Source organism: Rhineura floridana, chromosome 1, assembly GCF_030035675.1.
Source record: "Rhineura floridana isolate rRhiFlo1 chromosome 1, rRhiFlo1.hap2, whole genome shotgun sequence".
NCBI classification, from domain to species: Eukaryota; Metazoa; Chordata; class Lepidosauria; order Squamata; family Rhineuridae; genus Rhineura; species Rhineura floridana.
Window position 1 is genome coordinate 78,589,861 of NC_084480.1, and position 243,793 is coordinate 78,833,653.

Here is a 243,793-nt window from a genome sequence, read left to right on the forward strand (position 1 = left end):
CCACATTTTCCATATTCAGTTGGTGGCCTCAAGATTCATACATGTCCTGCTTGTGGTCGGATTATTGTGAAAACCCGATTATCAAGCATCCATATGGGTGGACTTCCCCCCCAAAAAAAATTGTTTTAGCATAGGTCATTTCCCTGAGTCCACCCTTTTCAGTGATTGGTCCACAATGGTCATTTGCTTTTCATGTGCTTTTTCGGAAGAGTGCAGATATGTGTGTCTTTTTTAAAAATTCCCATGCATGCACAGGTTTGTGGATGTGCAAAAGAGCAAAGTTAATGGACCCCCCCCCTCAAGGTCAAGCAAAATAAAGTCTGGGCTATTACATATGACATAGTGCATACTAAGGGTTGGAGCCACTGGTTACTCCCAATTCCATTGAATTTGTGGAACAGGGAGGGAAATCCCCTTCTGTGTTCGATTGTTTCCTGCTGTTAATATTTTGAAAGGGCTTTCCTTCTGCCGAGTGCACCCACCAAATCTCCTCTTCATGCCTCCTCAACCCAGATTGTATTAGATCCTCCACCACCCGCCATGGGAGAAAGCAAGAGATTGTCTGTCATTCAGTTTCAAGTTAGAAAAGGGAAGATCCAGATAAATCAATATCATGGCTTCTCCCAAAGAATCCTGGGAAATGTAGTTAGTGAAGGGTGCTGAGAGTTGTTAGGAGATGCCCTGTTCCCCTCACAGAGCTTCAATCAAAGTGGCTGAGTGTTCAACCACTCTGGCCACTGGAGCTCTGTCGGGGGAATAGGAGTCTCCTCTCAGCACCCTTCACAAACTACACTTCCCAGGATTCTCTGGGAGAAGCCCTGACTGTCTAAAGTGAAATAAAGGTCTGGTGTGGGTGTAGCCCCCTGATTAGGCAAGCCAAGCAGCTGTGAGTTGCTTTTAGAACACTGACAGTTAGAACACTGACAGTTCTTACTGAGCATGCCCGACATTATCATTCATTTCAATGCTAAATTTCTTAAATTAATTAAAAATCAGCCAGGCATTTTTTTTAACTTTTTAACTGCAGAGGATGAAGGTCAGCATATGGTGCAAGGTCAGTAACAGGGTTACAGGTCCTCTGTGGACATGGCTGATTTTTAATTAATTTTAACAAATTATGAGAACTCTGACAGAAAAAAGTCCAAATGGGGTCTGATTTTTCTCTCTTTTTACATTTTGAACCCTCGATTCTCTCTGACTGTTTTGTGTATCACCATGAAAATGTAGAGGGTTGTTAAGCCAGCATTTCTGAGTTCAGTACTATAAGTTTTGTAAGGTGTTGTTTTGAAATGAGCTTATGGGAAACATCAGAATGGGCTCCTGCTGGGAGGAAGGGCGGGATATAAATCAAATAATAAATAAATAAATAAAGTGAGGGTATTTTCAATTTAACATTGCAGAATGCGAAAAAGCCATGCTGACTATAGTATACAGCCACTCTTGTGACACCTTCAAACACTAAGAAATGTATTGTCCATAAGCTTTTCATGTGCAAATAGTTATCTGTTCACAATCATTTATATACATTGCTTAGGGGGGGGAAATATAGTTTTTGCTTTATTTTTGCAAACAATGGAGCCAAAAGGCCACAAAAATGCAAGGAGCTAGCTAGCAGTAGGTCTGTGATATTTCTATGCAGAGCCAAATATATACAATAAGAACAGAGTGACTCATTCACGACAGCAGTCACTGGTGATAATAACATCTTTCTAGCTATGCAATGTTATTTTGACACCTATTACTGGGAAAGAAACCCAGTTGGGAGAGGGACTATTGAACTGACTGTAGCAGCAACACAGGGGGGGGGCGTGATCAATTGCTGTCCCACCCATGGGGAGGGGATAGGGGGATTCTTGAGGGTGAGTTGTTGCTGCTGGTGTAAACACTAAAATTGGCTTTTTCTTATCAAAGGCTCAAAGCCTTTTTGCTCAAAAGAAATAGGGAGGGAGTAGCTGTTTGACCTGTACTGATAACATTAATTATTATAAGGTATAAAATAAATAACCACAACAAATGTTCTTGTAAGACATTTCTTGCTTTGTTTAACAATTTAATCTTGAATTTATCAACGCATAGAGATCTGAACTTTAGTTGCTGTAAATCTTAAATTTCTTTTGACAACCTATCACCTCACCATATGAAATATTGCACCTGCTCTTCATTGAGTGTTGTGTTGCCAATCTTAGAGAAGTTGATGAAAGGTATACAGTACCATTGCTACTTTACAGCTCATGAAATCTGACTTCTTTGCATGATTTAGCATTGGCACTGAGGTAGACAAGGCTGTGGATCAGGCAGAAATGCAACAGGTTCATCCTTTCCTAGTACAGAAAAACAATCATGGGGAAAGCTATTGCCATAGAATCATAGAATAGTAGAGTTGGAAGGGTCCTATAAGGCCATCAGGTCCAACCCCCTGCTCAATGCAAGAATCCAAATCAAAGCATTCCCAACAGATGCCCGTCCAGCTGCCTCTTGAATGCCTCCAGTGTCGGAGAGCCCACTACCTCTCTAGGTAATTGGTTCCATTGTCATATGGCTCTAACAGTTAGGAATTTTTTCCTGATGTTCAGTCAAAATCTGGCTTCCTGCAACTTGAGCCCATCATTCTGTGTCCTGCACTCTGGAATTATTATTATTATTTATTATTATTTATTAAATTTATATACCGCCCGACTAGCAATAGCTCTCTGGGCGGTGAACATAGAAATACAATAACATAAGAAATACAATAAATGACACAATATAATACAAAATAATACAGTCTAAAATCAATACAATAACATTTTAAAAATTAAATCAATTTAAACTAAAATGCTTCAGAGAATAGGAAGGTTTTAACCTGGCGCCGAAAAGAAAGCAGAGTCGGCGCCAGGCGCACTTCCTCGGGGAGACTGTTCCATAGTTCGGGGGCCACCACTGAGAAGGCCCTAGATCTTGTCACCACCCTCCGGGCCTCCCTATGGGTTGGAACCCGGAGGAGGGCCTTCGTAGTAGAACGTAGTGTATGGGCCGGTTCATATCGGAAGAGGCGTTCCGCAAGGTATCGTGGTCCCGCACCATATAAGGCTTTATAGGTTAATACCAACACTTTGAATCTGGCCCGGAAACATATTGGCAGCCAGTGCAAGCGGGCCAGAACAGGTGTTATATGCTCGGACCGCTTGGTCCTTGTTAGCAGTCTGGCTGCCGCATTTTGCACTAGCTGTAGCTTCTGAACTGTCTTCAGAGGTAGCCCTACGTAGAGCACATTGCAGTAATCCAAACGCGAGGTTACCAGAGCATGTACAACTGATGTAAGGTCCTCTTTACTCAAATAGGGACATAGCTGGGCTACCAACCGAAGTTGGTAAAACGCATTCCTTGCCACCGAGGCTACTTGAGCCTCAAGTGAGAGGGAAGAGACTAAAAAGACTCCCAGACTACGAACCCGCTCCTTTAGGGGGAGTGTAACCCTGTACAGGACAGGGTATATATCCACCATCTGATCAGAGAACCCGTCCACCAACAGCATCTCAGTCTTGTCTGGATTGAGCTTCAGTTTGTTAACTCTCATCCAGTCCATTGTCGCCAGGCAATGGTTCAGCACATCGACAGCCTCACCTGAGGAAGATGAGAAGGAGAAGTAGAGCTGCGTGTCATCAGCATACTGATTATCAAGAAGAGATCCCGGCCCTCCTCTATGTGACAACCTTTCGTGTACTTGAAGAGTGCCATCATATCTCCCCTCAGTCTTCTCTTCTCCAGGCTAAACATGCCCAGTTCTTTCAGTCTCTCCTCATAGGGCTTTGTTTCCAGTCCCCTGATCATCCTTGTTGCCCTCCTCTGAACCCGTTCCAGTTTGTCTGCATCCTTCTTGAAGTGCGGGGACCAGAACTGGATGCAGTACTCAAGATGAGGCCTAACCAGTGCTGAATAGAGGGGAACTAATACTTCACGCGATTTGGAAACTATACTTCTGTTAATGCAGCCTACTATAGCATTTGCCTTTTTGCAGCCACATCACACTGTTGGCTCATATTCAGCTTGTGATCAACGACAATTCCAAGATCCTTCTCACATGTCGTACTGCTAAGCCAAGTATCCCCCATCTTATAACTGTGCATTTGGTTTCTTTTTCCTAAGTGTAGAACTTTGCATTTATCCCTGTTCACTTTCATTCTGTTGTTTTCAGCCCAATGCTCCAGCCCATCAATGTCCCTTTGAATTTTCTTTCTGTCTTCCATGGTATTAGCTGTGACCCCCAATTTTGTATCATCTGCAAATTTGATAAGCATGCTCTTACCTCTTCATCCAAGTCATTAACAAAAATGTTGAAGACCACTGGGCCCAGAACCAAGCCCTGTGGTACCCCACTCGTTACTTCCGCCCAGTTTGAGAAGGAACCATTGATAAGCACACTTTGAGTACGATTCTGGAGCCAACTGTGGATCCAGTCAAAATATATTTTGTCCACAACTTTCCCACAGTCTACAAGGGAGGTTACCCGATCAAAAAATGAGATAAGATTAGTTTGGCAGGATTTGTTCTTCATAAATCCATGTTGGCTCCTAGTAATCACTGCATTGTTTTCAAGGTGCTTACAGATTGACTACTTTATAATCTGCTCCAGAATTTTTCCAGGGATTGGTGTCAGGCTGACTGGTCTATAGTTCCCCAGTTCCTCCTTTTTGCCCTTTTTGAAGATAGGGACAACATTAGCTCTCCTCCAGTCCTCCGGCACTCCACCAGTCCTCCATGATTTTGCAAAGATAATAGACAGCAGTTCTGAGAATTCTTCAGCCAGTTCTTTCAATACTCTAGGATGCAGTTTATCAGGCCCTGCTGATTTGAACTCATTCAACTTGATTAGGTATTCCTTGACCATTTATCTATCAATCTCAATCTCCAATCCTGCCCCTTCTACTTCATGTTTCCCAGGAGGGTCATAGGCCCTTTTTGGGGAGAAGACTGAGCCAAAGTAAGAATTGAGCACTTCTGCCTTTTCTTTGTCATCTGTTATCATTTTGCCATCCTCATTGAGTAGCTGTGCCACCCTTTCTTTTTTTTCTGTCTTTTACTTTGGATGTACCTGAAGAAAGCTTTTTTGTTGCTTTTAGCATCTCTCATTAACCGTAGCTCATTCTCAGCTTTAGCCTTCCTGATGCCATCCCTGCAATTCTGTGATACCTGCCTGTATTCTTCCTTTGTGGCCTGGCCTTCTTTCCGCTTCCTGTATGTGTCCTTTTTTGCTTTCAGGTCATCTCTAAGCTTTTTGTGAAACCACATTGGCTTCTTCTGCTGTTTCCCCCCCTTTTTCCTTGTTGGTATTACTTGCCATTGTGCTTTTAGAATTTCCTTTTTTAGAAACTCCCACCCATCTTGGACTCCTCTCATTAGGGTCACTTGCCATGGAACCCCATTTACAATTGTTCTGAGTTTATTAGAATCAGCTTTACTGAAGTCCAGGGTGCGCGTATGGCTACTCTCAGCTTTTGCTTCTGTTAAAATCAAGAATTCAAATATGGTGTGGTCACTTTCCCCCAGAGTTCCCATAACTGTCACTTCATCCACCAAATCATCTCGGTTGGCTAGAATCAAGTCCAGGATAGATGATCCTCTGGTTGCTTCCTCCACTTTCTGTAGGAGAAAGTTATCTCCAACACAAGCCAGAAATTTCTTGGAGGGGCCATGTTTGCAGAATTTGTCTCCCAACAGATATCGGGATAATTGAAGTCCCCCATTACTACTACATCATGCCTCCTCGAAACATTGGCAATTTGCTTTTTAAAGTTACATTCTCGTCTTCTCCCTGATGAGGTGGTTGGTAGTAGACTCCAAGCACCACATTCCTTTTATTACTTGCCCCATTAATTTTAATCCAGATACTCTCGGTGGAGCTACCAAGCTCATCTTCCTGTATTTCTGTGCAGGGATATATATTTTTAACATATAGCACAACTCCACGTCCCTTTTTATTCCTTCTGTTCTTTTTGAACAAATTATATCCTTCAATTGCTGTATTCCAGTCATGGGAGTCATCCCACCAAGTTTCAGTTATACCTATCAAGTCGTTGCCAGTCTGTCTGTCAGTCATCAGACCCATTTTGCCTTTCACTGCCTCCTCAAAACTTTCCGGAATGCTGAGACTATAGTTGCCACTGATATTTGTGTATTGTACTGGGTTTATTTTTACTGTATTTTATATTATATATGTCTTTAGTTTGTGTATTCTGCTACAAGATTTTTCAAAAGATAGAGTGGTTTATTAGCATTCTAAATAGATAAATAGTACCCCGGTTAGGATTAAGGTGCCATAGACTTCTCAGCTGCTTTTCCTGCAACAGACTAATATAGCTACACCTCTATTTATTACTATATTATATTATTTTATTTTTAATTATTATTATTGCCAACAGATACTTGGATGTCTGGTAAGTTACTAGTGTATCATAGATATCTATATCTACATGGAGAGAGAGATTCTCAGAGCATGGAGAAAGGGCCTTGTGGTAGGTTACTTCTAGGAATACAGCTCTATGGTGTTTCAGACATCTGAGGGGACCTCAGCCGATTCCAAGACAAGTATTTAAATGTTCAGATTGCTTCAGCTTTATTTTTATTTCTGTGATCTCTTTCAGCTTTTGACTTGGAATGAAGTGAAATGTTAGTATGTCCAAAAGGAGAATGCCTAGTGTTTAACAGCATTTGGAGTAGATAAAAGAATTCCTTTGTTTCACAGAGGGGAAGTTTAATTTAGAGTTCCTGAGGGGCCTCTGTTGAATCAGATTCTTCAGAGCTATGCGTTTCATTTCACATGCCCCCTAAAGCTGTCTCGGCTTTTGGGAAATATGCTGCCATTTCAAACTCTCCTAATAGTTGAAATTAAACACTGATCATGTCACACAACTGGAATTGGATAGAGCAGGGGCAGCTGTGTAAAAATAAATTACTTTCTTTCTTGATTTTTCACACAAAATTTGGCATGATGTGTTAGCTTAACACTGTGGAGAGCTCAGAGTTTCAAGGACAGAGTTTCATGAATGTACAATGGCAGAATTATATCAAATAATTCTGCCATTGGCATCAAATAGTATACCTCTCTGATTCCTTCCCAGGAAAACTTTGGGGGAAGCACTCTTACCTCTTCATCAGGCAGGTGTGCAGCAATGAGGAGTCAGACTGGAAGGGCCCATTGCCCCCCTGGGGGTGCAAATGGTACTTAGCTACAAACACACAAGGCCATTTTTATGGCCATATTTCACAGGAATAAGGCCAAAGCCCTCTTCTCATAGGGTTGCCCGGTTCATGGCCTGAGACTGATCCTGTATCTGACAAGATCAGCCACACAGGACCTTCTCTCGGTCCCACCAGTCAGAACAGCTAGGCTGGTGCGGACCGTAGAGAGGGCATTCTCGGTTGTGGCCCCCAATCTCTGGAACTCTCTCCCTTTTGGTCTCCGACATGCCTCCTCCTTAATGGGTTTTTGCCGAGCCTTAAAAACCTGGCTATTCAGGCAGGCCTACAGAATCCTTGGGGTGGATGAGCTTTTATAATGTATTAATTGATGTTTGGATTATTTTTGTACTTTTTGATTGTATATTGTATTTTATCCTGGTTGTTGTAAGTCGCCTAGAGTGTCCGTTAACTTGGACAGATAGGCGACTAACTAACTAAAATTTATTATTTATTATTTATTTTAGGAGAAGAGAAAGTCAGCCAAGTACAGGTGTTCTTGCAACAGTGTAATGAGAAAACCCACAAGGTGGAATTCTCCCTTCCCCCTGCACATCCTTTAAAGATACAGAAGACCTCTTGGTTGCCAGGCCCAGCCTCCAAGAGGTCTTCTGTATCTTTAAAAGTTGTACAGAGGGAAGGGAGAATTCCACCTTGTGATTTTTCTCATTACAGGGTTGCAAGAACACCTGCACTTGGCTGACTTTCTCTTCTCCTAAAGATACAGGATCAGTCTCAGGCCGTGAACCTGGCAACCCTACTCTTCTGTGAAGATTCAAAATGCCATCAAGTCAGCTGTTTGAAGGAAGTACTGTGTGGCAGGAGCTGCCCTGTCCTCCTGGCCTGGACCTTGTCACTTTGTCTGCTCCTGGATCTGATCTGGGGAGGAAGAGTGCTTTTGGGAAGGGACTGTTCTTTATCAAGGACAAGACTGCCAGAACCACCACCAAGTGGTTGTTGCTCTTCTAGATGGCCAGAATCTGCACAGACAGAACAATATGACTATGTTATAAGAACTGCAACTTGTGCCTGAGTTTGCTTTTTCCTCTTCCTTCCCAGTCTTTCTTCCTTGTTTGTCATGTCCTTTTAGATTGTGAGCATGAGGGCGGGGACTATCTTAGTACTGATTTTTGAAGGCCTCTCTGACAGTCTTTTTTTTTTTTGTAAAGGTGGGGCATTGGAACAAGACCATTCTTAAACATTACACAGGGCATTCCACTGCAATTTTACTCTGTTTCCTTGCCATAGTGGTCCATACTCCTGTAATCTCACATTTTGACTACTGTTATGTATTCTACATAGGACTGCCCTCGAAGGCAGTCTGGCAATTGCAGTTAGTGTGGAATGCTGCCACAAGACACTTGACAGGTGCATCTGCACATCATAATAATAATAATAAATTTTATTTCTGTGTCACCTATCTGTCCGAGTTAACGGACACTCTAGGCGACGTACAACAATATAAAAACATAATATACATATCAAAACAGCAATCAAAAACAGACTAAAACCAACCAATTTAACATCATAAAAACTAATCCACCCCAATCCCATAGGCCTGCCTGAATAGCCAGGTCTTTAAGGCTTGGCGGAAACCTATCAGGGAGGGGACATGACGAAGGTCAAAAGGAAGGGAATTCCAGAGGGTGGGGGCCACAATCGAGAATGCCCTCTCTCTGGTCCGCACCAGCCTAGCTGTTTTCACTGGTGGGACCGAGAGAAGGTCTTGCGAGGCTGATCTTGTCAGGCGGCATAATTGGTGATGCTGGAGGTGCTCCTTCAGATAAACTGGGCCGAAACCGTATAGGGTTTTGAAGGTCAACACCAACACCTTGAATTGGGCCTGGTAGACAACTGGTAGCCAGTGAAGATCTATTAACACTGGAGTGCTATGATCACGGCGACGGCTGTGCTTAATCAAGCGCGCCGCCGCATTCTGTACCAGCTGTAACTTCCGGACCGTTTTCAAGGGTAACCCCACGTAGAGCGCATTACAGTAGTCTAAGCGAGAGGAGACCAGGGCATGTATCACTCGTGGGAGTAGATGAACAGGAAGGTAGGGTCGCAGCCTCTGTATCAGATGTAATTGATACCAAGCTGCCCGGCTCACTGCCAAAATCTGAGCCTCCATGGACAGTTGGGAGTCAAAAATGACCCTGAGGCTGCGGACTTGGTCTTTCAGGGGTAATCGTACCCCATTCAGCATCAAGTCTGTAATTCCCAACCTTCTTTTATCTCCCACGAGCAACACCTCGGTCTTGTCAGGGTTTAGCTTCAGCCTATTCTCACCCATCCATTCACTTATGGTCTCCAGGCACTTGGACATGGTATTCACAGCCAACTCTGGTGAGGACTTAAATGAGAGGTAGAGCTGAGTGTCATCCGCATATTGGTGACACTGCAGCCCAAAACTCCTGATGATGGCCCCCAGCGGTTTCACATAGATGTTGAATAGCATGGGGGAGAGGATAGAACCCTGTGGCACTCCACAATTGAAAGGCCAAGGGTCTGAAACGTCATCCCCCAATGCCACCTGTTGATGCCTATCTGAGAGATAGGAGTGGAACCACTGTAAAACAGTGCCCCCCATTCCTAATCCCTTTAGGCGATTTAAAAGGATACCATGGTCAACGGTATCGAAAGCCACTGAGAGATCGAGGAGGAGGAGGAAGGTATATTCTCCCCTATCCAACGCCCTCCTCATATCATCCACCAGGGGGACCAAGGCTGTTTCAGTTCCATGACCAGTCCTGAAGCCCAATTGGAATGGATCTAAAAAATCCGTTTCATCCAAGTGTGTCTGTAACTGTTTGGCCATCACTCGCTCAATCACCTTGTAATCATAATCATGTAACACCCATTTTGTGGGGTCTGCATTGGCTACCTGTTTGTTACTGGAGCCAGTTTAAAGTCTTTGAAAGCCCTGCAGACCTGCCATCTATTTTCCAAAGCAGCTTCTCCTATGGCAACCATCCCAGGCTCTATGATTGACGGGGAAGGGGTCCCTTTTCATCTCAGTGGTTTTAGCCCACTGGGTGGTTACATGGGATAGGGTCTTCTATGTAGTGGCTCCCAAGCTTTGGAATCCCCTTCCAATGGAGGTGCAGATCCCCCTTTTTGACTCCGGGTCCAGGTAAGATGTACCCCCTGCACCCCCCTCTCATGAGCCCTGCCTGCAATCTCCATCATCAGATTAAATCTAAATGTTGTAAATGTTATTTGTCATGTATAGGCATAGGCATCACACTGCAACACTAACATATGAGTTGAACTTTGGATACAAAGGTTTGTGTGGCACATGTCACTTTATTTTACTGCCATCCATAAATGAAAGGGTAGTAGTAGTTGTAGTAGTGCTGCTGCTGTTGTTAATGTGTTAATCCTTCCACACATATATATTCAAACCAATTTACATCTTAGAAAAACATCTAAAATAAACTTTAAAACGGTACAAAAACAATTTAGTATAGATATATAAAAAAACACAAAATGAACACCTAAGACAGACCATTTCATTTAGCTGGAAAAACTTGTCCAAATAATGATAACTTGTTTATCCTGCAGTCCTATAGTCCCTGGGAGGGCATCCCAGGTGCAAAAGGATACATCAGATCTTCCTCTCCAAGATCAGAGACAGAGCTCTGATCTCAGAGAGGGGAATCTGATGTTTCCAATGTGAGGGGAAATTGTTCAAAAATAACAATAATAATAAGGCAGAAAAAGGACAGAGGAGTACAAGAGAACTTGTGCACCCTCACATCCTCACTTGTGCCCTTGTGCCAAAACCCCAACATGGCATTGGATAAGTAGAAAGAGCCACCTTAATTTCTCCACTCTACCCTCACCCCAAGGCAAGCCTAATAATTGCAGCCATAAGGTATATATGGAATAACAGAATTATTTTACTGTCTTTCAGGATTGAAATAAACCAAAGATTTGGCAATATTAATACCCTGAGTGACAGAAATGTTATTACATATATTCAGTCACCCTCTCTCAGATGTATAAAACATTCCTTGGGTCTATAACTGCACCTGGACAAAACAACAACAACAATAAACAAAACAAAAAGCCTAATTATAAGCAAAGTGAGCCATTAAAATAATATTACATTCCAGAAGAAAAGCAGTCATGTTAGTCAAAGGAATATATATTGCTTAAAACTAGTGAATTTTCTCTTGTTTTAATGTGCCTTGGGCCTTTTAGAATATGAAATAAATATTAAAGAACAATATGTCATTCATTTATAAAACTATGACAAATTATTTAAATACTTTACGGTAATCTGGATTGTTAACAAAAAGCTAGCCATTCCAAACACATTGTGTTTTTTATAAGGAGTTTTTCTGGGCAAAGTGACATGCTGGTTTCCCTTGTGACTCCCTTGGAGCCTTCTGGTGGAGCTTCTGATGATGAACAAGTTTATTAATAAAACAAAATATGTATTCTGTTTATTTGAAAGGAGAACCATTGTCAAAGAGATGAAATCACAATTTTTTTACAAAGTCAATATTTCTTAAAACAGATATCACTAGCTCCTTTTTTTCTTGATCCTAAAGTTATGCAAACTTCACCTGTCCCAATCTCAAAATAGCATGAAATTGCTGTTCATTCTACAGCAATTTCCATCCAGTAACAACTGTTCCAAAAAGAGCTAAGTCCTTGGAGACCTTCATTGAGTCATTCATTGTTAAATATATGTCCAGTTGTTACTGGTCAAATTAGCTGCAGCTTATAAAAATATTGTTATTATTTATATCCTGCCCTTCCTCCCTGTAGGAGCCCAGGGCGGCAAACAAAAACACTAAAACAGTCGAAAACATCATTATTAATAATGATATTATTAGTAATAATAATGATTAATATTATCACATATCATTTAAAATAAATTAAAACAAAACATCTTTAAAAACATGTTTTTTAAAAAGCTTTAAAAACATCTTAAAAAGCAATTCCAGTTCTGCTGCTCAAGTATTCGTTCCTAGGGTAGTCTCTACATTTTACCAACTAACATTTCCCCCCGTTCCTCATTTTAAAAAAAAATCCTTCTGGAGCAAGACTCCTGTATAACACAAAAGCTCACATACTGCATTGTGAATATTTGTTGAGTTCAAGGAAAGCATTATCGTAGTGTGGAAGGTCACTAGCTGGTCAACATTGAAGGAAGCTGTTTGTTCTTCATTGATAGGCTACAACTTATTTGGCAACCATTAATAAATGCTTAGTTAGTTCAGGCCCTTTTGAGCTCTGACTAAATTTCCCAAAAAGGACTTAAGTGCCAAAGGCAGAGATATATTCTGAATTCCTTTGTCAAGATAAATTGACATCCCCCCAAAAGAGGGGCATGTGTACAATATTGGTGCACATCTTCAGGGTTGCTGCTGCTGCTGCTGCTGTTTTAGAGCTTTCCATTTATTGGCAGTTCATGAGTGTAGCTCATGAAGGAACTGTCAAAAATTAGATGACAATAATAAACTACTAATAATATAAATTTTTATTATTGAACTTTTATTCCACTTTTCAAACCCAAAGGTCCTCCCAAAGTGGCCCACAATCAAAAGGTTATAAACAAAAAATATAACCCCTCCATCAAAATCCCTCTGGATTCAGGCATATGAATTCACAATATGATATGAACATGAATGATCCAGTATAGTGCAGTGAACTGAATGTTGGAGTTGGACTGGAAATGTGAATTCACACAGCTGCATTTCCATCAGGGCCGGCTCTGCCATTAGGTAGAGTGACACAGCTGCCATAGGCAACAGATACTGGGGGCAAGGAATGGTGGTGAGGTGTTGGAGGACAAAACTGCTTGGATTGCCCTGTGTCCCCTAAGCTAGCCTGATGCCCTCAGGCATCACCACTGTTGAAGTAAGATTCAACTTCCAGTTCAGTTTGCTTCTGTGGAATGGAATGGAGGGGTGCCATTGTCTTCTTTCCCTCAGTAGCAAAATGCCTTGGGCTGGCCCTGTTGCCCACACAAGGGCAAAATATATATGTAATAATCAATTTAAAAAAAATTAAAATATGCACCAAGTTCTCGTTGAAGCTGGTTAAGTACAGACGTAAGTGGATACTGTGAAGACTTCATTTCCAAACTGCAACCTTTGTTTTATTTATTTATTTAGTGGCTCACATTACGTTTGAAAATGATATTAAATTAATCATATTAACATAAAATGGAGCAAATGGGCAGATGTTGCTGGTAAGATCGCTAATCATACACAGCCTGCACAATGCATTCCATGCCTAGCTAGCTGGGAAGTAATTACTATAGCATTAGCTTTACAGTGTTTAAACAAGCATTTCATTATATATTTTTTCCTAGACTGATTACATTTTCCCAGAGTTTATAATGCACCATTACATCTGCTTTATGAACAGATACTGCACAACATAACTACTTATTAAAAATTCCCTGCTCTTTCATCATTTTAATAAATCTAATTTGACTATATTTGCATAAAGTTTTATAAAGAGTGATTAGTTATTTATTAACACAGTACCTTGGGTGTAAAGTGACTAAGCCACTCTTTGCCAAAATCAGTTGTTTACATTGTGCTAGACCAAACTGCTTCTTTGGGAATTGTCTGTGTGCTGCAGGTAATTAAGGGTAAATATTTGTCATAAGCCATAGATAAATCAGCTATCCTCATGTTCCCCTGACATTCAGCAATAAGAACCATTTACATAACAGCTAAAACCATCTTGCTTCCTAATGCAAGATTAACCAGCCCAGCTCAAGGAACTGCAAAGTTATGTCAGGAACAGTCAGCATTGGCATGTACAATCCAATGGACAGCAGATAAAGGACCCATCCAGACTGGGGGTTTTGTTTGTTTGATTGTTTTTGCAGGTATATTCTGCAACATGTCATTGAAGCAATAGTGGTAAGTTTATATTGGACCACCATACATCATTCAACTTTATTAGTTTTTCTGCAATGCTTCCTCAGTGTTAACAGTGTTATTGCCGTCTGGAGGGGCACTCTTGTGCTATAGCCTAACAAAAGTGTGGGGTGGTGGAAGGACCCCAAAACATTTGTGGTATGAAAAGTTACATGATTTTAGCAGGAAGCAATGGGACATGCACCAATTGGAAATGAAGCAGTATGTCCACCCCAGAACATTTGCAGGTGCTGCATATAATGGGCTTGACACCAACATAAGAACAAATTATCATGAATACACAATGAAAAGGATGCGTGGAGGGGCCTAAGACTGTTCTAAGTGATGTTATACATCGCCTGAAAATTTAGAGATTTGAAGAGAATTCTGTCTCAAACTGTCTTCTACACATGTAGAACAATGAGACAATACATCTGAACATTCCTCTAGTAATATTATATTTAATCCTCCCTGTGGTAGGGAGGGGGCTGGGTTTGTGTCTACGTTCCTTTTCTTCTTGCAAGAAACTTCTACGTGGAGAAGGACTTTTAAATAAAAAAACTGATCGCCATCTATAGTCTGAGGTTGTACCAGGGTGGCATCATTAAAAAGCAGCTACTGGGGGTCGCTAGCTGATGCCTGCATTTCCTGCTTCCCCCACCCCCTGCAACCACTATTAAACACCGTGCAAGGACTCTGATTTGGTTCAGGGCCCAGATCTGGGTCAGATCAGCTTTGAATCATCTCTGGTTGGATTGGGCCTCAAATTGGATCAGTGGGACCATGCACAACCCTAGTAGCCAGACACCACTGGGTGAGGAGAACCCTGTACCTTACCTTGGTTCCATGTATTGTTGATGTAGTAGTAGTAATAGTATAGTTTATTAATATAAGGCTTTTGGCCACAAGATCCCCCCAAAATGAACATCAATATACATTGCAAAAGAAATAAGCAATAGAAATACAATACATACAATAGAACAATCAAAACAATACTAAAATAAATAGCAGATGGAGTTTGTTGCTGGTAACAGGAGGGTTCAGATACATTCTGGAGACATTACTTGTCCCAACACATAAACGGAACGAAATAAGGTGGTTTAATTTGCTGAGAAAACTTGCTCTCTTGCTGTCGAATCATTGTGCTATTATCAGGGGAAATGGAGGGTGCCAGACTGCTCTCACCACTGCTGCAGCAATTTGGCTGGCCCTTCATATGGGTAGCACTTGTGCAGAATGGCTGCTTAACTATGCTGAGATGCACCCACATGGTTGGGCAATTAGGAGCTTGTGTGCTATTGGGCAAATTGTTGTTTGAGTTGGACCTCAATCTGCAGCCAGCATGGTGGGTACAGGATTACATAACTGCTCAGCCAATTCAAGCACAGGCCTGCATCAGCCATTTATGTTCCAGTAAAACAGTGATGTTCTGTAATATGCAAATAGCTCTTCAGGACTAAAAGCCATTCTAAGAAGAGCACACATTAATGTCCCCTCAAAACATGATTTTGTTCTCTCTATAAAACATATTTGATTTATTACTTTTGAAGTCCTTTGTCCCTGATGGAAATTGAACAACAGAAACAGAGCATCAGACAAACTGATGCTATACTAACTAGGCAGGAAGTGGGAGCCGTTTCCCCCCACCAGATATTAGTCTAACATCTATCTTGCCCTCAGGAAACACCAGTCCTTCCTCCTCACCCATCACTGGGTGCAAAGAGAGACCTTTAGCCTTTTTAGTATATTTATACAACATAGCCTTTGAAAAGATATACTCGGACTTTGATCAACAAACTGAGAGCACCTCCCAAGATGTACAGTATTTGAAATTTCCCCTAAGAGTCTGTTTCAACAGCTGGATGCCACAACAGCGAGACAGTAAAAAAATGGACACTCCCAAGAATATCGTCAGCAACATTGGCTTCCAAATAAATAAATAACACAGGAACAGGAAACCTGTGGCTACAGCTCCCATTATCTTTGAACACTGGCCATGCTGGCTGGGGCTGATGGGAGTTTTATTTTTGTTCTAGTTGTTATTACATTTACTGTATATTCTGCCTATCCTCCAAGGAGCAAATGGAAATTCATTGTTTGTTTATAATGTATACCACTATTTCGTTAAAAACTTCAGTGCTGTTTACAAGTTAAAAACAAAGCAAACAACAACCATACAACAAAAACAAATACAATAAAAACAGCTTTTTATCCTCACAACAACACTGTGAGGTAAGTTTACGCCAACAGACAGTACTCCCAGGGATCTTCATAGCTGAGTAGGGTTTTGAACCCTGGTCTCCCAGGTCCCAGTCCAACACTCTAACCATAATGTCACACTGGATCTCCAGAGCTGAAATCCAACAACATCTGAAGGGTCACAGGTTCTTCACCTGTGTTTTAAGCAACACTGTGGGATCCCATATGGCCTCATGGTTACCCTTGTAACCTTCCTTTGTCCTTCCTGAGCACATCTGACTTATATCTTCAGGGCTGTGGTTGATCCTGGCTGGCGTGCCAGCCCACTAGGCAATCTAGCTTCTAGGGCATCCCACTGAGGTAAGTCAGAGGCAGGAGCCTGGCTATTATCAGAGCTGTTGCAGGAGGAGGTGGGAGGTAGGGGATAATAGCATTTGCACACTTTTTCCGTGAAGCCTTTTGCTTCATCTTGCAGTCCTCATTTCCAGGTGAAACAAAGCATACATACCTGTCATGGTATTTGCTCCCATCCCTTGTTAGCCTTTGCCTTTCCTCCCTTACCATTGTTGTCTCCCTGGTGCTGAAATATAGATTGTTAAATTTCCTTTTCAGCCTGGCTTAGCAGCTGTGCTTTTTTTATTTATTTATTTTATTACATTTATATACCTCCCCTTAGCCAAAGCTCTCTGGGCGGTTTACGGCAATTAAAAACAATAAAAACAAATATACAAATTTAAAAACACAAAAAAACAATTTAAAAACACAATTTAAAAAAAATTAAAAACAATTTGAAAGCACATGCTAAAATGCCTGGGAGAAGAGGAAAGTCTTTACCTGGCGCCAAAAAGATAACAGTGTTGGCGCCAGGTGTACCTCGTCAGAAAGATCATTCCATAATTTGGGGGGCACCACTGAGAAAGCCCTCTCCCTTGTTGCCAGACTCTCAGCTTCCCTCGGAGTAGGCACCTGGAGGAGGACCTTAGATGTTGAGCGTAGTGCAAGGGTGGGTTCATGTCGGGAGAGGCAGTCCATCAGATTGTGGTCCCAAGCCGTGTAAGGCTTTATAGGTTAAAACCAGCACCTTGAATCAAGCTCAGAAACATACAGGCAGCCAATGCAAGTGGGCCAGAATCGGTTTTATATAGTCAAACCGTCTGGTCCCTGTTACCAATCTGGCCGCTGCATTTTGCACAAGCTGCAGCTTCTGAACCGTCTTCAAAGGCAGCCCCATGTAGAGCGCATTGCAGTAATCTACCTTGGAGGTTACCAGAGCATGGACAACTGAAGCCAGGTTATCACTGTCCAGATAGGGGCATAGCTGGGCCACCAACCGAAGTTGGTAGAAGGCACTCCGTGCCAACAAGGCTACCTGAGCCTCAAGTGACAGAGATGGTTCTAGGAGAACCCCCAAGCTGAGTAAAGGCAGCTGCCGGCGAGATCATATCACTCCAGTGCTAAAAGAGTTGCACTGGTTACCAGTTGCTTACCAGGCCCAATTCAAGGTGTTGGTTTTGACCTTTAAATCCCTATACGGTTTCGGCCCAGTTTATCTAAAGGAGCGCCTCCAGCATCATCAGCTATGCCGCCCAACAAGATCAGCCTCAAAAGACCTTCTCTCCATCCCATCAGTCAAAACAGCCAAACTGGTGAGGACTAGAGAGAGGGCTTTTTCAGTTGTGGCCCCCACCCTGTGGAACTCCCTCCCAAATGATCTCCGCCATGCCCCTTCCATTATGAGTTTCCGCCGGGCCTTGAAGACTTGGCTCTTCAGGCAGGCTTTTGGGGTGGGCTAGATTTTATCTTCATTGTTTTTAGATTTTTAATGTCTAGGTATTGTATGCCTATTTTATACGTCGCCCAGAGTGGCTGGACAGCCAGCCAGATGGCGACTAATAAATTCAATAAATAATAATAATAACAACAACAACAACAATAATAAGATATAAATTAGGGGGGGACAAAATCTTGGGCAGGCATAGCCAGGCTTCCTTTCTGCAAGGATATTCATTCTTTTCTTTTTCTGAAGGATAAGAGTAATCTTTCAAGATCTCCTCACAAGGGCATAGTGCCTTGTCCCTGCACATCCTCTTCCTCATATTTAAGTGGAAAGGATCAGAGGAAGATTTGTGGGAGACTGAGGAACAGCTTTTCTATCCTCATTTCTTATGGGAGCATAAACAACAACAACAAAAAGGTTAGAAGGCTTAAGAAGAAGAAAAGGGGGTGGGGCAGGCTATGAATAAAAGAGAACCCTGAATGTTGGCCAGGAACATTTGCAGCAGCAACACTTAGCGACACCCCTTGTGAAGGCCAGCAGGAGCAAATGAAGGCAAAGCTATGTAATGAGGTGTGTTTACAACAATTCCCTTTATGTAGATGTTAGGAAGAGCAGCAAAATGGAGAGCTGTGGGTACTGACTATTATAAGGCTGTCTTAAATTATTACCAGTTTGAAAGAAATCCAGTGTTAGAAATCTCAGCATAATCTTGATTCTACTAGTAAATGGTAAAGCTGTCCATAGGGAGAACTATTACCAACATCTGTAAATTGCTCTGTCAGTCAGGGCTTTTATTCCATCTCTCCAGGCTCTAACCAGGCTTTTTGGTTGGTTGAGCTACATCGTCTGGCTCAGCAGCACCAGTGTCTGTTCATATCCACAGATGTGTAGAAAATCTGGGGAAAACAGTGAAAATCAGAAAAACAGCTACAGAATGGGGAAAGGAGTTAAACAAGGATGGGGAGAGGGGACATAACCCAAGTTCCACTTCCATGTTGCCACACATACAGTACATGTTTTGCAGGGAAAAGATCCCACATTCAGTCCCTGACATCTCCAGTTAAATCGATTTCTGGTTGCAGGAGTTGTGAAAGGCATCTATTAGAGCCACTGCCAGTTGGAGTAGACTGAGGTGGGGACCCTTGTTCAGTCCAAAGACTGCATTCTCTCATAGCTAAACTTCCAGGGGCTGCATGCCAGGTAATAGCAAAAGCAGGCAGGGCCAGTGGTGGCACAGACACAAACACATGTGTTCATATAGAACATCTCTCTCTCACACACACATGCATATCTGTATACAGAAAGAACATATACAGTACACTCCACACAAATACATATTTACCTGCACATGCATATACATACAATATACAGAGAGAGAGATGCCCAGTCTCCCTTCCTCCAGCAATTAGGCTTGAAAAAAATAATTACAGCTTTTTTATGCCTAATTGGTGGATGGGGGAAGGAGGTTGTTTTCATGGAGACGGAAGCTAGGGATGAAAGGGTTAACCTTGCACTCCCTACAAAAATTGCTTCTATTGGCAACAACAGAAGGCTATTCCCAAGCATAATTGCTTCCTATTTCCTTGCTGGAAGAATAACCTGTATATTATCCGTTCTTGACCAGATAATTACTTTTTAATCAGCTTGGAGATTCAGTCAATGAAGTTATGTATGTATGCACAATCTTGCCCCTCTTCCATGTGTAGCAACAGAGGCAGCAGAGCCCTGCCACATGCATGCAATTTTAAGAGGCAAATATCACAGCCGTGACACAACCCCATTCCTGCCACAGTTTAATGATAGCAAGTGGTTTATGACAGGAGCACTCTAAGATAATGAAGGGGTTTATTCCTACAGTATAAAATCTGTCCTAAAGGCTGTTCACAGAGTCCTTCTCCCATTTCTGTTATCACATACATGAGCATTATAGAATTGTCGTCAGGTACAAACTTGTGTGCGTATATTGTGTGGGGGGAAGAGAAATCACCTTGAAGTAGTGATGGAAAGATCTGTCAATTTTGTCTTGCTCAGTTTCTCAGTTTTCTAATCTTAAATTCACCTCTCCACATTTCTGCAGCAATCTGTGGGTGGTTGTTTTTAAAATCCTTATGAAAATTCTCCAGCATTTTAGCGTGAATTTGTCCTAATAAACACATTTTTGTATGCAGTTTTGACAAACATAAACATTGTTGCAAACAATTTCTCATCATATGATGTGTTTGTTATTTTCACACATATATTCATTTCTATACACACTTGCCCCTAACAGATAATGTTTTGTAAACATTGTTTGGTTGGAGAACTGCATTGCAAAATTCAAATAAGTGTGAATTTCAAAGGATGGCAGGATAGAAATATTTTAAATAAAATAAAATAAAATAAATTTGAAAGATTTGGCTTGAAATGTGAATCTAATTTCTCAACGCATCCCTACCTTGAAGCAATCTCTATGTAGCCAGAATAATTCCCATTTTTCTTCTGGCTAACAAAATACTGTTGCAGTTGTGGAAAATACATTTAATTATATCCAAGTACATCCTAGATCCCAGTTTTTCTTCATGTGACCATGCATGCGTGTGATCAAGGTGGACGTCTCTTGACTGCAATCATGTAGTGGGAAAGTACTCTGTTAACTGGTCCTAATTTGAGGGAAAAGCCTTTCGAGATCAATATTATTTGTTTGTTTGTTTATGCAGTGTTGCAGCAGAAGGCCATCACTGGGCTAGGACATGAGCAGCAGAGTGCCAGGCGTCTCTGAAAGGAAGCCCCCAGAGATTTACTGAGGTTCTGTAGCATTTAGCTGCTTAAACTGATTAAGTGCCAAGTTAAATCAGCCCAATTAATTGGCTTCTAGGACTTTAATTAGTTGACAATTCTAATTATAAGATAAGCAGAAAAAAATGGGGAGACTAAGGCAGAATCAAAAGCATTAGGTAAAGGCTCCAATATTTGGGACCTCATATGAAGATTTCAACTAGCTTCATGCAGGAAGTACCTACCACTACAGTGTCATATGATTCCAGGAAGAAGCAGGGAGAAATCCTTGCAAATCCCCAAATAGTTATGAATTATTCATACAGTGCTTTCATGGGAAGCAATCGCAGGCTAGTAAATATCCCCACATTGCCACAGAGCTGCCACAAGTGATATAGCAAGCGACTGTGTTTCCTCTTTGCTTCTCATTCCAGCAGCTTTGTTTATGAGCTGCAACATGTTTCAGATCTCACATGTCTGCTGCTCAAACCTGTTACTTTTGGCAAGGCATTCAGCTGATCCCTAAGAGAGTCGTTTTGGACAAGTAGATGTATTGTCTATTAAGTTGACCAGGGGTCACTCTTGTTACAAAGCCTATGCTACAGCACTGTGTGCATTTCACTCACATAGCACAGTCTCTTAGGGAGTGGCACTGAAAAAAGATCTGCCTAGTGCAAAGACATGGATTGACAGATGGATTGATTAATTAATATATATTAGCTCTTGTGAATTTGGTTCTTGATTCCTCAAATATTTGGAGAAGTAGCAAACAATAGCCTTTTCATAAAGGGAAAATTATTCCGTTACTATTTATTAGTAATTTCACTGAGTTTGTCCTGAGGAAGGACGCAAACCTTACAAATAAAAAAAATCAGATATTGTAGTACTCAAGAGTTAGTAGCTTAATTCATGTGAGGTATGGCATATTGAAAGAGAAGTTGAATGCCGCACAAGGAACCAAAAGCTGACAGGTCAACTTCTTTCAGCACCTTTCTGCAAAGAAGTGTGGAAAAGGAGTACAATAGAATATTGTTTAAAACACAAGACTTTGCACTGTTCTGCTGATATTACAGCATGGATATTCCACATGACTGATTCTGTCATGGTGTATGTAAGAGATATTCACACCTTGAGGGGGAACATATGCTTTTGACTTATATGTCAGTAAGCACTTCTCTCCTCAAGCACAGAGATTACAGTTGCTAGATTGGAAAAGCTTTACAAGACATTAAAACACACAGACAGACAAACCATGCTGGAACAATTCACAATTCACCATTATACCAAGTACTCAACAAACAACTACCTGGTATAAACATACAGCTGTCATCCAGTATGACTTTTGTTTGGCCTGCAGTGAAAACAAACAATGAATTCTGATATCTTTACTTATTTGGAACATAATTCTGCCTTGTGTCTACAAGCAACATGGTAGATATATTTCCATACATATGAGAATGCATATTTATTTATTTATTTATTCAAGTATTTATAAGCTGCACTTTTCATAAAGGTACAAGGCAGCTTACAACATACAAAGACATTATAAAATTAAAAATCAATTCAAACAATTAAAAACAATAATAAAAGCATCATGAAATATTGCATTGGTTGGAAGAAAAAAAAATCGTATTACAAGGCTTGTCTAAAATGTTTGGTTTTCAAGAGATGCCTGCAAGGAAGAAGGGATGTTCCTGCCAAACCTCTGTTGGGAGTTCCATGGGGCAGGGCCAGCCGCACTAAAGTCTTGGTCCCTGGTGGAGGCCAACCGAACCTCAGGGGGATGGAGAGGGAACCGCCAAAAGTGCCCATCAGAAGATCTTAGTGATCAAGATGGAACATAGGAAATCAGGTGGTCCTTAAGGTACTTTGGGCCCAAGTTGTTTAGGGCTTTGTAAATTTACACCAGTACCTTGAACCTGGCCTGGTAACAAATTGGCAATTAGTGCAGCTCTTCCAGCAGCGGGATAACATGTTGCCAGTAATCTGCTCCTGTAAGCAGTCTGTCTGCTGCATTCTGCACTAGTTGCAGCTTCCAGACCAAACACAAAGGCAGCCCCACATAAAGCACATTACAATTCACTAATAGGCAAAAAAACCTTGAGGTTTAAGAATGTACCTATAGCCCACAGCTATTCTATCAAACTTTAAAAAGCAAGGAAATTGGGCAGCTATAGTGAATGCACCAGGGGAGCAGGAGACCTGAACTCCTCTCTGAGATAATGTACTGCCCTACAAATTGGTCAAAATGCAAACACCATTTCGGTTGGTCTTTCACAGTCCAATCCACTTCCTGTGTAGCTTGGAAGAATTTGGTAACATGTGCCTCTGAGCATATGGTGAGTGGTGGCAACACTTGCCATCTCCAAAGATAGAAAATTATATTTTTGTATGTTTGCTGGTGTTCTTCTTACTTTGCTTCTTTCCTGTGTTATTAATGTTTCTACAGAGAATCTACATTAGAACATTTTATTTCCCTCATTATTCATCCCAGATATCTGTGTCAAATTTATTTTTATTAACTTCAAAGCCTTTTTATTGGTCAGTGTCATATAGTGGTGAAGACAGCCTTTTGTGTATCAAATTGGAGGTTATGTTCTATTTCTATTTGGGGTGCATTAACAGTGGAATCTGGACCTGCAGTTTGATGAAAAATCAGACTGATTCCAATATGCTGCTACTTCAGCAATCACTCTAGCTGTTGGAAAAAAGAGGATGCATGTTTTCAGCCTGCTATGTTTAAACCACTTCATTTAAGGCAAGGTGGGCACGGTCAATTAAAAACATAGAGCACACCTAGCCTTTTGCTGGAATATTTTTCACCTCCCACTGTTTTATCTTGTGCAAATTGAGACACTCCTGAGGTCCACTGGAGACTATTCTGCAGAAGTCAGTGCTATTATTCCACAATTATGTTTGGAGTTTTTTTAGTATAAATTTTGCAAAGAGTTGCTGTACTTCACATATTCACAGAAATAGAAACAAAAGAAAATGATTTCCTATAGGAAACTTCACTAAAATTGCAAAGGAAATCAGACATATTTAAAGTGACCATCTGAACTATATCAACTTTCTTAATAATGTTGCTTCCTCCCTGCTCAGCACAGCACATGTCTTCTTTCTATTATTTGGACTGATTGCAGGTGTTGCCACCACTCGCCATATGCCCAGAGGCATATGTTACCAAATTCTTCCAAGCTACACAGGAAGTGGATTGGACTGTGAAAGACCAACCCAAATTGGATTTGCATTTTGACCAATTTGTAGGGCAGTAGAATATCACAGAGAGGAGTTCAGGTCTCCTGCTCCCCTGGTGCATTCACTATAGCTGCCCAATTTCCCTGCTTTTTAAAGTTTGATAGAATAGCTGTGGGCTATAGGTACGTTCTTAAACCGCAATTTTTTTTGCCTATTACTGAATTTCCCTGCTTTTTAATCCGGGAGGTAAGAAATGGGATCCTGTGCAAGTTTGCTGAGAATGGATGGATCATTTGCATGCTTATTGAGTTCAATAGGATTTACTGCCCTGCAATCATGCTTAGGATAGGTGAAACTGACCACAGAGGATGTGGAGGGGAGGAGGAGGAGGAGGAGGGAGGGGAGGAAATGCAGAGGGGAGGACTGGGAGGGGAGCAGGCAGGATGGGGAGGGAAGGAGAAGGACAGGTTTGATCATTTGCATGTTTATTAAATTCAGTATGATTTACTCCCGTGCAATCATGCTTAGGATAGGTAAAACTGACCGGGGTGGTGGTGGAGGGAGGGCTGGAATGGGCAGGGGAGGAGGAAGAGAGAGCAGAGGAGAGGAGGAAAGCAGGTCTGATCATTTGCATGCTTATTTTCAATGGGATTTACGCCTATGCAATCTTGGTTAGGATAGGAAAAACTGACCATGGGGGAGGAGGAGTGGGAGTGGGAAGGAGCATATTGGAGGGGGGCAAAGGAAGGGGGAGGAGAGGGCAGGTTTGATCATTTGCATGCTTATAGAGTTCAATGGTATTTACTTCTGTGCAATCGTGTTTAAGATAGGTAAAACTGACCATGGGGAGGAGGGGGAAGGGGGAGGGGCAAGAGGGGATTGGAAGGGGATGGGGAGGGAGGGGTAAAGGAAGGGGGAGGGAAGGGGCGAAAGGAGAGGAGAGGAGGGAGGAGAAGGGAGGGTGGGATTGATCATTTGCATATTTTTTTAGTTCAATGGGATTTATTTCTATGCAATCATGTTTGAAAATGGAAATGGACTGCCTTCAAGTCAATCCCCACCTATGGCGACCCTTTGAATAGGGTTTTCATGGTAAACGGTATTCAGAGGTGATTTCACCATTGCCTTCCTCTGAGGCTGAGAGGCAGTGCCCAAGGTCACCTAGTCAGCTTCATGGCTGTGTGGGGATTCGAACCCTGGTCTTCCAGGTCGTAGTCCAACACTGACGCACGGAAGGGGCAGGGAGTGGGAGGGGAGGAGATTGGGTGGGTGGGCACTGGGCAGAAGGGAATCCCCTTTCCTTTCCAAAAGGAAAACATTGTAAACAGAATCATTCTTTTTCAGGCTTTCCCCCACCTTTTTATTCTACAGCAGGCACATGTAGCCTCCGACACAAATTTCAACGAAAGCTGTCCCTGGCCACATCCACACCAGGCCTTTATTTCACTTTGGACAGTCATGGTTTCTCTCAAAGAATCCTGGGAAGTGTAGTTAGTGAAGGGTGCTGAGAGTTGCTAGGAGACGCCCTGTTCCCCTCACAGAGCTTCAATCAGAGTGTCTGACTGTCAGGGCTGGCTCCAGACATGCGGGGGCCCTTGGGCATCAGCTTGCCCTGGCCCCCCGGTAGGTGGGTGGGTGTGCATGTGTGTGCATACGCACGCATGTGTGGTCCCCCCAAGCGCCCCCCATGGCCCCCTACCTGTCTAGTCTTTACCATTACCCTTAATGAAGATGGTGGCCACAGTTTCCCTAAGGGGAATGAAGCCTCCACCGCCATCTTTGTTGATGGCACACGTGCGTGCTCCGCGCGCACATCTCTGCTATCAACTAAGATGGCAGCAGCAGCTTCAGTACCTTAGGGAAGCTGCAGCCGCCATCTTCATTAAGGGCAATCCTAAAAAGCCAGCTGACAGGTAAGTGGGGGCGTAGGGGGTGTGGATCATGGAAGGGGAGCAGAGGGCCCCTCAGGGGCTCCTATAGCTCCCCCGACCTGGCCGCCCTTTAGAACCGGCCCTGCTGACTGTTAAACCATTCTCTCAGGGGAATAGGAGTCTCAGCACCCTTCACAAACTACACTTCCCAGGATTCTTTGAGGGAAGCCATGACTGTCTCACATGAAATCAAAGTCTGGTATGGGTGTGGCCCCCTGATTAACCAAGCCCAGCAGCTGTGAGGCTTTTAGAACTCTGACAGTTGGTTCTTACTGAGCATGCTCTGCATTATCATTGGGTTCCAGCCTAATTTTATTAAATTAATTAAAAATTAGCCAGGCATTTTTTCAACTTTTAAACTGCAGAAGATGAAGGTCAGTGTATGGGGCAAGGTCAGTATTAGGATTACAGGTACTCTGTGAATATGGCTGATTTTTAATGAATTTCAACAGATTATGAGAACTCAGAAATAAGTCCAAAAGGGCTCTGAGTTTTTTTCTCTCTTTTTAGACTTTGAACTGTCTATTCTCTGTGACTGTTTTGTGTATCACCATGAAAATTGAGAGGGTTGTTAAGCAAGCATTTCTGAGTTCAGGACTATAAGCTTTGTAAGGTTTTGTTTTGAAATGAGCTTATGGGAAGCATCAGAATGGCATGGGGGTATTTTCAATTTAACATTGTGGAATGTGAAAAATCCCCACTGGCTATAGTATACAGCCACTCTTGTGGCTGTATAATAACTGAGTCTTTGGATTACCAATGCATGGACTGTAGATTTGTAACGTGATTTGCAAACTTATTCATCATCATCATCAAATTTATTGTGTGGTCATGGACCCAATACAAGTAATTTTGCAAGAAGTAAAATCTATGGTTATAAAATATATAAAATATATCAAACAAAGCTCGTGAGGATTAAAACAACGTTAATTTGCTAAGAAGATGGGGGAATCTTCATACGGATATGTTGAGTGGCAGAGATAAACTTAGCAACTGATAGAGTTGTTCGTTTGTCATAACCAACCAGAAGATGTTGCAGTTGTATGATTTTAAGTCTGCTGGGGAGATTTTTTAAAATTGGATTTAAGTATTTGAAATGTTCGACTGTGTAGTAGGGGCAGTCAAAGAGGACATGCAGCAAGATCTCGACGTCTGTGTTCTCACAGGGACATAAATGAGATTCAAAAGGGATGCCCTGAAAATGGCCTACTGAAAATGAGGAGAAGATGCAATTAGATCAGGCCCTAGAGAAAACTTGACGGAATTTAGGCATGGTCAGATGTTCTAGATAGGTTTAGGGAATGTGAAATTTAGATCAGAGTAAAGGGGGGAGCAGGTTTTGGCAGCATTAGTCATCGAGCTCTGAAGATACATGTCCTTAGTCCGAGTCCCGATGATTCGTCTGGCTTTCACGGGATCCAGCAAAGCTAGATATTCCACTGAGAAACCCAGTGTGGCCAACTTGGCAAGGAGAGCTTTGGACCAAGAGCTGGAGAAGGAATCATGCCAGAGGAAATATAAATATCCAGAGGAAGGACTTGTATACGCTAGTTTAACCCAGTATCTGAACGTTAGAGTCCAGGCAATAGATTCTAGTGAAGGCAGGCCTGCTTTGCAAACTTATTGATATACCAGGGGTTGGTGCACACTTTGCACACCAACCTCACCATCTAACTCCCCAAGTACCCCCTCACCACCACCACCAGGACCCCCAGGTGTTGTTGTGCAGCACCCACCACCACCTCATTTGCATAACACTTGTCCACTCATGCTTCTTGCTCAGTCTCCAAGCCTCTCCCTCTCCCCCCTCTACACGGGTCCCCAAGCCACCTCCTCTCTTCACCCCCACAGGTGACCAAGCTTCCTCCTTTCCTCCTCCATGGGTCATTAAGCCTCCTCCTCTCTTCACCCCTCTATGGGTTTCCAAGCCTCTCCTCCTCCTCCTCTTTAGACCTTCTCCCATGAGGAGGAGGGAGGCAGATAGCTGAGGCGAGCTGCACAGGAACAGTCAAGGATGGCTGGGGCAGCGCTTCAGCAACCATTTTGACATCCCGCTGCTTCCCTCCTCCTTGTCTTCCACTGCTGAGGCTGAAACAGCAATGTCAGTGATGTGGAGGGCAGCAGCAGCAGAGCAGGACAGTTGCTGAGAAGCTGCCCCAGCCTGTCCTTTCTGTTCTTCTGCTTGCCCACCTTGCTTGCTTGCTTCACGCCTGCCATCCTCACTTGCCTCACACTCTCACCTCACTTGCCACATGCCCACCAGCACCTCCCCGCCAATGGAATACTGTCATCACACTGTGTGACAGCTTACAAAAATATTATAGACTTAGATAAATAGATTAGACATTTTTTAAAGACCTCTCATAGCATCAGAAGCAATGCTATGCCTAAATAAACTCCTTCCTAGAGGTCTTGAAACATAATTTTTCTGTGAGGGATTCTGGGCCATATGTCCTATTATACAGATTACAAAAACAGATTATTTTTTCAGATCCCATACAACAGAAATGTCACATGACGGGATTAAAAGACAGAGGCCAATAAATTGCACCCATGTCTATTTCGGATGGTTCATTATAGGGTGCAGTTCAAGGTGCCAGTTATTTAAATTCAGAAATGTCCCTTTGAAGCTCAAAGCAGCTTGGGACTAACCTACTTGAGGGAATGTCTTCTTCCATATGAATCTGGCTGTCCTTCAAGATCACCTGGTATAGCCCTTTTATACATGCCAAAGCCTTCTGAGATGGAATTGGTGGCAATATACAAGAGAACCTTTTCTGTGGCGGCAGCATGTAAGTGGAACTCCCTGCCCCAAGAACTTAAGAGTGTTCTCTTCTTTGTTGGTGTTTTGATTACATTTGAAAACTTCTCTCTTTCAGCAACAATTTGATTCTGCTGCCCTTTAAGTTGTTGTTAGTGGGCTCCCTGAGTTCTTTGCTCCTTTTATTGTGCTATTTATTTCATGATTTTAATGATACAGCTTGTTGCTTTTTATTTTTGATGTTGTTTATTGGGTTTTGTTAGTGGTTTTGAGCACCTCTGTTGGAAGGGGAAAGTGGGGTTGACATTGTTAGTTGAAATGTAAAAATAAAACGTTTGTTTATAAAATTGTTTAATTCTGTTTTTCTATCAAGAGATGCCCAATGGGGCTAACAATATCATAACACAGAATATAAATTATATGCATGTTTCCAATGGCATTGTCATATCAGGCAGGAGACAGTTAAAGTGAAGGAGGTATAAGAAGAAAAACCAGACATATATGAAGCACTGCAGCGAGCACAGCATGTTCTTAACTAACACAGATGGCTTAACAGATGCTTACCAATAGCCTTACGCCAGATAGTATTACACTCTTATGCAAGCTTTGGAAACTGGTAACACTAAGTTCTGTAAGTAAATATGCCTAAGACATAAATGTGTTGGTCCATTGAATGAAATGTCTCCCCAGAAAAGTCCCTTTTTTACTTACAGGAGTCACTATTTATATTCCATAGCACTTATATTCTGTGTTTTTATGGCTTTGAATCTATGTTTGGCTTCTCCAGAGGATGCATGGAGACACCATGTACAGATTATGAGCCATTCCTTACTAAAATGTTTCAGGTTAGTGGGTAATGGATAAGATGTTCCTATGTTGATGGTGTGATGTAACTTCCTCTGCCAGAGAATCATGCCCCAGTACTGGTTCACTTCATAAATCAGCTCAGTCCAACTGCACTCAGAGAAAATAAGGATGAAAACTCCAGGTAGACCAAAATTCAGCAGCAGCTCTAGCTGTAGATTCAACTTTCTCCCATCCTCCTAATATGTGACTTTAGGTACATTTTGAGCTTTCTTAGCAAAAAGAACAGCCTGTAGGCATATCTTATCAAGTGTCATGTCCTCTGCCTCAGGATCCCAATGTCAGCCTGAGGAGGTCTCCAATATAGATGATGCACCACTTGACCCATTGAAGGCAGAGCCCTCAGTAATGTCTTATATACTACTCTGGTGTGAGGGCATGGCTGTCCCATCATCCTTAGAGTTGAGAATTACTTCCCTGCGGCCTCTCCTGATCCACAACCATACAAGAGCATACGAGTAGAGAATAGGCTACAGGCCTTTAAAATTGCTTGCTGCTCTTCCAATGGGGTGGAGTCATGGAAGAGAAAGCCCTGCCATCCTTCTTAAGGCCGCAGCTGACACTGGTCCCTGGCAGAGACTTTCCCCCTAACTTAGCTAGCAGGGCATTCTAGAAGCTGCCCAGGGTCCCGATCTGCTTCGCCTGGAAGAAGCCCTGGTGATCATTACTATTTCAGCAGCAAGCCCCAGGCCCCAGTAGAAGAGAAATCAAGGTCCAAGTCTATGAAAAGAGAAACATTCTGAGTAATGGAAATGGTACATCAAGTGTTTCTATTAAAAAAATATACCCTCCCTTTTAAACTAGGTGCTTTCTCTGTTTGTGGTTTTATCTATTTTCTAGACCATGAGACTCCAACAGACTGTCAGTAATTTGTTGCCTAATCACAGTGGGTGAAACAGCAGGTTAACATGCAGCCATTAAAACAATTGCAGGCAGTATCTTTCTGCTGAACCTTTTCAGCAGTCAACAAAAATTTCACAATAGAAGAATTGTGCAGACAGAGTTGAGTAGAATTCTGGCTGGATTTCTCATTCTTATCTGTGTTGATTGACAGCTTCACGGGGAAGGGGGGATGGATACAGATTTGCCTATTTATGGGCAACTTTATTAGTAATGGGGTAACAGTGCTGACACAATTTAAGCCAAGCTGGATAGACATATCTTAAAATCACTGCCAAGGAAAACTGTAATGAGAAATAGCAATCACATTACTCTCAAGAAACAAGCCTGAATGTCTGGTTCAAAAAAAGAAATCATGGTAAAAACAAAAAAACAGCAGACATGGCTGCTGCTGTGCTCTATCCCAAGATATTTAAAGGGATGTTCTTCAAAGCCTTAAAGAAGAGAAAGTAGCGGTAACTTGTGCATCACATTTCAAACATATGAAACCCACTGACCTTTGAATTCATTATGAGTAGAACCACAGCATTACAGGAATGAATGCTTGAGATGGTTTGAGTAAAAACACATATCCATTAAGACATTTCCTTTCAGCTGCTTAAAGTATCTCTTTTTCATATCTATAACAAGTCCAAGGTGAAAACGAGCAGCAACATTTAACTAATGGTTTCTGGGTTTTGTCACTCCATAGAAATTCTATAACTGCCACCTTCTGGGTGTTTGGCTGCATTACATTGCACCCACTGTTACTTACCACCTTTCCTCAAGTAATGGCAATACAGAAATTGGTTACACCACAACAAGTTTCAGAAGTTTCAAAAACTTACACAAGTAATTTAAGTCAAAAACACTCGTTTTCGGATGAGATGGTTCAATAGGCTCCTTAAAGCTAGAACTTCCATAGGTTAATGTGTGATTTCTTGCACACCTTACCCTATAGCTTAAAAGAAAACATACAAGAGGTAAAGAATCAAGATTCCTCTGCCCAATTTTGGGTACTTTCTCTCTTTCACACACACATACACACTATAGACCTTTATAACAAAGCCCACAGTAATCAGAAGCCCCCACCCCAACCCTCTGCAGTGGCTTTTCAGGGTACAGAGAGCTGTAGAGAAAAAGGAGGGAAGGAAAGGGAAGATTGATTGTGTGAGCAGCCTTTCACATGTGCAGCTATTGGATACAACACCTAGGATGGGTCCCTCAGTGGCTATTAGCTACAGCAGCTAAATGAAACCTTCATATTTGTTTTTTTCTTTATTTCTAAGTGAGGGGCTCCATCCTTGCTCACAATGCTTGCCACTCCCACCTACAGTCACACCTCTTGCCAATCCCCCCACCCTTTAGGCCTTGCCAAATTCCCCATACAAACCGATTAGACTAGGGGCGGGGAACCCTTTTGGCTCCCATCCTGTGGGCCAACTTTGACAGGTGGGTAGGGCAAGCCATATGTCAATGTTATGACAATGTCACATGATTGATAGGAGGGTTGCCCCATTCATCTGTCAAAATAACAGCATCAGTGGTTGACAGGGAAAGCGTGGGAAGGGTTGCAAAACATGCCTGAAAGAGTATTGTCCAAGAGGCAGGCAGCAGTGGCACAGCAGAGCTGGAAGAATGCTGAGGATGTTGCAGAGTAGCGAAATTAGGTATTTGAGCATCTGAGTGAGCTTTGTGTGTTTGAATCTTTGCTAAAGATTACACCTTCCCTGGAATTAGTCAGACAGAGACTTTAAACTTTAAAATAAGAAATAACTATTTATTCTAGAAGTACATACTTGATAGGAAAGAGTTCTACATCTAGCTAACTAGCTAAGTTGGAGATGCAAACACTAAGCGTAGTGTTTGCCTTCATGCTTGGAGGAGAGGGAGAGACAAAGGGAAGATGTCTGCTCTCCCTCTCAAAAGAAAGAAGAAGGAAGGAAGGAGACCGAAAGATGTGGTCAACATCCTAAGCATATCAATCTAGCAGGAAGGGAGAGTCAGCAGGAGATCAAAGGACAGGCATTAGCCTAGCAATCTGGAAGTCTCCTCTCTAGCTACCCTTTTTAACCCAACCCACCAGTTCGAGTTGAACCACATATTCCAACAGAGGAGCTGTCATGACTGTTCCTCTCTGGTTCGCTTGTGCCATCTGCCACCACCTCCCTCCTCCACAACTGCGATGGACCAGCAGCTCAAAGAAACTGTTGTCACATTGTAGTTCGCAGCGCTATCTGTCAATAGATGGTGCTGCACACCACAGCATGACAGGCTTGAAAAATATGTAATATGAAGAAAATATTTGTATACTGCTATTCATTAAAAATCAAAGCAGTTTACAACATTCATATACAATAAAACCGTGTAAAAATTTAAAATCAATCTTAAAAAAATGTTCAGATGGTATCTACTTCTAAATGCCAGTTGAGGGACTGGGACAAGCAGTTGTTTCCCACTCACCGTTAGAAGCTGGACACTTCATTAGATGGACTCCTCGGTCTCATCTAGCAGGAATTTTTCTATGTAATGCACTCTATGTTGGACTATCCTTGAGGTTGGTCTGGAAGCTTCAGCTGGTGCAAAATGTGGCACCAAGACTGCTAGCTGAGGCAGGGTATTGCCAACATGTCATCCTGCTGCTGAAAGAATTACACTGGCTGCCCATTAGCTACCAGGCCAAGTTCAAGGTTCTGGTTTTGGTGCACAAAGACCTATACAGTTCAGGACTAGGATACTTGAAAGATCGTCTTAGCCCTTATATGCTCAGTCAATTACTGCACTCTGCAGGTGAGGGCCTCCTGCAGATACTATCTTATCAGGAAGTCCGTTCCACACAACATAGGAAGTAGACTTTTAGTGTTGTGGCACCTACCCTTTGGAATTCCATCCCCTTAAATATTAGACAGGCACCATCTCTGTTATCCTTTCAGTGTCTACTGAACACCTTCCTCTTTCAGCAAGCCTTTTAAATAGAGACCTTATCCCAGTCTGCTTCTGTGCTGGAATTGCTTTTAAAGTTGTTTTTTAAAGATGTTTTTAAGATGTTTTGTTTTAATGTTTTTAAAACTGTTTTGTTTTAATATATTTTGAAGTCTGTTTTTAAGATGTTTTAGAGTGTTTTTAGTGTTTTGTTTGCTACCCTGGGCTACTTCTGGGAAGAAGGGCGGAATATAAATTTAATCAATCAATCAATGTTTTACCTTCATCTCTTTTCTACCCAATCCACTCCTAGCTGATGCATGGGTGTTATATCCCAACTGCAGACTGTGATATGTGAACATTTTCAGGAGTTAAAAATCCCACGTTTTAGCAGCAATCTATGAACATGTTACCTTTAGAAATAAGGGATGCTTTTATGTTAGGAGGAATACAAAAAGGCCATAGAAACCCATTGCAAACCGTTCTGCATGCACACAATTATAACAAGGCCTATTGCTTTAGAGTCAAAGATGCAATTGTGCAAAAAGACTTAAATCCAATACATTCGGTAAACCAAGCCAAAATAACACTACAGTACAGTATAGGGAATTTCTACAACAGACTCCACTATGCAAACCCCAATGATCAGCTGATTTGGGGGGCTTGCATAGATCTATGCATGACACTTTACAAGTCCTGGTGATCAGCTCATCATCCGCAAAAATCATTGTTACATCATGTTATTGAGGGATAAATCAAGAAGTCATCTTTACTCTGGCCTTCGACACCTGAGATGTATATTTTTAGGACCCACCCTATTTTCTGTGATGTTGTTTAGGTTGTTTTTAACTGCTTTAAATATGTGTTTTAAAACTGTTGTAACCCGCCTTGGGATCTCTGGGTGAAGGGGGTTAACAATAACAACAACAACAACAATAATGAATATCATGTGCCTTATAGGGTCAGATGTTTATTTATTTATTTATTGGATTTATTAGTCGCCCATCTGGCTGGTTATCCAGCCACTCTGGGCGACGTACAACATAAAAACATACAAATTACATTAGAGCATTAAGAATCTCAAACAATAATAATAAAACCTAAGATGTGTTGTACAAATATATCTTAACCCCCACTGCCGACAACCAAAACCGAGTTAACATGTCCTAACTCTGTTATTGTTCCCCACAGTTATTCACATAGATATGTGATCAGGTAAAGCTGTTGCTAAATGGAAAAATGCTTTGAATGCTTTGAAAATGCTTCTGAATGGCTTTCAAACTCCTCCTGAAACCAAGCATGTGTTTTTTGGGTCTCATCCTGCTTTTAATTCCTCTAGCTAGCTCCTCCATAGAACCTTCCTTGAACTGTGCAGCTGAGAATGTGGGAAGTGTCATCTAGTCAAGTTTAGAGGAATCAAGATCTGATGCATTTGCACACAAGAACCCCCTATAACAAATATCACTGCCCCTGTCTCCTTTTTTCTTCAACAGGGTGGAGAAAGGGAAGGGACAACAACACCTTGTATTACTGATGTCACCTGGTCTTCTCACCCTGCTGAGAATGCCAGGATGCTCTGTTTCTCTTAACATACTTATAATGTGGAAATTGTATCTGGGAGTTGAGTATTTCACAGCAGCTTTTCGAATAGGCATATTGTTATCACTTGAAACTCAGCTTGAGCTGAAGATTCTCTTGCCTGTTAACCTAAGTACCAATTTCTCATTCTAGTAGGTTCTTGTGTAGGGCTTCCACCATCACAGTAGGCCCCAGGAGTGCTTTGTCATATCCGACAAGCAGTATTAGCCTTATATCCCTGACACTATCCATAAATATTAGTGCTTACCTGCAGCAATCTTGATAAGGGAGCGGAGAGTAACAGATGGTGTAAGTTAGGGGGAACAAAGTGTAACAATACAATTTGAGGGTTAAATACAGTATGTATACTGCTTGTTTTACTGTCTCTTCAGCCCCATCCTTAAAGTAAGACTGTTGGGAATTTATGTCCTCTCACCTGGAATAATTTGCAGTTCTACAACATCACTCAAAGCAGGATCAAAGTTCTGAGGATAGAAGCAATAACATTCTTGTCTCTGCCTGACTACCTTCCCAAATGCAGTTGCTTCAGAAGAAGCCAGCCTCTTTAACCTAAGCATTTATCAAACTGTTTCTACTAATTTAGTCATCGTGATGCAAAATGATACTAACAATAACAACAACAATAAAATCCAGTATCTTTCTAGCATCCACTGTGGTTTTTAAGGCATTCCTATCCTAAGATTTTGTTAGTTTTGCACAGAGAAATCTGAAAAGAAAATGAATTAGGTTGAATAATGTTATTAAATAGAGTTACATTGGCTCTTAACTGTCAAAGGGAACATTGCTTTTTGTTAATTCCACCTAGTATCTCTACCTACATTAGCACTGATAGGACAAATAGCCACAACAAAACAGCACAAAAATGAGAATTTCCCCTCCCCTCATCTGAGTATAACACAAGTTCCTTACTCTACTTACTTAATTAGAGAATGCAAATCATAGTATTATTTCTCTATCTCCATTAATGAGCTGGAAATAGAATCAAATGGGGTGTTAATTAAATGTGCTGATGATGCTACATTATATGTGTAGAATTCCAGAGGGAAGACAGAATAAAATATTCAATGACTTCAGAAAGTCCAGCAAGCTGTAAGGGGGGAGCGATATTGCATGTTTAACTAAAAGAACATAGCTTTTCCTTTAAAATGGTAAGAGGCTGATAGAATTAAATTTTAAAGAAAAAGCAAAACTTTTTTAAAAAAAGCATAAAGAAGAATTGCATAATAGATTTGAAAAGGGTAGCCAAAGAATGTAATATTGCCCCTTCCTCTGTTATGCCAGTGGAGGCAAGCTCCAAGGAGTAAAACAAGGCAAAGCCAGGCTGGGGCGTTGGGGAAAGCCAGGCTGGGTGGATGGAAAAGCAAGACCCAGACCATAGCAAAGAGAAATATTGAGCCAAGTCCCCTTATTATTCAGAATAAAAAGCAATCCAGGTCTGGAAGCTACCATATGACCTGTTCTGACTAAGGTTTCCAGGTCAGAAGGAGAGCTTGCAAAAGTTACTTTTTAAAACTACAACTCCCATCAGCTCCAGCCAGCGTAGCCACTGGATTGGGCTGATGGGAGTTGTAGTTCAAAAAAAATAACTTTTCCATTCTCTGGTCAGAAGCATCCCAAACCTTGAGATTTCAGGGGTGGGCCCTAGTGATGTCATTAAGCATGATACGTTAAGCAATGGCCACAATTGCTTAGAGCATACCACTCAAACAAACAAAAAATCTCTGATTGGAAATTAAAATAGAAATCTTAGCTAAATGAGGGTATTCCCCAGGTCCAGCTGAAGTGACAGGATCATTCCTTCTCATCTGCTTAGGGAGCCTGGATAGGGAACATTTAATCTAGCCTACTTGCTTCTAAGTGCCCTCAGGCTAGGCCAGTCACCAGAAGGCCGTCGTAAGCAGGGCTGTGGGGTCGGTACTCCAAACCTTCGACTCCAACTCCTCTATTTTTCTACTGTCCGACTCCAACTCCGACTCCACCCAAAATTGCTTCCAACTCCACAGCCCTGGAAAGGGCTGTAAATGTCTTTTTAAATTGGAAGCACTCATAGGAGCATTTTTATCGCTGCCTGAATATGCGCTGATCTTGGCATCACATTGTTGGGTTCAAATTTAAACCCCCTCCCCTCCCAGGAAGGGTGAGCTAGTGCACACCTCAGCCCTGAATAGGAGCGCAAGCTCAGTAATTTAATTTACCTGCTAGTGGTCCAGCCAGATACCAAACATAAAGCAACACACAAAATACTGCTTGATCAAGAGGGATCTCTGCTCTGCACAGACAGGAGTCCGTCAGGGCAAAGAGCATCGTTTATTCAGTAAAGCCTCATTATATAGTTTCATAAGCAAAACAAAGTATAATATCATAACAAAGGAAATACAACATTACAGAGATGAGCAAGCGCGTCTGTTTATCCTTGTTACATTTCTCATAATTCTTAAGAAGCGAGAACTTGATAAAGAGCTTATACAATTGTCAATCAAAGAAGCTTAATGTGAGATAAGAACTAAGAAAAGATGAGGAAAAGAGTTGGATTGACACCAAAAGAGATAACTATGGGGCTTAGTATGCTTATGAAAGTTACCCACTCAGCAGTATGACGTAAAACTATGGATACATTCTAGCAAGGTGTTTTGGGAACGCTTGTTCTTTTGAGCTGAACAAGCTACAGTTGCAGGGTGTGTATAATAAAACAAGACAGATAGAAACAGCCACAAATCATAGAGGATACATTTTATCTCCTTTCTCAGGATGTTATAGCCTTCCAGGCGCCTCTGGGTGTTCCTTCTCACAAGAGGAGAAACCAAACGTTCTATCATTTATTGCATCACTGGCTCTGAAAGCAATTTTAGTATTTCTGAACAACTCTTGGGGCCTGGCAATAAAATATTTCCTAACAATTCCCCCATTTCAGCGCTGATTGAGCCCACGGATCAATCAGCAAGCTGCATTTAACTACAGATTGTCCTAAGGGAGTTTACTTGAACGTAAGGTTAGGGGGGAAAGAGGGACAGGTATTGGTCTGAGGCAGTGAGGTTCAGTAGAGCCCACTATGGTAAGTACCATGTGTGTCCTATTGCAGAGATCCCAGCTGCTCTGACGTGTAGGGTAAATGGTGTGTGTGTATCTGCATGTGTGTTTCTAATTGACACTAAAACACTAAAGATCTTTCTAAAGAACAATGGAATTCACGGTGGGTGGGGTGTATCTGCCAAGGAATAAGATAACATTTATGCAACAGCGTTTAACTTTGCCCTTGCTTTTCCTGCGCACAAACCTCTAGAATGCATTACCAGCCATACCAACAGGTGGGGGGTATGTGAGAATGGGGGTGGGAGTTATAGCTCTTGGCCTTGCACCTCCTGGGTTCCACTTGAACCAAAGTGGGGTTAGCCAAGCCGTATCACTCCCCCCTGTTATAGCTAGAAGGCAGATATACACAGCCGTCCTTTCACAGATCTGCCCCCGGGCTCCAATGCTGACTTCCAGGGTGTAACTGTGCCATATGAGATGGATCCATATTACAAGGGCCAGCTAGGCAAAGATCAGAATTTTCTGAAATACCAAAATCACCACAATGGGGTGCATTATAGGGTTAAACCTCCTTTGGCATCCTTACCCCAGCCAAACAGGGAATTCAAAATCATCCATGTGCCTATATCTGTGAGTGCTTATCTATAATGTAAGTGACTGTATGGCAATCATGTAACATAGGATGAGAAAGCAACTTCTGGAGATGAAACAAATCTGGATTAACTAATATTCTCTGGATGGTCCATACAGGGACTTTAAATGAAAAATCACATCCTACTATTTCCTTAATACCCAAAGGCATCTATTGGAATATGTTAGCATAGGTTGTATATAGTACTTATCAATAACAACATAATCACAAAATGTTCTAAGGCACCCGCACGCATAGCATGAAAGAGCAATAAGATACAGTAATTATGCAATCTTGATGGGATTATAGCTGCATCATGGTGTCCTAGCCATTTGGAGTCACTCAAAGAAGTAAAAGGTCGGCGTTGGAGGGGAAATTCGCTGGGGCAAGGGGACCTCCTTGGACACTGATGTCCAAGAGTGGAAAAGAGGGAAAATAAATTGGGTAGGCATTGTATACAGCAACATAAGAAAATAAAACCGGAAATTCCCAGAAAAATGTAAAGAAAAAGCTGGCGCCAGATGTCTTCATCTGGGTCCTGTGTCATACACTGACACACAAAATGTTTTCCATCTTGAGTTATGGTGAAATGCTCAACTACAGCTGACTTCATGGGAAGCTTCTTTGACATTTTGAATTTATATTTTTTTTAAATTGTCAATCAAAATTTATTTTGAAGCTGGAGTCGGAGTCGGTACATTTCTACCGACTCCGACTCCACCCAAAATTGCTTCCGACTCCAACTCAGACTCCACGACTCCAACTCCAACTCCACAGCCCTGGTTGTAAGAAGAAAGGAGCCTAGTGTTGTGGAGATGTTAGATGAGAGCACTTAGGAATAAAGATGGATGCCCCTGAAGGTTGCAATTCTAAGCACTAATGGGATAAGTCCCATAGAACTCAACAGGACTTACTTCTGAGTAGATATGGTTAGGATTGTGCTATAGGTAAAGCTTGACTAGATGCTCTGCAAAGATATTGCTACCAAAGCAGGTACCCCTCCCTGGAATGTCCTGCCTGCCTTTTAACATGGCTACTCCAAACTTCTTAATAGATTTGACCCTTCACTGCAGAGAGAGGTTTGAGAAATGAGTAAGAGTTAAGAAGATTCTCTACCCTGCCTACTCTGTGGGCTGCTGTGAGCTTGCTTTGAAAGTCAACCCAATTCCAGTGAGTAATAGCTGACAGAGAGAAAACATACATAGTTTGGTCTACTTTTACAGGCAGTAGCTTGGGAACAACAGCAACTGAAGCCACACTTCCCAGTATGTGAATTCTCTTTTACCACCATTGGGCAAGAAACAAACCATCATCAAACAATAAGGTGCATCATCAGTGGGTTTTAAGGGGGTTGAGCTGAGTGCATGGAACACTGTTATTGCTTCTATGGATGTAAGGGAGTGATGTCAGAGGTGAATGAAATGCAAATAGAAAAAGAAAAGACAGTAATGATTTTCTGAATGCAATACCATATCAACCACAACAACATTCCTATGAGTAAGGCAAAAAACTCAGCATTCCACAACCAGTCAGGGTGCCTAATCAAAACTAAAAAAATCCTGGCAGCCAGTCAGCCAAAGCCACAAAAAACCCCATGCAACACAACCTGCCCCAGGGGCTGCAGTTACCACAGAATGCTGTGGCACAAATGCTGGCGTGAGTGAGACCCTATCAGCACATAATACCTCTCCTCTGAAATCTGCACTGCTTGCCGATTTGCTACCAGGCCAAGTTCATGGTGTGATTTCTATGTTATGGTTGCCACATAGTACTTGTTTTGCTCTTGTAAGAACCTTTAGTGTGGCAGCACCTATGGTTTGGAACTCCCTGCCTATTGACATTAGGCAGGCACCTTCATTGTACTCTTTTTGGCACCTGTTAAAAAAAATGTTCAGGCAAGCCTTCCCAGGCATGTAGAAACTATTATGTTTTTCATCTTGTTTTTAACTCATTGTTGGTTTTATTATTCTGAATGTTTTAAATACCTGTGTTTAACTGTTTTTGTCAATATTTTTATTGTTTTAATTCCGTCTGTAACTCTCTTTAAGGTTTTTTTTACAGTGAAGCAGTATATAAATTTGTAAATAAAATACATACATAAATTTTGGAGTCACTGTGGCCCTTGGGGTTCTTTCCTCTTTTAGGAACAAAGAAATCTGCCTTATACAGACTCAGGCCATTCGGCACCATCTAGCTCAGTACTGATGACATGGACTAGCATTAGCTCTCCAGGATTCCAGGCAATAGTCTTTTCCAAGATTGGATTTGGAACTTTTGCATGCAAAGCATGTGCCATACCACTGAGCAACAGCCCTTACCCTGTTTTAAAAATATCTTTTAAAAATTGTCTTTTCAATTCACTAATGAATGCACAGCATACCTAGGGCAGATCCACACCATTCATTTAAAAAACATTCAACACACATTTGAAGCACATGAATCCTACCACAGAATCGTGGAAGCTTGTCATTTGTTAAGTGTGGAGAAAACTATAACTATGAGGGAAACTACACTCCCCAGGATTCTATGGGAGAAGTCATGGGCTTTAAATGCAAGTTGGATGTGCTTTAAATGTATTTTATGGCTCTATGTAATAAACTTTGCCTGCATGTAAATCATTTTAATTTTTTTTAAAAATGGAAATCAGCTACAAAGTTTATTGGGTGACCATGGGCTACTCACCATCTCTCAGCCTAATCTGCCCCTCAGAGTGAAAACAACAGAGGGGACCATGACCACCCCAAGGAAGAAGGGCACACTAAAAATGAAGAGGAAATAATAAAGTACAACCATAGTGTGAAATCCAGACACTTATCGGGACATAATATGAAGAAATATTTATATAAGCATGACTGTCAAAGGTGTTTATTATTTACACAACCTGTAAAGATATCTATAGTGCAATCCTATGTTTCTTTACTCAAAAGCAAGTCCCAATGTATTCAATGGAGCTTACTCAAACAGGGAAGCATACACAGGTTTGCAACCTCAAGTGATAAGGAACTTCATTCACTCAACCCAATATTCAGAATCATGCCACTTTCAGCTGTTTTGCATCTGTTTTATACTTGTTTTACAGGTTATTGGATTTTAAATGGATTTATTTCTTGTTGTGAGCTGCCTTGGTTTCCAACTCCACCTCACAGCGTTGTTGGAAAGACTCCATATATACACACACTGGAGATGTAAAAATACATACACTCTATATAATAGTTTATTGTCAAAACTAGTTGGTCATTGCAGAACATTTTTTTAAAAAATAAAATCAGTATTAGTTTCCAAGAAAATAAAAGCAGTGGCACATAAGTAAGCCTTGCAATATTGCTTTAAAAATAGTACTGGATGGGGAAAGATTTACAACACAAACACAATCCTTTGCTGTTCTCTCAAAAGTCCTGTTGATGTACAGCACAATCCTAATCATGTCTACTCAAAAGTAAGTTCTATTGAATTTAATTGGGTTTACTTCCAGTACGTGGGATTAGTATTGTAGCTTTACTCCCAGAAAAGTGAGTATAGGATTAAAGCTTCATATTGGGAAGGTTTTCGGAACAGGCTATGAATTAGACAAACAAACTGCCCTCTTCAACTGCCCAGGAAAATTTAAACTTGTTTGAATCCTCATGATTAGAAAAGTATAACACATTGTAATGGCATCATAAGCTGCATGCACACTTTGTTTTAAATTTTTGTTCAAAAATTATTTGAAAGATAAAATGTATAATATGCTATTTTTGCAAGTAATTAAAAAACCCTACATGTACACTTTTATAATAATTATAACTGAAATTGTTTACAGTAAACAATTGCCTACCAAGATACTGCTATGTTTTTTTTTTCTTCTACATCTCCTGTACACAGAGAGTAAGGCACTTTTGCTACCGCTGAAAGCTATAAACTTACTTAATTTATGAGATTTTCAGACAAGTAGAAAAAGACAAGTTTTCTGGGCTTACAATGGGTTCTAGCTATTGCCAGGAGGTTAACAAATCCCTTGTCAATCACAATCCTGACTTCACTTATTGGCTACAAACCTCAAAGGGTTAGAGCAGCCAGCTACGACCTCATTTAACAGAATGTGGGGGGCAGCAACTGATGTTTTGATGTATTTCTCTTGAATCAGACCACCTAGAAACTTTTTTTTACAAAAAGGAAAACTGAGAATCCAGAGATTGAGTTGACTCACCTAGAGACCTGGAGATGACCCCAAAAACCCAGAGTCTCCAGGCAAAAACCAGAGATCTAGCAATCCTACTTCTGACCTATAGGAAACCTCTTGTTGGCTAGACTAGCCATTCTGCAGTTCACTCCTCTGGCTAACACGCAGTAGTAGTAAACGAACTAATTCTTTGTCTGACATTTCCAAAACTCCAGGTTCCTGATCCGCAGGGACTTTAAGCCCTAACACATTGATGCATTCTATTTTATGTAAACTCTCTGAATGATACATGCAGCTGTGTTGGTCCATTAAAAAAAATCCCAACAAGAACTATTATCATATTGTATTAATTAGCACCATTTAACATTCACTAGCTTTCAGGTTTCACAAGTGCATCCTCAGTCTAGCAAAGCTAGAGATTAATTTCAGATTGAATCATAGAAGAAATATTGGATAGTGTTGACTAGTACTTGGAGAACAAATTTCTCCCTTAGAAAAAGCCCCATCATCAGAGGATGGAAGGTAATATCCAGTTCTAGGATTTCTTTCCTGGATGGCTAAATATGGTCTTCTCTGAAGCAGACAAAAAATCAGTCTGTTAAAAAAATCCAAATGGGAACAGTATCAATTAACCTTGTGATGGGACTAGATGTAAATGGCTTAGAGCAGCCTTTCCCAACCAGTGTGCCTCCAGATGTTGTTGGACCACAACTCCCATCTTTCCTGACCATTGGCAATGCTGGCTGAGGCTGATGGGAGTTGTGGTCCAACAACATCTGAAGGCACACTGATTGGGAAAGGCTGGCTTAGAAAGACTGAATTATGAAATACAGTTGCAAAACCAAAATGAGTACACGACCAGGCAAATAAATTTTAAAAAGATGGTTCAAATAAAGATCAATAGTATTTATTGGATGTGCAGGAATTTCAAAGATAGAGACAATTTGTGAATCATGGTACAATAGGTTATTTAAGCTGAGGAAAGACTATTACCAATAACTTATTCCTCAGTCTTCTTCCAATATGGTTGATATGAGATAGCATTGAGCTGCAGCTGTATAATCAATGTATACTTCCCTTTTTAAGTAAGAGTACAAAAATGTGTATCAAGTGGTTATGTTTACCTAAATTAAACAAGGAAGCAGTGATCCAAAAGGGATCAGGCATAGGGTTGCCAGGTTCTTGGCCTGAGACTGATCCTGTATCTTTAGGAGAAGAGAAAGTCAGCCAAGTGCAGGTGTTCTTGCAACTCAGTAATGGGGAAAACTACAAGGTGGAATTCTCCCTTCTCCCTGCACAACTTTTAAAGACACAGAAGTCCTCCTGGAGGCCGGGCCTGGCAACCAAGAGGTCTTCTGTATCTTTAAAAGTTGTGCAAGGGGAAGGGAGAAGTCCACCTTGTGGTTTTTCCCATTACAGAGTTGCAAGAACACCTGCACTTGGCTGACTTTCTCTTCTCCTAAAGATACAGGATCAGTCTCAGGCCAAGAACCTGGTAACCCTAATCAGGCACCTTCTGTATTGGTTGCAGGGAAATGTAAATGAATGTGCATGTTGCTGCATGTGAATTTAAATGTACATATGCATGCTGCATGTGAATTTTCCTGTATAGCTTAAACTATAAATGTGAATCAGCTCCACTGAAAGGATGTAGCAAGTAGAGCCACAGTATTTTACTGTGCACCCTGTCAGCAGATCCAATACGTGATGGAAGAAAAAGGGATAAATCCAGTCTTCTCCCATATTCAGGAATCAGCGCAGTACACAAAACTAGATCTAGTAGAACATTATTCATTCCAAGCAAGCATCCTATGCCCAGTTCACAGTGAGTGACTTTGGATGTGATGCTGTTGCAGAAGAACAAGTAAGATGCAATTGAACTTTTGCCATAAGAATTGCAGTGGATGGGAAGCCACAAGACTTCTGGAGACACTGAAGGAGATGGGAGTTGGAGGTACTGTATTGCATTAGTTCCGCTCCTACCTACAGGGCTGCTACCAGAAAGTAGTACTAGGAGAATGCTGCTCAGCTCCATGGCTCTTGGGCTGTACGGTCCCACAAGAGTCCATTCTGTCCCCTATGCTATTTAGCATCTATATGAAGCAATTGGAAGCTGTTGGTATGCTGATGACATGAAGCTCTATCTCTCTATTCTATCTGAATCAGGAGAGTCTGTAAAGATGTTAAAGAGCTGTCTGGAGACAGTGATGGACTGGATGGGAGCCAATAACCTGAGGCTGAATCCTGATAAGACAGAAGTGCTATGGGTGGGTGGTTTCTGTGTCCAAGAATTAAGTGTACAACTTGTTCTGGGAGGGATTGTGTTCCCCCTGAAGGAACAGGTCTGTAATCTTGGAGTATTTCTGGATTCCAAATTGTCACTAGAATCCCAAGTGACTAGGAGTGCTTAGGCTGATTCACTAGCTACAGCTGTTCCTGGACCAGGATAGCCTGGCCTCAGTTGTCCATGTTCTGGTGACCTCCATCTGGACTATTATAATGTGCTTTATGTGGGGCTGCATTTGAAGATGGTGTGGAGGCTGCAGCTAGTGCAGAATGTGGCTGTTATAAAGTCCTAAATGGCTTGGGACCCAAGTACCTAAAAGAGCCCCTTCTCCAGTATCAACCATCCTATGATCAGCAGATGAGGTCTTGTTGGTGGTGCTGCCACCGGGGCTGCCCAGCTGGTGTTGACCTGTGACAGGGCTTTTCCTGTGGTGGCTCCCCATTTGTGGAATGCCCTTCTCGGATAGATGCATATGTCTCTATCACCAATGACTTTTAGGAGGAATTTGAAAACATTCCTGTTTACCCAGACATTTGATGGCTGAAAGAAACTGTTCTGGGAAACCGGAGACTGATGGATGAAAGGATGTTTTTAATTGTAACTGTTTTTAGAATGCTTGCTTGCTTGCTTGTGTGTTGAAATGTTTTGTTGATGTTTTTGCCACTCTGTGTTCCTTCAGGAGGAAGGGTGAGATATAAATTCAATAAATAAATGAATTGTCCCCTCCTTCCCCGCTATCCCATTGCACATGGATATATTGGAAATTTGACTGGAGATTATGGGAGGGGGCCTAACTCTGTGGTATAACATGGTCTTTGTCAGCAGAAAGTGCAGGGTTCAGTCTTTGGTGTTTGCAGTTAAAAGGCTCTCAAGTCTGTTATGGAAATTTGTATATGCAGAGATTGTCAGCAGCCTGAGATGCATGTGTGCCAGTGTGTGTATTTACCTAAGTAGCAGGCTTTTACCCTGCATTTAGATCACTGAGACTTAAGACTTAATAAAATAAGAAAAGCTACTTCATTTATAGAAATACATAGTAAACAGGAAAGACATACCTAGTTCTAACTAACTAAGTTGGAGGTGCTATGCCCAGACTTGGGTATTGCCCTCATGGCTCAGGAGAGAGAACGAAGACAAATATGTCTCCTCTCTCTCCTTGGACAGTTGAAGAAGAAGACAAAGGAAGGAGAGGTAGATAAGTTTCCCTGAGCATATCAGTTTACAACGGAAGTAAGTTAGGTAGAGAAGAGCACAGATAAAGGTAGGCAAACCTAGCCAGCTGGAAGACCCTAACACTATCTTCCTTCTGGAATACAAACAAAAGAATCCAAACAGGAGTTGCTCTTGCCCCACTTCCAACAAAGTCATTGTTGAGAGACCTGCATGGCTTGCCGATTTACTAATTGATTGGGTTCAAGGTTTTTGTGTTAATTCCTAAACAAAGTACCCTAAGAATTGCCTGATTCCTTATGTTCCACCTTGATCACTGAGATCTTCTAATGGAGCACTTTTGGTGAGCCCCCATGCCCCCAAGATTTGGTTACCCTTTACCAGGGACTGAGCCCTTAGTGCTTACAGAGTTTTGAAATATTAAGTTGTATATAAATGCTTTTAAATAAATAACTAGCATGGCAGGCCCTGCTCTGTGGAACTCCTTGCTAATAGAAGTTCGGCAGGAGACATCTCTATTTTCTTTCAAACACCATTTTAAAGATGAACTGTTCAGGTCTTTGGGACATGAAATCTTTTTCTATCCAGTCTTTATTGATATGTTACTGATGTTTTTACTGTTGTTACTGTAATATGTATTTTTATGTTGTACACTGCCTTGTTATATTTTCTATGAAAGTAAAGTTCATAAATATTTAAATAAATAAATAATATAAGTTGCAGGGCTGGGAATGTTCTCTGAGACGCTGGGAAACTGGTGTCAGTTTAGATCAGGAATAGGGGGCCTGTGACCCTCCCAATGTTGTTACAGTCCAACTTCTATCATTCGCTGTTAGCTTGGCCAATGGTCAAGGATGACAGGAGTTGTAGTGCAACAACATCTGGAGGACCACAGGTTCCCTATCCCTGATCTGGATGAACCAATGGTCTAAGAGAAGAAAACAGCTTCATCTGAGATTATACAGCCACAAGAGATTTTTCGCATTCCTCAATGTTAAATTGAAAATAACCCTTCATGCCATTCTGATAAGCTCATTTCAAAGCTATTCCCATAAGCTCATTTCAAAACAAAATCTTACAAAACTTATAGTCCTGAACTCAGAAAAGCTTGCTTAACAAACATCTAAATTTTCATGGCAATACACAAAACAGTCAGAGAATCGAGGGGTCAAAGTGTAAAAAGAGAGAGATAAAAACCAGACCCCTTTTGGACTTATTTCTGTCAGAGTTCTCATAATTTGTTGAAATTGTTTAAAAATCAGCCGTGTTCATTGAGTACATGTAATCCTATTACTGACCTTGCCCCATACACTGACCTTCATCTTCTGCAGTTTAAAAGTTTAAAAAAATGCCTGGCTGATTTTTAATTAATTTAAGAAATTTAGCATTGAAGTCAATGATAAGGCCAGGCATGCTGTGTCAGAACCAACTGTCAGTGTTCTAAAAGCCAGACTCAGTCACGGCTTCCCCCAAAGAATCCTGGGAAGTGTAGTTTGTGAAGGGTCCTGAGAGGAGACTCTTATTCCCCTGACAGAGCTCCAGCAGCCAGAATAGTTTAGCAGTCAGCCACTCTGACTCAAGCTCTGTGAGGGGAACAGGGCGTCTCCTAGCAACTCTCAGCACCCTTCACTAACTACACTTCCCAGCATTCTTTGGGAGAAGCCATGAACTCAATGAGCATGCAAATGATCAATCCATTCTCAGCAAACTTGCACAGGATCCCATTTCTTACCTCCTGGATTAAAAAGCCGGGAAATTCACTAATAGGCAAAAAACCTTGCAGTTTAAGAATGTACCTATAGCCTACAGATATTTCTATCGAACTTTAAAAATCAGGGGAATTGGGCAGCTATAGTGAATGCACCAGGGGAGCAGGAGACCTGACCTCCTCTCTGAGATATGGTACTGCCCTACACATTTGTAAAAATGCACACACAATTTGGGTTGATGTTTCACAGTCCAATCCACTTGCTGTGTAGCTTGGAAGAATTTGGTAACGTGCCTCTGAGCATATGGTGAGTGGTGGCAACACCTGCCATCAGCCCAAATGACAGAAACAAGACATGTGCTGTGCTGATCTTGTTTTAGCAGGGAGGAAGCAATAATGTTAGAACAGTTGATATAGTTCAGATAGTCATTTTAAATATGTTTGATTTACTTTGCAATTTTAGTGAAGTTTCCTATAGTAAATCATTTTCTTTTGATTCTGTTTCTGTGAATATGTGAAGTACACCAACACTTTACAACACTTAAAAAAAAGCTTCAAAAACTATTGTGGAATAATGGCACTGACTATTCAGTAGAATAGTTTCCAATGGACACGAGGAGTGTCTCAGTTTGCACAAGATAAAACAGTGGGAGGTGAAATACAATCTAGCAAAAATCTAGGTGTGCTCTATGTTTTTAATTGACCATGCCCACCTTTCCTTAAGTGGAGTAGTTTAAGCATAGCAGGCTGAATACATGCATCTTGGGCAGGCCAGAGTTGTTTTTTCCAACAGCTAGAGTCATTGCTTAAGTGGCAGTATGTTACAATATGTTGTCATCAGTCTGATTTTACATCGAACTCCAGTTTCAGATTCAACTGTTAATGCACCCAATATAGAAATAGAGCATAACCTCCAATTTGAAACACAAAATGCTGTCTTCACCATCATATGACATTGACCAATAAAAAGCCTTTGAAATTAATAAAAATAAATTTGACACAGATTTCTAGGATGAATAATGAGAGAAATATAATTTTCTAGATTAGATTCTCTGTAGAAACAGTAGTAACAGAAAACAAGTAAAGTAAGAACACCAGCAAACATACAAAACATACAAAAATGTAATTGTCCATCTGCTCAGATGCACATGTTACCAAATTCTTCCAACCTACACAGGAAGTGGATTGGGCTGTGAAAGACCAACCCAAATTGTGTTTGCATTTTGACAAATTTGTAGGGCAGTACAAAGGAAGAGAGTCAGGTCTCCTGCTCCTCTGGTGCATTCACTATAGCTTCCCAATATCCCTGCTTTTAAAGTTTGATAGAAATATCTGTTGTGTATAGGTACATTCTTAAACTGCAGGGGTTTTTTTTGCCTATTAGTGAATTATCTTTAATAGTGTCCTAGCTTTATCATTGGGATAGTACTTTTTCCTGTAGACACAGCATATTTCTAACATTTATGTACTTTTTTTAAAGTGGGGAATGTGTATGCAAGTTTAAGAGTCTATAGGGGAATTGTTAACCAATGCTTTTAGAAACTTCTTCATTTGAGGTCCACATTTACAGCAAGCCTAAAAACAAAAACATAGTGTATTATGAGAAGCAATCTTCTGGAACAAGGAAGCCAGTTAATCAATTGCAGCTAATTTGTCCTGTGGAATGTGTCCGCACCTCAGCACATTTTGTCTGAGTTCTAGCGTGCCACATGTTTTCTAAACTAATGATGGTCCTAGGCTAGAAATGGTGGGTTATGGGAATAGGATGGCAGTCTTTCTTCTACATTTGTACATTGAATATGCTCTTTTAGTTACTACGCAAACAAAAAGGCCACCAGAAATTGCTCCTGCATAAACTTCACTGGAAAAAAAGAATAGCAATGTGGCAGTTTCCCTGCCCTCTTTATGCCATGCTTGTGGAAGTGGTTTGCGATAAAAGTTGTGGCCTGTTTCACACCACTCCAGCATGCATTTTTCCTTTTCTTCCCCTGTGCTTCCAGCTACAGGCATAAGCTTCTGTGCATGAAATAGTAACAGTATAACAGTGATTTCCACAAGAAAGTCTGACTACACATACAATTAAAATTAACAAACTCCAGAGACAGCTGAAGTTCCCCTCTGACTTTACTAATGTGGATGTTTACCTAAAAATCCTCTCCACACAGCACAAGATAAGGAATGACAGACAATACAACAAACTAGTGAAGGTCGATAGAGTTGATGGCAGCAGTTAATCAATTACAAGAGCAAACCCTCCCTTAAAGTAACTAGTCCTGTTTTTTCTCCATATAATCAACTGACTGAGTCTTGTAGTCTTAATAACATTGACTTGTTTTTTTCTTTGTTTGTCTAATTGATTGATGCCTGGATTTGCACAAACTTTAGGTGCCCTAGAATTTAAGACTTAATATCTCCCCACCAAAAGACAGACATCTAATTAGCTTGTCTCCAAACCTAATGGATACCACGGTAAAGTGGAATTCCATCCAGCCATGACAAACCTTCTTGCTTTGAAGAAGGGATTTACATGTTGTGCATTAACTTGATTGGGTGCTAGGAAGTCATGACAGGGAAGTGGCTCTCCATTTGTGAGCAGCAGGAACTAAATTACAGTATAATCACAGAAGACTTCATTAGGTTGACATATTTGTGATTGGCTTCTTACCCCACCCCCATGAAAAGTCATTACAACATTACTTCTTGCTCATGTTGCAGGAAGGTTTTCTGTACAAAAGGGCCCCTTAGAAGTTATTATTAAAAAGTGGAATGGAAAGAGTTCCCATTAAAGTTCATAGTGAATTTCATTAAAGTTAAGCTGTTAAGAAACTACATTTATTAGTACCCTGACTATAAAGGCCATTTTACAGTGCTGGAAGAATGCAAAATAGAACTATGTGTGTGCTTTAAAGGCATGATAAATAAAAGATGATTATAATAAACGAGAAACAGGCATAAGGTACCCTGTTTCTCCTGGTTGATCACCCATTAAGTCCTTGAGAAAATGTCAAGCAGTTTAACATCAGGTAAAGATTCCTGTGGTGACCAGAGTTTAAAGACTGCAACTTAAACCTGGTGCACCTAGCCATGTCCTCAGGATATATTAAAGGGAGTGTAGGGGGGATGGAATGGCATACCAGCTGGAGGCCTGGCACACAAACTAGTACGGCCAAATAGAGCAAACCAAAAACAAAACCTAGCTTTGCTGAAGACCTGTTGGATAGCTTTGGCCAAGTCTCTTGCTCAAGTCTCAGACTGCAATCCTAAGCATGCATATTTTCAACAAAGCCCTACTAAATTAATGGGACTTCAGAGTAAACATGATTAGGAGGAGATCTGTACATATAAGTAAGTAGTATCTCCCTTACAGGATTATTGTACTGATGGATGAGACAAAGAATGTAAAGCACTTTGAATATTTAAAATGGCATATCAATGAATATTAACTTTTAAATCCACCCTGACCCACATTAACTAGATTCTCAAACTATGATTTTTGTTTTGCCAGTATGCTTCCTTCTTCCTTCTATCAAACCTGTTCAATCATCCATTGAATGAGGGGGCAAATATTAGAAAGGTGGCTGACGCTCAAAAGGTCAGTCCTTATCAGGATGCAGGAAATACAGGGCAAGTATATAAGAAGGTAAAGAAATGTGAGTTAAGTGTGAGCCTGAGCTGAAAATGTCAGAGGACAAAGTGGAAACATACTGCTAATGAGCTTCCAAGAAGCATCTGATTGGCTAATACAATATGAGAAACAGGATGCTGGAATAGATGAGCTATTGGTCTTATTCAGGAGGAATCTTCTTATGATCTAAACTTGTAGAAAGAAAAAAACACAAAACTACCTCTGCCCCCCAACCCAACCAAGCATTCTAAGGCAAATTGGGTGCCTATTGCATTGAGCAGATCATCCAGCATCCATGGAAGACTTACGTGAATGCACAGAAACAGGTCAAGGGTGCAAATAAATAGGAAATGTGTAATATTTTGTCAAGTCAAGGAACCACATATGAAATGGAGGCTCATAAAAATGTAATAGACAATAAAACTAACAACAGCCAGTTAATCAAACAGGCAGAAAAGGTGGCTTGTTGACTAGTTTCACTGGTTGTAGGATATCAGCGTTTGATCCTGGCTCTCCTTCATCTTAGTTATATAGAAGATGGGGCCTTAGCCAGGACAGACTGAGAAATTATTTGTTTACAGCAGCAAGAATGAAACTTGGTAAAAGTCCAGAGACATTCAATCTCAATATCAATGTTCTCTCAATATTATGACAAGCGATTTTTAGGAATAATTTGAGAACTTGTGTGTTTGTTCTGTCAATAACAGTCTGCTTCTTATTTAGATCAGTCCTTGTGATCTGTAGCTTTTTTTTTTTTTTTTAACCAGAAGTCAGTTATGGAAACAATATAAACTTTCAAAGAACTGGGTTGACTTCTTGGAGACCTTCAAAGTGAACTCTGAGACACTGATCATTATACCTCAGACATAACATATCCTTCTTTTAGCCTGGATGATAGCCATAGTAATTCCTAATGTGATGTCCTTGGACAGATATCCTATGAAGTGGACTAATTCATTTGTATGAGTTTCACTATAGATTTGCTCCTTTATGTATTAATTTATTTTTACCCATCTGTACATCTGGTAATACCATATGCATTCATCTTAATTACATCATGTAACTTTTCCTCTGGACAAGTCAATTGTGGTTAATTACTAATTACATTTTCTAAGAAGGGAAGGGAATAACGCACCTCAACCACACACTTGGAGACTGTTAATATCACTTGAGGGGTTGCTGCAGCATCAGGAAGTTTCAGAAACAGCTTGAATCCTCTGTTTTTGTCACCAGAAACCCAGATGGAATTATAGTCCTAATTTATAGTCCTATTAGAGGAGTGCTGTGCAGTGCATAGTAATATAAGCAGAGGAAGGGATAGATAGGACAGCTGTGATCATGTCACAAATCACAGACACTACCCGGGAATTGATTATAACACCAAACAAAATACATATTTACATCTTTCTTTTTCTTTTTTGTGGTACAGGAGAGCTTGAAAAGGCAGACACCCTCAGCCTCAGAATAAACTAGGGTTAAAACTATTTAAAACAGGATATTCAATATGACCAGCCAGCTCCATCAATCCTTAACTAATCTACTGAACAGGAATAGGGGAGCTATAGTCCAGATGTTGCTGGAAATTCCCATTATCCACAGCCAGCATGATCAAAACTCAATAGATGGTGGGAGTTGTAGTCCAACAACATCTGGAAGGCCACAGGTTCCCCACTCTGGCTCCTGAGAGTCAACCAGCTCCCTCCTAGAGAGGCAACACACCCGTTTCATCCCTAGACTGAGTATTCCTAACCTGGGTGAGAGCCTCTCTACCCCCAAAATACAGTCAAAACTCTCCTGACAGCCTCAGGCCATAAAGCATAGGATGGATGGAAACTCTGAAGACTGGGTGGCTAACCAAGTAACATTACTGGAACTTTGGGCTGGCAATACTGGTATTGTACAAAGACTCTCAAGGCAACACCATGCTATTCTAGCCATCTGGAATGTGCTATGGTAAGCTCAAGAAATGTCCTCAGAGCATTAACCTTTCTAGTTCTTGTACTGTTCTCTTTGGCCTGCCCAAAGTTGGGACAAACTTATTCACTCACTCCTCTCTCACACAATCCCATCAATCAGAGATGATTCATTCAGCCGGTCTCAAGGCAGGAACCCCAGAAGAGTTTTTAAGATTTCAAGGGGGGGGGACTCAAAATGCTTCACTATTAAATAAAAAAAATAAAAAAAGGATTTAGTAGTTTGTTCCACTGGGACTGGCTACACTTTGGAATTTTTGATGAGAAACTCTGGACTGTAGTCAATCCCTGCTAAAAGTAGAGTTTCAAGACAGCTCCAGTCAGTTGATCGGCAGTGACCTCAGGTTCTACTGAGACTGGCTACAGAGTTTCTGATTGGAAAATCTCAAGCCCCCGTTAACTGAGATGTTCCTTTCTAGAAGTAGGATGTGCCTCCTGGCCTCACCTCACTCAGGGCATGGGCAAGTAGCCGATTCGTTACAGATATCTGCATTCAGCAAATGGCTGTTGGGAGCAGGATGCACAAGGCTGAGAACAGAGCTTGAGGCATAGCCCCATACCCCTCCAAATGTTAGCTCTATGCATGGAGGCAAACTTTTGAAGGGAGCACTAGATTAGATATAGCCTAGCTGGAATTTCTATAACTGCATGGCTCTTTATTTCACATACCTTTCATCCCCCTTCAGGCCCAGACCCATTTCCATATATACCTATGGTGATATGGCTGGTTCAAAGAGATCCTTTGGGAGGTGAGGGAGGGCCAAAGCAAGTTGTCACCACCACCAATTAAATTACATTATTCCCGATGCTAGAGCTTCACCCTTTTTACTGGCCCAGCTCGTGCATCTTTAAAGGCAGCCTGATACACAGCAACTTAGCAACTTCTTTTCCCTATCACTGCATAATTTCTGTGTCAGGGTGCTGTTAAAAAGCACATTAGGGGCATTAAGGGCAGGGGAAGTGGGCAACCCACCTGCTGCATCAACCATTTCTAGCATAATCTGAAGGATACAGGAAAAAAGATAATTCCTGCTACCTCTATAAAAGCACCTTCTTCTGATGCTGTAGTGCAGCCTCCAACAACCTGGCGCTCTCCAAATGGTTTGGTCTACAGCTCTCATCAGCGCCAGCCAGCACTTGCAAAGGTTAGCTGTAGCGCTATCCTATAATTAGGGGGGGAAAGTCTAGTGCTGAAGTTCTCTAGTGTTCAATGAGTCTTGAACACAATTTCCTCAAGGTTGTAACGAATATGTCAAATCTGCCTCTTTTCTGAGCCTTCCTCTTGCTAACCAATGGTACAATCAGGCTGTTTCCTTTAAGTTGTGGCTTTGTTGTTCGTCAAAATGATTTTACATTTTGATGTATATTTGCTAGTAAATCTCTCTTTGAATGGGATACATTGGGGCCACATGGCATCGTTATCATATGAAACTAGAAGAATAAAAATTGCAGGACAGTTGTGAGCACCTTACATTTAGTCTCTGGCATGACACTGATACATTCACAACTTGACACAGTTATAAGAACTGTACTGGCAGGTAAGGAACAAGGGGAGATGAGAAGCCTCTGAATCTTGTGTCGAGCATCGTAAGGGCTTTGTATGACCCCATTAAACTTACTGCTTTGTGCTGACACTTCTTAAGATGGTTTAATGAACTTTTTAAAAAAAGGAAGTTTCTTCAGTGTGAACTCCCATATATTTCTTTAATGCCAGTTTCTGACAGGCATTGCTATCGTAGCAATGCTACATGGACAGTACCTCTGCTTAAATACTCCCAGGCCTAACCCAAAGCTGCAAGCGGTGGCTAAAATAACTAATGAAAAAGTAGCAGCAAATTTCAGGAGCCTGAGTCCTGGAAGGTACAATCTTCATACGTATACTTTCAACAGGATATTGTTAAAAAAACTGCTGGATTCTGGAATTTGCACAATATCTCAGTCCAGTGAAGTGTATTCATGATAACTCAGGACCTATCACACTTGCCTTTGGTAACCACAAATAAGCCATCTTGGTAGGAGAGAATTTCAGAACACTTCTACTATTAAACTTCCCTTAAAGCATGCCAACCTCTCCATTATAACTTTAATAATTGTCATAAAGACTGACTTGTGGAAGCTTTCAGTATTGCTCACCAACCACCCCCTGGTTGCTGTTCAGAGGCAGCACTGGACTAGGAATCTAGGAATAGGGGTGTAGTCTTCTCAGGTCTCGGGGTGTGTGTGTGTCTTAGATCCCTTACCTTTTTGGGAGCAGGATCCCAGCCATGTCCCTATGTCTCCAGCATCCTATGAGCCAATCAGCCTGAAAGTGGAATGTATTAGCCACTGAGAAGAACCTAACATGTTTCCTTGTCCTTTCCTGCTGATTGGAACCAATCAGAGTGAAAGGAAGTGAGTTGGCCAGTGAGAAGACTTTGCTCAGTGGCGAACACATTCCCCTTTAAGGCTGATTGGCTCCTAGGGATGTCTGCTATTGTGGGAGAAGGTGTGTGGGGAAGGACTGAGGAGCGTGGAGATAAAAGAGAGCAAGTAACTGAGTGAGGAGGCATGGCTGTGAGGGGGCATGGCATGACTATCGTGAAGGGAGTCCGCACTTCTGAATTTGCCACTACACTGCTGGCTAGGAAACTCTCATCTTGAAGGAATCTGATCAGTACTAGTTTTGTCTCTAAGACTAGTGATGAACCATTCTTGGGAGTGGCCCGATTGTCACTATATTCAGTCTTCCAGTCAGTAAGCTGCCTTCTTCCAGGATAGTTAGTTTTGAACACAGACATCCAGCAGCCTGTCAGCATTCCATGGTCACTGAGTATGCTCAGTCATTGGGATGTTTTGGGGGTTCCTCCTTCATGCTCCCCGTCTAAATGATTGTTTGTACTTCTGCAAATTTTGGGGTTTCTCCAGGTTGCTGATATGTGCCACACACAAGAAGGATGTAAGTTATCTATGCTCACCTCTGAACTTTGGAAGTAGAAAGATTTTAATTTTTTTTCTTTTTTAAAAAGCTCAGAAGATGCCATTATATCATGTGATTCAAAATAATTTAGTATTGTCTCATCATTGCTTGTCTGATTTTAAATATACCTATATACGTACAGTATATTATTAATTCAAAAGTAAATAGGAGTAATCAGGCAACTTAGCAAATAGATGTGGACATTCCAGACAAACGTGCAATTTTTTCCCTGCATGCTACCTATTGCCATAGCTTTCCATTTTTGGTAGGAACAACTTCTTCCAGATACATCATGGTGGCCATCTTGAAAATTCATGTAAAAACCTGTATCTACCAATCACTTTGCTTCTATGTCACTCACAATCTTGGTGTCTAAATATATATATTCCAGTCCCAATGCCCCAGTCACTACTGATGCAATCATAGGGTTGGGTGTGCTTCGGAGTATACACAGGCAGCAGAATGTGGAAATGAGCTGTTAATATCAATTGTTCATATTCAGGCAATTAGTGGGGCACACCACTTTGGACTGGTTCACTAAATAAAAGAGACACCTCCTTGCAAATAGAGAGCTAGCACACCAAGGATATGTGCTGTCATCGAGCCTTTTGCCTTCTGCGCTAGTTTTTTATTTGAAGGAATTTATAGAGAAGATTCAAAATATGGTTACTCACTTGCAGTTTGACTGGCCATTATTTTTCTCTCTCTTTCCTCTGCATGCTAACACCCCATTCTGCTTCATGCAAAATTAATGCATCAAATTATAGAGGGTGATGGTTTGTGCCCAGGGTCTTCTGTGAACTGGAACATACTGCAAAATTCTTTGCAATCCAGGAGTATCTGTTGGCAGATAAGCAAGGGTTCCTTGGCAGACAAGCAAAGGTTCTCTCATGGCAGGAAGTTTGAAAATGACTGCCTTCTACCAACAATACTCAGGGTAACACCATCAAATCCAAAACAATGTTCTAAAAATGTATTTCAATAGCACTGATTCCAATTTTGTTTATTTTGTTTGTCGAGGTTTGGTAGTTTCTGAAAAAACTTCCGTACTTATTTCTGCGACCAGTGAGCGGCCTAAACGAAGGCTGCTATCCTCCAGTCACAATATCATATGGTGTTTGCGCTTTCTTTAACTCTCCTTTATACACATGGGGAGAAGGTGCGTGTATAAAAGAGGGAGTTGAGAGGCCCAAGCGCCGTTCTGCATACCCAGAGTTTTAGGCTGCAAATCCTATGCGCGGTTTCTCGGGAGAAAGTCTTCATTGCACTCAGTCGGAGAGATGTACGCGATGACGTTTGCTGTCTAAAGGTTGCTACGGCTGATGTTCCTTGTCGCGGCCGGTGCTTTCTCGTTGCCGTTGCGGTCCTGCAGTTCTGCTTCCATCTCAGCGTGGGCTGGCTCCTTCAGCATTGCGGTTGCTGTGGCCCGGGGTTTTGCTGCGGCCTACGGCTGCGTTCTCTGCTGTGGCTCGCCGCCCCTCTGTCGCTGCTGCGGTGGTTGGGATGCCGTTGTCATCGCGTGTGACTTGCGTCATCCTGTGTTGCCGCGGCCCCTGCTTGCTTGCTGCTGTTGGGGGTTGTGCTGCCCCTGGGGCCTGTTATTTCTCTTTCGCCGCGGCTGCACCCTGCTGCACCCTGCCTGTCTGCTTGTTTGGACTTGTTTGGACTTCCTGCTTGCGCGCTGTGGCTGCCGTTGCGGGCTGGCCACTGCTGGGGTATTGGGACGTTACGGCCCTGTGTTGCTGTCGTCGTGCTGCTTGCCTGTTGCTTGGCATCATCGTTGCTGCTGTGGGTCGTCCTGATCGCGGGGTGCGTTGCTGTTTGGGACGCTGTCTACATCGCCATCGTGCTCTCATCGCTGCCGTTATTTGCCCGCCCATGTTGGCTAGGACCTTATTGCCGTGACCCGGACCAAGTATTCTACAGACCTGTTACTGTGGCCGGCTGCGACTACCATTCTCGCCGGCTATCACAACCCGGTTTCTGTTTTAAATTGGTGTATGTATGGATGTATGGATGTGTAGCTGTATGAATGGATGTATGGATGTATAGCTGTATGAATGTGTGAATGTGTATGAATGTGAATTGGATTGATTTGTATTGACTTAGTTAATTTAATTTAATTTAATGTAATTTAATTAGTTTAATTAATTAATTATTGGTTTAATTAATTTAATTTAAATTAGTAATACTGCTGCTACAGGGTACGGAGGCGGGTCTCCAGACTAATTTTATTAGGGTGGGTGGCCTGCTGAGAAGCAGATAGGGATAGAGGCATGTGTAAGCTGGAGAGGGAGGTGGGGGGCCAAGTCATAGGAAGTGTGGGCGGCAGGCGCTGGAAGGGTGCTGCTAGCAGACCATGCCGGAATAGGGGAACACGGGACAGATGCATTATATCTATCCCATGTTCCGGGTCTGCTCAGAACCAGACGGAAACTGCGGGACGCAAGGTTCCTGCCAACCTTCGACTGCTGTTATGTAATGCCAGGTCTGTGGCTCAGAAAACCTCGCTCATTCATGATATGATCTTGGATGGGCGCGCAGACCTGGCATGTATTACGGAGACTTGGCTGGACGAAGCCTCTGCTCCAATTCTTGAGGCCATGTGTCCGCCAGGTTTCCGTTATGCACAGCAGCCGAGGGTGGGAAGGCGGGGAGGGGGTGTGGCAGTCATCTATCGAGAGTCCTTGGTTTTTGCCAGACCTCCCCTCCATAGGACTCAAATTGTTGATTGCATGTACTGGAGGTTGGGCCCGAAGGGCAGTTTAGGGATCTTGCTGGTGTACCGCCCACCCCGCTGCACGGCAGATTCCCTGGCTGAGGTGCTAGAGGTGGTCTCGGCTGTACGGGCATTGTCCCCAGAGCTGGTAGTGCTGGGTGACTTTAATGTGCATGCCGAGGCCGCTCTCATAGGAGCCCCTTGGGATTTTCTGGAAACCATGGCTTCCTGGGAACTGTACCTAAGTAATACTGGGCCCACCCATGTAGCCGGTCATGCTCTCGACCTTGTGTTTGTCCTGGGAGAGGAGAGAAGTGGTCTGAAGTTGGGAGTGATTCATGCCACTCCTGTGTCATGGTCAGACCACTACCTGGTAAATATGGACTTCTCGTTGCCATGCCCCCTCCGCAGGGGTGAAGGACCTATTAAAATGGTCCGCCCCAGACGCCTGATGGATCCGGATGGATTCCTGACTGCGCTTGGAGAATTGGAACCTGCTGAAGGTCGCCCGGTCAAAACCCTGGTGAAGGAGTGGAATGTGGGGATCACCAGGGCATTAGACCGGGTGGCTCCGAAACGTCCTCTCCCCCTGAACAGAACTCAGCTAGCTCCATGGTATACACCATGGTTGCGTGGCTTGAGACAGGAGGTGAGATGACTAGAGCGCCGGTGGCGGAAATCCCGCTCCGAAGATGTCCGGACACAGGTTAGAACAGCAGTAGCTGCCTACCAAGTGGCAATAAAGGTAGGAAAGAAGGCTTTCTTTGCTGCCTCCATTGCGTCTGCAGAGTGCTGTCCCAGGAGGCTGTTCCAGGTGGTCCGAAGCCTGGTCGGTCCAGTTGCTCAGGAACCCTTGGAACAGTCAAAGGCCTCCTGTGACCTATTAGCAAAACACTTCGCTGATAAAATCGAACACTTACGGAGCTCTATCCCGCGCGCCGTGGACACAGTCGATGAACCAGAGTTGGCCAGTTGCAAGCCGGTAAATTGGGATCGGTTTCGGCTTCTCCCTTCTGAGGAAGTGGACAAGGTGCTTTCATCTGTGAAGCCAACCACTTGTCTTACTGATCCTTGCCCTTCGTGGCTCCTTGTGAGCTGCAGAGAGAAATTGGGAGAGGGGATCAAAGCGGTGGTAAACGTATCCTTGAAAGAGGGTGTGATGCCATCAGCCTTCAAGGAGGCAATTGTAAAGCCCATCTTAAAGAAGCCCTCCTTGGATCCCCAAGTGTTCGATAACTTCCGCCCAATTTCGAATCTACCATTTCTGGGCAAGGTCATTGAGCGAGTGGTGGCCAACCAGTTGTCAGCACACTTGGATGAAACGGATTATTTGGATCCATACCAATCGGGTTTCAGGACTGGTCACGGAACTGAAACAGCCCTGGTCGCTCTGGTTGATGATTTGAGGAGGGCATTAGATAGGGGAGAATCCACCTTTCTTGTCCTCCTCGATCTTTCAGCGGCTTTTGATACTGTCGACCACAGTATCCTTCTGCTTCGCCTGGAGGGATTGGGAATTGGAGGCACTGTATTACAGTGGTTCCATTCCTTTCTCTCCGACAGGTACCAACAGGTAGCGTTGGGGGAGGAGGTATCAGACCCTTGGCCTCTCAATTGTGGTGTGCCACAGGGCTCTATCCTCTCTCCCATGCTATTTAACATCTATATGAAGCTGCTGGGAGCAATCATCAGGAGATTTGGGCTGCAGTGTCATCAATATGCGGATGACACTCAGCTCTATCTCTCGTTTAAATCTTCACCAGAGTTGGCTGTGGAGACCTTGTCCAACTGCCTGGAATCCGTGAGTGGATGGATGGGAAGGAACAAGCTGAAGTTGAACCCTGATAAAACCAAGGTACTACTTGTGGGGGACAAGAGAAGGTTGGGTGACATTGACCTGAAGTTCAATGGGGTGAGTTTACCCCTAAAGGACCAGGTCCACAGCCTTGGGGTTGTGCTTGATTCCAGGCTGTCCATGGAGGCTCAGATTTCGGCAGTGAGCCGGGCAGCCTGGTACCAACTACACCTCATACGAAGGCTGCAACCCTACCTTCCTGTTCATCAGCTCCCACTGGTGGTACACGCCCTGATCACCTCTCGTTTCGACTACTGTAATGTGCTCTACGTGGGGTTACCCTTGAAAACGGTCCGGAAATTACAACTGATACAAAATGCGGCGGCTCGACTACTTATGAATAGTCGCCGCCGAGATCACATCACACCAGTGTTGTTTGACCTACACTGGCTTCCAGTTGTTTTCCGAGCCCAATTCAAGGTGTTGGTATTGACCTTTAAATCCCTATACGGTTTCGGCCCAGTTTATCTCATGGAGCGCCTTCAACGCCACCAATTATGCCGCCCGACAAGATCGGCGACACAGGGCCTTCTCTCAATCCCGCCAACAAAAACAGCCAGATTGGCGGGTACAAGAGAGAGGGCATTCTCAGTGGTGGCCCCCACTCTTTGGAACGCCCTCCCACAAGATCTCCGGCATGCCTCTTCCCTAAATGTATTTCGGAAAGCCTTAAAGACCTGGCTTTTTCAGCAGGCCTTCGGGGTATCCGGGGAGGGTTAATCGATATAATTGTAATGCCTCCTACCCAGTTTTAATATTGTTGTTGCAGATCTATTGTTTTTATTGTATTACTGTATTTTATTAATTGTATTTTAATAATTTTGTAAGTCGCCTAGAGTGGCCATTGGCCAGATAGGCGATGAAGAAATTAAATTTATTATTATTATTATTATTATTATTATTATTATTATTATTATTATTATTATTATTAACATTATAAATGAAGGTTTGCTACCTTTGTCTATTCACGTCAAGCTATCACTTGTACCACTTCAGACTAACTGATGAGCTTCTTTCAATTCTTTTTCACACCGAACTACTCACAACACTTAGATGGTATGTCAAAAGCTGTTTGGGAATTTGCTTTAACTGTACCTCTGCCTGTCTTATGAGATCACAGGCAATTAAAATTTAAAGTGAGCAATAAGTCTTATCATGCATTTTACATAATAAGTTTGGGTTCCAACATGATTTTCTCATTGGAGTCATTGGCCACTCAGGCACATGCATCTCCCTTCTCTAAATTATGTATTCAATATTTTCATGTAGAAATCATCACCATATCAGGAACCACTCTGCAAGAATATTGTCAGCATGCTTCAGTTTGAACTGGTGTTAATCAAGCACACCTAATAAAGAAAATAACATTAATGTCCTCAATCACACACACACACACATACAAATATGAGAATTCAAATTTTCTTCTAAAATGCTGGAGACCAAATTGCTCGGTCAAAAGATGTATTAATTGCAATGAGATTTTTACCAGAATGTGTTTTGAAGCAAGTATGGAGTTAATTGTTTAAATGGCAAGCTGTGTAATGAATATCTGGGTACATACAGCAGGATGTGGACCTGGCTAGATGAAACTTTTGAGAAGGTCAGATTGGTATCTAGGAATAACTTACTGCAGGATAGGTGCAGAAAATCAAGTGATAAATAATCTGTTCTGCTTATCTACTGCTAAAACTTCTCAAGAGATCTCACAGGCTATATAACATCAATCCTCAAAATATTACTTTTTTAAAAACATCATGCTTCTCTCCAGGAGTTTCAGGTGACAAACATGGTAATCTTGTCACCCCTTTCTCCTCAAAACTAGACTGGGAAGTAGAGAGAGAATGACTGGCCCAAGATCCCCTGGTGGATTTCATGACTGCACAGGAATTTGAACCTAGGTATCCAAGGTCCAAGCCCAGAAGTTGATAGTTTCATGGGTCAAATCCAGAGCTTGGAAAAGTTACTTTTTTGAACTACAACTCCCATCAGCTCAATCCAGTGACTGTGCTGGCTGGGGCTGATGGGAGTTGTAGTTCAAAAAAGTAACTTTTCCAAGCTCTGGAAATCCTTCCTCAGGAAACTTAGAACTGAAAAATCAAATTTCTACAGCCATGTTTTCCAACCAGAGCAAACACAATAGTGACTGTGTTCTGTGTATGTAAAGCCAATAGGCTAAAACTGACTTCTAGTAACACACATGAATAATATATTCTAATTACAAATTTGACAAAATAATGCCTAGTATTGTGGTGGTGGTGGCAATCAAGTGGTATAGACTTTTTCCTGCTTGAAGAAGGGTCATAAATCAGAGGAAGAGCATCTACTTTACATGCAGAAGAGCCCAGGTTCAATCCACAGCATCTCCAGATAGGGCTGGGAATGACTCCTGCCTGAAACACTGGATAGTCACTGCCACAGTACTGAGCTGGACAGTCCAATGGTCTGACCCTGAATAAGACAGCTTCCTTTGTTCCTTTACATCCTTGTATTTATTTAAGCCAAAACCTTTGGCATACTGTTTAATGTATATCTACTGATTTTTCTCAATCCTGCTCATTAGATAAACAGTAATTCTACTATCAAATGTTCCAGGCACTATACATTACTGAGCGGCCTTGTGTGAGGGTAAACACACAAATAGCATGATGCTAATTGACTAATGTGACATACTTGTAAATATTTTGCCCAATTCCAAATTTAATTCAAAAGCCAAATGGCCACCAAGTAAAAGCTCATTTCAAAACAAAGCCTTACAAACCTTAGCTAGTCCTGAACTCAGAAATGCTTGCTTAACAACCCTCTAAGCTTTCATGGCGATAAACAAAACAGTCAGAGAGTCTCAGAAGTTCAAAATTTCCCCCCTCTTAATAATGTTATTTGTTATTTAGTTTAATTTTTGTAAATTGTATTGCTTTCATTATTGTATTTTATACTTGTGATCATTTTTCTTTGTAAGCTGCCTTGAGGGCCTTTGGCCAAAAGTCGGGGTATAAATAAATTTATTACTAAATAATAGTATTATTATTATTAATAATAATAATAAAAGAAAAAATCCAGACCCATATTGGACTTTTTTCTATCAGTGGTCTCATAATTTGTTGAAATTAATTAAAAATCAGCCATGTTTAAAGAGGACCTGTAATCCTATTACTGACCTTGCCCCATACTCTGACCTTCATCTTCTGCAGTTTAAAAATTTAAAAAATGCCTGGGTGATTTTTAATTAATTTAAGAAATTTAACATTGGAGTCAATGATAAGTACAGGCATGTTCAAAAAGCCAGACTAACAGCTCTGTGGCTTGGCTAATCAGGTGGCCACAACCATGCCAGACATTTATTCCACGTTAAACAGTCATGGCTTTCGCCAAAGAATCTGGGAAGGCTGCTGTGAGTTGTTAGGAGACTCCTATTCCCCTGAGAGAGCTCCAGTGGCCAGAGTGGTTTAATAGTCAGCCCCTCTTCTGGAGATTGTAGCTCTGTGAAGGGAACAGGGCATCTCCTAGCAACTCTCAGCACCCTTCACAAACTACACTTCCCAGGATTCTTTGGGGGAAGCCATAACTATTTAAAGTGAAATATGTTGGATATGTATGTGTGTGCCTCACATGAGTAGATGAGCAAAACTGTAATTATGGGGTTAATCCAGCCGGGGTGAGCACCAAGGATGTTGGCAGGCCGCTGTGCCCAGCGAGGCCATCCTTATCTACAAAAGGCTGGAGAGAAACCGAAAGAAGCTCAGTGGAGGGAGAAGTTCTTGTACGAATGTTTTGTAGCTGTGAAGAGAAAAGTCTTGTGAGCTCTGAGTTTTTGCTGTCCCTAATGTCCATAGTAAAGGACTCTTATTCAAGTTATCTGCTTGTGCTTGGATCTCTTACTCCTCTCGCTGCTCACCTGTAAAGAGCCGGACACGCAATTCCTACACACGCTAACAGGTCAGGTGTGGATTGTGGGCAGGGACAGCATTGGTTTAAATTTGGGTGGGAGGCTACATGTGCCTGCTGTAGAATGAAAAGGTGGGGGAAACCCTGAAAAATAATAATAGTGTTCACAATGTTTTCCTTTTTGAAAGGAAACTTTCCTTCTGCCCAGTGCCCACCTACCCAATCTCCTCCTCTCCCGTCCCCCTCCTCTGCCAGGTCAATTTCACTTATCCTAAGCATCATTGTACAGGAGTAAATCTGACTGAACTCAAAAAGCATGCAAATGATCAAACCTATCCTACCCTCCTGTCTTGACCCTTCCCTCCCCATTCTCTGCCCCTCCCACCTCTCCAAATCCCTCCTCCTTCCCTCTCCTCTCCCATGCCCCCCTTCTGCTTCTCCTTCATGGTCAGTTTCACCTATGCTAATCATGATTGCACAGGAGTAAATGTCAGTGAACACATAAGCATGCAAATGATCACACCTTCCTTTCCTCTCCCCTCCCCACTCCAGCCCACTCTTCCTCCCTCTTTTCATCCTCCTCCATGGTCAGGTTCACCTAAGCATGATTGCATGGGAGTAAATCCCAGTGAACTCAGTAAGCATGCAAATGATCAAACCTACCCTCTTCCTCTCCTCCACCTCCTGCCTGCTCTCATCCCCCTCCTCCCTTCCCTCTCTCCCGTGGTCAGTTTCATCTGTCCTAAGCATGATTGCAGGGGAGTAAATCCCATTGAACTCAATAAACATGCAAATAATCAATCCATTCTCAGCAAACTTGCACAGGTTTCCATTTCTTACCTCATGGATTAAAAAGCACAGAAATTCACTAATACGCAGTTTTAAACTCTTGCAGTTTAAGAACATACCTGTAGCCAACAGATATTTCTATCAAACGTTAAAAGCAGGGAAATTGGACAGCTATAGTGAATGCACCGGGGAGCAGGAAACCTGACTTCCTCTCTGAGATATTATACTGACCTACAAATTTGTAAAAATGCAAACACAATTTGGGTTGGTCTTTCACAGTCCAATCCATTTCCTGTGTAGCTTAGAAGAATTTGGTAACATGTGCCTCTGAGCATATGGTGAGTGGTTGCAACACCTGAAATCAGGACTGCATCTCCGAAGATGGAGAATTATATTTTTTGTGTTTGTTGGTATTCTTCTTACTTTGCTTCTTTTCTGTTACTACTGTTTCTGCACAGAATCTAACTTAGAAAATTGTATTTCTCTCATTATTCATCCAAGAAACCTGTCAAATTTATTTTTATTAATTTCAGATCTTTTTTTATTGGTCAATGTCATATGACAGTGAAGACAGCCTTTTATGTTTCAAACTGGAGGTTATGCTGTTTCTCGAGCCCGGCCTGGGTCGTGCCGGTGTCATTCCTCTCCGCAGCTGGATGTGGGGGCGTCTTGCGTGGCGGCTCGTTCGCCCAGCTTGGTCCGTGCCATGCCGTGCCGAAGCCGTCCCTCTCTGCAGCGCTGAGGCGCCTTGCTCGGTTGCCCACCCGCCCTGCTGCTGCTGCCGCTGGCCTGGAGGGGGTGGAGGAGGTGGAGAGGCACTCTCACCTGGCCTGGACTGTGCCGATGCCGTCCCCCCCTCTGCAACATCAAGTGTGGGGACGTCTTGCACACCACGCTGCTTCTGACGTTGCGCGCCACCAAAGAGTTGCCATATGGGGAGATCCCCGCTTCCTGCTTTTTCACCCCACCTCATACAATACAGCCTGCGAGCAAAAACGGACCCTCCTTATGACCAACGCCATCTGCTGCTGGACCTTTCAACACCGCTTTTACGTAGTCCTGACTACTGCTACAGCTCAGTGTCCTACCAATCCTGTCGAGCTTGGGATCTATAAGCAAGAGCTGTAGTGGACTTACAGCACCCCACCACCTCTGCCTACACTTCCTCTCACCCTACGTGGTTGAATGAGGACAACGGCCGGGTCACCGTCAACAAAATAGCTGAGATTGGAGTGCCTGTTGGATTTAAGGCAAATTGTGCAGTTATGGGTGAGGGCCTGCCTGTTTGGCAGACAGGGAGTGGGGGATGTGCAGACCAGAGGAGGGTACCGTGGAGGGAGTGGGGAGCCATGATATTAAAAGGCTAGGTGGCAGATCCTGGAGAGGTGCGGGTGGCAGGCCATGCCAGTTTAGGGGAACAAGGGATAGATGCATAATATCCATTCCCTGTTCCGGGCCTGTCCATAACCAGAAGATAACTGGGGGACGCAGGACTCCATCCAACCTTCGACTGCTGTTGTGTAATGCCAGGTCTGTGGTACAAAAAACAACAATCATCCATGATATGATTCTGGATGAGAACGCGGACCTGGTGTGCATTACGGAGACCTGGCTGGACGAGGCCTCAGCTCCTACACTTGAGGCCATGTGTCCGGCCGGTTTCCGATACGCACAACAGCCGAGGGTTGGTAGGCGGGGAGGGGGAGTGGCAGTCATCTATCGGGGGTCCTTGGTTTTCGCCAGACCCCCTCTCCATGAGACCAAGTTTGTTGATTGCATGTACTGGAGGTTGGGCCCAAAGGGCAGTTTCGGGATTCTACTTGTGTACCGCCCACCCCGCTGCACAGCAGACTCCCTGACCGAGGTGCTCAAGGTGATTTCAAGTGTACGGATGCTCTCCACCAACCTGTTGGTTTTGGGGGACTTCAACGTGCACGCCGAGACCGTCCTCACTGGAGCCCCTCGGGATTTCATGGAAACCATGACTTCCTGGGAACTGCACCTTAGTAATATAGGGCCCACCCATGTAGCCGGTCATGCTCTTGACCTTGTATTTGTCTCGGGAGGGGAGGGAAGTGCTCTGAAAATGGGGGCTGTTCCTTCCAACCCTGTGTCATGGTCAGATCACTATCTGGTGAATATAGACCTCATAATGCTGCACACCCTCCGCAGGGGACAAGGACCTATTAGGATGGTCCGCCCCAGACGCCTGATGGATCCTAAAGGATTCCTGAATGCGCTGGGAGACTTGGAGCCAGCTGAAGGATGCCCAATCGAAACCCTGGTGATGGAGTGGAATAAGAAGATCACTAGGGCGGTAGACCGGGTGGCTCCGAAACGTCCTCTCCCCCTGAATAGAGCTCAGACAGCACCCTGGTACACTCCACGGTTGCGGGGTCTGAGACAGGAGGTGAGGCGACTACAGCGCCGGTGGCAGAAATCTCACACTGAAGACGACCGGACACTGGTTAGAACAGCAATAGCCACCTACCAAGTGGCAACAAAGGCAACAAAGAGGGACTTCTTTGCTGCCTCTATTGCATTGGCGGAGTGTTGTCCCAGGAGGTCGGTCCAGTTGCTCAGGAACCCATGGAACATTCTAAAGCCTCCTGTGACACATTTGCTAAACACTTTGCTGATAAAATCAAGCGCCTGAAGAGCACGATTCCGTACGCTGTGGACACAGGAAGTGAGCCGGAGGTGGCCAGTAGCATTCCGGTCCAATGGGATTGGTTTCAGCCTCTTCCTTCTGAGGATGTGGACAAGGTGCTTGTGATGTTCCTATATATTAGTGTATATATGGTAAGTGCTGGTTGTTTAGAGTATACATGGTAAGTAGTGAAAGAGGAGGGGGAGTGAATGGGCAATAGAATGCTTGATGATTGGCTGAATGTTTAAAATGGCTGACAGTATAAATGAAAGGATGACAGGTAAATCTGGGTGAATGTGAGGTGGTAAATTGTGGAATAGGGGGGAGAAGAGAAAGAGTGGATTGCTTGGTGGGGTTTGAGAGAGTTGTTTGCCAGGAGAGCGTGAAGAAGGAGGGAGGTGGAGTTCGGATTAGTATTGAGTAAAACCATATGCTTATGTGCCTTAAGAAGAAATCTTGTTAATCTTGTTAGCTTTGTTATCTTTAATAAATACTTAATTTGGTTTACCAAAGGCCTGATCCTTGGCTGGGGTTTCACAGACCAGAAGGGAGGGTAAGGTAATGACCAAGGCTGAAGGGGAACTGTAACAAATGGTGGCAGCGGTGAAGAGAATAACAATACCAGTATTCAGAGTCTCTGGGAATACTAGTATTGGGACGTTACTGGTGGTTGCCTAGCAGGGGGATCTGTTGAGATCTGTGCTAGAGCAGGGAGAGAAATCATAAGAGAGAGCGGTCCGGACTGGTGGAGTCCCTTGTGGTGCCTAGAGACAGGCAGTAACCACGAGCAGGTAGGAACCTGACAGGGAGAGCCAGAGAAGGACGCATCACATGTAGTGGCAGCAGTGGGATACGAACAACAGAGAATCCAGATACGAACAACAGAGAATCCAGATACAGTGGTGTGGCAAACAGAAATAACAAAACAAGATTTCTTGTGAGAGTGACTGACAAAGAGTGTGTGGCAAAGAGTGAGTGACCATGGCTGAATACATAAAAATGAAAAGAGAGGAGCTGGTGGAGAAGTGCATAACATTCAATTTACCTCACAAGGGTAAAGGGGTAGATGAATTGAGGGTAGCACTTATAGGATTTGCAACTGCCCAGCAAAAACAACCTGTCAGGGAAGAGACCCCAGAAGGATATTTAAGCAATCCCGCTTATATAGAGTACTTGAGAGAGAAGTTAAGATGGGAGGCTGAGGAAAAAGACAAGCAGAGGGAGTTGGAAGCTGAGAGATTGAAGAGGGAGGCTGAGGAAAAAGACAAGCAGAGGGAGTTGGAAGCTGAGAGATTGAAGATGGAAGCTGAGAGACTGAGGATGGAAGCTGAGGAAAAAGACAAGCAGAGGGAGTTGGAAGCTGAGAGAATGAGATTGGGGTTTGAGGAGAGGGAGAAGCAACGAGCATTGGATGCTGAATTACAAGTAGAAAAGTTAAAATTTGATAGAGAGAAATTTCACTCTGAGGAGACAAGGAAAGACAGAGATGGAGCAAAAATAAAAATTACTCCAAAGGACTTTGCTGTCTATGAGCCTGGTCAACATCCTCAAATTTACCTCAGCACCTTTGAAAAAGCAGCTCAGTTGTGGGGGCTACCTGAAGATAAATACATGCAGTATTTATCAAATCTGATTAAAGGGGAATTGGCTGAGGTATACCAATATTTCCCCTCAGACAGGCCCATCACCTATGCTGAATTCAAAGAAGCAGTGTTTAAAAGATTCAGACTGGGGCCTGATTATTTTAGAAAGCTTTTCAGAAACTGCCAGATACAGACAGGGAGGTCTTTTGTGGAACTGGGAGCAAAGTTGATGGATATATTTGGAAAGTGGATGAGTAGTGCCAAAGCTCAGTCAGTGGAAGAGGTGAAAAGCCTCATGATACTGGATCAATTATACCATCAGTTACCACCAGAAATAAGGCTCCTGGTCAAAGACCGTTCCCCTACATCTGTGCAGGAGGCCACAGAGTTGGCGGATCACTTCGCCTCCAATAGAACTGGCTGGGTGGGGAAAACATCAAGAGAGTTTAAACCCAGACCATATAGTGCTGGCAGAAGGGATGTGGTACCACAGCGAGTGAGTCCTCCATTAAAATCTGAAGGGCACAGGACACCCCAGAGTGGATCTGTGTACCCTAAAAGTGAGGAGAAATTATGCTACAAATGTGGTAGACCGGGGCACCTACATTTTCAATGTGAGGTTGCCAACCCCATTAGTAATCCTGCTCAGACAAGGGCAGTGAAAACAGAGCCCAAGGCTTTAGAAGCAGCGAAAAAGGTTCAGTTCTGCCAGATAAACTGGACAGAAGTAACAGACCTGGATTCAAGTCTGAGAGAGGAAGTGTGTGTACAAGGGGCAACTTATTGGGCATTGCTTGACACTGGTGCCGCTCAGACGTTACTGAGGCCAGATTTAATAAAATCTGAAGAAATATTACCTCAGGAAACAGTGACTATCCAAGGAGTGAGGGGTCAACCAGAGAGTTTGCCTGTGGCCCTAGTGAAAATGGAATGGAGAGGCCAAAAGGGCCAATATAAAGTTGGTATTAATGCCCAGCAACAAGAACCAGTAATACTGGGAAGAGATGTTATGGGGGCACAGGGGAAAATATATGTAGTGACCAGACAGCAAATTGGCAGAGAAAAAGAAGCCATATTAAGGGGGGCTGAAACAAACAGGGTGGAATCTGTTAACCAGCCTCAGGTCACCATAGCAACCACTAGCAGGCCTGCTGAAGAAGACAAACTGTATCAAGTGGTCTCTGGGGAAGAAGCAGATCAATTCAGGGAAGAGCTGCATAACGATACCAGTTTGAATCAAATAAAGGAACAGGCTCTGGCCCAACAGATTCCTTTCACTGACAAACTGAGGAATCAAGTTGTGTGTGAGAATGGGATTTTATATAGACTGTGGATGCCTGCTGAGAGAAAGGATGAATGTGAACCAGTGAAACAAATGATGGAGGTGGTGAAAACGAATCTCAGTCAAGCACAGCAGAAGCAAAGTTACTGGTATGACAGAACAGCCAGGGAACGTGTGTATAATGTGGGAGATATGGTTATGGCGTTCATACCCAGGAAACATGACAAATTACAGGCTAACTGGGAAGGACCATATACCATCAGAGAAAGGCTTGACACAGTGACATATGTAATCACCACAGACCAATTAAACAAAAGCAAAGTGGTTCATGTAAATATGTTGAAGCCTTACCATACCAGGGATGCAAAGGTGTTGCAAGTTACCTTATTCCCTGAGGGAAGTGGGCCTGAACTTCCAGATTTGGTACAGGAAAGCAAAGACAAAGGAGGGGTAGATCAAGTGGAATGGTCAGAGGAGGTGAAGGAGGAAGTAAAAGAGGAGATTCTGAGAGTTTTGAAAACCTATAGGAATCTCTTTAGCAACAAACCTGGCCGAACCAGTATAGTTATACATTCCATTGATACTGGAGATCATGCCCCAATCAGATCTGTTCCGTACCGTGTGAATGGGAAAGTTTTGAATGAGATCAAAAAGGAGGTGGAAGAGATGCTGGAATTAGGAGTGATCAGGGAATCCATCAGTCCCTGGGCCTCAAGTATTGTCCTGGTTCCGAAAAAAGATGGAACGACAAGGTTTTGCATTGATTATCGGCTAATCAATAAAATTACTGTCCCAGATGCGTATCCTATGCCTAGGGTAGATGCAATGTTAGAGTTATTGGGGGCAGCAACCATTATCTCTACACTAGATCTCTGTAAAGGATTTTGGCAAATGGAACTAGACGAGCAATCCAGAGCCAAAACTGCCTTCAGTACACCAGATGGGTTATATGAGTTTGTGACCTTACCCATGGGACTAAGGAACTCACCAAGTTCATTTCAGAGGCTAATCAATACTGTGTTGCGAGGCATGTCAGATTTTGCAGTGGCCTATATCGATGACGTGGCCATTTTTAGCAAGTCGGTGCCTGAGCATGTCCAACACCTGACAACAGTATTGGAGGCCTTAAGAAAAGCAGGCCTCACAATAAAAGCTAAGAAATGCCAGTTTGGACTAAAGGAAGTAATCTATTTAGGACATAAGGTGGGGAGTGGGAAAATCACCCCCTTATGGAGCAAGGTGGAGGCAATACAAGCGTGGCCGATCCCCTTAACCAAAAAACGAGTAAGGACATTTCTGGGTGTGGCTGGATTTTATAGGAAGTTTGTGAGAAATTTTGGGGAAATAGCAACCCCCTTGCATGAATTAACAAAGAAGTGTTCTGAGCGTGTGGTATGGACGGATGAATGTCAGAAGGCTTTTGATCTGCTGAAGCAAGCCTTGTGCCAAGGACCCATATTAATAGCACCAGACTATGAGCAACCATTCATCGTGGCTACAGATGCGTCAGACCTCGCGCTGGGAGTTGTCTTGCTGCAGGAGAGAGAAGGCACCAGACATCCAGTGGCGTACCTGACGTACCTGACGCCGAGGGAGAAAAACTATTCGTCGGTCCAGAAGGAGTGCCTAGCAGTCGTGTGGGGACTGAACAAGTTGCGCCCATACGTGTGGGGACGAAGATTCACAGTGACTACGGATCATCGGGCCTTGTTATGGTTGCAGACTATGAAAAACCATAACACTATGCTGCAGAGGTGGTCCTGGGCCCTACAGGACTATCAAGTGGACTTCCAGTTCATCAAAGGCAAGGACAATGTACTGGCCGATGGACTTTCCAGGCAAGTGGCTGGGACTGCAGTGACGTGACCAGACAGAGGAACAAAGAAAGACATTTTCCCCATAGAGACTTTTATTTGTTAACGCGACGTATAAATCCTGGAATAGGAATAATACTCTGCCGTTGTTTAAGGGGGGGGGAAATGTCCCTGGTGGTGCCTAGAGACAGGCAGTAACCATGAGCAGGTAGAAACCTGACAGGGAGATCCAGAGAAGGACGCATCACAGTGCTCTCTACTGTGAAGCCAACCACCTGTCTGCTGGATCCTTGCCCTTCGTGGCTCATTATAAGCTGCAAAGAGAGGCTGAGCGTATGGATCCAGGCAATGGTAAATGCATCCTTGGAAGAGGGTGCAATGCCATCAGCCCTCAAGGAGGCAATAATAAAGCCCATCTTGAAAAAATCCTCCTTGGATCCTCAAGAGCTGAATAACTTCCGCCCAGTCTCTAATCTACCATTCTTGGGCAAGGTGATTGAGCGAGTGGTGGCCAAACAGCTACAGACACACTTGGATGAAGCAGATTATTTAGATCCATTCCAATCGGGCTTCAGGACGGGACATGGAACTGAAACGGCCTTGGTTGCTCTGGTAGATGATATGAGGAGGGCATTGGATAGGGGAGAATATACCTTCCTTGTCCTCCTGGATCTCTCAGCGGCTTTTGATACCGTCGACTACGGTATCCTATTAAATCGCCTGGAGGGATTGGGAATAGGGGGCACTGTTTTACAGTGGCTCTGTTCCTATCTCTCAGACAAGCGTCAATGGGTAGCATTGGGGGATGAAGTGTCAGACCCTTGGCCTCTCAATTGTGGAGTGCCACAGGGTTCTATCCTCTCCCCCATGCTATTCAACATCTACGTAAAGCCGCTGGGGGCCATCATCAGGAGATTTGGGCTGAAATGTCACCAATATGCGGATGACACTCAGCTCTATCTCTCGTTTAAGTCCTCACCAGAGTTGGCTGTGGAGACCATGTCCAAGTGCCTGGAATTTGTAAGTGGATGGATGGGAAGGAATAGGCTGCAACTAAACCCCGACAAGACCGAGGTGTTGCTTGTGGGAGACAAGGGAAGGTTGGGAGATATAGACCTGGTGTTTGATGGAGTAAGATTACCCCTGAAAGACCAGGTCCGCAGCCTTGGGGTCATTCTTGACTCCCAGCTGTCCATGGAGGCTCAGGTTTCGGCAGTGAGCCGGGCAGCTTGGTATCAATTACATCTGATACAAAGGCTGCAACCCTACCTTCCTGCTCATTTGCTCCCACGGGTGATACATGCCCTGGTTTCCTCCCGCTTAGACTACTGTAATGCGATCTACGTGGGGTTACCCTTGAAAACGGTCCAGAAACTACAGCTGGTACAGAACGCGGCGGCACGTTTGAGTAAAAACAGCCGTCGCCGTGTTCATATTACTCCAGTGTTAATAGATCTACACTGGCTACCAGTTGTTCACCAGGCCCAATTCAAGGTGTTGGTGTTGACCTTTAAAACCCTATACGGTTTCGGCCCAGTTTATCTGAAGGAACGCCTCCAGCATCACCAAACATGCCGCCTGACAAGATCAGCCACACAAGACCTTCTCTCGGTCCCACCAGTTAAAGTGGCTAGGCTGGTGCGGACCAGAGAGAGGGCATTTTCGATCGTGGCTCCCACCCTCTGGAATTCCCTCCCATTCGATCTTCGCCATGCCCCCTCCCTGTTAAGTTTCCGCCGGACCTTGAAAACCTGGTTGTTCAGGCAGGCCTATGGGACTTCTGGGGTGGGTTAGTCTTTTAACTGTTATTAACTGGTGTTTAAATTAATTATTGATTACGGTCCTTATTGGTTTTTATATTGTATTTTACTGTATTATGTACGTCGCCTAGAGTGGCCGTTCATTCGGCCAGATAGGCGACTCAAAAATAAAATTTTATTATTATTTATTTATTTCTATTTTGGGTACATTAACAGCTGAATCTGAAACTGCAATTTGATGTAAAATCAGACGGATTACAATATGTTGCTACTTAAACAATGACTCTAGCTGTTGGGAAAAACAAAGTTGGCCTACCCACGGTGCATGTGTTTAGCTTGCTATGCTTAAACCACCGAAGGGTGGACATGATCAATTAAAAACATAGAGAACACCTAGAAATTTGCTAGAATGTGTTTGACCTCCCATTGTTTTATCTTGTGAAGACTGAGACACTCCTCATGTCCACTGGAGACTAGTCAGTGCCATTTTTCCTCAAGTTTTTGGGGGGGTTGTTTGTAAATTATGCAAATTTTTGCTGTACACATATTCACAGAAACAGAAGCAAAAGAAAATAATTTACTATAGGAAACTTCACTAAAATTGCAAATCAAATCAAACATATTTGAAGTGGCTATCTGAACTATATCAACTGTCTTAATATTGTTGCTTCCTCCCTGCTACAACAAGATCAGCATGTCTTGTTTCTGTTATTTGGGCTGATGGCAGGTGTTGCCACCACTCACCCTATGCTCAGAGGAACGTTATGAATTTCTTCCAAGCTACACAGGAAGTGCATTGGACTGTGAAAGACCAACCCAAATTGTGTTTGCATTTTTACAAATTTGTAGGGCAGTCCAATATCTCAGAGAGGTCAGGTCTCCTGCTACCTTGGTGAATTCACTAAAGCTGCCCAATCCCCCTGCTTTTTAAAGTTTGATAGAAATATCTGTTGGGTATAGGTATGCACTTAAAACCACAAGGGTTTTTTTTTTGCCTATTAGTGAATAATGATGACTACATTAATGCAGGCATGTAGCTGATTTGTGTGGAGATACTAAGAAACAAAAAAGTTATTTCTATTACAGTTGAAAGGTCTACAAAGTGATGTATTACTCTTTCTAAGTCGTGCCCAATTTCTGCCATGCCTTCTATTTGGCACACAAAGGATTTACCCAGTATTCCAATGTCATAGCTGCAGATGATGCTACTTGTTTCCATTTGGCAACAAATCCACACAGCTACTCCAGAGTGATGAACAGCAGTCATACTGTTCTTCTGATGTTGAAGTAAATTATACATTTATGCCAGTGCCATTTTATATATGACAGTTCAGAATGAAGTTCCATTGAATTCAGTGGGGCTTGCTCCTAGGATAGTAGACTGCAGCTCCTTTTGCTAATACAATTTTATTTTACATTTTCTATGAATGTGTGATAAAGTTGTTGTGTCTCCCTAAAGATACTTGGAAGTAGGTAGTTCCTTGATTGCTAAATAAAATGTAAATGTACTGCCTTCAAGCCGATTCCGACTTATGGCGACCCTATTAATAGGTTTTTCATGAGGCTGAGAGGCAGTGACTGGCCCAAGGTCACCCAGTGAACTTCAAAGCTATGTGGGGATTTGAACCCTAGTCTCCCAGGTCGTAGTCCAACACCTTAACCACTACGCCACACTGGTACTGAACATTATAAAGGAACATGTCCACTCTTCATTTGACAAACGTTTCATGCGTTCTGTACTCACAAGAACAAAACTCATCCATGTTATACAGAACTGGAAAATATTTTTTGAATATTCAAACATAACTTACTAATTCATTTTAAGTTCTCTCATTATGGATAATTAGTAATGATGAGAAACACAGAAAATGTGAAATTAAGGTCTCAATTCTTATTCAGAAAAGGTATACAAACCACAAACTCTAAAACTATTAAAATCAGTACAAAGTCCAGACTTTCTCTTTTAATAAAAATTCTGAATACTTCAAAATCTGTTTGTTCTGTGTACTAAAATAAGACAGGTGCAAATTTAGTATCAAATTAAGTATCTGAAATCAGAACAGTCATCAATAATTAAAAAATAGAAATAATAAAATGAGATATTGCAAAACCAAAGACCAAGTTGTATAGCAAATAAATTGTTTAATGCAATTGCATACTGAATGGGCATAATCCCTGCTATGCATGGAGCAGAACCTAGATTTACCCTTCTTCCCATGTATGCACAGGCACCGCACTGGGCTGTTACAGGAAACAGGAGGCTTCTGCATGCCTCCCAGATGCCCATTCGGCCTAACCTGTCAAGGGACACAAGCTCTGTAGTAAATGATGAAGACCGTATGTTGACAATACAACCAGCCATTAAGCACTGTCCCACTGATTTCAACAGAACTAAATGTGTTTTATCTGTGTCTTCTGTGTTAAATGGTTTTAAGGGTCCTCCAGAATGCTACAGCAAGCACCTAAGACCACCATTGCTGTTTTGCAGTCATGAGAAACATGGAGAGCAAAATAAAAGCAAATACAAAAATTTGTTTTAAAAAAATGTAAGAAGTTTGGATATAAAACCATCTGAAATGGAACAGATACAGTTTCAACCAATATTTTATTTGAACCAGAACTACCGATTGATTCATTTGTGGAACAAAATGAATTCTAGTTAACTCCTTGCTGTTAATATTTGTAGGTTCAAGTATTTGTGATAACAAAGGAGATTACTAGATTGAATCTGACCTGAAAAATTTGGATCTTTTCAACAGATTTCTTTTTAAGAAATTATTGTACACCAAAGACAATAATAGAAATATCATGTTACATTCAGCAAAATTACACAATATTCTGCTGGAGTAAGGGGAGGTGATTTTCACCCATTTCTCAGCCTCCCCCCCCTGCAGCCCTCCAAAAGCTACTCCAGAGAATTGGGGGATCCTCCAGAACAGCAGATGATGCTGGGGTCTACAACAGGAAGGGTGAATTGGAAAGAATTGTCTGCTCCCCTTCCTATAGCACAAGGATGGGGAACCTCAGACCTGGGACCAAATGTGGCCTTTCAGGCCTTCCTACCAGACCCTTGTGACTGTCATTAGTGACATCCCTCACTAATCCTGATCCATATTCTTCTGGAGTGCTTTTGTCCTTCATCTGTGATGATGCCTCTTGCTTGCCTAGAGGAAAGATGTTTGCGTATATTGATGATGATGATAATAATAATAATAGCATGGCTGGAATGTAGCCACTGTACAAAGGTAAGAGTCACATCCATTGCTCACCCACTCTTGCCTCTGGCTCTGACTACACGGGAATGTGGCCCTTTGGCTGAAAAAGGTTCTCCTCTGGTGGTCTGTGATGTTCCTATATATTAGTGTATATATGGTAAGTGCTGGTTGTTTAGAGCATACATGGTAAGTAGTGAAAGAGGAGGGGGAGTGAATGGGCAATAGAATGCTGGATGATTGGCTGAATGTTTAAAATGGCTGACAGTATATGAAAGGATGACAGGTAAATCTGGGTGAATGTGAGGTGGTGAATTGTGGAATCTGGGGGGGAAGAAGAGTGGATTGCTTGGTGGGGTTTAGAGAGTTGTTTACCAGGAGGGAGGTGGAGTTCGGATTAGTATTGAGTAAAACCATATTCTTATGTGCCTTAAGAAGAAATCTTGTTAATCTTGTTAGCTTTGTTATCTTTAATAAATACTTAATTTGGTTTACCAAAGGCCTGATCCTTGGCTGGGGTTTCACAGACCAGAAGGGAGGGTAAGGTAATGACCAAGGCTGAAGGGAAACTGTAACAAATGGTGGCAGCGGTGAAGAGAATAACAATACCAGTATTCAGAGTCTCTGGGAATACTAGTATTGGGACGTTACTGGTGGTTGCCTAGCAGGGGGATCTGTTGAGATCTGTGCTAGAGCGGGGAGAGAAATCATAAGAGAGAGCGGTCCAGACTGGTGGAGTCCCTGGTGGTGCCTAGAGACAGGCAGTAACCACGAGCAGGTAGGAACCTGACAGGGAGAGCCAGGGAAGGACGCATCACATGGTCTACCAGAAGTCTCCACTGGATCAGAGTTCCAACTGTAAATGGAAGAAGCCTTCTGTGCACTGAACAGTAACTCTTGATGCAAACAAGAGTTCGAAATTGAAAAACAGTACTCGTAATTTTCTGAAAATAGTAGCAACAAGTGAGGTATATTGCTAACACACATAAACATAAGACTGAGTCAACAAAATTAAGCATTAGAGTCCTAGGTTAACTGAAGAAAACTGATCCAACTATATATGTAGCAAATGAAGGATAAGCACCACTTCTAAATTTACAAAATACTCAACAAAACATTAATCCAGATTTAATACAAATTCACATTGTTGTACTGTAAATGAAAGAATTTTTTGACAATGAATACTAAGACTTTTTCAACTGTTTGTGAATTCAGGTATTAGATTTTCCTGTTCTTCAGAACTGGAAGGACATATATATAAATAGTCTTTGTGGTAGAGAAGATAATCCCCATACTATTATTGATAGGATTATACTACTATATTAGGGAGTTTGAAATAAAGAGAAATTAATCAAGGGAAGTGAGAGTATCCACCATCAAGATTGCTATGGTGGTGGACAACTTTACCCTTGAAGTGCCTTGCACACAATTCATAGTGGGCTTCTGCAGGGTCTAAAGCTCCATTTACTGGAGTTGATATTAGCAGACCCTGGACAATATGAAAAAGCTCCACTGGATGGCTACTTGAGGATGTGATGGAGGCAGAGAAGTGGGCCTTCTTCACTGCCCTCACTGTCAAACGATAGGCACGGTTATGTTTTTTTACTTGTGTCCAATCAGCCTCATAGCACGTACTTTGCCACTTGCACTCTAGCTGTTGTCCAGCCTGTTCCATTGCCCTTAGTTCACTCAGCCCACATCTCATTTCATCTGCTTAGTGGGAGCTGTTCTGCTTAGTTGGTTGCTGGACTGGAGTAGATTGTGACCGTGCCTCTTCTGAGCTTCTGGTTTTTGAGCCTGGACATTTGCAGTTGTAGTTATGGGGTTTTTTTCCCGTGTGTTTGGTGCATTGCTTTTGTGTAAGGGGTTGAGGAGTCATCTTGCTCTGCCAGTTATTCTGGTGAGAGGGATGGCTCCAACTCCTGGAGAGGAGGCAGACGATTGGAATAGACCCTGCCTGTCACTCTCAGAGGGAGGATCATCCCTGTCAATACATTGTCCCCCACTCCAGTCTGGCAAATGAAGGAGACAAAGTTTTCCCCTCCTTTGTGCTGCTGTCACTGCTGCTGCTGCTGCCACCACAGGGAGGGGGGAACATCTTTACCCCCTTCATCCCCCCTCTCATGCGGCTGCAGGAAGGGCAAGAAGCAGACTTCTTTCTTAGGCTTTCTTCAGTGGCAACAGGCACCTGGGAACCCCACAAGGGATTTTGATAGGTGGGCAAGACAACCCACCTATCAATCTTGTCAACAGATAGCGGTGAGGTCTAAGGGGAGAGTATTTTGTGAGGTCTAAGGGGAAGGTTTTTTTGGTGAGGTCTAATTTTTATTTTGCAAGATCTGAGGGAAGCGGGGTGGTAGTGAGGTTTACAGAGACAGGAATTTGGCGAGAACTAAGGGGAGGTTTTTTTGTGAAGTCTAAGTGGAGAGGGTTGGCAGGGTTGTATGTTTTGGAGATGCAATCTTCGTTCACAATATAGATGCCAATCCAATACTAGTGTATTCCCATGAAATGTGTAATGGCTCTCATTAATGACCGAGCTGTACTGAGGACAAAAAGCCTTGTTTCCCCTGATAACAGTTACTAATCTGTTCTCACTGACATCTTCCAACATGAACTCAACATAAAGATTTATATATCTCCACTATGTTTAATCAAAGCAAGAAGTTAAATGGAAAAGGTGAAGTTATAGTTTCATTCCCACTTTCATTACAAGTCAAATCAAAATCCTTGAACCAGAATTTTCTCTTCTAACCACTGTCTTGTAAAATTTATGTTCCTGGTGCAGTAATGCCAAAAACCTCCCACAACAAAAATCAAAGAACCCATATTAAAGATCACAGACTGATAAACAAGGGGTGGGAGTGGGGTGTAGGGAAAGAACACCTCTTGTTTATGTCCTGTTGTAATGCAAAGCTCCAAGCATTCTGTTTTTATTACTATTATGTTTGAACTCCTTGGCAAGCTGCCACCTGAACTTGGTCCATTATTGAAAGAGATGGCTGTTTGGATTAAATCCATATCAAATTCCACTTCGTTAGTTAAAAGGAACATTTTTTTAAATACTAAACCTACACAGCACTGCTATATTTTAACATTATTCACTAAGAGTTCCATTCTCCTGAGCTTGCGTTTATTTTTTGGCATTGGCTTGTCATATAAACCATTTTTAAGAAGGTGTTCCTTGCTGTGGTGAACTTGGGCACCATGCTGAAGCTGGAAAGAGCACAGGGCTTGAAGAGGACGGAGGATAGCCTGCAAAACAGGAGAGAGAGAAAAAACTTTTATACATAGGACCCACAAATTATTTTATCTTGAGTTCATATAGAGTTGTCATTGCACCAAGTAAATGACTGATATCCCGCTCCCAAGCACACACAAACTAGAAGTCACATTGATTTCAAAGGAAGTTGCATTTAAGTAAGTATGCTCAAGTCTGCAGACTGGGTTTTATCACATGTTAGAATGACATATTAAATGAGGTATGAAAAGTGTATGCTTGATATAAAAAGGACAGCAAAAGAATTCCAAGCACATTGTTTAAAATAGTTACAGATCTTCATTCCATGCTTTTCTCTGTGGCATGATCCAAGCTTCCTGAAATGGGGAGGGGATATCTCATCTTTTTGTGTACTGCTGAAGAGCTAGCTTTGGCTCACTCAATAGCCTACGGTGCTGGTGCTAGAGATGTGAAGGCCCAGAAAAAAAACAGGAAAATACCATCCCCGCCCCCCAGAACCTTCACTTCTTTAGCTGATGCTAGGTAAAAGTGGGTTGGGTAAAGGGGAGGTGGGGGGAAACATGATACATGACTACAAGTCTATCTTGCAAAGCTAAAATAGTAGTATTGAATTGCATGTAACTATATCAATCCTGAAGGTGCAAAGAGTCCCTAAACAGCATATAGTGGTCTTACTTATTGGACCAGAGGTAGCCAATGAGGTGCCCTCCTGAGGTTGTTGTATTGACCACTAGCCATGCTGGCTATGGTTGATGGGGTTGTAGTCCAACAACAGCTGGAGGGCACAAGAGAAGGCCTTCAAATTCTAAATACATACATACATATTTCATTCCATAAAATTTGGGGAAAAGAAACACAAAAATACATTTTCACTGTTAAAAATATAAACACGATTAATACAAGTTTAAAACAGCTTGTACCCAATAACTATTCAGTAAAATTATTATTATTATTATTATTATTATTATTAAGAATAAGATTTATATTCTGCCTTTCCTCCCAGTAGGAGCCCAGGGCGGCAAACAAACACACTAAAAACACACTAAAACATCATAACAACAAACTTTAAAATATATTAAAATAAAACATCCTTAAAAACATCTTAAGACAAAACATCTTTACAAATATATTTTTTAAAAAGCTTTAAAAGCATATTAAAAAGCAATTCCAACACAGATGCAGACTGGGACAAGGTCTCTACTTAAAAGGCTTGTTGAAGTGCCTGTCTTCAGTAGGCACTGAAAAGATAATAGACCTCAAGGGCAGCCCCACATAGAGTGCACTACAGTAATTCAGCCTGGAGGTTACCAGTGCATTGACAACAGTGGTCAAAAGTTGCTTACAAATCTTAATAGCTTGAAATACATGCACATAATTTGGTTACACAAGATTGGGCATCCATGGCCAGAAAGGCCATGAACCACTCGAAAAAGATCAGAGGTGAACAACTGGATCTGACTGCGGAGGGGCAGATCCTTATCTCCCCCACCCCTTGGGCCATGTTTATTAATCACCTGACATCACAATATCATCAGGTGACATATTTTCCTTTGTCAGCATGGTATGAAACCAAGCAAATTTCACGGTACGAAATCAAGGCACTGATCAGCTGAGGCTACAACCTCCCCTTCTGGCCAAGCCTGTTCCACACCTATTCCACACCTGACAATCAGCTGGTTGCTGTTGCCTGCACACCCCACTTTTGGCTGAGCTGCACCTTTACCTGCCTCACATCTGATGTCATCTATAATGTCAGTTGAAGGCCCAGTGGGTGTGACATGGTTGAAACAGTTCATGGGCTAAATGGGGAAGTCTGGCGGGCCTAATCAGGTTTATTTATTTATTTATTACATTTATTAATTGCCTATCTGGCTGGCCATCAGCCACTCTAGGCGATGTACAAAGCAAAATGATACAGAAATGACAGGCTTGCGGGTGGAAGCTACCCACCTCTTGTCAACATTTTCCTGGGAAGTCGATATAAAGGACAAATAAGTCTGGTTCTTTCATCTCTATAAAAATTACACAAAAGCAATATGTAAAGTACAGTCTCAAATTCTTCACTACCACACAAAGATACACAATTGCATTTATAGTGTCATTAAATCTTCCTTCGAATAGCTAACAACAATGAAGCAAATTAATGTAAATTATTTCCTATAATTTGGAGCATGGAGCATATGTCAAATTCAAGTTTCTCACCTTGATCATTATCTGATACATCTACTTGTGACAGTAAGCGGAGGGTGGCCATAGTTTCCTGCTATGGGTACCCCAATAGCAAACCTGGGTTTGTCATGTCACATGGCCCTTAGGTTCCAAAGGTTCTAAACAGGTTTTAAATACATTTTCACAGTTATCCTAAAGCCGCCCTGGGCTCCTACTGGGAGGAAGGGCAGGATATAAATCTAATAATAAATAAATAAAAGCATGAATGCAGAACATGTGGCTAGTTGATGCTGGATGAGAACTCCCATCATACCTGACCATTGAGCATGATCACAGGGGGCTGACTGGAGATGGAGCCAAACAACAAATGGAGAACCAGAGGTTCCCTAGCCCTGTCCCAAAGCCGATTCATTTAAAAAACCCACAATGAGAAATGGATATTATAGTACACTGCTAGTTGTTAGCATTCTCTTTTGAGGTGATGACTGTGACGTTCCCTCCTTTGGCTCCACCTGTCAGGTTCCCACCTGCTTGTGGCTACCGCCTTTCACTAGGCACCACCTCAGGATCGTCGTTTGTATTTTTTCTCACTCCGCTCTAGCACAGATCTCTCAAGATCCCACTGCTAGGCAGCACCACCAGCCACTTCCTGTAAACAATACTGCTGGAGACTTACTGCTGAGTCTCCCTATGACTTATTGTTACTTTGTGTCTGAGTGCCCATGTTGTCCACAACCCCCCTGTATCTTTCTCTATAAAGCTGGGTTGCTCTGGATACCTGACGGTTACAATTTCTTCCTTCACCGCTGCCACCATTAGATACAGTTTCCCTTCAGCCTTGGTAATTACCCTGCCCTCCCTTCTGGTCTGTATACCCCCAGCCAAGGATCAGGCTTTTGGTAAACCAATAAAAGTATTTATTTGATAACACCAGGAAATAACAAGATTACTTTAGGAATGTTTAACAAGCGTATGGTTTCATAGAGTGTCACTCTTATGTTTCCAGTTATATATATTCTGTCCAAATATCAGTCTAATAGAATCCAAACCTCCCTCAAAACTCTGTCAACTCAATCCCAACTGCCTCCCACTTCAACTCCTTTCCAATCACTCTCCTCTCAACTCCCCCCAACAACCTCCCTGACTCAACTGTCATCCTCTCATTTATACCTTCAGCCATTCACTCAACCAATCATCATCCAACATTCTCCAGCATTCCAGCCCATGTACTCCCCCCTCTTACTCAATTCACTTACCATATATCCCTATATAAACCCGCACTTACCATATTTACAGTTTTTAACCTATAAGGACATCACAATGACCACCATAAACCTTTCCATTTGGTGTTAAGTACCGAAGATACAGTGCACTGAAGACATTTTAGAATCTTGGCAGAGTCTTCCATCATAGGCCCATGAGATCGCTTGCAAAGCAAGGCTAATGTCTTATCATTGTTCTCTGACCTAGTAGAAAAAACTTAGACTCCAAAGCTGTCGTGTTCCAAATTCTTATAATGGCATTTGACAGTTTTAAACTGATTAGAAGATTGAAATAACCCGGTAGGTCATGTGTTGAGGCTAGAAGAATGCTTCAAGTCCTTGGGATGAGTTTACAAATATATTTTAATCTTCAAGCTCACTTCAAAGGTTGTTCAGGTCATCTTTGCAGAGTAGCTCATGCAGGAATGATTCCCATGTAGGATTATTAACTGCTCAGTTGAAATTGGATCGGCAGTGCCTTATTATTCTACAGAGTTTACAAATGATGTCTTTGGACCATACAATAACTGTTTAGCCTATTTATAAACATTAATGTATTTCAGTACCATGAAAGAAGATAATTGCTTAATTTGACTTCAGTGACCTTTTGTTAGGTATGAAATGTTACAATATAGAAGAAAAGGAGATTTATGTGACCTCAGAGGGGAAAGAGGAGATGCATACTTTACAAGTCTAGCAACACTAACACCTTTATTGTACTTTTGTAAATAGCCTTTGCCAGAGGATCAAGTAATCAAGGACTGACATTTGGTACAAAACATATGTTTAAGATTCATTTTAAAACATATAAATATTTTCACTGACTGAAAATTAAAAGATTTTCTTTAGATAGCACAGTATAATCCCCAACATGTCTATTTCCAAATCAGTCCTACTGAATTTAGTCAGACTTACTTCCAGGTAAGTGGGATTAGGATTACTTACTATAATGATATGACGGATGGGATGAAGCATATCATAATAGAAGAAAGTACTTATGTAGCTACCTTTGACAGATATAGAGATAAGGTACATAGGAAAATGCAGCAAACTTATGAGGACTTTTGCTAAATCTCTGAAGTTAACAAATTGCATTTATTAACATGCATTTTTTTTAAAAAAAATTAGTCCTTGGCTAATAAATACAGTCTTGTTTGTTAAATAATATTCTTCTCACCTTATTATTACATTAGTGACATAAAATTACCTACCTCTTTAATACCATCATTTTTCTCCATGATGGCAAGAGAAATAGCTGCACATTCAAGTGTGGACAGGCATGCATTTGTAGGCTGTGTACGAATTACATACTGACTTGAAAGGCTAGTTCTCAGTTGGACCTGAAAACAACAACATTTCCATGTTAAAGAAATGTTACTACAAGTTTTCTGCTTCTAAACACTTTCCTGAAAATAAATTTTACTTTTTAGTAGTTGAGAATCATCATAAGCATATAGTCCAATGCCATATTTTGTTGTTTATAATACAAATACAAACTTGCACTAAAAGTCTTTTAAAATATAAATACAACAAGGCAAGCAGTCTTTAGAATGAATTTGGTCTTTATACGCATAGCTCTTTATAAAGCTTTGCTGAACAGTGGTATAGCAATATTTAATACATATTTAAACAAAGTCAGTATAATAATGTTTTTGAAAGAAATGATTATGAAACTCTGGTTCAAAATTACAATATCATTATCATTTACTGATTTATGTCCTGCCATTCTACTTAGGTATTGTGTTGTATTTCACAATAAAAACGTTTTTTTCAAATCTAAACAATCCCAAATTTGTAGTAGAGAGCTACAAACTACAGTTAAGCATATTTCTGATCCATTTCCAATACTATTGGGCTGTTGCTGTTGTTAGTAATTGTAATTGCAAAGTATTTTATAAATGAAAATGAATATGTATCTACAAAAAGATACAATACAAAAAGAACTAATGTCATTTATTGGAGAGCTTTAATACTTCTTTGCAGACGTTATATATGTGGGAAGTTGATTAATTAGTTCTAACTAAAGTGATAAGCACTTGACACTATCACACGTTAAAACATTTTTCATCCTACCATTAAGCTATGTGTTTTATCAGCTGCAAAGGCTTTTATTGTATTTATAAAACAGCTGCTCAAAAATGACACAGTAGCCTTTGTGATAGTATTCAGACATTATTCATTATGTTCCTTCAACTACAGAGCCTGAATAGTGTTGAATGGCTTTGAATGCAAAGACAAAACAGCACACTCTCCTAATACTCACATTAGCAATTACAAAAGAACTGATACAGAGAGAGAGGCTCTGACGTGTCAGACACATGCAAAATCACTTGCCTCTGAAACTGTTTCTTGTATTACAGCATGGAGAGGTTTTGCATTTTATGAATACTTCCTTAGTATGTTTAACCGAAACCCAACAGGAAAGCAATACATACACGTACACGGCCTTTCCAAAACCAAATATGGAGGGAAAAGAGGGTGATGCACATGTGGAGACTGGATTGCTGATTTAGACACCATAGAGTAGATCCACTGAAATTAAGGTACATGACTAATTTAGGTCAATTAATCCCAATGGGTCAACTTTGAATAGAACTTAGTTGAATACAACCATATCTGTTAAATCACTATTTATTTATTTATTTGATTTTTATCCCGCCCTTACTTCCAGCAGGAGCCCAGGGCGGCAAACAAAAGCACTAAAACCACTTTAAAACATCATAAAAACAAACATTAAAATACATTAAAACAAAACATCTTTTAAAACATGCTTTTAAAAAAGCTTTCAAAAGATCTTATTTTTGAAAAAAGGTTAAAATCTTTTTTGAAAAAAGGTTTAAAACATATTAAAAAGCAATTTTAACACAGAAGCAGACTGGGATAAGGTCTCAAAAGGTTTGCTGAAAGAGGAAGGTCTTCAATAGGCACCAAAAAGATAACAGAGATGGTGCCTGTCTAATACTTAAGGGGAGGGAATACTACATGGCAGATGCTGCCACACTAAAGGTCCGTTTCCTATGTTTTGCAGAACGGACCTCCTGATAAGATGGTATCTGCAGGGGGAGGACCCCACCTGCAGAGCACAGTGATCAACTGGGTATATAAGATATAAGATGGTCTTGCAGGTATCCTGGTCCCAAGCTGTATAGGGCTTTGTACACCAAAACTAGAACCTTGAACTTGGCCCTGTAGCAAATGGGCAGTCAGTGCAATTCTTTCAGCAGAAGTGTGACATGTTGGCAATAGCCTGCCCCACTGAGCAGTCTTACAGCTGCATCTTGCACCAGCTGCATCTTCTGGACCAACATCAAGGGCAGCCCCACCTGGAGCACATTACAGTAATCGAACCTAGAGATTACAACAGTGGTCTGGCTGTCTCGGTCCAGAAACAGCCACATCTGTCTTACCAGCTGACGCAGGTAAAAGGCACTCCTAACCACTGAGGTCACCTGGGCCTCTAGTGACAAAGATGGATCCAGGAGCACCCCCAGAAAACGGACCTGCTCTTTCAGAGGGAGTACGACCCCACCCAAAGCAGGCAACTGACCAATTATCTGAAGTCGGGAACCACCAACCCACAGCACCTCCATCTTGCTAGGATTCAGACTCAGTTTACTGGCCTTCATCCAGCCCAGCATGGAGTCCAGGCAGCGGTCCAGGGCTTGCACGGCCTCTCCCGATTCAGATGTTACAGAGAAACAGAGCTGGATATCGTCGGCATACTGCTGACACCTCCCCCCAAATCTCCTGATGACTGCTCCCAAGGGATTCATATAGATGTTAAACAGCAAGAGGGACAAGTTGGTACTCTGAGGCACCCCACAGCATCTGCCAGGGGGCTGAAAGACAATCACCCAGATGCTATTCTCTGAAAATGACCTTGGAGATAGGATTGGAACCACTGTAAAACAGTGCCTCCGATACCCATCTCACCAAGTTGGCCCAGAAGGATAACATGGTCAATGGTATCAACAGCCGCCAAGAGATCATGTAAGAGTAACAGGGTCGCACTCCCCCTATCCTTCTCCCAATAAAGGTCATCCATCTGGGCGACCAAGGTCAATTCAGTCCCATAACCAGGCCTGAACCCAGACTAGAATGCTATAACCCTCTCAGTCACCTTCCCTGAGAAGGGGGTATTTGCAACTGGTCAGTAATTGTCACAAACCAATGGGTCCAGGGTGGGCTTTTTCAGAAGTGGTCAGATCACTGCCTCTTTCAAGGTGGCTGGAACTACTTCCTCCCACAATGATGCGTTGACCACACCCTGGATCCACTCAGTCAAACCCCCTTGGCAAGCTTAAATAAGCCAAGGGCAAGGGTCGAGAGGACACGTTGCTGGTCGCATCATCATGAGGGACCAGGACAAGCAATGGGTAGCCCATGACGGGAAGTGCAACATGTGTGTTTTGAAGGTTGGACAGAACTAGGAGGAGAGAAGAGGGGAGGCCGAGGAACATCCGGGGAGAGACCTGAGAGCGTAAAGATGATTTACAATTGTTGGCTAAGTTCCCTACAGGAATTCAGAGATGGTCATAGGAGGATCCAGAAGCCGAGAGAGGCTTCGGGGGGGGCGTTTGGAAGAGGAGGAAGGAAGAATCGGAAGAATTCAGCCTGTAAGTACAGAACCTCCAAATGTTTTTATTGCAAAAAGAAAAAGAAAAGAAAATGGCCACAGAAATGAGATAGCTGGCACTTTTATCAGCAAGGTCCGGACCAGAAGAATTTACAGTTTCCACAGCCCCCACAACAAATCCAGCAGTTTTCAGCTACCTCCACCCTGGATGAGTATGTCACGTCAACATGCAGGGAAGAGGAGGACTCACAGGCATAAAGGAGGGGGGGGTGATGGTTTAAATGTTATAAGCTGCCTGTGTTCTAATAGAAATTGTTTACCATTGCCTTTTAGATACTGAATGTGTTGCCAAAGGAATTAAAGTGTAAAAACACAAGGAAAAACCACATAAAAGGAGTGGGGGGGGAGACTTCATTGTAAATATCTGATGAATTATGTGTAACTGTCTAACTGACCAGTCTCTTGTTAGTATTTTAGGATGTACTCTTCTCTGTAAACTGAGGGCCACCATCCGTTGCACTCCTGATATTTATTTTATTGGACATTCCAAATTCTCAAATTCATAATTTGACCATGTTTTTAGATGCAGCACCAGTGCCTTCACCTTTGCCATCAGAACTGTACAGCGTCCCTCCTAGCTTATGTGGATGGTCCTCCACTGATGTGGGACTATTGAAATCAACCACCCCAGTTGTGATCCATGTAAAACATTCCACAGTATCCTGCATTCCACAGTATCCTATCCCATTCAGAAACAAATTGATGCCTATTTGGCACAAGGAATTCTTAGCCCAAGGCTTCACCTGCAAAACTGCAGTTTGCAAATACAAAGGTAAAGTAATTGAGATATGTTATTATTGCCCCTGGACAATGAGAATTGCCTGAACGTATTCAAGCGATCTTGCAGATTCTGCTGCCTACTTCAAAACACCAAGTTCAGGCCCTACTAAGAATCTGAGCTTCTGCAGACCATGGAGTCCAGTGTTGGGTGAGTTAACCAAATTTTTGGTGGAACTGACTGTGAAAGATGCCCCCTGACAAGATTGTACCACACCAGAGCTCACCCAGCTCTCACAAACTATTAAATGTATTCTGACCAAAGCTCCAGCCCTGGGCCTGCCTAATTATGAAAAACCCTTCAGACTGTATGTGCATGAGTGCCTGGGATTGGCCTCTGGGGTTCTCAGCCAAGAGTTTGGTGGAAGGCAATGCCCTGTGGCTTATCCAGTACAACTTGATCCTATAGCCAGAGGAGCTGTGGGCTGCTCAAGGGCACTTGCAGCTACTGTTCTACTGGTCCAGAAGTCTAAAGACCTAGTCATGGGCTACCCATTGCTTGTCCTGGTCCCTCATGAGGTGTCAGCCGTCTTACTTAAGTGTCAAACCCAAGCCTGTTAAACCAGCGTCTAGCTAATTATGAAGCTGGATTACTGACTGCATTACTGGCTGCCTCCTGTCTAAAGCTGGAATGACACTCCACCCGGAATCCTGCTACTCTACTCCCAGATGTGGATTCAGCTCCTACTGCTGAGCATGACTGTCTTCAGGTCATTCAACAGACTGAGACTCCTACTGATGTCCCTGGAAAATGCAGACTCTGAGTATTTTACTAATGGTTCCTCTGACATGCTTGAGGGCCATAAATATACTGGTACAGCAGTTGTGACTTTGTATACATCGTGTGGGCGGCTCCATTGGCTCTCGCACCAGGGGGCGCAAGCGGCAGAGCTTGTTGCTCTGACAGAAACCTGCTATACAGCAAAAGTTTGACTGTGAATATTTACACTGACTCAAAACATGCTTTTGACATATGCCATGCCACTGGAGCATTGTGGAAGCAAAGAGACTACTTAACAGCAAATGGCCAGCGCATTGCTCATGTTGGCCCTCTTAGATGCTACCACAAATAGCTGTTATGCATTGTTCAGCCCCTCAGAAGGATTCTTCTGCAATCACGAAAGGTAATACCAATGCTGAGCACCCACTTCACACTTATGTTTGAAATGATACCCTTAAGCAATATGCAGATTTTCTCTCCCCACAGGAAATTAAAGACTGAGAGCAAAGACATGAAGCACAGTGAAGTGAGGGCATTTGGTAAGTCCCTGATAGACGCCCTATAGCACCACAAAGACTTCTGCACCTGTTATGTTCACAACTCCATGATAAAGGACATTGTGGTACTCAAGTACTGGTGGATGCTATTCAAGCACATTGGTTCGCACCAGGTGTATACCAGGAAGCTCTATGTGTCAAGCCTTCAATACTGCGTCTAAGCCTAAAAGACACAAAGGGGGGCGCCCTGGGCTACTTTGCCATTTGAGAAGCTACAAATTGATTTCATTTCCTTGCCTCCCTCGTAGGGCTACAAGTTCATCCTAGTTATGCATATCCTTATGCATATTGGAGCAAAAAATCTTAATTTCACATATACGCTCATGGGATCTGAACTGGCGGTGACCGACCAGGAGACAGACCTCGGGGTTGTAGTGGACAGCACGATGAAAATGTTGACCCAGTGTGCGGCAGCTGTGAAAAAGGCAAATTCCATGCTAGCGATAATTAGGAAAGGTATTGAAAATAAAACAGCCGATATCATAATGCTGTTGTATAAATCTATGGTGCGGCCGCATTTGGAATACTGTGTACAGTTCTGGTCGCCTCATCTCAAAAAGGATATTCTAGAGTTGGAAAAGGTTCAGAAGAGGGCAACCAGAATGATCAAGGGGATGGAGCGACTCCCTTATGAGGAAAGGTTGCAGCATTTGGGGCTTTTTAGTTTAGAGAAAAGGCGGGTCAGAGGAGACATGATAGAAGTGTATAAAATTATGCATGGCATTGAGAAAGTGGATAGAGAAAAGTTCTTTTCCCTCTCTCATAATACTAGAACTCGTGGACATTCAAAGAAGCTGAAGGTTGGAAGATTCAGGACAGACAAAAGGAAGTACTTCTTTACTCAGCACATAGTTAAACTATGGAATTTGCTCCCACAAGATGCAGTAATGGCCACCAGCTTGGATGGCTTTAAAAGAAGATTAGACAAATTCATGGAGGACAGGGCTATCAATGGCTACTAGCCGTGATGGCTGTGCTCTGCCACCCTAGTCAGAGGCAGCATGCTTCTGAAAACCAGTTGCCGGAAGCCTCAGGAGGGGAGAGTGTTCTTGCACTCGGGTCCTGCTTGCGGGCTTCCCCCAGGCACCTGGTTGGCCACTGTGAGAACAGGATGCTGGACTAGATGGGCCACTGGACTGATCCAGCAGGCTCTTCTTATGTTCTTAGTCTGTCATGATCAGCTTACACATTGGATCGAAGCCTGTTCTGCTGCTCACACCTCTGCTGCTGTTGTCCTGGGATTCCTGATGAAAGATATTGTCCTTGGATTTGGTCCACTTTTTGTCATTGACTCTGATCAAGGCACACACTTCACAGCTGATGTGTTGGCGTATTTATACTCTTATTTTGGTATTGCACGTAATTTGCATCAACCCCAAAGTTTGGAGGGTAGTGGTAAGAGAAATTAAGTACTTTTGGGGTAAGTTACGTCAGAAGACACACTGAGGTGGCCTCAGGTACTACCAGACCACATGCTGACTGTGAGTTGTCACTATATGAGATGCTGTTTGGGCACCCACTGCCCACCACGAAAGGATTAAATCCAAGGTTCCTAGTGGGAGGGGGTGATTCCTTACATGGCTATTTGATTTTTCTTTCTAGAAGCTTTAAGTGTCTGTGGACTGCTGCAGCCCTTACTCAGACGTTGCCACTGGAGGAACAGCTTCATCCCTTTCAGCCTGGTGATTGGATCTGGATCAAGTCGTTTTCCAAGACTTCGCCGCTGGCTCCTTCCTAGTTGGGCCCACTCCAGATTCTTCTTATGACCCACATAGCGGTCAAGGTTGCTGAGTGCAGAACTTGGATTCATCACAGCCACATCAAACCTGCAGTTGTTGACCACAGCCAAGATGTTGCCAGTCCTATTCCAGCTCCCAAGTTAAGGAGAGACCCAGAAAACAAGTGGTTCATTGCCAACCTGTTCCAGGAGGTCTGATGAACACCATCCAAGAACAGTGTGAATCACACATTGCTTGCTATTCAGTATTATTAATTTGTTGCCTTATTTTTGTTATTTTGCTGTGTCTCTGCTGTGCAAAACCTTTGTATCAGAAATATTGGTGTGGCCAACCTAAAGAAGTACAATGGTGGGCTTCCTACGATCCATGTCAACTGTTTTCCAAGGGACCATGGCCAATCTAATGTTCATCCTATTGCTTGCCTATCCTACACTTACATTTGCCTAAACCTTTCTGGCAGTACATTGTAAACTCTATAAGGGCAATCAAACTGTGTGCTATCCATGGGGACCAGATTTAACTGTTTGTTCCTTATGGACTGCTATTCCACTTGACTATATGGGTACCTATAGTTATACAAAACCTGCAAATGACTTAGTTAATGATACATGCATGGACATCACTGAATCCACATACATAAATGTTACAGCACCTACAGAAGTCCATTCCAACTGTATGAAGGGATGGGAGCTTACCTGTGGAACAATTTATACTGTTACAATGGACAGCCTCACTTGGGGGGTCCTGGCTTCCTAATCTTGGTTGGTTAAGATGTCTTGTTGTTAGTTTGTTAAGCCTCATCTTCTGTCTTGTTCTAATATACTGCATGTATTGTGATAGTATTAATAATGCTTTCCTGTTGTTTGCAATGTGTACAAAATCTTATTCACATATGTGGAAACTGGATAAAAAAAACCGTGAAAAATCCAATGAGCTTTCACGAAAGGAAGATGATGATTCAACAAGAAATTTAACATGAAATTATGTTAAAAAAGGGGAGAATGTAGTAAAAACAGAATGTAGTAAAAACAGAAATGTAGAAATGTAGACCAAGGCTGTATCCCAGGACAACAGGAGACTTGCAAACGCTTGAGTTAGAAAGCTACAACCACATACGCAACTGTGTATGTCTTGTTCTGCTGATTACATGCATTCCTTCTTGCCTGGTTAGATAAGCTTTTCTGCACCTCTCTGTGTAAGCCTTGGTGATAAAAGGGCAAAGCAGGAAAAGGGGGGGCCACTCATGCTTCACCCATTGAGTGTAATGTATCTGTGTCAGCCCTACTGCAGTAGTTTTGAAATAAATGCTTTGAACTCGTTGCTACTTGGTGGCCTTCTTTCTCTACCCGAGAGAACCCCTAAGTTTTTACAACACCAAGAAGTTGCAGCAGACGTTGCACTGGACACTTCATTGGGGACTACAGTATATGTGGATGGGGCATCAAGACTGCTACTGAGAGGAGCAACATTACCCTCCGAGTGCCTTGCAAACAATTCCCAGTGGGCCTCTGAAGGGTCTAAAACTCCATTTCCTGGAGTTGATGTCAACAGACCCCTGACAATACTGAAAAACTTCACTGGATGGATAACTTGAGGATACGATGGAAGCAGAGAAACAGGCCTTCTTTGCTGCCCTCACTGCCATAATGTAGGCATGGTTATGTTTTACTTGTGCCCGATCAGCCTCACAGCACGTCCATTTGCCACTTGCACTCTACCTGTCATCTAGCTTGTTTCAGTGCCCTTAGCTCACTGGTGTACCGAGGTACATACTGGGCTCCGCAATGCTGGAGAGGGCACTCAGGGGCAACCATGTGAAGAGCTCGACACATCTTGCTGTTTCACAGCATGACAAGGGCTTCAACAAGGTCACCCGCTCTATCTACTGGGAACTCCCCCAGAGTATTCAGGAATCCAGTAGATTCCATTAGTCTCTGGGGGTGGACCATCTTAGTCTGTCCACCACCCCTGCAGGGAAGGATCAGAGCCGTTAAGTCTAAACTTTACCAGGAAGTGATCTGACTATGACAATTGGGTGACATCCACCCCCCCATCTCCAGACCACCCCTTCCTTCATCTGGAGCAAAATCCAAGTCGAGGGTGTGCCCTGCCTTATGTGTCGGGCTGTTGACAACTTGAAACAGCCCCATCATTGTCATGGAAACCATGGAGACCCAAGTTAGAACACTAGAGGCAGCTTCCGCATGGACACTGAAATAACCCAGCAGCATGGTGGACGGTACACCAGCAGCAACCCTAGTTTATTGTCTGCTTGGCCCCACACCAGGCACAGGCCCTCACAGCCAGCTCTAAGACAGAGTGGTTTCCTGGTGAAAGAAATGGATGTTCTGTAGACCAGAGCAACTCCCCCCCCCGTCCCTGCAGCCTGTCCTGGTGTTGCACTGAGTATCCAGGTGGGTGAAGCAGGATCAGATCAAATCCTCCCAGGTCTCGGTAATGCATACCAAATTGGCACCTTCATCCACGATCAAATTGTTCAGGGAGCCTACACATGTAGAGCAGGCTCCCTCCTGTAGACATTCACCCTCCAATTAATGGAGAAGGGTGCAGCTAGGCATGAAGACGTGGTAGAGAGGAAGACACCAGCCAGTGAGTTCCCACTCTCCCTTATGCAATCCTAATCACATAGGGGAATTGAATGCTCAAATATAGCTTAGTCTGACCAGAAATCTAGTTTCTAGTTACACTGTGGTGTTGTGTTTCAGGACATATGTCTGACCATTTTGATAATTGGCTTAGCAGCATTTATTTATTAATGGTATTTATATGCCACTCAATAACGAAGTTCCCTGGGCAGCTTACAATAACAATTCTGCCGACCGTTTTTAAGTCCTCTAAGAACACTAATAGTAAGCCTCCTCTGATTTCACTGATTTACTAATTTAATTTCTAGCTCTACAGAGATATAAAATATTCCTCCTCAGAGATTACCTTATTATTTCCCCTTGGTTGTACTTTGTAACATGAAAAAATAACCATAATACCTTCCTCAAGCTATATTATGAGGATCACTTTCTGAGCATGATCAATGTTATGAAGTGAACAGGGGTGATAAAATCTCTCTGTTTCAATTTTCAATTTCAAACAGAACAAAATGGAAATAATACTTAAACAACAATCTTCTCAGTTCCCTTTAGTTGTTTGGCAAGGTTAAAAGCTTGGCAGGCAAAATCGATGGCTATTTTTCAGTTAAAATGATTACAGAGGCTGGTAGCCACATTCACACCATACATTTATTCCACTATTATTCCACTTGAAAAAGTCATGGCTTCCCCTAAGGAATCCTAGGAAGTGTAGTTTAAGGGTGCTGAGAGTTGTTAAGAGACTCCTATTCCCCTCACAAAACTACAATTTCCAGAATTCTCTGGGAAGAAGGACTGACTGTTAAACCACTCTGGCAACTGTAGCTCTGTGAGGGGAATAGGGGTCTCCTAACTCCTCTCAGCACCCTTCACAAACTTTCCCAGGATTCTTTTGCGGAAGCCATGACTGTTTAAAGTGGAATAAATGTATCATTTGAATGTGGCCAATGATAAAAATATCCGAGGTGAAGCGAGTGTTCACCAGAGAGCAAAGAAAGCCAAAGACTACACCACAGTTCACACTTATAGATGAAAAACACCAGAAATACTGAAGGCATAGAAAATACACTTTTAAAATCAGTAACACGAGAGGTATGTTGGATGTGTCAGCTTTGGGTAAATCAGCCAGTCATTGCCAACACTGGAAGGTGAATTTATGAACTATTCTTAAACTAGGGAAGTTAGCCATGATTAAGTGTTCAATGCTTATACCTTATTAATGATGCTTGATTGATGTTAAGAGTGATAGGTAGACTCTTTTGATGATTGGGAGAATTAGTGGTGTCATGCCCGCCCGACCCTCAGGGTCCCGGGAACATGCATCAGGCTCAGACCCCCACCCTTAGGGAAATGAGACTGGAACCGAAAAGCTATTACTTCACCCTTGCCAAGGCTGTGTACGCTCACAACAACCCTGCAAGGTAGAAGGTAGGCTGCCACCACCCCTGTATACTGGTCCACTCAGAGCCAGGGGATCTCTGAGCCCAGAAGGTATATAAAACCAAGGTCCTAAAAGGCAAGAGTCACAGTTACACTCCTTGCCAGGCACCTCTGGTTTAACACTTAAAATCCAAGCTTTTAACTTCTTAACCCTCTTTGGTAGTGAGTGACTGAGGTTGGGTCAAAACACTGAATTTAGAACCACCCCTTCTCTCAAATGAACACACCAGGTTAAATAGAAGTAGCTTTATTAAAATATATAAGTGCACATATCATATAGCAGCAAGTAATCCTTTAAGACCATTCACCCAACAGGGGTTTAGGTTCTTACAGAGAATTCATACACACAACAAAAAAATAATAAACTAGCTCACCTAACTACTTACATACGAGGTAGTTGGTTGCGTGGCACCTCTCCTAAGAGAGATGGATGTTCAACATAAAGCAATGGAACCAGACATAGGTTGCCTTCCCATAAGCAACCCCAGGAACCATAAGGCAGAAAAGGTTTGGAACTCTGGTGCCAGTCAGCATAGGCAGAAAACAGAGAACAAAGGCTGTGGGTCCCTAGCCCTATACTTAAGGGAAAAAGATCCTAACGGTCCAAGATTAATTGACCAATCAGGAATTGACTGATGTAACTTTCTTCTCGATGTTTCTCACATTTTCGCGCCTTCAGGCCCCCCTCCCAACGGTGTTTTCCAACTGCATAGGCCAAGGATGACCTTGGGTGCCAGGCACTGGCTAATCAACAAAGATAAACAGGTGCAGCTCGTTAAGGCTTCTTCTAACCGTCTTCAGCTGGGAAAATGAAACTTAACTTTGCAAATTGGCAAGGCCTGTCCTTTCTGACTATAACCATCTCCCAGAGTCCCTTACTGGAACCAAAGTGTTATCATCAGATTTCTAATAACTCATGACCATTACAGGTTCATGACACGCCCCTTTTTGGGAAGATGATGTCAGAACTCTAAATAGTTCTGCGTCATCGCCACAGCAACCAGGAATAAGGGAACAATCAGAAAAAAAAGAAATTCCATCAACATTACAATACAGCATATAAAAAAAAGAAAAGAAAAAACAATTTAATACATTTTAAGCAAGTGAGCTACTTCTTGTCTTATGCCTTCTAATTAAGTTCAAAGTTACAAAATAACAACAATAAAGGAGAAAAAAAAAAAGAAATAAGGGACCCCTAAAACACCCAAAAAAAAAAGAAAACTTTATTATCAAAAAAAAAAATAATAATAAAAAAAAATAGAATAAAAAATGGGGTGATCCAAAACTGGTCCAAGTTCAAAAAAAAAAGGTCATAAGCCGTGAAATCTTTAAAAAGTCCATAAAACATGTTAAAAGCGTAAAAGAGTAAAACAAGGTCTAAAAACGGTCCAGAGGTCATCAGAGCCGGGAAATCAGTCCGTGGAATGAGCATGAATCAAATATCAGTCAACTGGAACAGGTAACCGAGATAAAGCATCTTCAGCAACCTCCACAGCAGGAGTGCAAGTCAAAACCAGGTATTTCCTAGAAATCGGGGACACTTGTAAGGGTGCCTTGGGGTGATCACGTGCATCCCCAAGCCGTTGACAAATATCACAGGACTTTACATATTCTTTAACAGTCTTAGCCACTAAGGGCCAATAAAATTGTTGGGTAACAAAAAACAAAGTCCGTTCCACACCTAGGTGCCCCGCAGTCACAGCATCATGGGCCAGCTGCAATACATCCCGGCGAAAAGATTTTGGCACGACTAATTGTCTGACTGGTTGCCAGTCCGTGAAATTCCCCCCAGGAACATGTTCTCGATAAAGCAAGCCTTTGTCCCAATAAAATCTCACTTTCACAGTCTCTGATAAGGCAGGAGGGCTTCTCCCGGCTTCTTCCCTGCAGTTTTGCAAACTCTCATCCTTCAATAAAGCTGCCCTAAAGGCTTGAGAGCTGGCTGCCGGTAATTTACATTCCTCTGTCTCCCCCACACTGGGTTGCAAGGAGTTTTTTTCCTGTTGTTCGGGCAGGCTCTCAGCTCTCCCCTCTGCAAAGTCACACACTTTAGCACAAGCCACAATTAAATGTTCATTAAGAGAATCAGATTTCTCCGCTTGTAACAAAACGGCCGAATTGGCTTCCTCTTTGCTTTTACAACTGTGGAGGCTTCCCTTCTTTATTAGAGCTGTCTTAGTTCTTTGAGAGCCAACAGGCGGCACTTTGCATTCCATCAGCCCCCCTCTCTGGGCTGCAAAGGCAAACTTTTTTTTCTGTGGTTCAGACAAGCGCACGGCCCGTTCCTTTGAAGCCTTGGCTTCTCTCCCACTACATTTCAAGGTGTCTAACAAAACTTGAGACTTAGCAAGGGCATCCCTCTCCGCCCTACGTTCAGTCTCTCTATGGTGCAGGAAGAGCAGGTCTGTTCCTATCAAAACGTCCCACAAACTATTGGTTGAATGAACTAGAACTCTATGGCGCCCAGTCCAATTCTTGTATGAAAGCACTAGCTCGGCCACACGAGCTTGCACGGCCCTGGGTCCATACGCCGTGACAGTCACTTGTAAGTCAGGGACATATTGCTCTGGCTTCACCAAGTGTTCAGCAACACTGGAGAGCTCTGCGCCCGAATCTACCCGTCCCATGACCTGAATACAGTTAACATATATGGGTTCCGAAAACTGCGTTTGAACCCATTCCCTGCATTCCGATGAAAGAGGTTCTGGACAGTCCTTCCCTTGCAGCAAACCATCCTTTTCTTCTCCCTCTTTGCCCCCGGATATATTTTGTACAACACTCACCGACAGGGCTTTAACAACTGGTCCACGAGGGGTCTCAGGACGGTCTTGTGAATTTGGGGCAGAAAATACAAAATCCGATTCTGCTCCTTCATTCTCCTCGGCTGACGACCATGAAGAAAGTTCAGGAGGTTCCGCTCCAGGGGACGTTAAGTCTCTCACACGTGCAACTGGAGCAACCTTTGGGTTCTTCCTTCCAGCAGGATTGGGCTTAGACAAGGTTTTAGAACAGGAGTTAGCTTTATGGCCAATTTGCCCACATTTAAAACAAATTATTTCTCCACGGGGCTTCTCTTGCAATGCAGCCTCGGGCCGGGCGGAAGACACTTTGAAGTAGCCAGCAGGCCCCCCTTCCTCTTCCTTCGCCGGTTGCCCTGGTTTCTGCATACCTGCGGTCTCTCGCCTCGGCGGTTTCACAGGAACGTACTCCGGTCTCCGAAACAAAGTATACTTTTCTTCAGCTCTGTTTTTAAACATACGATCGGCTAGCATGCCTGCTTCAGTCAGAGAACGGGGCTGCTGGTCTCTGACCAGAGCCATCAAATCTCGAGGGAGGCGTCTGTAAAACAGTTCTTTTGCAAACAGATCTAAAACCTCCTCTCGGGTTACAGCCTCGGCTGTGTCAGCCCAACGTTCCACATTTCTGCCCATCCGTGCAGCAAAGGCTGAGAAGCTTTCCCGAGACTTCTTCTGGTCTGTTTCTAAATGCCGAAAACAATCCTCTGAAGTTAGCGCAAAGTGAGACTTGGCTACAGCATAAAAGTAGTCAAAATCATCGGCATACTCCAGTGGCAAGGAGTTCAACAGTTCTCTCAACTCGCCTTCAGCATTAATGCGTAAAGCACTCATCCAGTACTTTTTAGGCACACCTTGATCCCTACAAGAGTGAGCAAAAACTTGGAAGAAGGTAAAAATGTCATCTGTCTCACGAAAAGTCGGAAAGGATTTTTTATGGAGGTCTGGTCTTCCTCCTCGCGGTTGTTGCATCTCACGAGCAAAGCTTTCCCTACTCCGGCGATCTTCCTCCATAGCCTTGAACTGCAGGGACAACAGCTTCATTTGCTTAGCCAGGTAGCGCTGCATGCTCCTAGGCAGCTCTTCCTCATCCAAATCTGATTCCTCCTCATCTTCGCTATCCTCAGTTTGCTTAGACACGAACTCCTTTTCATCTACAGAAGGCTGAGGTATAAACGACAGAGCAGCAGCGCCTTCTTCCAGATGAACAAGCTGACTAGGCAACGCAGTGTCTGCCAGGAGCACATCCTCGGCTCCATTCTTTTGAGATCTGGTTTTTATCTTTTGCGACATTCTGCACTAACCTTACTACCCAAAGTAACAAACAATTGTGTCAGAAGTCTCTTTAAAATTTACAACTTGCTGCAATGCACTTATCTCACACAGCGTGTTCACTTAAGAGCAGGAATGGCTTCGATCCCACCGCTGCCACCATGTCATGCCCGCCCGACCCTCAGGGTCCCGGGAACATGCATCAGGCTCAGACCCCCACCCTTAGGGAAATGAGACTGGAACCGAAAAGCTATTACTTCACCCTTGCCAAGGCTGTGTACGCTCACAACAACCCTGCAAGGTAGAAGGTAGGCTGCCACCACCCCTGTATACTGGTCCACTCAGAGCCAGGGGATCTCTGAGCCCAGAAGGTATATAAAACCAAGGTCCTAAAAGGCAAGAGTCACAGTTACACTCCTTGCCAGGCACCTCTGGTTTAACACTTAAAATCCAAGCTTTTAACTTCTTAACCCTCTTTGGTAGTGAGTGACTGAGGTTGGGTCAAAACACTGAATTTAGAACCACCCCTTCTCTCAAATGAACACACCAGGTTAAATAGAAGTAGCTTTATTAAAATATATAAGTGCACATATCATATAGCAGCAAGTAATCCTTTAAGACCATTCACCCAACAGGGGTTTAGGTTCTTACAGAGAATTCATACACACAACAAAAAAATAATAAACTAGCTCACCTAACTACTTACATACGAGGTAGTTGGTTGCGTGGCACCTCTCCTAAGAGAGATGGATGTTCAACATAAAGCAATGGAACCAGACATAGGTTGCCTTCCCATAAGCAACCCCAGGAACCATAAGGCAGAAAAGGTTTGGAACTCTGGTGCCAGTCAGCATAGGCAGAAAACAGAGAACAAAGGCTGTGGGTCCCTAGCCCTATACTTAAGGGAAAAAGATCCTAACGGTCCAAGATTAATTGACCAATCAGGAATTGACTGATGTAACTTTCTTCTCGATGTTTCTCACATTTTCGCGCCTTCAGGCCCCCCTCCCAACGGTGTTTTCCAACTGCATAGGCCAAGGATGACCTTGGGTGCCAGGCACTGGCTAATCAACAAAGATAAACAGGTGCAGCTCGTTAAGGCTTCTTCTAACCGTCTTCAGCTGGGAAAATGAAACTTAACTTTGCAAATTGGCAAGGCCTGTCCTTTCTGACTATAACCATCTCCCAGAGTCCCTTACTGGAACCAAAGTGTTATCATCAGATTTCTAATAACTCATGACCATTACAGGTTCATGACAAGTGGTACTGCTAGGACTCTACTATGAGGCCCAGGACCAGGGGCCCATAGCATGTGCAGGCCTTGCAGTTGAAGTAATGACTTTCCTCTTTTTTCATTTATAGAGCGGCATGCTGCAGAAAAGCTTCAAACAGTTGTGCCTGCCATTTCCCCAGAGTGCTCTGCCTCTGGGTTTCATGTGGGCATTTGCTGCACAACCCACCTGCTCTGTTAAAATATGAAAAAATATGAAAAAGCTTTTGTGGCACTGGAGATAAGAGATAGAGACAGACAGACTGGCCAGTTGTGGTATAAGACCAAATGGGTCCCTTTCTCTTTCTTCAAATTTTTTTTAGAGATAGTCAAGCAAGCTTGGCTATAGCTTACCAGGTCATGCTAACCAATGGTGGGAAGGGACTTGTTCCTTTTAATGAAGAAAAATTGATGTGTTTGTTACTCTCTCCCTCTCCCCTTACCAGGCACTGGGAAAAAAAGAGCAGGTCCCTTTGCTTACTTACCCCCCTCCCATAACAAAGAAAAGAAAAATGGATTTGTTTGTTCACTCCCTACTGTATGGTAAGCAGGGAGTGAGTGACTAGTACACTAGGTGTATTAGGACTGTGAAGAAAAATAGGTCAAATGGATCTAAATTATTAGTGAGCTATTAGAATACATAAGAAGGACTCACAAATATATCTGCATGTTACTTTAATACATTTTATGAATGGAGGAAAAAGCATAACATTTCTTGTTGCAGATTCATTATTTTCTTTCTTAAACATCATCTTCATCTACAGCTGCTACTCAGAACATTTTTGCCAATGGATCAAAGCATATGGCTGATATTTTAGTTAATGCACACATTACAATTTTATAGTTAGCCAGTAAGAGATATATTACTAGTAAGTGACTGATTATCTTGAGAACAGTATATTTCATTTCTGTAAAATCAGGACCAGAGTGTCAGTCTTTGTACTAAATCTTATCTTCACAAAGGGGCTTATTGCCTAAAGATTCATTAACAGATTATGTTTGCTGTTATGCTATGCTCAGTAGCTCATTGTAATGTATTAAAATATGTTTCTACACAATGACAACTATGTGTCAATTAAAGTGAAAGAACATTTTAAAAAGTGAATTGCTTACATGGGGAGAAATCCAGCCTTTCCTTAATCACATGTCTGATTGTAATATAAAATACAGCTAGTCAAAATGTTCACTTTCCTGACCTGAATGGAACCACTTAATGAGAGCAGTATCAAAGTAAATAAAGATAGTAAAATCCAATTCTCAACTACTGCTTATAAAGAAATGCATCTGAATGTTCCTAAGTATAAAACCTGTACTCCTCTTTCTGTAGCCCACACAAGAACTAAAAGCACTCTCAGTTTCATCCCTATAAATAACTTTTAGGTGGACCAGCAAGTTCAAGCTGAGTAGCTAAGAAAATCAGTTAGCTTTAAACCACCTTTAACTGCTATTCTTTGTGGTCATCTGTGCAGTCACACATATGAATTCAACTAACTTTCTAAAGCAGTGGTGAGGAACCTTTGACCTCCTCAGATGTTGCTGAACTGCAAGTTCCATCAGCCCTAGCAAGCATGACCAATAGAGATGATGGGAGTTATTGTTCAGCAACATCTGGAGGGCCAAAAGTTCCCCACACCTATTCTAGAGGTAGGTGAAAGAGTTTTGGTGGGAAGCCCACAGTTGATCCTTAGTACACGTGGTCAAAGGGGTGTAACAATGGTCACTTTTTCACTGAGAGAGTGTAAGGTAGGTCCTTCCTTTCTTCATTTATGTCTCTCTGTCATGTACCCCATAGATAGGGCATGGGATGGCGAGAACAATGAAGAGTCAGACTTTGAATGGGAAAAAGGCACCAGTGGCGTGTTTATAGGTGTGCTGGAGTATGAGAGTTCCCATGCTGTAGCCAGTGACAGCTCTGCCCCATAAATTCCGTTATCAGTGAGGAAGCCCAACCCAGTCAGGAAGATGACTCTCCGCCTACCTTCCACCCCCTTCCTTTGCCCACTTTGCTGTTGCCTCTGTGCAGCTCCGCTCGTCCTGTTGGGGAGGACCCTGCTAAGGCAGTCCAGCTGCCCTCGCCTCAAATTTATACGTTGTAGCGCCAGAATCTCAACCGTCCTGCTGAGGAGGAGGGGTCGCTTGTGCATGCACTCTCCACAGTAACAGTCAGTCCATGCAAGTAAGGACCCTGCACATCCTCACTTAAGATCAGTAAGTCTACTGAGAGGCATGTCTAGTTGCTGCACAAGTCTTAGTGCAGTGTAGTCATGCCTTGCTAGGTCTAGTAATGATGCTGAATTCTGTGTAACCAGTAAGCTGATTCATGAAGCGCTTTGAACTGAAACTTTTCATTAAATTTTCTAAAGAAAAACACACCTCTACATTTGTGTCTGACTGCAATGGGTTCAGGCAGGACACTTCTTTTTCTATTTTTCTCTCTATCTGGAGGTCACTGATTCATAGGGTCGCCATAAGTTGTAATTGACTTGAAGGCACATAACACACAGTGTTGTTGTTCTATGTATATTTGTATTTTTTTCAGTCCATTCAGTGCCAGTGGCACCTTCGTTCATGGTGCAAAACCACCTTTATGAAATTGTTCTGTTTTTGCTGGTAAGCTACACACAACGCTTGCTTGCTCTGCATTGGTGAAGGGCATGTAGTAGATACGTGCCTTCATTGCCAGCATTTCACTAGGAAGGCATGCTCAAACTCAGCTACAAGCAACATTGTGGGAGCAGGCCATCTTGGCAGCGGACACTGAGGCCAAAGTACTCAAAGATCCACAAAGCCCCAGCTTTGAGCATGCATACTGCAGGCCGAAGGTAGGCTTCCACCAAAAGTCTTTTGCCTCCTCTATTAATTTGCCAATGTTACTGTGTGTAGGCACAGAATCCCTATGTGGGACTGCACAGGGACCATGAAAAATCCAGACTTAACACTGTAAATCCTAAGCATACTTACTTCGTAGTAAGACTGAAATCAATGTCTTATTCTGAATAAATATGATTATGAGCAAGTTTTTATTGTGACAAAGGAAATGTCAAACATAGTTTGCATGCTCTATTATATATCACATACATCCAAAACCAGGATCTACCTATAATGCCTACTTTTCATTCACTATTCTCTTAATGGGATACTCACCAGCTCTAGGACTTCCTATTCTGTGGTTGTTTGCCAAAGTTTTAGTCTGACCATATTCCAGAATAGATTTAAGAGTTCACTTTGTGGCTGTTTTGTTAGAGGTAATATTTTAACAATATATTTTATTCTATTGTTATAATAGTAGTAGCAGTCATGGCTGTGTGAAGGAGAGAGACAGGAGATAGCCAAACAGAGGTGGAATGCTGAGATCACAGAATGGATGTGTACAGGTGAATGACCTGTCATCAACCTTGATTCCAGATATTCAAGAATTAGGTATTACTTAGACATAAAGGCCACTCCTAAAACAGAATAGTGGAATGCCACCTAGGAAATAAGCTCTGTCTGAGCGCTTAACCCATCACCGTAGGGTCTTAAACATGATCATTTTGATGCAATGTGGTTCCCCTTTCTAAGCTACATGAATGGGTGTCAGGACACTGTAGGTTCCCCTTCCGCTCAGATCTCTATGTGGAGAGGTTATATATTTATATGAATTCGTGGCTTTCACTTGTCATCTCATGGTGGAACAGCGTACCTTGTTCACTGAATTTTATGCTCTTATGTGACTGTTACTTTATTGTATTTTTAAAATAAAAACAATACAAATTTATACAAAAAAGAGAAATACAGAAGAACAAAGTTGTCTTTATTTAAGATGAAGAAAATGGTTCTTTTGCCATAGTCATGTTCAACAACATTTCATGTTGAGATTTTAATAGAATTAATATTAAAACCAAGGTAATATAATGAACAATGTATTTTTGGTGATTAAATGGAATGCAAAAGCAGAGAAACACAAGGAATCAAAAAGACCTTGCATTATGAAATATTGTGCAGGTGTTACTTTTTTGTCAATATGGCCCAAATCTTTAAAAAGGGATAGCTGTGCATGGGGAAAAAAATCTTATATCTTCTTTAAGGCAGACAGGAATGCACATTTCCTCTTGTTTTTATATTCTATAGATATAACCTCTCTCTGCTTGCTGCTAAATAAAGTTCCACCAGTTACCTTCTTGACAGAAAAAGAATGAATAGTTAAAGTAAGCCTCAGCCCACTGCTGAAATTTACATCAGGAGCATAAATAAGTTAGCCATTTCAAACATCTTGGCTTTAATTTAAAGTGACATTTTAAGAGCTCCATGTTTCTATATTCTACAGATAATAGCTGCCATGCAACTGTTGGGAAAGGATAACCAGAAAAAGTAAATTGATGTCACGAAACCTTTCTGCCTTTTACATATTCTTATGCTTCCATATGCATATGTAATCACACTACCTATAAGATAATTACAGAAATGTTGGGAAAATAAGTGAATTTTATGCATTATCTGAAACACACTTACAGAACTCTGTGACTTTTCAGTGGCCATGATGAAAGCCTCTTATTAAATTTCCATCTCCACTTAGGTCATAAATCCTTTTCCCTATAATTTCCTACATGATTGCTGCTATCAAGGTATGGCATCTCATCTTATTAAATGCATTTCTTTACAGCTAGATGTTGGTATTTAGACAAATCCATGTATTAGGCTTGATGCACAGCACAAGAGAATCAATGAGAAGTATTCTGCTCCAAAAGTTTGGAAGAGAGAATTATCAGTAAGCAGCTGGGCAACAGGAGATTGCTTATTATATGAAACTTAAATTAGACTAAGTAATTCTAAGCAAAGGAATAAGAGAACATGGGTAGGATGGTCATATGATCCCTTTATGCTGAGTGGTTGCAGTGCTAGGGCTAACTAATGTAATCATGATCCTACGTATGCACAGCAGAAGACTCTAAAGCACAACAGTAGCTATAGAAATAAAAGCCAGCTTACTTCCCATAGTGTCCCTGGAAAGTCTGTTGCTACTTACTAATCAAAACATCACTTACTGACACCCCTATATTGGCCATGCACAAAAGGCACCAATCAACATGCAACAATGTGGTGAAATAATTACACAACCATGCAGTCATAAAGAGGCTACAGTGCCTCACTCTTTGTATAAACTAACTTGGAACTGCAGGGAGGAGGCCTGTATGGACAACCCAAAGGTTTCCCAAGAGAAGGGTTTGGGTCCCACTTTGCGAAAACTGTTTCCATGCATACAAATTCCATAACACCAAACACAACATGTTTGTATGGCTATAAAACCAACATTTTGCAGGGGTATGGCTACAAGCACAAGGAAGAACATAAGCTTCAAGAGAAAGCTTACATCTATTGTGAGCTACCTTTTATTTATTTTATTTATAAAAGCACTTATATACTGCCCTCTTGCAAAACATCATAAACATAACATAAAAATATTTAAAAGAAATACAAAACAGTAATTAAGAATGACCGGCTACTCAGAAGAAAAGGACAATGCAACAAGAACTAGATAATAACTTCAAGTCCCATCCAGTGAGATGCACATGTTAATTTCCACACGGCAAAGGCCACCATTTTTTTGGGGGGGGGGAGCAGGGGATTCTGATAGCAATAATAATGGGGAAAAGGAAAATGCAAAATGATGAGGAAGTATGTCTCTTGCTCAGAAAGTAATTCTCTGAACACACAGTCATGTGAAGAAGTAGAAGAGATATGGGATCCTGAAATCAATAAATGGTTGTGGTGCCATACAGAAAATGGCCATAAAGGAACACATACCTGTGACCCATCAATCAATGGCTGACAAATAGATCAAAAGCCTCAACCAAGGTCTTTGGAGTGTATTTGTGTGTTGAGTCCTAAGGCAACACGTCTGTAAGACAGGTATTCTTCACCTGCATTAAGTGTCTTTCTGTTCTCCCTGGCTGTTTGGTATGTATTGTTTGTGCAAATTGTTCTGTAATTGTGGATTCCTAACACTGAAATCCCAACTTGTGTGCTCATTGGGGCAGAGTGATATAGCTCCATCTCAGTACTGGAAATGAGTGATCTGTGTTTGAGGCTGTTTCAGAAAAGGTCTGCAAGTGTGATACTTTAGCTCTATTCCTAGAAACAGAGTCGATGAATACTTTTCTGCATGAGCACAGTATCCAGTATCTTTGAAAACTGATGCCAAATGTTTGGAATCTATTCCTTTGCCAAGGTGGTGCCATTAATGTTTTATTGCTATCAAGTGAGGTAAATTTGTCTTCATATTATCTCAGAGGTATCATCTACACTGAAAAGGGTTAATAGTAGTTAAGTTTGTCTATGACATATTCTGGATCTTAAGCCCTCCTCTTTGCTGAAAAACATACTTTTACTATCAAGCATCACCATTATGTGGATAAGTAGTCTCTTTTCAATAATTTAGACTGCACAGGACTCTTTTGTAGGGCATCAAATACCACTAAAATGATGTTCCTTTACAGAGACTGGTATGTTTTTGACTGGTTAAAATGTCAATTTTTAACAAAAATAGCACACTACTGAAAAATAGTGATACTGAATAGTTATGGAATACATAATTAATCACTAGAAAAGTAGAATTAACATTTTTAAAGTCTCTGTTCATGCATCAGAAAAGTGGGAAAGCAAGCTCTTGAAAAGGCTCCTCATATTACCTTTTTGCTCTGCATATATTTCTGAAATGAATGTCAGGCAACAGATCAATATTTTATGCAGCGCTATTCTTTTAATAATTAATGGACAAGAAAAGTGCTGCAAGGAAATGCAGGCACAGAGCAGAATAAGGATCTCAAGACAGGGCCATGAAACAAAGAAAGGAAATGTAATTATGCAGATTGTCAGAGCTATTTAACTTTAAATTAACTGTAAATATCAGACATGCTGAAAAACAAAAGCAATACCTGTGCACAGAATGCTTTGAAGGGTACTAATTACCTACACTCCCATTTCTTTGTTTGTTAATGGTACTGAGTATTTATTGACCTATGAAAGGGATGTGAAAGAAGTTATATAGGACAACATTTATAAAACAATCTCTAAGAAGAGTGCATGAATAAAAAATTCAGAATTATGGATAAAATCTAACTGGGAGGGGTGGCAAATGTTTCAGCAGATAGAATTAGATTGCCAAGTAATATTGAATGTGTTCCTTTTGCTCTAAATAAATAGGAAGAGTAGACCAAAAGCATTAAATGAAATTCAGTGAACCCAGCTGTGATTTTAGAAAAGCAATCAAGACACACATACAAAACAGAAGAAGTGGAGCCTGCAACAAAATGTTTTTCCAGTCACACTACATTCTTTGGCTACTAAGTTCACTTTAATTGTTTCTGGTGGGATTGCCTCCATAGGTTTTTGATTTTTTTCCTGTTTTTCCCAGCATTATTGTCTTTTCTAGTGAATCATGTCTTCTCATTATGTGTCCAAAGTATGATAACCTCAGTTTCATCATTTTAGCTTCTAGTGACAGTTCTGGTTTAATTTGTTCTAACACCCAATTATTTGTCTTTTTCGCAGTCCATGGTATCCGCAAAGCTCTCCTCCAGCACCGCATTTCAAATGCGTTGATTTTTCTTTTATCTGCCTTTTTCACTGTCCAACTTTCACATCCATACATAGAGATTGTGAATACCATGGTCTGAATGATCCTGACTTTGGTGTTCAGTGATACATCTTTGCATTTGAGGACCTTTTCTAGTTCTCTCACAACTGCCCTCCCCAATCCTAACCTTCTTCTGATTTCTTGACTATTGTCTCCATTTTGGTTAACGACTGTGCCGAGGTACTGATAATCCTTGACAAGTTCAATGGCCTCATTGTCAACTTTAAATTTACATAAATCTTCTGTTGCCATTACTTTAGTCTTTTTGACGTTCAGCTGTAGTCCTGCTTTTGTGCTTTCCTCTTTAACTTTCATCAGCATTCATTTCAAATCATTACTGGTTTCTGCTAAGAGTTGGTATCATCTGCATATCTTAAATTAATGATGTTTCTCCCTCCAGTTTTCACACCTGCTTCATCTTGATCCAATCCCGCTTTCTGTATGATATGTTCTGCGTACAGATTAAACAAATAGGGTGATAAAATACACCAGTCTCACACCCTTTTCTATTGGCAACCAATCGGTTTCTCCATATTCTGTCCTTACAGTAGCCTCTTGTACAGAGTATAGGTTGAGCATCAGGACAATCAGATGCTGTGGCACCCCCATTTCTATTAAAGCATTCCATAGTTTTTCAAGATCTACGCAGTCAAAGGCTTTGCTGTAGTCTATAAAGCACAGGGTGATTTTCTTCTGAAATTCCTTGGTCCGTTCCATTATCCAACGTATGTTTGCGATATGATCTCTGGTACCTCTTCCCTTTCTAAATCCAGCTTGGATGTCTGGCATTTCTCGCTTCATATATGGTAAGAGCCTTTGTTGTAGAATCTTGAGCATTACTTTACTTGCATGGGATATTAAGGCAAAAGTTAATTACTGCATTCTCTGGGATCCCCTTTCTTTGGAATTGGGATATATATTGAACACTTCCAGCCTGTGGGCCACTGTTTGGTTTTCCATATTTCTTGACAATTTTTTGTAAAAATTTGGACAGATTCAGTCTCAGTAGCTTGTAGCAACTCTATTGGTATGCCATCTGTTCCTGGTGATTTGTTTCTTCCAAGAATTTTAAGAGCAGCTTTCACCTCGCATTCTAAAATTTCTGGTTCTTCATCATATGGTTCCTCCATGAATGAATATGTCATCCTTGCATCTCTTTTATAGAGTTCTTCAGTGTATTGCTTCCATCTTCCTTTTATTTCATCTCGGTCAGTCAGTGTGTTCCCCTGTTGATTATTCAACATCCCTACTCTTGGTTTAATTTTCCCTTTCATTTCTCTAATCTTTTGGAATAGGGCTCTTATTCTTCCCATTTTATTGTCCTTTTCTATTTCTATACAATAACTATTGTAATAGTTTTCTTTGTCCCTATGTACTGGTCGTTGTATAGTTGCATTCTGACACTCTTCCCTGATAAAGTCCCTGACTTCAGTCCATAGTTCTTCTGGTTTTCTGTCAACTAAGTTTAAAGCCTCAAATCTGTTCCTTATATGATCTTTATATTCTTCTGGGATGTTATTTAAATTGCCTTTTGCCATTATGATTGCTTTGTTCTTCTTCTTTAGCTTTACTCTGATTTTCGATACTATCAGTTCATGATCTGTACTACAGTCTGCTCCTGGTCTTGTTTTTGCACAAAGTATGCAACTTCTCCATCTTCTGTTTCCAATTATATAATCAATTTGATTCCTATATTGACCATTTGCTGATGTCCACGTGTACAGTCATCTTTTTGGTTGCTCAAAAAATGTGTTTGCAAGAAACAAATCATTGGCTTCACAGAATTCAATGTCTTTCTCCTGCTTCATTTCTGTCTCCTAAGTCCCATTTGCCCACAATTCCTAGTTCTTCTCTGTTCCCTACTTTTGCATTCAAGTCCCCCATGATTATCATCATATCTTGTTTTGGTGTGTGATCAATTTCCTCCTGTACTTCTGCGTAAAGTCTCTCCAATTATTCTTCTTTTGCGTTTGACGTTGGAGCGTAGACTTGGATGATGGTTATGTTGATAGGTTTCCTGTTTAATCTCATTGATATCGCTCACTCAGACCTTGCGTTGTAGCTCCTAATTGCTTTTGCGACATCACTTCTCACTATTGAAGCAAACCCATTGCTTCTTGATTTCTCATTTCCTGCGTAAAATATTTTGTAGTTCCCTGATTGAAAATGTCCATTCCTGTCCATTTTAATTCACTCACGCTAAGTATGGTAAAGCTGATATGCTCCATTCCTTGCTTGACAATTTCTAACTTTTCCTGGTTCATGCTTCTCACGTTCTATGTTTCTATTATGTACATTGTACAACTCCAGACTCTCCTTTCGCATCTGTGTGCATCAGCCTCTGAGCTTCATTTCGGCTTTGACCCAGTGGCGTCATTAGTCACAGCGCTACTCGTACTTGTCCTTTGTTCTTCCCCAGTAGCTCGGTGAGTGCCTTCTGACCTGGAGGTCTCATCTTTCAGCACTATCTCATGTTGCATTCTGGATACTCCGTTCATAGGGTTTTCGTGGTAAGAGATATTCAGAGGTGGTTTACCATTGCCTTCCTCTGAGTTTGGATGCACCTTAGTCTGGTGTCTCAGCTTTCACCATTCCACCATGGGTGCCCCTGCTAGGAGTCTAGCCTCTTGGTCTAGACTCCTGACGGCATTGTTATGTTATGTTGCCCAAACTGTATTGTTTTTACTCTTAACTTGACTTCTTTACATGGTTTAGGGATAGTATTAGGAGACAGCAGGGCTCTTGTGCCTTTAACTGCTGTGTGGCAGGCAGAAATTAAACAGAAATTAAATCAAACTTTTTCTAGTATGTAAATACAATTATGGAGAAAGCTTCACCTGTTGACATTCTGTCTGTTAGACACAGTATTGTTATTGTCATATGGAGCTTCCTGAGCCGAGTGCTGAAGAGGAGGCATCATTGTATACAGGTGAAATGCTTAAAACCAGAGTCCAAATGCCCTGGCATCAACTAGGAGGACTGGTGAAGTGCTGGATGAACTAATGTTGTCCCTATCTTCAAAAAGCACAAAGAGGAAGAACCAGGGAACTACAAACCAGCCAGTCTAACACCAATCCCTGGCAAAACTCTGGAGCAGATTATAACGCAGTCAGTCTGTAAGGATCTTGAAAACAATGCAGTCATTACTAGGAGCCAACATGGATTTATGAAGAACAAATCCTGCCAAGCTAATCTTATCTCCTTTTTTGATTGGGTAACCTCCCTTGTAGACTGTGGGAATGCTGTGGACATAATATATCTCGACTGGATCTCGACTGAATCCACAGTTGGCTCCAGAATCGTACTCAAAGTGTGCTTATCAATGGTTCCTTCTCAAACTGGGCGGAAGTAACGAGTGGGGTACCACAGGGCTCGGTCCTCAACCCAGTGCTCTTCAACATTTTTATTAACGACTTGGATGAGGAGGCACAGAACATGCTTATAAAATTTGCAGATGATACAAAATTATGCGGCACAGGTAATACTGTGGAAGACAGAAACAAAATTCAAAGGGAGCTTGATAGGCTGGAGCATTGGGCTGAAAACAACAGAATGAAATTCAACAGGGATAAATGCAAAGTTCTACACTTAGGGAAAAAAAACCAAATGCACAGTTATAATGAATACTTGGCTCAGCAATATGACATGTGAGAAGGATCTTGGAATTGTCGTTGATCACAAGCTGAATATAAGCCAACAGTGCAATGTGGCTGCAAAAAAGGTAAATGCCATATTAGGCTGCATTAACAGAAGTATAGTTTCCAAATCGCGGGAAGTATTAGTTCCCCTTTATTCAGCATCGGTTAGGCCTCATCTTGAGTACTGCGTCCAGTTCTGGTCTCCGCACTTCAAGAAGGATGCAGACAAACTGGAACAGGTTCAGAGGAGGTTAACAAGGATGATCAGGGGACTGGAAACAAAGCCCTATGTGGAGAGACTGAAAGAACTGGGCATGTTTAGCCTGAAGAAGAGAAGACTGAGGGGAGATATGATAGCACTCTTCAAGTACGTGAAAGGTTGTCACACAGAGGAGGGCCAGGATCTCTTCCCAATCATCCCAGAGTGCAGGACATGGAATAATGGGCTCAAGTTGCAGGAAGCCAGATTTCGACTGGACATCAGGAAAAACGTCCTAACTGTTAGAGCCATACAACAATGGAACCAATTACCTAGAGAGGTAGTGGGCTCTCTGACACTGGAGGCGTTCAAGAGGCAGCTGGACAGCCAACTGTCAGGAATGCTTTAATTTGGATTCCTGCATTGAGCAGGGGGATGGACTTGATGGCCTTATAGGCCCCTTCCAACTCTACTATTCTGTGATTCTAGGCTGTGTTTGCCACTCTGGGTGGTTTACTTTTATCTTCTTTCTCTCATTTCCTTCAAAATCTGTTAAAAGTTGTTGCTATTGTAACCTGCCCTGGGACCTTCTGGTGAAGGGCAGGTAATAAATATCATCACCATCATATTTGTTTTTGTGATGAATAAAAAGTGACATTATTTAATGCTTCATAATTTTTTTTTCAATTCACAGAGACTAAAATTAGCATGTGGGGGTCATGAAAAATTTTGAGGTTACAAAGGGGGTCCCATACTCATAAAGGTTGGGAAGCACTGTCCTAAGGAGTGACACTCTCGATTCATGACCAGATTTCCCTTTATCTGAAAATGACTAAGAACCCAACTGTGGTATAAACTACCTAAATTGGCCTGCAACCTAAATTGCCTTTGTGCAGGCTGGGGCAAAGGGTTTGGACTGGGTGAAGCTATCCCTCCACCCAGTACTGTTGGTCTCGGGCTGCAGATTGATGCCAGCATTAATCAACCCTGCCGCTCCCTGCCTTATGTTTGGATTCAATGTAATGCTCCTATCCTCACTTACTGCAGAAGAACATATATTTTGGCCACTTTCACTATGGAGTCATTTCTCATTGTTCTGAGAAACTAAAATTAATAGAAAAGAACAATGTTTGCAGGGTATTTGCTGCATGTCTCAAGTTATTAGCTGTGTGATGTCTTTATCATATGCTTTTCATCAATGTTATTTATTTGTATATGCCAGATGGTTTAGCTATACAAATTTGTTTTTTAATAGAGCAGCTCAGAAGGAAGGTAAAAGACATTACCCATGTGAACTAGGAATTTCTGTCTCTAGGCCTTATACACAATTGATTTTTTAAAATCCACAATAATATTGTAGTGTTTATATCATACACAACTCTATGTCATTTCGAAGAGAGTGAGTAATTAGCCTAAGGACTAATTCATTAAGATGGCAAATAATATGTTGCACTGTAAGAAAAAACATTGTTATCTCTGCAGTGGGAAAATGTAGTTTACGTACATTGACTATACCCCTGTAGCTTGACAGGATAAAAATCAGAATCTTTTCAGAGACAGCTGGTAAAACAGCAGGCTTCAAAGACTAGTGTTAACCCACTTATATTTTGTCTGAATTTTTTTTAAAGCAGCCTCTAAAATATAGAAAGATCCCTTGTCTCTGTTCCTGAATGGCTTTTACTTATTTTATCAGCACTGTCATTATCATTTACAACATACCAACATTATTTACAATTAGCACAATGTAGCTGACACAAACCTTTCTTCCAAAAATAATCACAATCTAAATTTGATAAGACATAGAGAGACAGAGATGGAAAGCCACTAAATAATAACAATAATAATGAAATGCTTTAGAAAATGCAAGCTCCTGAAGTCCGTGACAAGGCTGCTGCATCTTTTTTTTTTTTACCTTTTTTCCTTATAGAGACAACATACATGACTATTGAGGAAAGCCACCAAAATCACCACAGACGATGGTGACTGACAATTTCCTGTTAATCCAGGAGGAAGCAGAAAGATTAAGAAGATTAAAGGATTCTTGCAAACATTGCATAGCCAGTTCTACAAGAAAATGGCACTCACTTCCAATTATTGTACATTGTGCTATTAATTTTAAAGGTTTTTTTTTAAAGCATCATCAAGGGAAATAAAAAAACTTCTTGAGGAAATTCTGTAGAACACAGCTCCACAAAAAAAGATTGCAAGGATGAAAATTATGTACTCCCAATGACTACCACTTCTGTTTGGAGCCAGATAATAATTTGATATCCACAAGCTGAAACAGGAGTAAAATGTCTCAAAGGATAGCCCTCCTTCTGCAATAACAGAACATATCCCTTTTAAAATTCTGTATCATTTATATCTATAAATACACTACAAAATTACAAGAACCCTTAAAATAAAATGAATCCATTTTATCACCTGAGAAGACACAGGCAGTTGTAAAATATATTTATGGTAAAAATGGATGACCTTTCTGATCAAAGCCACATGAGGCAATGCATAACTTTAGCCCTGCAGTCCTACACATAGTTACTTGGGAGTAACCGTCAGTGAAACATATCTGAGTAAACATGCATAGGATTGTACAGCGGCAGTCAGTGCAGCAGCACAGGCTGGGTGGCATAGCTCACCTGTCTTTCCAAAGCTGAGCATTGCTGCTGGCTCCTGAGAGGGGGAAAGCCCAGGGAGCTCAGCACAATGTGGGCACAGTGGCAGGAGCATCAGATTGATTCTACAGCTGTGTCTGCACTGTGCTGAGGTCCCCATCTCTCTCAGGAACTGGCAGCAACACTTGCTGTTGGGGAGGCAGATGAGCAATGCCATTCTGCCTGTGCAACTCTACTGACTGCTACTGGGATTGTACTGTAAAAGCCTAAAACTACCAATTTAACCAATAGGAAAAATGAAAGAAATTCTCTTTTGCCTTATCTTCAGGAAGCAGGCCTGAGGTGAAGGACAAGATGGCACCCCTCTCCCCAGTTCCACATACAGCAGCTGACTGGACTGGTAGCTGAATCTTTCTTCAACACTGGAAACAGGGCAGCATTTTCCATTCCATCTAAGGACAGCAGGCTAGCTCAAGTGGCACAGTGCAGGCCCCTATGGCACATATAAGTCTGTCTGCATTCTGCCTCTCAGCATCTGCTATGTAAGGCAGCTCCTCATTCTGCCTAATGGCAGGGCTGACCCTGGCTGGAAGCATGCAATGCCAAGCGAAACCCATCTGTTGTATTGCTTAATTTACAATGCACACATTACGCACAAGCACACACATAATTTTGGATTCAATTAAAAAACCTTTTAACATGTTGTGTTAAGAGCTTTATATGTTAATTCAAGCTCCAAAATGTCAGGAAACTGCAGCTGTTAATGGTCATGCCGTTAACAGATGCATTATTTAAAAGTGCCTTTTATCAGCTTCACCTGGTGAGACAACTACAACCATTCCTGGACCCGGAGAGCTTGGCCACAGTATTCAGGCACTGGTAACTTCAAGACTGGATTAATACAATGTACTCTATGTGGCCTTCCTTGGAAACTGCAATTAGTGCAGAATGCTGCAGGCAGATTGCTGACAGGGTTGAGACCATGTCAACATATAACACCTCTGCTCAGAGATCTATAGTGGTTGCTAATTTGTTACTGTACATATGTGCATATGGCCTAACGATAGCCCCATATAATGTCACTGGATCACACAGTACAGGCAGACAATATAAAACAGTCAGGAGTTTTGGCAAGCATAAATAGACATGCTGCTTGCCTGATAGGCTTTCAGCCTTGACAGCATGGTGTACCTCTACTGGAAAAGAATCCCCTGAGTCTTCTCTTCGGATTGCTGCTCCATGTGCAACTTCATAGTAATATGGCTGGGGGACAGCTCACACAGAAGTAAACTGCCACAGTAGGAGTGCTGGAATGTTTGCTGAGTTGGGTCAGAGACCTTCCCAAAGCCCGGGCCTTGAAACTAGCCTTAGGGACTCTATTGCTTCCTTGTTTTCAAGATCAGGACCCTTGGGGCTAGCTCAGAAATGCAGGGCTCCTTGGACCATTAAAATCTTACAAAACTCCTAAGAGGAGTACTTTGACCTAGAATTTGGAGAACAATAAACACACAATTTTGATATTTGCATATTTGTTCAATGAAAATTACTCTCCAGTTTAAAATGCGTATTTCAGTGTGAAAATCACACGAAAACTTGGCTCAGTCCTAAACAACTAACAATAACCGAAGATGCCAGCCTTTTGCACACTTGCTGAATACAGGGAACGGATTGGATACATGAGCTGACAGCAGATGCTGATCCTTCTGGTTGCAGGGGAATTTTATTACTACATGCCTCATATCTGCTAGAAGCAGGAATATTCAAGTGGGATGAAGAGCAACAACAATAGAGAAAATTCTTATTGATGTGTTATCTTTCATAACTGTTCAGATTCACAGTGCAAAAAAAGAATTTCGGGTCTGAACTTTTGGGTTTTTTTGTTTGAAAAATGTGTTGTCTATAAAATGAATGGATGTGTACTTTCTGAAAAGGTCACTAAATATCTTCTATATGGACTCAGTGTTTAAAAAAGAAAATGTGAATATGTCAAAGGGTTAGGCTGTGAGCCATCCTTTCTTCTATGACTGAACAATTACTCACAAGCAGATCCCCAGTAAAGTGAAAAGAGCTTAACATACCCCCCCCGTGATTCCAACACACTGTAGAAAGAAATTGTTCTGGCAGTAGTCTAACACTAACTTTACAGTGTGGTCCTATATATTTGTGGGGCTCTGTTCCTTCTGGGATATTTTAGGCCCATTTATAGCATGTCTTAAGCAGGCATTGAAAATTTGTTTGCTGCTGCTTTCTCATCTGTAAGTTTGAATGTGCAATCTACTATATATTTGAGAAAGTGGTTTATCTATCTATCTTCTATGGCATGATGATTCCCAAGATGGAGGAGCTGGTTTTTGTCCACTTTTGGATGCCACCGGACTTCATCTTGAATCAATATAGCAGATTACAATCATTACAAAATGATTCAGACACCTCTGAAGATATGTCTCCCAATATGATGTGATAGCACCCAAGATGGAGAAGAGGGATTTGGTCTACGTTTGGACACTGGCGGATATCATTTTGAACAGAGATGCTACATCAGACCGTTCTGAACTGATTCAGATGCCTCCAAAGATAGAATGTGGATAGACCCAACATGGTGTGAGATGGAGGAGCCAGATTTATTTTGAATACATATGGCAGACCAAACCATTCCAATTTGCACCAATTCAGATGACTCTGAAGTAATTATCGTCCAATTTTGTGTAACAGTTCCAAATTGCGCCAATTTGAATGACTCTTAAGATATTATTTATTTATTTATTTATTTATTTAATTTGTATCCCTCCCTTCCTTCCAGCAGGAAACCAGGGCGGCAAATAAAGCGCTAAAAACACTTTAAAACATCATAAAAACAGATCTTAAAATACATTAAAACAAAACAGCGTTAAAAACATTTAAAAAACAACTTTAAAAAAGTTTAAAAAACATTATTAAAAAACATATTAAGCAATTCTAACACAGACCGAGATGGGATAGGTCTCAACCTAAAAGGCTTGTTGAAAGAGGAAAGTCTTCAAAAGGCGCCAAAAAGATAGCAGAGATGGCGCCTGCCTAATATTCAAAGGGATGGAATTCCACAGGGTAGGTGCCACCACACTAAAGGTCCGTTTCCTATATTGTGCAGAACGACCCTCCTGATAAGATGGTATCTCCAGGAGGCCCTCACCTGCAGAGCGCAGTGATCGGCTGGGTATATAAGGGGTAAGATGGTCTTTCAGGTATCCTGATCCCAAGTTGTATAGGGCTTTGTACACCAAAACTAGAACCTTGAACTTGGCCCGGTAGCAAATGGGCAGCCAGTGCAATTCTTTCAGCAGCGGGGTGACATGTTGGCGATACCCTGCCCCAGTGAGCAGACTTGCAGCCGCATTTGGCACCAGCTGCAGCTTCCAGACCAACTTCAAGGGCAGCCCAACATAGAGCGCATTACAGTAATCCAGCCCGGAGGTTACCAGTGCATGGACAACAATGGCCAGGCTATCGCAGACCAGAAACGGCCGCAGCTCTTACCAGCCGAAGCTGGTAAAAGGCACCCCTAGCCACGGAGATCACCTGGGCCTCTAGCGACAAAGATGGATCCAGGAGCACCCCCAGAATACGGACCTGCTCTTTCAGAGGGAGTACAACCCCATCCAAAGCAGGCAACTGACCAATTATCCGAACTCGGGAACCACCAACCCACAGAGCATCCATCTTACTAGGATTCAGACTCAGTTTATTGGACCTCATCCAGCCCACCACCGAGTCCAGGCAGCGGTCCAGGGCTTGCATGGCCTCCCCGGATCCAGATGTTATGGAGAAATAAGAGCTGGGTATCATCAGCATACTGCTGACACCTCACCCCAAAGCTCCTGATGACTGCTTCCAAGGGCTTCATATAGATGTTAAACAGAATGGGGGACAAGATGGTACCCTGCAGCACCCCACAGCATAACTGCCAGGGGGCTGAAAGACAGTCACCCAATGCTATTCTCTGAGAGAGACCCTGGAGATAGGATCAGAACCACTATTAAACAATGTCTCCAGTACCTAGCTCACCAAGTCAGTCCAGAAGGATACCATGGTCAATAGTATCAAAAGCCACTGAGAGATCAAGTAAGAATAACAGAGTTGCACTCCTCCTGTCCTTCTCCCAATAAAGGTCATCCATCTGGGCGACCAAGGCCAATTCAGTCCCATAACCAGGCCTGAACTCAGACTGGGATGGGTCAAGATAATCTGTTTCATCCAAGAGTACTTGCAGTTGCTGCGCCACAACCCTTTCAATCACCTTCCCTAGGAAGGGGGTATTTGCAACTGGTCGGTAGTTGTCACAAACCAATGGGTCCAGGGTGGGCTTTTTCAGGAGTGGTCGGATCACTGCCTCTTTCAAGGCGGCTGGAACCACTCCCTCCCACAATGATGCATTGACCACACCCTGGATCCACTCAGTCAAACCCCCTCGGCAAGCTTTAATAAGCCAAGAAGGGCAAGGGTCGAGAGCACATGTTGCTGGCCGCATCATTGCAAGCACCTTGTCCACGTCATCAGGCCGTATCAACTGAAACCGTTCCCAAGAAGTTGCAGCAGACGTTGCACTGGACACCGCATTGGGGACTACAGTAGATGTGGATGGGGCATCAAGATTGCTACAGAGGTGAGCAACTTTACCCTCAAAGTGCCTTGCAAACAATTCATAGTGGGCCTCCAAACGGTCTAAAACTCCATTTCCTGGAGTTGATATCAGCAGACCCCTAACAATACAGAAAAGCTCCATCCTCACCGTCACAGAGTAGGCACGGTTATGATGTTTTACTAGTGCCCAATCAGCCTCACACCACTCCTTTTGCCACTTGTACTCTAGCCAGCCTGTTTTATTGCCCTTAGCTCACTGATGTACCAAGGTGCAAACTGGGCTCCACAATGCCGGAGAGGGCGCTCGGGGGCAACCATGTCAAGAGCCTGACATGCCTCGCTTTTCCACAGCATGACGAAGGCTTCAACAGGGTCACCTGCTCTATCTACTAGAAACATCCCAGGGCATTCAGGAATCCTGTAGATTCCATTAGCCTCCTGGGGCAGACCATTTTAATCTGACCACCATTCCTGCAGCAGAGAATTGGAGCCATAAGTCTAAACCTCACCAGCAAGTGGTCTGACCATGACGATGGGGTGACATCTACCCACCCATCTCCAGACCACCCCTTTCTCCTTCTGGAGCAAAAACCAAGTTAAGGGTGTGCACTGCCCTGTGTCAGGCCAGTGACAACTTGAGACACTCCAAGGTCGTCATGGAGGCCATGAAGTCCTGAGCCAGAACACTAGAGGCAGCCTCATTATCTGTTTTTTAAAATTTTGTTTTTGTTTTCAAGGCTATTTTTGTTTTGCAAATATTTATTAGAAATAAGTAGATGAAAGGTGGAATGAATAAACTATTATTTATTTTATATATATCCTGCTTTGACACTAAGCTCCCACAGTAGCTCACATTAAAATCCATACAAAAGTACAATATAATTAGAAATATGTTGCTGTGTGGGGAGCAGTATATTTTGACTTCTGGCAGTTTTATTTGTCCTTATTAAATTAAGATACTTACAAACTAATAAATGCTACAAAATTCCATAGTGGTATATGATAGAGAGAAAAAATGTATTTTTGCTATAATTCACACATACAAATATAGGTTACTGTATAAGAAGGTACAGATTTATATAATAAAATTAACCAAAGGCCACAGGCCTGTGAATTTTGAAGTTCACAGCTCATGAGAAGCAGGTAGGCCTGGGTGTATGATTAACTTATGATTGATGACATATTGTTGATGAGCAAGCATGCATGCCTAGTAAGAAAAGCAACTAGTGCTGGGGAAGCTGGTTATTATTATTATTTATTATTATTTATTGGGTTTATTAGTCGCCCATCTGGGAGGTTGTCCAGCCACTCTGGGCGATGTACAACCAAAAATATACATGACATTAGACAATAAACGTAAAAACATTAGCACATTAAAATCACAACCAATAGCTACAGAACCTGGTAAAAATGAGGAGTTTAGTTAAGATTATGGAGAATTCATATATCCTTTTTGTTTATATGTTTGCTTTATATGAATATATAAAATTAAGAAATATATCCAGAGGATCATAAAATCCTAGAATCCTGTGAGGAAAAACCTGGTTAACAGGCAAGGGTCATGTTCACCTAACTGTGAGTGATTACCTTTAATGAGCATTTTTGTCCTAAGCAAAATGCGTACAATCTTTTGATTAATATAGTTTTTGCTATTTGATCTTGGAAAAGAGGTTTCTGGTCTCGTATGCTGCAGAGCAATGACCTCAGCTAAGGGAAGTCTTCATAACAGAATCAAGGTAGAAAGGAGATAAAATTTGAGCTTGATACTGATACTTGATACTGATTTTTACAATAGCATGATGTGTATAATTTCATTTCATAAATATAAGTGTGTTCTCGAGGTGAAAGGTATTCTGAGGTGGGCTACCTTCTTCATCCCTCTGTGTTTGATTGAGAGTGGCTGGCTCAGAATTACCACTTTTCTTTACTGCATTCCCTAATCACTCTTTATATTGTGTGGCTTTCAGCTATAATATTGTGATTTAAAAATAATATTTCTCTATAGCAGTGTAATTATAAGTGGAATTTCATATAGAACTTCTAGTCACTCTAAGGAGAACCAAACTTGGCCTTGCATCATGGTATCACTTAAAAGAACAGGTTGTAATGTCCTAGAGATGTCCCTGCCCAGCTTGGCTGATCAGAAACCATGATGAAATGGAGTGTATAGTACAAAATCATCAGTAACGTATGACAGTAGAATAGTGGTAATATCAGTCAAGGGGACAGATTGACATCAATCTGAGACGACGACAAGACAATAGGATGGGTGGTATCTGCAAAATTATGAATATGCATGTATTTATTTAAAAAAAGCTATCTGGTTGGCTGGAAATATTGCAAGAGGAAGAATTGTGATGTTATGTAGGAAGAAATCTTATGCGATTGGTAAACTAATGTCACATGTGTATTCAACAAGGTATAAAACATCTGTGCAGATTGTACCTCATTGCAGTCCTCTCCAGACTTTCTGGAGGACTGATCCTGCATATGCTTGTAAGAATAAAGGCCTACCTTTTTGCTTTAAGGCTGTGTCATAAATTACTTAAATGACCCCGAGAAAAGATCCCACAGGAGAAAATAGAAAAAAAATCCTTCATATACAACAATAGAATAATAATAAACTCAACAAGTAAAAACAGATATAGTTCTCAAAAAAGAACTAAACTTTTGCCCACAAAAACTCATCCTTCTGTGAAAGTTTGTTTTTAGCATTCAATCATATGGGTACAATATTTCCTCTACTTTCTTTATAGTCACTTATGAAAGTACCCCAAATTATTACTTATTATTTATCCCAAAGTAAAAAAAGTTGTAATCTTTTACGCGTAATATTTAAAAATGGATATGGTTGGCACTATATAAGTAATAAATCTTTTCGTTTTTCTAACCAATCTGGAGGAGATTGGGTAGTGGGGAGGGCATGTGGCTCATGTGTAGTTCCTGCACAGGGTGAGAGACTGTGCAGTGAAATGAATGATAGGAGAAAGTCACCAGATGCCTTTAGAATGAGAGTCTGTAACTGGCAGAAGGCTGGCCCTCCCTGGGTGTGAGACAGAAGGGGAGTAGATGTGCCCTGTGTGAAAAATATTGGCTGGGTCTTACTGTTCCTAATTCTCGCAGAGGCCTACAGGGATAATTGGCTCATGTAGGTTTTGTTGGTGGGCTCTTGTTGGGCCAATATCAGGTGTTTAGAAGGAGTCTTAGTAAGAAGGGACATGGGTGATGCCACCCCAATTTCAGTGATCACGGGTACAGGGAAATATAGCCATGGGGATGTGGTGCATTACCATAGAAGACGAGGGCAAGGCTATCTATGCCTTGTTCCTTTCTGCCACTCCTCTCATGGATGGGTTCCTCATTGCTCATCTGCTGTGCCCACTGGCCTGTGTGTGTTGTTGTTTAACGCCAGATAAATACACAATAAGACTGTGCTCATCCATGATTTGATCGTGGATGAAGATGCTGATTTGGTGTGCATTACCAAGACCTGGGTGACAAGCTTGAAGGAGTTGATCTGACCCAACTTTGCCCACCTGGATACTCGGTGCAACACAAGTACAGGCTGCGGGCAGTGGGGGGGGTGTGAGAGGAGGAGTTGCTGTGGTCTACAGAACTTCCATTTGTGTCACCAGGAAACCACTCTGTCTTGGAGCTGGCTGTGAGGCCTTGAAACTGGTGTCGGGCCAAGGAGACAGTAAACCAGGGTTGCTGCTGGTGTACCGTCCACCCTGCTGCCTGGCAGCTTTTCTGACTGAGCTGGTGGAGACCATCTTGGCTGTGGTATTGGAGGAGCCCAGAATGATAGTCCTGGGTGATTTCAATGTCCACGCTGAGGCTGCCTCTAGTATTCTGGCTCGGGACTTCATGGCCTCCATAACGACCATGGGGCTGTCTCATGTTGTCACCGGCCCAACGTATAGGGCAGGGCACACCTTTTGACTTGATTTTTGCTCCAGATGGAGGAAGGGGTGGTCTGGAGATAGCGGGTGTGTGGATGTCGCCCCATTGTCATGGTCAGATCACTTCCTGGTGAACTTTAGACTTATGGTTCCGATCCTTCCCTGCAGGGGTGGTGGACAGATTAAGATGTTCCGCCCACGGAGCCTAATGGAATCTACTGGATTTCTGAATGCCCTGGGAGCATTCCCAGTAGATAGGGCAGGTGACCCTGTTGAAGCCCTTGTCACGCTGTGGGACAGCAAGGCACATTGGGTTCTTGACATGGTTGCCCCCGAGCACCCCCTCCAGCATTGTGGAGCCCGGCTTGCACCTTGGTACACCAGTGAGTTAAGGGCAATGAAACAGGCTGGATGACAGCTAGAGCGCAAGTGGTGAAAGATGTGCTGAGAGGCTGATTGGGCATGAGTAAAACATCATGACCGTGCCTACTGTGTGGTGGTGAGGGCAATGAAGAAGGCCCACTTCTCTGCCTCCATCACATCCTCAAGTAGCCATCCAGTGGAGCTTTTCTGTATTGTCAGGGGTCTGTTGACATCAACTCTAGGAAATGGAGTTTTAGACCCTTCGGAGTTGAATTGTGAATTGTTTGCAAGGCACCTTGAGGGTAAAGTTGCTCGCCCCCATAGCAGTCTTGATGCCCCATCCACATCTACTGTAGTCCCCAATGAGGTGTCCAGTGCAACGTCTGCTGCAACGTCTTGGGAACGGTTTCAGTTGATGCAGCCTGATGACATAGACAAGATGCTTGCAATGATGCAGCCAGCAACGTGTCCTCTCGACCCTTGCCTTGGCTTATTTAAGCTTGCCAAGGGGGTTTGACTGAGTGGATCCAGGGTGTGGTCAATGTATCATTGTGGGAGGAAGTGGTTCCAGCCACCTTGAAAGAGGCAGTGACCTGACCGTTTCTGAAAAAGCCCACCCTGGACCCATTGGTTTGTGACAATTATTGACCAGTTGCAAATACCCCCTTCTTAGGGAAGGTGATTGAGAGGGTTGTGGCGCAGCAATTACAAGTACTCTTGGATGAAACAGATTATCTTGACCCATCCCAGTCTGAGTTCAGGCCTGGTATGGGACTGAATTGGCCTTGTTCACCCAGATGGATGACCTTTATCAGGAGAAGGACAGGGAGTGTGACCCTGCTACTCTTACTTGATCTCTCAGCAGCTTTTGATACCATTAACTATTATTTATTATTATTATTATTATTTATTAGACTTTTATACCGCCCGACTAGCAATAGCTCTCTGGGCGGTGAACACAAAGAATACAATAAAATACACAATATAACACAATAAGAACAGATACAATAAGAACAATCTAAAATCACTACAACAAATATGAAAATCAGGTTAACTTAAATTAAAATGCTTTGGAAAAGAGGAAGGTTTTAACCTGGCGCCGAAAGGATAACAATGTCGGTGCCAGGCGCACCTCCTCGGGGAGACTGTTCCACAGTTCGGGGGCCACCACTGAGAAGGCCCTAGATCTTGTCACCACCCTCCGGGCCTCTCTATGAGTCGGAACCCAGAGGAGGGCCTTCGTAGCAGAACGTAGTGTACGGGCTGGTTCGTATCGGGAGAGGTGTTCCGACAGGTATCGTGGTCCCGTGCCGTATAAGGCTTTATAGGTTAATACCAACACTTTGAATCTGGCCCGGAAGCATATTGGTAGCCAGTGCAAGCGGGCCAGAACAGGTGTTATGTGCTCGGACTGCTTGGTCCTTGTTAACAATCTGGCAGCCGCATTTTGCACTAGCTGTAGCTTCCGAACTGTCTTCAAAGGCAGCCCTATGTAGAGCGCATTGCAGTAATCCAAACGTGAGGTTACCAGAGCATGTACAACTGATGTGAGGTCCTCCTTACTCAGATAGGGACGTAGCTGGGCTACCAACCGAAGTTGGTATAACGCATTCCGTGCCACCGAGGCTACTTGAGCCTCAAGTGAAAGGGAAGAGTCTAGAACGACTCCCAAGCTATGAACCCGCTCCTTTAGGGGGAGTGTAACCCCATCCAGGATAGGGTATGAATCCACCATCCGATCAGAGAAACCATCCACCAACAGCATCTCAGTCTTGTCAGGATTGAGCCTCAGTTTGTTAGCTCTCATCCAGTCCATTGTCGCAGCCAGGCAACGGTTCAGCACATGGACAGCCTCACCTGAAGATGAAAAGGAGAAGTAGAGCTGCATGTCATCAGCATACTGATGACAACGCACTCCAAAGCTCCTGATGACCGCACCCAACGGCTTCATGTAGATGTTAAAAAGCATGGGAGACAGAACCGACCCCTGCGGAACTCCACATTGGAGAGCCCACGGTGTTGAGCAATGTTCCCCAAGCACTACCTTCTTGAGACGGCCGGCCAAGTAGGAGCAGAACCACTGCCAAGCAGTACCTCCAACTCCCAACTCTGCGAGCCTCCCCAGAAGGATACCATGGTCGATGGTATCGAAAGCCACTGAGAGATCAAGGAGAATCAACAGAGTTACACTCCCTCTGTCCCTCTCCCAACATAGGTCATCATACAGGGCGACCAAGGCCGTCTCAGTGCCAAAACCAGGCCTAAAACCCAATTGAAATGGATCTAGATAATCAGTTTCATCCAATAGCGCCTGGAGCTGGCTAGCAACCACTCGTTCCAGGATCTTGCCCAGGAATGGAACATTTGCTACTGGTCTGTAGCTGTTGAAATTTTCTGGGTCCAAGGAAGGTTTTTTCCAGAAGTGGTCTCACCACCGCCTCTTTCAGATGGCCAGGGACCACTCCCTCTCGTAAAGAGGCGTTTATCACTTCCTTGGCCCAGTCAACTGTTCCATCCCTGCTGGTTTTTATTAGCCAAGAGAGGCACGGATCCAGTACCGAAGTGGTTGCGCGTACCTGTCCAATCACCTTATCCACGTCCTCGAGCTGAACCAACTGAAACTCATCCAATAAAACATGACAAGACTGTGCTCCAGACACCTCATAAGGATCAGCTGCTATAAATTGGGAGTCTAAGTCCCAGCGGATGCATAACATCTTATGCTGGAAGTGCTATGGTATCCTTCTGGGCCAGCTTGGTGAGACATGGAGGCATTGTTTTACAGTTGTTCCGACCCTATCTCAAAGGTCGTTTTCAGAAATAGCATTGAGTGATTGTCTTTCAGCCACATGGCAGACGTTCTGTGGGGTGCTGCAGGGTACCATCTTGTCCCCCATTCTGTTTAACATCTATATGAAGCCCTTGGGAGTGGTCATCAGCAGATTTGGGGCAAGGTGTCAGCAGTAAGTTGATGATACCCAGCTCTATTTCTCTGTGACATCTGAATTGGGAGAGGCTATGCAAGCCCTAGACTGCTTCCTGGACTCGGTGATGGTCTGGATAAGGTCCAATAAACTGAGTCTGAATCCTAGTAAGATGGATGCTCTGTGAGTCGGTGGTTCCCAAGTTCAAATAATTGGTCAGTTGCCTGCTTTGGGTGGGGTTGTACTCCCTCTGAAAGAGCAGGTCCGTATTCTGGGGGTGCTCCTGGATCCATCTTTGTCACTAGAGGCCCAGGTGATCTCCGTGGCTAGGACTACCTTTTACCAGCTTCGGCTGGTAAGGCAGGTGTGGCCATTTCTGGACTGGGATGGCCTGACAACTGTTGTCCATGTACTGGTAACCTCCTGGCTGCATTACTGTAACGCGCTCTATGTTGGGCTGCCCTTGAGGTTGGTACGGAAGCTGCAGCTGGTGCCAAATGCGGTGACAAGACTGCTCACTGGGGCAGGGTATCGCCAACATGTCACCCCGCTGCTGAAAGAATTGCACTGGCTGCCCATGAGCTACCGGGCCAAGTTCAAGGCTCTAGTCTTGGTGTACAAAACCCTATAGAGCTTGCAACCAGGATACCTGAAAGACCGGCTTATTCCCTATACACCCAGTCGATCACTGCGCTCTGCAGGTGAGGGCTGTGACGCCCTTCCCTGGCTCTCCCTGTCAGGTTCCTACCTGCTCGTGGTTACTGCCTGTCTCTAGGCACCACCAGGGACTCCACCAGTCCGGACTGTCCTTTATTTTATTTTTTCTCTCCCCGCTCTAGCACAGATCTCAACAGATGCCCCTGCTAGGCAACCACCAGTCACGTCCTAATACTAGTATTCCCAGAGACTCTGAATACTGGTATTGTTATTCTCTTCACTGCTGCCATTTGTTACAGTTCCCCTTCATCCTTGGTCATTACCTTACCCTCCCTTCTGGTCTGTGAAACCCCAGCCAAGGATCAGGCCTTTGGTAAACCAAATTAAGTATTTATTAAAGATAACAAAGCTAACAAGATTAACAAGATTTCTTCTTAAGGCACATAAGCATATGGTTTTACTCAATACTAATCCGAACTCCACCCCCCTCCTTCTCCACTCTCTCCTGGCAAACAACTCTCTCAAACCCCACCAAGCAACCCACTCTTTCTCTTCTCCCCCCAGATTCCACTCTCACTCTTCCTTTTATACATTCAGCCATTTTAAACACTCAGCCAATCATCTAGCATTCTACTGCCCATTCACTCCCCCTCCTCTTTCACTCCACTTACCATGTATCTTCTAAACAACCAACACTTACCATATATACATTAATATAGGAACATCACAAGGACCTCCTGCAGATACCATCTTATCAGGAGATCCGTTCTGCACAATATAGGAAACAGACCTTTAGTGTGGCAGCACCTATCCTGTGGAAGTCCCCTTAAATATTAGACAGGCGCCATCTCTGTTTTCTTTTCGGCGCCTATTGAGGACGTTCCTCTTTTAACAAGCCTTTTAAGTTGAGACCTTATCCCATTCTGCCTCTGTGCTGAAATTGCTTTTTAATATGTTTTTAACCTTTTTTAAAAAAAGATGTCTTGAAAGCTTTTTAAAAATGTTTTTAAAACTTTTTAAATGTATTTTAAAGTCTGTTTTTATGATGTTTTAAAGTGTTTTAGTGCTTTGTTTAATGCCCTGGGCTCCTGCTGGGAGGAAGGGCAATATATAAATCAAATAATTAATTAATAAATAAAATATATATCTTGAAAGAGCATTGCCCATCATAAAGTGGAAAAAGAATGAAAGAATACAAAATTGAATGGAAGATAGATGGAGTGTGCAAACAACAATATAATGGGTTCAGCCCAAGCTTCCCATGAGCAGATGTCTGCTTGGAGGATGATCCACAGGAGGAAGGTATGTGTGTGATTTTCCAAAAGGTTGGAGAACAGGATGGAAGGTGAAACTGCAGGAAGAAGCAATCAGCAAAAATGGTGTCCTCACTTCCTCCAGCAGGAGCCTGTTAGATCAGACTCCCTTCCATAAATGGAAGGAGCTCTTCTACACAATCTTTCAAACATCTAACAACCAGATGGAACACAAAATGGAGTAATAAGACATGATTTATTAAACGTTTATAGGCAAGCAGTCTTACCATAAAATATCAAAGTGATTAGGTTAATCTGAGAATTAGTAAATAATTATGTCCCTAAAAAGAAAGCAGACACTATTCGTGAAGATCCCTTGCCTCTCAGGATTAACTTTGGGGGTGTGACAAAAGTGACTGCAGTGGAAAGTGAGGCTGGATAGCTATTTCTCTCACATTGTGTTGGATTGAGAACATTTGAGAACAGTAAAAGAAAAAAATTGAGAAACAGTACAAGATGACAAAGGCATACTTTACAGTGTAGCATTGTTTTGGATTATAGACGTTTCATTATTCTAACCAAATGCCATAGTAGATGAAGCAACTCAAAAGGTATCAGAAAGCATTTGGGGAGGGGGGGAAGACATTATGCCTACTGCTTTCATCCTTCATCCTCTTTCAAAGAAGCTTTTTATTTGCCAAGTTATCAGAGAATATCAAATCAAGCTGTAGATGATGTCCCTATTACTCACAGAAAGTTCTTAGATTATATATCAACGTACATTTAAAATACCATCAGATTCACTTTCTTGTTATACTAGCAAGAGTATGCTCTAAAACCCAAAGAGTAAAAGAATACTTTTCTGTTTATATTTAGGTTTGACATTACTGAAGAAAAAGCTTTTGCAGCTTTCTTTGTTTATATAATGGAGTATAATAAGGTCAAGTACTTTTCAGCCATCTGTTCCCCACTATGCCATGCATATCACCCTTCATAAAACACAATCTCTTTCACAGTGCAGAGTGATTTCTTCATGGAAAATACCAGTAGCCTAACTGTGCAACCATACCTGCTGTGCAAAGCAACTTGTTCTCTTCAGTGAACTAATTTGTATTTGTTGGTCCAGCTTAATGCAAGTGACAGCTGTTGTAAGGAGGCCTGCAGTGCGTTTGAGGCCCTTTGAAGCCTCTCTCAATTGTGCCAGTACAAAAACATTACTGGGTAATATACTCCAGAAAAGGGACACCAGAACACGTACATGCACACGGACACTAAAATGGGGTATAAGCTATGCTTTGCATATATATTCTTACTATGACAATTCTATTTCACCCTGTGAGTGAGGCTCACAGAATTTAATACTTACAGCAATAGAAAGATACCATTTTTCTGTTAGATATCGATTACAGTCACATAGTGAAATTGATGAGAAAAAAATTGATTAATAAGTGAGGAGCAGTTTAACTTAATGAGAGGCTTTGCCGGCAAATATATCCTCCACAGGATATCCTCCAAAATGTCAAGTGATTCATTAAAGTATTGTATCATTTGCTCCACGGTTCTCATTTGGTGGGATCAACATACCTACTGAGGTTCTGAGCTACATAAACAATGACAATATATCTTAGTTTTGTACCAACAGATGCAGAAAATACTGCAGGATTAAGAAACAAATTTGGTACTTTCCAGCATCTTGAATGCAAAGTGAAACAATTAGTCTTGAATATGATAAAACATGAGAGTGATAAAATTATCACTTTCAAAGATCTAGTTCTTAAATGGATAGTGTACATTTAACCCACAGCAAGGGCCTAAGATCTAGAAATCTTCTAGAAGTTGCAAGTCTCAACAACAGAAACACAAATGAGTCCCTGCTTCACATGTTATACCAGAAAAGAGAAAGCATAGTAGGAGTTATCCATACTTTTGCTTTCTCTGCTTGCCTAGGTAATACAAACTTTTTTTTAGATCAGCACAATAATGAAATAATATTATTCAGACAAAGTTAAATGAGTTTAGGACTCAAACTTAGATCAAAGTTTAGCATTTTCTAGATGTTATTAGACTATTCTTTCAAGCTCTATCAGCTTGGTTTTCTGAAATTTGGTCTACTTATGCAACACCTTAAGCACCTGCATTGATCTACTATAAAAATGTATTTGAAACTATAAGGAATCCAATCTTCCTCTGTATCTATATTCAAATGCCACTATTTAGAATCTGAGGGCAGAAGAGAGAGAAAAATAAACAAAAATTCAAAACATATTTGAATTCCTAGCATACTTTTTAGTAAGTAAATCCTGCTGAATTTAGTGGAACTAATTTCTGCGGAAATGTATTTGGGATTTGGCTGCAAAGATAGCAAAGGCGGCACACATTATATAAAATGTACTTTAACGGGCTAACCCCCCCTTCCTCCTGAAATATACAGTGGATACATTTGGAAACCTGTAATTTATGTGATTATCTGCAAGCAATGCTATTTGCAAAAATAGTATGCTAGAATTACTCCTATGCTGAAATACAAAATGCATATTCATAATTTACATGTAAAAGGCAAAAGATGGGGAAATTGCTTTGTTATGTTCCTAGAACATTCTTGATGCTTTTTTGAAGATATAATACTTACACTTTAGGACATGAAAAGAGGAGTCTTGCATTCTCTTTATTGGATATAGAATTAGGCTTCCCTATGGCTTTCTGAAAAAGCTTAAATCATAATTACAAATTCTTTAAGTCTATGGAAAGTTTACTTTTCTTATCAACATCTGCAAGATAAACAGCAATAATATGAAATAAGGACAACCATGCATTTAAAGTTAGCTTTTGTCACTGAATCAAAATTTTAACTCTTCACAATTGTTGTCTCTCCTCCATCTGCATCCTGATAATGGATCAGATCCACAACTACAAGGCTGTACAGCTCACAAAAACTGAGCTACACAGTCATCAGATTCACACAATGGATAAGTGGCTATACTATATCACTAGAAACTGAAGGTGGAGACTGAATGTTTAAATGGCCTCACATATCAAAAGCGCTCTCTCTCTCTCAAGCCAACACACCAGACAGAAGAGTTCATCTTGTCCTTCTCATTCCAGTTCATAAGAACAAAAGAATAGCCTTCCAGATCAGGCCAATGACCCACCTAATCCAGCATCCTGTACTCACAGTGGCCAACCAATTGCCCAAGGGAAACCCACAAGCAGGACCTGAGTGCAAAGAGTATTCTCCCCTCCTGCAGTTTCCAGCAACTGGTATTTAGAAACATACTGCTCCACCTATGGAGGCAGAGCATATCCATCATGGCTAGTAGCCACTGATAGCCTTTTCCTCCATGAATTTGTCTAATCCTTTTTTAAATCCATCCAAGTTGGTGGCCTTTACTACCTCCTGTGGGATCAAATTCCATAGTTTAACTATGCACTGTGTGAAGAAGTACATTCTTTTGTCTGTAAAGTTCTGCTACTTAAAAAAAAGATATGAGCAGGATCTAGGGTTTGCTGATTGGTAAAGGACATACATTCCTTCACTGTTAATATTCCCATATCCCTTTTCCTGGTTCAGTCATTCCCCTTCTCCTCTCCCCAGTAAATGAGAAAAGACCAAGAACTAGTGTCCCACAGTGGTAGGGGTGGTATCCAACTAAGTCATACATGTGAACAGGGCCTAGTGATCCTTATAAGAAACCTGTAGGAGAGGTAATTAATTATCTACATTGTTGATGGAGAGACTGAAGGTGACAAAAAGTAGCTTCCCATCACTTGCCATTGCATTTAGTGAATGTGAACCATAGAGTGGTGCCTAAGTCATACTCAAATCAAATCCACTGAAATCAATGGGCGGATGTTACATTCAACGAGTGTACAGTCTGTGTACCTGGGTACACAGGTAGTTGGGCTGTACACTCGTACAGTTATTCACATGTAACATTCAACGAGTGTATAGTCTCCATTATATACACATTTGCTGCCAGGAAAAGAAAATGGCTTCAATGACACTTATTAAATGCGCCACTGAAGCAATTCCCTTTTACTGGCAACAAGGCAAGGCATGCTGGGTCTGTTATACTCCCTGCAACTGCTTCCTGTCAAGGCGTACATTCAATAGAAAGTGTTTTGGCAGAAACGGGAATATAGTTTTACTCTTTTCATTTTTTCTGCAGATTCTTAAGTTTTTAAAATCAAAACATCAACTTTTAAAAAGAAAATACCAACTTCTGTAACTATCATAATTATAGCTATTAAAATATTGCATTTTCATTGCCTGTTATTTTTAACCAAAGTATCTATGGTTTTTGAAGCAGGCTTTCATGGAACAATCCTATACATGTCTACTGAGATATAAGTCCTATAGAGAACAACAGGACTTACAGATAAATCTGTGTAAGTGCAAACCTAAATATATTGAATATTTATATATGAAAATATTTTGAGGAGGAGGGGGCTGCAACAAAAACAAGCTGCTTAAAAGAATATGAACTGAAGTGATTCTTCCAACATGGTACACCTGTGAATTTCCTGAGAATATAATGTGTTTAAATATAAACGTTATCAATTATTTATCTATTGGGCTTTCCAGCCTCCTGCTCCCACTGTAACATACTCTGTCCCCCGGAAAGCCTTTCCTAGCATTGGGGAAACAGGAAAGCGGTTGGCTGTGGTTTTTATGGTTTTTCAGTGGAAATATTTGTAGCTCAGTATCAAAGATCAGTATCTCTTTTTATGATCTATGTCATAATGTTTAGCTTTTGGATAGCACTTTCAATTCAGGGTGGGCAGAAAGTAGATCGAAATGCATTGATATATCTCAGGGTGACTCGCAGAAGATCAGTGAGGATTTCAGACTTCTGTTTCACAATGAAAACAAGAAAATGACCACCCCACCGTTATACTGCTGAAAAGAAGAAAGCTGGGGATTGGTAATCAAGACTGGGTTTTTGTGTGGAAATACTGTGAGCTCAAGTTCAATTCTGGAACTCAAAACAAATCCCTGGGCTAAAAATTATTTAATTTTAAGTGTATATATTTTGTGGCTTGGTCTGGTTGGTGGTTTTTGTATAATAATAATAATGATTAAAAAGTCAATACCCAAAACCTGAAGTCTAACCATCCTGATCTAGAGTATTACAACCCTACAAGGCAGGTTTGTGTCACCATAAAACTGAGTGATGCAGCTACATCTGGCAGCAGTTTCTAATGGAGGCAGCCATCATCATGTGTTTGACCACCAAGTGTGTCTAATTTTGATGGATGAAACTTGATGCAGAAGGTGCTGCAAAGAGATAAGTAAATCCACAATTTTTTCTTCTCAGCTTCTGTGTACACAGCAGAAAGGTGACATTGCTTTTTTGAGAATGCCTTCTTTGGCAATGTTTTAAAGAGTCTTACCTCTGCTACTGTAGTTTCATTCTTGCAAGCACTCCTTTGAACCATGCTACAACAACCCTGAAAGGTAGACCTGTGCCCATACAAATGATTTAGTGCAGAAGTGGCCAGAAGGTAGACTGTAATCTATTGGTAGATCCCTGGGAGATTTGTAGTCAACTGGCAAGCACTTCTGGCTTCCAGCTGTTTAACAATAGCAACAAAAGGACACACATCCATTTGGAAATTGGACAACTGAAATTAAGAATACTTGTGTAAAGTAGGAATAGATCTTTTTGTGGAAAGATTGTGAGCTCATCTCAGTTCTGATAACCTTGTGCTCAGCAACATCTCAGAGACACCATGTTCTTTCATACTAGACCTCTGTTGTTTGCAGCTGGCTGTAGTTGGTGGTTCTTGGGGTTCTAGTAAAACACAGGGTAGATCCCAGACTCTGTAGCAGCAGTGCGCTCCCTGTAATGGCAGCATTGCCACTCACTTAATGGGGATGGGGGCAAGGTACCTGCCATTTCAAGGCTGGTGGCACCACCATCCAAGCAGCAGGCGGGCACACTCCTGCAGGCTTGTGCTACATTCTGCCAAAGTAGCCCCAACCTTGCCATCTTTGTGTCACTGCCATTCTGTCCCCCACCATGTGTTGTTGCTGAAGCTATGCCATCAAATTATTGAAAGAGTCCTGGTTATATTTCTATCTCTTGACGTTTAGGAGGAAATATAAAGCACACAACCGAATTTACATTACCATTGATTTCAATAGGTTTTAAAAGACCAAGGAAGAAAATTAGGTAATTTATATTGTGATTTAGAGGTACTGTAATGTACAGGTTCTGCAAAATCCAGTGTGGTGTAGTGATAAGACTACTGACCTAGGTTCAAATCCTCATTCAGCCATGAAACCCACTGGGTGACTTTTGGGCTAGTCGCCTTCTCAGCCTAAACCACTTATTGGGATATATTGGGGAGGTACAGGACTATGTATGCCACATTGAGCTCTTTGCAGGAAAGTTGATACATAAAAGAAATAAGACATTAAATAAGATTAAGGCTACAATCCTATGCACAATTACTTGAGAGTAAACTCCAGTGAACTTGAAAGTTACTTTTGATAAACCTGCTTGGTATTATGTTGTTAAGATACAAGAGATAACTATTACCCAAAGTTTCTACTATTTATTGATAACTATCATTTCTGAGCAATGTGTTACCTAGCAAGTTATTTTATTATTGCAGTTGTGACTGCAGCTATTATTCATTACATGCCATGGGGGGTTTGGAGCAAGTTTAAAGCAGACTTTTTGGAATCTATTTGTGGCACAGTCCTGAAGAGTAGCTGTGCTGCTCTGTAACAAGCAACAGTAAGAGTCACATGATGACACACTGAACATTTAACAATAAATTTTATAATATTTATTGATAAATCACCTAGTATTTAAAGGAAAGAATTGAATTTAGAAGTTAAAGCCTGTAATTCTGTGTTCACTTTCTCTTCAGCAGTAAGCCCCATTAAACTCAGTGGAACTTACTTCTGAATAAACATGGTTATGACTGCACTGTACCCTCAGATACCTAAGTGTTTCTCCCCACCCACTTACTAGATTACTGGTACATCCTCCTACCATCTCTCAAGATAGCCATTTTTACTAGTCAGAGCCCACAGGGGCCACACAAGTTATGCTTCATAGTCTTAGGGTTCCCCCCTAGCCTTTTCTCTCTTCATTTCCTCTCTGTTGTCCTTTCACCTCTTCCTACATTTCCCTCAAAGTGATGCTACAATCCTATCCCAACCCCACTTACCTGGGAGTAAGTTCCATTGAGCTCAGTGGGACTCACTTCTGAGTAAACATGGCTAGGATTGTACTGTGAGCACACACATAGACAAGCGCTTTCCCCTCCCTTTCTCTGACCCCCCAACTGTTTCTTCTAAGGGGATGGAATCCTAATCCTTCTTATGTGGGAGTAAGTACCACTGAACTGAGTGGGATTTACTTTAGAGTAGGCACGGGGTTAGGATTGTACTATGAATGTAATCAAACTTAATTTTGTAAAAATTAGTGCAAACAGTCCTTGCCTAGCTCTAGCTTCTCTGACAGAACTCTTGCTTTTTAAAGACAATCCTAACTCCACTTACTGGTGAGTAAGCCCCATTGAATTAAGTGAGACTTACTTCTGAGTAGACATTTTTCAAATTACAGTGCAAGCCCTCATGATCTCTTCCCCCTTCTCTTTCTTCTAGGGTTGCCAGGTTCAGGGCCTGAGACTGATCTTGTATCTTTAGGAGAAGAGAAAGTCAGCCAAGTGCTGCTGTTCTTGCATCCCTGTAATGGGAAAAACCACAAGGTGGAATTCTCCCTCCCCCCTGCACAACCTTTAAAGATATAGAGAAGACCTCGTGGAGGCTGGGGCTGACAACCAAGAGGTTTTCTGTATCTTTAAAAGTTGTTCAGGGGGAATGGAGAATTCCACCTTGTGGTTTTTCCCATTACAGTGTTGCAAGAACACCTGCACTTGGCTGACTTTTTCTTCTCCTAAAGATACAGGATCAGTTTCAGGTCCTGAACCTGGCAACCCTACTCTCTTCACTAGCTTTCTGATTACTGCTTCCTTCTGCCCTTCTCTCAAGATGGCAATTTTCACTTATCTGAGCCCACAAGAAGCTTAAAACCATTTAAATTTGTAAAAGAAACTTATTTTTTTTAAATCAACAATTTAAACAGTCCATTCCTAACTCTAGTTTCCTGACAAGTCTCTCTCACATGTTTTAGGCACTCAATTTACCTGGCAGTAAGCCCCACTGAACTCAGTGGGATTTACTTCTGAGTACACTTTTTCCTCCTTCCTTCCCTCACGCCCATTGCTAGCACACAGGAGCTCCGTTCTACTTAGCTGGGAGTAAGCCCACTGAACTCAGTGGGATTTACTTCTGAGTAGATACTTTCCTCCTTCCTTCCCTCAGGCTCATTGTTAGCACACAGAAGCTCAGCTCTACTTACCTAGGAGTAAGCCCCACTGCACTCAGTGGGATTTACTTCTGAGTGAACATTTTTAAAATTCAAATGTGAATCCTCAAAAGGTCTTTCCCCTCTCCCATTTTTATTTCCTTCCTTCCCTCAAACTCACTCATTGCCAGCAAACAGAAGCACTGAACTTAATGGGACTTACTTCTGAGTAGATGTTTTTAAAATTGCAGTGTGAGTCCTTCGAAGGTGTCCCTCCTCCCCCCTTCCCCCCATTTTCTGGCTCTTTTCTTCCCTCAAGCTCACTTATTGCCAGCATACAGAAGCTCTGCTTCAGGCTGGTTTTCTTTCCCTCTTTCTGGTCCTTGCCTCCATTTTAGCCTTATTCCTCTTTCCTGGTCAGCTCCGTGGCTCCTGCAATTGACTTTTCCTTGAGCTTGTTTCTGATTGGCTGCAGCAGCTACTGCTGCTAGAACAAAGCCTCAGGCTCTCTCTGGGGAGGAAAACTAATTGATCAACTCCATGAGGACAGCATGAAGGCAGAATCAACACGGGAACAAAAGACCTCTTTCTTCAGGGTACCACTACACATGGTGATTTTTCAAATATCATGAGTAGACTCTTTCTCAAGAGCAATTGAACCCAGTTACAGGGGGCTTCTACCTGGGTATAGAGTAACATGTGAATACCCCCCAAGATAATGTAGGTGAATAATTTTGAACATACTAGAGCACTAATTTCACTGATATGGATGATGTAGATAAATCACCACAGCTCTGAGATTTTCAATATTACTGATTACAATTCAAAATGTGTCCGCACACCTAGGTATATGAAAGTTCAATCTTCAGTTGAAACATCTCCTTAACTTCACTGTTAAGAAATAATGCAAGTGTCTAGATCTGGAAAGTTTTACAATGGAACTTCTTTTTCATTAAAAGCAAGAGCAATATATACATTCCAGGTATTACCTTGATAGCATTTCGTGCCATTAGGAGTGGCAGAAAAGTTGTCTTACAGCACAAGTTTGAGTTGAAATTCACAGAAATACACAGTAACTCCCACTAAATTTAATGAGACTTAGTTCCAGGTTAAGTGAATACAGGATTGCAATCTTAAACATTATGGAAGGAAATAATGGAATTAAATGCACAACTGTCATTTTAGAGATGGCCATGCATTTAATGGGACATATAGTAATAAAAAACTTGCTTCAATAACTGCTGCCAGAAAAAAAGAACTTATTTGAAATAATAAAAACTTAATTCTCTAGAGAAAAGAAGAAATATTGTATACTTTGTAAAGAAGCAAAACATGGATTGTGCTTTACTTTTGTGTTATACAGTTTACTCTCAAAGGGTTAGACAGCTTGATTATAAGAAAATAGTGTCATCATATAACCTCTGTATTAATGGAAGTAAAATATGGGAGATGCTTTTTAAACCTGTGTTGAGCTGATCTTTTGGGCTATAAAAGGAAGCTGCAGTTCATGCATCAATAACTTTTACAGAGAGCACCAGCAGAATGTTACGGTGCTTCTCAGATGTAAATTTTATGAAAAGGAACATTATCATGAACTTGCCAGTCTCTCTTTCAGTTGTTTAGTACAGCTCCTAAAATGTTTCAGAAAAGGAGTGCAGAATTAGATGTAAAGCTACTAGGAAAGGTGTTATTTTGAACTTAACACAGGCAGATTAGCAAATGCTTTTTAAAGGCACACATCTTTGATAGGCTACATCTAATGGTCAATTGTCATGACCAAATAGGTACAATGAAAATGAGAAGATAGTATGATACATGCTGAAGAAATTGTGAGATTGTTTCCCCTTACACCAAGACAACAAAACTTGTTTACCATGCCATGATTCAACCATTATAAGTAGTTTTGTAGTCCCATAAAAAAAAGGCTGAATTAGGAGTTGGGAGTGCAGCAAAGCAACTAAATGCCCATATCCCCACATGCCAATTTATTTATCTCTGCCCATATTCTCAGCACACCAATTTGATTGTGTTTACTGATTATTTCATAAATAGTCAGGTTCTATAATAACAGTGAACAGGTAAAATATTTTGTAGCTGTTGCTTCTTAACAGCACTTTTGGACTATTCATGCTAAATTGGCTAAGGGGGTGTTATAATTATTATTTCCTTACCCTATTTTTCTTTTCTATGTGACTTCAAGATTTCCCACTTTTAATGGTATATCAATAACAAAGCAATATAATGTCTTCCCCAAGTGGTGAAAAGTTCCAGTAGCATTGCTGTTTAGTTTTCTTTGGGTGACAGCATCAGGGACTTATGGTCTCTTTGTGACATTTGTTTTAATTTACAAATATATAGGCAGAGCTTGATGAAAGCAAACATGTATTCCTAGAGCAGGCAGCAGATTTTTAACTCTGCATCCAGAAACCCTGCATTCCAGTGTACTTCCTTACACAACATTAAACACACCAACACAGCCAACACAGGGCTTAAAACTCTGTCATCCTTTGTTGGATACTCTCTCCCTTCAAACTGCAGAAACCTGGCTCCAAACTTTTAGTGCCTCTCCCTCTACTCTGAAGGGTGTCACCTTTTGAAGACAAGATTCTACACCAGTGAGGAAAAAACAGCCCATACTCAGGCCCATTTGCAAGAGTCCTCAGCCACTCATTCATAGTGATCACAAAGTACTGATGGTTCCTGTTCATCACTTGGGCAAATCTTTAGCAAAAATTATTTAATGGAATGGTAATAGAAGAATAAAAAAGATCTACAGAAGGAACATGATAATAAATTGCACCAGAATTTTACAGTAGATAGGGACTAGCATAACTAACTGAGCTTGGAAGCTATGTACTGGATTAATGTATTAGTTCATTTTCATTTTTAAATGGTCCTATATAATGATTCAAGATGCATTAACTTCAGTTGCTCCTCTCTCAGGTTTTAGGCCATGAAAGCCACTCTAAAATTAATAAAACTAATAAACAAATGTAAAACAAACATATTAAACAGTAGATGAAAAAGATAACAGATCTGGCTTGCGGTAGATAATCTTTTCATTTTAACTGACTTGACTATCAGTATTCCAGCTCTATCAAATGAGATACAAAACATTCTATTCACAGGTCTTCATTCTAGTATCTCTTGAACCTCTGTAAGAGTACACATCTGCATTTATATCACTGCCATATTTTCTTTTTAGGAGGCAGTGCACTTTAGATAGAATTCCCCTTTCCGTGGTTATCTTTCTATTTGTGTTCCACTGACATTTGAAGGCTATTCACTAATAGGCAAAAAACCCTGCTGTTTAAGAACATACCTATGGCCAACAGATATTTCTATCAAACTTTAAAAAGCAGGGAAACTGGACAGCTATAGTGAATACATCAGGGAAGCAGGACACCTGGCTTCATCTCTGAGCTAGTGTACTGTCCTACAAATTTGTCAAAATGCAAGCACAATTTGGGTTGGTCTTCCACAGTCCAATCCACTTCCTGTGTAGCTTGGAAGAATTTGGTAACGTGCCTCTGAGCACATGGTGAGTGGTGGGTTTCCACCACATTTTATTCTACAGCAAGCACATGTAGCCTCCCATCCAAATTTAAACCAAAGCTGTCCCTGGCCACATACACACCAGACCTTTATTTCACTTTAGACAGTCATGGCTTCTCCCAAAGAGTCCTGGGAAGTGTAGTTAGTGAAGCGTACTGAGAGTTGCTAGGAGATGCCCTGTTCCCCTCACAGAGCTTCAGGCAGAGCAGCTGACTATTAAACCACTCTGGCCAATGGAGCTCTCTTAGGGAAATAGGAGTCTCCTCTCAGCACCCTTCACAAACTACACTTACCAGGATTCTTTGGGGGAAGCCATGACTGTCTCAAGTGAAATCAAAGTCTGGTGTGGATGTGGCCCCCTGATTAGTCCTGTGAGTCTGGCTTTTAGAACACTGACAGTTGGTTCTGACACAGTATGCCCGGGCTTATCATTAACTTTAATGTGAAATTTCTTAAATTTATTAAAAATCAGCTAGGCATTTTTTAAAAACTTTTAAACTGCAGAAGATGAAGGTCAGAGTATGGGGCAAGGTCAGTAATAGGATTATAAGTACTCTGTGAACATGGCTGAGTTTTAATTAATTTGAACAGATTATGAGAACTCTGACAGAAAAAGTCCAAAAGGGCTCTGGTTTTTCTGTCTCTCTTTACACTTTGAACTCTCGATTATCTCTGTTTTGGTTATCACCATGAAAATTTAGATAGTTGTTAAACATGCATTTCTGAGTTCAGGACTATAAAGGTTTTATAAAGGACTATAAAGGTTTTCTTTTGAAATGAGCTTATGGGAAGCAGAAGAATGGCATGGGGGGTATTTTCAATTTGACATTGTGGAATGCGAAAAATTCATGATGACTATAGTATACAGCCACTCTTGTGGTTGTACAATTTTCAAATAAACAAAACAACCACTTGTTTTGATGAAAGCAAGCATGTATTCCTAGTGCAGTTAGCAGATCTTCTAACTATGCATCCAGAGACCCTGCACCTGGGTGTACTTTTTTACACAGCACTAAACACATCAACACTGCTTTCCATGGTCTTTGTCACTACTAATTTTTTTTAAAAATGCTGCTTTTAGACTTAATTGATTTAATGATGGATTGTTTTGGTTTTTACTTTTGTAGTTTTCCATTTTGTTTGCAGCTTTGTAGCAACTTCTTAGGAGGGAAAAAGCAGGAGACAAATGTTTCTGTAAATAAAACAACTAAATAAATTCATATTATATTTGATATTAAAAGGTTTGTGATTTGGGGAAGGGCTACAGCACTGTGGGGAGGAGTGCCTGGCTGGGAGTCCCAAGTCTGTGAGTTCAAATCCCCGCTCTTGTCTCCTGGGTGTCAAGAGCCAGCTAAAGATCACCCCCACAGTGAGTGGCTCAGGGTTTATGTGCCCTACCACCACCGTGGGCAAGCTGCATAGTCCAAGGAGCCCAGTTGCTCCTCAGCTGGCAGTTGCATTCAAGGAAGGGACTGGCTTATGCAGCTGTGGCAAGCGGAGCAGGCCCTAGCCAGCTGGAGAGGACTAGCCGCAGAGGGAGGGAATGGTAAACCCCCTCTGAATACCACTTACCATGAACACCCTATTCACAGGGTTGCCATAAGTCAGGATCGACTTGAAGGCAGGCCATTTCCATTTTCACAGCTCAGTGGTACAGTAAATGTTTTTCAAGCAGATGGTCACAGGTTCAATCCCTGGCAGTTTCAGTAGGGGCTGGAAAGACTCCTAAAACTCCACAAAGCCACTGGTAATCAATATAAAGATAATTAATCAAGCTAGCTAGATTAACAGTCTGACTTGGTATAACGCAGCTTTCTATGTTCTTATGATTTGCTGACCTGGCAGTTCTGAGTCAGAAAGGCTTACAATATGCCAAATGTGGAATTTCTATCAAGCGTACAAGAGCTGCTGTCAGTGTAATCAAATACTATTTTAGCTGAGAATAGTTTTTGCTAACGATATATTATTCTGCTGCTGCAGAAGTCACTGTTGGGGAAAAACCAAGCATTTCCTTTAGGTCATGGTTCTGATTAAGTGCATATTTGGGTAAAAACAACATGGAACAGGAATATTTTCCATAAACTGGTATTTCAGCAGTAAAAAGAGTTGAGGACTTTCCCACTTCATTAACATGTTAACATGAGACGCTGCTGGTCAGCAACAAATGTTGTTCAAGCATCTCTCCCAGGAATATGCTTCTTATTTATTAAGTTGCAAAGCCTAAGGAAACCTAGATGATAAGAGAACATACTTGTAAATGTCTTATCTGACTGTCCTTATCAGGAATTAAAAATAAATAATGCAACAAGAGAACAAAGTTGTGGGAGTGTATTTGTCTATGAAGGTGTTAAAGAATCATAGATCTAACAACTGTGATTCCTCGGAAACGAAGCACCATGATCCTGGTTTCTGAAAGAACATGCATTTCCAAGCAACAGTCTATACACTTGGAACATCAAAAGGGTTAATTTTCCAGTACAAAGTGAATTTGTTACCACAACAGATTAGGAACAATAATTCAAAGTGCTAACAAAATGGTGATCCAGTCTTTGTCCTATATCTCACCTTCTTATTCTCAGTTTTCAACTATTGGATCCACATACTGTGTTGCTATCACTGCTACCTCTCAGACCAGATGAAAAATGTAGAGAAAAAATAACTGCTTAGGAGCCACACATATGGCTTGTGGTTATTGAGTAATGGCTTGGTCTTCCCTAAAAAGAGTTGATTCCTTATTCAGGGTTTAGTGTTAAGAAAAGTGAAACCAGTTCACGATCTTTAAAGCAATGGCAGTTCTTCATCTGCATTTTTGACTCATATTAATCTTGGTGAACATAATGATAATCTGAAATTGAAGAAAATTTCAGCCAATAAAACTAGCACCTAGTTTCATGAAGGTAAGAAGCACACTGCAAAGAACTCACATTCCAGTACACCGTTATTAAAAATGTCAAATTTAATCTTCATACACAATATCTTTCCAATAAAGCCACTATGTAGAAGAGATTTTATTGCTATAATGATGTAACTGTAATTATATTGCTATAATGATATAACTGTAGGATCCTTTGTGTACATATCAATCATGACAAGCCATTGACAAAAGGACCAACGGTACAGTACAGGCAGTGAAAATGCTGGCTTCCATCTGCCATTAAATATGAAATATGCACAGGCAAAACTTATAAAATAACCACAACAATAACCTTCCATCCTCCTCTAGGATACACACTTTAACTTGGTGAGGGGGTTTGAGAGTGTTGAAGAAGCTGAGAGCATTGCCATCAGGAGTCTAGACTAAGAGGCTAGAATCCTAGCAGGGGCACCCAAGGCGGAATGCTCAAAGCTGAAACACCAGACTAAGATGCATCCAAACTCAGAGGAAGGCAATGGTAAACCACCTCTGAATACCTCTTACCATGAAAACCCTATGAACAGAGTATCCAAAATGCAACATGAGATAGTGTTGGAAGATGAGACCCCCAGGTGAGATGGCACTCAGCGAGCTACTGGGGAAGAAAAATGGACAAGTACAAGTAGCACTGTGACTAATGACGCTACTGGGCCAAAGCCGAAAGGAAGCCCAGAGGCTGATGCACACAGATGCGAAAGGAGAGTCCGGAGTTGTACGAAGTACACAATAGGAATATGGAATGTGAGAAGCAGGGAAAGTTAGAAAATGTCAAGCAAGAAATGGAACACATCAACATTACAATACTTGGCATGAATGAATTAAAATGGATGGGAATGGGACATTTTCAGTTAGGCAACTACAAAATATTTTATGCCGGAAATGAGAAGTTAAGAAGAAATGGGGTTGCTTTAATGCTGAAAAGTGATGTAGCAAAAGCAATTAGGGGCTGTAACTCAAGGTATGAGTAAGTGATATCAATGAGATTTAACGGGAAACCTGTTAACATAACCATCATCCAAGTCTACGCTCCAATGGCAAACACAGAAGAACAGGAACTGGAGAGATTTTATGCAGACGTACAGGAGAAAATTGATCACACAGCAAAACAAGATGTGCTGATAATCATGGGGGATTGGAATGCGAAAGTAGGGAAAAGAGAAGAACAGAAATTGTGGGGAAATGGGGCTTAGGAGAAAGAAATGAAGCAGGAGAAAGACGTATTGAATTCTGTGAAGCCAATAATTTTTTTCTTGCATACATATTTTTTGAGTAACCGAAAAGATGACTGTACACGTGGACATCACCAAATAGTCAATATAGGAATCAAATTGATTATATAATTGGCAGCAGAAGATGGAAAAATTCCATACTTTCTGCGAAAACAAGACCAGGAGCAGATGGAGGTACAGATCATGAACTGGTTGTATTGAAAATCAGAGTAAAGCTAAAGAAGAACAACAAAGGAATCATAATGTCAAAATACAATTTAAATAACATCCCAGAAGAATACAAATAAGGTTTGAAACTTTACACTTAGTTGAAAGACAATCAGAAGAACTATGGGCTCCAGCTGGGAGGAAGGGTGGGATATAAATCAAATAATAAAAATAATAAATAAAAATACACTATGGAGTGAAGTCAGAGACATTATCAGGGAAGAATGCAAAAATACAATACCTCTAGTTAAAAAAAAGAGAAGGAAAGCAAGAGCAAAAGGAGGCAGAAACACGGTTAGAACCCTAAATGCAACAATACAGTGATTAGTACATAGGGACAAAGAGAACTATTACAATAGTTACTGTATAGAAATAGAAGAGGACAACAAAAAGGGAAGAACAAGAACAAGAATAGTGTTTAAAAACACTATATTAGAAGCTCAACTGGAGTGCATACTGCAGATCAGAAAAGGTACCGCCAGGGCCAAGAAGATGCCAGCATGGTTAACGAGCAAAGTCAAGGAAGCTCTTAGAGGCAAAAAGTCTTCCTTCAAAAAATGGAAGTCTTGTCCAAATGAAGAAGATAAAAAAGAACACAAACTCTGGCAAAAGAAATGCAAGAAGACAATAAGGGATGCTAAAAAAGAATTTGAGGAGCACATTGCTAAGAACATAAAAACCAACAACAAAAAATTCTATAAATACATTCAAAGCAGGAGACCATCTAGGGAGACAATTGGACCCTTGGATGATAAGGGAGTCAAAGGCGTACTAAAGAACGATAAGGAGATTGCAGAGAAGCTAAATGAATTCTTTGCATCTGTCTTCACAGTGGAAGATATAGGGCAGATCCCTGAACCTGAACTAACATTTGCAGGAAGGGATTCTGAGGAACTGAGACAAATAGTGGTAACGAGAGAGGAAGTTCTAGGCTTAATGGACAATATAAAAACTGACAAATCACCGGGCCCGGATGGCATCCACCCGAGAGTTCTCAAAGAACTCAAATGTGAAATTGCTGATCTGCTAACTAAAATATGTAACTTGTCCCTTGGGTCCTCCTCCGTGCCTGAGGACTGGAAAGTGGCAAATGTAACGCCAATTTTCAAAAAGGGATCCAGAGGGGATCCCGGAAATTACAGGCCAGTTAGCTTAACTTCTGTCCCTGGAAAACTGGTAGAAAGTATTATTAAAACTAGATTAACTAAGCACATAGAAGAACAAGCCTTGCTGAAGCAGAGCCAGATGGCTTCTGCAAGGGAAAGTCCTGTCTCAGTAACCTATTAGAATTTTTTGAGAGTGTCAACAAGCATATAGATAGAGGTGATCCAGTGGACATAGTGTACTTAGACTTTCAAAAAGCGTTTGACAAGGTACCTCACCAAAGGCTTCTGAGGAAGCTTAGCAGTCATGGAATAAGAGGAGAGGTCCTCTTGTGGATAAGAAATTGGTTAAGAAGCAGAAAGCAGAGAGTAGGAATAAACGGACAGTTCTCCCAATGGAGGGCTGTAGAAAGTGGAGTCCCTCAAGGATCGGTATTGGGACCTGTACTTTTCAACTTGTTCATTAATGACCTAGAATTAGGAGTGAGCAGTGAAGTGGCCAAGTTTGCTGATGACACTAAATTGTTCAGGGTTGTTAAAACAAAAAGGGATTGCGAAGAGCTCCAAAAAGACCTCTCCAAACTGAGTGAATGGGCAGAAAAATGGCGAATGCAATTCAATATAAACAAGTGTAAAATTATGCATATTGGAGCAAAAAATCTTAATTTCACATATACGCTCATGGGGTCTGAACTGGCGGTGACCGACCAGCAGAGAGACCTCGGGGTTGTAGTGGACAGCACGATGAAAATGTCGACCCAGTGTGCGGCAGCTGTGAAAAAGGCAAATTCCATGCTAGCAATAATTAGGAAAGGTATTGAAAATAAAACAGCCGATATCATAATGCCGTTGTATAAATCTATGGTGCGGCTGCATTTGGAATACTGTGTACAGTTCTGGTCGCCTCATCTCAAAAAGGATATTCTAGAGTTGGAAAAGGTTCAGAAGAGGGCAACCAGAATGATCAAGGGGATGGAGTGACTCCCTTACAAGGAAAGGTTGCAGCATTTGGGGCTTTTTAGTTTAGAGAAAAGGCGGGTCAGAGGAGACATGATAGAAGTGTATAAAATTATGCATGGCATTGAGAAAGTGGATAGAGAAAAGTTCTTCTCCCTCTCTCATAATACTAGAACTCGTGGACATTCAAAGAAGCTGAAGGTTGGAAGATTCAGGACAGACAAAAGGAAGTACTTCTTTACTCAGTGCATAGTTAAACTATGGAATTTGCTCCCACAAGATGCAGTAATGGCCACCAGCTCGGACGGCTTTAAAAGAAGATTAGACAAATTCATGGAGGACAGGGCTATCAATGGCTACTAGCCATGATGGCTGTGCTCTGCCACCCTAGTCAGAGGCAGCATGCTTCTGAAAACCAGTTGCCGGAGGCCTCAGGAGGGGAGAGTGTTCTTGCACTCGGGTCCTGCTTGCGGGCTTCCCCCAGGCACCTGGTTGGCCACTGTGAGAACGGGATGCTGGACTAGATGGGCCACTGGCCTGATCCAGCAGGCTCTTCTTATGTTCTTATGTTTAACAACAGCCCTATTCCAAAAGATTAGAGAAATGAAAGGGAAATTTAAACCAAGAGTAGGGATGTTGAATAATCAATAGGGAAACACACTGACTAACTGAGATGAAATAAAAGGAAGATGGAAACAATACACTGAAGAACTATATAAAAGAGGAGCAAGGATGACAGATTCATTCACGAAGGAACCGTATGATGAAGAACTAGAAATTTTAGAATGTGAGGTGAAAGCTGCTCTTAAAATATTTGGAAGAAAGAAATCACCAGGAACAGATGGCATACCGATAAGAGTTCCTACAAGATACTGAGACTGAATCTGTCCAAATTCTGACAAAAAATTGTCAAGAAATATGGAAAACTAAACAATGGCCCACAGGCTGGAAGCGTTCAATATATATCCCAATTCCAAAGAAAGGGGATCCCAGGGAACACAGTAATAATTGAACTATTGTCTTAATATCCCATGCAAGTAAACTAATGCTCAAGATTCTACAAGAAAGGCTCTTACCAGATATGGAGCAAAAAATGCCAGATGTCCAAGCTGGATTTAGAAAAGGAAGAGGTACGGATAATGGAACGGACCAAGGAATTTCAGACGAAAATCACCCTGTGCTTACAGCAAAGCCCTTGATTGTGTAGATCATGGAAAACTATGGAATGCTTTGAAAGAAATGGGGGTGCCACAGCATCTGATTGTCCTGTTGCACCACCTATACTCTGGACAAGAGGCTACTGTAAGGACAGAATATGGAGAAACCAATTGGTTCCCAATCGGAAAGAGTGTGAGATGGGTTATTTTATCACCCTGTTTGTTTAATGTATATGCAGAACATATCATATGGAAAGCGGGATTGGACCAAGATGAAGGAGGTATGAAAATTGGAGGGAGAAATATCAATAATTTAAGATAATCAGATGATACCATACTACTGGCAGAAACCAATAATGATTTGAAACGAATGTCAATGAAAGTTAAAGAGGAAAGCACACAAGCAAAACTACAGGTGAACATCAAGAAGAATAAAGTAATGACAACAGAAGATTTATGTAACTTTAAACAATGAGGACATTGAACTTGTCAAGGATTATCAATACCTTGGCACAGATATTAACCAAAATGGAAACAATAGTCAAGAAATTAGAAGAAGGCTAGGACTGGCGAGGGCAGCTATGAGAGAACTAGAAAAGGTCCTCAGATGCAAAGATGTATCACTGAACACTAAAGTCAGGATCATTCAGACCATGGTATTCCCGATCTCTATGTATGGATGTGAAAGTTGGACAGTGAAAAAAGTGGATAAGAGAAAAATCAACTCATCCTGGTTTATCTAAAGGACCGCCTCCAGTATCACCAATTGAGCCGCCTTACAAGATCAGCCACGCAGGATCTCCTCTCGGTCCCACCGGCCAAAACAGCTCGGCTGGTGCAGACCAGAGAGAGGGCGTTCTCAGTAGTGGCTCCCACCCTCTGGAATTCCCTCCCCTATGATCTTCGACATGCCTCCTCCCTGATGAGCATTCCACGAGCATTAAAGACCTGGCTCTTCAGGCAGGCCTACAGGAATTCGAGCTAAATTAGTTGTAATGTTTTAACTGATGTTTTGATGCTAGTTTTAAATTGATGAATATCGTTATTTATTGTAGTGTGTAATGTATTTATTGAATTGTATATTGTATTTGTTGCTGCTGTAAGTCGCCAAGAGTGTCCAAAAATTGGACAGATAGGCGACTAACAAATTAAAGTTTATTATTATTATATTATTATTATTATCTGAAATGTGGTGTTGGAGGAGAGCTTGCACATACCATGGACTGCAAAAAAGACAAATAATTGGGTGTTGGAACAAATTAAACCAGAACTACCACTAGAAGCTAAAATGATGAAACTGAGGTTATCATACTTTGGACACGTCATGAGAAGAAATGATTAACTAGAAAAGACAATAATGCTGGGAAAAACAGAAGGGAGTAGAAAAAGAGGAAGGCTAAATAAGAGATGGATTGATTACATAAAGGAAGCCATAAACTTGAACTTACAAGATCTGAACAGGGTGTTTTATAACAGATGCTACTGGAGGTTGCTGACTTGAAGGCATGTAACAACAACAAATTACCTTCCATGTGCACATTACACTAAAATTTCTGATTCTTCTGTTTTGCTCCTAACTGAACATTATATTTTCCTAGCTGAACATTGTGGATTGCTTCAGCTTGGATGTGGAAATGTAAACAATAGAAATTTGCTTTTCACCAATAGCATTAGCCCCATTGAGCCATCCACAAATAAAGCTAACACACATAATGCTCCCTTACGGGTCTCGTCAGCACTATACATTTAAAGTAGTACCAAACCACTTTAAACAGTCATGGCTGTCCCAAAGAATCCTGGGAACTGTAGTTTATTAAGGATCCCGGGAGTTGATACGAACCTGCCCGTACACTGCGTTCTACATCGAAGGCCCTCCTCTGAGTTCCGACTCATAGAGAAGCTCAGAGGGTGGTAACAAGAACTAGGGCCTTCTCAGTGGTGGCCCCCGAACTGTGGAACAGTCTCCCCGATGAGGTGCGCTTGGCGCTGACATTGTTATCCTTTCGGCACCAAGTTAAAACCTTCCTCTTTTCTGAGGCTTTTAATCTAACTTAATTCAGTTTTAAAATGTGTTGTAATTGTTTTTAGCTTTTTGTATTTTTTTTGTATGTTATTATTGGATTTTATTGTATATATTTGTATTGCTTTGTTGTACACCGCCCAGAGAGCTATGCTAGTGGGGCGGTATAAAAATGTAATAAATAATAATAATAATAATAGGAGAAGCCTCACAGTACTGCAATTCTCAGAGTGGTTTAACAATCAGTCTCTTTTCCCAGGGAACAGTCTTCTTCAATGCAAAACTTGTGTAAGGAACATGTTATGAAAATTACTATGAAATTAGCATTTATTCATATGTCACTTCTCAGGAAGAAAGATACAATTCCCAGATATTTTCTTTCTAAGAAAACAGAAACAGTAACTCTGTTATCTTCCATATTCTGGAAACGTTCACAAAGGTTCCCTTCAAGGACGGTGGGCACTAGTGAAAGATTTTATTTAAACAAAAGAAACTGATTTAAAATAACAAGGAAAGAAACTAATAGATGCCCCATACAAACACTATGTGGATGAGTACTTGAGGGTGCCATTTCCCACACTGAATATGTAATAAAAAGTATGTGCAAATGCTGTGTTGCAAGTGTTTGCAAGTTTACACAGGAAGCTGACTCAAACACACACACACACACACACTTTAATGTCAGAGTGTTAAATCTTACCTGTTTAGGTATTCGAAAAAGGGGGTTCTTAAAGAATATATCTTTGGCCTGACTCCATGTCCCATCAATAATAATTATCACGTAAGGATCAGGTGAGCTCAAGTCGACTTCTTCCAAATTTGTTGCTCCAGCTCCCGGATATAATATTAATGCATTTGAATGTCTGCACACAGATGCTAACTCAGGGTACCTACATAAACATTGAGAAAGTGACTTCTGTTAGTTTGTGGGGCTGTTTTTGTGTGAGTAAAAATGTTTAAGTGGCTCATCTTTTTCCATCCTGCTATTCCATTTCACCTCAGGACACATGGATTCTAAGAATCCACATTGATAAAATCTGGATAACATACATATTAACACGTGGCTTAGGAATCTGCAGTTGTTTTTCATCCAGCTGAATGAAACTACTTATCTATAATCAAAATTAATTCCACCTTTTCCCATCCAACACCATTTACTCTCAAGGAAATGCATGGGAAAAGAATATGGTGGGTGGGTTGTGCTCTCGTTTACTTGGTAGATGACATTACAGAGAACTGTTAGCTTATGGACGCAAGACAATGGTGGTGTGTTGTGGACAGCATGATGGCACAGGCCTCTAGGCAAGGGAGGCAAGCAAAACAGCTAACCAAAACCCTCCTTTTTATTGTCTTCACTGCTGCAGCAAGCAGATATATTTTTTCCTTGGCTGCCTTCACTAAAGAGCCCTTTAATCTTAGGAATGTTTCATAATTGCCCTAGCCAACTCTCCATACTGGCTAGAGTCAGAAGACAATTAGGCATGGAGCGTGGCAATTTAAATCCAAATATAGTTTTTACTTAAGGTTTTTTAAGGTAACAACTTTTGGGAAAAGATGGGGAAGGATCACAGCTCAGTGGCAGAACATCTGCCTTGCTTGCAGAACATCCCAGGCATCTCCAGATAGGGTTGGGAGAGACTCCCAGAGGGAGAGACGCTGTCAGTTAGTGTAGACAATACTGAACTAGAAGGACCAATGGTCTGACTCAGTAGAAGGCAGCTCCATAGAATCATATAACAGCACAGTTGGAAGGGGCCTATAAGGCCATCAAATCCAACCCTGACTCAATGCAGAAATCCAACTTAAAGCATACCCTACAGGTATGCTCTTAAAGAAACATGTATTTTAAAAACATTCTGAACAATTCTCTATTTGAGCTTAATAAAAATAAGAGTCAAACTCATCCAGCCAAACCTAAATTAGACTGTATTTTTCAATGTCCAGCAGGTTCCATTTGCAGAGAAGCAAAACCCTGGTTTAATTTCAATTTCTCCTAACATCTTCCCCTGCCCCAAATCTTCAAGTTTCATATACTTTTAACTACCAAATTCCTGGGCTGAACTTTCAACCCTGTTGTAAAGTTTAAACCTTTTCGGTTAGAAAAGTCCCTTTAAAAAAGAAGAAACCAACCAAAATGGTAGAACAGTTTCATTCCTTCAGAAACAGCAAGAACCATGTATGGACATTGCGGGGTGATTCCTATAAAGGGACCACACGGCTTCATTCAGCTCTTAGATTTAGGAACAATGGACAGTTTAATGTTGAATTGTTAATTCATATCAATGCCAGGATGTCTGTTTTCTCATCAACACTGCTTTGTGAAAGTTTACGATGCCTATTTTACATGCATTTATGCTTGAACACAATGGCTGCAATCTGTTTCCCCACCCCTGCATTTTCACCCCCTGACCTTGCTGTTTACATTTTTTTGTCTACACCATGTATGTATCTGTCAACTCTGGATAATCTTCAAGTATCTGATGAAACAGACCACAAAGCTTTGCTGCCACAGACCAACATGGCTTGATGACTCCACTTCCAGCTACAGGAGAGGAGGAGAAAGGCATGCCTTGCCTTACCTTCTAGAAGTGTCTCTAGCAATTCAGGTTCTGTAGCAATTTATAGCCCTTGCCAGTAGCAGATGGAGTGGCAGGTGGAGTGATCAGCTGAACTCCTGACACCTGAGTTGCTGTTGCTTACTGGGAGGGAGAGGGGCAAGGCACCGGAGAGGTCAGAGTAGTACAAATGCAGCAGCTGAAGCCCCAGTTTGGCCCAACTGGTGTACATGCACTATGCTGACTTCCCCACCACCTCGCGCCTCCCAAAAAGCAGCAGCAACTTTCCTGTTTGGAGGTCAGGTGAGCACTGCTGCCCCACCATGCTGTCTGCTGCTGACCCTAGCTTACATTAGAAAGAGATACATAACAGAACTGGCCAGGGCTACTTACTTAACAAAAGAAACTGGTTTGATCATTTTAGCAGTTGTCCTCTGCTGCAGATCCCATTCTTATAGCTATAGAATCACTGAGTTGGGAGAGATTCCAAAAGAACAACCAGCCCAGATTCAATCAAACAAAAATATTAAACATAAAATCAAAGAAAGTATTTGCCTGACTTGCGTGAGCCTAACATATAGGTTACTTAATTCAACCCAATTTCTGTCCTGCAGTATCAGTTTATGGAGGACTGAATCTGCAGGAGACTACCATTCAGTTCTGAAACAAAGCTTAAAATAAGGATACTGCTGTACCAAAGAGCAGCAGGCACTTTAATAGTATCTTCCATTTCAGAGTAGCTGCATCCTCTTTGAAGCCCCCAAGACTCAAGGAATCATGAGGGGAAACCCTCAAAACTCAACATTCCCCTCTCCTCCAGATCAGAGTCAGATCTTTAAAGATCATACATCTTGGTGTCAATCATGAAAAAAATAAAAGTTGCATTCTATATACAAATATGTTTTTCTTATGAAGAACTACCTTTCCTACTGAGCCTTAGCTGCTTCAAAGAGGCTGGGGGAAAAAGACTGGCAGCTGCGTCAATGCAAACTGAGAGCAAAATGAAAGCTTTGACTCAGGTAAAAGTACTTCAGTTCCAACATTTTCAAGCCTCTCAGGATTCAGCATTACTAAAAATAAATGGTTTTGAAAAGGTATTGTGACTTTTCATAATTGTTAGCAGATATAAAAAGCTAAAAAGAAATTCCCTCACGGAACTGGTGCTTACTTGGTCTCCATATACAGACACACACTTCATTCTTTTGTATTTTCAATCTCCAAAGGTACATATTTTCATAGCAAAAAAAGTTAAATTAACAAGATTTTTTTAAAATTTATTCCCTCTCAAAGCCATAAATCTCGGCTTCTGATATCTGACACGTGCATGAGCCCTGGCCATTGTCTGCTAGGACAAAGGAAACAATCATGAGGGTTGGGACAACTGAGCTCAGAGCACATGTGCCCTCTTGTTTCATGCTCTCAGGGCCCAAATCACCCCACCCCAAAATCCAGGGGTTGGGAACCTCTGGCTCATAGGCAGGGATCCCAATCGGGTCTGCAAGGCTGTTTACCCCAAGCCACCCACCTGCCCCACATCTGATACCATATGGTGTGGGGCAGGTAGAGCTGCAGCTGGATAGGATGCTCAGCTGAGTTACCCATGGGGAACTTGATTGCACAGCAGATCCCTGCAGAAAGCAGCTCTGCCAGCAATATACTCAATGCTAGCAAACAGGGCTGGCAAAGCCCCTTGTGCTGTGGTTCCCAGGCCCCTGACAACCAGCTGGCTGTGGTGCACTTGGGAAGCAAGTGGGAAGGACTTTGACAGGTGGGTTATCCCTATCCGCCAGTCAAAGTCAGCCTACAGTGGTGGGGACAGATAAGGGTCAGGTCTGTCGAGGCAAAAAGGCTCCTACCCCTGCCAAAATTCTTCCAATGGCAAAATGAGGTTTTGCTTCTCTGCTAAAACAATCCCCAAACAAGTGGAAATTGTAGCTGGATATTCATCCTTGGAACTCAATTCCCCAACCTCATAATCAAGATAGTGGTTGCCCCTTCGCAGCCAAAAAATGGGAAAAATTGGGCATCCTTGGAGCCCGACTGCCCCAACTGTTTCAGCTACAAAGGGAAGTAAACTCTCAATGGTCAAAGAAAGGATTGCAAGATGGGTAGCCCCTGTGAATTTTCACACATCCCCATTTTGTTTTGAATGGATTTTCAGGGTGGTTCACACACACACACAAAAGATATAAAACAATAAATATATAACAGAACATCAATCAACAATGGAGCAAGATTTTTTGTAAAAAAAACCCACACCAAACATAGTAGGATACAATTTCTTATGATAAAAAGCCCATAAAATAAAAAAAGGTATTTCCTGGGTGCCAAAACCACATCTCTATAAGTGGGAGGCCAGATGAGCCTCCTGGGGGAAAGAATCCCATATGCAGGATGCCACAAGTAATAAGACATTTCCCCATTTGCCACGTGTCCTGCCTTAGACAGTACCAACACCTGTAGGATGGAATCTTAAGATGATCTTGGTGCAAAGGCCATGGGTATAGATGGTCCTTTTCTGGATGGTATCTTGTGGCAAAATTGATAAGAAACCAGATCATTTTGCTGACAAATCAGCAGAAGAGTTATTTAAAAATGCATACAGTCGTTTGTACGCAGTCTAGGGATTTTTTGAAAAGGAACTTGACAGGTTAAATTTTAAATTTTTTCCCTTTTGGAAGCCATATTTTTATTATATAGAATCACATGTTTCCCTGTAGCTTAGAATGCCACATAGAATGCATTTATCAAGGAGAACCTGTGGCAGGAATGCGAGGAAGAAGAGTGAGGTACAGAATTTAGACAGGGGATTGATTGTCAGTTCTGCTGAAGGGAATCAGGACACAAAGGGGAAGGATTTTCAGAGTTCTCTGAGCCTGCTATTTGAATAGTTGAGAACAGCCCAGAAGCCCCTCCCACTCCTGTTGGAGCCATCCAAAGATAAAGATACCTTGGCATCCCGTTCAAATCTAGCTAAGGAGCAAAGCGAAAGTGGCCAGTCGGAGTTACTGGCTTCTTTTCCCCCAAGGTCATGAATGAAGGGCAGATGGCAGCTTCAGCTCAAGAAGTTACTATCAGCTCCTTAAAAGAGCTTACGCTTAGCAAAAACTGCTAGAAAGACAGAAAATTTATCCGAAGAGTGCAGTCCCTGTCCTTCTCTGATATATAAGCTTCACAGTGCTTGTGATTCTCCATTGTGACAATTGGTATTTACCACTGCCACCGTGGTATCCTGAGTTAAGCCCAGTGCGTTCCTGTATCCTGATATATGCCTAGAGTATGATGCTGCATTCCTGTACTGATTTCTTTCATGCAGAAAAATCCAGTTTCCGGAATCCTTTCTGCTTCTTGGTTGGGAGCCAGGACAGAGACAATACAACTCAATCCATATATCTTTCAAGGTTCCACAGCAAATGATGTTTAACCTTGCTCTCAATGCATCCTGAAGTTCAAAAGTTTGTTTCACTACACACCTGTGGTGAGCAGAAAGTTAGCCAGGCTTGCAGATTATATAAAAATGTTCAGGGTGCTTAAAACAAAGAGAGATTGTGCGGAGCTCCAAAATGATTTCTTCAGATTGGAAGAATGGTCATTAAAATGACAAATGTGATTCAATGTAAGCAAGTATACAGTAATGCACATGGGGGTAAAAAAAATCCTAACTTCACATACACACTAATGAGGTCTGAACTGATGCTGACTGACCAGAAAGAGACCTTGGGACTGTAGTGGATACCTTGATGAAGACGATGACCCAGTGCGAAGCAGCTGTGAAAAACGTGGATTTCATGTTAGGGATCATTAGGAATGGAACTGAAAATAAAACCATGAATATGAGATAATGCCATTATTTAAATCTATGGTGTGGCTACACTTGGAATACTGTATAGTTCTGGTTGCATAATGTCAAAAAGGATATTGCAGAGCTGAAAAAAATTCAAAAAAGGCCAACCAAAATGATCAAAGGGGTGGAGCAACTCCCCTATGAAGAAAGGTTGCAACAGTTTGGTCTTTTTAATTTAGAAAAAAGGCGAGTAAGAGAAGGCATGATAGAGGTGTGTAAGATGCAGTGTGGAGAAAGTGCATAGACAAAGTTTTTCTCTTTCTCTTGTAATTCAAGAACTAGGGGCTGTCTGATTAAACTTAATATTAAAATATTCAGGAGGGACAAAAGAAAGTACTTTGTTACTCAGCACATAGTTAATCTATGGAATTTGCTGCCTTGAGGCTAGTGACAGCGACTTGAATGGCTTTAAAAAGACATTAGACAAATTCATAGGGATAAAGCTATCAGTGGCTACTAGCCTCCAGCATCAGATGGAATGCCCCTCTCACTACTGAGTTGCTAGGAAGGAATCACAAGTGGGGAGAGTAGTGTTGCATTCAGATCCTGCTTGTGGGCTTCTCACATGCATCTGCTTGGCTACTATAAGAACAGGATAATGGGCTAGATGGGTCTTTGGTCTGATCCAGTATGGCTCCCTTTGTGTTCTTATGTACTGTACAATCCTAAGCAAATTTATTTAGATCCACGCTCCACTGTGATCAATGGGTCTTGCTCCCTAGGAAGTATGTTTGGAGATTGTAGCCTTCATCTCATATTGGACACTACGTCAACTGTTTGAGCTAGGAATCTTTACAAAGATTTTGTTCTATTTTTCTAAATATTTGATGTCCACCTGATTTTCTTGATACACCAACAATGACCCTAAGAACTAGTCAGAGAGATCTCTGCCACAGTGGCACACAATACTGAGATGTTGATTCTATAAGGGTATGCTTATTATGGTGTCTCTCCCCCCCCCATTTTCTATGCGGGAAGGGGATAAAAAGGCAAAAATTGTGTTGCTGCTCTGAGCCTTGGCAAGCTCTTAGAAGTTAATCTTCACTATTTATTTAAACTAGGACTTGAGAACTGGCACCCCATGGACTGGATCAAGCCCACCAGGTAATTTGCCATGCCCTCCAGCCCCAGTTCCAAATTGCCTGTGGCAAAATAGGTGGTGGCAACACTGGGGCTGAACAAGGCATCTCTCCTCTCTCTTTCATCCATACTGCCATTGATGGCAAGTTGGTAGCTTTTCAGATCACCATGAATTGACAGATGAGCAGTTGGGAGGGGTGTCTATGCGTGTCTGTGTCCAAGAGAGAGAACAGGCACACATATGGCCATATATTTTGCTTTGGTCATACCCAACACTGGCATGTGGCCCTGTGACGGTTGGCCAACAGCAAATATGGCAGTGTGTGAGTGTATGTGTGTGACGTTAGCCACTCCAATAAGCTCTGTTTTACTGATATGGTTATTTGGAACCCAGCTGTCTCAAAACCGTCACTCCTAAGATTTTTTAGTGGGGATGGCTATAAGATTTTCATGTCTGCAATGCAGAAGTGCTTAATTTCAGTGTGACTGAACAAACTGGACTATCACAATGCAAATGATACATATAACAGTTAATAAAAGTAAGCTTACACCACACTTTAAACAGTAATACCTCACTTAACAAATCCTCCAGGAAAGGGGTGCACACTCTGACAAGGTCAGAATATAGCTCCTTGCCTGCTGGATTGCGGTGGCGGTTGCTGCTGCTGCAGGCATCTCCCTCACACGTGGCTGGAATCGCATTCCTTGCCAAATGGTGCAGGCACCTCTGCAGTAAACTGTGCTTCTGATGCCCCAGAAGTGCTGTTTACTGCGGACAAGCCTGCCTGACCCAGGAGGACCGCAATTCCAGCCACGCGTGAGAGGCGCCTAGAACAGCCACAGTCAATCAGTCCTCCTTTGTGGTAGCTGAGAGACAGACAGACAGACAGACAAAGAGAGGGAGGGAGGGAAAGGAATGGGATGAGTATGTTGCAACCATGGTTAGCAAAGAGACCAGGCTGGTTAATTTCTCCTCCTCCTCCTCCTCCTCCTCCTCCTCCTCTGATGAATGCATCCTTCTTTTGCCTCCCCCTCAGCCCAGTGCAATGAAGCTCCAAACCCTCTCCCCCTTTCTGTCTCAGTTCCCCTCTCTCCATGAGTGTGTGTATGTGTGTGTATGTGTAGAAGCAGCTCAACTGCTGTGCTGGAAGAAAAATAGTTGCCAGTGACCACAGTTTGATTGAGATTTACACACACACACACACCCATACTTCATGGAAGAGAAATAAGCAGGGGGAGGGAAGAAAGAGAAATGGCTACGAAGAAGCCTTTATATGAGCAATGCACAGTTCTTTCTCAGTTCCTGACTATCCCAAGACCTGCAGCAACTTGAAGTCAGGCTGCAGCAACTTGAAGTCAGGCTGCTACATTCTCATTTTCCCCTACTACATACTCAAATCAGCATCCCCATCCTCCTCCATTTCCTGTTTATGTATAGGGGAGGATAGCGCGTGCGGGGGGGAGAGAGAGAGAGAGAGAGAGAGAGAGAGAGAGAGCACAAGGTGGTGAGGGTGTGTGTGGATGATTGCTCAAGTGTAGGGGAGGATGGCACAGAGAGAGAGAGAGAGAGCGCACAAGGTGGTGAGGGTGTGTGTGGATGATTGCTCAAGTGTAGGGGAGGATGGCACAGAGAGAGAGAGAGAGAGAGAGCACCACTTAAATGTCTAAGGTTCTATCAGTAAAAGATCCTGAGTTTGAGCAAAGCTGTACAGGGAGGAGAACTGTGATCAAAGGTTTATATTGTTGCTGTAAGATGCTACATGATAAAAGAAAAAAGGCAAGGCGGGCATCCCTGGATGCAATTTGGAAGAAGCCTTCAAGTGGTCTGTAGAAGGTTCAAAATGTTTTTGTTTACTTATGCAAGGTTTACTTGACTGATTGTTTCATTTCACACATGGATATTGCTAGTTCTGAATAAACAGTTTGTTGAAACATGTTGATCTGCTCTTTTTTTTGTGATGTAGGAACCTATCCCTATTCTTTTCATGTTATTCCTACATGCTTCTGTTAAAGAAGTAATGTCCAGGAAAGCATGTACTTCATTAACTGAGGTATTACTGTATTTACTTGAAGGAGGAGTAGGTTTCCCATAGCTACTAATGCATTTTTGTTTTATTTCAGCTGATCACTGACCTGTCACAGTGCTGAAAGTTTATAGGTAATTCCTCAGATTGGTTTTACATAAGTTTCTGCTTCCAAAAACACTTCTTAATTATCCATTACATTTTAATATATATTTATATTTAATATATATATCTTTACATTTAAATTAAAACTGAAGGTGTTTGAAAAAAGCTAAAAAAAGAAAGAGCTAAAATAACATGGGAGTGGAATAAAGGTAAAGGTGTCCCCGCACTTATAGTGCGAGTCGTTTCCGACTCTTAGGGTGATGTATTGCAACGTTTACTAGGCAGACCGTATATATGGGGTGGGATTGCCAGTTCCTTCCCCGGCCTTTCTTTACCCCCCAGCATATGCCGGGTACTCATTTTACTGACCATGGATGGATGGAAGGCTGAGTGGACCTTGACCCCTTTTACCAGAGATTCGACTTCCTCCTTCCGTTGGAATCGAACTCTGGCTGTGAGCAGAGCTTCGGCTGCGTTACCGCCACTTACCACTCTGCGCCACGGAGGATCTTAGGGAGTGGAATACAGATCAGTAAAAGAGATCACTAAACAAAAAGCAGCCTGGGCTTATTTTAGCTATGTTTAAAAACAACTGCATAACTTTGATAGAATTAAGAAATGAATGTCAAAGAGTTAACACAAAAGAATGCTCAAGCAAGTGCAAAACCATCCTAAAAATTCCAATAAAATAACTTTTTGGCTGGCAAAATTGATTATTTTTTTTACTAATTTGCTGGTAATATTTGTTTTAGAGTATTAGGATCTTCTACTGTTGAACTGAAATAGTATTAATAATTAAAGAATAGATTGTAAAAAAATTCTTAAAAGAGAATAAATCCCAGAGTAAGAGTTTCATTACTTCATTAGAACATTCATGATGATTAGTAGAACAAGCACTTAGCCAAAAATACATAACAATGATTAAATAAAGCATTATACATTACAGGCTATAGCTTTATTTATTTACGGCATACTTTAAATTAAGATGACGGTAAATAGATAAATTGCTTGTTCCCCCTCCTGTGTTATGAATTTAATAGCATTTCTTTGAAAAGATTTCTGCCAGGATATTATACTGAGCAATAGCAGACATGCTATGAAATCTGAGACTTGATCTCTAGATGCATTTTATGCTACTTTACTATCCCTTTGGGCTGAGGTGTATTTTATTTCATTTCTCTGTACTTCTAAAAATATCTTATTTCCCCCCTCATGCCATCATATTTATCATCTCCAATCCTTGAACACACATATCCAATCCTTAAGCAATTCAGTGGTTATGACTCAGAGTGGCAGAATCCCTGAGGTGGCAATTCGCTCAATAGTGACTGACTAGGGAGTGTGAGTAGCTGGATGGAAGTAGAATAAACTGAGCTGGAACTTCACTAAAGACAGAATGCCAGCAAATGACAAAAGAGACTAGTGCAAAGCCCAGGCTGTTCTGAAGATGGCTAAGAGGGCCAATTACCAAGGAGCCAGAAAGGAGGTATAAAGTACAGATACCAAACTGGTGGAGAACCCAATAGACACAATGGCAAGACACAATGTAAGGTCTCTTATGAGGTAATAGCTAGACACTTGAGAGTCCGCATAGTAGTTTCAAAAAAAGGTTTGAGATGCCTTTACATCGAGTTTAGAAGTTACTAATACTAATTCTTGTATTTATAGTTCCTTCAACATAAATCATGTGCTAGGTCCTAGAGAAAAGAGAAATGATGAGCATCCTGCACAGAAGACTACCAGATGATAACAGATAGACCAGAGTAAGGGAAGATGTGACTAGAAGATTGGAATTGACACAGAATTGACAGAAAGCCAGTTAAGACTTATGCTAGATGCAAACACAGAAGATGGAAGAGAAACCCACATTTACATGAGGCACCATTAATTGCCTGGACAGAGAAGATACAGTGCCTTGCAAAAGTAATCAGACCCCTGACCAATGCTCATATTCCTGAATTACAAATGGTACATTGTCATTTCATTCTGTATGATATTTTATTTTGAAACATTGAAACTCAAAATCAATTATTGTAAGGTGACATTGGTTTTATGTTGGGAAATGTTTGTAAGAAACATAAACAACTGAAAGATGTTGCTGACGTAAGTATTCAACCCCTGTGCTGTGGAAGCTCCCAGTTTACAGATGAAAGAAATTGCCCTATCGAGGGTACAAATGCCTTACCATTGGCCTCCATCTGTGAACCATTAAAGTTGTTGTCACATTGTCAGGATAAATACCCCACTGTTGAAGGATCATTGGTTAGGCTGTGGAAAATGAAGACCAAAGAGAATTCTACAGAAGTGAGAGATGACATAATACAAATGCATAGATACATGCATAGGGTACAAAATAGTATCCAAGTGTTTGGATATCCCAGTGAGTACAGTTGGATCAATAATCAGGAAGTGGAAGCTGCATCACACCACGCAGGCACTGCCAAGAAAAGGCCATCCCTCAAAACTCAGCACTCGGACAAGAAGGAGACTTGTGAGAGAAGCCACAGCAAGACCAACAATCCCTTTGAAGGAGCTACAGAGTTCAGTGGCTGGGAGTGGAGTAACAGTGCACCAGTCAACCACATCAAGAGCTCTGCATAACACTGGCCTGTATGGGAGGGTGGCAAGAAAGAAGCCATTACTCAAAAAGTACCATCTGAAAGTATGTCTGGAGTCTGCCAGAAAACATGAGTGCTACAGCTGCGATGTGGGAAAAGGTTTTGTAGTCAGATGAAACCAAGATAGACTTTTTTGGCTACGTGTGGCACAAACCTAACACTGCCCATGCCTCAAGACACACCTTCCCTACAGTGAAGTATGGTGGTGGCAGCATCATGCTGTGGGGATGCTTCTCATCAGCAGGGACTGGGCATCTTGTTAAAATCGAAGGACGAATGGATGGAGCAAAAGACAGGGAAATACTGCAAGAGAACCTGCTTCAGTCCACTAAAAAACTGAAGCTTTGGCGGACATTCATTTTTCAGCAGGACAATGATCCCAAGCACAAGGCCAAAGCAACACTGGAGTGCCTCAAGAACAAAAAGATGAATGTCCTACAGTGAACCAGTCAAAGTCCTGATCTCAATCCCATTGGGAATATGTGGTGCTCTTTGAAAATTGCTGTACACAAGTGACGTCCAACCAATCTGAACGACCTGAAGAGAATCTCCCAAGAAGAATGGGCCAAAATCCCTCCAACACTGTGTGCAAAGCTGGTACATACCTACCCCAAAAGATTTAAAACTGTTATTGCAGCGAAAGCTGGCTCTACTAAATATTAATGGGTTGAATACTTATGCAAGCAACATGTTTCAGTTGTTTATGTTTCTTACAAACATTTCCCAACATAAAACCAAGATCACCTTGCAATAATTGATTTTGAGTTTCAGTATTTCAAAATAAAATATCATACAGAACAAAATTACAGTGTACCATTTGTAATTCAGTAATATGAGAGCATTGGTCAGGGGTCTGACTACTTTTGCAAAGCGCTGTATATAGCAAAGTAGATTTGAAGAAATTCATATAGTAGATAAATAGGTATGGAGAGAGAGGTAGATTTATGGATCTGGGATACGTAAAAAGAAGCAATGCGAATTGCTATTTGCTTGGGTCTGTTTAGAATTTGTTTTGTGTTTTGGCAGGTTGGAACATTAGCCTATTTCACCTTAATTGTGAATGTGTGCACTGTAAAACACTGAACCAGTTAACACAAAGCATTCAGTGGTTTTGAATAACTGCTCATATGAGAAATGGAAATTAATGCTCCTTACCTGTCTTCACTGAAGCGTCGACCAATCAAGACTTTACATTTGTCTTCAGGTAGACAAGCAGCCAGAAGAGGTACTGTCCGTAGTACTCTACTTTCCTTTAATTCATATGGTTATAAAAACAAAAAAATATTTCTTATGTCATAATAGTTCACCATTTGCTTTGAAATTCTTACTATTAGGAAACAAAGTACATAATCCCAGTCAAAAACATACATACACAATATATGTCCAGATGCAGGGCTTAGGAATGATCAACCAACATAATTACAGTAATGAATGACTGGTGAAACCACCACCACTACCGTAATAAAAGAAATCTTGAAATCACTGCACGAAGTTCAAAAGTGAGATGCACTGCAAGTATTATAAACCTGAAAACAACTTTTGGGATCATGAAAAAAGGAAGCAAACTTACAGAAACCAATATCCCTTGACAAAATAATGATACACCTATCCCCAAACAATTCTGTTCAACCGATTACCAAGCAAAGATATACCTGAACTTGAAAATTTGCAAAGTAAGAAAACAAAGGTAATCAGAAAAGAAACTAATACATATTTGACTGGGAGGAAGGGTGGGATATAAATAAATAAATAAACAAACAAATATTTCTATATCTATATCATTCATGTATAGCAGTGGTTCCCAACCTTTATGAGCACGGGACCCCCTTTATAAGCTGGAAAAAAATTGTGACCCCCTCCCCCCAGGGAGGTAGGCTGGCTGCCAGGAAGGAAGGGGCAAAGCAGCCTTTCTTTGCAGGCTTGCTTCTTTTTGCTTCACAAAAAGCCCTCTCCTCTCATTCTAAGTAAGGGTGTTGCCAGTAGCGGCAATGCAAGGAGATGGGAATCAGTGATAGTAATCCCCTCTTCTTCCTGGTAGCTCCACCCTCAGCCTCCTTTGGCATCTGCCATGTATTTTATAGGCAGATGCCTGCCCTTAGTGCGCCTGAAAGAAGCTCTGGCGCTTCAGCAAAAGGCCTCCCCTCTCGTTTGGAGCAAGGGGGAGGTGTCATCTGCAGCGGCAGTGGAATGCAGACAATGTAGAAGGAGTGACGACTTTTTAAAAAAATTAATAAATAATTCATTTCTTTACTGTTCACGGGCCCCTCTGGATTACTTCTTTACTGGTCCGGGCCCCCAGGTTGGGAACCACTGATTTATAGTATTTGCATGTATACTCTTCATAGCTTGCAGCAGTCAATGTGTGTCAATTAGGAGATATGGTAGACATACAAAATGATGAATGACTGAAAATATATGGACAGCTATGCATTCTACCATGGTTTGAATAGATGTGGCTTTTCTCCTGAAAAACTGTTCCAAGAAAGGATTATTAGACTTTCTGAAATTTAATAACTAAATTAAAGCCCTAATCCTAATCACACATGTTCATGTCCCAGAACTACTGAGGAAACTTGCAGTGCAACTTGTACACATGTAGTTTTATGAAAGATTCAGCACATGGTATGGCTGCCATGTAGAAGCCGCATTAAAATAGCACTATGTAGCTGAGGTCTGCAGTCATGAGCTATTTGTATGCAGCAGTTCACAATGTAGATGTGCAGTTTCCTCCATGCCATTTCAGACTCTTTTCTGGACATGTGCAGTGGGGTGGAGAAAATTGCCCGATTCACATGGTGAGTTGTTGCACATGAACGGCTCATCATGCAGAAATAGCCACTATACCGAGCAATTTAAAATCACTATAGTACTGTGTATTGGCTGCAATGCACTGAAAGCAACTGTCAGCTCAGGTCTAGTTAAAGAAAAAAAATAGTCTCTAAAAACTAATTCAGAATAACATTACCAATATCTACTTTGAGAGATAGGAAGAAGAACCTAGAAGACCTCTGATATGAATGTGACATAATAATCAGATGTCATTATATTACATAGGTATTTCCAGCTGTTGGGAAGGAAAGTTACCTCTAAATTTCACACTTAAGTTCTGAAATATCTCAAAACAAGCAATCAAAAAACCTACAATGAAGCAAAGTTTGTAGTAAACTACACTGTTTTTCCTGTCACAGAAGCAAAGAGCAATCACAAGAAAATTGCTTCAGACACATCTATGGTCTCAGGGCATGGTATGGTCTAAAGGCACGTGAGGCCATCAACTTGCAGAAGCTAAGCAGCTCTGGGTCTAGTCAACACCTGGATGAGAGGCTGGCTGAGAACTATACATGCGCTGCTTCCTACCAGCTTGACCTAGTTGTTATGACTTCACTGAATCAGGCAATGCAATCCAAACTCCCAATCCACTGCACTGGAGGGGGTTTGGATAAGGCAGACGTTTCCCTTTGGCCAGGTTTACCCAGTGGGTGCTGCAAAAATACATGATTGTCCTACTCCCCCTTCCATCCTGGCCAGTGCGAGTGGCAGGGCTCCAGATGCGGCAGTGACTCTGCTGCTATATTAACCCCACAGCTGCCCACCAGGGGGTTGTATTGCTCCCTAAAAAATCCTGAAGTACTTTCAAAAGGAGAGAGAGAGATTGTCACAAAGTGTCCTTTTAAACTGGTCCTCACTTGATCTGGCATCTGAAGAATCTAGTTTGAAAAGCATATATATTTATTTATATGTGCAGTCAGCAAAAGCTCTTTGATACAGATCCTTAGACAGAGCAAAATTTCCCCTTGACATTTGTGGAAAGAACCAAATTATTAAAAAGGTTATATTAACAGAGCCAGTAAGAACTTTCATACTTGCAAGGAGAAAAAAATTACATTAGCAAGTAAGAATGGGAAGCTGAGAAACGGAGAATGCAAGATGTACATTGTGAGATGTGTAACTCAGAGCTGTGTGAAAACTTAGAGAGGCATCTTAATGCTTTGATTGTCACACCACTGTATGATGCAATTACATCACGAATCTGGTAGCCAAATAGCCCAGTTGCCTGATCTTTGTCCAGATTCTGAGGATGCCCATTTCACCCAGTTCAGATTTCTAGCTTGCTTTTTTAAAAAAATTAAGTCTCTAGCCCTTGTAGAATCAGAGATAAATGGTAAAATGTGAAGGCAGTGTTCTACCTTAGACTTTCAAAAAGCTTTTGACAAGGTACCTCACCAAAGACTTCTGAGGAAGCTTAGCAGTCATGGAATAAGAGGAGAGGTCCTCTTGTGGATAAGGAATTGGTTAAGAAGCAGAAAGCAGAGAGTAGGAATAAACGGACAGTCCTCCCAATGGAGGGCTGTAGAAAGTGGAGTCCCTCAAGGATCGATATTCGGACCTGTACTTTTCAACTTGTTTATTAATGAGCTAGAATTAGGAGTGAGCAGTGAAGTGGCCAAGTTTGCTGACAACACTAAATTGTTCAGGGTTGTTAAAACAAAAAGGGATTGCGAAGAGCTCCAAAAAGACCTCTCCAAACTGAGTGAATGGGCGGAAAAATGGCAAATGCAATTCAATATAAACAAGTGTAAAATTATGCATATTGGAGAAAAAAATCTGAATTTCACATATATGCTCATGGGGTCTGAACTGGCGGTGACCGACCAGGAGAGAGACCTCGGGGTTGTAGTGGACAGCACGATGAAAATGTCGACCCAGTGTGCGGCAGCTGTGAAAAAGGCAAATTCCATGCTAGCGATAATTAGGAAAGGTATTGAAAATAAAACAGCCGATATCATAATGCCGTTGTATAAATCTATGGTGCGGCTGCATTTGGAATACTGTGTACAGTTCTGGTCGCCTCATCTCAAAAAGGATATTATAGAGTTGGAAAAGGTTCAGAAGAGGGCAAACAGAATGATCAAGGGGATGGAGCGACTCCCTTATGAGGAAAGGTTGCAGCATTTGGGGCTTTTTGGTTTAGAGAAAAGGCGGGTCAGAGGAGACATGATAGAAGTGTATAAAATTATGCATGGCATTGAGAAAGTGGATAGAGAAAAGTTCTTCTCCCTCTCTCATAATACTAGAACTCGTGGACATTCAAAGAAACTGAATGTTGGAAGATTCAGGACAGACAAAAGGAAGTACTTTTTTACTCAGCGCATAGTTAAACTATGGAATTTGCTCCCACAAGATGCAGTAATGGCCACCAGCTTGGATGGCTTTAAAAGAAGATTAGACAAATTCATGGAGGACAGGGCTATCAATGGCTACTAGCCATGACGGCTGTGCTCTGCCACCCTAGTCAGAGGCAGCATGCTTCTGAAAACCAGTTGCCGGAAGCCTCAGGAGGGGAGAGTGTTCTTGCACTCGGGTCCTGCTTGCGGGCTTCCCCCAGGCACCTGGTTGGCCACTGTGAGAACAGGATGCTGGACTAGATGGGCCACTGGCCTGATCCAGCAGGCTCTTCTTATGTTCTTATGTTCTTACCCAATTGCTTTGTGAGAAACAAGCCCACCTTTCATTTGAAAAGAAAATCACAGTTAGGATTGACATGTAAGTGGACTTCATAAATATAGAAGACAATTCAATTCTCCAAAGAAAGAGCTTCCTGGTTCCTTTTGAAGTGTTTTTAAAATCACCTAGGGAAAAGTGAGAGCTGTCTATAGAAAAAATGGGAACATTCAATATTTCAGCTTGCCTATGACATGTTTCCTGAAAGTGATATGGTACTACTGTACCATGGAAAGTACCACTGGAATTCTGACCACTTTTTGGCTACAACCCTCCATGCTCTAGGCAGAAAGTTGCAGCAGAAAGTAAGCAGGTATACAGTACACATGGAAATGCCTAGTAAAATGATGAAATTATCTAACACAGGATGAAACTAGCTATCAAATGGCTTATGGCTTTTCTTGGTTTTGGTTTTGACAGAGCAATCATACTAAATTAATATGAGCATTGTTCAAATGCCATGCCTGCTCTGTAAAATATGAAACCTATTTCACTCAATAGACAAAGGACCCAGACCTAGAAATAACTGCATTTGAGTTGCTATCATCACAGATGACAATATGCATATAGTTTACAAAAGAAGTTTATGAAGCTTTGAAATGTCCCCCAAATAAATGGCGAATAAGGTGGGTGGAGGGGCAGTAGTAACTTTCTAAATTGCTTTTGAATTTCTATGTAATCAAATTCTTGATTTTCTCTGAAATGGATAATATGCAACATAAAACCTTTTACTACTTAATCTTCATTGCTCGATAGGGAATTCTATAGACAATAAATGAAGTTCATTATTGACACAAGAATATGACAATCCAAAGACATTCTATGGTCTTAAATTTCCTTCATAGATTTTAAAATAGCACTATTTTTGTCTTGTTATCATGAAATTCCCCCACCCTCCATTCTAGAATGGTAAATGATAGTTCAGATTCTCTAACTCCACTCACATTCTGCTACCTTCATGTTGAAAAAAGAACACATGACTACCATATGAATTCACATGAACACCAACATTTTTCTGAGGGTCACTCTCTACAGCTGCATCCAAAGAACCCTCAAATTGTTTCTTAAATATTCAGCAATCTAAAATATTCCCATTATCTTGGGAATCTGGTCCAAGAATATAGTTTGCACACCAAAAGCAATTTTCTTTTTAACACCCTTGCCTCAAATTTGAATATTTCTTTTCAAAACTTGGCTGCAAGTGACCTGCTGCAATACAACTCTAAGCACAGCACACACTTGGCTTCTCCTTTACAGGATAATGAGACACACTACCTTAACTCTTACTTAGAATCAATGCCAATCTCAAACCACTCTAAAATATTGATATTACTAGGGACTGCCAGCCCTGCTTGCTTTGCTCGCCATTTATAATACAGTAATACCTCAGTTAACAAAGTAGATGCATTCCTTGACATTACTTCATTAACAGAATCTTTGGTATCAGAGGTAGGAATAACATGGAAAGAATAGGAACAAGTTCCTACACCTGCACATAGATGGTGGGGGCAGCTGAAACAGGGGCTTTAAAGGGTGCCTACCTGGCACATACCCACACTCCCTCCTTCCCCCTCCTCTGAATCATATTGGATCCTTCCTTCCCAGGCCTGACAGAAGAGACATTTGGTCTTACCATGAAACGGTCTTCTCTGTGCAAGCAAAGGATCGTATCAGGTGGGTAGCTAGCTCCACCTAGTGGTTGAAGGCAGAAGAGCACTGTTGAATTTTGCAGGCACCTCCTGCTCTGCGGTGCTCCTTGCCTCGGTTCTCAATGATGAGCCAATAAAGGAGGAAAGAATGATAGAAATTACACCAATAAGACAAAAGACAACAGCACTTACACTCTCTGCCAGAGGCCTATTTTGTGATAAGAAGGCAGCTCAGCCCTCCTAGGGAGTGGCCCTGATGTCATCCTTTGACAAGCACAGAGAAGACCATTTCACGGTAAGACCAAATGTCTCTTCTCCTGTACACATAAATGATGATATCAGGTGGGCCATACCAAGGCTGACCCATGTAGGGTGGGAACATCACTGGGCTGAAAATACTATTGGTCTCAGAGAATACGCTGTATCACTCTCCTCCCAAAGGCCACCTCAGCGGACACATAGGTGTCTATCTTGTAATGCTTAAGAAATGTATTAGGAATGGTCCATGTAGCCGCTCTACAAATCTCTACCAGAGGCATTGTGGGAGAACACTACTGACATGGCTGCCACTTTCATGGAGTCAGCCACTATCCTGGCCGGGTGGACCAGTCTCAGAGAGGCATAAGCCAAAGTAATACAGCCTTTGATCCACCTAGCTAACATAGAAGTGGAAACCTTATTCCCTAGCGACACTGGGTGAAATGATACAAACAAACTATCTGTTTTGTGTATTAATTTTGTCTTAGAAATATACACTTTAAGGGCTCTCCTCACATCAAGTGAGTGTCATGCTTTCTCTGTGGGGTGAACAGGATTAGGACAGAAGGAGGGAAGCACCAGCTCTTGTTGACAGTGGAAGGTAGACAGAACTTTGGGCCAAAAGGAAGGGACAGTGCAGAGAACTACTCTATCCTTGTGGAACACACAGAAATGTCTATCCACAGAGAGGGCATTCAACTCAGACACTCTACAGGCTGAAGTAATGGCCACTAGAAACAAGACCTTAAATGATAGTAGACAAAGAGATATTTGACTTAAAGGTTCAAATGGGGGCTTTTTGTAGGGCAGTTAACACTGTGCAGGACCCAGGTCGGGTAGCAATGAACCATAGGTGGCACTGATAATGTTGCCTCCCTTAGAAAGTGCTTGAGAAAAAGATGAGAACCCAATAGGTTGTCTGGAGACCTGGAGAGGATAGTTGATAACGTCAAGGCCTGGAGCTATAGGATGTTAGGCCTGAGACCCAATGATAAACCATCTTACAGGAAGGAAAATATCTCGTTGATACCCACTTTCCTTGGAAGTATCCCTTTTTTCTGCGACCAGGTTGAGAAGGCCTTCCATGTACCCTCATATATTCTAATGGTGGAAGGACGTCTAGAGACCATAATTGTTTCCAGCACCTGGGGTGGAATGCCTTTCTTTAAGAGCTGTCGTCTCTCAAACTCCAGACATGAAGTGCCAATCACCCTGGGCCTGGGTGGAGAAGCTGTCCCTGATACACCAGGTCTTTCCTTAGGGAATCTGTCATGCAGGGTTGACCGATAGATCGAGGAGTTCGGGAAACCAAGGTCTCCTTGGCCACCAGAGTGCTACTAGTAGAACTGCTGCCCTTTCGGCTGGGATCTTTTGGATTACTCTGGGAATGATTGGAAGTGGTGAGGAGCACAATCAGCCTGGAGGTCATTGGGATATCAGGGCATCTATTCTTTTAGCCTCTGGTGTTGCATACCTGGAAAATAATCTCTTCACCTGGCAGTTGTGAGGGATGGCAAAAAGGTCCACTTTGACTCTGCCAAAGAGCTTCACTATCTCCTGAAACATGCTTGGGTGAACTTTCCATTCTCCCTAATTCAGTTTCTGGCAGTCAGCCAGTCCACTTGATCATTGTCTTCCCCCCTAAAATAGTCTGCCAGGATAGCGCCCACTGGAACTTCTGGCAATTTGTCTTGCCACATTGTTCTCCACCCACTGGAAAAGAGCTTCCTTCTGGAGATGGGTTTGGCTGATACAATGTCTGTTCTGACCATTTGAACCATCAGGGAAGCACACTGTCTCCCCATCTCCAGAAGGAAGCTCTTTTCCAGTGGGTGGAGAACAATGTGGGCGAAGTGCATCAGGGCAAGACAAATTGCCAGAAGTTCCAGGAGCTAGGCAGTGTGGATTCCTGTGATGTCCATGTTCCTTGAACTATTTGGCCATTGCAGATGGCTCTCCAGCCTGTCAAGCTGGCATCTGATGTGATCAGGGTTCGAGGAGGATTGTGATTGGGTTTGTGAGTCCACCATAGCAGAGACTGATGGACCAGTGGTGACAGTGCCACTCTGTGGTGATGCCTGGCAGCTATGTAGCTTTGGAAGGGCAGTAGCGCCTACTGGAAGGTGTGGGAGTGATGACATGCCCACAGAGTAGTTTGGAAGGTAGAAACCATCAACCCCAGAACTGCCACCATTTGCATTAGGTCTGCTGAAGTGGAAGACAGAAGACTTGACACTGCATTGCGTATCTTGTTTACTCTTTCTTGTGCCAATCTCAGGGTTCCCTGCTGCGAGGCAATTGTGGCTTCCAGATGTATAATGCAGCGGGATGGAAGTAACTGGCTCTTGGCTTGGTTGATTAGAAAGCCATGGTCCTTCAGGCAGGCCAAGGTGACACGTAGATCTTTCCAGGCCTTGTGTAACGATGGGGAACGAATCAGGAAGCCATCCAAGTAGGGGAAGACATGGACTCCATGCATCCTGAGGCATGCCACTAGGGCAACCACAATCTTCATGAATACCCTGGGGGCAGACAACAGGCCAAAGGGCATAGCCCTGAACTGGAAGTGGTCGTCCCCCACCACTAACCTGAGGTAGTGCCTGTGGGGCAGAAAGATAGGCACGTGGAGGTAGGCCTCCTTCAGGTCGATTGAAGTGAGGAAATCTCCCCTTCTCAAGGCTTCCTTGATTGAAATTAAGGCATCCATACGAAACTTGCGGTATCTGACATATTCGTTCAGTATTTTTAGGTCGAGTACCTCTCTGTATGAGATGTCTTTTTTCACGACAGTGAAGAAGAGTGAGTAATTTCCCAAAACTTTCTCCCTGGTCAGGACGGGTTCTATAGCTGCAATTTGAAGTAGATGGGAAATCACTTACAACACTCTTTCCCTTTTGACTGGGGACGCCGATAGGGGAGATGGGATGAATCTCACTGGAGGGGGGAGAGTGAGTTCCAACCTTAGACTGTACCAGAGGGTGTGCAGTACCCATTGATCTGATGATGTCTCCCTCCACTGGTGAGCAAAGAGTTGGAGGCGTCCTCCCGCCGGAGGGCTGTTGGCATCAGAACTGATGCTTATTTCCTCGTGACTGCGATCCGAATCCCAAACAGTTGGGGAAGTGTTGTTGGCATCCTTTAGACTGGTTGCATTGCCAGTTCCAGAAGGGGTGGCTAGCCCTGGCATCCTTTGCCCTTCCGGATGTCCTAGAGCCTTGAAAGAACTGTGATGTCAGATATGAGTGGAATGATCTCCGAAAGGATCTTCTGTCATCCTTTTTCCTGGAGGAAGGCACTGACTTCTTATCCTTGGATTTCAAGAAGCTGGCTAAGGCGTCATCACCAAATAACACTCTTCCTACATAGGGATCTGAGGCAAAATTTGAGCGGGCTGTGGTGTTGGCCTCCCAGTGGTGCAGCCATAGGGTTCATCGAGTGAAGACACCTGCCACTGCAAACTGTATGGCATCCATGGATGCATCCACCATGAAGGTTACTGCCTGAGAGATCTTTAGCAGAGACTTGCAGGTTCGGGCCGGGTCCTGCTGTTGTGGGTCATTCAGCAGGTCTTCCAACCACAGAAGGGAATCTTTAGCGAACACTGAGGATGCTGCCACTGCCCAGATGGAAAATGCACTAGCCTCATGGATCCTCCTGAGGCCCTGATCCAATTTGTGCTCTGTTGTGTCTTTGAGATGAGGAATCGAGTCCTTTGGGTTCAAGGATGAGTTCAGCAGATTTACAATGGGAGTGTCTATGTGTGGGACTTTCAGCTGGTCCATGACATGTTGTTACAGCCTGTTGTACTTGTTAGCAATCGGAACTGATTTCTTGAATTGTAATGGGATGTCAAATTCAGATTTGAGCACTTTAGGAAGTAGGGTTAGGGTTTCAGTACTCTAGACTTGGGTTTCGGGTCTGGACACACCACTGAAACCCTTGATATCGATGGGGCAGGAGGTTCCTCTGGGGAATTTAAGAGTAAGGGCTTCCATTGCCTTGCACAGGAGGGGGAGGAAGTGCGCCTCCTGAAATATCCTATTGATCAAAATCTCTTCCAATTCTGAGTCTTCACTCCATTCTTCTTCATCCAGGACAAGTAGGTCATTGTCTGGGTCGAGCGATGTATCTTCTGGAGGTTGGGTATGACTGCTCTGGGCAGTGGTATAAGGGTCTGGTGATATACAGTTCAGTGGAGGCTGCCAGTGCGCTGAAGCGAGGCTTGTAGTGGAACCCTGTACCACTTGCACTCCAGAAGTTGTCTGAGCAGGTGGTGGTGCTGATGTGTCCTGTGCTTGGAGCCGTGTGGGAATGGAAGAGGCAGACAGGTCTCTGGCCAGATCGATCAGGAGAGAATCCCCGAGCTGGTCCCTTAATTGTTGAATCAAGTGACCTGACAGATGTAACTGGATAGGCTGAACTTCAGAGCCACCAGGCTGGAGCCTCCCCACCTGTAACTGATGAGTATGTGGAGAAAGGGGAGTTGCAGCATTCCCCACTCCCCAGTCTCTTGGAAGAGGTGAAGAGACATTGGCACCTCCAGAAATCCTGCAAAGACCTCAGGGGAGGATCTTGCAGAAAAGATGGAATCCAGGGAAGGGTTAGGCTGATTGCCTTCTTCCTCTGATAAGGATTCTTGGTCCCTCTGCATTCTGCAGGTGGTGCTGTGAGAGGCCTTCCCTATGGTTCCTCAACCCCTATTGGCTTTCCTGGTATTTTTAGACCACATGCCTTCTGGAGCCACCCTGCCCACCAAAACATGTGCCTCAGCCACCTCCTGCCTGTTGGTAGAAGGGTGGGCCATCGCTGTTTCCATCTGTGTCTCCATAATACACAAAGGTCCTAAAGCCTGACTTGGTACAGGTGCTGACACTGCATCTGGTCTGGGGGTAGGCGGGAGCAGTTTCAGCTTCGTGGGATGCTCAGGCTTGCAGGTTGCTTTCCCCATGGGAGCAACGTGCAGTGGGGCTTACGGGGGCTAAGGGCTGCAGTGATGGTATGCGGCGGCGCTAGAGTTGTTGGAGGAGGAGGCCAAAGGCAGTCCCGAGCTGGCGAATATCCATCGAGGTCCTCCTTGATGGGGCGCAAGAATGTAGCTGGCCACGTGAGGGAAGCCAGTTTGTTGCAGTGCACTCTAATTGCCATGGCCACTTGCAAGGGAAGACGCCACGGCCATGCCGGTGACTGCCACTGAAGCTCCAGTAAGGCTGGAAGCAGTTGTGAGACTGGTGGGGGTGGGCTTGCCAGCTAGTTGAAATGATGCTGATGCTGAGGTGGGGGGCACCCCTTCACTGGTGGTGTTGCACTGCGGTTAGAACTCCGGAGGTGGGAAAACAAGACAAAACCTTTTTTTTAACAGGGAAGCAGTGAAAAGGAACCAACAATAACAAAGTGAAAAACAATAACTAACCCAGACACACTATGCAGACTTGAACCAACGGAGCAGAGAGAGAACTCAACTGTGTTTGGTGAAGGCAGAAGAGAACTGAGGCAAGGAGTGGCACAGAGTGGGAGGTGCCTGCAAAATTCAACAGTGCTCTTCTGCCTTCAACCGGTAGGTGAAACTAGCTACCCAGCTGATATCATCCTTTACATGCACAGGAGAAAGCAAGAGATCTCTTTAATGCAAAGCAAACACACAGGCTTGTCAGGTTCACCCTAGCAAAGCAAAGACACAGGCTAATCAGGTTCACCTTAAAGCAAAGGCATAGGCTTGTCAGTTTATTGATAGCAAAGACACAGGCTGATTAGTTTCACCTTAAAGCAAAGACACGGGCTTGAAAGTTTATCCATAGCAAAGCAAATCTGGTCAGTTTCATCTTTTAAAAAGGCTTAGTTAAAAGGAGCTTATTCCTGGAGGATTCCTTAACTGAGGTATTACTGTACTTTAATACTATACAATAGGGCCTCATTTTACGGCATTCCATTTTCCGGTGTTCCGCTGATGTGGCGGCTTTCAATTAGGGGAAACTCCCCGTTTTAAAGCCGATTTTGCAGCATTTTCGTGCAGCGCAATGCAACCCACTCTAGTCAATGGGTTCCGCTTTACGGCGGGGGCCTGGTCCCTAACCCGTCATATAAGCAGGGCCCTACTGTAATACTTTAAGTGCCTTAGGCTGCAACCTAACCCCCCCCTACACACACCTTATGTCAAGATGCAGGGAGTTGGATTGAGTGAAGGCGCCCCTCTGCCTGCTTTTGCTGGCACTGGCCTCTGGTGCAGACCCCTTCCACCCACCAAATGCTTGGACAGGCACAGCAGATGGCCCTCAAAATTGGGTGATCTAAGGGCAGGGTTGTGGCTGAGCTGGCCCAAGACCTGCTGGATCCCAAGCCATCAGTTAGCTGACGTAGGTCCCAATTTGCTGGCATAGGAATTGGGCCCAACTGGCCGCCCCTGCCCTCATGTGAGTGGCCAGGCTATAGATGTGGTGATAGCTTCATAGAGCCTTGGCAACCACTGGTTTAGATAGATCTGCCCAACTGCAATCCTAACCATGTCTACTCAGAAGGAAGTGGGGTTTAGGATTGCAGCTTTTGTTTGTTACTTGTAGTGATATTGGTAACTTTTGTCTGCTGGGGACTAGGCATGCATTACAGACAGAGCACTCCATCTCTCCTCTGTCAGTCCACTCACTCAACTGCATGCAATTCTTAAATACAAGGCTGCTTTATATGAACTTGTATGCAACAGTTGTAAGTAGAATACGCAAGATGCACATTTAGCACATTTTACCATTACCTTGAAGTTTAAGACCTGGAGTTTTTTTGTTTTTGTTTTAACCGGCATGGTGTTTAGACTTTGATAAGTTTAGAGTTCAAATGGAAGGTTTGTTGTTTCATGCTACATTGAATTTGTAATTGTTTTTCAATTTTGTAACATATTTAAATGTGAATTATATATTTATAAATAAGGACTGAATTTTAAAATAAGCATAAAAATAATCTTTAGCAGAAAAGGTCAGATAGTTAGCGATGTTGGTAACAGCTTTAAAAGTAAAAATAAGAACATAAGAACAGCCTGCTGGATCGGGTCAGTGACTCATCAAGGCCAGCATTCTGTTCTCACAGTCGCCAACCAGATGGCCATGGGAAGCCCGCAAGCAGGACCGTAGCACAAGAGCACTCCCCCCCCCGCGGTTTCCAGCAACTGGTATTCAGAAGCATACTGTCTCCAACTGTGGAGGTAGGGCATAGCTATTGCGGAAAGTAGCCTTTGATACTGTTATCCTCCATGAATTTGTCTAATCCTCTTTTAAAGCCATCAGAGTTGGTGGCCTCCTCTCAAACCTAGTTCCATAGCTTAACCACGTGCTGCGTGAAGAAGTACTTTCTTTCATCTGTCCTGAATCTTCCAGCAATCAGCTTCATTGGATGTCCACGAGTTCTAGTGTTATGAGGGAGAAAAACATCTCTCTATCCACTCTCTCCATGCCATGCATAATTTTATAAACTTCTATCATGTGACCCCTTACTAGCCTTTTCTCTAAACTAAAAAGCCTCAAATGCTGCAACCTTTCCTCATAGGGAAGTTGCTCTATACCCTTGATCATCTTGGTTGCCCCTTTATTAAACCTCTTCCGATTCTATATTCTTTTTGAAATGAGGCAACCAGAACTGTACAGAGCATACCAAATGCGGCTGCATCATAGATTTGTATAATGGAATTATGATATCAGCTGTTTTATTTTCAAAGCAATCACATTAATGATCCCTAGCATAGAATTTGCCTTTTTCACAGCTGTTGCACAATGGGTCGATATCTTCACATAACTTTAGACACTTTTCACTTGTGTTCTTTTCTATTGCTGGCTGAGTAAAATTGCTAGTTGAACTTTGTCATTTCCTATAACCTTACTCACCTCTGCTGGATGCTGGATGATATACAAACAGGTGGAGACTTTCAAGGGATGGACTGGCAAGAATGGACACAAACACACCTTCTGAGGACGGCTACAGAGCAGAAAGAAGTAGAAAAATATGTATCAAGAGTTAATTTATAATGCAGTTTTATTATGTAACATGCGAGAGCTTTTTTTGCTACATTTTTAAAATATCCAAACAATTGTGTGGTTCTGTAGGCATTCTAAAACAAATAAACAAACATAGAGAGTCTTAGGTAGAAATTCAGGAGCATGAAAGAGCACCATTGGAAATACTGGACTTATACCACTGGTATCACATCCTGCAACACAGGAATATTGTCATGACTTGTGATACTGTGTGCTTACAGTGATGGATACTTAATTACTTGTTTGCTGGCATGGCATATTTAAAATATATAATACACTATTTTTTAACTTCCGCTCAAGAGCCCACTTTCTTTCTTTTGTTGGAGTATAGACCATTTATTCCTGATACAAATTAAGAACTTGTATGTGTTAGGTATTTTAATTGGTGGTTTCATAAACCGTACGTTCAGTAAAACTCAGTCTCAGGGCGATATCCAAGATTTCAGCAGTGGACACAATGAGGCTTTCCCTTCCTCTCCAGCCCCTCGTGCACTCCCTCGTGTGGGACCTCTGGAGCAGATTTTGGGGATGCATGTAGGGCAGCTCTGTTATGCAAGTAAAAGTCCACTGGACAAGTGTTGGATGTCATGCTCAAATACTAATGTACCAATATATTACTTGCACCATATACTCCAACAACACTTACTTCCCAGGATGTGTGCTTCTTATAACAACCTGTACTCAATTTTCAATTTCTCTGCCCTCATCTAACATGTTCTCTCTTTAAGCCTAAGAATGTTAAAACCTGCCTGAACACACCCACTTCCACAGACATAAGAGCATGTACTCAGAACTCATACTTATCATTCAGGATTATTTTTAAATCTATGGAGCACTGCTTCTGCCTTTATGGTTTTCATTGGGGACTGTGCAGGAGAAGAGATCAGAGGTCTGTACTTACCATTCATTTATTAATCAAGCTACAGAAACTAAATGAGGATAAATGACTCTAGCAATACGTTTAAATCCTTGGCACAAAGCTCACTAGGTAGCCTTGAAAAAATCACTATCATTCAGGAGGACATAGATGTCAGAACTAGACCAGCACACTTAGCTGCCTGTGGTGGAATAGCAAACAGCATTCCTTCTTATGAATTCTTATCTTTTCCCAGCCACACATTTTCTATTCAAATACAGTCACATTAAATAAACATGCAAATGGCGTTAACTATTTATGCTGATACATTAGACAATTAAAATTATATTTGTTTACAATTCTAAGAGTACAAGCAATCTCAGCTTGCTATTAGGGCAATGGGCAATTATTGTATGTTTATAAGTTAGCCACCCAGCTGCCCTCCCAGAAAACATATAGTATTCAAACTCAAAAGATCTAGGATGAAAATTTGCAAGAAGTGTCAATTCATTGTTTTACTAATATATAGAATATATGAGGAAATGGTATATAATGTCTCTCTCTCTCTTAAATAACATGATTTAATAAACAGCGTTGATAAATAATGCATTAATAAAATAGCAGTACAAATCAAACTTTCTGCTTTCCTCAGATACTTGGCAGAATAGGAAAGTTTTCATGATTTTCTATAAAAAAGAGTGAGCCATCACTAATCCACAGTGGTGAGTGACAGAAAGCAGAGAAGAAAAAATGTCTTCACCATTATAATTTCCACCATATACCTACTAGTGAAAGCAAACTTGGATCCTAATAGTACACATACTTGGATTTCCTCCAAGTACTGTAGATCATTCTCCCCCTAGATCTCTTACCCTTTCTTCGGTAGACTCATCTCCCTAGATAGCTTAACCTTTAAGAATGCTTTCCCCTCAGATCTCTGTGCTCAATCTTTGTGGGATCTCTCTTCGGAAGATTCCTCCAACCTTAGTTCAGGTTGGCTTCGCTCTTATCCTTCTCCACAGTATTCCTCTCCCTTTCCTGTTTTTGTTGTTTTGCACTCTATTCAGTTAAAGACTCCAGGGAAAAGTCAATCACAGTGCCTAAATCCCTCTCTCTACATCAAAGGAAGCCACTTAATGGCTCTGAAAAGGCTACACTTGCCTCCTGCTTTCCACCACTGAAATAACCTCTGGAACAGCCCTGTAAAGACTTTTCTTCACTCACTCTAGAAGAGGTAATAGCTGTGCTCAAATCTTTACCACTTGCTTAGGTGTAATCCCAAAGCTACCAGTCCAGTTTGAATGTTGCCTGCATAGACAATGTTTTATTTCTGTAACAACTTGCATACCAATCTCTTTCGCTCTTTTGGTAATATATAACCCTAAATGTAAAGTCTTTGATTCTAAGCTTTCATTTGTTGACTAATACTTCCAGTATAAATGTAACTAAGGGTGCAATCCAATACATGTCTATTCAGAAGCAAGCTCCTTTGGGTTCAATGGGACTTCCAGGTAAGTGTCTATTGGATTGCAGCCTTAGTGTAACTTGCCCTGAGGCAACTGAGCTCAGGAACAAAAAATATACATGTCAGTTGGGTTCATGAGTACATGTACACACACATAAACAAGGACACACAGTGATGTTTGTCATATTCTCTGTTTTGCTCTGTTTGTAGCCCTTGCTGAATTCAATATCACTAGCACATAAAGCTTTCAAACTCCCGGAAATTAATGTGAGGGAGTTTCAGATGCAAACAGACTGTAACATGGGCAGCTGACATAGTCTAGAAAAACTAACACTGTGTGCATCTAAATTTCAGGAAAAGTAAGAAATATGCAATGGGCTTGGGTTGCTGCAGATGTTCCCACAAAGAGGCAGGAAATGGACAGAAACAGTGGGCATTAGGAATTCCTCTAAAGTGGTACAAGTTATCAGGAAGTAGGCCACAGTCAGCCAATGAGCTTTATGTTCTGGAGGCCTGTTTAATAAAATTGAGCTCCATTTCCTTCACAGTGCAGTAAATATTGATTAACGCTCTTTAAGTTATATAGCTTTCAGTTGAGTCAGTCCTAGTTGGTAACAGTCAGGCATGATGACATACATATAAGATTTTGATATTCTTCCCCAACCCTGAAAGATTTTTCTTCTATATAATGTGAATGTCAAACAATGATAAAAAGTGCATCCTCTGGTGTCCAACTGGTTTCCATCTTTTCTTTCCTCTCAAGTGAAGCCAAAAGGCTGCCTGTTGTGAAGATTCAACCTCAGATCAGCATAACAGCAACATCCAACTCTATTGTTTCTTTCCTTTCAACCCTCATCCTGCACGTTTGATATATACAGAATGCCTAGCTGGTTTTGGCAACAACATGCAAGCAAGTAAAACTGAATCCAGGAGATAATTTTGAGATATAATCTATGCAAGGCTGGCTTCGGTTGAAGGCTACAGCCAATTCCTAATGGTTATGAGCCAACTGTTTTAATTGGCTGCTTTATTGCATTCGTTTCTATCTGTTCAATTTGTGATATTGAAAATTTAACTCTGTAAGCTACCTTGGTCCTTGAATGACAGAAATGTGGGGTATAAATGTAATAATACTTCAACTAAGACCCATAATGAATTCTTTGTATCTGCCTACACAGCAGAAGAGATAGGGCAGATCCCCAAGCCTAAACTAACTTTCTCAGAAAAGGAATCTGAGGAACTGAGGCAAATAGTGGTGACAGGAGACAAAGTTCTAGGCTTATTAACGAATTAAAAATGGACAAATCACCAAGCCTAGATGGAATTCTCCTGAGAGGTCTTAAAGAACTCAAATGTGAAATTGATGATCTTCTAACAAAAATGTGTACCTTATCCCTAAGACCAGCTTCCATATCCAAGGACTGGAAAATGGTCAAAGTAACATCAGTTTTTAAAAAGAAATCTGGTGGGGATCTGGGAAACAACAGGATGGTTAGCTTAATGCCTGTTCCAATAAAACCATGGAAAAGCATTATTAAAGATAACATTATCAAGCATGTAGAAGAATGAGACCTTCTGAAGCAAAACCAGCATAGTTTTTATAAGAGTAAATCTGGTTTTATTAACCTTTTACAGCTTTTGACAAGTACCTCACCAAAGGCTCCTGAGGAACCTTAATACTCAGTAACTTGTTAAGGAACAGGAAGCAAAAAGTGGGAATAAATGGACAGTTCTCCCAATAAAGGGGTGTAGAAAGTGGAGTCCCCCAAGGATCAGTATTGGAACCTGTGCTTTTAAACTTTTTCATAAATGATATGGAGTAAGAGGTAACCAAGTTTCCTGATGATATCAAATTTAGGGTGCTTAAAGTAAACAAAAAAATGGTAGGAACTCGAAAAAGATCTCTCCAAAATGGAAGAATGGGCATTAAAATGGCAAATGTGATATAATGTAAGCAAGTGTAAAGTGATTCACATTGGGGTAAAAAAATTCTAACTTCACATATATGCTAATGGGGTTTGAACTGGCACTGACTAATCAAGAACTAGATCTTGGGGGTCACACAAGGACACCCTGATGAAGATATCAACCAAGCACATGGCAGCTGTGGGAAAAAAGGATAATTCCATGTTAGGGATCATTGGGAATGGGACTGAAAATAAAAAACATCACATAATTTCATTATACAAATCTATGGTCAACTGCACTTTGAATGCTGTACACAGTTCTAGTCACCTCACCTCAAAATGGAAATTGTTGAGTTGGAAAAGATTCAGAGAAGGACAAAAAAATGATCAAAGGGCTGAGGCAGATCCCCTATATAGAAAAATTACACATTTGGGGCTTACTTACCAACAGCCGCCGCCGGGACCACATCACGCCAGTATTACTTGATCTACACTGGCTGCCGGTTGTCTTCCGGGCCCGATTCAAGGTGTTGGTATTAACCTTTAAAACCCTAAACGGTTTCGGCCCTGCTTACCTGAAAGAGCGCCTCCACCGCCACCAACTATGCCGCCCTACTAGATCAGCCACACAAGGCCTTCTCTCAATCCCGCCAACCAAAACAGTTAGGTTGGTGGGTACTAGGGAGAGAGCCTTTTCTGTGTTGGCCCCCACTCTCTGGAACTCCCTCCCATGTGATCTCCGACATGCCCCTTCCCTAGACGTATTCCACAAGGCCCTGAAGACGTGGCTATTCCAACAGGCCTATGAGGTCCTTGGGATGGGTAAATCTCCATGATTTTGTCATTGTCGTATGCTGCTATTATAACTGTTTTTATATGTACCGATGACTGTCCAATATTTTATTTATTGTTATTATGTGATTGCATTTGAATTTTTGTATTTATCTCATTTTAATGTACGTCGCCTAGAGTGGCTAATTGCCAGATAGGCGACAAACAAATTAAATATTATTATTATTATTATTAATTTAGAGTAAAGACAAGTAAGGTGAAAACATGATGGAGGTGTATAAAATTAGGCATGGTGAGAAGAAAGCAGATAAAGAATTTTTCTCCCTCTCTCATAATACTAGAACCTGGGGCCATCCAATGAAGCTGAATGTTGGAGGATTCAGGACAGACAAAATAAAGCACTTTTCACACAACACATAGTTAAAACTATGGAGTTTGTTCCCACAAGATATAATGACAGCCACCAACCTGGATGGCTTTAAAAGTAGATATGACAAATTCATGGAGGTTAAGACTCCTTAACCAGGATGGTTATGTTCCTCTCCAGTGTTGGAGGTGATGTGACTCTCAATACTGAGCTGCTGGGAATCACAAGTGGGGAGAGAATGCTCTTGCATTCAGGTCCTACTTGCAGACTTCCCACTGGCATCGGTTTGGCCACTGAGAGAACAGGATGATGAACGATATAGTTCTTCAGTCTGATCCAGAAAGACTATTCCTTTGTTCTTATAATGCAGGAGTGAAAAATATTTTCCAGCCAGAAGAGCACATTCCCTCACGGTAACCTTCTAGGGGCCATACACCAGTGGTGGGTGAGGCTGGACGCGAAATGGAAATGAGACAATAGATATGACTCTTACCTTCCTACAGTAGATTACAGTTGTGATGCAACACAGAAGTTTCTATATACACACACATACCCCTCCATCCAGGCAAGCAAGAGCCATCATCACAATTCAATGACACAGTACAGCCAGGCTGATAAGGGGTGTGGTTTGGGGAGGAACTGTGGGCAGAGGAGAGTTCTGAGGGCAGAATGAAGAGTTCTGGAGGGTGACATTTGGCCCCGGCCTGAGGTTCCCCACCCTTGTTTATAATTAATATAAAGTGTTTTCAGCAGCTGTTTTGAGGCTTTAGAATTCTCTCCCTCAGAAAGTATACAAACATTGGAGCATAGAATTTTTGGAAGTTATGAGTGACTTATTTATATGAGCTTTCAGTGGCTTGGTGTTAGGAAATTGGGGTTGTATATGTTTGCTAATCTCTCAGTATAGTTAAATGGTCTAGATCAGCCTTTCCCAACCAGTGTGCCTCCAGATGTTGTTGGACCACAACTCCCATCAGCCTCAGCCAGCATTGCCAATGGCTGAGGCTGATGGGAGTTGTGGTCCAACAACATCTGGAGGCACACCGGTTGGGAAAGGCTTGTCTAGATTGTAAAATGGTTTTAAGCATCTAAACACCGGGGGATAATCCTGGTTAGAAAATCAGTAAATTAAAAAGAAGTTTACTAATTTCCATCTTCATATAAATATTTTCCAATTGAAAAACTTTCATTAGGACACTTTTCAAACACTGTATAGGCTTCTGTTGCATATGGTTTTTTGAAGTTGGCAGTAAAATAATATGATCACAGGTGTACAGAGCAACAGAATACTAAGGAGAAATAATTCAAAACATGTCTTGTTTTTAATGTAATAACCATTGAAATATTGTATGAAAGGAATGGAGGAAATCAGAATTACTGGATGATGCCCTTTGTAAAAATTAAAACAGACAAAGAAAAACACTGAAACAGGTGCTCATAATCTTCAGTTCAGTCTATTCACAGAGCCATAATATGCATCTAATTTCCTACAGAAGAAAAGATTGTAGACCAGTTTTTCTCTTAAATGAATGTTTCAACAATTATATTTGAAAGTGAGTAGGGAATTCTCTAGAGAAAGTCATCCATATTTAATAATCCAATTGCCCCAAACAAGAGACTTCCATGTTTCAAACGCTGAGTGTGAGTCACAGTCAAAGGCAAGCATGAGAACAAATTAACTTGTCAAAAGTTCTTTTATATTACATCGAGTTCACATAGTCAAAACTTTGCACGCACCTAATGCATTGCAGTTTGCCTATGTCAGTCTGCCACCTCTATTATATCTATTCCCAAATTGCCATTTTGTTCCACTTTGTTCCCAATAGATTTGGAATCACTTTAAATATCACTCTAGTCATCTTTGAGAGAGAGAGAGAGAGAGAGAGAGAGAGAGAGAGAGAGAGAGAGAGAGAGAGAGAGAGATCTTGGGTGAAGCTGCAGGGAGGCACAATGCCTGATAACAAAAGCCCTATTTGGGCATTCATACTGACACAACTACCAGTACATGAGGGGTTGATTAGGGTTGCCCTAGCTAGTTCTGTTCTCACATTCCCTACTGTCTCCACGCCCACATACATTTGGACAATGATGCAGAGAGACTGTTCTATGTACATAGGCTTCCCGCCTGACTTAGTAATCCGCCTGATTTGGTTCTAAATTATGAGGGGAGCCTACAAATCTAGAATAGGCTCCTCAATTCAGACATTTACCCCAATGCATGGGCGGGGCCAGTAGGGGACACAGCAGTAGGGGTGGGCCAGGGAGCACAGCCCCGCTGTCTCCTCATGTGGTGAGAATCGTGTAAGTATGAGTGACTGGATAGGGCCAGAGACACTCATATAAACATACGAGAAAGGCTTATCATACATATACATAGAATATTTGAGGGAGACTGATTTATGGAAGACAGTTTAGTAGTCAAGACTCATGGTAGAGCAGGGTAACTACGCGTAAGGTTTTCTGCAAATGAAAAAAATCCCTTTGATGTCTAATGAAAATATAAAAGGATTTCACATCTTGAAGTTCAAAGAAAGGAACCGCTTGCTTTCATTCAGGATTTAATGCCCATTTAAACTTTGGTTTGCTTTTAAACAAAGCCGACAAATGGTGGCAATGAATGCCAGCTTTGATTCTAACTCCTCTCTTGTCTGACATCACCAATTCACTGTATGTTACTCCCTAAGAGCCATCAGATTGCAATGATTTTCAGTCACAACTCAACAAGTCCAAATTAGAACAAATGTGGCAAAATGTTTGAAAGACACACATCACAATTAAAAAACAAAGTTAAAACAGGCCAGACACATAAAAGTGCATCCCCATTGGTAAGGGCTTTAAAACAACCATTATATTTCCTAATGAGTTTAAGATTAGTGCTCAATTTTTAGGACATCAAAGTCAGCTAATGAGCTCTTGGGGAGGAAGAATAGTGCTAAATCACTTGAGCCGCTACATTAACTATCTCTGCCAGGCAGAGAGTACTGGTTGCAGGACAACAGGGTGAAGCAAACATACTAAGACTTACACATAACTCAGACTTGGGATGGACCCTGGAAATCTGGCTACAGCTATTCCCCTTATTTCAATAATTATAATGTAGTAGGGAAAACTTATAATATCAAGGAAGAGCACTTCTTCAGTGTTCCTACTGGGTAAATGAGGGATCTGTACAACACATAATTACAGACCCTTGAAAGGGGAAGCCAGGATTGTTCTATTTCACCCTTCGACATATTTTATGAATGTCAGATAGAACAACAACAACAAAAAGGTATCAATCTCAAATTATGAGCCCTTCCTAGTTACATATGGGTAAGTAGCTCTAAGGCTGTTGGAGACAGAACCCTCCATGGATATAAGTGGAGCCTCTTTCCTCACAGTAGAATACAGAAGAATAACATTTCAAATTCATGTTTAAATAAAAGACACACTAGATGGATCATCTCTAAACAACTGGAGACTAAGCAGTTGGAGAACAAAAATATGTATCTTTGGGCTGTGTTTTAAAATGTAATGAGGGAGAAACAGAGACAGATGTCTGGAGGAAGCAAGATCCACACTGAAGAGCAAGCCACAGCCAACGAAGGCCAAAGTGTCTATTAACTGAGGCTTGCCACAGATAGATTGCCATCAGTGACTGGGACTGGCTCAAGGCAACCAGGTGGTGACTCAGAGCCTCTGATTTGCATCACAATAGGCCATGAGTCTAGCTCTTTTAAAAAGTAAAAAAGGCTCAGTTCTGTCCTCAATGAACTCATCAGTTATCAAGTCAATACTTTTATGCCAGAAATCTCTTACTTTGTTTTGTGAAGAACTCTGCTTTGTTTTTGCATTGGTCAAAAATCAGTAAATTGTGGTAGGGAACCTGCATCCCTCTAGTTGGTCTCAAACACACACCAGCCCCAGCCACCACAGTCAATGGTCAGGATTGATTGGAGTTGTAGTCCAAAAACATCTGGAGGGCCACAGGTTCCATATCCTTGTAGTAAATAAAGCTAACAGAAGAATCAGAGGATTGATTTTTGAGTGTGGTCTTTATCTTTGGAAGGATATTTCCTCTCCTTCTATCTATCTTTTTTTGCTCTAAGGCAGTCATAGAAAAAAGTAAAGTGAATCCTAATTAGTTGTTTACATTTGCTGCAGAAGTGGTTCATACTGCCTTAACCTGCTGTCAACCAGTGGGGTCAAATGTATTCCAACAGCACTGGGGTGGGAGGGGTGGGGGAGAGAATAGAATTACTAAAATTTGTGTCAGCCAAGACTCCATGCGGTCTTCAACCATGTAAACCACACCTTTAGTGCCACAGCCATATTTTGGAGACAAAGAAAAAAGATTGTCAGAAAGAGAAAGTGAGGGATATAGATAGCAAGTATAAGGTTAAAACAATGTCTGGAAAGGATAAAACTTGGTTGCTTGTTAAAGATTAAATAGCAAACATTGGATCTTGAAGTGTTGAAGGCCACTGCTACAAAAGGCAAGGAAAAACAGACATTAAAATATAACTCTATATCCACATTTATATCCTGCCACCACAAGATACAAGTTTTTTAAAAATGACAAATCTAATGTGCATGTATGCATATAACTGGTTTATATGTAGAATCCACACGCCAAATGTGAAGAGAAACTTTCTTCTCCTGGGATCAGTAGCCAATTTGACTATATGCATAGTGCTAGATTGAGTTTGACTGCCTGAATACGTGGATATTATTAACCATCTCAAACATTTTTTTCTTCCCTAAGTACTAGATCACACTGCACAAATGATGCTTCCACAAGTTTCTAATCCCTGCAAAATGCAATAAGAATAAGAAATTTAAAACTAAGATATAGAATAGCATGACAAGTGGCTATTTGCCTGAACTACTTGCAAAGAACTAGTGGTGGTACCCAATTTAGATACTGATGGGGTTCAAAAGCCAAATTTCAGCTATTCACTCCCCCAACCATGAACCCTTTCAAAATGTTTTCTATTTTAACTAAGCTGCCAGTCATCCCTCCCTCCCTTTCCCCAACCTTACTCAGGCAGTAGCAGTAAGAGCTTGCAGCATCTCTGGGTCTCCTGATTAAGGCCAAGATTATGCTGATAGCAAGAACATAATCATCTATTGGTACAGGGAGACATGGTAAATGGTTCCTGGGAACAACAATTTCTGCTGTGCACACTCAAAACAGCATTTAGGCCATAATCCTGAGGATTTGGAATGCCATGACAACACTCCACCCCCTTTTGCAAAGGTAAATTTGGGAAATGGTGGCTGATTTTGACAATTTGAAGCAGTAAGATGAGGGGTCCCAATTAAAATTTAAAACAAGTCTAGGCCCAATAAAAAATGATTAGTATATCTCAGTCAGGCCCTGGGGAAACTTGCAGATCCATCACTACAAATAACAATTAATGACACACTATTTGCTTGATTACTATTATCACAGAATATCTAAGCATTTTTACTCTTCCATTTCAATGACAATTTGATGAAAAGGGAACTGAGAGCAAAAACGGGGAGAAAATTATAATGAAAACAGAAAAGGACTGGGCATTATGGCTCCTATTAGTTCATTTAAAAAGAAAGGTTATATGTGAGTAGATTCCATTAACAAATTGTAATGAAAATTGCCTACAAGTAAGAAGGGAACAGGGTAATGATTACTTGAATTATGTCTATATATAACTGAATGGTATTGGACGACAAAAAACCAAACTCATGCCAGGGACATTGCAGAAGTTTTTTGTGTTTGATTTAACTTAGTAGGAAAAGCCAAGAACTAATGAACCAGATTGTTGGCATTTTAATGCATCTTCCTTAGTGGCGTAGATTGGCTTTGTGGGGAGCATGACATTAGTTGCTTCTTAACAGTGCATTCATTTTGCTGAACAAGGTATAGAACTAATGGTATTTAAATTTAGTCATTAAGAACAATTCATTAAGATGAAGACTTTTGAGGGTGTTTCTGTTCTACATATCACCACCAACATCTGTATTTCTAAGAGCAGTGCGGACGTATGAGTCAGCAGTCTGTGAATTTTGGTGGCAGCAACATGCATACTCTCAGGCATCTTTTTCAGAGCACCAAAAAATAAAATGAAGGCGAAGAGGCTGAAATTCTCAAGCTCTCCTTTGGTCCCTTGGACCAAGTGTTCAATTTCCATTCCAAACCACTGCCAGTCTCTGAAAGCAGAGTCTGTATCTCCTCATTTGCCTCCATACTCAGAAGTATACTGCTCATGAACATGGAATGTTCCATATTGGTATCAAATCTCTTAGCTCTCTCTTCCTTCTATGTTTTATGCTGCAATCTTATATACACTTACTTTGGAGTAAGTGCATTTGAACTCACTGAGACTTACTTCTGAGTAGACATAGAAAACAGTCTTTCCCATTGTGGTGCCCTCCTAATGTTGTTGGGATCCAATTCCCATCAGGCCCAGCCAACATGGCCAATGGCCAAGGATGATGGCAGCTGTAACCCAACGACATCTGATGTATAGGGTTTTACTGGCACCACTTCCTCACTCCCACCCACCCACCCAGATGTGCAAGTTCCTTTCTTGCACATTATAAGTAACACCCTTTAGAGATGTTTCAAACCTGCAAAACTACTGCTGATACTGCAGTTTTAATTCAAAATAGCCAATGCTTCCTGCTAAAGAATAATGTTAATCAGGGCTACAAACTTACCATGCATTACATATGAAATAACAAGAGCTTGGAAAAGTTACTTTTTTGAACTACAACTCCCATCAGCCCCAGCCAGCATGGCCACTGAATTGGGCTGATGGGCGTTGTAGTTCAAAAAAGTAACTTTTCCAAGTTCTGAAACATAACTATGTCCCCATCTTCACTATATGTTTAAAGAAGTGCCATACCATTTTAAGCAGCCATGACTTCTCTCAGACAATCCTGGGCAGAGCAGTTTGTGAAGGATGCTGAGAGTTGTTAGGAAACCCCATTCCCCTCACAGAGCTCAATTTCCAGAGTGGTTCAACAGTCAATCCCTCTTCCCAGGGAACTTTGGGAATTGTAGCTCTGTGAGGGGAATAGAGGTCTCCTAACAACTCCCAGCACCCTTTTTATTTATTTCCTTATTTCATTTGTTAGTCGCCTCTGGGCCACTTACAACACATTTTAAAAACATACAATATAAAATGAATTTAAAAACATGAAATATACAAAATTTAAAATCCAAACAAAAAGGATTAAGACAGTATACAAAAGGCCTGAGTAAAAAGGGTGGTCTTTGTCTGGCACCTAAAGATGGACAGAGAAGGTGCCAGGAGTGCCCCCTTGGCGATAGCATTCCAAAGCCAGGGGTGGGGGTAACACTGAAAAGGCCCGTTCTCATGTTGCTACTTCTGAGCTTCCTGCGGAGGGAGCACATGAAGAAGGCCTCAGATGACAAACATAGTCCGGGTTGGTTCATACAGGGAGAAGCTGTCCTCAAGATATTAAGGTCCTGAGCTACATGAGGCTTTATAGGTCAAAACCAGCACTTTGAATTGAGCTCCAAAATTAACTGGTAGCCAGTGCAGCCATGCCAGAATTGGTGTTAGATGTGTGGACCAACCTGACAAAAATTAAAGTATATTTGCTGTATATTTCCTCTTTCCTGTATGTATCAATGCCTGAACACCTCTATGCACTTGTACATTCATGCCATTTATTATTGATACTACTACTGGAATACTTCTATGTTTCTGCTCTGCTAGGCAGTTACTATAAATATTATTCTATCGTATTCACATTTATAACTGTATCTTTAAAAATATGTAAGAAATGCTCTTAGTACTGAAAAATGTCAGAGAAACAGTGTTTGAGATAAAGCCAGGAATGCTTATAACTTTCTCCATCTTGTTTCCAAACAAAGTGCAGTGTCTGATACATTGCTTGTATATACTACTGAAAAAGGTAGCTACCCAAGGCCACCAATGACAGAGTGGTCTATGTTATGATAACATGTAGAGGATGTGTGGGTGTGAATGACTTTTTCTTTCTAGGGCTTTTGGCTGAAACTGGAGGCTTGGAGGCACTGAAGGGTATTAAGGCGACAACAGCTGGAGGGTGTCTAGAATACATCAACTATAAACAAATGTTATAATTCTTAGGTAAGTCTGAGTATCCTAAAAGAGATCCCATGACCAACACCCTTGATAGGCACCAAGCTGGTATGAGAAAGAAGAAATGCAGTCCTGAGAACACAGAGGTGTCTAGAGACTGCCATCACTATAAGGGCCAGCTGACCGAGTTATCAGGGCTCAGTGAAGATATCAAAAGAACATCAAAACATTATATGACTATAAAGACACCCCAACTTTATCAGAAGATTTGAGAAGTTTTCTACTACACTCTACCACCTGAAATTCCATGAGCTTGCCTCCTTCTCCAAATCTCTTCTTCCTCACTACAGTACTGTTGGCTATGAGTTAATTGCATGAGTAAGTATGAGAACATATGAGAGCATGAGTAAGTATGTGTGAGTATGAAAGATCAGGACTATTGGGCATATCTAATTTTGCCCTTTATCATTCCTGCAAAGAGTTACTCACAATGGGTTACTGGCTATGTCACTTGGACATCTTTCAATAAATCTTTTATTATTTATTTATCTGATTTATATCCCACCCTTCCTCCCAGTAGGAGCCCAGTGCAGCAAACAAAAGCACTAAAAACACTCTAAAACATCATAAAAACTTTAAAATATATGAAACCAAAACATCCTTAAAAATATATTAAATCAAAACATCTTTTTTAAAAAAGCTTTAAAAACATATTAAAAAGCAATTCCAGCACAGATTGCAGGCTTTAAAAAACTTTTAGGGTTTCTTCTGCTCGTCCCGCTATCTCCTGGCTTCATCACCCAGGAGTAGCTTTGGGTTCATTGGTAAGACCTAATTCCCTGACACTACATGTCAGACCTACCCCAGTCAGCAATCTGGCCGCAACATTCTGCACTAGCTGGAGGCTCTAAACTGTCTTCAAAGGAAGCCTCACATATAACACATTGCAATAGTCTAATCTAGAGGTTGTCAGAGCTTAGACAACAGAAGTTAGGCTATCCCTGTCCAGATATGAACTCATCTGGGCCACCACTCGAAGCTGGTGGAAGACACTCTGCGCCACCTGAGGCTTAAGCAATAGTAATGGATCCAGGTGTACCTCCAATACCTGCTCCTTCAGAGGGAGTGTAACCCCATCCAGAGAAGGCACAAACCATCCATTTGGTCTAGAGAACCACCCACTAATAGTGTCTCAGTCTTGTCTGGATTAAGCTTCAGTTTATTGACTCTCATTCAGTCCATTACTGAGGCAAAACATCAATTTAGGTCATCCGCTGCCACACCTGCAGATGTAAAGAAAAAGCAGTTCTTGTGTCATCAGCATAAGGCTGACAAGATACTCCAAAACTCCGGATGACCCCACTCAGCGGTTTCATGTAGATACAGTTCCCAGGATTCTTTTCAGGAAGCCATAACTGTTTAAAGTGGTATAATATTGATTTAAATGTATAGCGCAGATGGAACCTACATCTATAAGCTTTAGTGAGCTGATGGAATAAATATTGTGATAGGCCTCCTGAAATAATTAGAACTCCAGTAGTTCCCTAATTAGTATGTCTGCTAAATTTAGAAATGTATGCCTTTGTGCCACTTTCCAGTCAGCATTAACTCCTTTGAACTATGACACATATGATCTTCACTAAAACTGATACAACAGGTATAGCTAAAAATTGGTCCTTCAGATGTTGTTGGACTAAAACTTTCACTGCAACTGACCATTGGCCAAGTTGGCTGGGCTGATGAGAACTGGAATTTAAGAACATCCAATATCTGGAGGGCCACAGGTTAGCCACATCTCTGATACAGCAGCACAGATGGGAAAAAAGTCTGAATATGGCTTTTCAGACGGCATCAACTAAAACGCAACAGAAGGTGATCAATTATAGAAGAGACTAGGAAAACCATTTTTATCCTGACTGCACAATATGAGGAATACCTACACAAAAATTGCTTCCTACTACAGAGGACATTTTATTTACATAAGACTGCCCTACAGAGAACTCTCAGTAAAGTATGCCCTCTAGTGGTAACAGTAATTTGGGATTTGTCACTATACTTCTATAATACACCTTACTGTATTCAGGGCCGGTTCCAGGCATGCCGGGGCCCTTGGGCACTAGCCTGCCCCAGGCCCCTCTGCTCCCCTTCTGTGATCTGCAGCAGGAGCGCGGATCACAGGACAGGAGCTTCTGAGCCGCCCGCCATCCCCCCCGCTATACCTACCTTTCTCTGCTGTTTTTTGCAGCTGTGCACACCGGGTTGCCATCAATCAAGATGGCGGCTGAGGTTTCCGTAAGGGGCTGAAGCCTCTGCCGCCATCTTGGTTGACGGCACACACACACGCATTGCTGCCATCAACCAAGATGGCGGCACAGGCTTCAGCCCCTTATGGAAACCTTGGCCACCATCTTGATTGATGGCAACCCTGCGCGCACTGCATAAAACAGCAGAGAGAAAGGTAGGTGAAGTGGGGGGGGTGGCTTGGAAGCTCCTCCTGTCCTTCGATCCGCGGCTCCTGCCGCGGATCACGGAAGGGGAGCAAAGGGACCCCTCAGGGGCCTCTGTAGCTCCAGGGGCCCTTGGGCCAGTGCCCCACCTGGCTGCCCTTTAAAACTGGCCCTGACTGTATTACAGCTGTGCAATTTTTTATTTTATTTGATAGGGGGAAACGTCTCATGAGCAACTTCAGGTTCAGTATTAGGTTAACATCAGTTCACTTCGTGTATTTCCCACTTTCCTCAAAAGCATATGTATTTAAAACAGTGCTATCTACTGTACTTTCATTGTACTTTCAAAGGCCCTCCTCCGGGTGTCTACTCCTAGGGAAGCTCAGAGGGTGGCAACAAGGGAGAAGGCCTTCCCAGTGGTGCCCCCTAAATTATGGAATGATCTCTTTGACAAGGTGTGTCTGGCGCCAACACTGTTATCTTTTTGGTGCCAGGTCAGGACTTTCCTCTTCTCCCAGGCATTTTAGCATGTGTTTTAAATTGTTTTTATATTGTTTTAAATTTTAAAATTGTGTTTTAAATTGTTTTTAAAATACGTGTTTTAAATTGTATATTTGTTTTAATGTTTTTGATTGCTGTAAACCGCCCAGAGAGCTTCAGCTATGGGGCGGTATACAAGTGCAATAAATAAATATGCTCTTTGTTCCCCAAAACTGAAACACAAAAACCAACAAAGCATGACTTGTAGCTCATATATTTTTCTCTGCAAGACAGAACGGAATCTTTAAATATTGAATAAAATATACTCTGAAACCTCCAGGAAAATATACACTAAGTCCTGCCGAGTTCAGGGACCCAAGAAAGGGTGCATAGGATCCCTGTATTAAAGGATAAGAACAACAGTACATAACTTTGGATTAAAAAACACTGCGTTTCATGATGCCGGAACTAGAATTGCCAACTTTTAAAATGTCCTGCACCTTTAATAGCAGCTTGTTTGCAGAAATTAAGCTTGTGGAGTTTTTTTTTTTTCTTTGAACAGATATAAAATATTGGAAAAGCTGTAGCTGCTTAATTTCTGCATGTTAAGCTGCTATTAACTGTAAACCGCCCAGAGAGCTTCAGCTATGGGGCGGTATATAAATGTAATAAATTAAATATTTAATGAATTAAAAGGTACAGGACTAAGGCCAGAAAAAAAACACAGCTGTGGTTGTAGAGAATAACTACTTGTAGCACATTTGCATGCATCTTACATATACTGTAAGATGTTGGAAAATCTTGTAACATATTAAAAGTTGAATGTTTATACAGTATATGCTCTGAAATTTCATTAAATATTGAACGTGCACAAACTTATAATACAATAGACCTACTTAAGTGATGGAAAAATATGCAGAAATACATCTTCAGTGCCAGATTTTATTTATACTTGAATTTATTTATTTATTTGACTTCTTACTCACCCATCACTGTGAGGTCCCAGGGCAGGTTACAACAATTTTAAAATACAATATTAAAATCAGTTAAAATAAATTACAATAAAAAAAACAGAACCGGTCCTAAAATATGCACTTCAGGTGTCAAAGACTAGGGTAAACGGATACATCTTTGGCACATAAAGAAAACTACATAATGAAATTTCCAGATGTACTTTTATAGACTGTTTCTTTCCCCAAGGGCTACCAAAGTGGCTTAAAACCACTCAAAATTATTTAGCCAAGCAACCAATCAATGTGTAACAACAGTTACCACAAACAGCAACAATATGACCAAGAAAAGCATAGTAAAAATAAACAGGACCAAAAGATCTAGGGAAAATGAAAGGCATTTCCCCTGGCACCTAAAGATTACAGACCTTATCCCTGGACACCATTCACCTGCCTTCCCCTGGCAGTGAGAAACTTGTAGAAGGGCATCCAAGGATTACATTAATACACATATGGGCTTCTGTGGAAGAAGGTGGTCTTTAAGGTACTGATTGGGCTTGACTGTCTCCACTGATGGTTCTTTTACTAATAGGCATTACACACCAAGAGGGAGGTCTGTTAAATGGAATTTATATTATAGCATCGACTCCTCTTCATCACCATTCATCAAGTTATAGCTGCACAATACAGTCTGCCAATAAGCGTAAGATTCTATTTATATATTAATATCACACTTCCACTACCCTCTAGTAGGCTTAGAATGAAACAGAGATGGCTGACAATGACTAAAAAACAAATGTAAGACATCCGGAATGCACATACCCCACATAGCTTAAACATATCGACATGACACAAACAGTAGTACTACAAAAATATTAAAAACACTCCCCAAAAGATAATGTCACTCACAGCAGCACCATCCTAGCAAATAAAAGCTTAACAAAATGGCTCTTGCGTGATTCCTGAAAACCTTAGAGGGAGAAAGAAAGAGATTGACACAGCACACTGAGAATTTCATTAGTTAGCTTGTGGTGGTGATGGTGGGGGGCTGCAGAATCAGCTACTTCAGAGTAGGCATGCACTGAATTGATCTGCAATGTACCTTAATCTTTACTGGGGGAGGTTAACAGAAAATCAAGGAGGGGTGGGTAGGGAGGTGGGATAGTTTCCGAGAGACATTAGTCCCAGGTCATGAAAAGCTTTAAATGCCAAAGTGATCACCTTGAATTGAGGCCAATCGCTAACAAGATGACAATTGGTAGAACGTGTCCTCATCTTCTCTCATGTCTTACAGTAAGTTATAAAATAGGGCAGTCTGCACAGAAATTATTTCAACTACTTCACTACTGCTGCATAGTTAAAAGCACAGAAGAGGTTAAAGTGAAGAAGCACGTCTTAAAAGCCTGGCAGTCTTCATGTCATGTTTTGGCTGAATGGATGCAGGTTAGGCTAATATGTCCATGTGCTAAAAGGATAGCCTTTTGTTTATCTAGTGAATCCTATAATTTATTGCACAACTGATGCAAAATGAAATGGAGAAATCTCTGCAGGGGATTGCCTGAGAATAATGTAAGGAAACAGCATGTAACAGAGACTGTTGTTCCCAAACCAAGTCCACACACCCCACACCTGATGTCATACATGACAGATGTGTGTGTGAGGGGAGTACAGACATGGCTTCAAAAGCAGCATTCAGAAGTTCAAAGTGAGTTCCTGATTGTCCGTTTATTTGGAGCAATGTGCGCTCCTACCACCCATCAGCTGATGGACAATGAATGTCTGCCTTGTTCTAGGAGGGAGGAGCGGTTTCCACTGAAAGCACTGCTAAAACAGAGGAGATGGTGGGAGGGGAGAACCTGCTTTTTGTAGGCATTGGCTTTGCAAAGAAGTCCCTTACACAGCCAGTGCCAGCAAAAAGCAGTCTTATTTCTCCCCTCTAATTCAGAGGAGAGAAAAAAGCTGCTTTTGCAGGTATCAGTGGTGTGAGAAAGAAGAGCTTTGCCAGACCTATGCTTGGTGCTTCCCAAAGTACTGAGCATAAGGCTGGCAACACCCCTTGTGCTATGGTTCTCAAGTGCCTGAAAGCCAGGTGGCTGTTGGGTGCTTGGGAACCCAACCCAAGGGATTTTGTCCGGTGTGACAGGCAATCCACATGCCAATCACATGCAGAAAACCCCCATACCACCTGTTAAAGTTTGGGTGCCAAAAGGTTTTCCCACCTATTTTATACATCTGGAAAGCCAGGACTCTGGGACTCTCACTATAACGCATTAGTGTAGATTCATAAACATAACCCTAATAATTGGGGAAATGAAATGGGAACTTTGGTTTCATTATGCACAACATTGTGTTAATGCCTTTGGAGAAACTAGTGGAGTTTATGCAAGTCCGTAGTCTGGGGGTGCTCCTGGATCTATCTTTGTCGCTAGAGGCCCAGGTGACCTCTGTGGCTAGGAGTGCCTTTTACCAGCTTCGGCTGATAAGACAGCTGCAGCCGTTTCTGGACCTGGACAGCCTGACCACTGTTGTCCATGCACTGGTAATCTCCAGGCTGGAATATTGTAATGCGCTCTATGTGGGGCTGCCCTTGAGGTTGGTCCGGAAGCTGCAGCTAGTGCAAAATGTGGCGGCGAGGCTGCTCACTGGGGCAGGGTATTGCCAACATGTCACCCCACTGCTGAAAGAACTGCACTGGCTGCCCATTCGCCACCGGGCCTAGTTCAAGGTTCTAGTTTTGGTGTACAAAGCCCTATACAGCTCGAGACCAGGATACCTGAAAGACCGTCTTACCCCTTATATACCCAACCGATCACTGCACTCTGCAGGTGAGGGCCTCCTGCAGGTACCATCTTATCAGGAGGTTTGTTCTGTACAATATAGGAAACGGACCTTTAGTGTGGCAGCACCTACCCTGTGGAATTCCCTCCCCTTAAATATTAGGCAGGCACCATCTCTGCTATATTTTCGGTGCTTTTTGAAGACTTTCCTCTTCCAACAAGCCTTTTAAGTTGAGACCTATCCCAGTCTGCATCTGTGTTAGAATTGCTTTAATATGTCTTTTAATATCTTTAACACTTTTTTAAAAAAAGATGTTTTAAAAGTTTTTAAATTGTTTTTAACGTTGTTTTGTTTTAATGTATTTTAAGGTCTTTTTATGATGTTTTAAAGTGTTTTTAGTGTTTTTGTTTGCCACCCTTGGGCTCCTGCTGGAAGGAAGGGCAGGGTATAAATAAAATAATAAATAAATGTACATAATAGTCCTCGACTGACAGTTATCTTCACTGACTGTAAGTGGATCATGCTGCCTCCTGCCTCAGATGAATTAAGAATCCAGTTCTGAACCAAATACTGCAAGATAGAATTATCATTAAAAATATTATGTAATACATTTTACTAGATTATGTTTCTTTTAAGAAAAAGATGAATCAATTTTCTGCATGATTTTTTTACAAAGATCTAATGCACATTTTAATATAGGATCTATTTTGCCTATAAGTTCATGCCTGCAAGGGAATCTGTCATTTTCATATATTCTAGAACAAAGAAATTAGACAATACATGGAATAAATACACTTCTTTTAATATTGTATTATAGCAAATATATAAATATTTTTAATATGTGTAAAATTGGGTTCAAAATTTATAATGTTTTGTGTTTGTTCGCACAGTTTCTGTACTACTTACTGTATGGACTTTTTCTACTAGTATATAAGATACAGAATGCATATATTGTAGATCAAATGTGTGGGATTACATTGCTTGAAATATTGTTAAAATAAATTAAACAGAGAAGTATTCAGCATTCTTGTGACATATACATGCATAAAGAAACTGCTTTAAAGAGAGTGAGAATTTTTTGTGTTAACATTTTTAAGCAGGAAAAATATGCAAGAGTGAAATACACTACTGCCCTCTACAGTCCAGTTTTAAACCTGAGAGCTCAATTTTTATCTAAACTTTTAACATAAAAAATAGGTCTTAATGAAGATGCAAACCACACAGTACAAAACCACAACTGAATGAACATTTGCACTCATTGCACTCATTACATATTAAAATATAGACCAAAATACCTCACTTACTTCTTATTTGTATCTTTACAATGCTCTAAGGGAAGAGACAATAATGCCACGTCAGAATGGTCCAGTGCAAGTATGAGATCCTGAATTTGCAAACCAGTTGTGGAAGCTTCACATGCTTAATGAACAAACTTTTGTCAGACCAGGAGATGAAAATGCGTGCTATCATCTATTTTTATCCATTTTAAATGTCAAATGCCCGAACAATGGCCCAGTTTGCATGAAACGCTAAACCATGATTTGGCTTTATGTGCACAAAGCCTCTGCAAGCCAAGATGAAACTTCAGACCAAAGCACTCTGCTCCTCTCCTCCTGCATGGCTGGGAGAAGAAATAAGCTAGGATTCAGTTTAACTTTCTCAGATGCTCAGCTTATTACGTACTAATCAGGAATGATGGTTTAAAATTAACTCAAATTTGTTAAATTAACAACCCTTATAATCTATGGTTTAAACTAACTTGTTTTGCAACCAGAGTTTATTTTAAACCAAGGTTCCTGGTTTGTACATAAGGAGAAGGCAGAAATTGGGGATAGTGAAACTGAATCATGGTTTATTCCTCCTGGCTGTGAGGGAGGAGGAGGAGGAGGAGTGCTCGAGTCCAAGGCTTTACAGAGGGTTGTAGAAGCTCATGTGCAACACTAATCATGGTGTAGCTTTAGGCCAACCGAACTGCTTTTTACAATCTCCTGTTCGAGAACTGTTCTATGGTCACCCACAATCATCGATGGTAAATTTCAATCCCAGAAAAGCTGTGATATAAATACAGTTTGATGTTACTACTTTCCTTGGGGAATCGTACAGTATTACATGTATATTTTTAAAACTCCTGACTTCAGGTTAAGTATAATGAGCACTGGGTAGCTTAGAACAAATTGTTCTGCTGTCATTATTCAACACCGAAGAGAGCCAAGGAGTGCCCCTGCCATACATCAATACCTTGCCTTGGTCTGAACTAGAGATGTGAAGGCCTGGAAAAAATGGGAAAAAAATGGGGGAAACCTGTTTCCCCCCAATTTTTCAGAAAAAAACAAAATAAAACTTCAGAAAAACAACAACAGTATTTTCCCCCTGGGCCTTCACATCTCTAGTCTGGAAGCATTGGAGTTACATGCATTTGCCTTGAAGAAAATTCAATATTGTGTACAACACAAGAAGGAGCCTTCAGAAGCCTCAACGCTGAGAACCTAAGTGTTTTGAAATGAAACTCTAAAATGTACAAATAATTATGTCCTTTCAGCAGAAAGCACACACTTGGCTTTAAACATACAGCTACTTTCATCATCCTATAAAGACTTGAGCTACTGAAGCCTATAATTAACCTGCTGTTCTATTAAGAAAGCTAACAAGACAGCTTGCTTGTCAGAGGTATGCCCTTTATGAAGTCAAACTTCAAAAAAGTTCACTGAAAAACAATATTAAAAACCAAGTCTTCTAAATAAAATGCTTATTATTTCTAACGAGAGAAACATTTAGATAAATATGTTTTGCAATGAGTGCTTGGTTGGAGAAGATTCAATGTGATTTCTGGTCCCTTGACAATGGTTCTATCTAGGTAAGAGACCAATGTTATTTTATAGCATCTCTGCCAAACACTTGATTGCAGAGCATTTTAATGCTTTAGAGAAGGTAGAAGCTTCTGAGGGTTGTTCTTGTTTGTTTTTTGTTAAGTCTTTTGAATTGTTATCTGTATATTTTAGTACACACACATCCCTTTGTGTCTATAATAATTCATCAAGAGGGCTTTGAAGAGATTTATTTTGTAAGCATGTCAAAATGAAAAGATGTAGAAAAGGACCGAGCAGACTACTTGTTCAATGAAGCTTAAAAGGGCACTCATCTCTATTTATTTACTCTATTGATTTGTGTTCTTGAGAACCACAAACAGCTGTCCATATCACTCTAAGTGCTCAGGGTAATTATTTCAAAAGACAATAAAAACCTTTCACAAAAGGAGAAACATGCAGTATGAATCTGAGCCAGTATCTACTTTGCTTATGCATTTCTAACAGCCTTCACTGGAGATCATGTTTATTCCTTTAAACTTTCAAAGCACCAAGACAGGACCATTAAGACTTCTCCCACATTGTCTTTGCTCAAGCATTTATGCCTTAGAGTAAGTAGAAAAGAATGACAGGCAATGGATCTGGAACAATCGTGCACAATGCACAACAGCTTTATCCTTTCTCATTTCTCTTTTAAAGGGGTAAACACCATCTATAGTAGAGACCTGAGAAGCCTCACGATACAATCTAACAGAATGCATGTCCACAGCCAAAAACCTACTCTGTGCGCCCAACAACATTTTGGACCTCTCTCTCTCTCTCTCTCTCTCTCTCTCACACACACACACACACACACACACACACATTTCAGCTGACAACTAATTTTGGTGTTTCTTCCATTTTTTCAATTCTCCAAATAACAAAGTAACAGGCAAATAAAACATCAAAGAAAAGAAAGAGAATACAGTTCATACATGTCCATCACAATATTGGAGTTTAACTGAAATCAGATAAAGTGCACTGAAGCCTTAACACAGTCCATCTTCCAGATGGACGGTGTTGCCATGTTATGCTTATCTCTATTAACTGTATCACATTTTCTCAGATTCACCCCTGCTCCAAGATCTATAGGACCATCTTGGAGAGATTATGATACACTCTTCTGATTTGTGTATTTATAAAGTCATATCATGTGACATGGCTGGTTCTGCTGTTCTGCATAGAATCACAGAGTTGGAAGGGGCCTATAAGGCCATCGAGTCTAACCCCCTGCTCAATGCTGCAATCCAAATTAAAACATACCCGACAGGTGGCGGCCCAGCTGCCTCTTCAATGCCTCCAGTGTTGGAGAGCCTCCCTCCCTGGGTAATTGGTTCCACTGTCATACTGCTCTAACAGTATGTTAGAAAGTTTTTCCTGATGTTCAGTTGAAATCTGGCTCCATGTAACTTAAGTCCATTATTCTGTGTCCTGCACTCTGGGATGATTGACAAGAGATCCTGGCCCTCCTCTGTGTGGCAACCTTTCAAGTACTTGAAGACTCCTATTATATCTCTCCTCAGTTTTCTCTTCTTAAGGCTACACATGCCGAGTTCTTTTAGTCTCTCTTCATAGGGCTTTGTTTCCAATACCCTGATCATCCTTGTTGCCCTGCTCTGAACCCGTTTCAGTTTGTCTGCATCCTCCTCAAAGTGTAGTGTTCAGAGCTGGATGCAGTACTCAAGATGAGGCCTAACCACTGCCGAATACAGGGGAACCAATACCTCATGTGATTTGGAAACTATACTTCTGTTAATGAAGCCTAAAATAGCATTTGCCTTTTTTGCAGCCACATCACTGTTTGCTCATACTCAGCTTGTAATCAACAACAATTCCAAGATCCTTCTCACATGTAGTATTGCTGAGCCACGTATCCCTCATCTTATAATTGTGCATTTGGTTTCTTTTCCCTAGATGTAGAACTTTGCACTTATTCATGTTAAATTTCATTCTGTTGTTTTCAGCCCAGGCTCCAGCCTATCAAGATCCCTTTGAATTTTGTTTCAGTCTTCCAAGGTATTAGCTATCCCTCCAAATTTTATACCATCTGCACATTTGATAAGCATTCCCTGAACCTCCTCATCCAAGTCATTAATAAAAATGTTGAAGAGCACTGAGCTCAGGACCGAGCCCTGCGATATCCCGCTTGTTACCTTCCCCCCACTCTTTGATAACAATTCTGTAGCCAACTGTGGACCCACGTGATAGTTGTTCCATCCAGCCCACATTTAGCTAGCTTGCTAATCAGAATATCATGGGGCACTTTGTCAAAAGCTTTGCTGCAGTCAAGATATATTACATCCACAGCATTCCCAGAGTCTACCAGGATCTACCTGATCAAAAAATGAGAAGATTTGTCTTGCAGGATTTGTTCTTGATAAATCCATGTTGGCTTCTAGTAATCACTGCATTGTTTTCAAAGTACTTACAGACTGACCACTTTATATTCTGCTCAAGAATTTTCCCAGGGATCGATCTCAGGCTGACTGGTCTGAAGTTCCCAGGTTCTTCCTTTTTGCTCTTTAATGAAGATAGGAACAACATTAGCCCTCCTCCAGTCATCCGGCACTTCACCCATCCTCCAAGATTTAACGAAGATTGGAGACAGTGGTTCAGAGAGTTCTTTAGCCAGTTCCTTCAATACTCTAGGATGCAGTTCATCCAATACATGAAATTGAAATGGTCTGCAAATGCACAGAGGACACTGGGGTACATTTCAGTTTTACACATGACAGTAGCACTGGCCAGCACACTTTGTGAAAGGGTCCTTGCATTACTCCAGTGCAGAGCTTGGAAGTAACTCATAAATATAATGAGTTACTTGTAATTTATTACTTTTTTGAGCAACGAGTGGGTAACTTCATTACATTTTGCTGGTAACAGAACAAGTAGTAACTTCATTACTTTTGAGCTGTAACTGTAACATTTCCGAGTTACTTTTGGGTGTTACTTGGGGGGGTGCAGGGGAAGTCTTCTACTCCTCTGATTTGTAGATGAAAATCATGTACTTCAAATTGGGCTTCTGTGCAGCGTCGCACTTCCCTTGTGCTCTATGGGTGGGTAGGAGGCGACGAGGGAGGAGGTAGAGAGTCAGATGAGGTGGAGAAAACAATTGTTTACAAATGGACAGGAGTAGAGGGAGAAAAGAGCCGGAGGTCAAGAAGGCAGCAGAAAAAAGGACATGAAGAACTGGCTGCGGAGATGACAGATGAGGCGGCTTCTGCTTCCCTCCCCACCTCTCCTCTCTTACCAGCAGAGAGAGACGGGAGCCAAAAGCCATGGCTTCAGGGTGAGCGAGGGGCAGGCAGAAGTTGCAGCAGCAAGCAGCCTGGGTCCTAAAGAGCTGTTGTTTCCAGTTTGCTTTCCTGCCCTTCCTTTCTTGTGAGGCAGATATTCCCTGGAATCTCTTTTTGCAAATCCTCGCCATGGCAAATGCAAAGAGTTTCAAACAGGCACTTGTCCAGGCACTTGTCAAAAATGATTGTATAGCTGACTTACAGTACAATATATACAAGTCTACTCAGAAGAAAGTATCCTTATGTTTAATGGAGCTTACTCCCATTTGCGGTGGGGAAGGAGAGAAAAAATATGACCCTTTATAGTACAAAGATGCATCAATCTGGTTAAGGCAAGTAAAATTTGATGCATGTAATACAAGGACTAACCTGCAATCCAGTACTTGTCTACTCAGATGTAAGTCCCATTGGGTTTAATGGGACTTACTCCTAGGCAAGTGTGTATTGTGTATTACCTAGGAGTAAGTCCCACTGAACCCAATAGAGCTTACTTCTGAGTAGACATGTATTGCATTGCAGCCTTCGTTTCCTTCTTTCCCATTTTAATTCTGCCTTCTATATCTTCACAACAGCCCTATGAGGTAGGTTAGGCTGAGAGTTAGGGATGGGCCCAAGGCAACATATAAGCAAAAACAATGATGAGTAAAAATGTAAAATGTGAAAATGCTCATGCTCAGAGTATTTTGTCGCTCTTTGTCAAGGCTTTGTGTGTGGGTTTTTATGTCTACTGTCTCATAACTACTTTTTGCCTGAGAATGTCGTATTTCATACTGTTACAGATGTTCTTTTTTTAAAAAAATTGCCCAAATTCTGTGATTTTTTTTTTTTTACTTGAGTTCTTTGCATGGCTTAGGGGTGGCACTGCAGGAGATCAGGCTCTTATGGACAGCTGTGGGGCAAGTAGAAATTAAATGGAGTAAGCCTTTTTTGTATGAAGATACAATTATGGGGAAAGCTTCACCTGTTAACATCCTATCTGTCAGACATCTTATTACTTGTGTGTGCCCCCCTCACCAGATTTTCAATTTGTGAATGCCATGACCATTGCCATTCCCTCCCCTGTTTATGTTTGCAACAACCCTGTGAGGTAGCTTAGGCTGAGACAATATATGTTCATAAGCAGCAGTTAGTAGTTGTAGTTGGTACAACAAAAATAAAGTATAGCTCCTGAAATGCTGAAATGTATTCTGGTGGAGTCCAGTCCTATATATGTCTACTTCAAATTAAGCCTCATTGAGTTAAATGGATAAGAATATAGGATTGCAGATTAATTTTTACCTCTGAAAGGAACACACAGTCAGACATAGAATTTAAGAGACATACTTTTCTGGATGTGTTTGAAACAGATGGGTAGGTGGGAAGGAAGTAGTGTTAATCTAATTGGGTCTTCAACCTAGTGCCCTCCAGATGTTGCTGGACTACAACTCCCATAAGTCTCAGATAACATAATGACGCTGAAGTTGGTTCCTAGTTCCCATTTTCTTATTTGCTTCAAAGTTAAAAACACTAAAAAAAGACAAGTTCACAGCTACAATAATTCCAAGCCAAAGTTAACATGCCTCTGAACCCCTAAATATATGTTGGGGTACCCCATATCATATATTGCTGTGATATGGGGACTCTCCCTGTCAAGAATAACAACAAATTCATTCAATCAAAATTATCAGGCTTCTGAAATGCTCATAAATGCATAATGATGTCATAAAATCATAAAAAATAAGTAACTGGGTGTGCCCACCCCACAATCTGTTCTAAGCCAGGACAACTCACCCCAGGGAAGGGGAGGGTGTCCTCTACAAGATGCCAGTGTGTCCTGCCTGGCCAGAGCTTTTGCTGGGTGCAGGGCAGGGATAAGTCATCTATGCACAACTCAAAGCAACAAAAATATGCAGAAACAATAAGAAACTGGGGTGCCCATCCAAAAATCTGCACTGTGTCAGGCAGTAGTGTAGCGCCAAATTCAGAAGTGCATGATAGTCTCAGGCACAGCTACACCCCCCTACCTCCTTATTTTGCTCCTGGGTTGAGAATGAGGTCCTTCTTAATGCCTTCTCCCACAACAACTGATGTCCCTAGGAGACGATCAGTATGAAAGGGGAGATATGAAAAGAGTCTTCTCAGTGGGTGACTCACCTCCTTTCACTCTGATTGGTTCCAATCAGCAGGAAAGGAAAAGTAAGCATATTAGAAGACTCTTCTCAGTGACTAACACACTCCCCTTTCATGCCGATCAGCTCATATGATGCTGAAGACATAGGGACCCTGCTCCCCCAAATGTAAGGGGTCTAGGACTCCCTGAGCCCCTGGACAACTACATCCTTGCTGCCAGGCCAAATCATACATCCCAGGAAGGGGGAGGGTGGCCTCTACAAGATGCCAGTACTTCCCACCTGGCCTAAAGTTTCTGTTGGGAGCAGGGCACTCATAATGTCATCTGTGCAGAACTAAAATAATGAAGAGTAAGTAGAGAAAAATACATGATTTGGGGTGAACACTCCAAAATCTGCTGTGGGCCATGAAACATCATTCACCTGAGCAAAGGGGAGAGTGTCCTCAATGAGATGCCACTACATCCTGCCTGGAATGGATTTTCTTGTGGACACATGAAACAGATATGTGCATCTATGCACAACAAGCAATGTAGAATGTATATAAGGAACTGTGGGTTCCCACTCCAAAACATGCTTTGGGCACTGTCATACATCCATGCATGCAGGAGAGGGTTCCTACCCTGTTCAGAGCTTCTTTTGTAGGTATGCTACAGACAAGGGCATATAGGTATTAGAAAAATAGCGAATATGTTGAGGAAAGAAAATAAGAAACTGGAGTACCCATCCTAAAGATGATTTGGGGCACCACATATCATATTTCCATGCATCTGGGAAAGTGTGTTCTATGAGATGCCATCCATACATACTTTAGAGTGTCATCTATGAAATTACATTTTCTTCAAGAAATCATTGTTTGTTGACCCTACCACAAGTCCTTCTGTCACCAACATCAATGGCTGTTAAAAATAATTGAGCTATAACAAAGCAACAGGGAAGACCAATACATTTTTTTAAATCCACATAGATCATAAGCACTGGCTGTAAACACTGGCATAGCATAGAAGACACCCTATCATTTTCTGGGGTGTCTGATTTATCTTGGCCCAGAGAAGATTTTGTGGTGAACACCCCCAGATATTTATTCTTTGCTTTTTGTCTCTTTTGGTTGTGCATAGATGCTCTTATACATTCCCTGAATCCAACAGAAACTCTGGGCCAGGTGGGAAGCATTGGCATCTTGTAGAAGATATCTTCCTCTTTCCTTGGGTGTATGATTTGTCCCGGCCCAGAGCAGACTGTGGGGTGGGCACCCTCAGTTTCTTATTTTTTTCCGCATCCTTTTGTCCATTTTGGTTGTGCATTGGTGCTCTTATCCCTGCCCTGCGCCCAGCAAAAGTTGTGGGCCAGGCAGGAAGTATGAGCATCTTGTAGAGGACATCCTCCCCTTTCCAGGGGTGTATAATTTGTCCTGGCCCAGAGCATATTTAGGGGTGGGCACCCTCAGTTATTTTTTATGATTTTATGACATCATTATGCATTTATGAGCATTTCAGAAGCCTGATAATTTTGAATGAATAAGTTTGTTGTTATTCTTGACGGGGAGAGTCCCCAGATCATAGCGATATATGATATGGGGTACCCCAACATGTCTTTTGGGGTTCAGAGGCATGTTAACTTTGGCTTGGAGTTACTGTAGCTGTGAACTTTTCTTTTTTTTAGTTTTTTTAACTTTGAAGCAAATAAGGAACTGGGAACTAGGAACCAACTTCAGCATCGTGAGAACATAACCAATTGTCAGAGATGATGGAAATTGTAGTCCTATAATATCTGGAGAGCACCACATTGGCTATCCCTGATCTGTAAGGCCCCATAAGTAACTTTTGTTGTTTGTTGCAATACATACAAGAACATAAGAAGAGCCTGCTGGATCCAACCAGTGGCCATCTAGCCTAGCATCCTGTTCTCACAGTGGCCAATCAGATGCCCTAAAGGGAAGCCCATAAGGAGGACCTGAGTGCACGAGCAGCACTCTCCTCACTTGTATTCACAGCAACTGATATTCAGAAGCATACTGTCTCTGACAGTGGAAGTAGAACAAAGCCATCATTGCTCGGTGCTGCTGATAGCTTTATCCTCCATGAATTTGTCTAATCCTCTTTTAAAGCCATCCAAGTTGGTGCCCATCACTGCTTCTTGTGGTAGTAAATTCCATAGTTTCACTATATGCTTGGCAAGACCACATTTTTAATTGCAGGAGAAGGGATAACGTTTATGCTGGTGGATTACTTTTGATATGTGCATTTTCTGTTTACCTACATTATGTCTCCTAAGTTCTGCTTCTGCCAGTTCAATTGTGCATACATGTCTACCCAGTGAGTTCAATGGGATTTACTTCCTGGTAAGTATGTACAGGATTAAGTTACCTCTAAGTTATACTGTTGACAAAAAAAAATTACAAAGGCAACTAGTAAAGTACTAAAGTTTGCATTTTTCTTTGATGATAGGGGATTGCCATATTGATCAAAATGTTTTAGTTGAAAAGGGTGCTGCGTTGTTTTTTGCAGCACAACACAGGCATGCTAGCACCGCAGTAGAACACCTGTTCAGTACTGGTGGCAACATAATCTGTAAAAAGACATTTCTTGTCTAACATGCTCTTTGAGCAACCTGTTCTTTTGAGACATAACAGAAACGTATTGTAAAAGCAGCATTTCGAGTGTAAAATTTGATTTCAAGTGAATTATGTGTGTGTTGGGGTATCATCATTGCTTGGGGTGGGGTGGGGAATGTGAGATTCTGTTATGCCATTCTGTTAATCTTACAGATAAAAAAATATATTCTACTACCCTCTCTCTCTCTGTGTGCTTATTTTTAATGTTGTTTTAGGCTACTTAGATGTGCAGCAGACAAGGCCAGCACCTTGTAGGCATTTTTTTAAAAAAGTAACTAAAATGTAATTGTAGTGATTACTTTTGAGTAAAAGTAAAGTAATCAGTTACTTTCAGAGCAATTGTAATTGTAATGGTAATTACTACTTTTTTGGGCCATGTAACTGTAATTTATTACTTTTTAAAAGTAATCTTCCAAGCTCTGCTCCAGTGGCATGAGAGCTGCCACAGTGTTGTTCCTTCCCACAATACCAGGACAAGACGAAAAGACCTAAAATGTATGAAAGGAACTTATGCTGTAGCTTCTTCCTATGCCTGCACTACTTTAGTCTGTTGATGTTAACACATGCAAGGGAAGGAGGTATGCTGATGACATGCAGCTCTACCTCTCCATAGCATCTTAATGAGGAGAGGCTGTGAACACTCTGTATCACTGTCTGAATGCTGTAGTGGACTGGATGAGGGGGCCAATGAACTGTGCTTGAATCCTGGGAAGACTGAGGCTCTTTGGGTAGGTGGTTCCCATGTCTGGGAAATAGGCAAGTTACCTACCTATCTATTTATTTGATTTATATCCCGCCCTTCCTCCCAGCAGGAGCCCAGGGTGGCAAACAAAAGCATTAAAAACCCTCTAAAACATCATAAAAACAGACTTTAAAACATATTACAATTAAACATCTTTAAAAACATCTTTTTAGAAAAGCTTTAAATACATCTTTAAAAACAATTCTGGATGGGGCTGCATTCTCTCTGAAGGAGCAGGTCTGTAGCTTAGGGGTACTCCTGGATTCATCTTTGTGACTAAGTATCCTAGGAGTGCCTTTTACCAGCTTTGTCTGGTTCGTCAGCTACAGCCATTTATGGACAGGGATAGCCTGACCACTGTAGTCCATGCATTGGTAACCTCAAGGCTGAATTACTGCAATGCACTCTATGTGGGGCTGCCCTTGTCCCTGGTTTAAAAGCTTCAGCTGGTGCAAAATGCGGCAGCCAGACTGCTGATGGGGGCACATAGCTGATAACATGTGACACCACTCTTACAACATCTGCACTGGCTGCCCATCTACTACTGAGCCAGGTTCAAGGTCCTTTATTAATTTACATAGGCCTGAACAATCTAGGTCCAGAGTGTTTTAGGGACCACCTTAACCCTCTTGTCCCAGCTTTATCACTGAGATCATCGGAAGGAGTGGTGTTGATCATCCCTAGAGTTGGCAAGGCTCGTTTAACACTGACACAAAATCAAGTCTTCAGTGTCATCGGCCCACTTCTCTGGAATGTTCTGCCAACAGTCTCCCCGAGGAAGTACGCCTGGCGCCGACTCTGCTCTCCTTCCGGTGCGAGGTCAAAACCTTCCTATTCTCTGAAGCATTTTAAGTTACACTGATTTACTTTTTAAAATGTTTATTGTATTGGATTGTTGATTGTATTTTAGTATTATTTTGTTATTCATTGTATTTTTATGCTATTTTATGTTCACCGCCCAGAGAGCTATTGCTAGTTGGGCGGTATATAAATTTAATAAATAATAAAATAATAATAAATAACAGAGATTCAGCAGGCACCTTCTATTTTAACCTTTAAACACCTGCTGAAAACCTTTCTGTTCCACCAGGCAGTTAAAAAGATAGCTTTTTACAACAGATGTCCTTTTTTAAAACAGTATTTTTAATGGTTTTACTTTTTGTTATAAACTACTTTGATGTTTTTTTAAAAAAATGAAATAGTAGTATACAAATATGTTTATAAATAAATAAGGTGTCATAGTCTTGTATGGGGCTTCTCACATTACCCTAGTAGCAGTATAAGGAGTGGTGATGTTTTGTCTCTAGAATCAATAACATAATGCATGTGCCCATTCATAATTGTTTTTAACACTGAATTTTAAACTGTTGTGACCTGCCCTGGGACCTACTGGTGAAGGGCAGGCAATATTCATTCATTGGCAATCACTCGTGGCCGAGTAAGATTGTCTTCCAAGATAAGGTCTTTAACGGTGGGTCCGTAAGTGACAGCCTCCCACAGTGAGGACATAGGTTTCCAGGTGGAAGATGGTCACGATGAGGATTTGCTTGACGTGCATTCTGCTTAGCTTGTTCATCCCTTTCGCCCTGTACTTGTGCTTCTTCAAAGTCTATAGCACCTTTGATAATGGCCAACCTCCAATTGGGACACTCATGGGCCAAGGCTTCCCAGTTCTTGATGCTTATGTTACATTTTTTTAGATTAGCTTTGAGAACATCTTTAAACCTCTTTTGCTGTCCACCAATATTTTGTTTTCCATCCTTAAGTTGGGAGTAAAGGAACTGCTTTGGAAGACGGTGATCAGGCATTCGAACAACATGGCCGGTCCAGCAAAGTTGATGTTGGAGGATCATTGTTTCAACACTGGTGGTCTTTGCTTCTTCCAATACGCTAACATTAGTCCGCCTATCTTCCCAAGTAATTTGCAGAATTTTCCGGAGGCAGCGTTGGTGAAGGGCAGGCAACAACACCAAATAGAACTTGGCTGCAGGCTTGCAAGGCTGCAAAAGTCCGACTGATAAAAGGGTTGGAATCTCCTGTAACTCAGATTCACTGATAGCTATGGCATACTGAGTACCTTTAGAGATACAACCACACCATTTTAGAAAAAGAACTTTGTCAAAATCAGATTTTGGAATAATGACAGTCAAGATGCAGTAGCTCCTCACTGCTATTCCTTAGGGATCCTTCTTAAGAGAGAGATCTCCATTTTAGAGCAGGCATGTTGCTGCAAGCCTATCCGCTGCAAGATGCATTTGGTTCACTGCTCCCTTTTTCTCTTTCTAGCTCTCCACTTTGTAAATTGGAGAACATTGCCAAGAATTTCCAAGACAAAGAAAATGCAGCCAATAGAGCAAAACACCTACACTGACTGTGAGAGCAGCAGAGGAATTATCAAAGAGCCTTTTTCCTCTTGAAAACTATTCACTATATTCCACTGAATAAATAATCTGATACTTAAGACATATCTTTGTGGCGTGCCAAGAATATAAACTGAAAAGTATCATGAAGGAAGACGCCACACAGAGGATCTAAACAACAATAAGAACTTTACTATAACTAATTATATCCAGAGAACAAGGCCCACAGCATGGTGCTGCTTGTAAGGCAGGCCTGGAACTGAAACTGCCAGAGCCTGAGGCTGACTCAGCAGTTACTGGTATGGCAAGCATGGAGGACCAATACACTACACCCCTCCCCCCTAGATCTCATAGTCCTGAAGATACTTGGGACGAGCCCTGGTGCAGGTCGATTGATGACAATTTTGCTTCAGTGTCCAGGTGCAACTGCTCTTGTCCGGCATCAGGAGCAGCCACTGGCTCATTTTCTCTTTCCACTTGAGTATTTCCAGCACTCTCAGAGAACTGATGGAGCTGGGCTTCATCCTCTCATCTGGTCCACATGTCGACGTAACACATGGCCATTTGGTGTTTGAGCCCTGCAGGACAATGGGCTCGTGGCCTGGGTCACAGTGGCAGGAATCCATGTTTCACCAGCACCGTAGTTCTCAACATACACAGGGTCACCTGGGGTGAACAGCTGTGCAGGTGCTTGAACTGCAACAGACTTCCTTGGTCAGTCCTTGGTCAAGTCAGTTTGCAACCGATCAAGCAGAGTCATGAGTCGTCTGTTCATTAATAGCTCAGCTGGGCTCCTTCCAGTTGTCGCACAAGGTGTGATATGTTGTGTCAGGAGAAAACTTGCAAGGCGACAGTCCCCGTCACCTTCTACAATCCGTTTCAATGCATCCTTTGTTGTCCTGACCATCCTCTTGGCCTGGCTATTGGTTGATCGATGAAAAGGGGCTGAAGTGACATGCTGAATCAGCCCATTATTCAGGAATGTGCGGAATTCTGCAGATGTGGCACCATTATCTGAGACAATGGTTTTTGGCAACCCATGTGTTGTGAAAAGCCTGCATAAGGTCTTGATAACAATACGAGATGTCATTGACAATACCGGAACCACTTCTAACCATTTGGAGTATGAATCAACAACAATCAAGGATGTTTGTCCCTGGAAGTGGCCTACAAAGTCAATATGAAGCCGTGACCACAGTGTTTTTGTCGATCCCCATGGGTGCACTGGGGCATGTGGTGGAGCTGGTCTTGAAACCTGACACTTCTCACATCTCTTGATGCATTCTTCAATCTCGCTGTCCATCTTGGACCACCATACATAGCTGCACCCCAAAGCCTTCATTCGCACTAAACCAGGGTGTCCCACATGTAGGGTCTTCAACACCCAATGTCTCAACACAGTAGGAATGACAACTCTATTTCCCCATAGAAAGCATCCCTTGTGCACTGATAGTTCATGTTTGGATACAAATGGTCTGAATTTCTCCTCAAGCTTCCCTAATGGCCATCACACCCAGTTGAGAACACGGACAAGAACTGGGTCCTTGGATGATGCAGTGGCAATATTCCCAGCATGGAGGAGTGGTTCCGGTAATGACTCTAATAACAGCATGTCCAGTGGAGGGGTTTCATCAACCCCAGCAGAAGAGAGAGAGAGGTGGATCAAAGCATCAGCATGGGCAATGCTCCTGCGAGACCGATGTTGCAATGTGTAATCGTATGCATTCAGGAAAATCACCCACTGCAATATGCGTGCAGATAATATTTGAGGCGTCTGCTGGTTAGGGGCAAACAATCCCAATAATGGCTTGTGGTCAGTAGCAATAGTGAATGGTCGACCATAGACATAGTCATGGAAATGTTTTACCTAGCCACAATAGCCAGGGCCTCCTTATCAATCTGGGCATAATTCCATTCTGTTGAAGACATTGTTCTGGAGTAGAAAGCGATAGGCACCTCATGAGAGTCCTCAAGTTGGTGGCTCAGGACAGCTCCGATACCATATGGAGATGTATCACACGTGAGAATCAAAGGCTTCCATTCATCATAGTGCACCAAGACGCTGTCAGATGATAACAGGTGTTGTACAGCACGGAAAGCTTCATCATGCCGGGCTGTCCACTGCCATGCAGCATGCTTGTCAAGAAGGCGATGCAATGGTTCTGCCACTGTAGCCTTATGTTTCAAGATGGCATGACAGAAATTCAATTGTCCCAAGAAGGCTTGGAATTCCTGTTTATTACAGGGCACTGGAGCTTCATGAATTGCTTTACATTTTTCCGGGGTAGGCCAAACGCTAGTAGCATCAATACTGTAGCCAAGGAATTCAAATTGAGAAACACCAAATACACATTTCTGATGCTTGACATGGAGATCAGCAACAGCAAAACCGTGCAGTACATCCCACACCCATGAGGCAAGTTCAGCAATGGATTTGCCAGTAACTAAGACATCATCAAAATATGGTATGGCACCTGGTACTCCTTCAAGAAAGTCCTCCATTAAGCTCTGAAAAATTCCAGGGGCCACAGACACACCAAACTGGAGGCGTTTTACTCAGAATACTCCACGATGAGTAGCGATCAGCAGTAGCATCATCCACAGTTGCTGATAGGCCTGGGCAAGGTCAAACTTCGCAAAAACTTTTCCTTGTGAAAGTGATGCCAAAAGATGACTCACCACTGGGATTGTATATGGATGCTGATGCAGGGCTTTATTGATAGTGCACTTGTAGTCACCACAAATGCGGATGTTGCCATTGGCCTTCAATGGAGTGACAATGGGTGTCTCCCATGTAGGGTGTGTCACTGGCTCCAAGATGCCTCGCTCTATGAGGCAATCAAGTTCAGCATCAATCTTTGCTTGCAGTGTGAACAGAACACGACGGGGTTTCATACAGATGGGGGCCACAGTAGGATCCAAGAACAACTAAAGAGGAGGCTCCTTATATTTCCCAAGACCTTTATCGAAAACAGCTTTGAAATCATTTAGGATGCTATCCCATGATTCACCAATCTGGTGGACACCTGTGAGAGCAATGCCCAACGGCTCAAACCAGTCTAAGCCAAGGAGACTGGTGCAATGCTCTTGAGCAACCAATAACTGTAAAGTTCCATGGAACGTTTGGTAATGCACCTCAACTTCACAGACACCCTTTATTGGAACCTGATTTTCCTGGTAATCTGTAAATTTGGAGTAGAAAGGGACAATTTGTGGCCCCCACAAGGAAATATTTGCTGGTAGGTTTCCGATGAGATGATAGTATAACCTGAGCCTGAATCAACTTCCATGGTGCATGGAGTGCCCTGGATGGTGACTGTCACCTTCACCTTCCTCACATTGGCGGAGTACTGCAACCCTGGCTTGATGTGGTTAATCACCTCCTCTGCATTGTCATATGTGGAAAACTACTGTACAGTGTGTGTGGTACTGCTTTGCATCCTTGATTGTGTTTTCCCTTCCACCGCACTTCTGGGGGTGGCTGCTTCTGCTTTGGCTTGGCATGCTCACTCAATATGCCCAACTTTTTGACAATACTGACACTGTGCACCTCTGAAATGGCAGGCACACCATTCATGGGATCTGCCACATCTCTTACATTTCACTGGAGAAACTTGTCTGGATCTTGGAGGTCCTATAGCACCTACTCTGGTTGATGAGCATTTGCACTGCAGCCTGTGGATCTCTAGAAGTTGTTGATTGGAATCTTTAGCCAGCTGGGTTTCTGAACAGGGTGAGTTTCTTGCCAAGCACGCTTCTCGGGTGCTTGCTGCTGCTGCTGCTGCTGCTTCTGTAGCCAGAGCTTCCTCTAATGCAGTCTTGAACATGAGCTGTCCTTTTGCAAACAGACGCTTTTGCAGGCCCTCATCATGCAACCCACAGATCAGGCGATCACGCTGCATCTCCTCACGGTTTGGGAAATTGCAGTGTTTCGCTATGTGTCTAAGTTCAGCAACATACAGTGACACACTCTCTGTTGGGCCTTGATTTCATTTGTAGAAAGAATTACATTGTGCTATTTCAGACAGTTTTGAAAACATTCAGGATATCCTCATAGGGTGCATTAGCAAGTTTTGCTGGTGCTAGGAAGGCCTGTGCTAGGTCAAAGGTGTCTGGCCCACAGACACTGAATAACATAGCACGCTTCTTCTCTGACTCTGTAATGCCATTTGCTGCCAAGCAAAACTCCAGCCTGGCTGTATACCTTTCCCACTTGCTGGGACATGCAGGGTTAAATTCTTCAAGATGCCCTTGGGTGGCCATATTCCACAAGATACACACTGACCTGGAGTGCTTTGCAGTGGTTTCCACAAGGCCCAAGCTGATGTCCTAATCCAGTCTAAGAAGAAATGTTCTCTCCCTTTCAGCCTCTAAAAAACCACTCGGTGTGCCTCAATAAATCCCATCCTCGTCGCCAGTGAAAACTATCATGAAGGAAGAGGCCACACAGAGGATCTAAACAACAATAAGAACTTTACTATAACTAATCATATACAGAGAACAATGACCACAGCATCGTGCTGCTTGTAAGGCAGGCCCGGAACTGAAACTGCCACAGCCTGGAGCTGACTCAGCAGTTACTGGTATGGCAAGCCTGGACAGCCAATACACTACATCAGCTACAGGCATACCCCACTTAAAGTAGCTTCACTTAAAGTAGCCTCGCTATAAAGTACATGCTCCATACCCTACCATACCCCGCTTAAAGTATGCGTGCTTTGCAATAACGGACACTTTATTGGCATGACGCCACTGCCATCTAGTGGTGATTGCGTGCAGTACAAGTGAAGATAATTGCTTCACTTTAAGTACATTTTCACTTAAAGTACTCTCTCCAGTCCCATTGCGTACGTTAAAGCGGGGTATGCCTGTATTTGACATTGTTTGCTGCTTTATACAAAAGTCTCTTGAACATTCAGTATCATGAAATCACATTATTCTCAGCAACATTTAATTACTACAGTTGGCTAGATGTCCTATACTCACAGCCTTCAGTCAGAATCTTCGCTAAAACTTGGCAGAAGCAATTAAGATCAAAGAGATATCAAGCATGATGTAAATGCTGATAAAGACAGATATATTTGCTTAAAGAATAGCAAGTGGCAACTTACCTTTATTAGGATTATTACATCCAGGTACCGATTGGCATATATGTCAATCACATTTTTTCAGAATTTTTCAAGATGCAAAATCAAATATATTTGCTCCAATGATGTTAATAGATTTGCTTACAATTAAATTTCTTTTGCTTTTTTTTTTGTAGATTTTAGGAACTATAATGCTGAAAAGGTGTTTTACCAATGCCAATACTGTGTGAACCTGCTTCAGCACTCAAAAACTGAAGCTTGGGAAGAAATCCACTTTTCAGCCAAAGCAACATTGGAGTGGTTCAAGAACAAAAAGGTGAATGTCCTACAGTGAACCAATCAAAGTCATGATCTCAATTCCATTGAGAATCTGCGTCGCTCTTTGAAAATTGCTGTCCACAAGTGACGTTCAACCAATCTGAACGGCCTGGAGAGAATCTCTCAAGAAGAATGGGCCAAAATCCCTCCAACACTGTGTACAAAGCTGGTACATACCTACCCCAAAAGATTTAAAACTGTTATTGCAGCGAAAACTGGCTTTACTAAATATTAATGCAAGCAACGTGTTTCAGTTTTTTGTTTCTTACAAACATTTCCCAACATAAAACCAAGATCACCTTACAATAATTGATTTTGAGTTTCAGTATTTTAAAATAAAGTATCACACAGAACAAAATTACAATGTACAATTTGTAATTCAGTAATATGAGAGCATTGGTCAGGGGTCTGACTACTTTTGCAAGGCACTGTACTTTTCGAAGAAAATGAAATCTTGGTACCTTCTAACATGTTGCAAAGACACTTCCAATCTATGATGTAAGCATCCTGTTACAAATCTTGGGAACAGAAGTATTTTTACAAGTTTTTCATTAAATAAACTATTATTAGAAAAAGTAAATTGATACACCTCATAAGTAGACAATTTCTGGGTACAGCTTTCTTTTTTCCCACTACCACAATATACAAAATATGTTGAAAGAGAAAAAAATTAATGATTTGTTTTTCAAATAGGTAATCTTTTCACTGAAGTTTCTATTTATACTGCTTATGATGTTTCAATTTGCACTGAAATGTCTTTCTTTTCTCAATCACATCAAATAAAACACACTCCTCATGACAAGATTGCAGTTAATATAATTACAGAAGACAAAACTGATCAAAAAGGTATTGACATTAATTAACAAGATTAGTCACTGCTATAGTCAGAGGCTCTTGTTCTCATCAACCAAAGGACATGGTCATCCAATGATGTCTAATTTTGTGTGTGTGTGTGTGTGTTTCAATGTCAACAGATCAGAACAGGTTGCAGCCAAATGGAGTGAGCACAACATGAATGGCCTGAAAAGATCAGAATTCATCATGTAACCCACAACAAAATCTTTAAAAAGTTATTTTAACTTACTGTGCTACCGCATTTAAGAATTGAACATACAGCGTACCAACACTGTTGAAAACACATTGTCACCAAATGAGATTGCAACGCAAACAAATATGCTGGTTCAGATTTCCCTGGTGTCAGAGAGTTACTGAGCGTGGGTGGCATACAAGTAATGTTCTGGTTACTAGATTCTAGTAATCAAGCAGATATTCAAGTATTGGCAACAATCCTTATTGTTAAACATAAGCTAAATAAACCAAAAGGTATGTGAAACCAACTTCTTCTATTAAACCCAGTTCCCAATATTCTATCCCAGCCTACCAATGCTGCATTACACTCTAGGCAAGACTAAGCTGCAGTTCTGCACACACTTACCTAGGAGTTAAGTCCTGGTGAACCCTGAACACCATGTGACAAATCAAAGACATCTAAGTAAATATGCATAAGACTGCACTTTTTCAAAACAGAACACATGACAGGGTTCAGGAGTAGGCTTAATTGGTGTCGTTAGAGGCAGGGAACTGCTTGTTCTCTTCCTCCAATGGTGCATCCGTCTGGACTTCTTTACATTCTGTCATACAAGTGAATGGTTGCTATGAGAAAAGTAAAACATTCCACTTGGGAGATACAGTATAAGCATAATCAGTCAGTTCTCCATTCCTGGCAAGAGGTGGCCTGGAATATGGGACGAGGGTCCAATGTATCTTGGCATGCAATGCATCTAGACAAGATGAACTTAACGTGCATACATTCATACTAGATTCCTTACAATATACAAGTTTTCCTTCACATACATCACCCATAATAATGATGGGCGTTCTGCATTAGCACATAATACCTGAAATTATTTAATCTAGTATTTATTTAACTAGAAAAACTAAAGTGAAAATCTGCTAAACAATGTGACAGCACCCCAGCTGCACTCTAGGTCCCATGCTGTGTGGGCAAGGGAGTTCCTTGCCAAACAGAGTATACCCCTCTGCTTGTTTCCCCGTTAGACCAAGAAACCTATAGTCCATGGACCTCTAGGGGGTCCACGGATGGGCTTCAGAGAGTCTGTGAACTGGGCACACACACACAAAATCAATTTCCAATGCAATAAAATAAACTGTATGCAAAATTTGGCTTGCATGTGTTTATGTACATTTTTCTGTAGAGCTGGCCCACAACTTTCATCAGATTTTCAAAAGGACCTGCAACTCCCCAAAAGGTTAAGAACTACTGCGTCTGACCTTTCCAGGTGAAAAAGTTTATTTTACCCCAGCTGCTTCCCACCACACAGCCTAAAACCTTCTGTTGAGTCTCCAGCAACCACCTCAAAGCAGCATGGAAGTTGGCTACGACATGGGATGGTATATTAAATTAATAAGACTTCAAGGTTTTGAAGTGTACAAATTTTCTAAAAAGAAAAAAGTTCTTAGAAAAAATGATTTTCGACCTAGTTACAGAAAACCAGCATATCCCACCAATGGAGTTAAAATATAGTCAAATTAAAGTAGGTTTTAAATGTGATTCTTCTGTCCCTCCTCTAGACAATCCCTAGAATTAAAAACTTACGATGGACCTGGCATGTACTTCCTTTGTATTCTGAGATTTCACCATGAAAAAAGACAGACACTGGCACATATTGGTCAGGTTACATCACCTTCTAGCTAAAGCCATGGACGGGTCAGGTATAGCAGATTAACCCCATAATCCCCAAACAAATTTACATACAAGATTATAGTACAATTCTGTACAATACAAAGCAGTCCATTTCCCCCACAAACTTTAAAAGGAACATCCTGCTAGTACAGACTCATGGACATGAAGTGAAGAATATGTGCATATGTGCACAACCCAGCAACCACGTCAGTGAAGAATACAGAATGGAATACAGTCCAGATGGCTTACATTGATATAAAAAATCTTAGTTATTGAAATGTGTAAGTGTACATTGTTCCCTCAAATACAGTCAATATAACTAATCCCCCACAAGTCCCAAACCAGTTTACTTAAATGCATCATGATTTCTTTGGATACAAAAAATCCAAGACCCCAACAAAGCACATTACAGAAAGGCCTGTGAATAAAACATCCCCCACAAATCAGCCACTTTGTATCTCTATGGCACATGGAATTGAACAAATTCCAAATAATTCACAAGTCAAAGACAATTCTCGAAAATCTAGGGTGAGACTTCAGAAGGGCACAAGTGCTGGACATGTGGAAAAGATCCATAGCTAGCACTGCTATTGCACAGTATTGCTTACTCCTAGGAGCTAAACAGCTTTGATTCTAGTACACAGAAGATAGGGCGAAGAGTGAGACGCAGCAGCTGAACACTTCTGACAGCGGTAGGAGAATGTCACTTTCTTTTAAGAAATATTATTCCTTTATCTCATCTACACATCCTCATACAGAAAAGCAGACTTATCTGCACTCTGCTGCATATAAGGATCCCCATACATTTGCCAAACAACAGATTCACATGTTACACTGAGTCATACCACTGATCCATCTAGCTTAGTACCCTCTACACCAGGGGTTGCCAATCTGTTACTTGAGAGCACCAGAAGGACTTCAGGAATGCCCCAACAGGTGGCCCAGAACCCGCTCTCTTTCTTTTTTAAAAAAATCTCTAGCTCTCCTAGAAAGAAAGTTATGGAGCAAAATGTGCAGGTACCTTCATAGGCACTTTCTGTTAAATGAGCCAGCTTGACTGCTCCTGCCTGTCAGTATTATTAGGCAATGATTGAAGTCAGAGCTGTTTGGACACCAGGCTCCAAAAGAGCTTCTGTTTTCCCCTATTCTTTAGTACACCTTTCCTGCTTCTGTTTTATTTTCTAATGGTCTTTGGATTCTCCATAGTTTGCCCAACCTTTTCCCTTAGCAACGAGGATGCATCTTTCCTGTGCTGAGTTTGCCCAAGATCAAATACTTCCCAGAAGTTATTTTCTGCAAATACTATTACACAATAAGTGTGGGTGAATGTTAAAAAACCCCACTTCCCTCAAAACACAAATGTGAACACTTTGCAAAGAGGCTTAAGCATGTTTCCTGCTTTGCAGGAGCTAAAGACCAGGGACTCATTAAGAATTCACTGTATAATTAACTAACGGTTAACTATACATACCTACTGAGAAGCAAGTATCTTTGTGTTTAATGGGGCTTTCTTCCTGTTAAGTAGGTATAGAATAGGCTTTGGTTGAGGGTCAGCATTGGGGAAAAACAAGGTTCTTGTGCCTTTAACAGCTGCATGGCAGGCAGAAATTCAACTGGTCAAGTCTTTCCTAGTATGGATAAGCAATTATGAAAAAACCTTCACCATGACTACTCTCTAATGTTGTGTTATGCCACACACCCTGTGGCAGCCATTTTGTGGCTGCTGCCCCCAGCATTCCCAAAATTTGAAATGTGCCCCCTGGTCCATAAAAGTTGGTGACTCCAGTTCTACACTGCCTGGTAGGTTTCAAATTGGGATCTTTCACAACTTGGAAAAGATGCCAAGGACTGAACCTGGGACCTTCTGCATGCAAAGCATGTGCATTACCACATGATCATAGTCGGGGGAAGGTAGAGTGGGTTTTAGAAGAGACAGGGGGATTGAAGAAGTTTGGGAACATTGCTCTAGTTCAATATACAGCCACACTGTCACCAGACTTGCACACATATGACCAAAATGTGCACATGGTTACCACAAATCAAGGATATTACTAAACAAACACAAAGGGGTATTTGCTAGGATGTCTGAAAGAGGACTGGGGACTAAAAACTGTTTCTCAAATATGTAGTCATAAGGACTTCTTAAAATTGCAGGGACTTTCACAGAACTGAGGGATTACATAATCAGACCATTGGTCCGTCTAGCTCAGTACTATCTACACTGAGTGGCAGTAGCTCTTCAGGGTTACAGGCAGGGTTCTCTCCCAGCCCTACCTGACGATGCCGGGGATCAAACCTGCAATTTTCGGAATGCAAGGCAGGTGCTCTACCATTCAGCTATGGCCCTTCCCCAGCCTGTGGCTACTTGAGTAAACAAACACGTCTATCCCAACAGCTTATTCCTTTGCTCTGAATCAATATAGTTGGCCTGAGAGATGTGGCCAGAGCAAGGGTGGGCAGATTTGCTTGATGGATCTACTTCCTTCTTATTAGAACGTCAAAGTCTATCAACTGGAAGCTGAAACAAAATGGAGGTCACTGGGAAGGCAGGACTGCCTAGACTTTTGTATACTTAGAAGTAAGGGCCGGGACTGAGATCACAGTTGCACACAAGGATTCACACCTGGTTACCCCTCAAGCTTTCTTCATTAGAACAGCCTAATGGGGGGGGCATTTCCGCTGTTGTGATTGTTAAACAAACCACTGGGAGGCAGAGACTTTTGCCTACTGGGGAGACCCAGTGCCTGCAGGAGGAAGGGGACCACCATCACCCAGGGAAGGAGAGCCGTTTGCTGCCGGCCTGCCGGCCTGCCGGCCGCCGCTGCTGGGCTACCACCACCGCCCTCTCCCTTATGGACTTCAGCTCAGCAGGTGTCACACCTTGCAGGACCAGGCCCCAGATACTCAGCCAGCTGTTGCTGATTTCTTCCACCTGTCCCTTCTCTGGAGGGGATACATACGCTGGCTGGCTGAGGTGGCTCCTGCTTTGCCTGCCTTTTTATGGGGCTTGAGTCATGTGCCTGGGAGAGAGGACTCAGAGCCAAGTGGGGAGACTTGAGGGGCCCCCAATTAGTGTAGTGACGGGTAAAAGGAGATACAGGCATAGCCCACTTTAACATATGCAATGGGACCAGAGCATGTACTTTAAGTGAAAATCTACTTTAAGTGAAGCACTACTTTTTCCCCCACTTATCGATGCATGTACTGCACTGCAATCGTCATATATGGGCATAACTGATATAAATAACACATTTATAACTAAAATAAACAAAATAAAATAAAGTAAGGTTACCTTTAATGTCAGCTGGCAGATGTGAAATGGATGAATGAAGGAAGGAAGGATGAAGGAGAGGGCATATCTTCTACGTCATAAGTCGAGTCATCAAGGGCTAGACGCTTTCTTGCTGGTGACTTGGATGGACTACCTGAAGTAGGAGTAGGGCTTGGGGCTGATGTCGATGCTAGAGACGGATTTTCAGTGGATGTTGATGGTCTGGGAGATTGACTGGGTGCTGCTGCTGGCCTTTTGAGAAAGTAGGTGTCTATGGAGGTTTGAACTGTAGCTCTTTTCTTTTCCCTGTAGATTTCTTTGTAACAGGCATAAGCCCCCAAAATGTTAGCATTGACTTTGGAACTTCTTTCAAAGTCCCTATCATGCTTTTCAAAAAGAGCCATGGCACTATCAAGATGACGGAAAGCATCCAAGAGAACTTTTGAAGTTAGGCCTTCAGGCTGTTCCATGGTCTCATCCTCATCCGGCACATTTTCTTCTTCTCTCTCCTCTTCAAGGTCAATAAGATCTTCATTGCTGAGGGGTTCAGTATGGGATGCCAGAAGTTCAGCAACATCTTCTACCTCCACTTCAAGCTCTAACTCCCTTGCCATCTCTACAATATTTTCAGTAACATCAGCTACAGGATTTTCAAAGGCTTCGACATCATCAAATAACTGTTGGCATAATTTTTCCCAGGCCCCTTTCATTGTTGTCATTGATGTCATTCCAAGCATCTCTTATAGTTTTGATGCAATCCAAGATGTTGTAGCTTTTCCAGAATTTCTTTAGGATTTCTTGCCCTGTCCCCTCTTCATTTTCTATTGCTGCAATACACTTGCTGAAGGTTCTTTTCAAGTAGTTCAACTTGAAGGTAGCTATGACACATTGATCCATGGGCTGCATGAGTGAGGTGGTATTCGGTGGTAGGAATTCCACTCGAATGTTAGGGTTCAGTTCATCTAACGTTCGAGGGTGGCCAGGAGCATTTTCTACAAGGAGCAAAATTTTAAAAGGGATATTGTTGTCCCTGCAATAGGCTTTCACCTCTGGTACAAAGCAGGTGTCAAATCAATCTTCGAAAACGGCTGCAGTCACCCATGCTTTTCTGTTAGACCTCCGATGCACTGGAAGTCTAGTTTTAACGTTGTTCTTTAAAGCTCTAGGGTTTTCCCAATGATAAATTAGCATAGGCTTTAGTTTCAACGTACCAGAGGCATTGCCACCTAACAGAAGGGTTATTCTTTCTTTAGCTGGCTTGTAGCCTGGCATTGTTTTCTCCTCTCTGGCGATGAAGGTTCTTGCAGGCATCTTTTTCCAGAACAGCCCAGTCTCATCCACATTAAAAATTTGTTCTTTGGAGTAGCCCCCCTCTTCAATAATTTTGGCAAGGTCGCGTGGATAGCTTTCTGCAGCCTCAGTATTTGCAGCAGCTGCCTCTCCTTGCACTCTGATGTTATGTAGGTTAGACCTCTTCTTGAACCTGTCAAACCATCCACGGCTTGCAACAAATTCGGCATCCTTCGCTGCCTCGCCTTTCTTAGCCTTCAGGTCATTGAATAGGCTTAAGGCCTTACTTTGAATCATTGCCTGGCTTACAGGAACCTGGCATGCAGTCTGATTTTCTATCCAAAGTGTTAAGAGTCTCTCCATGTCTGCAACAAGGCTATCCCTTTTTCTAATTTTTGTTGTGTTCACTAGCGTAGCACTCTTAACTTCCGCAAGAATTTTTCTTTGCTCTTCATGACCGTGTTAACTGTCGTTGGAGTGAAGCCTAGCCTTCAGCCTATCTCAGCTTGAGAAACACCTTCATCAGACAGTTTAATCATTTTAAGCTTCATTACGACTTTTCTTATCTGCCATTATGTACTGTACTGTAATACAGTACTGAAGACAAGGGAAAACAATACCAATACAGTACACACACACACGCTAATGGGAGTCACAAGCCAGCAGTGGCAAAAGCCAGAACTAATGACAGACAGAGACAGAGAGAAAAAGCAGGAAAGGAAGATGGGACAATGGAGAGGTATAAAATGGGACAATGGAGAGGTATACAAATGAAATCAGGGTGATCTAAAGATTTTTTATTTTTTATCAATTACAGCAAAGCAGATGGGACAATGGAGAGGGAGAGGTATAAAATGGGACAGTAAAATGAAATCAGGGGGATCTAAAATGAAATCAGGGGGATCTAAAGAGCAAGAGGTGCCCCACTCTCTCTCTCTCTCTCTCTCTCTCTCTCTCTCTCTCTCTCTCTCTCTCTCTCTCTCTCTCTCTACCTCTCTACCTACCGACCTAGGCTGGGACAGGCAGAGCTCCGATCGCTCTTTACAGTACTGTATTGTAAAGTAAAGTACTACAGTATTACTTAAATGTAAAACAAAATACAGTACTGTAGCTTTAAATGTGTCTCCAAGGCAGCCGCCACCGCTCCGCTCGTTCAGATCGCTCTGCTCAACACTCCGCTCACTCAGATCGCTAAGACGACGACGCTTCGCAATGCATTGTGGCGCATCAGTGTCCGTTATTGCGAAGCGCGCTTATGTTACAGTGGGGTATGGTGGAGTATGGAACATGAACGTTATAGCGAGGCAACATTAAGCGAGGTAACGTTAAGCGGGGTATGCCTGTATGGTGTTGTGAGGAGGACTTGCCAGGTAAGGGGAATGCGGCTCAGGCAGATCCACTGTGCCTTGTTCCGGTCATTCCCACATCCGCAGATTTGTTGGTTGCCCTATCAGCCAGCTCTCAAATCTCTGGATGCCGCTCCTAAACACCAGATCGGTACATAATAAGATCTCCCTTATTCATGATTTGATTGTGGATGAGGCATCCAATCTGGCATGTATAACCGAGACCTGGGTGGGTGAGCAGGGAGGAGTCAGTCTCTCCAAGCTATGTCCACCAGGGTACCTGGTTCAGCATCAGGGTAGACCTGAGTGTCAGGAAGGGGGGGTTGCTGTGGTCTATAGCAGCTCCATCTCCCTTTGCCAGCACCCTGTCCATGTGACTACAGGTCTGGAGTGTTTGCACCTTGTGTTGGGTCAGCGGGACAGACTGGGGATTCTGTTGGTGTACCGCCCACCCCGCTGCCCAACAGACTCCCTAGCTGAGCTGATGGAGGTGGTCTCTGGTGTGCTGTTGAGATCCCCCAGACTGTTCGTTCTGGGGGATGTCAACATCCTTGCCAAGGCCACATAATCCGAGGCGGCTCAGGATTTCATGGTTTCCATGACAACCATGGGACTGTCCCAATATGCCATTGGCCCAACATATGTAGCAGGGCATACTCTAGACTTGGTTTTTGCAACTGGACATGGAGATGGTAATCTGAATGTGGGGGGCCTTACATCAGTCCCTCTGTCCTGGACAGACCACTGCTTGCTGAAGTTTAGACTTACAGCGCCTTTCCCCTCTGCAAGGGTGGAGGACCTATTAAGTTGGTCCGCCCCCAGAGACTAATGGATCCGGATGGTTTCCAAAGGGCTCTGGGGAATTTTCCAGCTGATAAGGCTGGTGCTCCTGTCGAAACCCTGGTTGAACTGTGGAATACAGAAATGACCTGGGCAGTTGGCATGATTGCTCCTGAGAGCCGTCTCCTGTGTAGAGCTCGTACAGCTCCATGGTATACTCCAGAGCTGAGAGCAATGAAACCATATAGGAAACGGCTTGAGTGCAGATGGAGACGAACTCCTGGTGGATGCAATTACACACTGGTAAGTGCCTGTGATAAGCTGCATTTAGGGGCAGTGAGGGCAGCAAAAAAACCAATATTTTGCTGCCACTATCAAATCATCAATCTGCCACCCAGCGGAGCTCTTCAGAATTGTCCAGGGGCTATTACACGCTGGCCCTAAGGACATGGTAGAACCATCTGAGGCTCGCTGTAATGAATTTGCTAGGCACTTCCAGGATAAAATCTTTAGCATCCGCCAGGACTTAGACTCCAGTGTTATAGCAGGTGAATCAAGCGGGGCATCCAGAGCACAGTCTTGTCCCGATTTCTTGAATGAGTTTCAGTTGGTACAGCTTGAGGACATTGACAAGGTGCTTGGACAGGTTCGTGCAATCACTTCTGTGCTGAATCCTTGCCCTTCCTAGCTAATAAAAGTTAGCAGGGATGGAACAGACAGCTAGGCCAGGGAAGTGATTAATGCCTCTCTGTGGGAGGGGGTGGTTCCTGGCTTCCTGAAAGAGGCGGTATTGAGACCACTCCTGAAGAGACCCTCCCTGGACCCAGAAAATCCTAATAACTATAGGCCAGTAACAAATGTTCCATTCCTGGGCAATGTCTTTGAACGAGTGGTGGCAGGCCAGCTCCAGACACTCTAGGATGAGACCGATTATCTGGATCCATTTCGGTCGGGTTTCAGGCCTGGTTTTGACACAGAAACAGCCTTGGTCACCCTGTATGATGACCTCTGTCGGGAGAGAGACAGGGGGAGTGTGACTCTGTTGATTCTCCTTGATCTCTCAGCGGCTTTCGATACCATCGACCATGGTATCCTTCTGGGAAGACTGGCTGAGTTGGAAGTAGGAGGGACTGCATGGTGGTGGTTTCGCTCCTACTTGGTGGGTCGTCTCCAGAAGGTGATGCTTGGAGAACATTGCTCGGCACCCTGGACTCTCCAGTATGGGGTTATGCAGGGGTCAGTTCTGTCCCCCATGCTGTTCAACATCTACATGAAACCGTTGGGTGCGGTCATCCGGAGCTTTGGAGTGCGTTGCCATCAGTATGCTGATGACACGCAGCTCTATTTCTCCTTTTCATCTTCTTCAGGTGAGGCTGGCAATGTGCTGAACCGGTGCCTGGCTGCGACAATGGACTGGATGAGGGCTAATAAACTGAGGCTCAGTCCAGACAAGACTGAGATGCTGCTAGTGGGTGGTTCTTCTGACTGGATGGTGGATGTCCAACCTGTCCTGGATGGGGTTGCACTCCCCCTGAAGGAGCAGTTTTATAGCTTGGGGGTTCTCCTAGAACAGCCTTTCCCAACTAGTGGGCCACCAGATGTTGTTGGACCACAATTCCCATCTTTCCTGACCATTGGCAATGCTGGCTGAGGCTGAAGGGAGTTGTGGTCCAACAACATCTGGTCCCCCACTAGTTGGGAAAACTGTCCTAGAACCTTCTCTGTCACTTGAGGTTCAGGTAACCTCGGTGGCACGGAGTGCCTTCTACCAACTTCAGTTGGTGGCCCAACTACGCCCCTATCTGGACAGGGATAACCTGGCTTCAGTTGTCCATACTCTGGTAACCTCCAAGTTAGATTACTGCAATGCGCTCTACGTGGGGCTGCCTTTGAAGACGGTTCAGAAGCTGCAGCGTGTGCAAAATGCAGCAGCCAAATTGGTAACAGGGACCAGACGGTTCAAACATATAAAACTGATTCTGGCCCGCTTGCATTGGCTGCCTGTATGTTTCCAAGCTCCATTCAAGGTGCTAGTGTTTAACCTATAAAGCTTAGGAGCACAATACCTGATGGAACACATCTCCCGACACAAACCCACCCGTACACTACGCTCAACATCCAAGGCCCTCCTCCAGGTGCCTACTCGGAGGGAAACTGGTAGTCTGGCAACAAGAGAGAGGGCCTTCTCAGTGGTGCCCCCCAAATTATGGAATGATCTTTCTGATGAGATGCACCTGGCGCCAACACTGTTATCTTTTCAGCGCCAGGTCAAGACTTTCCTCTTCTCTCAGGCGTTTTAGCATGTTTTTAAAATGCTTTTTAAAACTGTGTTTTTAAATTTGTATATTTGTTTTTAATGTTTTTAACTGTTGTAAACCGCCCAGAGAGCTTTGGCTATGGGGCAGTATATAAATGCAATAAATAAATAAAATAAATATCAATTCTGTAATGAAAATAATCTCAAAAGAACCACCTAACATTGTCATGTGACAATTTCCAGGTCAAATATATGGACTGTTAGAGAAAACAATGTAAGAAATATGTACTGGGCTCCTACTGGAAGAAAGGGTGGGATAGAAATCAATCAAACAAATAAATGGTATTATTCTATCCTGTTTGGCACAAGATTGACAGAAAGGCCCATCTTCTTCTAAGGAGCTTACTTGTGAAAAGCTCTGAAGGCTTGTAAACATACCCATTAGGGGTTTAATTGGGACAAACTAAAACATCCCTCACAACATGAAAAGCTTATCACTACCATCTAACACATTAGCCAGTGCATTAATTCTCTAAGTCAAAGCAGCCTTTCATCGAGAATGATGAATGAGCTATTTCAAATGCTTCTCTACTCGCCCTCTCTGACTGACAAATCTCAAAAGTTAAATTTAATAAACCTCTCTTAGCAATTATAGTCATGACTCACATGACAAAGAATATCAAGGCTACCAGATTATCTCTGAGGCACAGAAGAAGCATTAGCATGATTAGGATGGGAAGTTTACAGGTCACAAAGGGACTGTGGAATATTTTATATCAAAAGTCCTCTGATTCATTAAACTTCACAGGTTCTTTCACTTCATAGATATTGGGTACAAGGTGCTTAATTGCAAGACTCTGCTTTTAAAGTTCATCTGAATTCCCCACCTGGTCTGTGCAAACAGTAGTGGCTTGTTAGACTAAGAGATACATATGGTTCATAAATAATTTTAGACAGTGATTTTCTTGCTTTCATAAATGCAAACTGAGATTTCATAACCCAATTAGAATGTGAGGAGGCTGCAACAAAGTGTATAATGAAAAGAATATTGGGGGGCGGGGCGGAGAAGCAGGAATCTCTTCATGTCTAGTTCATACTTCATTCATATGAAGCCAGATTCAGCCCAAGGAGATATAAAATAGGTAAGAGGACTAACTTCTGTTGCCAAATATGTATTGATTTAATTCAATTTTTAGTCCACCTTTCCCACAATTCAAGTGGAAAAAAACCGAAAAATTAACCACCAGCACCAGCCTACCAGTGAAAGAAGAGAGACACATAACACAAATATAAAACAGTATTATTTCCATGTTCATTGTCCTTTCAGTTAGAATGCATCCCCCTTTTCTTTTTTTTGCAAAGCTATGGGGTCTCTTAAACTTAAGATAGTTTAGAGCCTTAGCATGTCTTGATCTGGATCTGGCCCAGAGAAAGAAAGGTGAACTTTGACATGAGACTGGCTGTATACTATAGCCAGCATGGATTTTTCACATTCCGCAATGTTAAATTGAAAATACCCCCATACCATTCCGATGCTTCCCATAAGCTCATTTCAAAACATAACCTTACAAAACTTATAGTCCTGAACTCAGAAACACTTGCTTAACAACCCTCTCAATTTTCATGGCGATACACAAAACAGTCAGAGAGAACAGAGAGTTCAAAGTGTAAAAAGAAAGAAAAAAAACCCAGAGCCCTTTTGGACTTTTTTCTCTGAGAACATAAGAACGTAAGAAGAGCCTGCTGGATCAGGCCAGTGGCCCATCTAGTCCAGCATCCTGTTCTCACAGTGGCCAACCAGGTGCCTGGGGGAAGCCCGCAAGCAGGACCCGAGTGCAAGAACACTCTCCCCTCCTGAGGCTTCCGGCAACTGGTTTTCAGAAGCATGCTGCCTCTGACTAGGGTGGCAGAGCACAGCCATCATGGCTAGTAGCCATTGATAGCCCTGTCCTCCATGAATTTGTCTAATCTTCTTTTAAAGCCATCCAAGCTGGTGGCCATTACTGCGTCTTGTGGGAGCAGATTCCATAGTTTAACTGTGCGATGAGTAAAGAAGTACTTTATGAGAGTTCTCATAATCTGTTGAAATTCATTAAAAATCAGCCATATTCACAGAGTATCTCTAATCCTAATAGTGACCTTGCCCCATACTCTGAACTTCATCTTCTGCAGTTTAAAAGTTAAAAAAATGCCTGGCTGATTTTTAATTAATTTAATAACTTTTGGCTGGAACCCAATTATATCATCGAGCATGCTCAGTAAGAACCAACTGTCAGTGTTCTAAAAGACTTACAGCTGCTGGGCTTGCCTAATCAGGGGGCCACACCCACACCAGACTTTGATTTCACTTGAGACAGTCATGGCTTCCCTCAGAGAATCCTGGGAAGTGTAGTTTGTGAAGGGTGCTGAGAGGAGACTCCTGTTCCACTGAGAGAGCTCCAGTGGCCAGACTGGTTTAAACAGTCAGCCACTCTGATGAAGGTCTGTGAAGAGAACAGGGCATCTCCTAGCAACTCTCAGCACCCTTCACTAACTACACTTCCAAGGATTCTTTGAGAGAACCCATGACTGCCCAAATGGAAATAAAGGTCTGATGTGGCCAGGGACAGCTTTGGTTAAAATCTGGGTGGAAGGCTACATGTGCCTGCTGTAGAATAAAAAGGTGGGGGAAACGCTGAAAAGCAACGATACTGTTCACAATGTTTTCCTTTTGGGAAGGAAAGGGGCTTCCCCTCTACCCAGTGCCCACCCACCCAATCTCCTCTCCTCCCCATCCTCCATCCCTCCCTGACCCTCCCCCGGGTCAGTGTTGGGACTACGACCTGGGAGATCAGGGTTCGAATCCCCACACACCCATGAAGCTCACTGGGTGACCTTGGGCCAGTCATTGCCTCTCAGCCTCAGAGAAAGGCAATGGTAAAACCACCTCTGAATACCGTTTACCATGAAAACCCTATTCAAAGGGTCGCCATAACTCCGGTCGACTTGAAGTCATTCCATTTCCATTTTCAAACATGACTGCACAGAAATAAATCCCACTAAACTAAAAAATATGCAAATGATCAAACCCACCCTCCCTTCTCCTCCCTCCTATCCACTCCCTCTTGCCCCTTCCTCCCCATCCCCATCCCCTTCCAAATCCTCCTTCCCCTTCCTCCTCCTCCTCCTCCCCTCTCCATCCCCTGTGGTCTCTTTCACCTATCCTAAGCATGATTGCAGGGGAGTAAATTCCACTGAACTCTATAAGTATGCAAATGATCAAACCTGCCCTCCCCCTTCCTTTGCCCCCTCCAATGCGCTCCTTCCCCCTCCTCCTCCCCCCATGGTCAGTTTTTCCTATCTTAACCAAGATGCTGGGAGACAAACTCTGCGAAGCACAAAGCCTCCAACAAATTCCTGATGGGCCTTGCTGATAATTTCCTCTTTCAAAAAGTAGAAGAAGGAACAAGGGGATCAGCAATCCTGTACCTGATCTTAACTAACACGGACGAATTGGTCATGGCAATTAAAGCGGTCGGTACTCTGGGGGAAAGTGACCACGTAATGCTGGAATTCGGGATTCTGGGGAAAGCCAAAGAAGAATATAGTCAAACATGGACCTTGGATTTCAGGAAAGCCGATTTTAGCAAGCTCAGGGCAATGATGGGTAGGATCCCGTGGCTAGATAGACTAAAGAAAAAAGGAGCCCAAGAAGCGTGGGAGTTCATGAAGAACGTATTACAAAAAGCGCAATCGCAAACAATTCCAAAGAGGAAGAAAAATGGAAGACATCGGAAAAAGGCAATGTGGCTACACGGAAGACTGGTGAAGGAGGTAAAAGTAAAAAAGATCATGTATAAAGAATGGAAGGAAGGACGCATCACCAAGGAAGAGTACCGACGAGTGGCTCAGGCTTGCAGGAATAGCATAAGGAAAGCTAAAACCCAGAACGAGCTGAGGCTGGCGAGGGAAGCGAGGAACAACAAAAAGGGGGGTTTCAGATATGTTCGAAGCAAGAGAAAGACCAAGGAAACGGTGGGACTGCTGCTCAATGAGGATGGCAAAATGTTGACAGATAACGAGGAAAAAGCAGAACTGCTCAACACCTATTTTGCCTCCGTCTTCTCCCAAAAAGGGAACAGTGTGCAACCTTGCATCGGTAGCAATCTCAGTAAGGGGTCGGGACTGCAGTTCGAGATTGATAAGGAGATAGTTAGGAAATACCTAGTTAACCTAAATGAGTTCAAATCTCCAGGGCCTGATGAACTGCATCCCAGAGTATTGAAGGAACTTGCGGATGTACTCTCGGAACCTCTAGCCATCATCTTTGAGAAATCCTGGAGAACGGGAGAGGTGCCGGAGGATTGGAGACGGGCAAACGTCGTCCCGCTCTTTAAAAAGGATAAAAAAGAAGATCCGGGGAATTACAGGCCGGTCAGTCTGACTTCAATACCGGGAAAGATATTAGAACGGATAATAAAAGAGTCCATTGGCAACTATCTAGATGACAATGCTGTGATTAGAAGGAGCCAGCATGGGTTTGTCAAGAAAAAATCCTGTCAAACTAATCTCATCTCTTTTTTTGATCGGGTCACTAGCTTAGTAGATGGTGGAAATGCTGTAGATGTCATCTGTCTAGATTTCAGCAAGGCATTTGACAAAGTCCCCCACGACCTTTTGATTAGCAAACTAGTCAAATGCGGACTACATGGAAATACTGTCAGGTGGATTCACAACTGGTTGGAAAACCATACTCAAAGAGTGGTCGTCGGTGGCTCTGCTTCGGACTGGAAGGAGGTTTCAAGTGGAGTGCCACAGGGTTCTGTCCTGGGGCCGATACTCTTGAACATTTTTATCAATGACTTAGATGATGGAGTGGAGGGAAGCCTTATGAAGTTTGCGGATGATACGAAACTGGTAGGGATAGCTAACAGAATGGAAGACAGGAATAAAATCCAAAGGGACCTGGATAGACTAGAAAATTGGGCTGAAATTAATAAAATGACATTCAATAAAGACAAATGCAGGATTCTGCATTTAGGCCACAAAAACAAAATGCACGGGTACAGGATGGGAAATACCCGGCTTAGCAGTAGTGCGTGTGAGAAGGACCTTGGAATTGTAGTGGATCGCAAGTTGAACATGAGCCAGCAGTGTGATGCTGCGGCAAAAAAGGCAAACGCAGTTTTGGGCTGCATAAACAGAGCTATAGTTTCCAGGTCGAGGGAAGTAATAGTCCCACTATATTCTGCATTGGTCAGGCCTCATCTGGAATACTGCGTTCAGTTCTGGGCGCCTCATTTTAAGAAAGATATAGACAAGTTAGAGCAGGTTGAGAAGAGGGCGACAAGGATGATAGCCGGTATGGAGAACAAGTCTTATGAGGAAAGGTTAAAGGAACTTGGCATGTTCAGTCTGGTGAAGAGAAGGCTGAGGGGTGATATGATTGCACTCTTTAAGTACCTGAAGGGCTGTCACATAGAGGAGGGTACAGATTTGTTCTCTGCTGCCCCAGAGGGTAGGACTAGGTCTAATGGTTTTAAGTTGCAGGAGCGTAGATTCAGATTGGATATTAGAAGGAACTTCTTGACAGTAAGGGCGGTTCGGCAATGGAACCGACTGCCTAGGGAGGTGGTGGGATCCCCTTCACTGGATGTCTTCAAGCAGAGGCTGAACAGCTATCTGCAGGAGATGCTCTAGCTGTGGATTTCCTGCTGTGAGCAGGAGATTGGACTCAATGGCCTACAAGGCCCCTTCCAACTCCATGATTCTATAATTCTATGATTGCATAGGAGTAAATCCCATTGAACTCAATAAGCATGCAAATGATCAGACCTGCTTTTCCCCTCCTTCTCGTCTCCTCTCCCTTCCTCCTCTCCCTCTTCCTTCTTCCTCCTCCCCTGCCCACTCCAGCCCTCCCTCCCTTCCTCCTGGTCAGTTTTACCTATCCTAAGCATGATTGCATGGGAGTAAATCGCACTGAACTCAATAAACATGCAAATGATCAAACCTATCCTTCTCCTCCCCTCCCCCTCCTGCCTGCTCCCATCCCAGTCCTCCCCTCTGCTTTCCTCCCCTCCCTTCTCCTCCTCCTCCCCTCCCCATCCTCTGTGGTCAGTTTCACCTATCCTAAGCATGATTGCAGGGCAGTAAATCCCACTGACCTCAATAAGCATACAAATGATCAATCCATTCTCAGCAAACTTGCACAGGATCCCATTTCTTACTTCCCAGATTAAAATGCAGGGGAATTCACTAATAGGCAAAAAACCTTGCGGTTTAAGAACATACCTATATAGCCCATGTTACCAAATTCTTTCAAGCTACACAGGAAGTGGTTTGGACTGTGAAAGACCAACCCAAATGGGTGTTTGCATTTTGACCAATTTGTAGGGCAGTACAATATCTCAGAGAGGAGGTCAGGTCTCCTGCTCCCCTGGTGCATTCACTATAGCTGCCCAATTTCCCTTCTTTTTAAAGTTTGATAGAAATATCTGTGGGCTATAGGTACGTTCTTAAACCACAAGGTTTTTTGCCTATTAGTGAATAAGTAATATAGCTCCTTCACCAGGAAAGCAGTTTAGTCAAGTGCTGGGTTTGAGAGCTTGTAAGTTGCATTGGGCCAGAGAGACAGTTTAGAGATTCTGCTGATATACTGACCACCCTCTTTCCCATCAATCTCTCTACCTAAGGTGCCTAAACTGGTCTGATCTGTGGTGTGGGAAAAATCCCAGGATGCTTGGGGATTTCAGTATGCATTCTTGCTATAAGGAATGTGCAACACATTGTGAGGATCAAGTTGCTTATATTCACTCTGACCTTGATTCCAGTATTGGTACAATTCTTGTGCATCTACTTTTGAGTTTATGGGATCAACTTCAGTTGATGTAACCAGATACACTTTAAAGGGCTCTCCCAACCACCTGCATTTTTTTACCCTTGCCTGTCTTTGCTAATTACATCTAGCCAAAGAGGATTGACTAGGTGGGTTCAGGAGGAAAGAAATGCTGGAGCAGTCCTGGCTGTCTTGAAATAAGCAGTTGTATGTCAACTCCTTAAGAAATGCTATTTGGATCTGGAAGAACTGCAAATACCCCTCTTTGGGGCAAGGTGATCAAGAAGGCGGTGGTCGTCCAGAATGAGGAACTCTTGGAAGAAACAGATTACAGATCTGGTAACGCAGCCGAAGGTCTGCTCACAGCTAGAGTTTGATTCCAACGAAAGGAGAAAGTTGAATCTCCGGTAAAAGGGGCTGAGGTCCACTCAGCCTTCCATCCATCCATGGTCAGTAAAATGAGTACCTGGCATATGCTGGGGGATAAAGAAAGGCCGGGGACGGAACTGGCAATCCCACCCCATATATATGGTCTGCCTAGTAAACGTCGCAAGACGTCACCCTAAGAGTCGGAAACGACTCACACTACAAGTGCGGGGACACCTTCACCTTCTTCAGCCAAGGGTTTGACACTGAAACAGTTTGGTCACCCTGGATGATCTTTGCTGGGAAAAATACAGGGAGAATACAGCCCTGTTGATTCTCCTTGATTTCTCAACCGTGTTTTATACCAGTCACCATGATATCCCACTGGACTGTGTCTGGGACACAGTGGTTCTGCTGCTATCTACAGGGTGAGTTCAGAAAGCAGTATTGGAGGATTTCTACCCAATCCCAATCTTTCCCCCCCAAGTTCTTTACCATCTATAAGAAGCTGCTTAGTGAGACTGTTTGAAGGTTTGGAGTGAGGTGTCATCAACATGTGGATGTTCAACTATATCTGAGTCACATGAGGCTATGCAAGTGCTCAATCAGTAATGAGCTACATGAGGGCCAATAAACTGAATCTGAATCTGCCAAAGAGGCACTGTGGTTTGGTAGTTCTCGTGTCCAGGAAATTGGATGTTCTGAAAAAACATGTATGCAGTTTGGGGGAATATTCCTTGATCCAGCATTGTTACTTGAGGACCAGGTAGCCTTGGAAGCCTTGAGTGCCAGCTTTGGTTTGCCAGCTGAAGCAGTAACTGGGAGAGAGAGTCTTGCCATGATGATTCATGCTACGATAACCTTCTAACTGAATAAATGGAATACATTATGCAAAGGTTGTCCTTAACAGTGACCTTGAAATTTCAGTTAGCGCAGAACTCAGCAGGCAAAATTTTGACTGATACAGCCAGAATTGCTCATATTATGAAAGAATGACATCAGCTGCATATTCACTTCCAAATCCTTTGATACCTGATATATATATATCTTTGGGCCCATCTTATTCTTTTGACTATAATTTATTTTAACTGATTTTCATACTGTATTTTAAAATTGTGGTAACCTGCCCTGAAACTTCATGGTGAAGAAATCTAATCAATGATGATGAAGATGATTGGGACCCAGAGACCTGATAGCAGACCCTTTACAATACTAGTTTCACAGTGTCTTAAGATTTTCTGTAGATTCCTTTCAAACAGAGGAATGTTACATAGTTACAAAGACTTTTCTGTGGAGGCACGTGCAATTTTGAAATGCCATCCCCAAGGACATACACCTTTGTTCTAAATTACAATTGTTCTGCTGCCAGGTTAAGACCTTCTTATTTTTCCCAACCATTTCAAATGATTTTTTGTTGGAACCCTAATCGGTACACTCCAAACTGCACATTTTGTTACAGATCCAATCACAGCGTGACAAATTGTCTCCTCCCTTCATCTCTAACAGTATCTTCAGCCTTTGAAGTGCTCTGCACAGATCCTATCAATCTGGAGCTGACAAAGAAACAGCACATACATGCACTTACACACATGTATGGGGTTGCCTACAACTAAATTCTACTCAGAGTAGACCCACTGAAATTAATGGACCTACATCAGTCATTCCCATTAATTTCAGCAGGTGTACTCTGAGGATGCAAGAAAAAGAGGTAAAAAACCAGAATGCTGAAAAGATATTTATTATTATGTACAAAAGTACTATTAAAAATATATGCCAATTTTTTTAAAAAAAAATATATGGAATGCTCTGTAGAAGCTCAAAGCCCAACGCGTTTCAGCTTGTGCAACCAAGCCTTCATCAGGGGACACATTGATTTTTCATCAAAATACTGTAGCCAGCTCTTACTAATAGTTTTGTAACTTTACAAAAGGAGCCCAAGAAGCGTGGGAGTTCATGAAGAACGTATTACAAAAAGCGCAATCGCAAACAATTCCAAAGAGGAAGAAAAATGGAAGACATCGGAAAAAGGCAATGTGGCTACACGGAAGACTGGTGAAGGAGGTAAAAGTAAAAAAGATCATGTATAAAGAATGGAAGGAAGGACGCATCACCAAGGAAGAGTACCGACGAGCGGCTCAGGCTTGCAGGAATAGCATAAGGAAAGCTAAAACCCAGAACGAGCTGAGGCTCGTAATACTTGTAATAGTTACAAAACTATTAGTAAGAGCTGGCTACAGTATTTTGATGAAAAATCAATGTGTCCCCTGATGAAGGCTTGGTTGCACAAGCTGAAACGCGTTGGGCTTTGAGCTTCTACAGAGCATTCCATATATTTTTTTTAAAAAAATTGGCATATATTTTTAATAGTACTTTTGTACATAATAATAAATATCTTTTCAGCATTCTGGTTTTTTACCTCTTTTTCTTGCATTTTGTGGATGCTAGACACCTTATTTTTCCTCCGTACTCTGAGGATGACAAACATTGGATTCAGCCCATTGTGTGCAAGTGGATGAGGTACATGCCTTGTTTGACAGAATGCACATGTGTGTTTTGGTCTGACCCACATACCAATTTTAAATTGGTTACAATAGTGAAGTAACTTCCACCACTCTTTAAATACATTATATTTACCACCATGTAATTGTATACCCTCAAGATACTATAATCTAAATATTTAATTGCTAAATGAGTAAAATGCAATACAAAGGTAAATGAGTAAAACAAAATGAGTAAAAAAAAAGGCAATACAAAATTTTATTCCAAGTACACAATTGTTCACTAGGTGGCAGTACAGTATCACTTATGCACACTGCTTCTTCTCTTAAACACAAAAGTAACTAACAGCAGAATCCCATAGTGTTTATGCAGAAGTCTTAGTATTCAGTGGTACTTGCTTCCAGGAGAGTGTGTGTAGGATTACAGCCCAAGGAATCTCTGTGTTCTTCTTCAGAGACTCCATGCCAGTGAAGACTGAACAGATGCAGTCCAGACCTGTTTAAATCAATGACAAATCCCCCCGCCACTAACGCTCAACCTGCAGATGGATACTTATGTGCATCCGTATTCAATTGTACTTCTTCAGGTGCAACCCCCCCCCGAACTTTACAATTATAACGTATCATCAGCTTTTGCTGGCATTGCTTATTCTCTCTAGCTGAATGGCGGGGCCAGAGCAGCCTCCTCCCCCTTTTTATTCATCAGGCTGCCTGTATTCTCCCACAATCCTTACCAAGCTGCCTTGCAGAGCAAGAGCTGAGGTAAATGACTGGAGTCAATCATTTCTTGCAACCATCCAGCTCTCACAGGAATGCAAGCAGCAGCTTCCGTGTGCAACTTGCCCTACAGGCATGAGTATAAGAGAGAAGAAGCAGGGAAGCATCATTGTTGTTATGCACAGCAGAGCAGGTGGGAAGGTGCCCAGTCCTCTCACTGCAGCTTTTGCCAACCTGGGGCCCTCCATATGTTTTAGATGACAAGCCATCTGCTCCAGCCAGCACATGCTAGTTGAGGCTGATGGGAGCTGTAGCTTTAAACATCTGGACGGGGCCAGATCGACAAAGGCTGTGTTACAGACTCCTGTCCCTCAGAGCAGCATGTGGTCAGTGAGCCTTCTTGAGCGGCTGTAATCTCAACAGACACCCCAGGGTGCTGACCCTTGGCACGGGGAGTGCAGATGCAAAAGAGAGCAGGGCTCCTGCATCTTAAATTAGGGAATTTCAGGAGATGTGGTTTGCCATACGACAGGTCTGCAGCTGGTGGGGCTAAAAAAATTCTGCTCCCCTATTTTTATTTTTTTTTTAGAAAAAACAAAAAATAAAATGTATTACAGAAAACATTTTTCTATCCCCCTTTTTTTGGTGCCCCTCTGAACATTAAAGCTGGTCACGGGCCTGCCACACAAGCTAGCCCTTGCTGAAATTCTCTCTTCTACACAACCATCAGAGATACAGGTGGCCTGTCCTCATTTGCACCTGGCCGGCCCACTGACACAGCCAAGAGGATGAGGAGAAATAAAAAAGGGGCAGGGGGAGGTCACCATACAGGGAGCTCTTGATCTTTAGATGTAAGAAATCATGCCAGCAAAAAAAAAAAATAGTAAGCTTTAATTATTCCTTTAACCATCCTTCCAACAAGCTGAGTATTTATCTCTCTTTTTAAAAGGTAATAATGGGAGGAAGAGACTGAAATTCTTCCTCAGAGCACCATCAAACTAAAGAGGAGTGCATGAGAAACAGTGTTGCCAACAGGAATTTTTTTCCCCTCCATACCCACCCAAAATCCACCAAAATCTGACCTTAACCTAATGCCATGTCTGATAACATTTTTGCATTATTATGAAACACTGTTATGAGGAATTGCTTAACAAGGTGGATAACAGAATATAAACGGTTCAAAAATGATCTGCACGCCTGTTTGTTGTATTTAAGTTTGGAACTGCAGAAATAAATATATGTCTGTGTGTCTTTTAGATCTAGGAGAAGTATGGAGATTTTGCATTCTTGTTTTTTTCCGGTTTAAAAATGCTTTGTGTGTATTTGTTTGTTTGGCTACTCTGAGAACAGGATGCTGGACTAGATGGACCTTTGGCCTGATCCAGCAGGCTCTTCCTGTGATAATAAGATGAAATGTTTATACAAAGGGTACCTGTTGTGGAATCACCTTATTAAATACAAACTGAGGTACCTCACTGGTGAGGCAGGTGCACTCCGTCCACGCTCACGCCATTTATTTCTGAGACATATAGTTCCTAATCATCATGTCTCCTCTGCATAAGTCTGTGGGAGCAGGCTGTGCTTTATGAGGAGTTGGTGTTTAGGCTGCTTCACACTTTGGGTACAATATTGCCTGCACATTTTCCTTCTCAGTAAGCCAATTGGCAAGAACCTTCTTGTCTTTATACCTTTAAAAAACAAACACACCATATGATCTGTTGACTTAACTTAAATCCTCCTCTCCGTCACTGGCTCATTGTGTGATGTTGGGCTGTGGTATCCTTTCAGTCAAAGAGGTAGCAAACTAACCATTGCTTATAGCAGAAGTGAAACAATAGTCAAGTAGCCCTTTAGACCGTGTACATAGGAACAGAAATGCAAACAATGGCTAGACAGTTTCATGAAATACGTAGAGGGAAAAAATAATGAAATGAAATATGTGTAAAACCCACCAGATTCTCACTATAAAATGTTTGACATCACCAGATTTCCTACTAACCACTAGACAGGAAAACTAGCCACTAGGCGCGTGCCTTACAACAATACATTTAGAGGTAAAATCATTAAATCGGCAACAGGGCGGGGGAAGGGATCCAGGAGGAATGCGCTGCAAGCCTCTCCACCAATAGAGAGCGCGAAAGTAGGTGACATGTGACCACCATACGGAAGGGCGGCCTGGCTTTTTTTCCCCACTTACCCACAGTGGCTGCATTCCGGTCTCCGTGCACTGAGCTCTACAGGAAGCTCCCAGAGGCCCTCGCAGCCTTCACTTTCTTCTTCCAGACGGCTCATAGTAACGGGAGGTGTAAGTCCCCTCCGCGGCTCTTCCTCCTCCTGCTGCTGCTTTTTGTCCGCCGTAGCATCCGTTGTCAGCGTCTCTTCCTCCATTGTCAGCGAAGGCGCTTCGAAATGTGCAGCAGGTGGCGCTAGGGCCTTGCCGTGAACCTACCAACCCCTGAAAGTCGAAACGTGCGCGGCAAATCTTTGTCATGTGATAGAAAGCTGCTCCCTGGCGTGCTCAGCCAATAAAAAATGAAACGTGAGCCAATCAGAAATCAACATACTCTTCAAGTATTTGCATTTGCCCTCTTGGTAACTGCGCTAGGATTCCTTGTACAGTATGTAGTACTTTTCTCTGTTACAGGGGAATTGTTGGTTGGTGTTCAAGTGTGGCGGATTTAATGTTCTTTCACTTTATAAACACCAAAAAAACAGTCTTTCTGTTTACTTAGCAGTGTCTATTCCTAAGTAAGCGTTTTGGGATTAGCAGCACAACGGACGAAACCATGTTGTTTGCCATTCTAGGGCTTCAATCCTATGCCAAATGCCAATAT

The 243,793-nt window shown here is 42.1% G+C and overlaps 1 protein-coding gene across 2 annotated transcripts; it reads right to left on the reverse strand.

The window, feature by feature from the left end:
* Positions 1-77,483: 77,483 nt before the first annotated feature.
* On the reverse strand, positions 77,484-243,446 carry DTWD2 (DTW domain containing 2). 2 transcript variants are annotated; one of them, XR_009762349.1, is made up of 7 exons: positions 243,157-243,446; positions 179,300-179,390; positions 165,184-165,278; positions 152,503-152,692; positions 85,958-86,086; positions 83,266-83,327; positions 81,248-81,329 (listed from the first exon to the last, which is right to left on the reverse strand). XR_009762349.1 is itself a non-coding variant. In XM_061624609.1 (6 exons), the coding sequence occupies exons 1-6, from the start codon at positions 243,345-243,347 to the stop codon at positions 81,159-81,161; spliced, it is 867 nt and encodes a 288-aa protein (XP_061480593.1). In that variant the 5' UTR covers positions 243,348-243,446; the 3' UTR covers positions 77,484-81,158. The 2 variants fall into 2 exon arrangements, 1 of the variants encoding a protein (XP_061480593.1); XM_061624609.1 differs by lacking the exon at positions 83,266-83,327 and having other exon boundaries at positions 77,484-81,329.
* Positions 243,447-243,793: the final 347 nt, after the last annotated feature.

Excerpts from the sequence above, each read along its gene's own strand:
- DTWD2 (XM_061624609.1), bottom strand. The coding sequence starts at position 243,347 with ATGGAGGAAGAGACGCTGACAACGGATGCTACGGCGGACAAAAAGCAG. Across the intron at positions 179,391-243,156 it reads CCGGAATGCAGCCACTGTGG|CCGTCCTCAGAAGGTGTGTT; the intron begins GTAAGTGGGGAA and ends TCTGCTCTGTAG. Across the intron at positions 81,330-85,957 it reads AAAATGATGGTATTAAAGAG|GCTATCCTCCGTCCTCTTCA; the intron begins GTAGGTAATTTT and ends CCTGTTTTGCAG.